General features: G+C 38.7%; 2 protein-coding genes across 2 annotated transcripts; both read left to right on the top strand.

Moving 5' to 3' along the window:
- The first annotated feature begins 105576 nt into the window (after positions 1-105576).
- TBX20 (T-box transcription factor 20) lies at positions 105577-161305 on the top strand. The gene is made up of 8 exons (XM_026019137.2): positions 105577-105830; positions 109176-109431; positions 110421-110585; positions 114934-115042; positions 117276-117434; positions 126464-126540; positions 153912-154024; positions 156412-161305. Exons 1-8 carry the CDS (start codon positions 105704-105706, stop codon positions 156750-156752), a joined length of 1347 nt encoding a protein of 448 aa, XP_025874922.1. The 5' UTR covers positions 105577-105703; the 3' UTR covers positions 156753-161305.
- A 10876-nt stretch (positions 161306-172181) lies between these two features.
- On the top strand, positions 172182-266951 carry DPY19L2 (dpy-19 like 2). Its single transcript, XM_072764720.1, has 22 exons — positions 172182-172678; positions 175114-175138; positions 176488-176575; positions 178442-178579; positions 191061-191181; positions 193410-193503; positions 198758-198815; positions 200444-200535; positions 201721-201820; positions 206308-206385; positions 206988-207074; positions 220721-220780; positions 228179-228259; positions 230441-230542; positions 231809-231880; positions 234802-234848; positions 245860-245884; positions 251908-252027; positions 252952-253126; positions 255935-256034; positions 257363-257488; positions 264860-266951. The coding sequence occupies exons 1-22, from the start codon at positions 172300-172302 to the stop codon at positions 265008-265010; spliced, it is 2319 nt and encodes a 772-aa protein (XP_072620821.1). The 5' UTR covers positions 172182-172299; the 3' UTR covers positions 265011-266951.
- The last annotated feature ends 21407 nt before the right edge of the window (positions 266952-288358 follow it).

The raw sequence follows: 288358 nt of genomic DNA, 5'->3' as shown, positions 1-288358 counted from the left end.
AAGAACAGAAAAATGACCTATTTGAGGTAGAAGAGGAGTATTCTGGGTCAGGAGTATCGGGCATCACCCCATGAGAGGTAACTAATAAAAACCTTCATCCATCCATCCATCCATCCATCCATCCTTCATACAAAGATAATGCATATGTTAGGGGGTTATGATAGAGATGCGAACGCAGGCCAAACCGGTGTCTGGTCTTGTCAATAAATGAATGAATGAACGAGATGCAATCCCTGTCCTCATGATACTCTGGTGGAGTGTACCCTCTTACCTTACACCTAAGTCAGTTCAGGCAGCAGTGATTTATAGGAGACAAAGGGACATCAGGTGTGCAGTTTTACAAGCGAACTACAAAGCAAGTGTAACCTGGTAGGTGTGTGCTCAGGTGGACATATTCCGAAGTATAAGAGTTCACCAGTGGGCAGGTGATCAATGTTGGATTCAAACCTTAGGATTCTGAAGTCACATCTAAATTTAGCAGGGAAAGTGCCACGATTGATTAGTAATGTCTGCTCTAGGGACAGGAATGGAGAGTGATAACTCACTGTCATGCTAGCTATTTATCATCTCAGGTATAGGCAAGGTCTAAGATATCTTCTAGTAATAGAATTTTGTGATTTTTTTTTTGAATAGGACAATCCAATCCCATTCACTGCATACTGTGAGCAGCTAGTGTTAGTGTCCCGTGGTTTCCCTTCCATTCTTTTCCCTGCCAGTTACCTTAAAACCACTCAAGCTCACAAAACCTAAGCTGTCATGCAAGAGAAATGTGACTGCCTTAAGAAAATCTAATTTGATTAGTCCAAGTAGTTAAAAAAAAAAGTCAAACTTCATTAATTAATTCAACAAGCATTTACCAAGCACCTACTAAGTTAAAAGCCTTGGGAATAAAGAAGCCAGGTTCCTCAGGTGGTGAGTGTCTAGAGTTTGAGTATGTTGGGGTGCCAGAGGGTGGAAAGAGGCAGGAATACCTACAGACACACTCTTAAGTCACTGATTCAGAAAGGACAGTGGTCAGTGAAGTTAAATTCCACAAGACTCGACATTCTTTGAGGGGAGCCCAAGAAGTGTTCTTAAGGCTGCCCTTGTTTGACATGTTTCTGGAATCATGCTAGAGGTTGGAAATTGAGCTCCGGGTATTTCTGATACCCCTTCAGCCCCTACTGTCTGGAGGAGACTCCTTGGGAGTGTCGAGGCAGAGGCTATAAGATGAGAGGGAAGGAGGAGTGATCAGAGTGTCCTGTTGGGCACAACACCCAAAGTGTGGTTCCAGGACTAGCAGCACCAGCATCCCCTAGGGACTTGTTGGAAGTACAGCATCTCAGGTCCAGCTCCAGACCTACCAAAGCAGAATCACACTATTGACAAGATCCCTGGATAACTCGCATGCACACTGCAGTTTGAGAAGAACTGTTACAGAAGCCCTATACAACAGGAATACTGCTCATGGCCTCTGCTTCCTGGCTGGTCAGAGGAGGCTCTCCACAGTGACACCTCTTCTCTCTTTCTCTTTAAACATTCTTCAGGATTCTCTGTAATTAGGCTCTACCTTTTGTTTCTAGGCTGGCATCCCTATGTGTGCTATCCCTCTTCCCGCTATTGTTTCTTTGGCATCAGAGAGAGAGCCCTCCGTTACCACAATCAAGTTTGCAATGGCTCAGCAATAGGAGGACACTGCATTTATCTGGCTGTGTTATCCACACCTAGTGGATGTCATCTCCTTCAATTCTCTCTGTAAGTTTTCTAAGAGAAAAGAGACAAATGCATTCTATCACGGGAGAGTGAGAGATGGGAGAGAGACAGGAAAGGGCCAGGAAGGGCACAGTGGGAAGGGCGGGTCAAGGTGAGGAAGCCAGGAAAGCTACAGGAGGAGGTGTTGTTGGTTGGGTCTCATAGAATAAGTCATAGTCAACCAATGGGATTCTTGGGTCTCCTGGCTGGCTCAGGTGGTAAAGTATGTGATTCCTGATCTCTGGGTTGTGAATTTGAGCCCCACATTGGGTACAGAGATTACTTAAAAATAAAATCTTTTTTTTTTTTTTTACTTAAAAATAAAATCTTAAAAAACAAACAAACAATGGGATTTTCCCTCCCATTGTTTTTCCTTTTTTTTTTTTAGTCATTCATTCTTTGAATCATTCATTTAGCAGATATTCACTGAGGAGCCAGCTTTGTGACAAGTTCTGTTCCCAGTGGGATACGGAAGTAGGTGAGCCACAACTAAGGCATAGGTGAGTGGAGAAGACCTTCACTGAGAAGCAGGCTGAGAGGCCTGAGCCACCCACTAGCGTGGCAGGCTTACCAGATGCCATGACTGGACTGGCCTTCCCTCCCCTCGTTGCTGTGATATCTGAATTCTAAGGCGACCTGATGTATGAAAACACTCTATAGAAAGTAAATAAAGTCACTGAAGGGTCTTCTGCTTTACCAGACGTTTTCCTTAGGATTAGTTTAATGAGGCGCATGCATTCCTGGATGCTCTGTGCAGCATCTCATTTAACCATCACAGTCCTGTGAAATTAGCAGAATAAGAAGAAAACTGGGGCCTGGAGAGCTGACACAGCATGCAAACTGCTGAGTCAGCCTCTGAACCCAGATCTTTGCTGGCCAAAGTTGCATTCCTGACCACTTAGTGAACAGAAGATCAAGGGACAGCGGGCAGCTAGAGGCACAGCATTTGGACACTTCTGCTTTGAGTTAAAATTTTAGAACTGTATTGAATTCATTTGAAGTGAAAATATTTTGCTGCCTTCTAAAGAGGAAAACCACTTGGACCCCTTCCTTCCTAGTAGTCACTCAACGAACATTGGCTGAAATGAATGGCAAGCCTGGAGACAGCCAGGATGGTAAAGGGCTTGTCTAGGCTTGGGGGGCCCGGGAACAGCAAAAGTCCACACTTGAGGCTATCGGGAACACTCTGCTGGGGGCTCGGCTTTATTGGTTCCTCCCCCTCTGTGCAATCCTGGGGACTGTCAAATAAATGACAAGACTCATTTTACAAGTAGACCAGAAGTCTGCAGTGGCGAGCCCAAGCTGATTGCCTATCTTATCTCGAGTCATCAGTCTCTCATTCAGGCTTCCACAAACAACTCTGTCCTGCACTTTGGGAGCAAGGAGCTGATGGGGTGGGCATTTCCCGGGGCCCTGGTCTATCGTGAGACACTGCTGAGGGGAACTTGGCCAAGCTGAGACTGTGTGGCCAAAGCGACAAGAAGGCTCGAAGGTTAAGATTCTGGGGGTGGCTTCCTGGTTCTGAGAAATGATGGTGACATGGCCACAATGACAATGGTGGTGACAGGTGAGACATAATCTGGGCTTACTGTATGCTAAATTCTGTGTCATGCACTACTTCTGCCTTATGTCATTTAACCTTGACAGCTTTTGGGGGGCATAAAGAAACTGAGGTCCAAAGAGGCTGAGTAACTTTCCAGAGTTCATTCATTACTGTGGAATAGAGGAGACTTGAACCTCAGTGTGTTGGATTCTAGAGTTTCTTACCCTCTCAGCAGAGACGGGAAATCACCTTTCTTACAAAACCAAATCACAAGGCTTCAAGGATAAACTCCAGAAGCATTCCTTGCATGGGTGGTAGAGAAGGTGAGGGGTGGGACCTGGACCCACCCTTTGCCTCTGTCTCATCTTCCCCTTGAGATCCTCTCACCTGTTTCTTCCTGCCACCCCCATGCTGCTTAGCAACAGAGACACTGGCTCGATTAAAACAAATAGACGATAGCAGAACAGGATATCAGGAGTGGTGAATCATCCTAGTTTGTATAGAACCGTACAGTTTTTTCATCCTAGCAGAACCAGTTCCTCCTAGGGAACAAAGGAGTTTTAGGACACAGGGCCCCAGGACCATACTCCACTTAAATGAGACAGGTTTTACAGTGCAGCAGAGAGCCTAGGCTCTGGGGCCAGGCATTCCGGGGCTACAAACCTGACTCCACCGCTTTCTGGCTCTCAGATCACAGAGAACCTCAATCTTCCATGGTGTTTTGCAGATGAGAATATGTAAAGCAGGAATTGGGGTAGTCCTTGCTCTGCAAGTTCTTGGAGGATTAAATGAGACAATGTGCATGAAATGCTTTGTGGGGTGTCTGGCATAAATCTGTGCCTGATAAATGGATTCTGTTATCTGTTTGTGCGGCACATATTAGCATCTATTTTACATGTTGAGCCTGAGCCTGAGATTTCATTTTAACCATATTTTCTTTTGAAAAGATTTACTTATTCATTTGAGAGAGAGAGAGAGAAGGTGGGAAGGGGGGTTAAGCAGAGGGAGAGGGAGAGAGAATCCCAAGCAGACTCCATGCTGAGCTTTTCTATCATAACCCATTTAAAGTTTTTTTAATCATGAAATATTTCAGATCTACTCAAAAACTTTTAAAAATAAGCATCTTAGCTCAAACCAAATTGGCTAACTCCAGCCCTATCTCCACACAGACACATCTGCTAGGCAAAAGGACCCCTCTATCACACACCAAGGAAGTCATTCTCCCTCTGCAATTGATTGAGGGACAGCACATCCCCTTCCTTGTCTCGGAGACAAGGCTACTGCCTGCACAGTGCTGAGCAAAGTTGCTGTGTTTGTCACCCTGAAGTTCCTCATCCTCAAGGAAGACCTGATCCTACACACAAAAACACAGGCACCTACCTTAAGCATACAAGCTGGTAACATACTGATTTCTGCCTTATATGCTTCTAGAAAGAAAGAAAGAGAAAGAAAGAAAGAAAGAAAGAAAGAAAGAAAGAAAGAAAGAAAGAAAGAAAGAAAGAAAAAAATGAATTGGTAGCCTTAAACATCAATGCAGAATAGTTTTCCATTCTAGGATGCACCAATATTTTTTTAGATAAAAATATACTAACACTTTTAAATTGTTTCTGATCTGTTTGCATTAAAAATGAAGCTTTGAATATTATATATATACAAATAACATTTCTCTTCCCCACTCCCTTATATAAATACAATATCTTTTTAAAAATGCTTTATTTATTTATTCATGAGAGACAGAGAGAGAGAGAGAGACAGACAGACAGACAGACAGACACAGGCAGAGGGAGAAGCAGGCTCCATACAGGGAGCCCGACATGGGACTCCATCCCGGGTCTCCAGGATCACGCCCTGGGCTGAAGGCAGTGCTAAACTGCTGAGCCACCTGGGCTGCCCTATAAATACAATATCTTTTTATTATGTTTATGGTGTATTTCTCCATACAGAAATATTTGAATTTAATGCAGTGAAATTTATCAAACTTTAAAAAAGAGATTCTGCTCTATTTGTATTTAAGAAATTCTTTTCTGTAACCATTTCAAAAATTTTTCTTTGTTTTTTTCTAAATGGTTTACTTTTGGGGCACCTGGGTGGCTCAGATGGTTAAGTGTCCAACTCTTGATTTCAGCTCAGGTCATGATCTCAGGATTCTGAGATGAAGCCCTGTGTTGGGCTCCCCACTCCCCAATTTGTTTTTCCTCTCTCTCTCTCCCTCTGCCCCTTCTCCTGTTCCTGCATTCTCTCATTCTCTCATTTTTAAAAAATAAATATATAAATAAATAAGTCTTTAAATGGCTTACTTTTTGCATTTGGTTCTTTAAATACCTAGAATTTACTTTTGTGTATTATTTGAGGTAAGGAACCAATTTCTTTTTGTGTGAATAACCAACTGACCCAGCAATATTCATTGAATAGAATATCTTTACTCCAGTGATTTACAAATGCTACATTTTTAATAGACAATGTTTCCAGGAATTTGTGGTGGTCTGCTTATGGCTTTCTAGTATAATCCATACAAATTCTACATTGTCTTAATTGTGATAGCTTTATAACAAATCTTGATATCTCTTTAAGGAAAATTCCCACACTTTCTTCTATTTTAAAAATGCCTGGATATTCTAGGCTTGTGTTTTTATCACTTTTAGGCTCAACTGGCATGTTATGGGGGAAAAATGGATGTATATGTATATATGTGTGTGTGTACACTGGTGTTTTACTTGGAATTTCCTTGCATTCATATGTTAAACTGAGGGAGAATTTACATTTCTATGATATTGATGCTTCTTGTCCATAAAAATGACATACCTCTCCATTTATTGGAGTTATCTTTCATGCCATCCAATAATGTTTTATATTTCTTTATAGAAGATTTTGGTAATTTTTACTACATTTAATTCTAGCAAAATTATAGGGAGTTTTTTGGTACATTTTTCTAGTATATTTTCTAATTTGTTTCAGGTACAGGGATATTGTTGATTATTGTTTGTTGATCTTGCATCCCGTACTTTTGTTAAAAGCTTAGTTCTAATAGTTTATTTGTAATCCTCTTCTGTTTTCTATTTAATCTACAAATAATGGTAATTTGTCTTTCATTTTCTAGATCTTTAATTTTTTCCTTGTCCTATTGCATTGGCTGGAACATTCAGTACCATAGGGACTAGGAAAGATAATAACAGGCTTCCTAGGGGCAGCCTGGGTGGCTCAGGAGTTTAGCTCCTGCTTTTGGCCCAGGGTGTGATCCTGGAGACCCAGGATTGAGTCCCACATCAGGCTCCCTGCATGGAGCCTGCTTCTCCCTCTGCCTGTCTCTCTGACTGGTTTTCTCTCTCTGTGTGTCTCTCATAAATAAATAAAATCTTAAAACAACAACAACAACAACAACAACAACAACAGGCCTCCTTGCTTGTGCCCAACCTTACAATGACTATGTCAAATGTTTCACCATAGAGTATAACATTTGCCCTTGACTTTTGACAGGTTAAGGAAGTTTTCTTTAATTCATGATTTGTTAAATGTTTCATACTATGGCTGTTGGATTTTATCAGGTGTTTTTCCTGTTTTAACGGAAGAAATTATATGGTTTGCCCCCACTGATCAGAAGATTATCAGTTTGTATAAAATAAGAGTTATTTGTTCCTTGTAAGCTTTGTAAAACTTTCTAGTAACACCATCTGATGACATTTTGGCCAAGGACATTTTTGTCTATTAATTTAGTTTCTTTAAGAGTTCAAGGTATATTTCAGATTTGCTGATTATTATTTGCCCATTTTCTTAATTTATACTTTCTAGAAAGTTGGGGACTTTGATGTCCACTTAAGGTTTTTAAAGATTTTGAAAGTCTCTACTCATTCTGTAGTTATGGTCCCCTCCCCCCCCCCCCCCCGCCTTTTCTTTCCTATATCTATTTAATTGTCCATTTATTATTTAAGCCTGTTTGAGTTGAGTTTTATACAACTTGAAACTAAAGGTATCTAACTGACAGAAGGAAAGACATAGGAAAATATACATTGATTGGTACTGCAGCACTTGACTCAGAACTTTTTTCCCATGCCACCATGACTTCTTTCATGCCTGGCTTTGCTCTTTATCTTTTGTCCTTCAAGACTTGACTAAGCAGTTAAATCCTTCAGGAAGCCTTCCTTGACTACTGCCACCCCTGCTGAGCCTGGATGTTTTTCTTATGCTTTCCTCTATAAGAGAATTAACCAATCTGAATAGAAACAATCACTTCTATTAAATTGAATATTCGTCCAGGACAAGGAAATCATATTTATCACTATATCCTCAGAGGAAGGCCAGTGTGGCACATAATAAGCACTCAGCAAATACTTCGTGATCAAAGTTGTAAACAAAGCAGTGTAACATACGTCAGGAAGAGTAAACTGAGACTAGAGAGCGCTTTGCCCAGAATGCATCATTCTCAAGCTATAAAACACAGCAACCCCTCCCCCACTTGGCTAGGCAGCTTTCCCTTTGCCAGTCTCTGGCCTCCTCCTCTGTGACTCTCTGGTTGATGCTGGGAAGTGGCGGGCTGCCTCATGGCAACAAATCCTTGGCTGGCACCGCTGGGGTGGCCTCTTACTATGCCAATTTCTACCTGAACACCCCCCCTCCCCCTTTCTCTTTCCTGCTCTCATCTCTGCCAAGAAGCAGAAAAATAAGGGAAACAGTGGAAAGGGCTGGGCCTTAGAGCCAAATAGCCTTCAGTTTAAATCTCTTTTATCCCTCCTAGGCCATGCAATCTGGGGCAATTTGTTTCTCCTCTCTGCACTTTGGTTTCTTCCTTTGTAATAACAATAGTCAGCTCCCAGATTTGTGAAACTCCTACCTCACAGTAAATCTCCACAACTTTACTATGAAACATTTCAAGACCTGATGTCCTAAACTAAAAGTGTTTCCCTCTCTGTTCCCCATCTCCAGTCCCAAGATTTGGAATTTAAGTGTCCAGGAAGCTACATGCACCCACTCCTGAGTCCCCTACAGTTGACAACTGTATTCGGCAGTAGAACACTGGTCTCTGTCATTCGGGGCCACTTATTCATTCTGTTCTTTGAGCCTCCCTCCACAATCTTATCTGCTGTTTCTCTCCCTCTGTGTGTGTGTGTGTGTGTGTGTGTGTGTGTGTGTGTCTTTCATTCGCTCTCTCCCTTTCTCCCTGTCTCTTTTCTTTTTGCTGGGTGGAGAAGGTCCTTGGTTAGGAATGTCCCACAGCAATTTCATGGAACACTTAATCCTTTCGTTGTTTCCTAGGCCTTAAAGGGCAGAAAGCCAGGTGCTCCCCTTGCTCTTCATGGGTAACTTGATTATAAGAATTAAAAGGCTTTGATTACATTATTAATTTTGAAGCTGTATGCCTCTCACCCAGTAAGGATCCAGGAGAGCCCCAGATGCAGATGGTCTGCAGACACTCTACTTCCTGCACAGTCACACATCAGATAATCCTTAGAACTCCTCGCCTGTTTGCCTGGCACAATGCAGGACCCTCATAGGACTCTCATATGACTTTTGCAACAATCCTGTGACACGAGAGGGGCAGGTTCTTTTTGTGTTTTAGGTGCTTTCTCGGGGCACTGGGGTCTCAGGGGCTCAGTTACATAAGTGACTTGCCTGAGGCCATGGCCAGGTAGTTCAGTGGTTACAGCAGAAAATAGAACACAGCCCTGCACACATTTAGGCTGGGTTCTTCTTATTACGCTATGCAGCGTGAGTAGCAGCTGATGTAAGGTGATTCTCTGTAAACATCAGAGTGTTTTTATTACTTAACGAGCATAGACAGGTTGGCATTACGCTTCATGAGCATGCTTACCAAAGATGGCTGTAATAATATTCCATCCCATATGCTCTTCTCTATTGTGACCTTGCTACTCGCCCACATCAAGTGGTTGACCACCCTCCCTTTGAGTCTGGGCTGACCTTGGTGGCTTGCTTATAGTCAATAGAAGGTGGCAGAGTAATGCTGCATGACCCTTGAGGCTAGTCAGAAAGGGCCATGTGACTCCTTTGGGTTCTTTTCATTCAGTTGTGCCCCACATGCTCCCTCTTGGATTGTTTCTCTCCCTATACAGCTGCCATGATGTGAGAATCCCAGCCCACAGGGAGTGTGGTACTAGTCCCATGTGAGCACAGCTTTCAAGTCTGCCTAGCCGCTAGACAGGTGAATGAAGAAGCCTCCACATAATTCCAGCCCCCAGCCATGTGAGTCTTCTTGGCTCAATACATTTTGGAACAGAAAAAAAGCCACTGCCATATTGGGAGACTATGGGTCTCCTGCAGTTCTGCATGTCTTGAAAGCAGAAGCACACACTGTCTTTGGTCCAGATTGTCTTTTATAAGAAGGTTATATAGCAAAACAAACAAACAAACAAACAAAAAAACAGAAAAATGAGATTGTACCACCCTCTGGTGCAAAGGGCAGGTTTGCTTAAAGCCCTAAAAAACAAAGTGTCCCATATAATAAAGATAATATCTTATGGCAGGCATACTTACTTCCCATTATAAGAGATTCAGGTTCCCTACACTTGGGGTTCCTCTCCTATAATGCAACCTATTGTGTGTGCTGGTGTCACCTGCCTCATCCTATCACCCTGTGGGAATTGGGTCTCAGGAAACTGACACAAAAAAATAATGATAGTCAAACTACTGCTATAGCTGTGAATAACAAAGGTCTTCATCTCTGATCCAGAAGTCTCCTATTTTCTACCTGCATGAATAAAATTGTGCCAAGCTGGCTTGTTAGCTTGTAAGGAGGGTAAAAACTCTCAGAGCCTTCAGAATTCTTGATGCCCTACTGTGCCTTATATGAACTCATGATCTCCAGAATCCGATCTCCAGAATCCATGAGCATAATAAAATGATTTTTAGTTTACACCGCTAAGCTTGAGATGGCTTGTCACACACCAGTAGGTAGACAGGTGCAAATGTAATAAAGACTTATGTCTTTTTTAGGTGGAGGCTATAGTCTACAAGGAAGAAGTGGACATGTTCTACATAGAAACTATACACAGGGGCACCACACACAAAGTGTGCTGGCTGGGCCAGGACAGGCACTCAGACATTCCCTCCAAGTATCCATTTGTGTTCACTAGTTCCTCAAAGCAGCTGAATAGACTTGAGAGGAAAAGATGATTGTGGTTCAACACGTATAAACATGTCTGATGAGTGGGAATGGCCCCAGTGGAAGCTGAAGACATGAGGATTTGGAACATGGCATGGAAGATGTGACCCAGCCACACCTGGTGGTGTATTTACATCTGGTGGAAGGAACTGCATGTATGTATCCAAAGGGGTTCGTCTCTAAATGCTGGGATCTTTTGGTGCCTGAGAACGGTTGCTGATGGGCCCCTCTTAACAGAAGGTAACACAGATAGTTAGCATTGGTCTCATTGATTAAAGTGAAGGTCAGGAATCAGTACCAAGAGACAGTGGCCCTGGGGGCTCAGGATCCCAGGGCTCAGTAAGAGCATGAACTGCACAACTGCCAGGACTATGGCTATAAATGATACCAGAGGCCTTCATGGATTTCCAGCCCCACTGGTGATGAAGAGGCAGTGATGATGGCCAGCACAGGGGTCTTTCAGCATGGAGAAACAGCTCACCAGACAACCAGTCCCTGGAATGTTAGCCTTGGTGGCCGGTGTACCAGCTTTGTCTCTTAATCAGTCAGAATAGGCTGGTCTATGTTGACCTCAAGAGACTGCAAAGTCATAGAGGCTTGAAACAACACGAGTGCTCTTGTGGGCCAGTAGAGAGCTGGGATGTTGGGGTAGGCTTTGCTGTATATAGTGGTCACTCACGGACCCAGGCTGATGGAGGCTTTATCATCCTATCTTGCGCTGTCTCCACACAAAGTCCCAGGATTCACTGTAGCAGGAGAAGAGAGCACCTGCACCAGCTCTTAAATGCTTCCACCAGGAGGTGTCACACAGCACTTCCCCTCAGGTATCATTGGCCAAAGCAAGTCTAACAGCCATGGCTTATGTCAAAGTGTGAGGGGTGGAGTATAATCACCCCACGGATCTGAAAGGAGAGGTGGGCTGGATAAACTGCTACCCACTATTACTTGGATGTTTGGGGGCTTGTGCCACTTTGCTGGGGGAATCCGGCCTGAGTGGATAAAGACGGTGCACTCAGCATCTCCCTTTATGAGATCAGCATATAGATCACCTGAGCAGCGGTCCGCCCCTCTGCTCTAGGACTCTTGAAGTTTCTGAGGTCCAGCATTCCATCATCCTGTTTCATTTCAGTTTCGTGGTGAAGGAGAGAGAGCTGAGAAGTAGGCAACACAGTGTTTCCTGAGGCACAATTGTGAGTAAGGCATTTCCTGTTCTGTTCTCTTTCGATACTTCTGATTTTAAGCAGGAGGAAAGTTATGGACAGAGGCTAATGGGTCTCTAACATCTCTGTGACATTTGTTAACCTCTCTTTTTAACAAGGAGGAAACAGATCTGTGCCTCAGACTCACAAAATAGTATTTTTTTCTCACGATATTTATTTTTATTGCTACCTTGCATTTAGGATAACAATGATTTTCAGCTCACCTTTTGACATGTTTCCTTTTTAGATATGCTTATTTAAATTTTCAAAAAGAGAGGCGGCTCACAGAAAGTTCTAAGAAAATAATAGTGCATTATTGAGAATTGGCTCAAAATTTCACAAGTATTAAGAAAAATGACTGAGGTTTGGCAAAAAGAGATCTAAAAACACCCCCTCGATTTCCCAGGAAGAAAATCATGGCAGGGCAGGATTTGAATTCAGGCAGTCTGGGTCCAGAATTTGTCTGCTAGGTGTTTAACACTTGCTAGCTGTGCAACCTTAAGCCCAAATCATGTGAAGTTTCTGGGCCTTGGCTTTATCATCCATAAAATGGGGATGCTATGGTGCTGGCCTCCATCGGGTTTATGTGAAGATAAAATGAGTTAAAACATACACGTAGCTTGACCAGTAACATAGCTCCAGTTGCTGGCAATTGGTTATGACTGTTACCACCCTTGCTGCCCCCCCAGCACCCCCAAGGGGCACCTGGTCTGGTTTTGCCCAGCTGCCTTCCTTTTGCAGATGAGGCCTGCTACCCGAGTTCACTGAAAGGAGGCATTTAAGTCTCGTAGTTTATTTCAGTTTTTGTACTCATCAGAGACAAATGTTTTCCCTGAAAATTAACTAATTGAGTTAATGATCACCTAACTAGGCCAAACTGGGTCTGGACTTCCCTGCAGTCAATTATTCCAATAGCACTTGCTGCTTATAAATAGGCAACTTGGCTGGTGGGGTCCCCTTCCCTGTCCCCCATCTCTCTCTATTCATTTCTTGGTTCAATAATCTATTTTACTCGGTTCAGGTGGGAGTGACTGGCTGCCACAGCTCGTCTCTGTTAATCTGGGGGTTGGGAACGGTGAGGCACAAGATATAAATTGTCTGGTCAGACGTGTGAGGTCCCAGGCCCCAGAGCAGTCTCCGTGGGAGCAGAGGCAACGCAGGAAGCTGGTGCTGAGCCTGTCAATCACCAGGGGACTGAGAATCTGGAGCAACAGGTCCCAGATGCTCCAGACCCCCCGCCCCCATACCCTTCCCTCAGGACTGCAGGCTGAGATCAGTCTATCGGGGGCCCAGGCCTCCCACTGTGTTTTCCGTGCAAAGCCATGTACAAGTTAAAGAGCCTGGCTTGAGTCATCAGCTGTGGTTTTGTATTCCTGCTTATTTGCTCTATGACCCTTAACAAATGACCCGGGCCTCAGTTTCTCCATCTGTAAAATGGGAATACTGATGCCTGTCTCCTAGGTGTGTTGTAGAAATTCAGTGAGATCACATACAGGCTAGGCCTTGGTCCCATTGCATGGTGCTTCACATTGTATGGAAGGCTACGAGGTGGACAACAGCAGTCATCTAATGAGACAGTCTATGCTCCCACCCATGTTCCTCTTGGTCAAGCATACCTGCCCCCCTCAAACTGCCACCCATTTTCTCACGGGTCACTTGGTTTCTTTTAGCTGAGCCCTTTCTTTTTTCTGTTTCCCAATATTAGTGCCCTGACAACGGCAGTGATCTCTGTCACCTGAGGAGATTGATGAATGATTATTTACCAGATCAATCTGTGCTGCGTCTCTTCAAGCTATTCTAAGTACACACAAGCACTTCTGGCTTTATCTAGCCGTATTCTGTGGTGCATGTCTCAAAATGTTCTGGTCCGGGGGCTCAGGCCTATGTTCTGGGACCAAAGGGTCACTTTATTCTAGGGGTGCCCCAGCAGGTTCCCCTAAGCCTCAGGTTTTTCTTAATCTCACTGGTGCCTGATTGCCCCAAACTGGCCTTGTCTCTCATCAGTCCACTTCAAACATGGGTAAAGCCATAAATGCCGTGCTCAATGCTATCAATCCCCAGCGGTTACTCCTCCCACCCATGTCACTCTATATTCAGAATGTTCCTGTTTCAGTAGGTGTGGAAGCCCTAACCTCCCATCTAAGGAACTGGTGCTAACCTGCCCTCAATCTCGAGATCAGGAGCCTCGTTGTCATCACTGACCGACCTTCTCCCTTGCTAACTCACCCCTGGCCAGGCCACGTTCAGTGGCACCAAGTTTTGAGAGGATGGATGTCCACTAGGCTAACATTCCTCACAGTCCCCTGTCCCGGAACCACAGAAGGGGACCCAGGGTACACGGACCTCCAACACTTCCCTCCATAACTGACTGGCTCAGCCAGGCCAGAGTCCCTTCCATGGGGATTTAGAAGAAGAAGGAAAAGAGAGGGCCAGGTAAACACAGAAGGCTTCAACGGTCTTGTTTTCCTCCCTGGCACATGGGAATGCAGAGGAAGCCAGTCTGTAGATATGAAAGGAGGATGAAGAAGATGAGGGGAAGACGAGAAGAGGAGAGACAAAGAGGACTGGCTCTAATCTCTTCGGAGTCCTAGCTCCCCTGCCCTGGATCCTGTCAGACACCACCGTACCCTGATAATAAAGCCCTCATTTTGCTTAAATCAATACCTCAGTATTTCTAATATAATGATCAGAATCCTAAGAATTAAACAAATTCTAACCACAGGGTCCTACCAATCCCAATCAAGTAACATGTCTCAAATCTGAGGGTTTATTTCCACCTTAATTAGCTACCCATTTGGGTGAGCGCCTCTCCACACAGGTGTTTGCAATAATCGATGAACTGGGCTTCGTCTAGATCATCACTTTTATAAGATTGTTGTTTTTGCAAAATAAATATAAAGGCAACAACATAAGACATTACTATTCTCCTACTTAAAGAGAGTCCTAATTCCTCATAGTTAAGGTCTGAGCTCCTTTGTCCAATATTGAAGGCTAACGTTTCCCAAAAAAATGATCAACATTCCCTACTCGATGCCTAAGTTTCAAGTAACAGGAAACCCAATACAAACTGGCTTAAATGATATAGCAGAGGTTGCAAACTGGCTCACTCCATGCTTCTAATCCTCTTCTTGGGTCTTCCAATATCGAAGGGGCCGGAAAGTCAAAGACCACACTTTCCAGTCCTTCCAAGGAAGGAAATGCCTGGCCTTTCTGGAAGCACCTCAGGTCTCAGTCCTTCCTACCTCGAGACTCCCATCCTCGGCCCGGCCTCCCCCCTCGCACAACTCCACCTCGGGCATCATTGCTAAGGCCGCATGGCCAAAGCCATAAATCTGTGCCCTTGTTTCACGTGGCATGTCCTCTCCCTCTAATCCAATCTCCCTTCCGTGTGTTCTCGGCGCTTGCTCATTCGGCTTGACAGCTATTTAATAAACCTATTTGCTTTCCTTTGACATGAGGCAGAAGTGGTGGGTGTTGAAGAGCCGTGAGGCCTTCGTGGACAATGAAACCCTTTCCCACTCAACACTCTTCCAGCTCAGCACAGATAAATTGTGGAGAACTTGAAATTAACCCAAGCTATCTTCTTTTCTTGAGGAAAAAAAAAAATCACTGGAGACCCAAGAAGCAGAGCAAATGCAGTGAGTGAAAGAGATGGCAGGAGAAATCACATTTCCTGGCTCCAGGGGCAGGGGTGAGCCCAGATCAGGGGCCTGTGCGCCTTCCCTCAATCTAGCTTTTATCACTTCAAAGCAGAAGGTCTTCAAGGAATGCCCTTTATGACTGATTCTGTCTTCAAAAGCATGAAAGAAGCAGCATATTTTCTTAAGCCCACTTGCTGGAAGCCAAGCGATTTATCCAGGGTGCTTGAAACACAAACCTCTGCAACTGGGATGCAATTTGGTGTGACAGGAACCAGACTGGAGTCACCATCAGCTGCCCGGACTGGGATTCTCCACTGCCTCGGAGATTTATGATTTTGGGCCATTTATCTCCATTCTCTGAGCCTCAGTTTCCTTCTTTATAAAATGGGCATGCTATTCCCCTCACAGGGTTGTCATTAGGGCCAAATAAAAGAGCAAATGTGAACATTCTTGGTACGTGGTGGTCGCTAAATGAATTGTAGCTAGTATTACTTATTGCTGTTTGTAATAATGAGTGAATATGCTTTCCATCTCTTCTCCAAATTACTGTGTATCTGTGCTTTTTATTGGTATTATCTAGACTGTGTTTATTTGGTTTTCACTTGCATTGGTGGGGCCCAGAAACTGTTTCCTCTATATTGTCAGCCTTGATCTCAGGGTGCCATATCATCTCTTACATTCCAAGATCTCTTTAAGCAAAGCTAGAAGATGTCCATGCCAGGTCTGGGTTGTCTTTGCATAGGAATGTTGGACTCTTGACTGAAAGGCGTGGAGTCTCTCCTGGAGCAAATGAGGCCAGTTGGGTGGGCCAGAGTCAGGGTAGGGTCTCAGCTCCACAGCCAGATAGATTGAGTAGTTACTTAAAACAGCTAAGACTGGGAAGATGCTATGGGCTTGAGTCCAAGCTGGTCTTAATGGAACAGCAAAGATCCAGGCTCAGAAGTTGAAGTTTGCATGGTAACACCCAGGAACAGGGGTTATATCAACTACCAAGAATGATAGTTCCAACTATACATTTGGGTTCTTGGGCATCAATGTCAACTCCCTAGGTCGAGACCCTAGAAAGTTCAACAATTTATGAAAAATTTACATATATTCCCCTTTCCTCAATGTCTGGTTATCTGAATAAACAGCCATAGGGAAGGACTGGGAAAATAACTACTAAGTATGCATGCTGTAGACTTGCAAAATTGTTCCTCCTGGGGACTTGACCCATACTTGAGTGAATGGGTTCCAGGTCTGAGAACAACAGGAATCTTGAATTTTTCTGGAGCTCCTGTGCACAGGCTCTGATCATTCACCCTGGATTTCTTTCGATGTACGTATTAACAGTGCTTTTGTTGGGTGCCCCAGCTATCTCTGCCTGAGGAACAATGTGTTCTATCAACCATCTCCATCTCTCTGTTGGTCCATCTGCTTGATCAAGTCTCTGCTCTGACCTTGCTGCTTACTGCAATAATTGTGCCACCAGGCTTCTATTATTTTGGGATCCTATTATCCCTATTGCTCTCAGAAGCCCAATTCTGTTGCTCGAAGCCCTGGTCTATGAAGACAGCCACCACTGAGCCAATTAACAACTCTAGTGCACCCTCACCAACCAGTGCATTCTCCAGGCCCTCCTGCAAAACTTGTCAGTTGATGGATTTTCTGGCCTTATGAAATATCCACTCTAGCATGCCCATTTCTCAGTCTTTGGATGCTTTTCTCACTGTCTGTTATGGCGGTTCCACCATTTCTATTTCATTTAGTTGTGGCCATAATTTTTCTCAAGCATCCAATAGCTATGCTAGGAGCATATTAGCCTCATCCCCAAGATTCTTGCCATGAGGTTAATTCCGATCACTGGAGAGTTGCTCATATTAATACACTCTACTTTATCCAACTTTTTGTTCCTCTCTCTTGATTCTGCATGCTCAGGGCCCAGACCCAGGCAGATGTTTCAAGATCTTCTAGTACTTATTAGCTAGATCCTGCAGCTCCTTGATGTAGTAGATAATTGGCAAATAGCCCCTCTCAGACATTAGTAGGCCTAGCATCTCTGTGATCAGCCTGCTATGGGCTTTGACCCTTGTTATTGGTCTTGTTGACAGTAAGGGGGATGATAAGGGAGACTTGGGTGCGGACAAACACTGTCTTGTAAGATATTTATTTCACTTACTATTTCTGTATAAGTTTCAAGCAAGTTGGGAGAGTGCTCTTATTTAATAAACAGGAGTTGGCCCCTTACAGCCCATCAGGTTGAAGGTTATTTAGGAGTTAAATTCTCAGTAGTGTCTATTCTCAGAGTTCCCTTCCTTCTAAACTAGATTTCTGGACTCTGTGAAGTCAGCCCTTGTTGAATCTCCGCTACTCTTACAATTAAGCTCTGTTTCACATTGCTCTCTCTCCTTTGGCTACAGGTTAGAGCTTCCTTCAGTGCTGCCTAGGAGGTCCTTGGACCTTCATATTTTGCCTTGAATTGGTGGTTAATCACCATAAGCCAATCATTACCTTTCTCTAATGAATTCATGTGTATGGCAACAGCCACTCAATGACACAATCTTTGTGGTTACTGCTTCCTGCATTCCACTCAAGCTTCCCACCTAACACATCCTCTTCCATTGATCCCAACCATGCCCACCACCAGGACAGTTTTAACAATCCCACCACGCAGCATGCTCTTTACACTCCACCTACCACTAGTAGGTTGTCATTGCAGTCAAGCTCCACCCCTTCGCCTTGCTCCTACCTCCACCAAGAGAAAAACATTGTTCTGTTTCTCTCACCACAGATTACTTTCAGCAATCTGTCGAGTTTTACCAGTTCACATAAATGGAATCATGAAGAAGATAGTCTGCAGTGTCTGACATCCATAACGGTTTTTGGATACAAAAATCACAATTTTGTATACATCAGAATTTTTGTGATTGTTAGTAGTATTCCATCGTATGACTGCAAAGGGCACTGGGAGCTTTCTAGGGTGACGGAAATGTTTTATATCTTAAGTGGGACGTTAGTTGCCTGATGTAGTAAAGACTACTGTGCTTCTGCCCAGATGCCCTGTTTGGGACAGGCATGCCCCAACTGCTGGGAACATCAGCCAGAATAACCTGCATTTGCATTTCTTACTGGGCGCTGCCCTCAGGGAGCTGCCTTGCCCAGTTATCTCCCTTGCAGGAGGTTGCTGTAACTAATATTGATACATTAACCAACTGATAGACTTTTTTTTTCAGTTTCTTGCTACTAAGAATGAAACTGTTATGAACATTCTTGAACAAGTCTCTGTGTGGACATAGGCTTTCATTTTTCAGATAAATACTTAGAGATGAAATGACGGGTCACGGGGTAGATATATTAACAATTAAAGAATAAGTGCTAAACAGTTGCCCAAAGTGCTGTAAGATTTTGATCTTCTACCAATAATATATGAGGATTCCATTGTTCCATCTCCACCTGATATTCTTTTGGTATCATCAGTTTTTTTTAAATTATAGCCATTCAAGTGGCTGCGAAGTTGTAAGTACCTTCTAGTTTCTAATTTGCATTTTCCTAATAAATAGTGATACTAAGCACACTGCATATGTTTATAGACCATTTTTTTTTAATATTTGTAAAGTGTCTGTTCAAGTCTTTATTTCTGATTGGGTTATCTTTTCATTACTGATTTGGAGGTGGGCTTTATATATTCTAGATGCAAGGTTAGATATACACATTGTGAATATTTCTCTCAGTCCTTGGCTTTTTATTTTCTTGGTGGTATCTTTTGATGAGCAGACATTTTTAATTTTGATGAAGTCCAATTTGCTTTTTAATTTTTTTATGGTTAGTGCTTTTTGTATCTTGTCTAAGAATCTTTTACCTATTCCCAGGTATGAAGGTATGAAGATAGTCTTTATTCTCTTCCAGGAACTTTATTGCATTATTTTAAAAGTAAGGTCACTTTTGATGCCATCTTGTGCCATTAAGACATAAGAAATCATTAGCGAACATGAATAGTACAGAAAATGGGAAGGAGGTGGCAATGGAGTGGGAGCTGAGGCCAGCAGAAGCAAAGTGGATGCCCAACCCAGACAAAGTCTCCAGAGTGCTGGGGGCACCTCCTCCTCTCTAGCTATAATCTTGGAGCTGTTCCCCTCCATTAGAGCCAGGGAGGCCAGCTCTGCCTTTTAAAAAGGGGACCTGCAAATGGAATTCACACAGTGCCATGACCCTTGATGTGCAGTGTGGTGGGCTGCAACCTGATTCACATCCAAGTGCACACGACACATTCACAGCTGAGAGCTTGCTTCTCCTGCCCTGTCACACCTACCACTTCCCCACAGTTTGCAGCTGGCTCCCCCCCACAATGTTTTGCTATGTTAGGCTGCTTCTATGAGGGCACTAGCTAACTTTTGGTTCCTGCCCATACTTATTTGGTGTTTTCAAGGAGATCGGTTTCAGTTCTCTCTGACTTTGGCTTCACCCCTTCTCACCTTTGAGAATTGAAGACAGGAGGGGGCTGGTACCTGTTGTACAGTTCCTCTGATGCCCCAGCCTCTCAAATCTTCACCCTGGCCTTTTATCTAAAACCCTTTCAAAATAAGATGAGGGAAGCATGTGTCTTGGAAAGCCCTGTCCAAACCCTCCTCACAGTGAACCTGCCCAACCCCTAGCCCTTTGCTGCCTGGGCCATGGTTTGTGTCCTGTGATAACTAAACCACAGCTGATTGGATCAAGGCAAGTCCTATGACCCAGGGTCACATGATCCAGGAGCACCAGGGCTGGCCAGGAATCTTCTAGTGAGTGATCCTCTGAAAAGATAAGATCCTCCCGTGATCTGATTCTTTCTCTTGAGACTTTGAAATGAAACACATGCAAGAATTTGCAAATATGCAGTCAGAGGTAAAGCACCACATAGCAAGAAAAAGATCAGGGGGTTTGAAAAGAGCCATGTACAAGCCTAAATGATGGAGAAGCCAAAACCCAGAGTCAAGGAAGCTGCTCGGAGAGAACTGAGCATGCAGCAGTTGTTCAGACAGAACCAGAAACACCAGGAAGGAACGCCAGCCCTAGATGTGTCTCTGTTCCGGATTCCACAAACAGATGCCTGCTCAGGAATCTATCAGCCTACTATCAACCCCCATAGCTATGAGGGATCTTGTGAGAGTCTCTATTCTCATCTCTAAACAAGTGAGAGGAAGGGGGGAAAGCTGAGTGAGCGAGTTAAGAAAATGAATCCAAGTAAGGAATCTGGTCACATTTCACTCTCCAGTATAAATATTTCCTACATTTGTTGTTTAAGGACATGTTAACGTTCCCTCACTCCATTTCCGGTGACACTTTCCCATCCCACTTGCCTGTAAAATTCAGTGAGGGGATATAAACTAGATCTGTGAGGAAGATAAATGCATTTTTGATGAGCTGGAGAATCTGTGCCATTGAACAGCAACTTCCACATTATCAATTTGTGTGTGTGTGTGTGTGTGTGTGTGTGTGTGTGTGTGTATGTTTTAAGCCTAATCTTTAAAGTGCTTATTTGTAGAAGTATGGTTGGGCAATGGGAACTCAGAGGAATTGAAACGTGAGTCTAGAAAATGGCTGTTCTGCTGGGATTATGGACCGTCCTATAGCATCTTTGCAAAATTCTACAGTGTCAATCCTGGCAGTAAAGTGCTTTTTGTAAATACCTACTTATTAAGGGAGTAACATTCTGATAAAGGTAGTGGTTATTTTTGCCCTCGGAGCAACAACTGCAGAGGATGGGTATTAAGGGAACACATGCATGCTCTGGATAGTCAGACTTCACACTCAGTTTTGTATATAAGATAGGTCGGTAGGGTTTACACACACATAGATACACACACACCTGAAAATGGAGGACATCAGAGAGGCTCACTAACAATTGGTTCATGGGAATTAGATCTTTGGAAGAAAGCTCACAATTTACAGGGAAGAGGGTGGGTATCTCAGGTGATCAGTGGAAAACCTACAACAGCAATAAGCAAAGGAGTATTTTATCACTTTCCTTTATGTTGCACGGAGTCAGACCATTTTTCTGCCCTTAGTTTAGGGCAAAATGAGGAGAAAGGCCTCGAGCTGAGGGCAAAAGTGGATACTAAGACTCCATAGTCTTATGTCTCTGTCTGGGGAAAGCATCCCATACTCCAAGAAAGTTCAAGCTGGAGGAAATTTGAGCAACCCTAGCCTAAGTCCCTGGTTTAACAGGTGAGAAAGATATAGCACAGAGATCTTTATGCAAAACAGATTATTGGTTCTAAGTTTATGGGGCAGAGATCATGGATAATGGCATTCTATCTACAGCATCAAACAGATCAGGTCAAATATTGTGATGAAAATCACAAATGTGGGTAAAAATCATGAAGAGACCCAGATAAAGACTGGGTGCTGCCCAGTGGCCCCTAGCAGAACCCAGTTAACATGTTTATTTATTATGCTTCTGTTTGGAAGTCTGTATCCAAACTAGTTTTTGTGGGTTCAAAGTGTCATACACCGGCAGCAACATCTGCATCACAGGAAGCATCTCAAAAAAAAGCAGTCTTGGACCCCAGCCTAGCAGCCCTCTCACAGACTGACCTGCAACAGGGTCCCTGGGTGGCACCTGTGAACAGGACGGTGCAAGAACACTGCTCCTACCTGCCACCAGCATGGCTCATTTTCAAGAAAAAAGAAGTGTGAGTTCTAACAGCTATAATTCAGCAGCAAAGGAGACTCTCATGCTGGTTTTAAGTCTTGGCATGTATTTGTAGGGCTGCTGTAACAAATTACCATAAGTTTAATGGCTTAAACCAACAGGAATTTATTCTCGCATGGTCCTGGAGACCAAAAGCTTGGAACCAAGGAGCCAGGAGGCCTGCATTCCCTCTAAAGACTCAGAGAGAGAGAGAGAGAGAGAGAGAGAGAGAGAGAGAGACCTTCCTTGCCTCTTCCAGATCCTGGTGGCTTAGGAGTTCCTTGTGTCTGCATCCCTCCAATTTCTGTCTCTGCCTTCACAAGGCCTATTCCTCTGTGTCCAAATCTCCCTCTGCCTTTCTTTAATGTGGACACTGTCATTGGATTTGGGACCCATTTGTATAATCCAGGATGGCCTTATCTCAAGATCCTTAATTACATCTGCAAAGACCTTTTTTCCAAATAAAGTGGCATTCACAGGTTCTGGGTGGACAAATATTTTGGAGGGCCACCATTCAACATAGTATTGCATTTTGGGGAGTCAATGAGGGGGATGATCCCCAGGTCTTTAGAGCCTATTACAGGGTGAGAGGGAGGGCTGGGTGCCACACTGTTGGAGGTGGCCTTCCGCTGCTGGGGTCCCAATTTGTGTTAAATCATTCAGCAAGGGTCCTCGTAGGCTTTGATTAGGAGAGAGAAGCAGAAATAGAGGAGAGAGAAAGGCATTCTTTTGTAGCCTCCCTGGGTCCTCACTGGAAGAAGAACACAGAGGACACTAAATTAATTCAGGTTATCCTGAGAGCAGTATAGGTTGGGAATGAGATTTAGACATTACTTGCATCAGAAGTTGGTCTAATTTCTGTCAGCAAAACATTCCCCTCTTGCCCTTTCTATCTAGAGCCTCCCTTCCAGCCTCTGCCTCTAACCTCTAACTGCCGGGTGCCCAGCCGCTCTCCTGGTCCTGCAGACAGCCCTCGTCCGGCTCCCTCCCCATCTGAGCCTCTGGAGCTATAGGAGTGGGGCCTCAGTGCTAATTAGGAGCATTATCACTTTGCCAAGAAAGAACACTGATCCAGGAAAAAAAACCTCAGTTAAATGTCCTGGACATCTGGGATCCTGACCGTAGGCAGCTGAACTCTGGCATCTGCTTACCAGAACTCATAGCTATAGGAGCTGCCCCCAGTGCTGTGGAGAGAAAGCTTGTCTCTGTTCTCTCTTCAGAATCCCCCAACACCATGGTCAAGGGATGGCACACACCCATAGGACAAAGTTGGGTTTTTTTACAAATTGTTTTTAATTTTTAAAACTTTTTTTAAAAAATTAAAAATGTTTAGCATATGCATAATGTAAAATATACCATTTTTAACCATTTTCTGAAATGTCTGTTTCTGCAGCATGAGTACGAGCACACCGCTGTGCAGTCGTCACCAACATCCACCTCTGCTGAAACTCAAGTTCTGTGTCCACTAACAACTCCCTGTCCCCTTCCTTCCACGCCTGATCACCACTTACTTCCTGTCTCCATGGATCTGACCACCCTGGGACCTTGGCTAAATGGAATCATGCAGTACCTGTCTTTTTCTATCCAGCATGTTTCACGGAGCATAATATTCTCAAGATTCATTCATGTTGGGCATGTATCAGAATCTCTTTTTTTTAAAGGCCAAATATTATTCCATTGTGTGTAAACACCATATTTTACTTATCCATTCATCGATCGATGGACATTCATGTTGCTCAGGACCCAGATTTTTTTTAAGTACATATCTACTTTAAATTCTGAAATAGTGTCAGCAAGAGGAAGGAAACTTCTGAATGGCCTAAAACTGAGTAGTGAACAACATTAAGGCCATCTTTGACACCCACTGACAGTGACTCAGCAAATTTGCTAAAGGAAAGAAATCACCTTCCTTTCTTCATACATGCAAAAAGCCCCCAGCTTTTCCAGAATGGGGCAAGTAGGAGTGCTCAGGGAACTTACTGGTAATGCTAACAGTTGGCTGACTTATACCATTTGCACCAAAGAACTAATTAATTCTCAGAGCTGCGGGGCAATAAAAATATAGTTGCCATTTGAATGAGAGTGAAGGATTTGGAAGGAACTTTGAGAATTAAGAATTATGCCTCAAGGTTATGGTACAGGCCTGTGGATATGAGAGGGGCAGGCTTTTTTCCAGAATTTCAGAGTTTCTGGGATTTCAGGGAAGTAGAGTCCTTTCTGCAGGGGCCTCCGATATCTGATTGTCCCAGGGCACATACTTTTAACACTGATTTGGGTATTGGGTGGAAGGCTTACTCTTCCTACTATTGCATTCTCTGAAAATTGCTTTAAAAAATATCCTCATGGAGGCACTTTTATTATTTGTCTTACTTTTACTAAGACAACCAATATTCTGTGAAAACCTTGGGTTACTGAATTTCTAGTTGAGTAGAAGATGGGTAAATAGAAGGATAAAAGAGATGTCTTTCATTTCCACAAAAATAAAATTATACGTTGTATTTCATTTTCCAATGGATACTTTCTATTTTTCAATTTTACCAGTAAAAAATATGTGAAAAGGAAGACTCATAAATGCTGGGACGTGTAATAACTCAAGTAATGAGGATTCCCCAGGGGGCAATTTGCTACATTCCATCTTGGTGAGAGAGAGACCACTGGGGTAATGTTGCACTGTAAGCAAGGGAGGTGTGACATTCACGTGGCCAGTGTTAGTGGTCAAGAGAGGGTATTGAGTCACAGACTGCTGGGCCCTGGGAATGCTAAAACAGCTCCTTAGTGTCCCCATGAGGCATACTACCCCGACTAGTGCACAATGCTGGGAAATACAGCCCCTCCTGCTAGTCTATCATGCTGCGTTAAATGCACAACCAGACAAACCCAGGCAGTGGACTCTCCAGGATGCAGCATTTTCCAAGATTTAGATTCCCAGAGCTCAGTGTAAGCTTCTTCCTTCTATTTCCTCACCTAAAAAAAGAAAACATACATCTGCCTACCACCCACCCTATCCTGGCGTTGTTATCATTCTAAATAAATCCAGACTTGCCAAGGTCCTGGCACCAAAGTCCCTAATAATAATTCTCCCAGCACTGTATTGAAAAGAAAAATAATTTATGCTATGAGATGGTTCTTTAGGCATCTTTAGAGGCAGAGTGTTTCCCCAGGGTTCAAAGGGTAGAGAGCCACATGGGGTCTCTCAGCAACACTGTAACCATTTGGGCTGGGCCTAAACTGTCCCCGTAGAAGACAGCTGCCATATCCAGTGGCCAACAGTGCTAAGACCATGAGCCATGGCTGTTGTTACCCCTTTTGCTCCTTGAAGTAAACCCCCAAATCCAAGTTCCCATGTGGAATTCTATCTAGAGGGTGAATAGTTGGTGGTCTTTGCTGGTCGTTGCCTTGAGCTATCAAGTTCCAAAATAAAGGAAGCTGGGCAGGAAGGTCAGTGTTAGGTTTGGGGGTCTCCTCTGCAGATCATTATTTAGATCCTTCTTCCAGGGGAGACAAGAAAGGCCATTTCCATCTATGTCTGTCTCCCCAAGGCTCAAGTTTCTTAGGACATGCAGAAACCAGAAAGAAGAGTGTCCAAGCTTTTGCTAGAGAGGAATGGGACAGCTGCCCTGCCACCATAACTACAAAGGGGTCCCACAGGCTATGAGCACTTTCTCTCTGTGACTGGTTGGGAGCCTGAAATGAAGTCCCATCATCTTGTACTTTCCATTTGTACTTTGCTGACACTTTTCTCTTTGTAGCAAAGGACTCAGTCCGTTCTTACACCACTGCTGGACCCGGAAACAGTGGCAGTTATGGCTACCACTTATTGGCCGCTTCTACATGCCCATCACTGTTCTGTGGACAGTAGAGGCATCACCTCTCCCAAGAGCAGAGGCTAGACCCAAACTGCCTGCTGTGCACCATGGTATCTGAGACACGATAGTGAGATTAGGATGTGAGTTGACGGTGGGAATAAAACAGTGTGTTTAATAGTGTTGCTAGTAGTCTGGGTGTTATCACGAGGAAAACCTGAAGTGAGGAAGGAAGGAATCTTTCGGATGGCATACCGTAAAAGAGCCGTCCTCCCCATCACCCAAACTTACATTACTGCCACTGTCCCTCACCCCCACCCACCAACACACACACTGTCATGTTATTACCAAACCTCACGTTTTACTCCTAAATTGACCCTACATTCTCTCTGGGTCTGCTCTTTGGGAGCACAACCAAAACAAAACTAACAGTTAAAAAAACTAAAGCAGCATGAAATGCAGGAGAGATAACTCGCTCCAACTCCACTCCGTCCCTCCTAGCCGGTGACACTGGGCATTGGCTTCCCTCCCTGCATCCCAGCTCTGCTTTGGAAAAGGATGATAAGAACGATCCTACCAGACAAGGCAATGGATAGGCACTTAACAAATAAAACACTGCATTTGAAAAATGGATGGTGCTTCAGCTCCCTGTAAAGCCTGGACTAGTTATTTCCTTGCCCAAACAAGAAACCAAGGTAACGCGTTTTCTAAGCACCATTTAAAACCCTCATTTAACTTTTTATGAATGCCGTAAATCCTTAGTATGCTCTCTGTATCATCCATTTCCCTGCTCTTAGAAAGTGTCCAAAGAGAAGGTGGATTTTCTGGGTCCCAGAAATATGGACCTGCCTTTTGCTTTCCAGTCAAGCATCGGCCAGTCCCATTGTGCTTCCTTCTGGCCTTGTCTGAACACTTGGCAAGGAGACTCTGTCAAGGGGTTGGTCTCTGAGAGATTCTATAAACATATTTCCTGTAACCTGACTAGTCTGAGACACCGGGCTTCACCCTGGGCTTTTCTGTGGCCGCCCCGCAGCCCCTATCACCACAGCCTTCCTGCCTGGCAGCTGCAGGCAGAACAGTCCCCATAGTTAAGGCCCAGTCAAACTCCGCTCTTTCACCAGGAGGCTCTGGGCCTACCCCATTTGATTGCTTTGGAGCCAGCCACAGAGGGTTTGCTTGGCTGGCTGGGGAGGGATTTTTACAATTGAGAAGAAAAAAAAAAAACCCAAGTTGTCAAAGACAAAGCCTGTAGAGTCCTGAGGGATTCCCAAGGGTAGTTAATTGGAAAAACCATTTGCCCCCTTTAACGGCCCTCCACCCGCGGCCGCCCCCAGCCTTATCCGGGAGCAGTCACCCTATCTGTAGATGGCGACCATGGAAAATGTACCCTGGTGACTTGGTGTGAAAGATAGGCAAGGCTCCTAAAAAATCTTCTCGGAGGCTTATCACCTTCTTCTGGCTCCACAGCGGGCTCGGGCTCCGGGGCTGGAGGAAACTGCCTGTCTGTGAGCCTAGACAGGGTCTCATCAACAACTGATAAGGCCTCTGTGAACAAGCAGGCGCTGTGGGGCTTACTCGCCTCTCAGATGCCAGAGACATTTGTAGCAAAATACACAGGGTCCAATGACCTCCGTGAAGGAGGCTGGGCAAGCCCACAGCGTCAGCCATGAAGCAGTGTGGCCCTCCCCCAGCCCGGGAAAGGAGGAAACCTGGGGGTCCCTTCACAGGTGTAGGGACAAGCATCTGATGGTCAGCTGGGACATCCACGTCCCAGCAATGCTGCTATGCTGGATGCATTCATCCCAAATACATCCAGCCTCTTCATCTTCTAAACAACCAAAAAGCTCCTGTAATCCCCAATTCTGTAACCCCCTATCAAGGCAACGGACGTTAAAATGATGCCCTCTCTTATTGTAAGATCTTGAGGTTCCCTCCAGATTGAACCATTTGGTTCTACAAAAGGCACAGCATTAGGAAAGAAGAAATCAGATTTTACGTCCCAACGCTGCCATCTATCCAGGTGACATTAGATAAATCACTTTCCCCAGGAAGATGCAAGTATTTGCTCAGACCGGCTCCCATCATGTGAAAAGAAATGTACACAGAAATGGCAGGATGCTATATAAATAAACTATTATCAGTCAAAGATGCAATACTTAAACTACCTCCAGGGGTGAGCGTACTGACACACTTAATCCTTTGAAAGTTGCTAACTCGCACTTAGCCTGCTGAATGCAGTGGAGCAAATGCATACAGAGTTCCCACCACTGAGGGAGATCACCAAGAGGAGACAAAGCTCGTTTAAAGAACTGTCACGGCAGGCCCGGGCTGGGGTACGCAAGCAGACTCTCTGCAATGGGGAAATCTGGTAGAAAGATCATGAAGAAGCCTCGTGGAGAAAGTATAATCCGAGCCCTGAGGTTTGGATGATGGAATGGCTTTGGCCCAGCAGACGGTGAGGGAGAAAGCAACAGTGGGAGCCAGACCCCAGGAGGACAGACCAGGGAGGAAGCAGTCTGCAGGGGCTGCAGCAAAGGGGTGAGGAAGGTGATTAGGAGCACGGGGATCAGATAAGAGACCTCGAAGGCCAGGCTGAGGTGCTCATGCAGCATGCAGGCTTGGAAAGCTGCTGAAGGTGTGTGAGGGGGAGAGCTGTGCTGAGGCAGCTCCCCCTGTAGCAAAAGGCACAGAAGAACCACAGGGAGCTGGGTTCCTCCGGGTGGAAAGGGAGTGGCTGCTCAAAGGGGTTCGCTGTATGTCTGTGTGTCCAGTCTCTGAGAATGCAGATATGCACCATTCTCCTTCCTTTCTGGATAAATGGTGGGTGGTGGGTTGGGAGGGGGGGTTTCACTCTACTCAGTAGACGTTTTTTGCCTGTGCACTTCCTCAGCCACAGGGTATGGTCCCTCAGCTATTCTAGGGGAAACTGATTTCCTGTCCTCTGATGCTTCGCCAGAGCTTCACACTGGACAGAGCGGGGAAACAGGTCAAAGACCATAAAAGGAAAGGAAGAATGAAACGAGAGAATGACCAACAGCTTGTTATCAAGCAAAAGGAAACGATTTACTCACTGTGCAAAATTTAGAAAACAAAACCCAGCCAAGTAGAAAAATGAAAATCACAGGTATCTACCAAAGTGGATATCCTTCTGGTATTTTCTTTTCTTTTTTTCTTTTTATTTATTTATTTATTTTTATTTATTTATGATAGTCACACAGAGAGAGAGAGAGAGAGGCAGAGACATGGGCAGAGGGAGAAGCAGGCTCCATGCACCGGGAGCCTGATGTGGGATTCGATCCCGGGTCTCCAGGATCGCGCCCTCGGCCAAAGACAGGCGCTAAACCGCTGCGCCACCCAGGGATCCCCCCTTCTGGTATTTTCTATGTGTGTATATGGCTGTGCATGTTATGTAATATGTTTCTACGTGTATATTAAAGTAGGACAGGCACGGTTAAAGCACTACTTATGTCCCATTTAGATCTATTACTAATACTAATACGATTATACTGTACTGTCTAGTGCATGGCACAGAGACTTAATAAATATTTATTAAAGTAATAAATGACCATATGTGACGGATGACATTGTTTCATAAACTGATTTTCCATTAATTACATTGTATATTGTGGGCAACTTCCCATGTATTAAAGGAATCTTTTAATGATTACACAGCATGATCAATATATGTATCATGCGTCACCAAACCTCCTGTGATTGGTCGTTATTTTAAACAAAGCTGTGATGCACATTCTTGTAGTTAAAGATGCACATTCATGATAATATCCTTAGGGGAAAAAAATACCAGAAGGAGGTGTGCTGGGTCAGGAGGGTGTGCTCATTTTTAAGACTTTTGATACCTACCACTGGCTTTTCATATCCCCTGCTGACATATCCTCCAAACACCTGACAACTCACGCTCCTCCTGTGTGCAGTAGACGAAGGACTCATCTGCCCAATAGGACAGTCTGGCAGCGGACGCTCTCTTTCCCTTTGCTCATTTGATGGGGGAAAAGTTATACCATTTTAATTTTCATTTCCTTGACTACTTTATGACTATGAATTTATCTTTTTTTTTTTTTTTTTTGCTTTTAGTTTGTGGGGAGGGGATTTCTTGGCATAGCTTTTAATTGTTTTTCTATATTCTTATTTGTTAAAAAATGATATACATTAGGAACATTAAGCAGTTGTCAAGAATATCATAAATGCAATTTGTAGTTTGTCACTTTGTGGGTTTTATTTTGGGAGGAGGGCTCATGCTGTTTAAAATTTTTGTTTGTTTGTTTAAAATTTTTATACAGCAAATCCAGTGATCTTTCCTTTATGATTTCTGCCTATGGCATCACTCTTTAAAAGGCCTTTACTACCTCCAAGATTAAACATAATTTTATGCATGGTAGCTATATATATTTTTCTGGTGTTTTACATCTCAGAGTTAACTGAAAATTGTTTTGGTTCAATTTTTTTTTCCAACTAGCTAGCCATTTGCCCTAATATCACTTACTGAGTATTCTTTATCTAGTGATTTGAAATGCCATCTTTATCAAATCTCAGTAATTCATTCTGGTGATTGGCAGGTCTGTCTCTTTAGGTACCAGTGTTATGTTGCTGTGCTTATTGTAACTTTACAACGTGTCTTAACATCTGGTAAGGCAAGTCCTCCTTCATTATTCTTCCTTTTCTAAATTTTCTTTGTTATTCTCCCCATATTTATTCTTCCAAATAAATTTTATATAATTTTATATGTTCCAAACATAATGCTATTGGAATTTTTATTGGAATTTTATCACATTTGTAATTTTTAAATAATCAATAGCTCTGCGATACTGAGTTTCTATGCAAGAATATGGCTTATATCTCCATTTATACAAATTTGCTTTTATGTTCCTGAGTAATGTTATGAAGTTTCTTACACATAGGTACCACTCAATTCTCATTCTTGTTATTCCTAAGCGTTTTAAATTTGGGGGTTGCCAAATGAGATTTTTCCTACTGTATTTTCTAACTCATTATCACTGCTATATCAGACAGTTATTATCTCCTTTCCCTGTTACCTACTAAATTTTGTTATTAATTCAAATAACTTTTCAATAGATCCCTCCAGATTTCCTGAGTGTGGTGGTTTATACTGTGTCAAGTTGATGAAGTGGGAACTATGTTTTCCAGAATTCTCTTCCCTGTATTGTTCTGAGTTAGGGTTAACCAAAGGGGCATAGACACAATATTTGGAATTAGAAGTGAAGCAGCAGCCGTTCTCTGAAGGTTTTCATGGTGAGGTGTGGTGCCAGATGCAGGGTCACCATGAGCCCCCAAATCCCACAGCAGGAGATACTGAGACGTGGTAGCTATGTGGAGACCCAGCTTTCCACAGACTTCCCTGTGTTCACTTTGGTGCCTGGATGTGCTCAGCCTCTAAGACTGACAGGCTAGTTGGTGGCTCTTTCTTGGATTCTTCAACTTCCCTCTTGAATTTTCTTTTCCACAATTGTGTAGGGCCTAATGACTGTAATAAATCTCTTCTATAACTCAGTGGATCTACTTTCCTGAATTGGGCCCTGATTCATCAAAATAATCTTGGGGTTTTGGTGCTAATGGGGATCTTATAGCCAAACTATAGGCCAGACTACAGGACAACCAATTACATGTGAATTTCAGAGAGAAGCCTGTTTCTCTATGCCTCACTCGGTGCTTGAGCCATGCTCTGTGGGCAATTTCTACAACAAAATGGCCCATCAAGGCATTTCACAAAACAAAGGCAGATTTCCCTGACGAGTTCTTCTTTCAATTCTGAACTTAACCTTTCTTTCCAATCACATACATGCGCCTGTACATTTCCTGATACTTACTCGATGAGACAGTTGTAAGCACAATAGCACCTTGGGTTCAGTCTGGAAATAAATTTTCAAGAAACATATTTGGCCAACTTTGTACTCTTGCCAGTGAGCAGGGTAAGGGCAGTGCTGGGGGTAAGGACTAGAGAGTTCTAATTTTCACATCAACACCTATTTGTAAAGGCGGCCGACAGATGTGACTTAGACAAGCCTCAACTCCACTTCTTCCCTGGGAAAGCCAGGGGAGGAGCTGAGTGGATAGTTTTTTTGTTTTTCTGAACTAGTCTTGTCACCTAAGAAAAAGTTAACAGTCCCCTGTTAGGGCCCCTTTATGTCATCACCAAATCACTCCTGCCTCCATAAGAAAAACTTAAGCAGGACTCCAATCTGCTATACAGACATGACCTCACACGGTCTCAGATACAGGGCCTCATTTAATGTTAAATGATTTTTCCCCTTTTTCTGTCTTGCCACACGAGAAATCTGCTTTTAGAATGCATGGAGAGGCCTGTCTGCTACTTCTTATTAGTGTAACTTCTGAAAGACCTGAGAAAACATGATTACAGCCATTGTTCAAACAAAGACAAACATCAGATCTAAAAACAGTAGATGCAATGGTTGAAACCATGTTAGCTGCTTTAAAAATTTTCAAAAGATGGTGAAGAGAATTCATTAGTAAGATGGCTGATAAAATATTTTAAATAAAAAATGAATCAATACATACAGCCTATGGCTTCCTACTTGTCTAATTCAGCATTTCCCTGCCTTTAGTTCTGTAGCTGATAGAGTTTCCCCAACTATGTGTTCTCTGTTCTGAAGGGAAGAGGTTCAGGAGTGGTGGAGGTCAATGTATAAAGCAGGATTACTGTAGACGGTAAATCAGAAGTTGATGAGTTTTTCTAACATTTTGCAGTAATCTTTCTTGGGAGGAAAATACACATTTTCCTACAAGTTGTTTATCAGTTTTTATTTTGAAAATAAATTCTTTGACATTAAAAAATTGCAAAAGATTCCTGTGAGAAGAACCACAGGCTGGAAATAGCTTGTGCTAGACTTGGAACTAAGTAATGCACTGCAAAAGATAGTGTAATAGGATACATAAGGGTTTGCTAATTGGACTGGAAATTCATGAGGGAGAGGAGCTGATAACTCTGAAGTGATCTGGGAGAGAGGAACATGTCAGCATCAGAATAAAATGAAAATATGAGTCAGCATAAAATGATTTTGGAAATCATTAGTTGTGAATATACTTGGATAGGATGCTATTTTTGGCAACAGAGCTATTATTTTACTTTAATAAATACTTAGAAATTGTTTTAAAAAATCCTTTGTCAACTGTCTGGGGTGAGAATACACTATGGATATTTAGTTTGGGCATATTTATGTATAAGAATGCATAGGAGGAGGTATATATATGTGATAAGAAAAACCACCAATGTGTCTTCATTCAAAATAAATGCCCTAGATTTTGGCTGGGTTTTAATGTAAACTCTAATACTTTAAAATATACTGGAAATGGAGTTCTAGCTTAAAAGGGTATTAGCTAGTAGCTCTGTGTATAATATCATCTAACTTCTCAAAACACTAAACAGGAATTTCATTTAAATTAAAATTTATATCAAGGGGCACCTGGGTGGCCCAGTGGTTGAGCATCTGCTTTTGGCTCAGGTTGTGATCCTGGAGTTCCAGGGTCAAGTCCCGCATCAGGCTCCCAAAGAGGAGACTGACTCTCCCTCTGCCTCTCTCTCTCTCTCTGTCTCTTGTGAATAAATAAATAAAATCTTTAAAATATTTATGTCAAAATTAAAATTTAAATAGTTTTAATTTAAATTTAAAAAGATATGAACTATAGAATGAGACTGCATTTTCTACCACCAGTGATTTAGAGACCCTACCTATACCACCCAGAGAATGAAGCATAAGTCTTTCCCTCAGTGACTGAACACAGCTGGACTACTGTTTCCATCTGCTTATAAACCTCTCTGCTCTGTCTGACATCTTTCTACATCAAAGAATAAATGTCAGATGATATTTGGGTAGAAAATATAGGTAGGAAACTTTCATTTTGTTGTCTATGAGATAGGTAGCCACCACAAGAAATCAATATAGGTATGGACAGACATAGTAAAAGAGTTGATAGCCATGGGAATTATGCTGGTTCATGCATTTCATCATCGACAGGTGGGCATCAGACACAGAGATATCAACTTAACTGAAGAAATATTATTTGAAAGCCTGGGAATTAGACTAGAAGTTGTGTACATCAATTAGCCTGAAGCTGTAGATCTGAAATTAGACCATTTCATATGCAGGGTAAGAGCAGAGCCAAGGGGAATTCACACACTCAGTGTCTAAAAGGATTTCACTGTACTTTGTTCATGAAACAAATGTCCATTGAACCTCTATTATATGCCAGGCCCTGTTCTAGGCAATGACTTAGTAAAGAGAAAAAATAAAAACAAAAACAAAACACAATACTTTTTTTTTTAAGTACTGCAATGCAAATGAAGTATTTTAAATACTTAAGTATTTCCATGTAATGAAGACTCAGAAGAGAAGTTTATGAACCTATGAAATATCTACTACAAGATTCAAAATAAAATTTTGGAAAAGTAATTCAGAGGAGTGCAAGGGGAAATAATCACAATAAATAGGAGCAAAAAAACACCCTGGAATCAGGAGAATAAGATGAGATTAAAAAGTACCAAAATAAGAAGGTATTATAGACTGCAGGAGAAAAAGGAAAAAAAGGATGAAAACCATTGAAAGTCAGTAGATATATAAAATAGGTAATTGCAAATCACCATTTGGATAATAGTATTTATAAGAAAGATGCTAGAACTCTTAGATAACTAGAAATATTACATAAAGCAATAATCTAATACATTATCTACTATAACTTTTATGAGCTGAAGAAAGACCTGAAGATTAAATGTACGTGCTGAGTTCCAAGGAAGTATAATTGAAAATATGCCTGTACTTCTTGGCAAAAGCTTTGAATCACAAAAATAAATTACAAAACTTCTATTAGCAATTGGAAAAATCAGTTTCCTATGAGAGAACACAAACCGGGGTAGCTTCAAATATCTCTTTATATAAATTCTAGATAATAATGAAGACACATCTATAGATTTTTGAAGGAAAGAAAATATGTTAACCTAAGAATTTTATACCTTGCTAAGTTGGCTTTCATGTATGACCAACAGAAAGAAGTTTTCAGGGAAGCAAAAGCTCAAAAACTATATGACATATGTATGATTTTTCTTGAAAATAACTGATTGAAGACTTATTTTTTTAAAATACTTTATTTATTCATGAGAGACACACACAGAGAGAGGCAGAGATACAGGCAGAGGGAGAAGTAGGTTCCATGCAGGGAGCCTGATGTGGGATTTGATCGCGGGACTCCAGGATCACACCCTGGGCCAAAGGCAGGCTCCAAACTGCTGAGCCACCTGGAGATCCCCTGATTGAAGACTTATTGCACCATTTAAGAATTGCAAAAAAATTAACTGATTAAGTTTTGAGGTGTGATAGTTAGCAATTAAAATAGAGACGCCAAGTAGAGGAAACAATAAAGACAAGAGCAGAAGTAAATGAAATTGAGAAGAGAAAAATAAAAGAGAACATCAATAAAACTAAAAGCTGATCCTCTGAAACACTATATTGGCAAACCTACAGACAGATGGACAAGGGGAAAAAATAAAGAAGTCACTAATAACCAATGTTAGAAATAAAAAAAGAGGATATCAATATAGACACCATTGACATTAAAAGGACAATATGGTAATACTATAAGAAGCCTATTAATAAAAATTCAACAACTTAGATGAAATGGATCAACTCCTTGAAAGCCATGAAGACTCACGCACAGGAAATAATCTAACTAGTCTGATCTCTTAAAGAAATTAAAATTTTAGTTTAATCTCTTCCCAAGAAGAAAGCTCCAGACCCACATCATTTCATTGCTAAGTTCTAACCAACAGTTAAAGAAGTAAAAGCAGAAACTTTACAACATGTCTTCCAGAAGATAGAAAGGAAGAAAACACTTCCCAAGTCTCTTCCCAAGCATTAACCTGGTACCAAACCAGACAAAGATAGTATAAGGAAAAAAACAGCTAAGAACATCCCTTGTGAATACAGACATGAAAATTCTTAAGAAAGCATTATCAAGTCAATTCTAGCCATCTGTAAAAGGACTTACACATCACAAGAAGTGGGCTCTATTGCAGAAACACAAGGCTGGTTCAATGTTCAAAAGTCAATCAATGAAATCTATCATATTAACTGATTAAGGAACAAAAACTACATGACTATATATTAACCGCTACAGAAAAAACATTTGACAAAATTCAACCAGAACAAAGATCCTAGAACTAATCCATGATTTATCAAGATCACAGGATATAAGGTCAACATACAAAAATCAATTGTGTTTCTACACATTAGCAATTAACAACTGGAAAATGAAAAAAGTTTTAAATACCATTTAAATAGTTCAAAAAGAGAGAGAAATATAAAACTAACAAAACATATATACAATCCACACATAAAGAACTACAAAATCCTGATGAAATATCAAGGAAGACCTAAATAATTGAAAAAACTTATTGTGTTTATGAATTGGAATGCTCAACAGAGTTAAGGTATAAGTCCTCCCCAAATTGATCTGCAAGTTTAACTCAACCGGATTCAAATCTTCATTGGATTTTTGTAAATTTAGAGATTCAGGCTGACTCTAAAATTTACACGGGAAGGTAAATAAACTAGAATAGCCAAAGCAATTTTTAAAAGAAAAAAGAATTAAAGGATTCAAACAGAAGTAGATCCACATAAATGTAGTCAATTTTTGATAACTATTTTTTCATAACTAATTTGATAACTAATTTTGATAACTAATGTCTTTCCACAAATGTTTGAACAATGGAACATCTATATGCAAAAAATGAACCTCAAATTTTACTTCATACCTTACACAAACACTAATGCAATCAATCACAGACCTAATTGCAAATTACAAAACCATAAAACTTTTAGAAGAAAACATGGGAAAAAAAGTCTTTGTGACCTGGAATTAATCTAAGAGTACTTGGATATAACACCAACATGATATGGACATTTTCTTTTTAAGATTTTATTTATTTATTCATGAGAGACACACAGAGAGAGAGGCAGAGACACAGGCAGAGGGAGAAGCAGGCTCCATGCAGGGAGCCTGATGTGGGACTAGATCCCAGGCCTCCAGGATCACGCCCTGGGCTGAAGGTGGCGCTAAACTGCTGAGCCACCAGGGCTGCCCAAATGGACATTTTTTAAAATGATAAACTTCATTAAAATTAAAAGCTTTTCCTCTGAATAAAACACCGTTAGTGGTATTAAAATATTTCCAAATATTTCTGACAAGACAATGTACCCAGAATATATAAAGAACTCTCAAAACTACACAATAAGAAAACAATTCAATTTTTTAAGATGATCAAAGATTTGAAGACATTTCACCAAAGAACGCACACTGAGGGCAAATAAACGTGTTAAAATGCTTAATTAATATAACTATCCATTAATAAAATGAAAATTAAAGCCACAATGGGATACTTATACACACTTATCAGAATGGCTAAATCAAAAAAAAATTAGACAATAACAAATGCTGACAGGCATGTGAAGTAACAGAAACTCTCATTCATTGCTGGGGAGAATGAAAATGGTACAGCCTCTTTAGAAGACAGATTAGCCATTTTTTAAATAGAGTTAAACATACAGTAACTATATGAGTCAGCAATTGTATTCTTAACTATTTACCCAAGAGAAACGAAAACTCTGCTCACACAAAAATCCAATTATAAACATTGATAACAGCTTTATTTATAACAGATAAAAACTGGAAAAAAATCCAAATGTCCTCAGAGAATAAATGAATAAACAAACTGGAATACTCATAAATTTGAACCCTACTCAGCAATGGAAAGGAATGAGGTATGGATGCATGCAACAGCTTGGAAAAATCTCAAAGGAATAACACTAAGTTAAAGAAACCAGGCTCTAGAGGTTATATACTGAATGATTCCATTTATATGACAGCTGGAAAAGGCAAAGTTATAGGAATGGAGAAAAGTCAGTGATTGCCAAGGTATTAGGAATACGGATAGAGTTGAACTACAAAGGAAAACATGAAGTCATTTATTTAGATGATATAAATATTTTGTATCCTGATAGTGATGATGGTTACACAAATCTATACGTATATTAAAATTTAGAGCACTGTACTCCAAAACATAATTTTATAATATTATTAAGTTTTATAAAGGTTAATTAAAAGTCCAGCAAGTATTATGTGAATAAATAAAAATTACATATTATTACCGAAGTTTAGTCTAGAATGCAAAAATGTTTCAGTGTTAAAATATCTCAAATGTAGTCCGTTATATTAATAGGAAAAGCTGGGTGGAAAATACCCAAAATATGATAAAATTGAAAACTTACTCCTAATAAAATTCGTAACAGATACAATTCTTAAAACTAGTAATAGACTTCCTTAAAGCAATAATTGCTGAAACCTATACCACCCATTTTATATAATAAACAAGAGACGTGTCTCTCAAAGTTAGATATCAGACAGCAGTGCTCACTATTGCCAGCATCACTAATGTTGTATGCAAAAATTATTGTCCGTCATAGGTTGAGTCCTCTGGAGGCAAATAAATGCTCAAGGAGCACAGGTCCAAGGTATTTGCAGGGATCAAGCCTATGAAGGGAGGGGGAGGAAGCGGGATTGTGCAGAGGAAGAAGTATAAGGCCACACAGTCCAACAAAGTCAGGCTGGCCTGGAGGTAGCTCCCTAGCAAGTAGTGCCCACAGAGTATTCCTCGAGGGCTGAAATGGACCCTTATACCCCATCTCACCTGGGTACCTATCGTGAGCTATCCCAGAAGGGTTTATCTCCTTGGAAGCTGGTTCCCTGCAGCTGAGACCGGCCTTGGAAGAAGCTGCCAGCTGGAGGCTGTTTGCTGGCCACTCTGTGTAGCTGGGCAGGTTCTCCTTCCTTGCACTGGGGTCTGTCTGAAAGGTGCATTTCAGAGTCTACAGCAGGGGTCATCAAACTGTTTCAGGAGAGGGACAAATAGTAAATATTTGAAGCTTTGCTGGCCAGAAGGAACATGGAAGATATTATGTAGCTGTCTATATAAACACCATTTTGAAATGTAAAAATCATTCCTAACTTGTGGGTCATAGGTGGTAACCCAATTAGGACTGTGAGCCAGAGTTTGCCAACCCCTATTCTACAACTATCACTAAAATTGAAAGGAGGAAGAAAATTATAATTTATAATTATAAGTTTCTTTAAATTATATTATTTATAATTATTGTTTATATTATTTATATTATTTAAATTATTTATAATTTAAATAAACTTATAATTAAAATTTATAATTATCTCTAATGTTATGATCGACTTTCAGGAAAACTGAAGGAGCAAACTTTTAGAATTCAGGAATATAGGTAATTATAAAAGAACCACAAATTATAAAATACCACAAAATAAGAACCTAGATCCATTTAAAGCCTGTGATTCTCAAATTTTAACATACCTCTTCAGGGTGGGTTTTTAAATGCACATCCTGGGGCTCCCAGCCTGGATTTTCTAATGCAAGAGCTCTGGGTTGTGATCCAAGAATCTGTGTCAAAAACAACCCCCTGTTGATCCAAACATAAGTGGTCTGCAGACCGAATTGCAGACCGTAATTTAAGAAATTCTGTTTTAATCTTTCATATTAATCTCTTCTAATGTAATGTTTCTTTATCTTTGGGGGTGTTTTAAATACCTGTGAGAATTACATGAAATTGTGGGCACTCACCCAATCCACATGCATACAAAGGGAGTGAAAAGCCTCTCACTGCAATGGAATCTTTAAAGAATGGGTTTAGTAGAGCTTCACTAGGAGACTTGAGCTAAAATACTGGGTTACATTTGTTTACAACTGAAAGACAATTAGGAGAAATTTTGAAGATAATTAGGAGAAATTTTGTGGTAAAGTCCTTTGTGTAGACCCTTTTGGGTCCTCAGGAGGCAGCTTTTTCCACCTTTCTCCAAAAACCACCCCCCACCATTCACAATTGTAACCACAATATCTCTGTCCCATCTCAAACCTTGCAATTATCTCCCCAAGCTTTATGTTCCTAGAGGTACATTTAGCATGTCAGCAGAAACCCCAGGAGGAGGAGGAAGTGACAAATACAAAGGAAATCTTAGTTGGGGGACAGAAAGTCAGGGGGAAAACTTAGAACTTTATCCTAATAATAATGGTCCACATGTAAATGATGGGGGAGTTCGGGGAGAGTAAAATGACAAAAGGAGTTTTCATGTCACTCTAATGTTTTTTTAAATGAGTGAAGGGACATTTGCATGTTTTTATGATTATTGCTTGGGACTTCCTTCACATAATCTCACAGTTGACTGAACACTCCCCTCTGACCTCTCCCTCCTCGGGGACCAACTCAGGTTTAATTTAAGCTTTTGTTTCTATCTCTGCCTTTGACAGCTGAGAGATTAGCAGGGACTTGGCTAATTAGTATTTAACTGTTCGCTAATGTTCCAGTGGGTTTGTCGATCACAATCTAGTTTAAAATGGATTCAAAGTTTTCAAAATCTTGAGAAAGGATGCTGTGTCCGAACTGATTCAATTTAAGGATTAAAGGATTAAAGCAAGAATCAGATCTACCTTTATCATCTTTTCAGTCACATTCCCGCACAAAATGATATTTTGAGTTGGAAATATGCCCCAGTGTCCTCCTTAAATTCAAGGCTATGGAATGGGAATAAAGAATGACTTGAAGGGTCTTCATGGAGATATGCCTCTGTGGGGGTCTCTGTTTATAGTTAGGCTCCTGTGACGTGCTCCCTTAGGCTTCCCAGGTAGCTTCAGAGACACACCAGCAGATAAGCCTCATTATGTGATGTTTAGCCCCTGAAGTTCACTAAGAGATACCATTAAACTGGATTGCCTTTTATTCATTCAGGCAGTTAGTCATTCAATAAATACTTCCTTTTCTTGTGCCTGGCAGTGAACTGGTGCTGAGAATAGAGACGGAAGGATTTGGCACCTAAAGAAGCTGACATTCTAGAAGGGAGTCAGGCACATAAACAATTACCCTGCTAAACACCATACACAAAAATAAACTCAAAATGGATTAAAGACCTCAGTGTGAGACCTGAAACAAGAAAAATCCTAGAAGAGAACATAGGTGGTAATTTCTCTGACTTTAGCCATAGCAACATTTTTCTAGATTTATCTCCTCAGGCAAGGGAAACAAAGCAAACATAAACTATGAGGACTACATCAAAACGGAAGGCTTTTTTGCACAACAAGGGAAATCATCAACAAAACAAAAAGGCAACCTATTGAATAGGAGAAGATATATGCAAATGATACATCTGACAAGGGATTAAGATCTAAAATAGATAATGAACAGATAGAACTCAACACACACACACATACACAAATCCAATTAAAGAATGGGTGGAGAATCTGAATAGACATTGTTCCGCAGAAGACATACAAGCAGCCAACAGATGCATGAAAAGATGTTCAACATCACTGATCTTCAGGGAAATGCAAATCAAAACCACAATGAGATATCACCTTACACTTGTCAGAAGGGCTAAAATCAAAAAGACAAAAAACAGTAAGTGTTGGTGAGGTATAGAAAAAGGACACTCATGCATGTTGGTGGGAATATAAATGCTACAGCCACTCTGGAAAACAGTGTGGAGGGTCCTCAAAAAATTAAAAATAGAGATACCATCTGATCCAGTGATTTCACCACTGACTATCCAAAGAAAACAAAAACACTAACTCAAAGAAACATACGCACCCCTACGTATACTGCAGCATTATTTATAATAGCCAAGATATGGAAGCAACCTAAGAGTCCACTGATAGATGAATGAATAAGGAAAGATGTGATACATGCACTCACGTGCACACATACACGTGTGCACATACACACACAGGAATATTATGAAGTCATTAAAAAGGATGACATAATGCCATTTGTGACCACATGGACAAATCTAGAGTATATTAGGCTAAGCGAAGGCTGAGAAAGACAAATACCATATAATCCACAAATACCATATGTGGAATCTAAAAAAAAATACAAATTAACCAACACACAAAAAGCAGAATGAAGCCTATAAATACAAGGAACAAACTGATGGTTGCCAGAGGGCAGTGGGGGTGGGGGTTGGGCAATAAAAGTCACTGGAAAGGGAACATAGTCAATAGTATTGTAGAGTAGTGTCATATGGTGACAGATGATAGCTACCCTTGTGGTGAGCAGAGCCTAAGTACAGAGAAGTTAAAACACTGTGTTGTTAACCTGAAGCTAACGTAACATTGTAACATTGAGTGTCAGCTTTACTCAAAAAAGTTTTTTTAAACCAATTACCATGTTATATGTGACACAAAGTCTTAATAAGACACAGCCTAGAGAAATAGGAGTAGGGAAGAAAGACCTATTTCTTTTCTTTTCTTTTTTTAAGATTTTATTTATTCATGACACACACACACAGAGGGGGCAGAGACCCAGGCAGAGGGAGAAGCAGGCTCCATGCAGGGAGCCTGACGTGGAACTTGATCCCGGGTCTCCAGGATCCCACCCTGGGCTGAAGGCAGGCTCTAAACCGCTGAGCCACCGGGACTGCCCTGGAAAGCCTATTTCATGAGACAGCTGTTTAGCAAAACTTCAGAGAAGAAAATACTTCCACTGGGTCTTAAAAGATAAGTGGGAATTTTCCAGAGGAAAAATAGGGGCAGAGAATTTCAGGCAGGGGAATAAATGGTTTCAAAAGTGTAAAACAAAATATAAGACTCAAGAGAGGGATCCCTGGGTGGCGCAGCGGTTTGGCGCCTGCATTTGGCCCAGGGCGTGATCCTGGAGACCCGGGATCGAATCCCACGTCAGGCTCCCGGTGCATGGAGCCTGCTTCTCCCTCTGCCTGTGACTCTGCCTCTCTCTCTCTCTCTCTGTGACTATCATAAATAAATAAAAATTAAAAAAAAAAAAAAGAAAAAAAGACTCAAGAGACAAGCAATAGATAGATCGTGGGTGTTTTGTATGCCATACTAAGGAATTTAGATTTTTATTCTGATAGGGCAATATGCTCTAAAGTCAAGCCATGCTACTTAAGGGGCTGTGTGATCTTAAGTTAATTACTTAAGTTTTCTGAAACTTAAGGCTTCCAAATATCCAAGTTCCACACATATGGGAGGTGCTTGAATCCTATTACATATAGAAGTAGCTCAAATAAAATAGATGTTTATAGCACTTCCACATAAAAGTCCAGAGGCAGGCACCTGAGAACTGATACTGCAGATTTTGGGGATGCAGGCCCCACTACCCTAGGATATGGATTCTGTCTTCAGGACATCCTTATGTCCAAAGTCGCTATCAGAGCTCGATTCATGTCTGAGCAACAAGAAGGAAGAGCAAAAGGAAGAACCTCCCAGTGAGGTCAACTTTAAGTGGTCTTTCTAGAAGCCCCATATGACCCTTCCACCTTCAGCATACAGCTTTCATGTGGCCATACCTTGCTTCAGGAAGCTTGCAATATGGAGACTTTAGGGGGAGGGGGACACATTTTCATACCAAAAAAACCTAGGGGTTGCTATTTAGAAGGGGAGGATGGATGTTGGGTAGCCCCTAAAGTTCACTGCCATGATGAGCAACACGTCTTCATTTGAGCAAAAGATTAGCACAATTTAAAAGGAAAAAGTAAGTTTTGAAGTCAAACACACTTGGTTCATTCTCTAGATCTGTCACTCATTCACTGTATAGACTTGGGTAGTGATACTCTGGGCTTTAGGTTTATCACCTACGGAATGAAGGCAGTAATGCTGACCTTCCAGGTCGTCGAATACTGGACACACGCAGGGCACTCTGCAGATCAAGATTCTTTTCCTCCAGTCCTCTCTTATAAACCCAGCAGAAACATGGGGCATCAGGCCTAAGTACAGCGTGTCAGTCAGCTGTGCGCTTTCCTCCTTGGGAGAGGGACACGGGAGCCAGGATCTTATGAGTGAGCCAAAACCAATGCCAAATTGGAGACTCTGGATTCAGGATCTGAAAGGGAAGGCAGAGGAGGAGGCTTAAGGTGAAAGGCAAGAGAGTGCAAACCAGAGAAACAAGAGCATAGTGAGAAAGTGTGGCAGACAGACTCTAGAGACATTCCCGCCAATGGAGAAGCAGGATGTGATATCCCACAGGGTGAAGAAACTCTAATTTTTAAAAGATTAAGGGGCACTATTAAGGACTAGGTTATATTAACTAAGGCCTGGACCCCTTGTGAAATGGACCCGATATTAAATGTAATTCTTAGGTTCACGATCTGTCCCTGGTAAGCTTCTGGGAGAGGGCTGAGTGGCCCCAACACGAAAGCATCTGGTAGTGGTATCCAGTGCCCAATGACCTTGGAGAAGTCTGTAAACAGCACGGAAAATAAGCAATACACTTCATGAATCTCTTAGTCTCTGTTATTTGGTTGTAAGAAACAGGAGCCCACACAAAGTAATTCCAATGAAAGGAAAGTTTGTGGAACCAGCAATTTCATGGTCACCTAAGATCAGGATGGACTCGGATAGTCTCTTTGGGAATCCCCGAGGCCTGGGCCTTATCAGCTAGGAAGGAGGCCGCTGCTCTGTCTCTCATTTCCTGCCTCTCTCGGCAGATTGCTCTTTTCTGCTTATTCATAACCTGTGAACTCTTTCTTAACCCTAACCGTGTGCAGCATTTCATCGCCATGGTGATGCCTCAGGCTCTGGCTCCACAAGTCTTTTCAGTTCAAGTATCCACATCTCACAGCTACAATTGCCACGCCTGTTAAATTCTAGAGGTTGCAAGTCTTCTTAGCCCAAGGACTGTGCTCCTAAGGCTGACATCCACTTTGAGCATAATCAACTGTGCCACAGAGTAGGGCAGGGTTGCATAGCTCCGTGGACAGCCAAACCTTCTTCTGTTCTCCTAAATTCATGATATGTGTAAAGAAGAGTAAGCTCAAGACTTAAAGTCGTAGTTGCATAGGTAAGATGTGCCTCCCACTAGCACACCCTACCACAACCCCCAGTATTGCCATCCCACCATCGCTGCTAATCTCACCACCATGACTCCCTCCAACAGTACAGTCATCCACCATGATCATCACCATAGCCGCTGCTACCATCACCAACACCTCCATTCTCATCCTCACCATTATCAGTACCACCCTTGCCACCATAGTCCCCACCACAATCATTTGCCACAGTTACCATCAGAACCACCACTACAACCCCCCACTACTATTTCCTCCATAGCTAAAACCATCTGTAGCTTCACCACCCTCATCACACAACTGCTACCACCACCACCAGCCCCCTCCATAATTACTACCGCCATATTCCATTACCACCATGACAACTGCCACTAACACCACTTTTGTCACTACCACTGGTATTACCACCACCACAAGCACCTCCACTATTTTACCCCAACCCCTACCACAGTTATCATTACTATCACCATTAGTACCACCACTACCACCACCTTCAATATTACCATCACCACCATCACTACCACCAACATCACTATCTCAATCGTTATCACTACGCTACCACCACTGCTACCAATATCTGTAAAAAACCTAGGCTGGGAAACAAGGATTCTACTGTGAGTAACATACTCTCAGCAGACAGAAGAAGTAGAAGTGTGAGGGGTGCATATGAATTTTCCAATTATATCAATGCCAATAATTCTCTATAATTATCTAGTCCTGAAAACGTATTGATCTTCTACATCAAATGATCCAAAACTTATCTGATCCTCTATATTCAATCAGTCACTAAGTATTATAGGTTCTTATTCCTAATTCGCCTACATCTCTTCCTACTTTTCCATTCCCGCTGCCATCATCCTTCATTTCAAAAATGGGTGATTACTGCTATTTCTTAACTGGCCCTTTGCCTTCAATATATCTCCCTTCCAGAGCATATTTCATGTCCTGCCAAATGAATCTTTCTAAAATATTGATTTCATTGCTTTTTTACTCTTTCAAAAGAGCCAAACTTTTCCATATAGAATCGAAAGCTCTCAATCCAGATTGTTCTTCACATCTTATATCCTGTGACTCTCCCCCTAAAACTCTGGGATTGTTAGGCTGAGTAACTCATCATTCTTTATTTTTTTTCTCATTATTCCTTAAACCTAACACAGTCATACCCATCTCCACTCTGCCACTCAAATGTGTCCTCTACATGGTCTGCTACAATCTTCTGTTTCTATACAAATTCTACTTTATATAATTCTTTATACAAATTTTCAAAACGGGCCTTAAATATCTTCCATGGAGTTTAAGAGATTCTTCTAACATTAAGGGACTTGGCTTCAAGATGATAGACTAAATCCCCATGTTAGAAAGTAGTTTGGGAAATTAGAAATATGATTGGTGAAATACAAATTCAATAGGATCAATGAGGCAGAAGTCTAGAAAACCTGTCAGAGCATAAAAAGGGATGAAAAATATGAGCAGTCAAAGCAGTCAAATATTGCTTTGACTATTCAGGATCTTTTGTGGTTCCATACATATTTTAGGATTGCTTGTTCTAGCTCTGTGAAAAATGCTGGTAGTATTTTAATAGGGATTGCATTATATGTGTGGATTGCTTTGGGTAGTATAGACATTTTAGCAATATTTGTTTTTCCAATCCATGGCATGGAATTTTTTCTCATTCCTTTGTTTCCTCTTCAATTTCTTTCATAAGTGTCCTATAGTTTTCAGAGTACAAATCTTTTACTTCTTTGGTTAGGTTTATTCCTTGGTATTTTGTTTTTGGTACAATTGCAAATGGGCCCAATTCCTTGACTTCTTTTTCTGCTGCTTCATTATTGGTGTATAGAAATGCAACAGATTTCTGTATATTGAATTTGTATCTTGCGACTTTGCTGAATCCATGTATTAGTTCTGGCAAATTTTTGGGAGAGTCTTTTGGGTTTCCTACATAGAGTATCACGTCATCTGCAAATAGTGAAAGTTTGACTTCTTCCTTGCTGATTTGATGCCTTTTATTTCTTTTTGTTGTCTGATTGCTGAGGCTAAGACTTCGAGGACTATGTTAAATAGTAATGGTGAGAGTGGACATCCCTGTTTTGTTCTTGAACATAGAGGAACTTTGAGGGGAAAAAGGTGTGGATCTTTGGTATATGGCTTTTATGATATTGAGGTATGTTCTATCCCTACTTTGTTGAAGGGTTTTTGTGAGGAATGGATTCTATATTTTGTCAAATGCTTTTTCTGCATCTATTGAGAATCATATGGCTCTTATCCTTTTTTCTGTTAATGTGGTATATATCACATTGATTGATTTGTGAACATTGACCCACCCCTGCAGCCCAGGAATAAATCTCACTTGATTGTGGGGAAAAATTCTTTTAATGTACTGTTGGAATCAATTTGATAGGTATCTGGTTGAGAATTTTTAGATCCATGTTCATCAGGGATATTGTTCTGTAATCCTCCTTTTCAGTAGGATATTTGTCTGGTTTTGGAATCAAGGCAATGCTGGCCTCATGGAATGAGTTTGGAAGTTTTTCCTTCCATTTATTTTTTAGAAAAGTTTGACAAGAATAGCTATTAACTCTTCTTACTCTTCTTTAAATGTTTGGTAGAGTTCCCCTGGGAAGCCATTGGGCCCCGGACTTTTGTTGGGAAATCTTTTAAAAAAAAAAAAGATTTATTTATTTATTCATGAGAGACACACACAGAGAGAGAGGCAGAGACATAGGCAGAGGGAGAAGCAGGCTCCTTGCAGGAACCCAATGCAGGACTCGATCCTGGAACCCAGGACCATGACTTAAGCTGAAGGCAGTCACCCAACTGCTGAGCGACCCAAGCATCCCTGTTGGGAGATTTTTGATTACTGATTCAATTTCTTTGCTGGTTATGGGTCTGTTCACATTTTCTATTTCTTCCTGTTTCAGTTGTAGTAGTTCGTATGTTTATAGGAATTTGTCCATTTCTTCCAGATTGCCCAATTTACTGGCATATAATTTTTCATAATATTCTCTTACAATTGTTTGTATTTCTGTGGTGTCGTTTGTGATCTCTCCTCTTTCATTCATGATTTTATTTATTTGGGTACTTTCTCTTTTCTTTTTGGTAAGTCTAGCTAGGGGCTTATCAATTTTGTTAATTTTTTCAAAGAACCAGCACTTAGTTTTGTTGATCTACTGTTTTTGTTTGTTTGTTTCTATATTGTTTATTTCTCCTCTAATCTTTATTATTTCCCTTCTTCTACTGGCTTTAGGCTTTACTTGCTGTTCCTTTTCTAGGTCCTTAAGGTATAAGGTTAGGTTGTGTATTGAGGTTTTTCTTGCTTCTTGAGGTAAGCCTGTAATGCAATATACTTCCCCCTTAAGACTGATTTTGCTGCATCCTAAGGGTTTTGGACTGCTGTCTTTTCATTTTCATTTGCTTCCATGTATTTTTTAAAATTTCTTTAATTTCCTGATTAACCCATTCATTCTTTAATAGGATGTTTTTTAACTTCCATGTATTTGTGGTCTTTCCAAATTTTTTCTTGTGGTTGACTTCAAGTTTCAGAGTATTGTGGTCTAAAAATATGCATGGTAGGATCTCAGTCTTTTTTACTTATTGAGGGCTGATTTGTGACCCAGTATGTGATCTATTCCAGAGAATGTTCCATGTACACTTGAAAAGAATGTGTATTCTGCTGCTTTAGGATGATGAAATGTTCTGAATATATGTGTTAAGTGCACCTGGTCAGTGTGTCATTCAAAGCCACTGCTTCCTTGTTGACTTTCTGCTTAGATTATCTGTCTGTTGCTGTAAGTGGGGTGTTGAAGTCCTCTACTATTATTGTATTATTATCAATGAGTTTCTTTATGTTTATTACTAATTTATTTGTATATTTGGGTGCTCCCAAGTTGGGGACATAAATATTTACAATGTTAGATCTTTTTGAAAGATAGATCCCTTAATTATGATATATTGCCCTTCTTCATCTCTTGTCACAGTATTTGGTTTAAAACATAGTTTGTCTGATAGAAGTATGGCTACTCTGGCTTTCTTTTGGTGTCCGTTAGCACAATAGATGGTTCTCCATCCCCTCACTTTCAATCTGCAGATGTCTTTTGGTCTAAAATGAGTCTCTTGTGACTAGCATTTGAATGGGTCTTGTTTTTTCATCCATTCTGATACCCCATGTCTTTCCATAGGAGATTTTAGTCATTTACATTCAGAATGATTATTGATATGAATTTAGTGCCATTGTGTTACCTGTGAAGTTGGTGTTTCTGGTGATGTTCCCTGCTCCTTTCTACTCTTGGTTGCTTTTGGTCCTTTTTTTCCCACTCAAATGTCCCCTTTAATATTTCTTGCAGGACAGGCTTAGTGATCATGAACTCCTTTAGCTTTTTGTTTGTCTGGGAAACTCTTTATCTCTCCTTCTATTCTGAACGACAGCTTTACTGGATAAAGTATTCTTGGCTGCATATTTTTCTCATTCAGCATGTTGATTATATCATGCCACTTTCTTCTTGCCTGCCAAGTTTCTGTGGATACATCTATTGCAAACTTGATCTGTCTTCCCCTGTAAGTTAAGGATGTTTTTTTCTTTACTGCTTTCAGGATTCTTTCCTTGTCTGTGTGTTTTGTGAATTTAACTATAATATGTCTTGGTGATGGCCAGCTTTTGTTGAACTTAATGGGAGTTTTCTGTGTTTCTTGGATTTTGGTGTTTGTTCACTTCCCAGATTAGGGAAATTTTCAGCTGTAATCTACTTAACTAAACTTTCTGCTTCTTTTTTCTTCTGCTTCTTGTTCCAGGATGCCTATGTTATGAATGTTATTATGCTTTAAGGAGTCACTGAGGTCTCTAAGCCTACATTTGTGATCCAATGCCTTTCCCTCTTTTTTTCAGCTTCATTATTTTCCATAATTTTATCTTCCATATCACTGATTCATTCCTCTGCTTCATCCATCCTCTGCAGTATATCTACAATAAGGGATTCTCTAGTGCCTTCTATGCTATTCTCAAGCCCAGTTAGTATCCTTATAATTATTGTTTTATATTCTGGTTTAGATATCTTACTTGTATCTAGATTGATTAAATCCCTGGCCCATGACTTCTTCCTATTCTTTCTTTTGGGGTGAATTCCTCCATCTTTTTATTTTGCCTGGGCCACTGTTTTTTGGTTTTTGTTTTGTGTGTGTTTGTGTGTGTGTGTGTGATTGTTAGGAAAACCTGTTGTATTCCTGTTCCTGAGTGTAATGACTACATTAAGAAGTTCCCTCTCCCCACTCCCCAAAAAGGAAGCTAGGTCCTATGTGTGTGTTTTGGTCTGCGTTTTTAAAGAAGCTAGGTCCATAAACAAACAAATGAAAACAAAAAACCCCACAAAAACCCTAGATTCTATTTCCCCTAAAGCTGAAGCTTTACAGCACTCTATAATCATTAGGCTTGGTGGACCAGGGGTTTGTGCTGGTCTTCTGGGAGTGAGACCTGTTGTGCTGCTTCTTTGGAGGACTTGCCCTGCAGGGTGCAGGGGAGTGAGACTTGGTGTAACCAGCCTCCACTGGGTGGTGATGTGTTGCTCACTGAAGGCAGTCAGTGCTGACGTGGGAGAAAATAGCAGTGCCCCACTCTCTTGACCCAGGAGCAGGGAGTTTGTGCCTGCCATCTTCAGGAAGCCCTCACAGAAAAGCAAACAATCACCTGTTTTGTGTCCTCAGCTCTGTCAAATCCCTGCTTTTACCCTGCCTGCATCTGAGCTGTCCACCTGCTAGGTGGCACAGCACTCCTGTGTATCATCTTAGGCATGGGGCTGGGTTTCAAACCCTAAATTTTAGAAATTCCCACAACGTGGACACCTATACTGGTCCCCATGGAGAATTTCTTGCTGTGCTCTGGGCAGTGCTGATTTGTCCTAGAATTTGGTTGCATGACCATGCAGTGGTTCAGAGTTTATGGTAAGGTGCAGCAGAAAGCCTACATGGAGGTTTGCTGCCCATAGCCAGTGTCTCTGTTTCTATGCCAGTGAATAGGGCAGCACATTGGTGCCACCAGTTCTTTTGTCCCCACAGAGGTCATTCTGCCATTCCCCTATGCTCTCCAACCAGGGCAACTGTTTCTACCTGTAAGACCCAGAGGATCCTCAGACTGCTGCCTGCTTCTAGGTCTTTGCCCTTCTTCTCCACTGGAGCACCACCAAGCCTGCCAGGGGTGATACTGGCAATGGCTTGGATCTCCAAAACTGCAAACTGTGCTCTAGTGCTTATAAAAACTTGTGGTAGTAAATCCTTCTCCTTTTCCCAGTCAATGGTTTTAGGGGAGAGTTTTTCTTGTGCAATCCACTGTGAGTGCTTTTGCTCTCTCTCTTTCTTTCTCTTTTCTTTCTCATTCCTCTTTCTATAATCAGGGCTCCATCCCCTTCTTAGCACCTGCAGTTCTTCCTTTCCCCAGATCAACTCTCCACAGCTTCTATTTCCCATAAAGTGGTCGTTTTTCTACCTGTAGATATGCAGTTTTGTTATCTCAGTCCTCAGATTAATTTCTTGGGTGTTTAAAATGACTTGATATTTGTCTAGCTGTGTTTGAGGAACAAAGCAAGCTTAGGGTCCCCCTACTCCTCCACCATCTTATCTCTTCCTCAGTAATGGCAGTTTTAAATAATTTTACCTTTTATTTTCTTTTCTTGCTATTACACTGGCTTGAATCTTTAGACCAATGTTGAATAGAGGTGAGAATAGTAGTATTTTGGTCTTCTTTCCAGTCTCAAAGGAGAAAATTTCAACATCTTCCCATTAAGTATGATTTTGCTGCAATGTTTAGATATCATTTATCACATTAAGGAAGAGTCCCTCCATTCTTAGGTTGCTAAGAGGATTTACATGTATTTTGTTGTTTATTATGAAATGATAGTGAACTTGTAAAATGCTTTTTTCCCTATACTTGTTGAAATAATCATATGGCTTTTCTCTTTTATTCTATTAATTGATTTTGGAATGATAAAATTAATTTTGGCATTCCTGGAACAAATCCAATTTTACTGGAATGTATTATCCTTTATTTATTGCTGGGTTCGTTTGCTAATACTTAGTTAGCATCTATTTTTAAATTTTGCATCTATTTTCTAGAGTGAGATTGATCTATAGTTTTTCTTTTTGTGCTGTTATGTCTGATTTTGGTATTGAGATAATGCTAGCCTCATAAAGTAACTTGGAAAGTGTTGACTCTTTTTCTCTTCACTGGAAATGTCTGGGTTGATTGTTCTTATTTTAAATGTATCATAAAATTCTTCAATTTTATTTTTGGAATATTTTAAATCATGGATTCAATTCCTTTAATAGTTACCAGACCCCTCAGGACTATTTAGGTTGTCTTTAAATTTTTTAATCTTGTCTTTTACTTCCTTGAATATATTAGCTTATGTGTCTTACATATAAATTCTGTATCTGATACTTTAATCTGGATATCATGTGACTTTGTTTCTATTATTATTTCTCTTAGTTTTCATTTGTATTGTTCAGATATGTCAGTTTTTTTGCTATTGCATAATGGACATTGTATATGAAAACATAAAGGCAATTTAGTCTAAAATGATCCTATTTTCCTCCAGAAAGGATGTTTTGTTTGCCTCTGGTACTTGGCGGTGCTAGGGAAATCTATCCATTTCTAGCACCCACCCCAATGCAATCATTTCATCTAAGCAAGGATTGAAGTTGTTTGAACCTGGTGTTCTCTCTGTTATGCTCCTATGTATACCCCTTTTAGCTCACATCTTAAAGGCTTTTTGGTAGGTGCTAAACTCAAATTTTGTCCCCCTAGCCCTATGACTCTGTCAAAAGTTCTACTAAGTTTGACAACTTTTAGCTACCTCTGAATTTACAAAATACTTCTAGGGACTGGTCACCTCTCTGAGTTTCTTTCCTCCAGTATCTAGCTCTGTAATCCTCCACCGATGCCTTCAAATTATTATTATTTTTTTTACATTTTTTCCAGTTTTTTCAAGTCATTCTCAGTGATAGGGTCATTCTAAATCTAGACTAGTATTATTGCAGTGAGAACACTTCCATATTATTCAATCTTTAAACTGTGTTATTTTGATTTAAATCAGCAACAAACACAATGAGGAATCAATTTACAGAATCAGAATCTCTGTGGACAAAAGCCTAGAAATTTACCTTTTAAAAAAAACCCTAAGTGATCTTTGTATATAATAAAATTTGAGAAGCATGTTTAAACCATCATTATCCACTGGTAGCTAAACACTGTGTTTGTTTCTCAGGTAAATTATTTGGAAGTAAACCTCCAAAAGTGGTTTGGGTCACAAGAGACAGTTTGGCGATGTAGTCAGGATTCTTTTCAGGAAAAATGGGGATGGGGTGGGGCCGAAGGGTCATGATGAATGGCCCTAGTGGAGGAAAGACCTGAGTGTCCAGCAAGTGTATTGATGTGTACTTGTATGTAGAGAGATAGAAAGGGCTGTGCTTGTGGTAAAATGCCCCAAAAGACCTAAGTCATGGAATGAGGTCCTGTTCCTAGGGAAATGAAATCTGCTCCTTGTTACACTTGATACAAAAGTCTGTAAGGTGGTAGTTGGTAGAGCATTCTACACTGATAGGACAGATTAATTCTCTCCAGTTAACCATGATTCCTTATGTGTATATTTATTCAGTGGCTCCAATAAAAAGTCCATGACAAGTTAACAGAAACTAGGTCCCAGTTAATGACAGTAACTCATACCTCACAGATGGAACACTACAATAGTGAGGTTTGGCAGGGAGTGAGAACCACACCAAAACAAGACAAAAATAAGCCTACACCCAAAATAAGTGTTGGACACCTTAATGAACAGAACAGAGGGCATTTTTGCTGACAGCCCCCAGAACAAAGCTCAGGGCTATTGAGATAGAAATGACTACTTATTCACTGCTCCCTGGGCCATGTGCCATATTTGGAGCTAGCCCATTAGATCTGCTTTTTTCTTCAAGAGTCCTGCTTTCTCCTGAATATTTGATTTTGCTATGACTCTCTTGGAAACTGGCATTTTGTACTCTCACTTAGAAGCACACCATTGCTCTAACTTGGTTCATTCCTCTCTTTGGGATGGGGGAGAAGAGGGATGAACTAGTTTTGATGTTACATATAGCAGGAATTAGGTGTAATCACACTTGGTGTTTTTTTTCCCCTTTTCTTACCAGGATTACATACAGGGAAGAGGTATGGAGATAGAATAAATATCATAAAAATCTTATTGAATTTTTTAACCTGTATCTTTCATCCATAGCAAATACATCCTCATGTCCAGAGACTGAGAGAGAAGAAAATTGCTCTGTGTGCCACACAGCTACTGGCCTGCTTTAGCAGCTTACTTGCAGACTTATAGAGCCCTCGTGGGATATAGAAGGTAATAGACACAAGATGCTACCTGATTTCACTAATACTTTTGGGTGCAAAATTTTGGCTAAGGCTGGGAACATCTGAACTGCTGTGTCCCTTTATTTCCCTTCTTTAATTAGCTAACATACCTATTTTGCATACCTACAGAGAATTATGGAAACAAACAGGATTACTATACAAAAGCAATGTCTTAAGCTCTATCAAAAAGCTGGCTGAGAGAAACAGTATTAGTGACTACTACATGAAGAATATGCTCTATATTTATTCTGGATATTCTTTAAGTTATCCTTGAATTAAGTTATCTCACAAAAGAGGGCATTTGAGCATTACTATATAGCTCCCTTGTCCCCACCCACCCTTAGGGAACCACTCTTGCTGAAGCATCCCTTTGTTGTGCAATGTGATTAGCCTATAATGAGGGGAGAGTATCCAAAATGGCATCAAGAGTAGTGTGGTCTCTCCTTCAAGGATGATGTTCATTAAGCAACACTGCATTCTATTTCAGAAGTTCTTTTCTGGTTTTAGTATCAGTAATAGTTTATACTAAATTGTTTTATTGTCCTGTTACTAACATTGAATTAACTAATCTGGTTTCCGTTTTCATTTTGTTTACCAGAAAGCTTAGGTATAAATTGGAGGTCCCAAGGCACAGAGGATAAAAGCAGAGACTTCTGGAATTGGGCTGCTAAATGAGAAGTGAGTCTCCACCACTTATTGGATGTGTGATTTGGGGTCAGCTACCTAACCTCTCTGTGCTATTCCATCAACAATAAATGGAAATGATTATAGATCAAACCTTAGAGGGTTATTACAAAGAGCAGTGACTGGTATATACTATAGTTTGTTAACAAAACAATTCTTCACTATGCACCTCTATATTAACCTCACTCATAGCTCCATTGTATGTCCTTATCTTTGTTTTTTTTTTAAACAGATTATTTATTTATTTATTTATCTATTTATTTACTTAAGGGAGAGAGCACAAGCATGGAGGGGGCAGAGGCAGAGGGAGAAGCAGGCTCCCCACTGAGCAGGGAGCCAGCCCAGTTTGGGGCTCAAGCCCAAGATCCTGAGATCATGACTTGAGTCAAAGGCAGATGCTTAACTGACTGAGCCACCCAGGTGCCCCTGTCCTTATCTTTGTTTTACCCTTTTGTTTTGTCACCTAACTCCACCATTTCAATACCTAATGTGCCATTATGAAAACAGTGATTTATAAAAATTTCTCTATTATTGGATCTTTAAGTTGTTAATAATGCTTCTCTATATTTCATTGCAAGTGGCACCTTTGGACATAACACTTTTGTATTTCTGGTAATTTCCTTGGAGTAGAACGCTCAGAACTAAGATCACTGTGTCAAAGCATACGAATGCATTTAAGGTCTTTGATTAGTATTGCCAAAATGACCCCCCCCCCAAAATTGTATCATTTATTTTTCTTCTATCAACAACAAATAAAAGTGCTGATTTCATCATATTCCCGTCAATATTGAGAATTATCTTTAAAAATAATATAAGATAAGAAGCTATATTAAAATGAGATTTTCTTCTAGTATGGTCAGTGTTAGTCCTCAACTTTGGAAATTCCAAGGTCCAAAGGATTTGGAACTTTTTTCCCTCACCAAAGAAGATATGTATAATGCAAGAACACTTACAAGGGGCTAGAAACTCAAAGGTGATGTTATCAATTGCTATTTATGTTACAGTTTATATAACTTTCATGTTCCTGCTATTTTCTAATAACAGTAGATTAGCATTTTCCCAGGTTAATATAAGGATTTGGGGGAAAAAACCCATTGATATTAATGATATAATATCTTACCAGGTAAATATATTTTCCTTAGTCATTGCCGTATTGCTAGTTATTTAAGCTTGTCCAATGTTTTGCTGTCATAAGGAATGCTGCAGCAGATGTCTTTGTGCATAAAGCTCTTCCATAATCTAGGTACTTTTCCTTAGACCAGATTGCCAAAAGTAGAATTAGTAGGATAAAACATGAATGCTTTTGGACTCTTGATTCACTGTCAAGTTGTACAAAGATCATTTGAAAAACATTCTTGGAAACAAAATAATTTGGAATGGAAAAGTTGTGTTTTCATGTTTTTAAGAGGAAAACATTCCTACAGAGGTAGATTTACAGTGAAACTAATGAAGCATGTCCTGCAGAGCTCCTCATTTACACAGGCTCCCTCCCAGGCCTTGGACAATTACCAGTAATGTGCTTATATGGTCATATGTTGCTTGATTGTTTTTAAGTTGTTAAAGTAAGACATCTTAACCCAATTTTCAAGATTGTTGTCTTTCTCCACTCCATCTTCTACTTTATCACACCTCCCACCAGATTGGTGGTTTGGAAATGTCATTTTGGGATTATGCCTAAGGGGAAGTTGAATACCTAATTTTATTTTTATATTATATAATTTTTTCCTAAAGAGAGCCCTTAAAAATTGTACCAGCTTTCAAGCCTCACAAAACCTGCTTCTGACCCTGGATTTCTACTTAACATAGGCAAGTTGAAAAATGCCAGTATCCATATACTAACCCCTATGGAGTTCATATCAAGCAGAGTTGGTTTTGAGAAAAGCCAAGAGCTGTGCTCTGGGCCAACTCTTGGATGCAAAAGCAGGATAAAAGCTCTGAAAGCTGTATTTGTTGAAAGCTGGCTTTCCTGGACAGATGGAAAAGAAGTCTGCCAGTGGCTGGGCCTTTGAGAGGAAGAAAAGACTCCATCAGGATCCTTGCTCTGGATTCCAGGAACAGGATCTGAATTCCTTTCATCTGGGTGGTTGTGTTCATAGTCCTCGGCACCATTCCAACTATCAGCCTGCAAGCATGGCTCACTATGGCACTATGCCGGGGCTAGAACTCAGTGGCACCAAGAATGCCAAACAGAGATCAGGAACTACCCTAGAAGTGACAGGGATGGTTAAGACCCAAGAAATGGTCTACTGCCACCCACCAACTATAGGCCTTGATTAGGGAAAGCGAGTGAAGAAAACTTGTATCTGCACATGTAACTCTATCCCTTATACAAAGTCATTTGTTTTCCCTTTGCTTTTACAGGATAGTAGTTATAGGGATAAAGATAGATTAAGGAAGAAAAATGATGATGGGAGGGATATCTGAGGTCTCTTAGAAGTGGAAGACAGGGAAGAGGTATCTAAAGATAGCCAAAGGGCAAACATATGCCCTTGATTTGGGGTGAACATTCTCAATTCTTAATATTTCCTCCTATTGTCTTGATTTAGAATTCTGAACTGATGGAACAGGTCTCTCTGCCTCTTAGAGCCCCATCTTTGCTACAAAAAATAAAGGGGGTCATAAAGAAGAGAAGATAGGATCTGAGTTTGAACAGAAAAGGTAGTGAGAGAACTAAGGGGGCTGAGGGCTTAGGAAAGAGATTACAATCTTCACAGAGTGCAATGACAAAGCCACACCTTCTGGTTCTTGAATTTCGATTCACACATTGAAGCAAAAAGATACTTCAAGTCTTTTAAGTCCGAACTTTGCACATACCATAATAATCAATAAACAGAGCTTTCCAGGGACTGATTTCAAAACTCTATTGGAGAGCAGCCTCCCTTGTCTCCTGTAGCCTGCTCTGCCCATGCACCCCAGAAGCTGGACTACAACACTACACTGCCACATGTGAGGAAGAATCTAACCCAGACTTGAAGGATGCTAAATCTCTTCTAGTCCATGGAATGTAATTATCATTAAATTTGAAAAACGAGGGCGATGAACAGTAGTGGCAGGTTTTTTCAAGTTTATATAAACACTGGCTGCAGGGAGATGGCTGGAACATTGGAATCAAAGCATCCTTGTCACATCAGTGCTTTAAATCTCTAAGCAACTCCTTGAAGATCATTCGGCCTCTGTGAACATAGCAGCTGATAAAAGGCCCCTCTAAGCTCACTTCTTATCTTCTTCCATAAGCACAGACTGCCCTAAAGTAGCATCCTAGGGAACCCAGCCACCCAATGTTGCCTGGGAAGTGCCTTCAAGCTATAAGACTGGGGCAGTTCCAGAAGCATGTAGGTGTACTGGGCTCGGGAAGGCTTCCAGACTGTGAAGTTGTCCCACAGTAAATCATGCTTCAACTTCCTCCTAGGCCACATTTATTACATTTGATCAAATGAATTCCTAGGCTACCAACAAGAAGCAAGAGGACTACATCCTACTTGAGGAAAGTGAGGAGGAATGTGTCTGTGTCCTTTGTCTTAAAGAATGTGTCTGTGACTTGAAAAAAGCAAAAACTGGGCCCATGAGGTCTTCTCCAGGTCTTGTCCACCAGGGAGTTCTCTGAAGTCCTTTCATCTTTAAACAATAAATATTGATGTGAACCCAGCATTCTCTCTGTCCCTTATGCAAGGGCCTTGTTTGGTGGCTAAGCTCCCTGACACTGCTCTTGAGTATGACGTTAAATCATGAAGATAAACATGAAAGGGGAGGAGAGGTTTCTTAGCCTCAAATCAGCAAGGATCCAATAACCAGTAGCCCTGTAGATAGTTCAACTGAGTAATTTCAGCCAGCTAATCTAATTTTCCCTCAATTAAAGGTCGTTTCAAAAAACAAAACCACTATAAATTGCCTATATAGTGCCAAGCATGTCATGGTCCATCAATAAATGTTGGTTTCCATTTAACACCTGCCCTGCATTTCTTCACTGTGGATGGTTCCTGAATCATCTATGCTCAAAGAAAGCATATACATATACAGAAAAGCCATGCCAGGATGTGAAGTTTTACTCCAGCTGTTAAGATTGGTATTATTAGATTGGTTACTAAAATTAATCTTGGGAAATTTTCTAAAAAATGAAAAGAAGTGAAAATCAGACGTAATTTCTTCACAATGGTATGGTGTCTGTTATGCCTAATAAAAGAATGCGAAAAATTTCTGATGACACGAGCAAAGCAGAATATAGATAGCATAGATTTGTCCATGAATCTGAGACAACTTGACAGATTCTATTTTTGCTCTATGACACCCATCCTTGACTTTGAGATATTAAATTTGGGATTGTTTAAGGAGCCTTACTTGGACCATCTTCTTATTTTCTTTACCTTCTTTAAGAACTACACCAAAGCCATACCAAACACTCTTAAGCAAACAACCATTGTAATTTAACCTACTAAATAATAAAAAAGCAATGATCATAAAAACAATTTTGAACTGATTTGTTTAGTCTAAGCAGGCAACATTGATTCATTTGTTCATCTACTGCTTTATTGATTTAATATGTTCTAGGAACAATTTTAGCTTTTGGGCATAGAAATAAATAATACACAGTCTCTAACCTACTGTCTCCCACAGCCACACACAAACACAGACACATACATCTAGAGGACACTACAGTCAAAAGGGGACACATTCCTATAAAGAATGAATCACAGTACCAATCTGTTAAACAGCTTAGCAGAGATTTATCTGCCCAAAGTACTCTAAGATCACAGGAGAAAGGATTGTCAACCCATCCAGTCAAGAAAACTTTACTGAAGAAGTGAGCTTCCTGATGGTCCTTAAAGCAATCAGTCTGGTTTGCATGTCTAAACACCTGCTCAATTACCCAACAAAACTGACCAACACCTGATGTCCAGAGGGAAGCTCACTTCTTTTTTTAGAATTTAATTTAATTATTTTTTGAGGGGAGCTCACTTCTTTGTGTCATGTGAACATGGTGACAAAAAGAAAGAAAAGAAGAGGAGGGGAAGTCAGAGAAAATGTATTGTCATTTTAAAAGTACCTTCTAAGGTACACTGCTGACTGTACCTTCTTTGGAGATACATCAAGAAGAAAAGAAAAATTTATTGATGAATAAAGGAATGGATAGATACAAAATAAAGCAAACAGAGTTAAATATAATTGCCAAAACTAAGTGAGTATATGGGTGTTCACTATTCAATTCTTTCAACTTCTCTCTGTGTTAAAATTTGTCATGGGTGCCTGGGTGGCTCAGTCCATTAAACATCTGCTTTCAACTCACGTTCCTGGGATCGAGCCCACATGGGACACCCTGCTCACCCAGAGTCTGCTCTTCTTCTCCCTCTGCCCTCCCTCCTGCATGTGCTCTCGCTCTCTGTCAAATAAATAAATAAAATCGTTTTAAAAGATTTGTCATATTTTAATGCTAGGGAAAAGTCACATTGTGTAAAATTTTCCTGAATGATCTGTGCAGTTTTAGATTTTATTGTCCACTGCTATTTTAATTAGTCCATGAAAATATTTTTTATTTTTTTATTTTTTATTTTTTATTGGTGTTCAATTTGCTAACATGTAGAATAACACCCAGTGCTCATCCTGTCAAGTGCCCCCCTCAGTGCCCGTCACCCAGTCACCCCCACCCCCCACCCACCTCCCTTTCTACCATCCCTTGTTCATTTCCCAGAGTTAGGGGTCTCTCATGTTCTGTCTCCCTTTCTGATATTTCCCATTCATTTTTTCTCCTTTCCCCTTTATTCCCTTTCACTATTTTTTAGATTCCCCAAATGAATGAGACCATATAATGTTTGTCCTTCTCCGATTGACTTATTTCACTCAGCATAATACCCTCCAGTTCCATCCACGTCGAAGCAAATGAAAATATTTTTAAAAGGGCTTTATTCTAGTTCTTTCTCCTGAAATCCCCTAGAGAGTGGATTAGAGATTTCATTTAGAAACTAAAAGATAATTTAAACTAGAATCTACATAGTGGTGGCAGCTTCCATTTGATTAGCCTATAGATAAATTAACTGTGAATCAAAAATAGGTGAAGACTTTTATTTTAATATGGCAAGCTAAGCATACCTGTTTATCTCCTCTCTCTGTCAAAATCTATTTTAGATGACAAAAAGTATATAATATGAAGATGAATTTATAACAATGTGGAAAACAGGAAAGGACACCACGAGTAGACCATATATTTTAGAAGATATCTAAAAGTTTAAAAACTAGTAAGATCAGAATGATAGAGAAACCAGAATAAACTACAACAAAAATAGAAGGAAAAAGCCTGCTGCAGAGCTGTTCTTCCCTCAAAATAGCTCTTCAATTTTCAAACTGAAAGATTATAAATACAAAACTACAGGACACCCTGGCCATGGGGCAGTTCTCAGGACAATTAAGTAAGGGATTGCCTGCTGAGCCCCGGGGTCTGTAGTCTCCATTCACCCCTACATATGAACAGGGAGGCTGGTCATAGTGTTTGCTTCCAGGACAAAGCCTTGAGAACACTTACCATGGTTGCAAATCTTCCTTTGGGGGCTGAGAGGATAAGATGTCCTAACATTTTTGACCTGAAAATAGAGAAAAGTTGAGCAGAACTTAAAGAAATTCTAGTCCTACATAATGGCCATGCAGAAAAAAGTGGGTAGGGAAGAAAGGCAGCTCTTCCAGAAATGAAAACACTAAAGTATTCTAGTAGCAGGGTAAAGTCTTCCTCACCTTGGCAAGGTTTTAGGACCCCACACTGCCTCCATCCTCCATTCTATAGAGAAACATGCATGCCAGCAGGACCTTCTAGTTGGGGAGAAACCTGTTATGGACATGGATATGCATAAAAAAGGAAATCTATACCAACTTCAAACACTCCTCATCAGTATTTCATTTATAAAAACAAATAAGTGTTAAAAGATCACCAAACATTTGAGAAAACCAAGAGTGACAAAGAGCAAAGACAACAAGGCAGAATGATCAATTTTGAAGAAAACAAAAGGTAGGAAAAACGGAAGAGAAGTTTTAAAATATGAATTAGCATCCTCTAAAACTTTTAGGAGGATTCATGAAACAAGAACTAGAACTAGGTGTTATTTGAAAAGTAGAAGTAAAAAAATAAGGAGCAATTGCTCAAAAGAAATGTTAAAATTGGAAGCAATTAAAATTTGGCCCCCTTTAAAAGCCAAATTAGAGACGTGGAATATAAAGCAAAGAAATGTCCCATAAAATAGAACAATAAACAAAGAAAAGAAAAATATGACACAAAAGACTTAGGGCATATATTTAGAAGATCCAACACCCACTTGGTACAAAAAAAGAAAAACAGACTGGAGAAGTGAGAAGCAATAAAAGAAATAATAGAAGATAATTTTGTTGAGATGAACAAAGATTTGTGATAGACCACTGGCCAAAAATAATGAATAAAGATGTTTATTTAGAAATCCTAGAAAATCTGTTAACTCATTCTAAAATAAAGGAAGAAATTATTTACAAAGAAACTAGCATTTGAGCAATTTCCAACTTTAGTTTTACAACACAGAATGTGAGAAGACAATGACATTATCATTAATGTTTAAGGTAAAACAAAACAAATGTATCATCAATTTTCAAAAAAATTATGCAAGGAAATTCTTGAGAAAGATTAAAGTAAAATGAATAAAGAGGAAGGCTTGAAATATAACCTTGGCGATAAGTAAAAATAGTTTAAAATACAAGGCTAGGGGTATCTGGGTGGCTCAGTGGTTGAGCATCTGCATTTGGCTCAGGTAGTGATCCTGGAGTCCTGGGATCAAGTCCTGCATCAGGCTCTCTTCAGGGAGGCCTCTGCTCCCTTTGCCTATGTCTCTGCTTCTCTGTGTGTCTTATAAATAAATAGGTAAAATCTTTAAAAAAATAATGAAGTGCATGGCTAAAGGATTTTAGTATCGTCATGATCTTGATGCAATTATTATGTAATACTGAGGCAAAATATGAAATAAAATTGAGCAATCTTGAACTACAATTAGATATAATTTCAACTAAAAGAAATTTGTGGTGACAGGGAAAGTAAAATAATCATATTTTTGTAGAAAACCATGTATTTATTTATTCATCAATACATCTGAAAGTGTAATATTTATTAATAACTTTTCCAGAGATATGAATGGACTTTCACTTTTAATGTTTACACTTCCATGCTAATGAAATTTTTATAGTAATTTTGTGTTGCTTTTATAATTTAAGAAAGTAATAAATACATTTCCAAAGATGTTTATTAAAAATTTAGGAACAGTCACTGGAATAATAAGATAATGCTCATCAAAAAAGATCTATAGATAACAAGCATTTGAAAAGACATTCTATATCATATATCATTAGGGAAATGCAAATTAAAACAATAATGAGATACCACCACACAACTATGTTAATGGCCCAAATCCGAAACACTGACATAACCAAATGCTGACAAGGATGTTGAACATCAAGAACTCTCATTCACTGCTGATGGGAACACAAAATAGTACAGGCACTTTGGAAAACTGTTCTGCAGTGTCTTACAAAACTAAATATACTCCTACTGTATGATGCAGCAGTCATGCTCCCTGGCATTTAGCCAAATGAGATAAAAACTGTGTTCACACAAAAACCCACATATGAATGTTTATAGCAGCTTTATTCATAATTGCCAAAACTCAGAAGCAACCAATATGTCTTTCAGTAGGTTAATGGGTAAATAAGCTGTGGTACATCCAGACAATAGAACACTATTCAGTGCTAAAAAGAAATGAGCTACTAAATCATAAACAGACATTGAAGAAGCCTAAATGTATACTACTAGGTAAAGAAGTCAATCTGAAATGGCTACATACTGTATGATTCCAACTACATAACATTCTGGAAAACGTTAAAGCATGAACACCGAAAAAAAGATCAGTGTTTTCCAGGAAAGAAAAAGGAAGAAGAAAACAAAACTGAAATGATAAACTAGCAATAAGTGATTGTGTTGAATGTATAGGTTGCTCTGGGTAGCATAGACATTTTAACAATATTTATTCTTTCAAACCATGAGCATGGAATGTTTTCCCATTTCTTTGTGTCTTCCTCAATTTCTTTCATAAGTGTTCTGTAGTTTTTAGAGTATAGTTACTTTACCTCTTTGGTTAGGTTTATTCCTATGTATCTTATGGTTTTGGTACACTTGTAAATGAGATTGATTCCTTAATTTCTCAACATTCTTCACAGAGCTGGAACAAATAATTCTAAAATTTTCATGGAATCAGAACCCCAAATAGCCAGAGGAACGTTGAAAAAGAAAATCAATCAATCAATCCATGTTAAAAAGGTAGCATCACAAAGCTGGACTACAAAGCTGTAATCATCAAGACTGTATGGTATTGGCACAAAAACAGACACACAGGTCAATGGAACAGAATAGAGAACTCAAAAATGGACCCTCAACTCTATGGTCAACTAGTCTTTGACAAAGCAGGAAAGAATATCCAATGGAAAAATGACAGTCTCTTCAATAAATGGTGTTGTGAAAATTGGACAGCCACATGTAGAAGAATGAAACTGGATTATTTTCTTACACCATACACAAAGATAAACTCAAAATGGATGAAAGACCTAAATATGAGACAGGAACCCATCAAAATCCTAGAGGGGAACACAGGCAGCAACCTCTTTGACTTTGGCCACAGCAACTTGCTAGACACATCTCCAAAGGCAAGGGAAACAAAGGCAAAAATAAACTGTTGTGACTTCAAGATAAAAAGCTCCTGGATGGTAAAGTCAACAAAACTAAAAGACAACCAACAGAATGGGAGAAGATATTTGCAAATGACATATAGATAAAGGGCTATTATCCAAGATCTATAAAGAACTTACTAAACTCAACACCCAAAGAACAAATAATCCAGTCAAGAAATGGCAGAAGTCAGGAACAGACATTTCTCCAAAGAAGACATATAAATGGCCAGCAGACACATGAAAAAATGCTTCACATCATTTGGAATCAGGGAAATACAAATCAAAACCACAATGAGATACCACCTCACACCAGTCCGAATGGCTAAAATTAACAAGTCAACAAACAGTAAATATTGGTGAGGATGCGGAGAAAAGGGCACCCTCTTACACTGTTGATGGGAGTGCAAATTTGTACAGCCACTCTGAAAAACAGTATGGAGGTTCCTCAAGAAGTTAAAACTAGAGATCCTACAACTCAGCAATTGTGCCATTAGGTATTTATCCCAAAGATACAAATACAATGACCCAAAGGGGCAACTGCACCACAATGTTTATAGCAGCAATGTCCACAATAGCCAAAATGTGGAATGAGCTGAGATGCTATCAGCAGAGAATGGATAAAGAAGATGTAGTGTGTATATATATATATATATATACACACACACACATATATATATAATGGAATATTACTCCACCATCAGAAAGGATGAATGCTTACCATTTAAGATATTATGCTGAGTGAAATAAATCAGAGAAAGATAATTATCATATGGTTTCATTTATATATGGAACATATGAAACAATGCAGAGAATCATAGGGGAGGGAAAACTGAATGGAGAGTCAGAGAGAGAGAGAAAAAAACCATGAGAGACTCTTAAATATAGGAAACAAATTGAGGGTTGTGGAGTGGAGGTGGGTGGGGAAATGGGGTAACTGGGTGATAGGCATAGGGAAGACATGTGATGTGATGAGAACTGGGTGTTATATACAACTGATGAATTATTGAACTCTATGTACTAATGAGGTACTATATGTTGGTTAATTGAATTTAAATTTAAAAAAATTAACTAGCGATAAGTGATAATGAAAACACTACAGTTTGATATCTTTAAAATGTGACCAAGAGTACTCAGAGAAAAACTAACAGCCTGAAAAATAAATAAACTAAGCATTCAATGAATGAAGCTTAAAAAAACTAAATAAGGAAGAGATCGATTAAAAATAAGAACATAAATTAATAAAATATAAAACAAACTATCCATGAGTAGATAATTATAAAATCAAAGGCTGTTATTTTTTTAAAGGTCAATTTGAAAGTTAAAGTTCTCAGAGAAAGACAAATAATGATTTCACTTACTTATGGAATCTAAAAAAAAAAAAAAACCCAAACTAAAGATACTGAGAACAAATTCGTGTTACCAGAAGCATGGGGTGTAGGAGTATATGAAATGAGTAAAGGTGATCAAAAAGAATGAATTTTCAGTTATAAAATAAATAAGGCCTGGGGATGCAATGTACAGCGTGGTGACTGTAGTAATAATACAGTATTCTATGTTTCAAAGTTGTTAAGAGAGTAAATTTTAAAAGTTCTTGTCACAAGAAAAAAGTTATGATTATGAATGATGATGGATGTCAACTAAACTTGTGGTAATAATTTTGCAACATATACACATACCAAATTATTATATACCTAAAACTAATACAATGTTACATGTCAATTATATCTGATTTTTTAAAAATTAACTTTAAAAAGTTAAAATTCTGATATATCTAATCAGCAAGGAGAAAATATGCAAAATTTAGAAATTAATAGGAAGGTGGTTAAATTTATTAGTGAATACCATATGTGAATTTATAAAAATATAAATTACTAAAATTGTCGCAGGGTTTGAAACTAGATAATGCACAGATATAAGAACAACTAAAAAGTGTATTGATTTGAGACAGGGGAGAGACCAAAGTGTTTTTTTAAGCAGACGTTACAATTTTCTAACTATAATATACAAAAAAAAATCAGTAAAAAAGTTATTAGAATTAAAACAAAAATTTAGGTGGCTGGATATAAGAACAAAGTGGAAAAGTTAATAGCTTTTCAATATACTTAACAATGTAATATTTTAAAAATGTTATTTCAATACCAGAATCACACGAAGATATTATTACCAATATCTCTCCTGAATATGATGCAAAAATTTTCAAGAAAACATTAACAAATCAAATCTAGCAATATACAAACAAGATATACACCATGACCAAGTGGGGTTCTTCCCAGGAATAGCAAGTCTGGGAAAAAAATCAACTTTGGAAACTATTCAGTGTGATTCATTATATTAACAGATTAAATAAGAAAAAACATACAATTATATTGATAGAGGCCAAAAAAAGCATTGGACAAAATTCAGCATTCATTATTATAAAAGTTTCTCAGCAAACTAGAAACAGAAGAGAATTTCCTCAACTTGATAGTCTACAAAAATCTTACAACTAACAGTATAATGATGAAAACTTGAGTGTTTTCTCACAAATATATGAAACAAAGCAGAATATCAGCTTTCATTATTCCTTTTCAACATAATACTGGAATGCTTAGCCAGCTTAATACGGCAAGAAAAGTAAATCAAAGGCATACAGTTTGGAAAAGAAGAAATAAAATGTTCTCTCCTTATAACATGACTATTTATGTAGGAAATCCCAAGGATTCTCTAAAAAAACAAAAACAAAAATACCAGAACTAATTGATTTAGCAAGATTGGAGAATACAAGATCAAAAAACAAAAATCAATCATATTTCTATAGCAGGTGAATGAATAAAAACTGAAATTAAAAGCACAATACCATATACAATCACTCCAAAAATAACATACTTACACGTAAATCTTTTAAAAAATGTGTGCTGAAAATTACAAAAAGTTGATGAAAGAAGTCAAAGATCTAAATAAGTAGATATAGCATTTTCATGGATTGGAAGACAATACAGTAAAGAGGCCATTTCTCCCCAGATTGATTCATAGATTTAATGCAGTTCCTACCAAAAATCCCAGCAAGATTTTTGTAGGTATAGACAAGCTTATTCTAACATTTATGTGAAAATACAAAGGAACTAAAACAATCCTGAAAAAGAAAAAAAAAAAAGTAGGAGAAATTCTACTTTATAGATTTACTACATAGCTACAGTAACCAATAGTATCTCCCTATTAAGGATATTTTGAGGGTTATAAAAGATAATATATGTTAAGAATTTAGCTAAGTATCTTGCACAGAGTAAGTACTTAACATACGTGAGCTATTACTCAAACATTTGACATCTCAGGAAATGACATTTAAATAAAATAAAATGCCCACATTCATACAGATAATAAGTGTTGGAACAAGAATTTGAGCAAAGTTCCACTGACTCCAAGTCCCAGGTGACTTACCACTGAACTATAAACATCACCAAAAAGAAACTACTTTGCTATAGGACACTCCAAACTTTCTACTCAATTCCTATTTGTCTATGGAGAATAACACTCTGAGAGCTCTTCAGAGTATCCCAATTTACAAATATGAGAATCATTTGTGGTGCCAACTGGTCTGCCTAGTCAAGTCATTTTTTTATATTAGTTTTCTTCCTTGTGGGGAAGTCAATCCCATGCTTATCCTTGACTCCTTCAGGAATGGGACTTTGATAGATATTTAAGGACCCAAAGTCCCATTTTGTAAAACATAAAATGCCTTGTCCCCTTCCTATAAATTATTCATCTCAAGTATTATCCCAACATGCCTATGATCGATAGGAACATCTTCATTTGTGTGTAAATGACACCCATCTTCTTGGGCCAGTGCTTTCTCTCACTCCTACACCTGCAGAAACTAAAGAGATTAAGTGGGTCTTCTCAATACAACCCATGAAATATTGATTAAAGGTCTAGTTGAAATAAGTGTATTAATGTAGACTTAAAGCACTCAAGTGAGTAAGAACACCCCAGGGGGAAACATTTTTACAGAGCAAGTGAGACAAAAATTGGATACTCTGGAAATGGTGAGAATGTTCCTGGGTATACAGATCCTTTTTGCAATGTCACACAACAAAGTAGGACTTTTATCAAATGATCCCAGTGATAAAAGCCTGGCCCTTGGAGAAGAGCTAAGATGAGAGAGAGGAGGGGAAGTTTAAAATGAAACAAACAGGCAAGAAATGACATTATAAATTATTTCTCAGCAAATTCACTTAAAATCAGGAAACTTTTTACTCTCTATTTAATCTCCTTCGCATCCCTGTCCCCCCCCCCCCCCCCAAATGCCTATGTTTAGTTTCTTTGGAGAAAATCATTCAAGACTTAGCTTTCTCCTGTGATTTGGGGATACATTTCACCTCTTTTTTAGGATCCAGGGAAACCATTCATATTTCTTTTACTTAGAAATTATAGATTCAGTGGATGTAATAGCTGAAAGAGGTCTTACAGAACTTCTAATCCTTTAAATTTTCAAACGAGGAAAGTAAGGTCTATACAGTAAAAACTTATCTAGAGACTCACAGTTTGGTAGCACTGGAATCGTGCCATCAGATTTTCCAATCTGGGATAGAGGAGGGGAAAATGTTGTCATCCTTCAGAAGGAAAATCTCCTTAGATAAATACCAAAAGTAGAAATACCCCTCTCCCACATCACAGCTCCTCCTCTGCACAGAAGGTTGAGAATCTGCACATGGCCACTTTGCTCCCAGTTACCAGGGATCAGAGAAGGAACGGAACACCCCTCAGGGCATCCTGGATGTCAGGGCAATCAGCCCTGGCATTTGTTGTGTGTAAGGAGCCAGGGTAGATGGCGCTGAGCTGGCTGGCCAGGCATGTTGCATCTGCCTCCCACCCCTTGTGCTCCCTCAGATAAGAGGACTCTGAGAAACAAAAAGGAATGCCTCAGAAGACCGTTTCTTATGACTTGTTTGGGTACTATCCAGAGACACAGAAAGGAGTTTCCCATACAGTGGTTACAAACAAGTCTTACTGTCTACAACCCCAAAGCCAAGCTGCTAAATTGGGTCTGATTTTTTTTTACAAATTTAGCCATATTAATTTTATTATAATGAATGGATGAAATACTCCAATTAATAGACAAAGATTTGGGTTTAAGAAGAAAAAAAACTCAGACTGAGTTTAAGAAAAAACAACAAAAACAACTATATATGGCTTGTAAGATGAACACCTAAGATATAAGGAACAAAAAAAGGTAGAAAGTAAAAAATAATTACATGTATAACATAAGTAATATTTTTATATAGTCTATGAAAGCAACAACCACATGAAAGCTGGGGTGGCCATATTAATATTAACCTAGGTACACTTCAGGTCAAAAAAAGTTATTGCAGACTAAAAATACGCTACATAATGATAAAGATTTGGTTCACCAATATATATACACCTAAAAATCTAAAGAGAAATTTTGACAGAGCTAAAAGGAGAAACAGACAAATCTACAAGACTCTTCTGTATCCTTAGTGACAAAGGTCAGGAACCTGGAAGAAAAGACAGTAACAACATGATTGTAATGATGTAACAACATGGAAGAAAAGACAGTAACAACATGATTATGTAATCTAACTGACTGACATATATAGAACATGGCCAAATGCACAACTTGAAATCTAAAAAGAAAAGGGAGGTAACATGTTTGTGATACTAAGTTATAAAGAAAGTCATATCAAATTTCAAGTGATTGAAATGTGGAGAATGATCTCTGACGACAATGAAATAAACCTAAAAATTAGAAAATAGCCATATTTTTGGAAATTAGAAAATACACTCCTCAATAACTGTGTGTCAAAGAATAAATCGTACTGGAATGAGACATCAAGTTTGAATATAATGATTAAAAAATCTACATTTAAAAAGGCTGTAGGCTGCAACCAAAAATGTTTTTAGGGAGGAAAGTTATAGCCTTAAAATGCCTATATTAGAAAATAAGACAGGCTGCTCTTGTTTTTCTTGATCAGTTCTGCTAATTGATTTCTTTAAAAAAAAAAAAAAGGGTTTATTTATTTAAATAATCTCTATACCCAACATGGGGCTTGAAGTCACAAACCCTAGATCAAGAGTTACATCTCTACCAACTAAGCCAGCCAGAAGTCTCCGATTTCTTGATCAATTTTAATAGTCTTTTCCAAAAAACCAAACTTTTGGTTTTGTTGATACGCTCTATTGAATCTGTGTTTTCTGTTTTATCAATTTCTGTTCTCAACTGTATTTCTTCTACTTTTTTTTTTTAGTTTATTTTGCTCTTCTTTTTCTAACTTCTTCAAATAGATATTTGTTTAGGTCAAATTGGTTCCTTATCCCCCCCCCCTGAAAATTAAACTGTAGTCTCCAAAGGAAGCCAATTTGAGAACTAGACAACATGTCAACTGGCCAAGTCAAATTAAAAGTGTTCATAAAGAATGTTATTCTTTCCAAAAATTTCTATTTTTCTAAGTTAAAAATAAGTGATATGAAAAGACTAAAAGTAAAGTACCTTCATCAGTCTGAAAATTTTTTAAGTCCATCAGAAAAATAACAGGGGCCAAAAAGCCCTAAATCACTAAAAAGTTGAATATCCCAGGGGTGGCTAAGTGGTTCAATCGGTTAAGCGTGTGACTCTTGATTTCAGCTCAGGCCATGATCTCAGGGTTCTGGGATGGAGTCCAGCATCAGTTTCCATGGTCCACAGGAAGTCTGCTTCAGATTCTCTCTCTCCTTCTGCCCCTCCCTGTGCTCATGCTCTCTCTCTCTCTCTAAGCAAATAAATAAATCTTAAAAAAAAAAAAAAGAAGAAAAAAACTTTGAGTATTCACAAATAGGAAATAGGAAACAGAATTCACCCTTTCTAGCACAGTGGAGTATACCCATGAGTCTACTACAGAGGCTGGAAGTAGCTACCACATTCTCCCCACCTCCCGATAAATGTGAAAGTAAGATGATTCTGGGGCTCATTTGTGAATTTATGGAGACAGGCCATCCACAGCTTATTACAACTTCAACTTTCAATCAACAAACCAGAGAATCAAGTGGAAAATTCCCCACCTATGCTCCTTTTAGTCATTTTCTAAGCTAATGATAAGAATAAAAGGAATCCCTAAAAACAGATGAGACCATTTTCCCCAAACAGATTGAGTCATATCCCTTGACTCCTGAGAAGTTTCCAGAGGTTGCTAAGTTCTTCCATATCTTCTAAGCAATCAAAAACACAGCTCATTGCACTTTGGACAATCGCTCAGCCGTCCATCAGCTGCATCTAAAAGAACAAAGATATACACTACTGGGAGACAAATTGAGAACTCTTAAGTGTGATCACATCCACACCTGTCAGTTCAGCTTTACAAAAGTTAAGCTTCTCTTCTCTTATTCAATAAGAAAAACATTCCTTGTAGCCTGGAGATAATTTCTGCCTACAGGATGATATGTAACTGAGAGCACAGACAGGGTCACCACCAAATTATACCAGAAATGTATCAGTCAGGATAATTTCATTAGCTTCTGTAACAAACAACTCCCAAGATATTAGTAGTCTAATGCTATAATTTAGCCCATGTCATACTCCACTCAGGTATCAGCCTTTGATGTAATATTATAGGGATGCCACTTCTTTTCATCTTGTGCTTCTATTTTCTAGGATTTCCTAAGTCCCGCATGAGATCCTTTGCCTTCATCTAGTGAAAGAGAGAAAAGGATTGTACCTGGCTCAAAATAGCACACATCACTTGGGCCCACGTCTCAAGGGTACTAACATAACTCTAATCTAACCACAAGTTTAGTAAATGCAGTTGAAGTAATGAGACAGATGAGCATCTAAGCAGTCTGTCCTAATGAGGAGGCACATCATTTGAATACTCTGGTACTCACTTTATAATGATACATAAAATGAGGTAGTAAAACAATAGAATCTCTAAGTTCACCCCCAGTTTTGGCATTCTGTGATTCTCAAATAGGAGAATATCCCTAGCTTGTGTTCACAGATATGGTCTGCACATAAGAGACGGTGTTTTACCACTCTGCTATTATCTGAGACTTTCCTTCCACTTCTTGATATGACATTTGTCTTTAGCACTTTCAGTAATGTCCAAAAAAGTAAGGGAATGCATGCGATAAAGCTGACCAAGCTATCAACAGCAAATTAGGAGGCCTTCTAGCCCTAACATTCTATAATCCATTATGTCGTGCTCCTCATTTAGGAAAAAGTTGTCCAAGAATCCCTGGGACTGGAACAACCGTATGGCTTCAGTAGCAGTTCTTTTATACAGGCCTAGCTCCATGGTTATTGCTATGGTTGTAAGAGAGATTAAGAAGTTAATGATGTTAGCGGATTTAATATGTGTGTATTTTTCTGAAGATCTCCATGGTTGGGAAAGATTGCTGACATGAGCATAAATTAAAAATCTGTCATTGACGTGACTCTGATTATTGCTGTCGAGAATTGAATAAGCACTTAAATCAATAATATATTTGAAACAAACTGGGGCACCTGGTGGGTCAGTGGTTGAACGTCTGCCTTTGGCTTGGGTCATGATCCTGGGGTCCTGGGATCGAGTCCCACATCAGGCTCCCCACAGAGAGCCTGTTTCTCCCTCTGCCTATGTCTCTGCCTCCCCCTCTGTGTCTCTCATGAATAAATAAATTAAAAATCTTTTTAAAAATTTGAAACAAATTGGTTAGCTACCAAATAAACCAGCCAGATGTCATTTGCTTTGATGTCTTATATTCTTTGTTTTGGTTTACATTATCCAGATGAGATAGAGAATATTAGTCCTGATGATGTTTTCTACTTTATCATGACAATTAGTCCAGCTTTGTTGTTTAAATATTCTAAAAGTCAATTTAAAGAAAGGTTTAGATAAAATACCACATTTTTCAGCTCAGATCTTATGACAAAAACAGGTAAGTGTATTTATTAACAGAGATCAGATGTGGTGTTTCCACAGCTAGAACTGTAACTGAGTATCAGAGAAAAAAAATTATATATATCAGTATTTTATTAAGTGGGTTTATTTAAGGAGAATTTGCAAAAATAATTGCTAAAATTATGTTTTTAAAAAATACTATTTTTATTATTTTATAATTTGACCTTAAACAACTTTTTCTATAATCTTTGTTTTTTGTACAATTAATATTTATAAAGTGAGATTTACATGACAGAATTTTCTCAATGCAGATCGCCTATGTTTTATCAGATTCTATGCATGCATGGCTGAATATTCTAATAGATTAACAGTTGCCTGATATCACCTTGAATCAGAGTTGGGCAATTCAGTTATGTAAGGGAACTAGAGCACCCTGGTATAGTTTGGTGAAATTTCCAATAGTACAAATCTATATTGTTTTAAGTGTTTTTGTAAATATATGCATCTAATTAGTCAGCTGAAAGTCAGTAATTATATTCAGCTGAAATTCTCAAATCAATCAAAGCATCATATTATATCATGACCAAGTTACCATTATCCTAAGAATGTAAGGGTAATATTATCATTGAACAGCATTTATTAGTAATTCAAAGACGAAAAGATCATGTGATTATCCTCATAGAAGTCAAAAAGGATCTTCAGAGTCAATGGCACTATCTATAAAAAAAATCTTTAAAAACTGTAAGTGAAAATAAGACATTTCCTTAACAGAGTACAGGACAGCTTACTTAGATTAATAGCCAACATCAAATTGATAGTAAAACACTACAGTGTTTGCATTAAAGTCGAAAGCAAGCCAAGGAGTCCTACTATCACTGCAATTATTCAACATTGTACAGTGACTTTTTGCTAGACAGATAGGACAAGAAAAAAAAGAACTAAGTTTAAATATTAGAAATGAAGAGAAAAATATCAAGTAGGAGAACATCAACCCAGTTAATGCCCTCTCCTTTTCATTTATCCCCGGTGTTAGAACTGCCTCTTTGAATCACTGGTTCCTTTAAGTCATAGGTCTAACCCCTCATCTCTGAAGATTTTATACTTGAGATTTTAACTTTTTTTTTTTAAGTCACTAAGTATTGAAGTTGGAAAATAAAGAGATGAAGTACACGGGCCTGAGTTACCCAAGGTGATCCTTTGGAGTACTGGCATTAATGAGTGTGACGTGGAAATGGAGTTTGGGCTAAATAAAGTGAGCAAATTCTATATAAAATGGGATTTTTTTTCCCTGCAGGACTCTTCAGAACTGCCATGTGCAGCTCTGTGTTATGAATATACAGCAAAGCATACAGCATAGAATGTTCCCAAAGTACCTGGTCATGGAGAGTCTCCCTGCCCTTTTCCTGAGAAGTGTCTCAGGGGTTCAGGATTCCATGAAACACATTTTGAGAAACAGTCTTCTAAGCTTATCCTCTCATTTCACAGATAAGAAATCTGATGTCCAAAAAAGGAAGTGACTTGTGGAAGGTTATTCAGGGACTCCATAGCCAGTCAGGGACTACCAGCCGTGTTTCCTCCCCTCACTCTCCTAACTCCTGCCTCTCTGTTTGAGATGCTCCTGTAACTACTCTCTCTCCACACCCTGCCCAGTACAGTTAGGTGCTATATTAGTTTTCTAGGGCTACTATAACAAAATACCACAGGTTGGGTGGCTTAAATAACAGAGATTTGTCTTCTCACAACTCTGAGGCTAGAACGTGAGATCAAGGTGTCAGCAGGTTTGGTTTCTTCGGAGGCCTTTCCCCTTCTTTCTAGTTTCATCTAGGTCACAAACCTAAGCCACTTGACATGTGTGCACATGTCCATGGCCAATCTCCTCTTCTTAGAAGACACCAGTCATATTGGATTAGGACCCAATTCTATGACCATATTTTACCTTAGTTACCTCTTTAAGACCCCATCTCCAAATGCAGTCACATCTGAGTCCTGAGTTAGGACTTCAACATATGACCTTGGGGAGGACAGTTCAGCCATGACAGGTGCCATTTCTCATGTCTGAAGTGCCCTGTGCTTCCCAGTCACAGCTGCATCTCACTGAGTATAGACAAATATGGTATGTGTCTCCCCTACTCATCTGTGGACAATTTGAGACAGGAACTATGTTTGTATTACTGTTAAATGTTACAGCTCCTAGAATACTCTAGATGCTTGGTGAATGTTTGTTGTTGAGTTCATGAATTATGGAGTCAGAGGACCTGACTCCAAGCCTGTGCTCTACCACTTACCAGCAGTACAACTGCTGAGACAAATGGTGATAATAAGCACCTCCCATGGTTTTGATGAGAATTTAATAAAGTATGTCCCTGGCAAAGTGCATATGGAAGGAGCCCCATAAATGTTAATTGAATCTGAGGTTGTATCTTCTTCCCAGATCTCTATAAAAAACTAATTAATAACAGTGGTTGCAAATGCTTAGTAATTAAATTTCTCGGTAAAAACAATAATAATCAGGTGTGCCAATCTGGGCCATGTAGACACATAAAGAATGTGCCATTGACAACAATATTCCATAAATTTTGTCTCAAGGGTTAAAGCCAATTTCAAATCTAGGTAATTAAAGCCTTTTAGCCAAGGACTTTGTTTCCTCCTGGCATGGTACAGAAGACACCATGTGACACCTTCTTGGGCAAAGTAATGAACAAAAAAATACTCTCTGGGGGTGGAATGTTGGGTCTCTTGCATTTTTGTCAGAACATTCTAGGTCTAGGTGCTACAGTTGGCCAAGAACATTTTAAAACTCTGATGTTATTCAAGGAAAAGTTTCTGTTCTAGTTTTAGTCAAAGAGACATTTTTAGGATAAAGATAGGTAGAGCTCAGGCCACAACACAATTCTCCAGAGGCATGGAAACCTATTTGCCCCCTGTATGAGTAAGCTATTGTCCCAGTAATGCTGCATAACAAACTGATCCAAGCTGCTCAGGCCTCCTACTCAGGGAGTATAACTGAGTAATAGCCCCAGCTGCTGCCCTTCTGGATCCACCCCCACGTCAGTGAGGCCACACTTCTAATGACAAGCACAGTAGTGGCACTAATGCAGACCCACTCCTTTCATAGTGGACTCAAGGGCCCCCCATGAGGCTGGTCAGAACTTCCATAGCCCTGTGCTGTAGCCTGGGACTCCACCTACTTAGGCCCCCCTTCCCTCTTTCTTATACACAGGCCAGACCCGTGTCTCAGTCTGAAGGATCTCCCTACCTTCTCCATCTCTCTCCTCTTTATCCTTCAACAGCATTTCCTCCAATATATCTCCTGTACATCTACTTGATCTTGGCATCTGCTTCTCAGAGGATGCAGCCTAACACACACCACAACGTTTAATCACTTAAAACAATAAGCATTTGTATTTGCTCGTAAGTTCACAGGTTGGTTGAGTGGTATTTCTGGCCTGAGTCATGCTGGGTCGACCTCGGCTTGGCTTGCTCATGCATCACAGTCAGGCGGTGAGTCAGCTGGGCATGGAATGATCTAGGATCACCTCCACTGGGATGCTTTAGCCTTGTTTCACGTGTGCTCTCATCCTTGCACTTGTGCACATGGCATTCTCTCAAGAGAAAAGTGTAAGTGTTCATGTCTCTTAAGTTCTGGGGTTGGAACTAACATCAACTTATTTCCACTGCATTCAATCGGTCAACACAAGTCAAAAGGCCGGCCCAGATTGAAGGGTGGAGCAGCAGACCCCACCTCTTGATAGAAGGAACTTTCTAAAGGGCATGGCCATACGGAGGGGTAAAGAATCGCAGCCATTCTTGCACTCAATCTCTCACACCCCATTTACCATCATTATCCCCAAACACATTGCCATGTTTGTGCCAATAACCGCCTTGGCTTTGGAGAACTATCCAAGCAAACCTGGCGGATAAATACCGCTGGTCTCTTCACTTGGGCTTAGCTGCCCATCACAGAGGCTGGCACTGTCCTGGGAAGAACTCCCCGCTGGAGCGAGCCATGTTAATTGATAAATGCAGCTTCTGGAAGCTGCTTCTAGTGGTCTAGTCTTCCTCGTGGGGAATTTGAAAAGGTTTACTCTGAGTGCAACAAGGAGTCTCTTTCCCGTCTGTTCCCTGTCACCCCGCATCAGTTTCAGGTCAGGAATGCTAAAAGAAAACAGGGCACATAAGCATTTGAACTCAACCTTACTTTCCTGAGGAGCAAACTGACAATTAGGACCAGGACCTGCATCAAAAAAGAGCAACCCAGCATGAAGTCCGTCTAATTAGTCATATGAACGGAGAGCTTCCCCTCCGCTTCCTCTAGAACATACGCTTGTCAGATCTTATAAGGGAGCCTTTGCTTCCTGACAGGCTATTGAAAGCGGGTTGGGTACAGGTAGCTTCACATGAAAACCATGAGTGCCCCCCTCTCCAGGCCACAAAACGTTCTTTTCAAAATTACTTTTACATTTCTTTTTGGCCTCGTGAGCTGCAAATTAATTTGTGACGTGAGGCTTTTAATTATGTCTTGAAGATAGACCTATAAAGAAAACCAAGCCCACAGTCTCTGGTTCAAAACCCCGACCTTTTTAATACCTTGTCTCGTGTTAATGGGAAACTGAGCAAGATGAAGAATTCAAGGTGAAGGCTGGACATGGTCTGCTAATCCTGGGAACTGGATTGTTTAGACTTCTGTACTTTATACTTCTTTTGCCCCTAAAAAGTTTGTGTGCTGCTGAAGGTCACCAGGCCTGTCATCAGAAAAGATTAGAGAAGACATCCACATTGCACCTTGATCCAGGCATTGCAGAAATGACTTTCCTCTTTTGAGAGTCTGGCCAGACCCAGACCTCGAGGAAGACGAGCCCTGCCAGGGTGTGATATCTTGTTGCTGCCTGGATTCGCACAGTGGGTTGGCCTGGCTTTCTGCCGTGTGTCTGCATTTTATGCAAGTGTTAGCTTTTGGGGCAAGTCACATCTCTTCTCTGCATGCCGCTCCTGGCCCAAACACATTGTGACCACATGACTTTTAATGTGATTTGAGTCCACTACTTTCCGTTTGGAGTTTGTACCCATATGTATAAAACTATTCTCTCTACTGTAGCCATTTGCATATAATCACACTTTTATTTTCTCTTTAAACCATTGGACAGAGATGCATATGGCATGTCTAATAGTGTGGAGAATGAGAAGTAGAACATAAGCTCTGCTGCTTCTGACCTCCCTTCACGTGCCCAGCCTTTCCCATCTGGGGAAAAAAAACAAAAGCAAAAACCTCTTGTTTTATCAATTCTAGTGGCCTTTGTTATTTAGCTGGGTCGCAAACCCCTAGCTGCCCTTCAAGATCTTCTTTAAGAAGCCTTCCTAGGCAACATTCCAACACTTGCCCCATGTTTCTGGTGCTGATGACCTTGCTGTGACCATCCCCTTTCATGCCTGACTCACCTCTGTGTCCTGGAAGACAGAGCCTCTGTTGAGCCAGCGCTTCAGCCCAGACACCTGGAAACTCACTGTACCTTTGCCCAAGGAAGGAAGAGAGGGGAAACCACTACACATAGATGAGACTTTATCGTTGCAGCAGAACAGAAATCATTTAGCCTGAAGCCTTTCCATAGCACTGCCCAATATTTGGTAAAAGGTAAGCTGCATAGACCTCCCCAAAGAAGGTGAGTTACTCATGTCTGAAAGGATCTCATGAGAAAGTAGCCTGGTGCTGAGACCCCTTGGATAATAATAAAATGGAGCTCTCGGGCATCAGCATGGCTTTCTACATTCTAAGCATGATGCCTCAGCTGTCCCAGAAGAATGATCCACCTTAGGGAGGGAACTTCTCAAAGAGGCAGTTCATACCTGCTGCTCTCATTTGCTGGCCACCCAGCCTCACACTCACCCCTGTGATCTGGCCTCAGACCCAGCTACTTGCACAGACAATTCTCCCGAAGGTCACCAATCAGCAACCTGATCACCAAATCCAGCGACCCCTTTCTTTGATGCATTTGCTGTTACCAGACCCTCTTTACTCTCTTGAAATGCTCTCGTCTTGTGAATGTGTCCTTCCTCTCATAGCCCCCTCCCTCAGAGGGCACTGCTCTGTGGTTTCAGGTTTTACTTCTTTGGGACTGCCTCCTGTGCAGTCATTTTCTTTAAAATACTTCTGTGTATGATGTGCATGTGAGTTAAGCTTAGTCTACACCCTAGGCACTGGTTAGCTAGCAAGTGAAGAGCCCCAATGGGGAATCCACATCCCTCTGTGTGCCTGTGTGACAAGCACTTTTAACATGATTTAAATCTACATTAGAAGGAGTGTTCTTTTGTACGAGGGCTGTTAAAAATCATTTTAAATCAGTGCAAAGGGTGGCATACATGATATGTAGTTGGCTAGAGGGATTTTATGAACTCTGCCTTTACAGAAAAAGGTACAGTAAACTCTCTGGCTGACCCTCCGTTTACCACTGGGCTCACCTTGTGCCCATTCCTCCACCCCACACGCACTTAACAGGTGACTCTGTTGCCTGAAATGACCAAAAGATTGTTTGTTCCTGGAGCCAGAATATCCTTGCATCTATCACATGGAGACTCTTTCAGGCAGGGTGCTTGTCGGAGGGCCTAAGGATAGAACAGAGCCAGGCTTCTCCAAGCTTGCAGGAACAGGTTGCATATCTGTTTAATATAAATGTTCATGAGTCTGTCTGAAGTTTCACTTCTGTATAGAAAGCTGTGGGGAAGGGAGAAGGGAGCCCTTTACCTACCACTAATTCCTAGAAGTCATTCCAAACTACTAACAACTCTTACCACTAGTCCTATTTACGTGGCTTTGCTCTATTCCAGCTCTGGCTGTGGGTCATTTGCACACAGATGTTCTGATATTCACAAACTCACAAACCCCCTTGCCATCCTCTCTTCCCTGACTTTCATGTCTCTATACATAGTAAAGTCATTTTTCTATCTAAGGAAATATAAACATTGAGAATTTTCTGGGACTTCTATCTTTCCACCCTCCCTCTTCCTTCAAACTTCACTCATGCTCCCCAAAGACATGTTTGTAGCCAATGGTTATCAAGATCTGTTGGCCCTTCTTTAGAAACTTCCCTCTCATCTATCCCTTGTGTGGCTCCAGGACCTTGTATCTAGACCATCAATGACTATTGTGTGTCCATCCACTATGTCTCCTTTGTCTCTTCCTCCTTTCACCACCACTGGATTGTCATAAAGCCCGCAAGCTTCCCAACTCTCCTTTCCTACAGAATAAATCTCTATATGAAAGACCCTCTCTCCTCAATTTGTCCTCAACCTGAGTCTTTAGCCTTGTAGTGCTTCTGTGATTCTTCTCTGGAATTTCCTTTTCCCCCATATAAATCCTATTCATCCATCATTTCCAACTGGATCCTCATTTAGGACCTCTCAGCCTCCTCCTCCGAACTCCTATAATTTGGTCACATTCTGATGGGATACTGCCAGGTGTTCAATCATACATCCCCCAAGGGCAGAAGCCAAGTCCTACCCCTTCTTTGCAACCTCAGGTGCCCAGTACATTTGCAATTTATCGATTATTTACCCAGAAAACATGCTGGTACTTGAGATTTGGTTTTATATAATTCATATAATTCCAGATTCATATAATTCATATTCATATTCATATTCATATAATTCTTCAAAAATTGACACTGCCCAGTTCTGAATTATCTGGAGGGCATGTCTTAAAGAGTAACAATTTCCATACACTAAGGCTGCTATCATTTTCCTTTCATTAATAAGTCACTGCTATTCATTTGACAGAAGGAGATGGGATGGATCCATCTCATTGTGATAGGTGTTGTGTGGCCAACCTGTCACCACGAACTCAAAAGACAAACATTTGCAAGAGAACTTTCTTAGCACTAGTTAGCAGCATTCGTGGCATTGCACTGACTGTTCTAAGAGAGCATTTTCCTAGGGAATGTTCAATAAAGGGAAAGGAAAAATCGTAATGTCAGAAATTCATTCTGCACAGCTAGCCTGCTTCAGTCTAGATACTATTGGTAGTATCTATGAAACCAAAATGGATAATAACCTATCTCTTTAGATAGTGGGAAATATTATACATGTAAAAATATTATACATGTAATAAATAGCATAATACAAAATTATCTTATAAATGGTATTATAGTAATTCTTGTCATCATTAATGGTTACCACATATTGAGCATCTATTGGGTGTCAAGTACTTTATGTATTTATATAATTTTGCTCATCACCACAACTCTATGAGATGTGTTTTATTATCCTCCTTGTATAGATAAGATAATTGAAGTTCAGAGAAGTAACTAAGTAACTTAGTTGACTAGCAAGAAATGGAACCAGGTTCAAACTCCATTGTATCTGACATCATATTCTTTTGAATGTGTTATTTATCATTGCTAATGATTGTATTTTTTCATTACAGTGCAAAGGCATATTGAATGTGAGAATGGCCTGGCTGGAGTAATTTTTGCCCTGTTGATTGATAAGGTTGTTTCATACAGCAAATTACATTATCATTCAAGATCTGTTGGCGTATAAAACAAGCTTGTTTTACAAAATACCTTTCTTGGGATGCCTGGGTGGCTCAGCAGTTGAGTGTCTGCCTTCGGCTCAGGGCATGATCCCAGGGTCCTGAGATCTAGTGCTGCTTTGGGCTCCCCACAGGGAGCCTGCTTCTCCCTATGCCTGTGTCTCTGCCTCTCTGTATCTCTCATGAGTAAATAAAACCTTTTTAAAAAGCAAAAAAACAAAAAAAAAAAAACAAAAAAAAACCCCACAACCCCCCCCCAAAAATAACTCAAAATACCTTTCTTGACCACAAGAGTTGATTTAAAGTATTTATTTACCATTACCCTGTATGTTATTTATTTTTCATGACTATGATATTCAACAAAACCTATCAGTCTGTCTTAGGTCATATAAAAATAATAATTCCTTTATTTTTTTAATTTTTATAAAAGATTTTATTTGTTTATTCATGACAGAGAGAGAGAGAGAGAGAGAGAGAGAGGCAGAAACACAGGCAGAGGGAGAAGCAGGCTCTATACAGGGAGCCTGATGCGGGACTTGATCCGGGGTCACCAGGGTCACATCCTGGGCTGAAAGCGGCGCTAAACCGCTGAGCCACCCGGGCTGCCCAATAATTCCTTTAATAGTGATATCTTTTTCAATTTATTCACACTGTTGCTTATAGAGAGAGGTCTGGAACTAAGTCGGTAGACTCATTATATTAGCAAGATTTGTTTTTGAATGATATTTGTAATCCTTTTTTTGGAAATATACATAGAGTATAGTACATGAATCATATATGTATAGCTCAGTTAACTCTACATGATTATACTCCCATGTAATTGTTATCTAAGTCAACACACAGAACATTTCTAGTATTTCAGAAGCATTTCTTAGGTCCTTTCCCAGTCAATATACCTCCCCTGCCATCCCCTCTTCCACCTAAGGAACTGCTATATAGACTACTTATTACCACAAGAAGAGACTTCTGCCTAACTTTTCATAAAAAAACTATAGATACCAGAAGATAAGAAAATAACATCTTGAAAGTTATAAATGAAAAAACTAGTGAAAATCACATTAAAAAAAAAAAACAATGAAACTGTCAGAGCCAGGGAGAGGTTAACTGTGACTATGTGGAATGGAGGATTCTGGATGGGGTCCTGAAAAGAAAAGGGACATAAGGTAAAACTACTGGAATCTGGATGAAATTTCAGTTTATAATAACATATTAATAATAATGGTGAGGGATCCCTGGGTGGCTCAGAGGTTTAGCGCCTACCTTTGGCCCAGGGCATGATCCTGGAGTCCTGGAATCGAGCCCCGCATCGTGCTCCCCGCATGGAGCCTGCTTCTCCCTCTGCCTGTGTCTCTGCCTCTCTCTCTCTCCCTCCCTCTGTGTCTCTAATGAATAAATAAATAAAATCTAAAAAAATTTTAAAAAATAATAATGGTGATTATGTATCAATGTGCATTAATTATTTGTAACAAATGTACCATACTAACATAAGATGTCGATGATATGGGAAACTATGGCGTATTTGGGAACTCCATACTATCCGTGTAATATTTCTGTAAGTGTAAAAACTGTTTGAAAACTAAAGTTCAGAAAATTAAATAAAGATGAAATAAAGACATTTTGGACACAAATAAAAGCGAAGAAAATTTATTGTCAGTGTACCTGAGCTACAAAAAATGACAAAGCAAGTTATTCAGACTAGAGGAAAGTAATCTCAGATGAAAGCGTAGAACTTCAGGGAAGAATGAAAAGCACTGGAAAACACAAATGGGTGGGTTAGTTTTTAAAATATTAGTTGTTTAAAATGATAACAATAGTTATGTCTTGTGGAGTCTATGAAATATGTAAAGTGAAATATGGTAACAATGGCATAAAAGGTTGGGAGAGGATAAATGGAGTGAGATAGTCATGAAGTTTTTGCATTGTTCAGGAAGATTCCACAGCCACTAGGAAATGGAGTACTGATCACATGTGGCATGTGGTGACATCCAGATTACTTTAGTTATTATGTGTGGTTGCCTACTATGACTGTTGGTTGAAGGCAAGTCTTTAAGAGATCAAATGGCCACTACATCTAGCCTTTATGGTATTAGTAAGTATAGCAAAGACTGTGGAATGGGCTAGATATTTCTAATAGCCCTGGAGAAATAACAGAAACAAAAGTATAAGCACGGTGATTTAACTCTCAACTCAAGGCATGTTCAGGGAATCACAGAGATTCCATAGCAGCCTTAAAAGATATAATTTCTTATAGCCACAGGGAAAACATAGTTAATTATCAGATTTGAACCTATGCTAGGTTACTGAAAGATGAATATATAGCATCAGCAAATCTCTTCTATTAAGGTTAAGATCATAATTTCCCTGTTTGGGGTTGTTTTGCAAGAAGATACCTTTTCTTTGCAAGACCACTCCCCAGTTGCCTCATTGCCTCCAGATCTAGAGATAAAGTCAGATCCCAGCATATCTAAGGAGGAGAATTGTAAAGTTTATTCTGGAAAGATATAGCTTATATACCAAAACATTTTTAAGTTATGGATAATTTATATTGGTAAGAAGCTGGGGAGCATATGGGGAATGAATAATTTCATATAGACTAATTTATCAAGAAGGATATTTACCCAACTTTCTGAATTTAATATGCTGACCCACCTGGCTGCAAAGAGATCTAATATTGTCTAATATTGATTGTTTAGATCGATGAACCTATAGGTTGATGATCTATATCCAAGGAGATCATGATGCCAGAACTTCTCTGGTACAACGTGGAAGAAGGAATCAAAAAGCTTAGAGAGATGTAAATATTGCAGTAAATTTATTGTAGGCAACTACTCCTGTGTATCCTGGGAAGTGTCAGGACATAGTTCATTATAGAATTTAAAATGCATTGGGGAGAGAAGAACAAGCATCCTTAAAAAGCTCTATGATAGCCATAGATAGCTGAAGATACTGCAACTAAAAGGTGTACTGTTTCAGTGGAAATGATGGAGTTTCAGAGAAAGAGTAGTCAAATGGCAGCATGAGGGGTGCAACTGCCATAATGGGTAGCAGGATTGGCTGAGTGGCAATCAGAGTGTTTAGGCACATAAAGATCTATGATGGTGATTAACTGATCATGGCTTCTAGAAATGAAATAGACTGACTGGCAAAATATTACTTGATTTATCGTATAAGAAAAATTGTAGCTTTAGGAGCATAATCCTGACTTGTGTTCCTACAACAAGAGATAAGGAAAGGCCATTCACCCACTTCATAAACCTAAGCCACTTGACAGACCCAGAGCCTTTGCTTTGAGAGAAAAACAGGTCCCATTGCCAAAGCATGTACTGTAAACCTTTCTCTCCACTTTCCCCAAAGGGACGTACGACCACTTCATGAAGTGACAGTACATCAGTATTTACTATTTACAATAGTAAAACGACTATTTTACCAAAATAGTAAACCAAAAATAATATCACATACCTGGAGGCATTGCAAAAATTAATGCTAGCATATAAAACTTGAAAGATGCAGAGGTGGTGATTCCCACCCTTCTCCATTTTAACCTACCTTTGTTCGACCAGATAGAGAATTATTCCATTTACAGAATGATAGGAATTACTGTTAAGTTAATGAAGTGGATAGTAATTGCAATTGATACTTCAGATGTGTGTGTATATATAAATGTAACAGAGTGCCTAGCACTTATTATGCAACTAATGATTTGACAAATGCTTTTTCTTCTTTATCAATTAGCAAATGCAATGAGAAGCAGTAGCTGGTAGGAAGAGCAGCATACCTTCACTGTCTTGCCTCAGGGTTATGGCACCTCTCTTGCTCTTTGCCAAGTATTGTCCATGTTCCTGATCATTTGGACATTCCAGAGAACATTCCATGGTGGCCCACCCATTGATAGCATCATGTTGACTGAACTTGGTTGAGTGGTAAGAGCAGGTATCTTAGATGTCTTGGTAAGACACATGTATTTTAGCAGGTAGAAGGTAAATCCCACAAAAATTCATAAGCCTGCTGCTTGGTGAAAGACAAGTAGAGACTTTTGGTGAAAATGAAAGACAAAGTGTTCAATCTTTTTATCATTTGGGTAAATACCTAGTAGTGCAATTGCACTATGATTCAGCAGTTGCACAGAAGATACAAAAATAGAGATTCAAAGGGGTACATGCACCCCAATGTTTATAGCAGCATTATCAACACTAGCCAAATTATAGACAGAGCCCAAATGTCTATCAACTGATGAATAGATAAAGAAGATGTAGTATATATATATATATACAACAGAATATTACTCAGCCATCAAAAAATGAAATCTTGCCATTTGCAACAACATGGATGGAGCTAGAGAGTATTATGCTAAGCAACATAAGTCAAAGACAAATACCATATGATTTCACTCATATGTAAAATTTAGGAAACAAAACAGATGAGCATATGGGAAGGAGGAAAATAAAAGAGAGGGACTCAAATCATAAGAGACTCTTATTCACAGAGAACAAACTGAAGGTTAATGGAGGGTGCTGGGTGGGGGATGGGCTAGATGGGTGATGGGGATTAAGGAGGGTATGTGTTATGATGAGCACTGGGTGTTTATGTAAGTGATCAATCACTGAATCCTGCTCCTGAAACTAATATTGCACTGTATGTCAACTAACTAGATTTTAAATTAAAAAAAAGAAAATGAAATATAAGTTGTTTCATGTTGCTTGGTGATAGAATGCTTAGTAGGCCTATTTATATTTTGAAAGCAATAGGCTCCTCATTGGAATTGCTACTTCAAGTCTTTTATGGAATTACCTGGAAGACTGCTAGTTTTTAGAGACCTTTTAATTTCTCCAAGCTGTGATACAAGCAACTCTGCAACTCTCAGATATTCTGACGTTACAGATATAAAAGTGTTTGAAGTGTCTATTGCAAATTGGAATGCTGTATAGGCCCCATGGCAAGGCACCATTGAAAGATTCTACACAGACTCCGAAATTTTGGAATACACCATATCTTATTCTGCTGATATTTTTTTTCCCTTTTGAGAACAGCCTCTGGCTTACTACTGGGCCCTTAACTCACCAAGTGGCTATGCTACAGAATCACCCATATGAAACTTGAGTGTTATTTGAGCCATGAAGCCATAAATTAGGGTGTTCACAAAAATACTCCATCATCAAGTAGGAATTATATACATAAATTTGCACTTGTGCAGATCTTGAAAGCTCAAGGAAAATGCTTGACTATGTAGTTGACTTAGACTATCTGGGACTATCTTCCATGCATCACCACCTCTCCTTCAGTCTATTCCTACAGTCATGAGGCGTTCCCTATGACCTGTTCTTGAAGGAAGGAAATACTTGGGCTTATTTTACATTTAAATCTACATGATAAGTTGGTTCCAACTGGAAATTTTAGCTCATAAAATTCTAATCTAGGGAGGCCTTATACAAAATGGAGAAGGAAAGCCTTAGAAAGGAAGTGAAAAAAATCTTTAAGTGCAACATCTGGTTGTCCATTTTGCCTGAAAGGAGAGATGTCCTAATATATGGATCTACTCTTATTTATAGGCAGTGTTTAAGGTTCCCAGGTGATCAAAGGCTTGGAAAAAATGAAGCTGACTCTAAGAAAGTACAGGGAATAGGTGGCTGCATTACCTAGAATGGCCAGAGTGTGAAGATATTTGAGTCCCATGTGAATGCTCTGTAAAGGGTCTCCACTACAGAGAAGACTGAATATTCAGGTGGACAAGGTGGCCTGTTCTGTGACTGACCTCTTTCTATAGCTACCCTGGTGCTTGCTTGTTCAGTGGGCCTATATGCAAAACTGCCATGGGCCCATGTACAAAATGGCCATAGTGGTATAGGAAGAGGCAGTTCATGGCACTTACCTTCATCCAGTGTGATAGGGATACTCCATGGATTGATTCACCTTCTCTGCTTACAATGTTTCTGTCAACAACAACACCTGTGGAATTATGAAATGCTTAATTCACCATTACATGTCTAACCAAGGAACTCATTTCATAGTGAGAAAAATCCAGTAATCGAATCACTTTCATAGAACTTACTGATCTTACAATATAGCCAGAACTCAAAAGTATCTGGCCAGATAAAATGGGAAATAAATATAAGTAGGAAAGTGAGAACAGATATTGAGTACCCAAAAAGATGGACTGTGCCAGCTGTTTACTTGCTCTCAGGTCCATTCCTCACCCTTCCCCTGCTGTGATTCACAAGGCGATGACCCCAGCAAACTATATTTCCAAGATTCTGTCTCTAAAAGGATTCTGGTTAGGTTAGCCTTGGTGGGACTGACAGACAATGAAGGCCAGTGGAGGGGGCAGAACCACAGCATCCCTCCCAGTTACTCTCCACTGAGGGTAACAACTCCGGAAATAGCTGCTGCTTCTCCAGCCATGTTGCTTTCCTTGTTGTTCTAGTCCCTGGTACAGGACCCTGGTTTCTCCAGTCATAGGGGCAATAGCAGCTTCTCAATATTGCTCGTCTGAGTTGTCTCCCCATTTCCTTTGGCTTTTTAGCTCCCTCTCTGTGACTGGATCCACAGCTTCAATTCTCTCTACTGAGCTATCCAGCGGGGGCTGTTGTCCTGAGGAGAGCCCAACTAAACCATGTTGCTTCTCAAGGCTCCTTTTCTCCTCATGCCGCATAGTTGCTTCAACTGTGTGCTATGATTTGTCAAGGGCAACATCAAGACCAAAACATTGGATTGTTGTATAATTAATTGCAGATTAAATTGCTGTATATGGACATTTTGCCTCTCAAATTCTTATTAAAGCTGGACCGACAAGTAAGGAAATGTGTGTCCAATAGGCTTTCTTGGTCAAGTTCTCTGAATTTAAGATAATTCCTCATCAGCAGCTCTGCCTCTTTCTCTCCCTATTAAAACTTGTATAGGTTATCTATCGTTGCCTAACAAATTACCCCAAAACATAGCATCTTAAAATAATGAACATTTATTATTTCACACTGTGCCCACAGGAATAGAATTTGAGAACAGCTTGCCTGAATGGTTCTAACTCAGGATCTTTCACCAAGTTGCAATCAAACTGTTTGGAAAATAAAAATAAAAACATCTAGAAGTCTGGCTTGGATTGGAGAATCTGCTTCCAATTTTGGTTATTTGTGGGAGGCACATGGGCTTCTGCGTGGGGCTACTCCTAAGATGTCAGCTTACTTATCCCAGAAAGAGACTGAGAAAGAGAGAGGAAAGCTTCATTATCTTATTACCTGATCTTAGAAGTGACAAATACTGTTGGTCACACAGGCCAACCCTAGTACAATATTGAAGGGAACTATACAGGATGTGATACCAGGATATGGGTTCATTGAGAGCCAACTTGGAGGTTGGCTACCACAGGACCTATGATCAGTCATTAAGAAAAATCAGCTTCCTTCTCTTTTGGATATTTTATATTTAATTTTTACTTCAAGAAAGCTGAGGCTAGCAGGGGAAAAGAGGAACATGGAACATGATTTAATGTTAAAATGGTCATGACAATGTTGTTAATTAGTGTCACTACACCTATCTCAACCATCTGAAATATCTTTTGTTAGGATTTAGAATTTTCAAAGGAGAACTTTATATCCTTTATTTCATTTGTGCCTCACAAAAGTGCCATGAACTTTACCACAAGAAACTAGAAGAAAGAAACATACTGTGAGGAATGTAGGGTAGACATTTTTCTCTACCTTTCATAGATGAAAAAGTCTGAGCCTCGTGAGCTTGCTGAGGTTTACTCAGAAGGAGTCAGGAAAATTCAGTTTTCTGACTTTTAGTCTGGCAGGCTCTTTACTACATTGCTGCTTTATCTTTGAAATGTAAACAGATTCCAAATTCATTTGGGTTTTGTTTTAAGACAACACCTTGTGAAGGACCCAAGGTGGTTGTTTTTACTGGTGTAAAATCACTAATGTAAAATAAGACTCCTAATCGCCCTCATGGATTCTCTTTCCAAAGCAATAGTTAAAGTGGTTATCTCCCTTTTAAGCGAGCTAGTCTGTGTACTTAGCAAATCCACATAATTTATTCTAAGAGGTCTGAGGGGATTTTCATTTTTAGGTTTCTTTTACTCTGTAGCCTTTTAAGCTAGAAGACTAATCATTCTGCATTACAGTGAGCATCAAGTCAAGAATGGAAGGCTCTCTGTCCCCTCAGGCCACAACTCTGACAAGTTATATGGGATTCGAAGTTATTGTTATTATTATTATTTTCTGGTAAGAGAATATTGCTCTTTCTCTATCATCATGGCTTAGTTAAGTAAGAATTTAACTATTTAAGAACATTCAACATAGCCCTTCCAAAAATCATGAACTTTTTTATCTACTTGATTTTCTCTTAAGAAATTCTCCTAATTTTTTGGCCCAGGGCGCGATCCTGGAGACCCCGGATGGAGTCCCACGTTGGGCTCCCAGTGCATGGAGCCTGCTTCTCCTTCTGCCTGTGTCTCTGCCTCTCTCTCTCTCTCTCTGTGTGTGACTATCATAAATAAATAATAATAAAAAATTAAGAAATTCTCCTAATTTAAATAAAAATCAAAACACCCATCAGGATCCAAAGTGAAGCAACCAAAACTTTAATCAGTAATAGATTAGTAGTTCCTCAAGATGCCCTAGGCTTCTCTGAAGCCTCTAAATGCAATGTTCACTTTCACCTATCTCTTCCTTTCCCATTGTCCTATCCTTTCCCCATAAGAAGCAGACAGTACTGACAGGCCTGGCTTGTATGACCACATGCACAGATTGAATTATAAAACTGGCTTTGAATCATTAGTAAGTATAAAACAGAAGAAAACAAGTAGTCCTTTTCCATTCATGTGACCCACAATGTCATAAACGCTGTTTGAACAGTGTATTTGACACATCACATATCACAACGCAGATCCCCTACTCAATTTGGGGCCAGAGTGTTCTATTTCCACAGCTGCTCCATCTCCATCCCTCAGAGTCCTCAGGCTGGCTGCTCTTAGCTGTCTAGGACCAGAGTTTGATTCACATTCTGTAAACCCCAAATCCCACGTCTAGTAAAGTCCTCCATTCCTCTTTTCTTTCTTCATTCTAATATAATAGCTGCATGGTGTGGGAAGTTTAATTCTTCAGAAGTTAGTGAAGTTGGAAATAAAACTAAAAATTCAAGACGCCTGGGTGGCTCAGCGGTTGAACGTCCGCCTTCAGCCCAGGGTGTGATCCTGGGGACCTGAGATTGAGTCCTGCATCGGGCTCCCTGTGTGGAGCCTGCTTCTCCCTCTGCCTGTGTCTCTGCCTCTCTCTGTGTGTATGTCTCTCATGAATAAATAAATAAAATCTTAAAAAAAAAAAAACTAAAAATTCATGATGATGGACACCAGGCAAGGAAAGAATAGGGGGAAGATGAAAGAGGTCAATGAAGAAAGGACTTAATGGGGTTTTATAGAAATTTTGCCTTACTACTACATGAAGAATAGAGAAAAACCCAATCCTTGCTCTTTATACCTGTCTAAACATTAATAGATCTGACAGGTCATAAATGCATAACTGAAATGGGAAAAATGGAAGGGGTTTGCTAATGATCAATATGCCTAAATCATTGCCTTCATGTGAAATCAAGATGCGCTAAGCAGTGTTCACTTCCTGGAAATTAACCAACAAAGATACAATCCTTATGCTAAAAAATATAATAGTAATCCTTTGTTGAACAAAAAGCCACCAAAATCCCACCTGAGCTCTGAGGCCAATTATTCGACTAATACCCAGCCCTCAATGAATTTGTTACTGAATCTCTTTAAAGCATCTACATCAATGGTTCTCAAAAAGAATCACAGATTATGTATCTGTTTATCTAATATGCAGATTCCCACCCCCTGCAAAGAAGCTTCTCATTCAACAAGCAGCAATAGGTGAGAGAGGTCAGAAACCTCTCAGGTTTCTGATACAGGGTATTGGTAGAAGAATGAATGAAAAATCCTCTGAATGTGGTCCACTCCTGAACTTGTTGAAATGCAGACTCTCTGGACTAACTCAGACTTATAGAATCAGAATTTGCATTTTCCTAAGATCCCCAGGTGCTTTGCATGCAAATTAAAGCTTGAGAAGTACCACTCCAGAGTAAGGGTAAGCAAATTTTTTCTGTGAAGGACCAACTAGTAAATATTTTAGGCTTTGTAGGCCATGTGGTCTCTGTCACAGCTACTCAGCTCTGCTGCTGCATTGCAAAAACAGCCAATAAAAGACGAGGTCTGCAAATTGGGCGGAATCTAGCCAGTTACCTGTTTTTACACAGCCTGCTAGCCAAGAAAGGTCTTTACATTTTTAAGTGGTTGGGAAAAAAAATCAAAGGAAGAGTAATATTTTTTGACATGTAAAAATTATATGAAATTCAAATTTCAGTGTCTGTAAATAAAATTTTAATCAGAACACAGCTGCATTCATACTTTTACATATTGCCTATGCTGCTATTATGTTACAATGACAGAGTTGAATAATTGTGACAGAGACCACATGGCCTGCAAGCCTAACTGTTTACTATCAGGCCCTTTACAGAAGAAAGTTTGCCAAAGCCAGAAATAAAACTTTATTTGTGGACACTGAAATTTGAATTCATAAAATTTTCACACGTCACAAAATCTTATTTTTCCTTTGATTTTTTCCCCTAACCATTTGAAAATGTGAAAGCCATTCTTAGTTCTGGGGATGTGCAAAAACAGGCAACATCTGAAGCCACCTGTATTCTACAAAGCCTCATGTGGGGAACATAAGCCAGGTTTCCTGAAAAGAACAAAAATCTTCTCAAGCAAAGTTTCTGAAGCTCCCGGATGCCAATGGTAATCCCATTTCTCCTTAATGAAGTCACCCCTTTGCTGGTCTTTGAGCAGCCATGTTTCTAGAGGACTTCTAGAGGATCCCCAAACTCCATGGGTAGATGGATCCCTGAGTTGGTTAAGCCATTCCTTTGATCATGGTCAAGACACATGATCCTAAACCAGTTCCAATGAATGTAAAGATACTTCCTGGGCTCATTTCTCTATAGATGCTACTGAAGGAGAGAGACCCTAATGGGTGCAAACAAGTCAGAATGTAGCTATGAGAGCCATCTTGTGACCCCAGGAGAAAGAAAGCCTGCCTAAAAATAGAACTAACAGTATGAAGCCTAGAGATGAGAAATGGAGACTTCCTTTGAGCCTTGGATGGCACTTCACCAGAAGCTATATCTAAGCTATTTAAATGGGTGGGGTAACAAATTTCTTTTATTGTTTCAACTAGATGCATAAGGTTTTCCCACTGTTTGAAACATAAAATCTTAATTGATGCACACCTTGTTTCAACCCCCTTTTCTTAAAATTTTGTTTCAAATACTTGCATTCTATCTGGTCATATGTAAATCTGTCCCTGCCCCCCTAAAAATAAAAAGAGCACATGGATCCTGCAGGTCAGTCAACCTTAAAATCCAAAGATGACTGTTGTGTAACCCAGATAACAAAGAACTCTTCTGAAGTGAAATCCTTGGTGCCAAGGGCAAAACTCTTCCCTGCTCATGGCCAAATGAAGCCATGCTGTAGAATTCAGTTTCAATTCTTAGAGAAGTTGTGTGGTCTTCACCATCATCCCCCAAAAGCCAGATATGCATGGGCCACAACTCAGAAAGTGTAGTTACATCAATCAGGAAACCAATAATAGATCATGAGGAGGCCTTTGTTCTCCAAAAGAGAGCTCCCGTCAAAGGGGTCATCATTAATTCAAAGTCAGCCAACCTGGGTTCAAAGATATATGGCCAGCAGTGTGATTTTGGGCATGTCACTTTGTGACTCAAGTTTCTTTCTTTTTAAAGATTTTATTTATTTATTCATGAGAGACACACACAGAGAGAGGCAGAGACACAGGCAGAGGGAGAAGCAGGCTCCATGCAGGGAGCCTGACACTGGACTTGATCCTGGGTCTCGAGGATCATGCCCTAGGCTGAAGGGGGCACTAAACCGCTAAGCCACCAGGGCTGCCCCGTGACTCAAGTTTCAATTTTCAATTTCCTCATCCACAAATAGGGAAAGAGGGGGATTTTAGTGACTCTGCTTGTCTTTTCAAACATTCTGAAATGACCTGGTCCCTGTCATTCAGCAATCCAAACTAAAGACCTCACCTCCAGCTTTGCCCTCTCTGTGACGTGTTTGTGTGTGGTGAGGATGGGACTTGCTGATGACTTTTCCTTTTCCAAGTTGCACAGAGTCAGTCATGTTTTTCCAGTGTTCACCTCTGAAAAAAAAACAACAGACGTATCAGAACCAGAAGCCACCCTTTCTGATTAACAGTGTGGTGGGAAATTATAAAAGCTATAGGTTTTAATGTAAGCCTTTTTGTTTATTCTAAGAAGAGATGAGAAGTCCTTGTTTCTCTTTCACTCTGGTCAAATCTAAATAAAGCTAGATGTGGCCAATAGGAAGACTGGAGTGCCATTAAGACATAAAGAACACTAGTTGTTCAAAAGCTTGTTGGGGTGCTTGATTTAGAAACATATTCAACTCCACCCTTCTACCTCACCCCACCTCACGCTGATAGGCACCAGGGGTTCTGAGTCCAGTCACTCTGGGTGAAGCCAAGAAATACACAAAATTCTTTTCTTTTATTTATTTATGAGAGGCGCAGAGAGAGAAGTAGAGACATAGGCAGAGAGAAGCAGGCTCCCTGCTGGGAGCCCAGTGCAGGACTTGATCCCAGGACCCCAGCCAGGATCAGGACCTGAGCCAAAGGCAGCCGCTCAACCACTGAGCCATCCAGGCATCCCCAAAATTCTTAAGTGCTTCAGATTCAGGTAGACTTTGAACCACAGATTTAAAAAGATCACTGTCCAAAGAAATGTATTTTTTTCAAAATGCTTAAAATAAATAATAGTTCTAATAAGCTCTTATTTTTTAATATTTCCAAATGATTTGGCTCATTGGCTCATCACAAAAGCCCTGCGAAGTAGACAGTATTTATTATAAAATAAAATTTATGAAATTTATTTTACCACAAAACTATGTACCTAAAAGCATCTACCACAGGCTTTAGTACACTAGGTCTCACTACAGTCATACACACTGTAAGAGCATGCAATCATTTAATAAGAGAATAATCGTGGCTCAAAGGATAAGAGACTGATAAGAAGTCATTCTGACTAGTAAAGGCCCTCAACCCCCTACCAGATATTGTGGCCTGTACCCCTGGGTGCTTCCTTAGAAGCAGAGAACATCCTGAGGTTGGTTGGTTTGTTCGTTTTCCTCTAGACTCACTGAGTTGTCATCTTCTTTGAAGGGCTTTTGGAACTGGAGAAGAGTAGAGACCAAAAGAGCTGGGAGATGGAGACATACCTTTGGGAAAAGGTAGACGAGAATTCCAACCTATCACCACCTCTCATCAGTGTGACTGATAGTAAGTTTCAGAACCTCATTTTGCCTTAGTTTCCTTATCTGCAAAATGGGGAAGATCAAATGAGATAGTACAGGTAAGGTAGCTAGGACATTGCCAGGCACATACAAGCACTTGAAATGAGTTAATCATTATTATGAGTCATTTGTTTACACACCAGAGGAAGAAAGTCAATCCAAAAGCAGGACTAGGCTTTGGGGGAAGCAAGAGAGCTGGGGCCAGCACTGGCTGAAGCTGAGTACAAGTCCTTAAGCATTGGGCTCTGTGCCCAAGCACATCCCACTTAAGAACCATTTACAAACATTCACTACTTGGCTGGTCACTTTAATAATTAGTCTTGCATTGCTAATTACACTTTACTGATTAGAAATGACCTGACAACACTGGGTTTGCTGCAAGTGCTAATTTTTTAGCAGCCATCTGAAAATAGTAGTGACTGATTTTGCTGTCTGCCTTTTATCTTAAATGGACAGTGTCAATAGGGCATTGTGATGGGACTGCAAAGAGGAAACTCTGGAGGCTAGAAGACACTGTGCAGTGATTCACAGTCCCTTTCCCTGGCATTTCCAGCCTGATATTCAGCTCTGAACCTGAGCCTGCCACCTCTTCCCCTCCCCAGAAATATCCCTTAGGATCAGAAGACAGTTTTACCTGTTATAGGGAGAGAGGGAGGCAGGGAGGGAGGGAGGGAAGGAGGAAGGAAGGAAGAAAGGAAGGAAGGAAGGAAGGAAGGAAGGAAGGAAGGAAGGAAGGAAGGAAGGAAAAGTGGTTTGTAAAAATATTTTGCTAATAACAAGTAACACCCTGGGATGTCTGTGTGGCTCAGCATGTGAGCGTCTCTGCCTCCTGCTCAGGGCTTGATCCTAAGGAGAGTCCCAGTCCCCTACAGAGCTCCCTGTGTGGAGCCTGCTTCTCCCTCTGCCTATGTCTCTCCCTTTCTCTGTGTCTCTCATGAATAAATAAATAAAATCTTAAAAACAAAAACAAAACAAAACAAAAAGACAAGTAACAACCTGTGCTGGAGGAGCCTACTCCCCGCTCAGCATTCTACAGGCCTGGTCTCATTTGTGTGCACAACAGTGCAATAGTGCAAGTGTTAGTACTTCTTCCATTTCACAGCTAAGGCAAGCGAGGCACAGAGAGATGAAATGGAATGCCCAAAGTCATATCCGTTATCCAGTGATACAGGTGAAACTGGAACCCGGTCAGTCGTGAATAAAACCAGCAAGTCAGGGACACCTGGGTGGCTTAAGTGGTTTGGCGCCTGCCCTCTGCCCAGGTGTGATCCCAGGGTCCTGGGATGGAGTCCTACATCGGGCTCCCTGCATGGAGCCTGCTTCTCCCTCTGCCTGTCTCTCTCTCTCTCTTTCTCTCTCTCTCATGAATAAATAAATAAAATCTTTTTTAAAAACCCAGCAAGCCTGTAAGCAATCTTGGACTTCTTTGACACTTTATTCAACCTTGGTCTCTCTCTTCCCCTCCTTTTTAATGAAAAAAAGAGAAAAGGGGCTTAAAAAAGAAAGAAAGAAAGAAAGAAAGAAAGAAAGAAAGGCAGGCACATATCTAGTGTAGTAACAGTAGTCACACGGTTCCCGCGGGCCAGGTCGTCCACGTAACACTTAAAGAGGTGTATCATCCTAGTTGCTCTTGACACAGTGAATCTTCACGACGACCTGGAGACAAGGATCTTTCCCGACCCATTTTACAGATGAGAGACCGAGGTTCGGGGAAGTGCGGTGCTTTTGCCCCCACGTCCCAGAGCCAGGAAGGGTGATGTTGGGAGCTGGGAGCTGCGCACTGTCAGCCCGAGAAAGGGCCGGGTTGAGACGGCCGGAGCCAGACCCCGCCGCGGCCTGACTCCTGACTCCAAGCGCCCCAGATGCCCTGCAGCTGCGGCCCGACAGGCTGCGATCTGGGGGCCCAGCCCCCACCCCGCCCTGCGCTAATGGGGGTAAAGCTCCGCCGGCGCCATCCTGCAAGCCGAGCCTGATAATGACCCTGATTACAGGGGGGGCCCCCGCCGCCGCCGCCGCCGCCAGCGCCCCCGTCGCCGCGCCGACCGAGCGGGACCCGCGGTGGCGGGGCTCTAACTCCGACGTCTGAGTCCCGGCCCCGGGCGGCGGCGGAGCCCCAGGGCGCCGTCTGCGGCCTCGCGCCCGGGCTGGGAACCGCGTGCGCGGGAGCAGGGCCCCGGCGGAGAAGCGGGTGGGCGGGTCCGGGTCAGCTGTTCGCAGGGACCCACAGCCTGGCCCTGGGAGGAAGGGCCTGGAGGGGCTGGGATCGCCGCTAGGTCCCCAAGTGGTGGGGCCGAGGGGACCCGGCTGTGCAGCGCCGCCGTCCCCTCCGCTCGGGTCTGGCCTGGCCCCTCCGAGGTCTGGGAGGGGAGGGGCTGGGCCGGGCTGGAGGGAGAAACCCGCAGAGCGCAGCCTCGGGGGAGCGGGTGTGCGCCCCGCAAGCCCCTTGGCTGGGTGCGCGTCGGCGCCGCTGGGGCGCGGAGAGTCCCCGCTCCCCCTGTCTCGCCCCTAACCCGGGGCGCGACCCCCGGGGCGCTCGGCCAGCGCCCGGCCTGCGCGAACCCCTCCCTCCCCTGCTGCGGACACCAAGGCTCAGCGCAAGCCACGCAGCCCAGAGCGCACGCACCGCAGGCGAATGACAAACCCGGCCTCGAACCTCCAAACCTTGGCAGTCTGCCTCCAAAAGTTGGGGGTTGGGGTTGGGGTGCGGGTTAGCAGAGCCTGCTCAGACTCGGGCCCAGCCGAGCGCGGCCTCCCCGCCCGGCCCGCCTCCCTCGCGACCCCCGCGACCCCGCCCACCGCCACCGCTGCCACCGAACCTACGGATTATTCGGTAATTACCCCCAGAAAAAGAAAATTACCAAGGCCGCCTGGTCCCGCGGTCCACGCGCGACCCCGAACGCCCTTTTATGCGGCCCGCTTTCCGCTTTGCGCGCCTTGGGGGCGGGCCGTGGGCATGCGGGGCACCGCGGCCCACGCGTGCAGGACCCACGATCCCGGGCGCGTCGGGCGGAGAACAAAGACATGCACGTGTTTCCGGGCCCTGGGGCTGCTATTTACAAACAGCCCCAGAAAATTGAGCCCTTTCCTCCGAACTGCCTCGGCCTCCAGAACAGGAAACCAACCGAGTTAGTGGTAGAAGTCGATACGGGGTAAAGGTGAAGATTGAGGAGAAATCGGGTCACACAGCCCGGGGGCGCCTCCTGCTCCACCATGAAATTATCCGTGTGCCCTTGAACAAGTGAGCTAGTCTTCCGAGACTCATTTTCTGCAACTTCAAAATGCACACGATAATGCTACCGGATTGATAGTATCCACATTCCATGTTTCTTGGGAAGCCTAGTGCCACTCCTGGCACATACTAAGTGTACAACAGAAGCTCTTTGTAATGCATTGGAAAACTGGCTTCCAGGACTTGAAATGTATGCAAAACGCCTTAAAACTAGGTGAGTTAATGGAAGAAAATGCAGCAGAGAGGCCAACTGCGGGCCTCCAGCCTTTCTAGAAAGGGCGTTCACAGTAGTGAGGCTGCGTGTCTGAGCATCTGCCAAGATGCTTTCCTCCTGGTTGGCACATGGGCTTCTCTCCCACAACAGAACTGGGACCCAGAGCCTCTACAGACCTCAGGGACAAAGCTGTTTCTTACATTATTTGAGTGGAGGGTGGAAATTGGGGCTCTTGAACACATTTCTTGATCACATTTAAACTGTATCATCCCTAAATCGGCGTGGAGGTTTTTTCCAAGATCCAGAGTTGACCAGTAGGAATGCCTATGAAGTCCTTTGTCCTCACACCAAACCAATATTACACCATTTAATCTTCACATCAAACTCTCGATGTAGATGTTACCATCAGTAACCACGTTTCACAAGAGTGGAAAAGGAGTCAGCACAGCTTGCTCCAAACCAGCGTTTCTGATGCCAGACCTCAACACTTTTCTTCTACCAGGATTTTTTATTAAAGTTGTTTATTCTGCTTTATTTTATTAACATTAAGCCATTATGCCTCTTCATTCTAAGAGCTCAGTGTTGAGGAGAATGTAATATATATTCTTCATGTTGGTGCTTTTTTAAAATACATCTCTAGCTGGGCTTTGAAACCTGGAGGGACAAGGACGGTATTCCAATTGTCCAATGCTAACCTCACCCCAACAAGCCAGTGTCTGGTCCAGAATAAATGAATGCCCACAAGTAGATTGGATTAGTGACTTGTTTCCTCAAGTCTTTGTCACATTTCTATTTCTTGTGGTTTTTATATGCCTATTATTGATGTCTCCCACCAGACTGAGTTGCATGAGGCAGTAATATTAGGGTTCTGATTACTGGTCACTTCCTAGAACCCAGCACATTATCCAGCCCAGAGTAAGTACTAGGTAATATTGGATGACTGAACAAATATTCTGCATTCCTTATCTTGTGTTAGATGCATACATCTTTGCTCCCTGGCATAGCATAGACTTCAAGGCTTCTGGGGCATGCTCACATGGAAAAGGAACCGAGATGCTACTGGGTATATTTTGCCCTTTACAAAGAATAGGATGAGTTACAGTCGATGGCTTTTGGGGTGACTTGCAGTGGGAGCTGGTGGCAGAGACCTTGGAGGACTACTTCCTGCCCGTGTCTTCCCCCACCTCGGTCTCCCAAACCTCCCGACAAGGACACAGATAGATTGTCACCAAACAGACAGCTCTGGTTCCTGAAGAGGGAAGACCGGGCGTGCTCCAGCAATCACCAGAGGGGTCTGGGAGCACTTGGTTGCTGGAAGGCTGGATCATCTGAAATGTGGCAATTGCTTTAAGTGTAATTAGGTGACATCTTCAAAACTGACGCTGCTTTGTGAGAGGAAGTGCTCTGGCAAGCTGTGGTTGCTCTTCTGCGGAAGTTGTCTCATTTAGTTTTGAGTTTGTCTTCAAACACCTAAGAAACGGAAGCCCAGGAAGCTCATTGGGGCCACCTGTCTGGCTGTCCCCACAGGGTTCATGAGTCTTCACGGGCCGACGAGGACACTCAGTCACCAGGACCTTCACCCCCAAGCGAGGGACTGTCCTCTGTTCGCTTTCTTCCTCCTCCTAGGAGTTCCCGCTTAATCAGTCCCGAGTGCACGGCCCTGGTAGTGGCGGGAGCAATGCTTTCCAAGCTAGAGATTTGCCTTGGAATCCCCGGTCTATCGCTGAAATCAGTGTAATTTGGCTCAGATTCTTAACCTTCTTGACAGGCCTGGGAGTAGGGTGAAAGACCCAAATGTAAGGGTCGACCAAAAAAACCCTCAGTAATCGAGATATGATGTTAATGCAATAATTTAAGACATCAGAATCCACACGCAAATTCATGGTGTACAAAATTTCTTAGCTTTATATAAAGACAGGATCCGTCCGCAGCCAGGCGGTTGGGTGCGACCTGCCCAGGAGGAGCATTGGCGCAGGAAGGCGCGAGCGCTCGTGGAGGAGGAGAAAGGAAGGGGGGGGGGGAGTCTGGATTCCTCCTCCCCCCCCCCCCCCCCCCCCCCCCCCCCCCCCGCCAGGAGAAATCTGTGTTGGTCTTAGGATCACGCTGCGAGTTTTGAGCCCAACTCTAGTGCACGGGTTGTCCTCTGGTCGGAGGGAGACCTGGGGCGGGGAGGGGGTGCCGAGGCCCGGGCCCTGCAGCTGCGAGCTCATGGGGGACCACCGGGAAGCGAGCGGTCCCTGGGAGGGTCCGGAGGTCGAGGCCCTGAGGGAGCACCCTGTGTGGAGTCCTTGAGGCCCCACGCCCTACCTCTGGCCCGAGCCTGGGGTAGGGGGAGCCGCTTGGTGAAAACCGAAGTTGGGGGAGGCCCGGGGTGGGCCAGAGCGGCGGGCACCCACAGCTGCAGGCCTCTGCTAGCCTGGGTGCGGCCGGGTGACGTCCAGTACCACGGGCCCTGCCGCAAAGGTCCTTTCCTTTCGCCACCCTAGGACGCCACCCGCAGATGGGCACGTCCGGCCCTAGCCCACGAGGCACCTCTTTCCTGGGTCCCACGCGCGGATGCGAGTGTGAAGTCCCGAACCAAAGCGCGCACACGCACAGCACCAGGGACCTCGGGCCGCACCCCGGAGGAGCCGATCTCTGCCCGGAACTGGGTGAGGGCGCCTGGAGCGCGGGGCCCAGGGGCCTCCCGGGGGGGCCCGAAGGCCTGGACGCGCCAGGCTCATCTCTGGGGCCTGGGCCGGAGGGGGCGCTTCCAGGAGATCCTTTGGGTTCCAGAAGACGTAAACCCGCCGGGACTCGCGTCTGAGCCAAGGCCCGCGCTTCTCCCAGGAAAGGCTCCGGCTCGCAGCCCTGCAACCGAGCGGTCCAAGTCCGAGGCCTCGCCGCGCGCTCCCTAACCCGCGCGGGGACGCGCGCTGCTCCCCCTTACCGGGACGAGGCTGCGCTCCCCGCGCTGCTTCTGGACTTTGCTGTTATGCAAACCGACTTTAGAAATCCAAAGGCAAAAAAAAAAAAAAAAAGAAAGAAAAAAGAAAAAAGAAATCCAAAGGCACCATTACTGTCGCTTTTAAAGCATTTACCAGAAAAATTGGAAAGGAGGACGGGGACGCGATCTCGGGCCAAGCTGGCGAGTCGCTGCCCGCTTGCCCAGAAACAGGTCTCTCTCCTCACCTTCTCTCCTGCTGTCACCCTCGGGTGCACGGCGGCGCTCTGGGTCTGGCACTGGGTCCCGAAGCCCTGGCGCAGCGCCCGCCCCCGGGGTTGGCGGCGGGCGACTAGACCAGCGGGGGACGGGACGCAGCCGCTGTCGGCGGAGGGTTCTGCCTTAGCATTCGTTACGCCGGGGAGCTTGGGCCAAAAGCGGGAAACCAATGACTCCTGGGCTCTTCTGTGAGACCACTGACTTTTGAGGTCTGGAGACTACAAACGAGAATTTCAAAGTGGGGACTGTATAGGGAGACCTCTTCTTGTCCTCCAAACTCCGTACAACCAAACTCAGACGTATAACCAAACTATTGAATTCTTAGGCTCCAAAGTTTAAAGGGATGTAAGGAATGGCTCGTAATCACCATGTGACTCCACTCCTCTGCGCACATTCCAGAACTGTCTAACCCCACCAGCGTAGGCGAGAGATAGATGCAGCTCCAGGACCGCGAAGTTGCAGCTCCAAATTTAAATAAAATTCTGTACTTATGTTTGACATACACTGGTGTGTGTTAGTTACGGTTGAGGGGCTTTCCACATGGCACCCCATGAATCCACAGAGCCATCTTCCAGATAGGAATAAATTATTGGTCCCATTTTAATGGAAATGGTGAAACTGAGGCTTTGAGAGGTTTAGAAAACCTACACACAGTCTCAGGGCTAAAGCGGTCTCAAGTCAAGATTCGAAGCCTCCCCAAGTCCGATCGCACGTTCCCGCAGGGCAAAGCAGCCCCCGCCCGCCTGTCCTCAGCCTCAGCAAGGCCTGGAGGGAAGTGTTAATGGGATTGCTTTGTCCCAACCTCTGTGACAGTGGCTTTACCTGTTAACCCGCGCTAACCCTGAGGTTTGAAGGGACCTCAGAACTTCAGCGCTCTCCGCTTCCGGAGGGCTTTGAATCATCCTTTGACAGCACCTCTCTGCCAAGCACCGGTTCCCCGTTTTTATAGCACCGTATTGATTTGCAAAGGCGATAAATCTAAGAGGAGGGACGGGGGTGCCCCCCGATAATTATGTCGTAGTATACATTTTACTGCCACGGTTTCAACACCCACAAGATGCATAGCTTGTTAGGGAGCCCCATAGCTTGTTAGGGAGCTCACCTCTCCCGCCCGAATTTGTTTCAAGTGGCTTTTTCAATTCTTCTGGTTTGCCGCCTGCCTCGGGCACACTCATTTAGCTTTCTGTGCTTTCTGTTTTACCTTTAAGAGGATGAATAGTCGGAGTTCCTGCCCACAAGAGACCCAGAACTGGGCTACCTTAATTGGAAAAGGAAGTGGAAGCTGATTGGGGGCAAGTCAGCTTTCCCCTCGCTGGGCCCTTTTACCCAAAAACGTCCCTGTCATGAAATCATTCAAATTCCATTCTAAACCATTAGGATAATTTCAAAAAGAAACGATATTTCTTCTGTGCAGAAATGTAACGGCCAGTTTTACAAATTGAGGAATAATTCCACAAATTGTTGAAAACTAACACCAGTAAAAAAGATCTTCACCACCCACTGGAAGCATGTATTAAACTCTAGACTAACCATGACATCACCCTGTCTCCGATAAAAAGTTAAAAGCAAACAAAAAAGCCCCTTGTCAGAAATCTTCCTTTCTGAGATAGGAGAGGAACCAGCATGCGCCTTACATTGAAGAGAGAAATGTCACTGCTGCATTGAGATGGGTATGTGCTGGGTTGGGGATGAGGTGTTGTGCTGGGGGGCAAAGTGGTCTCAACAAAACACGTAGGGTCTGTGTTGTCCCCAAACAGCAAAAGACTAAAGGCTCAAGAATGGAAACTGGAAACTGATCCTTAGGCACATCCGGTGGTTTTGCCTCTATTCACGTGGAGGTTTAATCCGAGAGCCCTCTGCTTTCAGCCGGGGGGGGGGGGGGGGGGGGGGGGGGGGGGGGGGGGCGGGGGGACGGAGGGTTAGCTCTACTCTCATCTGGGGCTGAACAGCCCAGGTGCAGCTGCGGTAGGGTCAAGGTGTGACCAGCTGGTGGCCTGGAGTGCGGGTCTGGCGCTGGGGTCTCCCTCTAGCTGCCTGAGCGGACTAGAGAGAAGATGTGCCCCTGCAAGCTGTACCTGGGGTTTCCCTCTCAAAAGCAAAAGGAGATAGGCTAAGGACAGTGTTAAACCCCTTCCAGCAATAGAGCCTACGGTTTTACGCATTTCCCCAAATATTCGCACATACACACTTTGTACCTGGAGGCTGATAGCAGAATGCTTTTTTTTTTTTTTTTTGGGCACCTGCATGCAGCACCTTGTTAGAAACTATTGATTGGCAGGAGTGGCTTAAATCGCGACTCTCCCAGACGTCACCATTCCACTTTCCTAAAAATTCTCAACTTTTGGCTTTTAGCTTTGCCCTCGTACATTTATTTCAGGAGGCTGGGGCGGCAGGGGGTGCAGGGAAGGGAGAGAGGGGCTGGTGGGAAACGGAAGCAGTTTTCTTTTTCTTTAAAGTTCTCAGACCCACCAAGAGGCTCCTAATCGCCAGAACGACTGGCTGGAAAGGAGCGCAAATATTTACATGTATAGCTTGAGTGTGTGTGTCAGCCTGAGTTTACACGGCTCCGACTGAAGCGGATTACCCTGCGAATTCGGAGAATTTGAGTTATTCAAGCTGAACAGGGCCAACAGGACGACCCCCCTAAGGCCGTGGGAAGTCCTGGGGGCAGCTCAGTTTGCGAAGGCACAAGAATCCCAGTCTTCGGAGCTGCGGCGCTGCAGACCTCGCGCTCTCCCACTGAGTGTCGCGTGGTCCCCGCAGGGTGCCGCGCCCCCGGGGCTCCGCGCCCGCCCCCCGGGCTCCGTTCGGTGGAGGCGCCACCGTCCGGAGTCCCTTTGGGGAACGGGAACCCCGCAGAAGCGGCGCGCTGGCTGGAGCGCAGCGGGGGCGCGGTGGTCCTGGGAACAGCATCCTTCGCCAGGTGCTGGGGGCCTCCCCCAGCGTACCCCGTTCAGGGCCGTGTCTGTCCAGTCCCGCTGTCAGGCAGGCAGGTTTGGGAGCCCCGAGCTGCCCCCGCCAACAGGCTGTGGCCGGTGCGCGCTGCCCCTGCGGCGCCCCTTTCCGCTCCCGACTTTCCTTCGGAACTCGGAGCCGCGGGAAGACAAAGGATGGAAGGAGCAGGGGCTTCCCCGGGGCGCCTCGGCTCTGGGTCCCCGCACTGGGCCCACCCGCTCCCGACCGTGCGCGCGGCCCTTCCGCGCCGGGACCGCGAGGCCGGGCGGGGGCGCCGCGGGGGCTGCGCTGGGGCGCGGCGTGCGCGGCCCGGACTCTCTCGCCGCAGCGGCGCCAGGTTCGCGGCCCGGCGCGGCGGAGGCCGGCGGTGCGGGCACGGCGCCCGGGGCGCGCCCTCCCGGCCCGGCCCGGCCCGGCCCGCGCGGCCCCGCCCCCGCGGCGGAATCAGGAAGCGGTGACGTGGGGCGGCGCTGACTGGCTGCGGGCCTCCGGGCTCGCCGCCGCCAGCAAATTAAGGCGCGGGCTGCGGGCGCCCGGGCGCAGAGTCGTCCGCGCCGCGCGGGGCTTCGCACGCCTGCGCTCCCCTCCCCGGCGGCCGCCCCCTGTCGGCGGCGCTGCCCGGCCGTCGGCCTGCGCGCGGAGGGGGTGCGGCGAGACCCCTGCGCTCCGCGCGGCCGATGCTCGGCGCCCCCTGCCCGCGGCGCAGCCCGAGCTCCGGCGGAGCGCCCCGGCGTGCGCGCGCGCGGTGGAGCCCGCTGCTGGGCGCCTGCAGCCCCGCCCGGCTCGGCGGCAGCGTCGGCGGCGGGAGCGCCCCGCGGTGAGGGGCCGCGGCCGGGGCGCAGCTGCGGGGAGGCCGGGCCGGCCCCGCGGAGGTGGCCCTTGGCGGCTCCGCGCCGCGCGGGCCTCGGCTGGGGACGCTGGACGGCAGCTCGGCGGGCGCGGTCGGCGGCCCGGGGCGCGCGCTGGGGGCCATGGAGTTCACGGCGTCGCCCAAGCCGCAGCTCTCCTCGCGGGCCAACGCCTTCTCCATCGCCGCGCTCATGTCGAGCGGCGGCTCCAAGGAGAAGGAGGCGGCCGAGAACACCATCAAACCCCTGGGTAAGTCCGGCCGCCCGGGCCGCCGCGGGCAGGGCCGGGGCTGGGCGCCCCGGTGGGTCCCCGGCCCTGGGCGCGGAGGCTCGGGGTGGGGGGGCCTCTCCCTGCTCCCGCAGCGCCCGCTGCTCAGCCCGGGGCGGGACCGAGTTCTCTTTGCAGGCTCCGCGGACTGGCGGTTCCGCGTTGTCCGTGCGCCAGCCGCTGTCCCTACCTGTCGGTCCAGGAGCCCCGGGATCAGGCCGTACGTCCGAGAGCCTTGCCTTTGCCGGGATGCGCGCAGTCAGGGGCTAGCGATAGGTGACCCCTTTAAGGCTCAACAGGATTTAGCATATGCGTGTTACACCTGCGTGCGCCTTGGATGCCAAAGGGACTCTAAGCGCCTCCGCAAGAAACTAGTTGCATTTTGGTTTGTTTTTTTTTTTTTTTTCCTTTGACTTCAATCGGTTAAATAGGATCGGCTCCTTAAAAACCACTGTCAGGGGCTGTAGACTTAGACTTAAGCCAGCTTCCCTCCCCCCCCCCCCCCATTTCTTTCACAGAAGCTCCAGACTTATCAGTGAGACATCGTTTTATAGCTGCCATCGTTTTCAGTGGAGGTTGGCAAAAACATTAGCCAGTGACCATTTTCCAAATTCCTCAACTTTTAGCTATACTGTTTATTCAACAACCTTTACCATTTATAGAAGACACTAGGCTCAGAGTAAAGGGAAAAATAAGGATTATGTTCCCCTTAGCACAAGTGAGCTGTGTGGGAAAGAAACTGCTGCACTTGAGTGTTTCGAGGTCCCGTTCTAATTGACAGGGAATGAAGTGTTATCATCCCCTCTTGGGTTCCCTGGTAAATAGTTATTCCACATCCTGATGGTCTGATGGCCCTAAATGGTGAGAAACATCAAATAGCGAAGTTAGGGTACTATTTCTTTTCTTTCTTTCTTTTTTTTTTAAAAAAAACCTCTCCCCTGTGTTTTCTTTCTTTCTCCTCGTCCTTTCCAGTACTTCTCACCTCCGAAATAACAACCGTAGTAGGAAAGACAAAGTGTTAAAGAGGACAAATAAGGGGACCGGGCAGAGAGAAAAGAAAGAGAATCCCCAGAGCAGCTTAGAGCCAAGGAAAAGGAAACCAGAAGGTCTCCAGAAAATAGAACATCAAGAATACTCCCCTCGAAGGTTTTCACTCCCTTTTCCTGGTTCTTCCCACCTGCTAAGGAAACAGCAGGAAATCTGCTATGGAAATCTAAGCTTGCTTCGCCCCAAAATTGAAACAACCAATGAAACAAACCCCAACTGTTTACAAAAATGTTAGCCACCAATTTCAAAGTTACATTTGTGGGACTGCCCGACTCGATCCACTCCTATTTAGAGGGCCTCTGAATTCTTTATAAACACCCCCATCACAGTTTGGTAGCTAGCAGGAAAAGAGCACTTGGGGTTAAAATTCCTGTCAGAATTACAGACAGCAGACTGGGAAACGTGCCATTTTCAGCTCATTTCAGTATCACTTTCTTTTCTGTTTCTTTTCCTGAGAACGCTCACCTTCTATCTAAATTCTAAGCTATAAAGCCAGCCCCTCTTCCCCACTGCAAACACACACAGTCTGTAAAATGAGCATCCCTCCTTTGGGCTTTTGAGACAAGCTCTGAAAGAACCAGAAGGCACTCTTGTCCTTTCCCCAGGCCAGTTCAGCAGAGCACAATAAGCCGAAGATTGCCGCGAGAGAAACACCTAGAGGTTCTGCTAGGAGAGAATGTGGTACTTTGAAACAGCAGAGAGACGTGGAAGCAGCTGTGGGGTGGGAACTCGAAAGTGTCTCATGCTTGCCCATTTGAACACACTAAATCTATTTAAAAGAACTGCCTTAGGCCACTAGAATATTTCTTAAAAAAATTTTTTTTTGTTTTTAGTGAGATACAATTGACATAAAACGTTGTATTAGAGCAATTCTGTATGATTTTCTTCCTCGCCTGGGGCTTAGGGACTTTTGCCCTTTTCAATTGATAGAAAATAAAATTTCTTTTTTTTTTTTGAAAATAAAATTTCTGAAGTTACTTGTTGATTCCCTGTAAAGACATTATGTGAATGTGTTTCTGAAAATATTCGTTACAAGTACGATTGTGCTGTGGCATCCTTCACTTTCTTTGCTGAGGCTAAAATAATTAATTTGGTTCTTCTTTATTTAAAAATGTTACAATGAGTTGGGTTGTTATTTTAAGAGAAAGAAAGATCAAAGTTCCCCTTTTCCTGCTTGTCTGCCCCAAGTCCAGGAGAAATATGGGAAATAAGATACTTTCTATGATATAAAGCATATATATGTATATATCTACATTTAGAGCTTGTTTCAATTCCTTGAGGGCACTCAGAACAGAGTTGTTTAGAGATCAGTTTCACATTGCAGATTCAAGTAGTTTCTTTTTTAAGGGATGCAAGATAATTGGGACAATTACAGAAGTCCCCCTGTATTCCATCAAAGTGACTGGTGTAGTCCTAGGCCCTTATCAGCTGTGGGGGAGAATGTTTGGTTCGTAGGCAGTGGTATTCCAGCCTGATGGTGGATGACGTTCTTCCCACTTTAATACTCTGCTAGCCTGGGGTCGGGGTTGTTTTCCTTACCTCCAGGACCTTTTTGAGAGAAAGATATGCACACTGCCCTCAAGCAGTTGTTTCATGCGGGTTCCCAAAATGACCTAGAGAGCACACTTCTGTGATATGTTGGAGTCTTTCATAAGGTCTCAGGCTGGGAGGGATGTTGTAAAAATGTCCTTGTATCGAAGCCTAGAAAACTGAGAGCCAGGCAGAGAAGTGAAGTGACTTAATTTTTTTGTTTTAACCACATCCCCGCTTTTCTCCACATCGCCTCCACTTTCCATTTTTTCTTATGGAGAGAAGGCTCAGGATGGAAGGGACAGTTTCTGTCAAAGTAAGGGAAGGTGCTGATTTCTTCATTCCCTTGGTCTCCCTGGAGCAAAATCTTTCCTCGTTGTCAAAAAGGCAGCAATGGCAGCAAATCCCACAAGCTGCCAAGTCTGGACCTTGGGAGGGACAGCGACAGGAATAATTGCTTTTCATCTTTCACGATCACCTCCTTTCCCATTATCCACTCCTTATATTTTTAGTACCTAAAGTAGCTTTCATAATGGTATTAATATTAGTTCTAGAACTCAGTTGGTTAAGGAAGGAAGCATTGGGTATGCCGCTCCAGGGAATTTATATAGTGATGGGTTACCACTGCCTTCCTGGAGTTTCTGAACTTAACTTTTCCAAAGTCCAGAACCTGTTTTAGTTCTGTTGTTCTCCTTCCTGTATCTTTGCTTGACAGTGTTAGCTGTCATTCTCCGTTCTCTTTGCCTGCAGAACAATTTGTTGAGAAGTCATCCTGTGCCCAGCCCCTGGGCGAACTGACCAGCCTGGATGCTCACGGGGAGTTTGGTGGTGGGGGCAGCAGTAGCAGCCCTTCCTCCTCCTCTCTGTGTACTGAGCCGCTCATCCCCACCACCCCGATCATCCCCAGTGAGGAAATGGCCAAAATTGCCTGCAGCCTGGAGACTAAGGAGCTCTGGGACAAATTCCATGAGCTAGGAACAGAGATGATCATCACCAAATCGGGCAGGTAGTGATGGGCCTTGGCGTGTGAGGAGTGGGGCAGTGAGATTGGGGCCCCGGGTGGCCTACGGTGTTCCCAGGAAATGGGTGAAACCCCACTAATTCAGAGCAAAGACAGGAAGCTTTGATTAATGAGAGCTTCTTTCCACTGACTTGCTTTGGGAAAGAGCTGCTGAGATAGACTTCCAAGCATTTGTTGTCTCAAGATCTGGCCAAGGAGAACGCCACCTTGGCCTTGATGAGAGGGCAGAGGGACCGGTGATCTTGGGACCCTGCAGTCTGGGAAGGCTTTGGGCTTCAGGTTTGGCAGCTGGAAGGAAGTGGGAACTCATGCTGGGAGTGCAGGCCGGCTGCTGGGTGTTTGGAGGGAGGCAGGTAACTTCCCTTTTATTGGCCTCAATTTGCAAAAGCCACCAGCTCCCGTTAAAAACTTAAAATTAAAGCCGGTGCAGAAGAATGAAATTTGAAACGACCACACTCTGTGCTGGCGCTGCGGGCCTCCTGGTGCTGTAGCTGGGCAGGCAAGGAGTGTCCGGAAGCCACACGGTGCAGGAGGCTTCCCAGGCCTGGGACAAAGACTCTAAAGGTCCGTGGTCCCTGGCAGGCCTGGTCATCCCAGCTCTCTGGACTCTGGGAAATATCCCACCACCCCACCCTAGATTTCTCTGGCGGGAGTGAATTCTCTCCCTGCAACCCTAGAGGGTTGGGCTACCCGGGTCTGCTCTGTGACTTGGGAAAGTAACATAAGATATCCCTAATCACAGACCTTTGGGTATCAGAAAACAAAACTTTTCACATGGCAATGAGGACTCCTATAAAGGTGACACCTGAAATTATCTATGCTTGGGAGAAGGAAGGTCTCCGAATTCACATCTCTGTGGAAACAAAAAGGGTTTCGGGGCTGGGGAGGGAGGGGAGTAGGACCTCCCTCCCGAATTCACTTGGCTCCTTAGGCTGTTTGAGCTCCTGCAGATTCTCTTTGTTTCCCTGTGTCAGGAGGATGTTTCCCACCATCCGAGTATCATTTTCCGGCGTGGATCCTGATGCCAAATACATAGTCCTGATGGACATCGTCCCCGTGGACAACAAGAGGTACCGCTACGCCTACCACCGGTCCTCCTGGCTGGTGGCTGGCAAAGCAGACCCGCCGCTGCCAGCCAGGTTTGTGCCTCCAGATTTTCGGGCAAAGCAAAATGCTCATTAACCCTGGGAGCAGAATGTCTCTGGTTGGTTGACATTCAAGCAGGTCTGCATTCACAGTGGTGAGCTCTGGTAGGGAGCATTCCAAGCCCAGATGCTCCGAGATTGACTATACAAGATCTCTGAGAAAGGCAGAGTTTGCAGAAACAGAATATTGTCTTTAATTTTTCTCATCATTCATTTCCACGCTTTCCTAATTTCGGTTAGAATATTCATTAGAAATCCAGACTCATTGCAGAAGGCAATTCTCGTTGGCTACTTAACACCAGACTAAATACACCTACTGCTGAAGTGGTTGCCCTAAAATCCTTTTTAGAAGAGTGTATTTTAGTAAAGTGGTAGTTTATAGTAAATATTTTAAAATAATATGGTTATGCCTGCACATAAAAAGGTCATTTTAGTGAAATGTTTTTGCCAATAAAGGACTCAGACCTTTTAAGTAAGAATAGCTAACACTTTTTTCCCTTTCTGCATAGTGAGTTCAGTAGATGCATATAATTCAACATCAGATGAATATTCTCTTACGTGAAACATTATTCTGTTAGGGACCACATGTATTTATTTTTGTGCTATTCATTGGTAATAATGTTTTTCAAGGAGAACCCTGTTTAAAAAATGACGGGCTGTTTTTTTTTTTTTTTTAAGTTGTTGCTGCTTTACCCAATTAGCTTTCTAGGGGGGAAAAAAGAACATTTATTAGTTTATGCAAAAAGTAGTAGCTGAAGTTATAGGAATCTAACTGCATACTTTAATACAAACAAAGGATATTAGGAGATTTTACATTTAAGATTCTAGGGCAGCCCCGGTGGTGCAGTGGTTTGGTGCTGCCTGCAGCCTGGGGTGTGATCCTGGAAGACTGGGATGAGTCCCACATCGGGCTCCGGGCATGGAGCCTGCTTCTCCCTCTGCCTGTGTCTCTGCCTCTCTCTGTGTCTATGAATAAGTAAATAAAATCTTAAAAAAAAAATAAGATTCTAAAACCAAGCCTCCTTACTGTTTTTTTTAAGTTGTTTTATGACTATCTAATTTTTGTAATTGGTTAGAAGTTCATATCAGAATTAAGAATTAATTTACATGTACAAGTTTAGGAACCTTAAAGTTATGGCTCATTCTTTGCAAGTATCTAGTCTGGAGTTTTCGTCAAGGCACAGAACCAACATAGACAATTTACACATACTAGTTCAGATGGAATAGTGAGCTTACTTAGTCCTTAATCACATTACTGAGCTTACAGTATGCTACATACACTGGAGAAGAAATTGAAAGAAGCCTCTCCAAGTTTTCCATTCCCACAGGAGACTAGGAAGGACATCTTCCCAACCCTTCCAAATCAATATATTAAATAACAAATAACAGGACTAAGGACTTTTTAAAAAATATACACCTTTTTTTTAAAAAAAATTGAGCAAGATTCACCAAATAATAGTAGTTTAATTATTCTTTACTATTTTTTGTTAAATAGCTGATTCACATTACTCTCAAGCTTCCTTCCAAACTTTGCAAAATCTTTTTAAACCAGAGAGAGAGACAGAAAGAGAGAAGTATTTTAGCAGATTTCTAATCATTTTTACAAGCAAATCCTCTCCCCACCCCCAAAGTCTTTTCCTTTAAGGAGTTAATCGCTCTTATTTAGCATACGTTTTCTTCCTATCTGAAGGTATGGGGAACTGGTGCAGGCCAGCAGGACTTTGCAAATATGACATGCCTTGTTTATGTTACTAATCTGTTCTGGTTGGAGAAGGAAAGCACGTACCAATACGCTATCTTAACTGAAGCATGTTTAAGCTATTGCTGGAATTTTAAGTCCGGGGGGACTTGAGAGAGGAGGGGCTTCCTGTATGCTTTTTCATTCATCTTACTTCAGTTTATTTATATTGATATTAGATAAAAACGTTTAGTGTATTGTAGGATAGAAATATGCTAGGTAATTTAAGCAAATATTCTTTATTATTATTAAGAAAGCAGTGCTATATTTCATAGCCCCATACGGGAAAGGTGAGGAATATGAGAGGTGATCATTTTTGTACTGACGATGGAAATTCCCTGTGGTTCTCGTTGAAACGTTTTAGTTCAGACAGAAATTCACCAGTTTTTCCTAATCAGAAGAAGTGATACTTGACAATATCATTTGATCTCAACAATGGGCAAGACGTGATACGTATTTAAAATAATGTTGTGTTTTCATATAGAACATTTTGTTGTCTTTCAAGTAACTGATATTTCCATAAGTTAGACTTTATTAATGTGATTACACACGTTGAATTGATAAAGAGGGAGCATTTCATGAGCTTCTAGGAGTTGAAATATTTTTGAAACTTTTTTGGCTTGGTGGGTAGGAAGCGGTGCTGGTCAGTAAAACAACTGCACGTGTAAAGTTAGAGCCCTGGAGGGGTATGCTTGAAACGCTATTGTGGTTGTGTCATCAAAGAATACTTCCAACTGAACGGCATTTTTAAAAAAGATTTTATTTATTTATTCATGAGAGACACACAGGCAGACACACAGGCAGAGGGAGAAGCAGGCTTCCTGCAGAGAGCCCGATGTGGGACTGGATCCTGGGACTTCAGGATCATGCCCTGAGCCGAAAGCAGACGCCCAACCACTGAACCACCCAGGCAGGGATCCCCCCTGAACAGCATTTTTGAACACTCCTCCAAAACAAGCAGGCAGACACACATACACCTAAAGTTCCTCTGTTGGTTTAGTAAGAACTTCTAGTGGTGTTAGCCTTTTTTGTGCTTTGCTTCTGGTGGGCTTTAGTGTGTCAGCATGTGCACCCAGTTCTTCTTAGTCCTCTGTGTGACAAAGCATGGCACAGACTTCTTGGGTTTTCTTCCATAAAAACTGCAGGGGAAGGTTTTGTGACTTTTTCCCCTTGACTTGGCCCCAACCATAATATTTATGTGTTATTAAAATTATAAGGATCCTATATAAAATTGAGATACAAATAACCTGTCAAATGGATAAAGGGATTTGTCCTATTAAATCAGGGGTATTTCCTTCTCTTTCACGAGTTCTGTCGTCTCTCCTGACTTCAGAAAAGCTTATGTCTAGTGGATACCAGGATTAGAATTTACAAAGAGTTGTACTTTGTATGATGCTTGTTGGTAGAACAGATGGCCTGCATTTAACTATGAGTGGGTAGAAGATCACCTTGCACGTAGCAGGTGATCAGTAAATGATGAATACTTGATAAATATATTTTTTTTCCCGTCAAAGCTTTTTTACCCCCTATAAGCTATTTATGAACAAATACACTGAATAATTCGAGGTGTACCCAGCTTATTTTCACTCTGATTTAGTGGGCATCTAACTAGATGAAAGTAGTAGTATTTAAAGTAGTGGAAGGAGCAACAGACTATGATCTGTGGACTATTGAATTAGGTTGCTGTATTAAATTTACTTTGTCTTGGGATGCCTGGGTGGTTCAGCGGTTGAGGGTCCGCCTTTGGCCCAGGCGGTGATCCTGAGGTCCTGGGATTGAGTCCCACATTGGGCTCCCTACATGGAGCCTGCTTCTCCCTCTGTCTGTCTGTCTGTCTCTCTCTGTGTGCCTCTCATGAATAAATAAAGAAAAATCTTTAAAAAAATTACTTTGTCGTGCATCTATAAATTTCAAACTGAATAATCTTTAAGTGTAAATGAATGGATTCTCTAGAATTGTTTCCTCTTAAATTCTTTATGCCTTCATTGCTTTTTAGCAGTATTTATACTAGGAACTTATTATACAGTTAGTATAAACTAGTCTCTCTTTTGAAAATACCTGCAACAGTAATACAATTTCATATTTTACAGAAATACACCAATAGTTGATTAGATAGATGGAAAAATATGCACCTTTTTAAAAATGGCTTGCTGAGCAGACAGTAGAAAATTTATTAGGTATTATACCTTTTATTTTGTTTTTAAAGATTTTCTTTATTCATGAGAGACAGAGAGAGAGAGAGAGAGAGAGAGAGAGGCAGAGACACAGGCCGAGGGAGAAGCAGGCTCCCTACAGGGAGCCCGATGTGGGACTCGATCCCAAGACCCTGGGATCGCACCCTGAGCCAAAGGCAGATGCTCAACTCCTGAGCCACCCAGGCATCCTGGTATTATTCCTTTTAGATCTTTGGTACATGAAGAAACATATTTAGATGTTTTAGACTTATTTTGATACTGTTATAATATTAAATTTGAGATTATCTGAGGCAAATAAAATTCACCATTTATGAGAAGTTTTTGTGTTTCTTTGGAATCAGAATATTTTATAACCCTCAGAGAACAGATTTTAAAAAAATGTCTCAACATTCTCTCATAATTTTCTTAGGCTGTATGTACACCCAGACTCTCCTTTTACTGGTGAGCAGCTACTCAAGCAGATGGTGTCTTTTGAAAAGGTGAAACTCACCAACAATGAACTGGATCAGCATGGCCATGTAAGTATAGTGCCTTGGATTAATTGGATTCCCTGGGATGGAATGGAGAAGTCACTCAGAACTTCTTCCCTCTCAATCTCTTCTTCCTCTGCCTTTCCCCATCCCATCCTCCATCGCCAAGTCATTCTATGAGAACATTCATGCACTGTTCAGGGAACCTTGACTCCTGTTCTCCAAGGGGTCACTTACAGGGATGCTGCTGTATGCCATTTCTGTGCAAGAGAGTCTGGGACCTTCTGCACTAGAAATTTCCTAAGATTGCAACTACTTTACTACCTGCACCACCTAACAAAGGGAATGTGCATTTTGTCATCATAATAGTTCTGAAAACTACAAGAAAAGATTTTTGGATTCCATGTCAGTCAGCCAAGTTCTTTGAATTAGTTCTGAAGAAGCCCTTCTTATAGATGGATTTTTCATTTTATAACAGGAAAATTTTTCACTTCAGGGAATTTATTTCTACAGTGAAACAAAATTGACATTTGTATTAGTGTTCCTTAGCCCCATGAAGTCTTGAGCAGAGAGTCAAGGAGCCCTGGGGGCTGAGATTCAGTCTGAGTTTTGAGTCTCTCTGGCACCCCTTTCTGAAGGAAATTGACCTTGGGATGGTGTAAGTAGGGAAGAAGGGACATTACTTAAAGCTTAGAGCATTTTCCTCTGTGTGTGTGTGTGTGTGTGTGTGTGTGTGTGTGTGTGTGTAAGAGAGACAGAGGGAGGGAGGGAGGGAGAATGTGTGAGGTTGCAACTTGTTAGTATAACATATAATAAATGCCCATGTTTTTCTTATATCTGTATTAGAAGTTTACTTTCATCACTTTGAGCTTATTCCAGTTTTATGAATAAGCATAAATATCTTGAACTCCCTGGAATAAACACATTATATAAAGAGATGACTTTTTTTTTAAGTCTATTTCAATTCATTTGAAGCTCTCATTTGTTTTAGTTATTCCTATTCAGGTTTGGGACCATGAAAGGATGGCATGTTCAAAATTCAGTGCCAGATGCCAACTTTAAGCTGGCTTATATCTCAGCACAGAGAGAGACTAATTCTACGTTAATCATCCCACAGAGACTAGTGTTTACCTCTCTTAAAGTCACTAGCCAAAACGCTCATCCACCACACCCTTGTTAGCCAAGAAAAGAGGGGAGCCATTAATGCAACAATGCTGCATGCCATTGACCTTGCTCCTGCCACAGTATGTATCGCATGCCTCCCCTGAGAGCCAGACTCTGCTAGGCCCTTGAGACAAAAGGCATATATAAGCACTATTATCCAGGAGGGACATACCCCATTCTGCAGATTTAGGTAGCTGAGTGGCAGGGGTGGGGAAGATGTGGAAAAACTTTTATATCTGAAAGTGAATTTTGTTGCTTAGATTTTATAATGGCAAATCACTATATTTTATTTAAAAGATTCATGAAAAATACTGCCTTGTTAACCAGGGTAGGTTAGGTGCATGATGTCTAAGTACTGGGCAACTTTTACTAGCTATAGAATGGAAACCAAACTGTCCCTCACGTTTGGTTTGTAACTGGAAGCCAGGAATCAATGAATCTGTCAGAAATACAATTGACAATAATGAAAATGTTCATGTTTCCCGAGCGCTTCCTATTTGCTATGTAATTCATAGGGGCTACATCATCTAATCCTCTCCACAACGCTGTGAGATTAGTATATTTTTGTATTTGAGAAAACAAGGCTGGAAAGGTGAGACCAGTTGGCTCAAGACAAAGGAACTAGTGAAAGTAACAGATTTAACATTCTAACCAATGTCTGTCTCATACCACATAGCCTTTCTTAATTCTTTATAACCCCCCCTCCCAACCATAAGTAACAATCCATCTTCCTAGAATTTGGAAGTTCTTACCTTAGAAAATTTAGACATACATCCTTTGGTCTAACCAGACTAACAAAAAATATTTTAAAAACTTGATTAAAACAACAACAACAAATCAACATCCTTCAAATGACTTTCCCCCTATCATTTTAGAAAAGGACCCTTGAAACAACCTGTAGTGTTTACGGTAGTTTTGATAAAATGTGATTTCACAACTGTGAAATCGACTTGTGAAAATCATTTATTTGCTTTACAAATGGAAAGGGTCTATGATAATCTTACAACTGGAATTCGAAGCTGTGGATTTTATGGTTCTTTCTTTGCTTCGTTGCAAATTTGGCCTGTGTAGTAATATAAATATTTAAAATTCAGTATTTCCCATCTCTTCATTGTAGATAATTTTGAACTCAATGCACAAGTACCAGCCACGGGTGCACATCATTAAGAAGAAAGACCACACAGCCTCATTGCTCAATCTGAAGTCTGAAGAATTTAGAACATTCATCTTCCCAGAGACCGTTTTCACAGCAGTCACTGCCTACCAGAATCAACTGGTGAGTTCAGCATTCACCATTCATTTCCTACATAAGGGAAGGATTTAGCAGCTTCTTTCATTTTCTTGGACAGAAGGGGGCTATCCCAGTACTCAAAATCAAGGTTCACTCTGGCGAGTGACACTGAGTATCAGCCCCACCAGGCCCTCAACTGTGTTGAGTGGCCATGGCTCACAGTTACGAAGTTCTGTATTACACCATCTTTTCTAGAATCTTTATACTCTTGGTCAGGTTGTCTATTGCCCACTCTTCTACCCAGACCTCCCCCTTCTGTCTTCTTGAGAAAATCACCTGTTTCCTTTTTCTCCTTCTGGCAGAGCCTCATGATGTATATAACCATATATTCATAGATTCACAAAATTTAGAGGTTCAGTTTTTCTGCTAAATTAATACATCTATTCCAGCCAACTACCCAAACTACTGATACTTCAGAAATTTTGTGAAGCTTATTCAGCTGTAATTTCTTTTTTTTATTTTATTTTATTTTATTTTATTTTTTTTATTTTTTTGTTTTTCAGCTGTAATTTCTGTAGAAGGATTTTAAATGTCTCTTTAGATAATAAATGGTAGCATGTAAGGAGTGTATATTTAATTAACTTCAAGATATCTAATGTATAACATTAACATTGGGTTTTATACTTTCTACCCTTTGTTATATGTTGGATTTCAAGTTTACACACTTCTTCACCCATAAGGTTTAATCTGACTCAGTAAATAACTATCGAAGTCTTACTGAGGGCTGGGTGCTGCTAAATACTTTCCCGTATATTTTCTTCTTTCCTGGTCTGCATAATCTTGAAAGCTGGGGGTTATAGGAACATACTGGAGTGAAGATGCTGAAGCAAAGAGAGGATAACCAACTTTTCACGGTCAGGAGGACCAGAAATAGATTTCCTTTGATAAACTTCAGCGAAAGGAACTCATTCAGTTTACTTGACAGATTTGGTTGTTTGTAGCCTCTCTTCGTCTTTGTACCTTGCTTTTTTATTTGGTTGGTTTTAAGGTAGCCAGGGCTATTACTCTCTTCTTGTTTTGACATTATTATATTTTGAGTTCTGAGTGAGTAACTGGAAGGTCCTGCCTGAGAGATGGCTCAGAGACCAGAGTGGGATGAGTCAGCCAGAGGAGATACTGTGTGTTTTGTCTCTCCAGCAAAGTAAGAAAGTGAAGCTGAGAGCCCAGCCCTGTGCACTTGAGGAACTGGGAGCCCAGGGAAGGGATATGAGCAAAAGGCACGAGTGGATGTGCGTCTGTAAGGCATAAGCACCTCTAATTTCCATCTGCCTTGGAGTAGATTTTACTTCACCACTGTGCCTGCTATTTTCTTTACCTGTTAACTGGAGCTAAGAACTGCCCAGAACATCTTGGGAATTCCTGTGAGGATCACATGAAGTGCTGTGTATAAACACGCCTTTGTAAACAGTCAGGCACCCTATAAATAAGGCATGTGGCTACTATTGGACTGTCTCTGGAGTGTTCAAAGAGGATCTGTCACTTTTTTGGATTCTAAAATGTTAGTGGCACATTTTTAAAATGAGATAACTGAGATAACAAATGTTATCATACTTACCATCTTAAAGTAAAAGCCAAGTATTAAAACTTTTCAGTTATCTCTAAGGTAACAACAGAAGAGTAGAAACTTTCAGAGAATGCCCAAGCTAAAAAGTTGGGTATAGATTGAAGCCTACAGGGCTGTAAAACACTAACACTGTTTTACTGAGAATCTGAAACATTGACACTAACTCTCCCAGTTTTTAATCTGAGGACCTAGGTAATACAGATATCATAGATTCAGAGAACATTCCTGAAACCTTCATTTTACACAAATTGGATTTGTGGCTTTTATATTATAAGGTGTATAAGGTTTGTACTTCCACAAGAAATCTGTTGATGTTTGAAAATAAAACAGAAACCTGTCATGTGAAAATTTTATTGCTTTCATCAGAATTCTCTATAAAGAAAACCAGAGTGACAATAGGTAAATTGTTTTTGTTTGTTTTTTAGTGAAAATAACAGACTGAAGAAAATTGAAGGAAAGTTTCTCAGGATAACACCTTAGATTTAGTTTAATAGGTGAAGGAGCAATCCTGATTAAATGTTGGCACAACCTCTCGGATCATGAGAGGAATAGGAAGTTTTATCTACATAATTGTAATAACAGCTGATATTTGGGTACTTACTATGTGCCGGGCACCATTTAAAGCACATTGTCTGATTTCATTTTCACAAGGATATTATGAAATAGGAACAAACAGTATTTGTATGTAGCATTTATAGCTGGGAGCATTGAGGCATGAGGTTAAGCTCCCATCACAGATTTAAATCCAATGGGTTAAATTCAAAAGTCAGTGTTCCTAACCTCTAAGCTTGAGGTGCCTGGTCCGAAGAAAACAACTTTACCTCCTCTCAGCTTCTGAAGCTGATGGACTTGGAGACATCCTTTTTAGAGGATTTCAACTATTTATGTTCTTTTTTTTAATTTCAGGAAGTACGCATTACTTACCTGCTGTGTGCAGAGCACTGTTCACGCTGCACAGCCTCCAGTGTAATGAGATAGTAATCATCCTAAACTAGCAGCTAATAGGAACCATACATTTTAATGTCATTATCTCATTTAATTTTTTTCACTGAACTTTTTATTTAGAAAAATTTTCAAATACCTAAAAGTTATATGTACCCAAAGAATACAGAAATACTAATTCACAGGAATACATGCACCCTGATGTTTATAGCAGCATTATCTATGATATCCAAATTAATGGAAGCAGCCCTAGTGTCCAACGACTGATAAATGGATTAAAAAGATGCAGTATATATACACAATGGAATATTACTTAGCCATAAAAGGAATAAAGTCTTGCCATTTGCAATAATATGGATGGAACTAAGTATTATGCTAAGCTAAATTAAGTCAGAGAAAGACAAAAACTGTATGATTTCACTCACATATGGAATTTAATAAACAAAACAAATGAGCAAAGGGAGAGAAAAGAGAAGCCAAAAACCAGACTCAGACTGGTGGTTAGAGAACAAACTGATGGTTACCAGAGAGGAGGTGGTTGGGTGAGTCTGGGTTAAATAGGTGATGGGGATTAAGGAGGGCACCTGCTGTCATGAGCACCAGGTGATGTATGGAAGTGTTGAATCACTATATTGTAAACCTGAAACTAGTAGTGCACTATGTATTAACTAACTAGAACTTAAATAAAAACCAAATATCCAAAAGTTAAATAAATGGTAAAATGAACTCCATGTACTCTGTACCCAGATTCAGTAATTAACATTTTGCTGGACCTTGTCTGCCCTATTTCTCTGTATCATTTCTCTCTTTCCCTGTATCATTTGAAACTAAGTTTCAGACATCATGATACTTTACCTGTCAATAATTCTACAAGTATATACTGACAATAAGAATATTATTTTAGTAAGCACAATATCTTTATCACAGTTAAGAAAACTAATAAGTGATTCCTTAATATCTTCTAAAATTCAGTTTGCATTAAAATTTCTAGGATGGACCAACAGATGTTTTTTATAATCTTTCATTTTTCCCCTCTGAACTAGGATTCAACTAATGTTCCCTGCTTGGGTTTATTACTTTTAATTTAGAAAAAAATCTCTACATTTCTTTTCAATATTTCATTTAATTCTGACACTAGTCTGCTGAAGAAGGCTCCAGGAGCCCCATTTTGTAGAGAAAAAAAAAAGGCTCAGCGTAGTTAATACATTTGCCAAGACCACGAATCTGGTAAGTGATAGAACAATTTTCTGAGTCTTAAAGCCTCCCTTGGTGGCATCATGCTAACTAGACTGCAGGCCCAAGGAAGTGTGACCACTGACAGTGTCAGGGTTTGAAAAAAGAATTTGAAAATGTTGCTAAATTAAAATAGAGTCAGGTACTAATAAATACACATCCTAACATTAATTGTTCTTCTGGCAAACATTTATTTCTAATTGAGATTTTAAATGAGCTCAAAATCTAGTTACCAGTTTCTAGCTATCATTCACTGCATCATTAAGTGTAAAGATTAATATGATTAGTGTATCATTTCATTGCTAAACAACCTACAATGGAAGTAATTAAATTTGGAACTGATTTTCTCAATAGATCCTGCTGTGTCTGAGTTTATTTCTTTACATCCACCTTTAAACAATAGTTCCCATGTTATACATATTTTTGAAATTCAGATAATAGTCAAAGATTTCATAAGCCAGTTTTCTAAATGGTTTCTAAACCTCATAAGACCAATCAAAATTCATGTTCAGTAAACATACATGGGATGAATAAATCAATTTGGGGATTAGTATTTTCATTAGTCTTAAGCAAGTTTCTAAATTTATCCTTGACTCCTTCTGAAGCCTCCCCACATCTGCCACTTTTTCACAGCTGTACTCGTGCTTATGTACTATTTTCCTATAACAGACATATAATAAAGTAAACATACAGATAAAAAGCATGTACTTAGCCTAAGTATTATAATTTTTGCATGCACAAAGAACAGAAAGAAAAAAAGGAAGATTTAAAAGTTCACATTTAGAATCACCTTCATATCTCTTAAGCTTTGGATAGGACTGTTATCTTTTATCTATTTAAAAAAGTATAATCAGTTTCCAACATAATTTGTGAAAAAGCTTCTCATTTATTGTGGCTGGTAGTTTTATTTGTAAGTAGTGAAAATGGGACATTTTTGGCTATTTTCTCTCTCTCTCTCTTTTTTTTTTTCAAGGAAATGATTGCATTTCTTTACATTATTAGATAAAACCTAAATACATTACACTTTCAACAAACTATTTTATAATTTAAGATTTAAAGGTCATACATTGTTTTTGAGCAGGCTGTAGAGTTGAAGCGTAGGTCAGGTTTCATTTTTAAATGCCTTTGGACAGATCTTTCCCTGATAATTGGAGAAATGGTCTCTGAGGACCAATTTCCCCTTGTGGCAGGGAACCCCAGCTGGATTCAGAGTCCAGTGATACCACATGTCATAATAAGCACTGGGAAAGGTCTCCTCCTCCTCGGCCTAGCTAGCAGTGTCAAAATCTGCTCTCCAGTTTTGCATACATTTATTATCTATAGATAAAGGAGACATTAAGACTGAATTTCTTTGGCTAAGAAATGCATTATGTTCCATATTATGGAGATAACAGGTGAAAAAAGGGTGTGTTTTTGCCTGAATTAGTCCGTGATTTGCATGTATGCAGCACACACCAAACTGCAGGATTTCATTCAAACACTCAGAGCAGCTGTTTATTGCTTTTTCCTCACCAAAATGACAAACATTGTCGCTTTTAAATTTTGTTTTTTGAATTATAGGCTGTTCCTATAGTTTAATATGTTTGATTTTTTTTTTAACATACTGTGTTTGTAGTTGGCTATTTTGGGATCCTTTTGCAGTATCACCATTGACATGGATGATATTGTTCAACAGTGTTACAGGTAGTCGCAGGGATTCTATATTAGGAAACTAATGAAATGATGTCCACCTGAGATCACTTTCTGTAACGTGGGTCCTTTCTCTCATCAGTTCACAGATATATAACTTTCTCAGTTATCCCAAATAGCATAAAGGTATATAAAACTGTATCTTCAGAAATGAATTTCTTTCAATGTAACTACTAGTTTTTATTGAAATACCCATGGAATAAAATGTATTCCTGACCTTTTAAAAAATGCATGATTACCTAGAATGTTAAAATCTTGCTATTTAAAAATTATTTTAAAATTAGAAAACAAAATGAGATGCTGTTTATGTAGGCTCAAGAAGAGTTTTGCTAGTCCATAACTGGGAAAAAGATGAGCTCATATTTCTGATTGCTTGTCCTTGAAACAAACTTCAACAGACATTTCTGGAGTGCTTATTATTGACACCCCAGTAAACTCAGAGACTAGAGATATCACAGTAAGCACAGTGGGTGTATTAGGAAGTTTAACTCACAGTCATTGTGCTGCTAATCACTACTCCATAAAACCTGTCCAAAATTGTACTGTTAATCCAGGGCCCCCATACAATTTTAGTAATTAGACATTTATTCAGCTTTATTTCCCCCCTTTAAATTCCAAGAACAATTATTTTCCCTGGAATTAGACAAAATGGTCTATAGAGAAAGCAAATAGCTGATTACTGTCTTAAGCTCCATTTCTAATTAGCACACTAAAGTCAAATCATTGCTGTAACTAACTGGTAAATCTAGGTGTATGAGAGTACCTCATTCTTTTCTCAAAACTTTCCTATAGTTTGAAATTATATTGAAATGTGAAGAAAAAGAAAAAAAGTTACCAGTGATCTGCTGGATATTATGAAAGAAAGTCTAAAAAGATATTGGAAATAGAAAATTCTGATAGTGAAAGAAAATTCCAAAGAAATCTGAAAACTCATTGAATGTAATTCACTTCTTCAGAGTTACGGCAGTAATAGTAGATATGGTGACATACTGCTTTGAACAAACACACACATATTGAGACTATTTATTCTCTGTGACAATCATGACATTCTGAACCAGTAGTCTTTACTTTTTGGAAATAATGCAGAAAAGCAAATATAATTTTCAAAATCCTTTACAGGGACAAAGCAGATCAAAAGTCCTTTAATCATTACAACAGACAGATAATATTTTCTATTCTTTTAGTTTGTAAAGACTCAAACAAAGCTTGATATGGTTACATTTTAGAGGAATCGTTATAAAAGACTCCTTTTAAAATTACTTTTTCTATCAGATATCGGCCACTGTCTCCATAAAATTTTATCTATTCACTTTTAAATTTTATTAATTAGCTTATAGGAATTGAGCTTGAAAAGCTCAACTGAGCTTGAAAGAAGACTTAGCTTTATTGTTCTCCCTCCCAGTTTTACTTTGAAATTTTCATCTGGATTTGGTTCACCCTTTCCATTACTAACACTGCATTGGATGTGGTGCCACCCCCTTTAGTGGCATGTAAATCACTTTCAGTCCTAGTAAGCTATGAATCCCTCTGCTTGTGCCTTGCAATATTAAGCTCCATTAGGGCAGGACCATGTGTTCTTTATCTTTGCACACCCAACACTTAGCATAGTGCATGATAAGTAATCAATCCTCATTAAATATTTGTTGATGAATTAATTTGAAAGCATTTTCATGAACTATAAAAGCACATTGTAATATTTATATCATGAAATATAAGGCATATTAACTTATAATTATTCAATAGAAAGAGACACAGCTCCTGTCTGAGGATTTAAAAGTCTTGTTGGTGTTTTATAATCTTAGAACATACTAATTGCGTGTTAGAAGAGGTTTACAGTTTATTTGAAACAAACGAACATTTTCTCCTGCATCTGGAAAATGGATCTTCAGAATTCAATCCTAGTTTGAAAGATGACTGAAACAGACTTCACCCTTTAGAAACCGATGGCTATGAAAGTGGTGGCAGTGTGCTAGAGACAGTTCTCTACAAACTGGATGGGTACGTGTTAGAGGCAACCTCAGAGGTTCCTGCATATTTCTTTATATGCAAGCTTAAATTGGCTGTTGTTTTTCACTAAGAACAGTTTTCTTCCTTCCTTCCTTGTTTACCATGTCCATAAGCTGAAAAGGAAATCAGTCTTTTTTTTTTTTTTTTTTTTTTTTGCTGCACTAGAGTGAAAAGTTTTGCAGTGAGCATTTGTGAGACACTGTCATATCCTCCTATAAATTAATACTGTCAAATAATCGATCTTCTTCTAACTTGCTAGTGTTCATGACAGAGAAGGGGAATCTGTTAGGACAGAGATCTGGGAAGATCTATTTTAAGTGATAGCTTCTTTGCAGTTTGTATATTGGTTAGCTCATATTTAGAAATTCAAAGAAGGGAAATAATGCCTTTCTTTTGTAATGAAAAAGGCAGTTCTTTAGGTGTTAATGATTTAAAATGAATAGCAGATACACTCTGATCAGAGAAGAAGTTGCATTTTGGTGAAAGAGTATTTCAGGCTATTTTGGTTGTGTTTAGAGCTTATGAGGAGGACATGCCTCAACCTATTAGTTTTTCTCCAAGTTAAGACTATTTTGTGCATCTCTCTCTAAAGATAATGTGGGTTCTTGTTCTGGTACCAGTGAGCTAGGACTCTCTTTAAAGGTGTCTATTGTTCTAATTCAGATACTGACTAGCTGTGTCTTGATCCTTCTGGCTTCCTTTTCAGGAATTTTACAAGTTGAGTATCTTTTAATCAGTGTTTATTTTGTGGCTTTGTAACCTGATATCTGTTTCTTTGGAGGTGCAGTGCATAGGATTTCATGGATCTTTTTCCAGTAATATTAATACTGTGAAAATTATGCACATTTAGATATTAATACTGTGAAATTAGCACATTTTAGATATTTAACACTTCAGACTATGATTCTTATTAGGGAGTATTTTTTCCACTATAAGCACAGAGTCTATAAATAGCATTGTATGAAGGATAACAAAAGACTGATTGATTCTAATTTAGTCAGATGGAAAGGGGAGCAGGGATAAATTTATATTCTGAAAGCTTTATAACATGTATCTATGTCATGTATTTCAATCCAGTATTGAATATGAAGCTATTATTGGCTATTTTATCTTTTTCTCCATTATGTTATATGATGTGTGCCCATAGGATTCACAAATAATGCTGCCAAGTCAGCAGGAGGCAACATTTTTGTTTTTATTCCCCATTCATTACCCACCAATGCCCGCCTTCTAGATACTTCTCCCATTCCCCAGGCAAGCTGTAGCCTTTCACTGCTCTCTTCACAGTGTAGCCATATCGAGAAAGGCTCCTCTGCCCTTGACCTTCAGGCTGTTCTCTAGGACCAGCCAGTTCTCAAATCCCTCCTCTATGAGGGCCTCCATGACCAACGGTTCCACTGGGCTGTGAAGCTGTGATGCATCCCTCCCGTGAACTTCTCTATCACTTTCCACCCTTCTCACGATCCAGAGAGACCTTAAGTATTCTTGGGGTGGCATGGAAAAGAAGCTCTCTATTTCACATTTTACTTCCTTGACCTCAGAAATGATATCGTTCTGTTACCCATTCATTCCTTTCCAGATAACCAAGCTGAAAATAGATAGCAACCCTTTCGCCAAAGGATTCCGGGACTCCTCCAGGCTCACTGACATTGAGAGGTAATGAGAATTTTCTGTTTACCTTTTTGTCCAGATAAGATAAAGAGAAGAGGGAGTTTGTAAGAACTACTCCTTTCAACACCAGAGCACCATAACCTTCCTGTAGATAGTCTCCGATCCCCTACCCCACCTTCCCTTCCATGAGAAGCCTTGTAGACCTGCAGCTGCTTAAGCTCTGACAGCTGCTGCACCTGCATCTGTTCTGTGCTGTCTCCCAGGAAGTGGTTTCTTTGGTCAGGACATTGACTCAACTGTAAAAAAATAGAGTTTCTTCGTTATCAAAGACTCAATCCTTTTGATGATAGTAAGCTTCATGTCTCAAGTGGCAATTTGCAGAGAAATGAAATCTTGATAGCCTTTGCCTTCTGGAGTGGACATACTTGCTAGCATGAAGAATTTGAGTAGTTTGGAATTTTGAAGTCAGGAGATGTAATTTAATTCGAGGCACATGTTTGACATACTGTGTAGACTGCTTATATTTCACAGGAGAAACATCAGGTCTCAGGACCTTTAAGAAAACAAGTGGCAATCATGTGCTTACAACTTCCCTTTTTTGCTTAATTAAAATGGTTTACACGCTGTGAGACCATCTATATGATGAGTGATGACTATGTTGAGATCCATAGCTTGCCCATAGGAATGTAAAAAAAAAAAGTTTTTTTAGGGAGAAGATTTTTCAATCTAACCAATTATTTGTATCCCTTACGTAAACGTACCATGTAACTTTCTGTACTTCTTTTTTGTGTGAGAACATTTAAGTTCTACTCTCTTTGCAGATTTCAATGATACAGTATAGCGTTACCAACTCTAGTCACCATGTTGTACATTAGATCTTTAGACTTTATTCATCTTCTGTACTTACCCTTTTATGTGGTCCAAAGTCTTTATTTGACAGGTGGGTGTACTCTAGCCACCAGCTCTCTGGTGTATTTTACGTCCAAATCTTTGTGTGATTTCCTCCTAACCAACTGCTCTACATTTCTGTCACACTCTTTGTTACCTAACACGTGGTCACATCTCCTGACCTCAACACTTCTCTCCAAATTGTCCTGGAAATGCAGATGAAGGGGGCATTCCATATTTTAGCAACATCTCTCTGATTCTTCCCTCAGGCCTCCTAAGTAGCAGAGCATGGCAGGGTGGTTTTGATTTGGAGGAAAAGATAAAGCGGCTCAGTGGGGAGGCAGACAAAGCCAGCAGGAGAGGCTGAAAGTGGAGCGGGTGCTGTGGGATTTGAGCAGAAGAGAGAAATTAAGTAGTTGGAGAGCTTGATAAGTGGTCGAGGCTGCTGAGAGGGAAGGAAACTTAGAGCTTGTGATTGAAAGTCCACTGCAAACTGCAGAGGGACACCAAGTGGCTAGCTCTCCAGTGAGGTGGGATAGAGGCATGCAGATAGGCCTTGAGACCCAAGGCAGTGAGACTGTAGTGCCAGCAGTGTGGGTGACAAATAAGTCAGTTACAAAGGCTGCTCTCATTCAGGCATGACCTTTCTCATCTCTTATTTCTGGAGTGGCAGGAGCAATGATTCTGAGAGGATGTAAACAGGTGGGATGATAAGTGAACTCTGTTTCAGTCAGGTAGCAGGTAAGAATGAGGACAGTGGCTCAGTGGGGGCAGTGGTGGTGTGTTTCTGTACTGGGCACCCTATCTTCTGTCTCAGATCAGAGGGTGAGCATGATATCCTGGGAGACACACTCATGAGGTAGAGTCCTAGCTTTGCCTTCCACTGACTGAGCGATCCTGGAAAAGTCTCCTAGCCTCTGTTCCCGCATCTAGAAGATGGGAAAATAACCTTGCTCCTTCAAAGGTTTATTAGGAGAAGCAAAAAAAGAGGACATTTATAAAACACCTTATAAATCTAAAAATGTGAAATAATTATATTTTTTTGCCCCATCTGAGTGTACTTCTAATAGTCTTAATAAACTACTCCTAGAATAAAAATAGCCCCTTATTTGCATGTGTGCTCACGAGGTACAAGTCCTCAGACTAACTGCCCTTTAGAACAGCAGATTTGATAATGCATGCAGGCACATTTTTCACTTATTGAATAAGCATCCTGATGTGGGGAGCACTCACATGTGCATGAAGCTGAGTAGCTTTCAATGTTCTGAGGGCAAAGAGAGCATCTTCTGTGACCAGCTGAAAGTTTGCAGGATGACCTAACTAGTGTGAAATTGGCCAAGGTTTTGGATTTCATTTCCAGGTATTTAAGTCTGAATTTTCCCTAAACAGCCTTTGGGGATGGGTCAAATCAGATCAATTGATCTTTAGAGACCTAAAGAAATTAAATTAGTCTGGAGTCAGTTACTGCACTAAACCATCTAGTAATTGAATTGCTCCTTGTAACTGATTGAAAACAGCCCTATCTGTAACAATATAAGGGACTTTTCCTTATAAGAGATCTGAGACAAAAACACATCTTTTTATGACATGATGACAGAAATTGCACTTTTCTAACCTAATTGAATATGATGTTATAAATATGTGGCCTTAATGATTTCAAGTTTCCTGTTCCAGATTTACAACTTCTATGTGGGACACCCAAACAAAAATGCCTTTGGGACTGGATCTGTTAGCCTTACACCTCCAAACTCATTGTATTATTTCTTTGACAATTGCACAAGCTTTTGGGATACTGTATAAGGCATTACAGTTTTCCTGCGCTCATTTTAGTAGGTTCCATTCAGACACTTGACTGTCTCTCCTGCTCCATGTGTATGTAGCCTTACTCTTTAGCGACATTTCCTTCATTTGTAGAAGGAAACCCATCTCAATACAAAAGTACAAAGCACTTTCATTATACTTTGCACTTATACCTATAACGGACAGCTTAGAAGCAAACCCAAAGCCCAAAAGGATTTCTTAATATAACTGAATTTAGTTATTTAGTTCAGGGGAAGAATTATCTACTGGTCTGTCAGATAATAAATAATAAACAGACTGTCAGTTGGTAGGGCTTTTTTTTGTGGGGGGCACAGGGGCACTTTGTACAGTAAGTAAAAGCATATTGTTACTTTTGAGAAAGGAAAAATAAATAGGTTTTTTTTAATGATTTCTTCAAAATTAAGTTTCTTTTGTTAGTTTTTTTTTTTTCCAAAGCAAGTTCATCCTCATTGCAGAAAAAATACTAACAAGTAAGAAAAAGAGCATAAATAAGTAACAAATCCCATTCATTTAGAGATAACCACTGGCAAAAACTTGTATATTCCTCTAGGTGTTTCCTATGCATGTACATTTACTTCCTTTAAAGTTTACGCACATACTATTTTTAATCATTTCCCCTAAATGTCAGTAGACTATGTCTGTAGTATACTTTTTAATGGCTGCCTAATTTTCCCCTGTGTATGATCATTTATTTGACCAATCCCATAAATTAGTTATTTATGTTTCCTACTTTTTATTATTATACACAATAGTAGGAGGAAAATATATATCTTTATCCATATTGTTTATTATTGCCATAGGATAAATGCTAGCAAATAAAAATACTGGGTCTAGGGATATATTTTTCTTTTATTGTTAAAAATTTGGGAAGGACCTAAATATTCACTAATAGGAAAATGGTTTAATAAATGTTAATAGTCATGCAATGGAATTTTTAAAAATCATGGTAACATATGTAACATAAAGTTTACCATTTTAATTATTTTTAAGTAAACTGAAAATTCTGTGGCATTAAGTGTATTCACGGCTATATTCATGGTGCTATATTCATATTCATGCATATTCTATGCAGCCATCACCATGTTCCGTTTCCAGAATGTTTCTATCATCTTAAATAGAAAATTTGTATTCATTGAACAGTAACTCCCCATTCCTCCTCCTCCAGCCCCTGGTAATGTCTATTCTGCTTTCTGTTTCCATAAATTTGCCTAGTTTAGGAATCTCATATAAAAGGGAAAGATATGGGCAGCCTGGGTGGCTCAGTGGTTTAGCGCTGCCTTAAGCCCAGGGTGTGATCCTGGAGACCTAGGATCGAGTCCCATGTCAAGCTGCCTGCATGGAACCTGCTTATCCCTCTGCCTGTATCTGTGCCCCCCCACCCCCCTCTTTGGGTCTCTCATGAATAAATAAATAAAATCTTAAAAAAACAAATAAAAGGGAAATATATACATGTTTTTAAGGCTTTTTATACAAACTGCCAGGTTTTTTTCAAGAATGATTATCCATGTCATGTACCCTTCCCTGTCCAACATAATCACCATCTTTTCATCTTTGCTAATTTGATAGGTGAAAATTTGTACTTTCTTTTGTAAATTGGCCTGTTTAAGTCATCATCTCTTTTTTTTTCTCTTTTGAGTTTGTTCATCTTTTCTTTTATTGATCTATATAAGCTACTTATGTATTGTTAGTATTTTTTATTGTTTGTATGTATTGGAACCATTTTACCAATTTGAAATTAGTTTTTTTATGTATGTTTTTGTTAAATAGAATGTTTTATCATTAAATGTGTTTTTCTCTTACCTTATGATTTCTATCTTAAGATGTTTCGTACTCCAAAATTCTATGAATATGTAAGTATTCAACTACAGATTTCTGTCACTTTATTACTTTTTAGTTTTTTATTTAAAAACTCATGCAGTATTTATTTTGGTGTAAGATATAAAATAGACATGTCACTGTATATTTTTTACAAGTGGTTCCAATACCATGTATTTACTAACATACTCCTTTCTCAGTTATTTATAATTCCCCCTATCATATACTAAATTTTTGTCTGTAGTAGTGTTTGTAGTCTCTTTATTGATCTTCTGGTATTGTATTATTGTAATTTTTGTAAATTGATAAAATACATAAATATTTGATGATACTTAGATATCTGATAGGGCAAGCTCCAAACTTTTTTACTTGTTATTTTCAAATTTTCTTGATATCCTTTGACATTTATGCTCTCAGTCTTTGGAATCATTTTGTCAAGTCTTTCCCAAAAGAGTCATTGGAATATTGACTGGGCTTATGTTCAATTTACAGTAATTTGAGGGAGAAAACTGGTATCTTTACAATATTGGAACTTCCTTCTAGGAATATGTCATATGTTTGTCTTTTTACTGAAAGGTCTTCTTATTTTCTTTAGAAATTTTAATATTTGCTTTTCTTTTTTAAAAAAAATATTGTATCTATATTTAAATGAAAGATGCACAGAGAGGGGCAGAGACATAGGCAGAGGGAGAAGCAGGCTCCCCAGGGGGAGCCTGATGTGGGACTTGATCCCAGGACCCCGGGATCACGACCTGAACCAAAGGCAGACACTCAACCTACTGAGCCACCCAGCTGCCCCTTAAGAAGTTTTGATATTTTCAAGTTTATAAGCCCTACCCATATTTTCTTAGGCTCATAGCTAAGTCTACTGGAGCTACACTCCAATTTAATCAGTAGGCATTGGCCACAGATGGCTAGTTAAGGACTTGAAATGTGACTTTTTCACATTGAGATGTGCTGTTAAGTACAAAAAACAAACCCCATGATTTTGAAGGCTCCTTGAAAAAAGAATGACAATATCTCAAGAATAGCTTTAGAATACTGTTAGATGTTAAAATAATATTTTGAACATATGTTGGGTTAAATAAAATATATTAAAGTTAGTTTTACCTATTTTTTAAAAATGTGACACCTGGACTATTTAAAATTACATAAATTGCTCACCCTACATTTCTACTGGATGGTAGTATACAAGAGTTTTTTTGGGAGGAGAGAGCTTCCTTCTGAAAGTAGAATTTTAAATTAGAAATCTACCTACTATAGTCTGTAAAAAGCTATTGATTCCTATATGTCTTTGGCATCCTGCCATTTTATTGAACTTCAAAAAAGGTAGTTTTAATAATTTTCCTTTTAGTCTCTTGGGTTTTCCAGTTAGATTGCTATGTAATTTGCAAAAATGATAATTTTATCTTTTTCTTCCTAATAGATATGCTTTTAAAAATGTCTTTTCCTTGTTTTATTACACTACTAAAATTTTCAGGACCCTATTGAGAAGTCATGATAGTTGGCATTTTTCTCTTGTTCTTGACTTGTTTAACAACGCCTCTGTTTAGTCATTATATAGGATTTTCATTGACTGTGGGTTTCAGGAGGATATTCTTTATCATATTGAGGCAATACCCTTCTATGCCTAAGGAATTTTTTGTTACCCTGTTAGTTGAATTATATTTAATGTTCCTTTGACATCTGAGAGAATTTTAATTATTTGCTTACTTTTAAACAATATTAATTATAGTGTCTATGTTGAACTGGGCATTTATTCCTGGAATAAATCCTGTCTGGATTTTATCTGGGTTTCTTATAATAGATTGCTGGATTGAATCCCCCTGTATTTTTATCAATCTTGGTAACAGATTTGACTTTGTTTCTTCTTTCCTTTTCTGTCAATTTTTGGTACCAGGTTTCTGCTGGTTTGTTCAAATGTTGAAATATGTTCCTTCTTTTTATTGCCTGGATCATTTTAAATAGCAAGGAAGTGATTTTACAGTCTTGCCCATAAATTCATCTGGATGGAGTACTCTTATGGGGAAGACTTATTAAACTACTTAAGTTCCATAGTTTATCAGGAAATATATAATTAGCTTCTATCCCATTTAATGCTTTTTGTCTTGAATTCTACTTTGCCTAGTCTTGTATTGTTATGCCTTTCAGATTTTTGCTTTCTTTTATTTGCCTATTAATTTTTAAAAATCTTTGTCACTACAGCAATATACCCCCCTCTTTCTTGCATCATCAAACAAATATCCTGACATTCCTTTCATTAAGGAAAAAACAACCTTCTGTGGATTCCACTGTATCTTCAATAACTGACTCTCCCAGTTTTCTGCTCCTTCTCATAGTTAATCTCCTTAAGAGTTGTGTGTATTCTCTTCCCTTTGTCTTTCCTACTCTGCCTTTCAGAATTTCACCCCCTTCACCATTATTTTACCCATGTCAAGGTCACTGATGACCTCCTCATTGCAAAATCCAATGGTCAGTCGCAGCCCTTATCCTCCCTGGCTCGTCAGTCAGGTTTGACACTGTTGTTCATTTTCTCCTTTCCTCCTGGCTTCCAAGTCCTCTCACTCTTCCAGTGTTTATGCTACTCCATTGGCTGTTCTTTCCTCCCTGATCCCAGTTCATTCTTCCTCTTGTCCTCCATCTTTAGACAGTGATGTGTTCTGGGCCTTCATCCTGGGACTTCTTCTTTCTGTCTGTACCTACTTCCTGGATAATTTGGCCCAGTTTCATGACATGACAGTGCTGATCACTATCAAATTTACATACTTGCTTCTGGTCTCTCAGAGTCAAAGATCTGACCAGCTACTTCATTTACTTTTCCTTCTACACCTTGCACACCTCGAAATTCACATATCTTAAATAGGGATGCTCAGTTATCCTCTTCCACATCTGCTCTTCCCTTACTCTTAGCATCTCTGCCGTTGACAGCTGCATCCTTCCTGTCGCTCTGGCCAGAAGGCTGGCAGTCAACCTTGGCTCTTCTTTTTCTTTCACTTCCTACATCCAAACAGTCAGCTAATCCTTCAAACTGTTCATAGGAATCCAACTGCTACTTCTTATCCTCTGCACTGCTACCACCCTTATCTGTGATACTGTCATCTCTTTCCTAGATTGTTAAATTAATTTTCTGATGGATCTTTCTACCTCTGCTCTTACTGCCCTCGAGTCCATTTCTAGTACACCAGTCAGAATGATCTTGTCAAAGAAAGGAAGTTGAACCACATCAGTCTTGCTCAGAGCTCTGTAATGAATGACTCACCTTCTCAATGATAGTAAAATCCCAGTTCAGATGTGGCTTGAAAGGTCCTATGGAATCTGACCCCCAACTTCTAGGTTCTGTCTCTGAACTCATGTACCTTACTTTCTCTTGCTCACTTTTCTCTCAGCATACCCAGGCCCATGTTCACTGTAGGACCTCTATATACTTTTACCCTCTGCCTGGATTGTGCTGCCCCCAAATCTGAATGGATCTGAGGCTTTATCTTCTTTTTTTTTTTTTTTAAGATTTTATTTATTTATTTGAGAGAGAGAGTGAGTCAGTGCATAAGCAGGGAGAGGGGCAGAGGGAGAAGCAGACTCCCTGCTGAGCAGGGAGCCCGGTGCAGGACTCGATCCCAGGACCCTATGATCATGACCTGAGCCAAAGGCAGATGCTTAGTCCACTGAGCCACCCAGGCATCCTGAGGTTTTGGCTTTTGATTCCTACTATATCCCTAGGTTCTAGAATAGCAGCTTGTGCATAAACTCTTACATTTTTGTTGAGTAAATAATAATGTGTCTTTTTTTTAAATAACATACAGAATACCTGCATTTTTAAAACTTTTGTCTGAAAGTCTTTGTGTTTTCATAGAAAATTTTATCCATCTTCCAATATTATAATAACTGGTATGTTTGGCATTTCTGCTCTCTGTTTAATTCAGCTCTTTACATTTTATTTTCTCTTCTTGTCTTTGTTATATTAAGTTTTTGTCAGGAAATGGGCTATATGCTTTACACAATTGATTTTAGTCACTTGTCAAAATAATCCTATACTAAAGAACCATTATCATCCCTATTTGGTAGATGAGATAGCAGAGTTTAGGGGGACTGATATTTTACTCACACAATTTGTGACAGCTCAGCCTCACACTCACTTTAGTTTGAAGCTAAAGTCCTTTCTCTAATGTCAGTTGTATTTTTAAAAAATAATTATGCTTTCAAATTCTAAAAGACATAATTATAAAACTGATATTTCTCTTATTGTCAGAAACTATACATTTTCTTTTCTTGTAAAGTGGGGGATATTTAGTATATGACACTTCTTTTTACTCCCCCTTCTTCAACCCATAATTTTGGTTTAGATAATCTGGGATTTAAAATCTAGATCTTTGTATCTTCTTCCAAAAAAATTTTATAAGGAGCACAGTGCATCAACTACAACCATTTAAATTGAATTCTACTGATTTCATTGTTTACTGCTCATTTCTATATTTTTCCAATGCTAGCAATTGTGTTCTGACCTTACCTTCAGTTGTTGGTAAATGTTAAGTAATTGGCTGGGGAAGGATATATGGCTCGTTTCCTTTATGAGTTGTTGCTTATCTGAGAGGATCTGCTGCCATTATGGACACTGTTTTTCCTTGGAACTCCCTCAACTGCCCTTTGCCACCTGTCTTTTAAATACTGCGGAATAAAAGCTGGTGCCACTGCCTTCCCTCTGTGGGAAACTTACCTTTTTTTCTGTCTGGATAAAATCCTTTCAGAAAATTTTCTTTGAAATTGAGAAGTGGTGGCAATATTTGTCCAGCTGTAGATTTGTAAAAATGAAGATATGCTCTATAATTAAACACTTTAAATCGAAAACTCAAGTTGTTTTTCAGCTCAAGCAGATCTTCTTGTTCTTCTTTATCGCTTTCTCTTTTTGCTTCTAAGCGGTCTGCTCTAGTCAGACCTAATACTCCTGGCATATCTGCATTACATCTCCCAAATCTATTCTCCCTTTTCTCTCCTCTGTTTAATAGTTTTCATCTCCTTACCTTTTTACTCTGGTGTTGGGAGAATTTCTTTTTCTTTTTTTTTTTTTTAATTTTTATTTATTTATGATAGTCACAGAGAGAGAGAGAGGCAGAGACACAGGCGGAGGGAGAAGCAGGCTCCATGCACCGGGAGCCTGATGTGGGATTCGATCCCGGGTCTCCAGGATCGCGCCCTGGGCCAAAGGCAGGCGCCAAACCGCTGCGCCACCCAGGGATCCCCCGCCACCCAGGGATCCCCCGCCACCCAGGGATCCCCGGGAGAATTTCTTATATAAGACTTAACTTGTGTATTTTGTTTCCTGTGACATCCAGTGTTCTGGGTACTGTGTTCTTTTAGGATGTGATGATTATTACTTTGCCATTTCTGAGTATACTTTCCCATCCAGATGGCTTCCTTTTCATGCCCCTTAGTGCCTAATTTGTTAATATATGGCATTAAACCTTGCTGAAAATTTGAAAATATAAATTAGAGGCTTAAAATATCTCTCCTTGTTTCTTAAAGCAACTCAGTTTCAAAAGAGAGCACTTGTTCTGCTTTTTAAAATTAGTTTTCTTCTTTCAAATTGCTGAATGTTGGGCAGCCCAGGTGGCTCAGTGGTTTAGTGCTGCCTTCTGTCCAGGGCGTGATCCTGGAGACCAGGGATCCAGTCCCATATCAGGCTCCCTGCATGGAGCCTGCTTCCCCCTCTGCCTGTCTCTCTCTCTCTGTCTCTCTCTCATGAATAAATAAATAGAATCTTAAAAAAACAAAAACAAATTGCTGAATGTTTTGTTAATGTCCAGTTACTTTCCCCTAGGTCATCTATAGAATGGGATATCTGTTTCCTTAGTATTAGAAGCTGAGATTTATTATTATTATTATTATTATTAAGATTTTATTTATTTATTCCTGAGAGACAGAGAGGCAGAGACACAGGCAGAGGGAGAAGCAGGCTCCCTGTGAAGAGCCTGATGTGGAACTTGATCCCAGGACCCTGGGATCACAATCTGTGCCGAAGGCAGGCGCTCAACCACTGAGCCACCCAGGTACCCTGAGATTAATTTTAAATAAAAGCACAAGGATCTTTGTTAAATCTTTTAGGTGCAGACCCAAGAATGGGGTGGCGATTTAAATTTGTTATAATTTGCCACTGCAGAAGTATAATTATTCTGCTCGGGGTAGGGAGTGGTGGTAGGTGGGTGGATGAAGCCTTGGAAAGAGAGTTTTCACTGTGCAGTGACCCCCCTCCCTTTTCAGTTTGCTTAAGCAGCTAGAAATCAACTGCACCACACCTCCCTCCAGCCAGGCAGACAGCCTGCAGCCCTCCTCCAGGGCTAGCCATGGTCACAGACCCACAGCCTCCAGTACACCCTAACCACTCTGTGCTAGCTGAGAGCACTGCTGTGGGATTCCCTAGGCCTAGCCTCCAGCAGCCTGAGCATCTGCTCCCGAAGACCAGCCTTGATTGTTGATCTCTGTTGCACCAAGGTGGCATTTATGTAAAGCTGGGCCAGAGGCCTTTTCATTTGTTTCCTCCCCAGCTGGCTTTCCCCGTGTGCAGTGCTGACCGGCACACTGCTTGATGCTTTCCTCACTCCTCTCTTCTCCTGTTGTAAGCATGCAGTTGGCTTTCTACATGATTTTCTGAGTTCCTCTCGTTTTCTCAGTCATGTCACTGAGGCAGAGAATTAAATACATAGGCTTATCTCACCTTATTCATTCAGGATTCGTACCAAAAGGCTCTATAAAATAAGTATAAGATCCCCTGGCATCGAATAAAACTTTCAGACACTTGAAATTTGGACAGGAGCCCAGTAGGAATCAGGTCTTTTTGCTCAGAGCTCAAAGCCACTCTCTTCATTTAGATGAGGAAGGAAACTTCAGGAACGTTCGAATCTAATATTATGGGAATTGATAGAAGTTTTACCTGCATCAAGCCTTGGAACAGCAAATGTTTTGGCGACTTTGCTAAAGAGGTTCCTAGTGTATGGATAATTTCTAGACCTTTCATAATGACTTACAGGGCTGAACAGGAGTGTTTGGTTCTCGCACAACTTTTTGCTTGCTTGTGGAGTTTCTGAGGCAGTAAGGTGTGCGAGGCCTACGTCTAATCAGGTAAATAGCTTAGAGCAGGGGTTGGCAAACTGCTGTCTGCCATCTGTTTGGTAGAGTCCACCATGTAAAAATGGTCTTTTACATTTTTAAATGGTTAAAAGATAATTCTTTGTGACATGCAAAAATAATATGAAACTAAATTTTATTGTCTCTAAGTAACATTTTATTGGAGGACAGTCACATTTTTTGTGATCTCTCCTTAAGTCTGAAATTTGTCCTCCCTGCCTCAGCAACTGCTGCAACGGACTTTAGGAAAAGTGGAAAGAATCTGAAGCCCAGGAAGCATTGTCCACCCAATATGCCCTTATCTGAACCACTTCCCTGGTCAGAAATAATAGATAATAAATTTCTTGAATTACAAAAAAAAAACATGTAACATGTGTTACAAGTGACTGCTTTCATGTGCTACAGTGACAGTGCGAAGTGTATCCCACAGAGACCATAAAGCATGTGAAACTTTGAACTTTTACTGTCTGGCCTTTTTAGAAACAGTTTGCTGATTCCTGGCATAGAGCTTCAAGTGGCCATGGAGATACTGACAGCAAGGAGAACTCCTACCCAGCAATTTTACGTCCATAGGATGATTCTTCCTCTTTCTGGGTTAAAATGAAGAAACTCAGAATTTCATTTTGAGCTTGTTGACAAAGCTGGCAAGATCTGATCTTTACTAACGCCGTATTCTTCTTGTCTTCATAGTGGCGGTTGAGGCATGCTTGTAGGGTCATGTTAGCACTGTAGCTGAAGCCCTACACATTTTCTACCTTATTTTTTTCACATGACAAGTATATACCACATAAGTATAAAATATATATGTAATATACAGATTATAATTTGAAATTGTTTTATTTAATTGTTTTATTTATTATTTAAATAGATGAATAAGTCTTTTATGTAAATCTCTTACTGTGTAGTCTATCTTATTAGCAACCTTTTTTTTTTTTTTTTTGAATACTATCATTTTTTGGTATCTAGCAAGGTTTGTACTCTTACTCTCTTTTCCTTTACAGTAATATCTTTTTAAAACTCCTAGTTCCCTTTTCTGATTTTCTTTCTTGTAGGAGTTCCCTCCTACAAGCAGAATTGAAATTAATTAATAACTTCTTTTTTTTCATCCTCTCACTTTCCTTGCTTTTAAGCATTTTAAGCATTTGAAGTCATAACCTTATAATCTCAGTTACTAAATACAGATACTCGACAATCTTGTTCTAACCATCTTCCCTCCTCCCACTAACCCATCCTCCTCCCACTCTTAAGAATTGTGTTTGATTTACCTTGTCAGAGTATAAACTCATCACACACATACTCTTTCTTATCACTATGGTTTAATCTTAGTTCTTAAAGTAAATATAGATTTAATACCCACTGATGCAACTTATGTCATCTGTCTCCTCACTTTGGTTGTCTGAAGCTCATTTTCTACTAGATGTCTCAAGAAACATGGGGCATTATTCCTTGCCTTTTGCATGACTATGACAGTTTGTGGCTTTTCTTTGTAAAAGTCAGTTTGACTTGATTGATAATCCTTGCCTCACATTTTCTTTCCTTCTTTCCTGCCATATCTTAACTATGTTGTTATTGTCTCCTGATATAAAGTGTGGCTGTCACACTCGGATGACAATCTAATATTCTTTCCCATTTAAGTGACTTAATCTTTTTTTCTGGAATGGTCAAAAGATTTCTTTCTTTTTCCTTTGTTCTTCTTGTCCTTGTTCAAAGGACAGAGGGGGAATCCCCAGTTCCCAGAAGATTACCTGGACTTGTTATGTCCCTGTTTACTTCACTCGTGAGTATTGTTGAGGGATACAAAGAAGGTGGCCTCTAAAATGTTACTCATTTGCTCATTACCCTTTGTACCTCAAGCTTCCTTATACTCAGTCCTTGGAGTAAAATCCAAGACTCTCCCTACACTAAGCTTCCCAGTGAAATCATTTTTGAATTGTCAAAACCTCCAGTGATAACTTTAGAGGCAGAGGGGTAGAAACTTATGGGTGAAGTGAAATGTGAGGATTATGTGGATTTCCTTTTTCTATGTCATGGGTCCTCTCTAGACACCTGGCACTTGCACCATTGTCATGGACTTCATGGTAGAATGGAATGGATGGCATGCTCAATACACTCTCTAGATATCTGATAGTAGAGGTATTTCTTTAAAAATCCTCCTCTGCCTTTGAATTTTGGACATAATAGTTATCTTTTTCTTGAGGTTTGGTCTGCAGCGAGGCTTCTGCAGTATACTTTTGTGCACTTAGTTCATCTTTCCTCTCCAACTTCACTTCCCCTTCTCAGGATACCTGCTGATGTGTGGGCTTTTTTCTAAGCATTTGGGCTAGCTTTGGAAAAAGAAAACCCAGACTTTCAGGGCTCCTGACATCACACATTTCATGAGGTGTTTAGTCACACTTAATAGTTCTTACCCAGTTAGCTAACAACATAAGTTCTCATATTACTCTTATATCCTATCTTTGGAGAAAAACCAGCAGAATAGATTTAAGCAAAGAGAGAAGTATACATATTGGGAGGAGAGGACTATACAAGCTGAAAAAAATAAGTAGATTACATTTCACCCAAGTGAATAGAGAAATAGTTATGGCTCCTAAAGTTTGCTAATTCCCTTAATCTTTCATGACTACAGTGATACTTGAGTGTCACAGAGACTCTTACAAAGTAGATTCTGCAGTGTCTGTAATGAAGTAAAACTGAAATATAATTTCAGTGAAATCTGCTAAAACCAAACCAAACTGAAAAACCTTCCTTGGATATTAAAGGCAGTGACTATATGAGAGGCAGGCTACTTGAAAATACATGTGCTAAAGATAGCAAATGGCAAAAGCTAATAATGACAGTCTGTGCCCTTTGCATCTGCCCCTGCTCCCAGTGACCCACAGTGTTCCCCTGGGACCCACTTTCTTTGACAGGAGCCACAGAGCAGGACAGGGCTTCTGCAGTAGGGGAGGACAGAAGACCTCTGTATCACCTCTGCTTGGAGTGACATACCTAAGGAATGTGAAGTTGCTCAGAATGAGGAGACAGGAATCAAAGAGCTAAAAATGGAATTTTCTGCAGATTATTGAGCAACATATGATACTCTAATCTTGTATAAATGAAAATTATTTTTTAAATTATTGGTATATAGTTATTTAAGTACAGATTAAAACATAATAAAATATTTTATTTTTTTTAAGAAAAATATTTTAAATGATACTGTGCATACTTAATGTGCCCTGACATTTTGTGGTTAATTTTCCCAAAAAAAAACCCACTGATGCCAAGCTTTCTAGGAAGCATGTATTTTGAGGCTGGAATGACTTGGGGGAGCCATCCAATGTATCTATCATCATACCAATGAAGCAGTGAGGGCCTAGAGGCTACAAGTGATTTGCTCAGGTGACACAGTTAGTAGAAGTTATGCAGCTGAGAACCCAGGGTTCTTTACAACTAGTATTGGACTTTTTCCAAAATAGCATTTTTTAATTTTTCCTTTTTATTTGTTTAAGGATTCATAAATCATTAGCACCATATGAATCTTAGACATGATATAATCCAGCCCACCAATTGCCTACCATACCTTCATTTTATTTTATTTATTTTATTTTATTTTATTTTATTTTATTTTAATTTTATTAAGATTTTATTTATTCATAAGAGAACACAGAGAGAGAGGCAGAGACATAGGCAGAGGGAGAAGCAGGCTCCCTGCAGGGAGCCCAGTGTGGGGCTTGATCCCAGGACCCTGGGATCACGCCCTGATCAAAGGCAGACGCTCAGGTGCTGAGCCACCCAGACATCCCCACACCCTCATTTTATAGAAGAAATCAAAACCCAGATACAGATAAGGAATCCGATCACACAGCTTCTTAGGAAAGAAGCATTTTTTTTTTTAAAGATTTTATTTATTTATTCACGAGAGACAGAGACATAGGCATAGGGAGAAGCAGGCTCCATGCACCGGGAGCCCGATTCGATCCCAGGTCTCCAGGATCGCGCCCTGGGCCAAAGACAGGCGCTAAACCACTGCGCCACCCAGGGATCCCAGGAAAGAAGCATTTTTAAAAATCATCTCCAATGAAGAGACTTAGTATAAGAGCCTGCATGCATAAAAGGAAAGCAATTTTGTTTGGTAACTGGATTAAAGTCTGCTTTTAAATATAATCTATTAGTTGAATACAGTAAAATAATCTGTGGACAACACTCTCCTAAAGGAAGGGATGGCTTTTAACAGAATTACAGTAGCCATAATATTCCTTTAACTAGCAAGCTGTGTTTCTGTACTAAAAATGTTAACTCATTTATCCATAGCTTATAAGAGGAAGCATTTATTTTACAAAGTGGTGTTAAACCGGTAAGTGTCTGGTAGTTAGAGTAGCAGCAAAGTTCTTCACAATTGGCTTATACTTGTGAATTGTCCTCCATTTTTTTCTGCTTATGTCGTTCTATCTGTGTGTGAAGGACGTTTGTTCCCTACCTCACAGTTTACTAAAGTTTATTTAGAGGCTAAGTGATCTGTGCCTTGCTTGAGAACTTTCTTCTAGTCTTCTGTAAGACTTAGAAACTAAACATACCAGGTTTTTCCCCCAGTGATACAGTTTACTTATTTAAGTTGCTAGTGATAATAGAAAACCAGAAATATATGTTACCACTGAAAGGAAAAACCAGTAGGATTAAGTGAAATAAATAATAAACTGAAGTCTAAAAGCTTTTAAAAAAATTAGAGTTATTTTGCTTTTCCAAAATGGATTGTATTATGTATTTTAGTTCTCAAATTAAAATTAATGATTTATAATACATCTCAAATTGTATTATCTAAACTTTTCATTTATTAAGTACTTTGTGGAAGCTACACATATTGATGTATTGTCTTCTAGTAATTTATAACATTATCTGCATAAATCTTTGGGAAAATATTGTGACAAGGAGTTATTTACAAAAGCTCAGGAAAATGATGTAAACTTGAACAAATTGATGAGCAGGAACAACTTTAAATAATTTTTTTCTTATAAATTAGAATTGGTTCTAATGGGTTTGACATTTTATCCCTAAACAGTTTTTTTTCCAGGCCTGTATTTAGGAGAGAAAGGTAGAATGTAAATTGAAATAATATTTAATTTTTTCCCCAATATGTATAGTGTAGGATGGTTTAAATGAAGCAAGTTATAGTGACTGGAAGTCCTAATTTCATCTAAAATGGTCATGATTCTGTAACTAGCTTTAGGAACCATGATCTTGATACTGAATAATAACAGCAAGCATTTAATTTTATCAAGAAACATTTGGTGAATGCTTATTATATCCCAGGTACCAATATAAGCTCTCTCTATGTGTTAATTCACTGAATCTTAATAATAACCGTAAGAGATAAACCATATTAATCATTAATTAATGAGAATATTAATATTCTCATTTTACAGATGAGGAAACTTAGGCCTGGCAGAGTGAAGTAATTTGCCCACAAGCATACAACTAGCAAGTGGCAGAGCTAGGATTCAAGCTAAGCAAGTGCCAGCAAACATACTTGTAACCATGACACTAGGGCAGTGATTCTCCACATGTGGTCTCTGTGTCAGCAGCATTGCCTGGAAACACACAGGAAATCACATTCTCAGGCCATACCTCAGGCCTACTGAATCAGAAACTCAAGGGTGGGGCTCAACAGTCTTAGTGTTTGACAAGTCCTCCAGGTAATTCAGATGCACACTTTCTTAGTCTGTTTGGGCTGCTATAACAGTAATGCCACAGACTGAGTGGCTTAACCATTTGACCTTTATTTCTTACGGTTCTGGAAGCTGGCAGATTCAATGTTTGATAAGGGCCTGCTTCCCGGTTCATAGTGGGCACCTTCTCAGTGTGTCCTCACATGGCTGAAAAGCAAAAAGCTAAAGCAAGCTCTCCTGTCTCTTCTTATAAGGGTGCTAATCCCATTTATTTGGGTTCTACCCTTCAAGACCTAATTGTCTACCCCACCTCCTAATTCCATCACATTGGGAGTTAAAATGTCAATATGTACATTTTGTGGGAGACATAGACATTCAGTCCATAACACACACTAAAGTTTGAGAACCACTGCCTAGATTAAGTAGTATTCTCTCCTTGTTCATAGGTCAACAGTATAGTAGTAGAGACAGTCATGCAAACACATGATTGTGATCAATCTAAGTACAATACAAGAGGCATATATTAAGTACAGTGGTGATACAAAGGAAAAAGTGAGGGAAGAAGGAAGGTTTTGCATTCTGCATGCTGAGAGATTTGCACTAGTTTCAGAGATGATGGGCAGTCAGTTCCAATACTGATAGAGTGTGTTGGTTTTGCTTATCTAGAGTTTGAAAGTCACTTCAAACAGGTGTGAATATTTTAGCAAGATCAATGTAATTACTGTAGCTACCCTTTATCTTGCCCACCTTCTGGCTATGATAGTGTCTCTCGCATGTATATTATTCTTGGAATAAGAATAATTCTTGATTTACATAGTATTCAAAAGAAATCCTTTAAAGATACCTAAGGTAATAATGTACTCTTTTGCCTAGAAAAATAATTTAGTGTTAGATATTTAGAAAGGCCATTAATGGTACTTAAGTAACGGCACCCATTTTATTGATCTACTAAATCCAAAAGAAGCCTACTAAAAAGCTACAGTCTCTTGCTATAGGATATGAGAGAATTGAGCATCACAAGACACTGTCATGGCTTGTGATACCTAAATCACTTAACCCATTAGGTGAGTCATCCCTTATTTTTCAGGGTACAATATTTTAGAAGTCCTTGCAATAGGGCTTCTAGGCTAAACAAATTCTTTGCACTTTTCCTTCTGCTAGAAACAGGGATCAGACACAAAGTAAACAATGTGGGCTGTCTACTCTTCGCAGCATCTTCAAAGAGATGGCCCTGATATTGCACCACTGTTTTCAATCACTTAAAAGGCAATAATTTGATTATGCCATCCTTTATATAAGAACTGCCATTGCTTTCAGTTCACTTCCAGGCCTGACACAAGTAAATCACTTCGATAAAATCCTTTTTTTCTCTCTCCTAGAGACGAGAATAAGTAATGATACCAGTGATCTACCAAGGACAAAATGGATATAATGTATTTCTTATAGAAAAACAAGATATTCCATAAGCCAGTGACTCATTATGTTATTTGGGAAATGATTTATCTGGGTGTGTATGTGAAAGATGTTTAAGTGATTTTATATAAGAGTACTTTTAGAGAGGCAAATGCTACATTTTGTTTTTGAATTTAAATGTTTGGATTGAGTAGTTTATGTGCATAGGATGGGAAGAGGAATATACCTCAGAAATAGACCATCCATAATGGGCTCATTGATGACCATTCCTTTATAATTATACAAAAAGAAAATGATTCCTAGGGTAATTGAAGCAAGTTCCTTTCTCATGTGAAAATAACCACCTAAATTTATTTTAAATTTTAACAGTATGACACAAGCTCAGACTAAAAGGACATCAGCTTGAATGTATGTTATAGTTTTTTTTTTTTTAAAGATTTTTATTTATTTAGTCATAGAGACACAGAGAGAGAGAGAGGGGCAGAGACACAGGCAGAGGGAGAAGCAGGCTCCATGCAGGGAGCCCAATGCGGGACTCGATCTCGGGGCCTCCAGGATCACACCCCAGGCTGCAGGCAGCGCTAAACCGCTGCACTACCGGGGCTGCCCTATGTTATAGTTTTTATTTTAGTAAGGGTTGCTAAGCTTACTTGACTGTTATCCTAATAATCTGAGTTACCCAAAGACAGTTGCTCTCTAATACTGTAGTGAATTAAGTCCTTGTGTTAGTGACATCTGATGTTAAGGCTGTGGGAGTCCAACGTTACCAGAATGTGGGCATATAAAGGTTAAAATACAGGGCAGTGGGCAAATTGATTAATTAGCATCCATGTTATGCTGAATTATCCTTTCCATTAATTTCTCCATTTAATATATTTACTGATGCTTCTTAGTAAATGATAAACTATTTTCATTTCAACAAATCTAACGCAGAGGATTCAACAAGTCTGTTCAAGAGATTTTTAAGAATAGGTTACACTTTTAAACAAGTGATATGGACTTGACTTAATCTTAATATTTTATCTTTTATGATATAATTTTATTTTATTTTTAAAGATTTTATTTATTCATGAGACACACACACACACACACACACACACAGAGAGAGAGAGAGAGAGAGAGAGAGAGGCAGAGACACAGGCAGAGGGAGACCAGGCTTCATGCAGGGAGCCCGATGTGGGACTTGATCCTGGGACTCCAGGATCACACCCTGGGCTGAAGGCGGCGCTAAACCATTGAGCCACCAGGGCTGCCCAGATATAATTTTATAGTAAAACTGTAAATAACACTGTAGTCAAGTTCTCTGCTGTCTTTAGTATTCTATCACCAAGTAAAATCCTCTTGCTTGGATCTCATTATTCTGAATTAGGTATTCAGATGGGTAGAATAAATTGGAGACAAATATAATCTAAGAGAATAAAATATGTTTATCTGTTTTAGATACAGTTTTATAGGTTACTAAGTACCTCCTATGTGCCGGACACTGTTTTGGCCAGTTCAAATGCTTTATCATAGTTAATCCTCACAGTTACAGTTCTTATCATTAGTCCCTGCTATATTTTTGTTTTTTTCACAGCACTATTATCATTATCTAATATGCATCATATTTTTCATTTTTTTCAATCTCTCTCTCTCTCTCTCTCTCCCCTCTAGCCTCCTCCCCTGTTGGACGAGGATTTTTGTGTTTTACTTATTATTATACTTACAATTCCTAGTATAGTGCCTTGTTCATAATAGGTACTCAATAAATATTTTTTGGATGAATTAATGACCCTGTGAGGCTGGTATTATGCTCCTCAATTTATAGATGAAGAGATATTAAGGAAGCAACAAAACTAAATGTGAAAATGGTTCTGGGTGGTCCATCTACTCATCCATACATTCATCCATTTGATAAATGACTTTGAAGGCCATGATTTTTCCAATATACCATTCTACTTCCAATACATTTACTATATAAAAAATCAGCATGATATTGACAGTTTTTTATCAATTCATTATAAGAAATTTACCAAATATTGGTGTTAGTTCAGCAGTTCTTTTTGTTCATTGGTAGGATATTATTTTCATGACATTTTTATAATTTCTAATTAATTTTGAATAAATAATACATATGTCTAAAGTTCAAATGGTACAGGAGAGTATATGGTGAAGAACATTCATCATATATTTCTCCTCTTTTCCTAAACTTGCATGCCCATTGGAATCACTTGGGGGAGCTTTAATGATTACTGAAGCCTGTGTATCACCCCCAGAGATTGTGGTTTCCTTGGTCTCTTGGTGTGGCCTCTATTTTCAAATGTTTAGAAGATCCCCAGGAGGGACTTTGCTTCAGGTAAAGGTAAAGTAGCAAGAACCAAGTATACTCTACTGCCTTGAATAATTAAAAAACACATGAAAAACACAAAACATCTCTTTTATGATATTGGACATTAGGCAACAGAAGACAATAATCCCCATGGGATGGTAATCAAATATGGTGAGCCCTATGATGGTGCCACCATGTAGTCTGAGAGTGTATCTAAGCCTTGGCACAAGGATAGAGAATACGGGTAGAGTTTGGCAGATCTCCTGAGTTTAGCAATCAGAGCTGGGAGTCTGATAAGACTAAAACAGAATCCACAGGACAGACTACAGGATAGGAGAACTCTTTTAGGGGATCCCTCTTGACTGTTCAGCAGAAATCTGATTAGCATATGCATCCAGGGAAACTACCAGAACCTGGGGAGAGAAAACACCTGAAAACATTAGAGAAAACAGTGCCTAGTATTTAAACAGGAGTGGGAACAGTGCCTGTTCTGACATCTAACAGATGGACTGGAAAACCTTGTGATTTGCAGGGCATTTGATAGAAATCTCAGAAGGTTTTTGCTTCAGTAGTAAGGAGAAATTAATCCTAGACTAAACATTGTTCCAGTCTTCCCTCAGATATCTTGAAAGCAAGACCCAAAAGGATCAAGTTATTTCCAAGTAACTTAACTATATCCCAGAACAAAGCTCAAGAATATTTTAGGAATATAAAACCTTCCAGCACCCAAGATATAAAATTCACAGTCTGGCATCTAATAAAAAATTATCAGAAGTACAAAGAAGTAGGATAATATGACCAATAATGTGATACATTTATCAACTGAAAATAAAACTGATAACGAATATTACAATTACCAGACAAGGACATTAACTTATCATATCTATGTTATATATTCAGAAAATTAAACAGACACATGGAAGATGTCCAAAAGATTCAAATCAAAATTCTAAAGATGAAAACTACAATGTTTAAAATGAAAGATACACTGGAAGGGCTTAATAGCAGAGTAGACATTGCAGGTGAAAAGACTGCTAAACTTGAAGACACACAATAGAAACTATCCAAAATTAAACACAGAGAGCAAAGAGAAATTTTTAAAATGAAGAGTATCAGTGAGTTGTGGGAAAACTTTAAGCAGTCTAATATATATGTAATTGGAGTCCCTGAAAAGTAGTTGGGAAGTGTAGGAGGTGGGGTAAGAATTATATTTAAGTAATAATGGCCAAAATCTTTCTACATTTAATGACAACTGAAAACATACAACCCAAAGAGGCCCAAAAAAACTCAAGCTAAAGAAGCTTGAAGAAATAACACCAAGGCACATCATAATCACATTGCTCAAAAGTATGAAGAAGAGAAAATATTGAAAGCAACCAAGAAGTTCCCATAAAAGGAACAAAAGGATGACAGCAGATTTCTGGTCAGAAACAAGGTAAATGGGGGGAAAAAAAAGAGAGTAAATGAAACAGTGAAGCACCATTTTTGAAGTACAGAAAGAAAGCATGTCTATCAACCCAGATAGACATTTTTTTTAAAAAGTAAAATGACATTTTTCAGATATATGAAAGCTGAAAGAATTCACCTTCAGCAGACTGTACTACAGATATGTTAAAGGGAGTCCTTCAGGTGGAAGGAAGATTAGATGTCGATCTGGATCTATACCAAGGAAAGAAGAGCAGTGGGAATGGTAATTCCAAGGATAAATAAATAATTTAGGATAAATAAATCCTAAATTCCAAGGATAAATAGATCAGATTTTTTTCGTATTATTTACATCTTTTAAAACATAATTATTCAAACAAATTAAAAATAACAATGTAATGTAGGATTTATGTAAAAGTAAAATGTTTGACAAGGATGGCACAAAGGATGGCAGGGAGAAATGGAAATATATTCTTATAAGTCTTAGAGTATACCTGAAGTCATATCATATCATTTGCCTAGTAGATTGTAGTAAGCTAAGAATATTTACTATAATACTAAATCAACCACTAAAATAACAAAAGTCAGTTATAGCTAATAAACCAACCAACAAAGGAGATAAAAATGAAATAATAAACCTAAAAGAAGGCAAAAAATGGGAAAAAGGTAAAATAGCAAATGAAAGGTAAGAAGCAAACAGAAAATTCAACCTAGCCGTATTATTAGTCACTTTAAATAGAAATGCCCTAAGATCCCCAATCAAAAAGGAGAGATTGTCAGTTTGGATTAAAAAGCACAATATAAACTGCCTTATAAGAAATGCACTAAATATAAAGCCAAGTTCAAAGTGAGGCCATGAAAAAAAATATACCATATTAACACTAGTCAAAAGAAAAACTGGGGTAACTACCTTAATATCACAGATTTCAGAGCAAAGAATTTGCCATGGATAAAGTAGATCATTTCATACTGATAGAGGCATGCCACATTTTATTGCACATCACTTTATTGTCATTTGTGGATACTGTATTTTTAATTAATCAATTTTTAAAATGTTTATTTGAGAGAGAAAGCATGAATGGGGGGAACATCAGGGAGAGGGAGAAGCAGGCTCCCTGCTGAGCAGGGAGTCCCATGTGGGGCTCGATCCCAGGACCTCGGAATCATGATCTGAGCCAAAGGCAGATGCTCAACCACTGAGCCACCCAGGTGCCCCTTTAACAATGAAATATTTTTAAATTAAGGCATACACATTGTTTTCTTTAGATATAATACTATTTATTGTATACTTTTTAAAAAAAGATTTTATTTATTTGTTCATGAGAATACACAGAGAGGAGAGAGAGAGGGGGGCAGAGACACAGGCAGAGGGAGAAGCAGGCTCCATGCAGGGAGCCTGACTTGGGACTCAATCCTGGGTCTCCAGGACCACGCTCTGGGCTGTAGGTGGCGCTAAACCGCTGAGCCACCCAAGCTGCCCTATTTATTGTACACTTAATAGACTACAGTGTAGTGTGAACATAACTTATATGCACCAGGAACAAAAAAAAATGCATTTGACTTGCTTTATTGCAATATTTACATTATTGTGGAACTAAATCCACAGTATCTTTGATATATGCCTGTATAGGGTTTAATTCATCAGGAGAACATTCAATCCGACATATTTATGCACCTAATAGACCTTCAAAGTACAGTACATGAAGCAAAACTGACAGAACTGTAAGGAGAAATAGTAAAAGAAACAATTAGGGCACCGGGCTGGCTCAGTGGTTGAATGTCTGCCTTTGGGTCAGGTCATGATCCTGGGGTCCTGGGATCGAGTCCTACATTAGGCACCTTGCTTCTCCCTGTCTATGTCTCTCCTCTCTCTCTGTTTCTCACAAATAAATAAATAAAATCTTTAAAAAGGAAAAGAAAAAGAAACAATTATAGTTGAAAATTTCACTGTCCCTCTCTCAAAATGATAGAACAAGTAGACAGAAAAATGAGTAAAGATCTAGAAGATTTGAGCAACTCTGTAAACCAACTTGACCCAATTGACATTTATAAAATGCTCTGTCCTACATCAGCAGAATATACTTTCTTTTCAAGTGCACACAAAACATTTACTAAGACCATACCCTGTGCCAAAAAACAGGTCTCAGTAAATTTAAAGGCATTCAAGTCATACAAAGTATGTTCTCTGACCACAGTGGAATTATATTAGAAAGCAGTAATAGGAGGATAACTGGAAAACTCCCAAACATTTTGAAAACTAAATAACATATGTCTAAATAACCCAAGGGTCATGGGAGATATCAAAAAGGAAATTAGAAAATATCTTGAACTGAATGAAAATGAAAAAAGAGCCCATAAAGACCTATAGGATGCTGCTAGGCTACATTCCCACTTTGTTTTTATTTTTTTTATTTTTAATTTTTTTCCCACTTTGTTTTTATTTTATTATTATTTTTTAAAGATTTATTTCTTTATTTGAGAGAGAACAAGAGTAAGCAGGAGGAGGGGGAGAGGGAGAGAAAGAATCTTAAGCAGACTCCACACTAAGTGTGGAATCCAACGCAGGACTCTATCCCTCGATCATGAGCTGAGCTGAAATCAAGAGTCGCTAAACAGACTGAGCCATCCAGGTGCCCCTACATTCTTATTTTAGAAATGAACAAAGATTTCAAATCAGTGACTTCATCTTCATCTCAAGAAACTAGGAAAGAAGAGCAAACTGAACTCAAAGTAAGTGAGAGGAAGGAATAATAAATATCAGAATAAAAATAAGTGGACTAGAAAACAGGAAGACAATAGAGAAAATCTGTAGGACCAAAAGCAAAGACGCTTAATAAGATTGACAGTCCTCTAGCCAAACTGATTAGGAAAAAAAAGGAAGAAGATAGAAATTACCAATTACCACTGCCAGGAATGAGGGGAGAGAAATGCCACTGCAGATTGTACAGATACTGAGAGTAAGGCTAATAAAGTAATATGATGAACACTTCAGTTTATCATTTCAGCAATTTAGATGAAATGGACAAATCCCTTGAAGACACAAAATACCAAAACTTATAAAAGAAAAAACAGGCAACCTGATAGTTTTGAATTTGTAACTAAAGACCTTTTTTTTTTTTTTTTTTTACTAAAGACCTTTCTGCAAAGAAAACAAGAGATGTAAAAGCATATGTCCATTAAAAAAAAAGTATACATGAATATGGGTAGCAGCTTCCTGTGTAAGAGAAACTAGGCAAATATTGATCAACACGTGAATAGGTAAATGACAGTATATCCTATAGTTCGCACAACAGAATGCTACAACTATTGATATATATTCAACATGATAGAGCTCAAGGTAATTATGTGGAGTAGAAAGAAGCCAGATTAAAAAAGAAAACATAAAAAAAAAAAAGAAAACCTAAGATATGATTTCACTTTTATACAGTTTAAGAAAATGCAAACTAATCTGTAGGAACAGAAATCATTTTAGTGGTTTCCTTGTTAAAACTTGTTGAGACGGAGGCCAGGAAGCACGAGGTAACTTTGGTCAGCGTTAGGTGTGTTATCTTCCCTGTGGGGGTGGTGTCTCTGGTCACAGAAGCTCAAACTGTACACTTCAAATATGTACCACTTATTGTATATTAATTATAACTCAATTTAGCTTTTCTTTTTTAAGAGCCGCGGGTGACTCATGTGGATTTGGGACATCTGTGAGAGTCAAGACAAAGTGGGAAATCATTATTCCAGCTCCTCAAGTCCCTGGTTCCATCATACAGAGATGACCTATTCTAGGCAGTTTTCTGTTCTGAAACTGGAACATTCCAGAAATATTATGCATATACAAACATACATATTCTTTGTTTTAAATTCACAAATGGAAGCATACTATTTGTGTATATATCTTCTGTACTTAACTTTTTTTCACTTCTTAAAGTTCGTTCCATATCAAATATGGAATGGTTTCACTTTTTGTTTTGTTTTGTTTTGTTTTGTTTTGTTTTGTTTTGTTTTGTTTTGGAATGGTTTCACTTTTTAAGACAGCTGTATGTTAATCTTTTAGATAAAGATCCCAATCCTTTTGCCTACATGAAGTTGGTACTGTATGCTTATTTTAAAACGTTTTGGGAACAGAGGGAGATGTAGCTTGAATAGTTGCTACAATTAATTTTTCTTCTAGGCTTACCCTTAACTCCTCATTTGCAAGCTGCATAATATGACAAAATGCTTTCATTTCTGTGAGTATACGAGTTCTCTAGAATGCCAAATTCACTATGTTAGTATTTTTTGGGCAGTAAAGTTTGTATATTTATGTGAAATGTTGACAATTACATTTTGAAAAGTTATGATGACATTTTATTTGCTCTCCTTGTCCCCTCAATGTGAAATTTGGTGTTTGATTTGTTCTTCATTCAACACAGGTTTTCTATAATTTTCAGTCTTAAAGCAACAGGAATCTCAAAGTGTACATTATCCAAACTACTCCTATTGTCATATGCTCTGAGCACTTGCTAGGTTTACTAGTGACCATGGAGTCTTTTTATGACTAATGATATTCTGAACTTCTGGCCAACATTTCATCTGATGTTGAGTAAGTGTAGTTTGTATCAGTCAAGTATTTGTTTTATGTTCGTTAGCCGATGAAGTCAGAAGAATCATTGTAGCTTCTCAGGACATTCATTCAGTCATTTTTTCAAATCATTAAACTCTACATTCTATAGTCTGCTCCATAGCTCCTTGTTCACCACTTTGTCCTCCACGTTGCAGGGTTTCCAGGGATTGTCCCTATCCTATCCAGTTATGTTTGCTTGTATTTGCATGCCTGAGGTCACGTTTCCAAGGAGTCTACGGTGGCAGAAATGTATATGTTTTGAAAGTCATCTTTTCCTGAAGTGTGGGGCTCTTCGGGCTGAGAAAATGGTTTTACTGACTAGTAATTTATCTTTCAGGCCCATCTGCATCTCCAAGTACATTTTAGTTAATTTAGAATGTGTCATTCTCTGACCTAGGGAAAGTGTGGAGAGCCTGATCCAGAAGCATTCCTATGCCCGCTCACCCATCCGTACCTATGGAGGAGAGGAGGATGTGCTGGGGGAGGAGGTTCAGACAACACAGAATCGAGGTAAGACAGCTTCTGGGCTATATGAGCAAGAGCACCCTGAGCAAGAAAGAGGAAGGTAGGTGATGAAACTTCTAGTCCTCAGGGTGCAGTCTGCCCCAGAAGTATTTTAGGAATCTCTTGAGGAAGGGACAGCCCCTGCGGCTGATTTTCATACAGCTCTTTTTTTATTAATTTAATTTAATTTAATTTAATAATTCTTTAAAAGATTTTATTTATTTATTCATGAGAGATACATACAGAGAGAGAGAGAGAGAGAGGCAGTGACATAGGCAGAGGAAGAAGCAGGCTCCATGCAGGGAGCCCAATGTGGGACTTGATCCCAGGACTCCAGGATCACGCCCTGGGTGGAAGGCAGATGCTTAAACGCTGAGCCACCTAGGCGTCCCTATTATTTTATTTTTTTAATTTTTTTGCCTCTGGGTCTTAAGTGATTATTCTGCGTGATGGTTTTCTGTGAATGGTTTTCTAGTGAAAGGACATCAAGCCTCTGAGTCAGGGCTCAGGAGTTACTTCTCCATGATCTACCACCAAAAAGCTGTTGGACTTTGGGGGCAGTCCTTTAAGTCTTTCTGAACCTCAATTTTATAATCTGAAATCAGGGACTGTACTTATCCCCTTATAAGATAGTTCAGGAATATCTTAGTAGGATCAATGACTAAAATGGAAAACACTTTTAAAAAGAAGACTTTTTCCAGTGAAGGGTATTATATATAGGCAGGGGCCCCAGTGGTGACAGTAGGGGAGAACTGAAAAGTTCCTCTGTCCCAGAGGCTCACATAGGAGCCCTCTGTACCTGGGAGTCCAGAGGGTGCCTAACCCTGGGCACAGGGATGTTCATGTGGGGAGAGGGCCCTCTGTCATATTTTTATATCCTTTGTATAGAATAGCATAGCCTGTCAAATTATAGGACATTTCTTATAACTAAGTCCAAATGAGCTACTAGTAATTAATTATACAGTTGGAAAATTCAGTGTCAACTTCCGTTTAAACTCGTGGATGTGTACGAAAAGCTTATTACTCTTGCAACTTGTCAAAAATTTAATAAAAGAATTATGGAAGCTAGAAAAAAAAACACTCTTGTGGGTTTCCACAGTGTCCTTAGAAACCAGGTAACTTTGTTGAGGCTCATATGTCCAGCCTTCCTTGCAGGGATGTTGTAGAGGATACTAGCTATTTGGAGTTCCTTTAGTGGGAATCCAGTTTTTTTTTTTTTTTTTTAGGCAAATTTATAAACTATTGATGAAGCATAAAAAAAGAAAATGCAAGAAAAGTAAATGATTAAATATTAATGCAGACCACATATTCTTAATAGTGATGTTAAATTTAATTTAAGCTATAAGGAATATAAATATTGTTAGAATAATTGAAAATAGGTTCCTGTTTTAGATGGTAAAATGTTGCAAAAATTTAGAGCAACCTTACCTACATATTTAAAATTACATTCTCCCAAAGAGAAGAAATGTTGGGAAATATCAGGAAGGGAGACAGAACATAAAGACTCCTAACTCGGGGAAACGAACTAGGGGTGGTGGAAGGGGGGAGGAGGGCGGGTGTTGGAGGGGAATGGGTGACGGGCACTGAGGTGGACACTTGACGGGATGAGCACTGGGTGTTTTTCTGTATGTTGGTAAATTGAACACCAATAAAAATTAATTAAAAAAAAATAAAAATAAAATTACATTCTCCCAAAGCAACTTTATAAAAATAATTTACAACTTCTCTTTTTTCAATTTGCAGAACTAGGACACAATATTGATGATTTTATAATCAGTGAGAGTAAACTGTAAAACTGGAATCACCTATGAATCCATAAATTTTTGCCTGGAACCATGATTCCCTCAACTTTCTCTTTTTTAAATTTATTTTTATTTTTTATATGTATATTTTTTATTGGAGTTTGATTTGCCAACATATAGTATAAAACCCAGTGTTCATCCCATCAGTGCCCCCTTCAGTGCCCATCACCCAGTCACTCCATCCCCTCACGCACCTCCTCTTCCACTACCCCTTGTTCGTTTCCCAGAGTTAAGAGTCTCTCATGTTTCATCACCCTCTCTGATTTTTCCCACTCATTTTCTCTCCTTTCCCCTATAATCCCTTTTGCTATTTTTTATAGGGAATCCAGTTATTACTCTCAGTCAGGGTACTAGTGTTTTGGCCATTCTCTGGGGGTATGTAGGCCATCGAATGAGCTAAGTCTTTTTCTATTTAGTAAATTCTCTCTTCCATATATGGTACAAATGATATCTGGAAAGGTTGACATGCTATCTTTTTAAATTGTCAATCTATTATATATTTTAAAAAATAAATCAGTCCTTACAGATAATGTAATTCTTGATTTGCACACTGAAGTAGTTTCTAGTCTAATGAGTTGTTTTTCCTTTCAGGGTCAGCCTTTACAACGTCTGATAATTTGTCTCTCAGCTCCTGGGTATCATCTTCATCCAGTTTTCCTGGCTTTCAGCACCCCCAGTCCCTGACTGCTCTTGGCACCAGCACAGCATCCATAGCAACACCCATTCCTCACCCTATCCAGGGTTCATTGCCACCATATAGCCGACTTGGGATGCCTCTGACACCATCGGCCATTGCCAGCTCCATGCAGGGTAGTGGCCCGACGTTCCCCTCATTCCACATGCCCCGGTACCATCACTACTTCCAGCAGGGTCCCTATGCTGCTATCCAAGGACTGCGCCATTCCTCTGCTGTGATGACACCATTTGTATGACTTCTAAACCTAGGAAAATCCAGATCCAGAATGTGCAAATGGGTATGGAAATATGGGACAGGGTTGGGTGGGTGGGATGTGGGGTGTTGGAGCAGGAGCTCTCCAGGAGACATGGGACCTATTAAAGAGGAGAGCTGGACTCACAATAGAACCTACCGCTGAGGGAGTGCACCACAGACCAGGAGTCATGTCTAGTTTGGGGACAGCTCTTGGGTTCGAGAGAGAATCAGTATAAAGTTCTTAGCCAGCCTAAGTCCTGCAACCAATAGGATACTAACTTGCCCAGGAAATTGAATAACACAAAGCAGATGAATTTTAAGGTGCATTATACCTAGCGGTTAAAAATGCAGTGTCAGCGCAGTAATGTATAAAATCAACATGTAGAGGTTTTCTTTCTGCTTTCCACAGGTTAAAAGAATCTTCAAAGAGGCAATATATATAACATACCAACTGTAATGCATAATGACTAACTTAAGTCCATTTCTCTCTGTAGAAAATGAGAGCCAATAGAGAAATATTTGTAGTGCTGTAGCTTAAGCATGTTTAGTTTTTCCTTTGTATTAGTTTGCTGAGGAAGGGGCTGAGATGATGCTAAAGCATCCTATTTTGTGGATGAATAGGCGGTAATGACTTTCCAAAGTTCTTTTTGTAATACTGAAGGGCCAGTACCTGACAAGCTCTGTTTCCCAGTCTTGTCTTCTTTCTTCCTAATTTTCTTTTTCACAATTACTTGCCATTTATGTAGGAAAACTTTCTAGATACAGTTTTGAAGCCAGAGGCTCTGTGTGTTACGTGGTGAAACAGAGGTTTTATTTTTTTTGGGCTGCATTCTAAGTGCACTATGACTGACTTGCTGAGGAACACTTCTCAAGCTTCTCGGTGACGACACAGGGGACTTTCTCTCAGTCTGCAATAACAAGACAGCTGCCCTGTTCTGAAAGGAATTTCTCTGCCAGGGATACCAAAGACCCTTTCATTTTTACTTCAGCTTTGGGAGACCTTTTGGATGGTAAAATGCCCTGGGCCAAATTCTCATTTTTGATAAATCTGCTTTGTTATTAGATTAGCTGTTACCTCTCACTGATTGACAAGGATTCGTGAATGACATTCTGAATGCCCACATAGCCACCATTTAATATATGCTCACAAGGAGTTATGTGTTCTTCTTTTACTGTTCCATTCGGTGACTCCTTTACTATTTTTCTAGTCCATTATCTAAAATCCTGTGTCAACTCAGTGACCCCCTGACTGAAACACTGGCAGTGCTTGCTTTATTGTAAATCAGTCTAAAGCATTTATCCTCTTTATTTTGTGTCCTTAATGTCTTCTTAAGCCTTCCTTTAGTGTCTAGTAATTAATGATATTTTAGTGATATATAATCTCTGTATTTGGGGGGGGGCAACATATATCTAAGCATTGACAGTCAGGATAGTATGTTTGACATTTTGCAACAGTTTGTGTCCCTAACAACAGAAATTTAGTAAAGTTTGTAGTCCTTCAACATTAAAATATAATATGTTCTAGCTATAAGATATAACCTGTCTTCTTTACAAAGTTCCCCAAAACTCTATGTTAGCCTAATTTAAATGTTGTATCTACTTTGTCCTGACTGCAAAAGTATTGAATCTGTTAAAAGAAATGGGAGATGTCACTGCTGAGAGTAGAGGTGGGAGTAAATGCAATATACTTTTCACATCAAACTGCATGGGATTTTATTTGGTTGTTCTGTTAGGCTTTTCCATATCAAACGCCTTTCTGGGGCATTTCTAGTCTATGAGACGAGGCATAATGGCATAGCCTGTCTGTGTGATGCCATTGTTGTTGGACTTTGCAATTTTTTTCTCCACTGTGTCCCATAGTTTTCTTATGGAGAAGCATCAGCTGTGCTAACCAAGCATCTTGAAGTCCTATGGCAGACACTGTAGGCCAATTTCTAACTTCTTGCACGTTATGCTATAGTATCCACAGGTAGTTTGTTTTCAAACACAGCATAAATGTGTTTCTTTAAAAGAGTTTAAATATCCATCCTAGAGCTTAGGATAGGGATTTGTTACTTAATAGCCTGTTGCCAGTGCTCCTCGTAATACGCAATACTGCTGCTTACAGCAGGAATAACAAAACTAGATGCTATTTAACATGATGTTACTCAATATTCTGGTAAATTACTGGTCTACTAAAGTGAATCTGTATCTGAATTTTCTTCTCAATGAGAATGAAAGGATCATTTTAATATTATTCAGACACTTTTCCCAACTGACATGTCTTAAAGTAGGTTTGTATGTTTTTGGTTAAATATGGTTTTACACCAGTATTTCCTGACTTCAAAACTTGATTTTGTAATTCAGCAATGTAAGACTAAAAATAAGTAGAGTGTTTAGAGGAAAACAAAGACTAAGATACCAAAGCATGCTCTTCGGGAAGAACACCTGAAATTCTAAATTAGATATATTTTTGAAGTACTTGGCATTATTTGAACCAGAAGTAAGAAGCACAAGGTACATGGAGCTTAACCTGATCAAAGTTCACCCTAGCCATGAGAACCAAGGCTAGAAATTTACTCTAATCCGAGTCTTTCTAAGCTCTTCTGGTTCTTGATTCTTACTTAATAATCTCTTTGAGTATTTAAGATTCTAAAGTCAAAAGCCTGTCCTACCAAAAGCAATTGCAAAAACTAGATAGTTGGTGGGAAAGCCAATTGAATGATTAAAGAGCATGAGTGACAGTATATTCGGAAGAAATTCAGGGTTCCCCCCATGAAGGTATATTACAGTATCAGAAAATATGGCTAACATGCAGTGCTGCTAAAAAGAGGCTGTTCCAGAGCTGGTTTACCTAACCTGAAGGGATTAATTCATATCTTAGTAGGTTCTGCATGCCTGATTTGTTTTTAAAACATTTATCAATAATGCTGAATAAGGTCAGTTATTTCTTTTACTTACTAACTCTTCCCCCTCCTTTGTCCACTCTTAGCAGTATATAGGTAAAGTATATCCATCTCGTGTCGACATTTTATCACAAATTATTAGGTTGCAAGTTCTACATTAATGAATTTAGGTTGCACTGCTGGCCCTTTTGAATTTTTGTTATTCCTAGTAGAGGGGCACAGGATGGGAGGTATTAAAAAGATAATAAGAAAAAAACCCCTGTGTGGGGCTGTACTATAGTAGTTACATGAACTTGTGGGGTGTTCCAAGATCTCCCCTCCCTCACTCTCATTCATATCTGCCTTTGCACTTCTCCAGCCACAATATCCCTAGACTCCTGTGCAAAAAAAGAAAAAGGACACTCTCCAAAAGCCCAAGAAAAAAGTATTTTTAGAAGAAGAGGATCCCCATTCCCATACTTCCTATGAATTTTTCAGATAGATGTTAGTGTATTTAACCATTTCTAAATTTCATGCTAGTTTTTCAGGCTGTCTTGATAATATTTAGCTGAATTATATAAAAAAAATGAGCTTCAAATAAAATGGATAGAATGACTTTATCACCCCACTAAGTATGCAGTCAAGCTTACCCATGACTCAGCAACTAAAGTTCAAAAAAATCCAGTTATGTAATGTGCAGGGTCACATACTGCAAGAAAAACAGTATTTTTACTCAGTTTTACATTGACAAAATAAGGATGCTGTTTTCATTATTAAACATTTATGGAATTGGTAACTGTTACAAACAAAACTATATTATACCCTAATCTAGAGTAGAAGGAAATAAAGCACTGGACAGAAAAGATTATCAGGTGGCTCCTTTAGACAGCTTGGTGGAGGATGGATTTTACATGTTTTTATATTATTTCAGAATGCAAGGACATAATAAGCAATGGGAAGATTACAAATTCTTAAACCTTTAGAAAATATAAAATAATTTCTTCACTTATATTCCATGCCAGTTATAAAATATTCTAATATTTATCTTTTTTTAGCATGCTTAAATATGCAAAGGTTCATTTATAAATATTTGATAGGCAGATAATCCATAAGTATTTTCTGGCCCTTCTTTCTTATTCTCTCCCTCAATTCCAATCCCCTCCCCTGATAATAATACAATTAAAAGATTGGTAAAATAATACATCTGGACAAAAAATACAATATGTTGTATTTTACTTCTGATACATTAAAATATGTATTTAGTTTTTTTTCCTTATTTTCAGAAACCTAAAAGAACGTCTTTTATTTCCAAAAGGATAAAATTGGATATAGCCTCTTTAGTAGACTCTATCACAGTTCTATTGTTTGCTGTGTTCATTTGCTTAATGAATTGCGTGAGAACAGTCACTGTAATGAAGTGTGTGTGTTGGGGGTGGGGGGAAGGGCATGGGAAATGTTTTATGAAAAAAGAAGTTATAAGCCTAATACTATGAAGTAACATCTAATGAAGTTCTTTTTAAGTGCAATATATTTATTTCTGCTAGAAATGTATTATCGACATTATGTAATATTTGAAGCATTACATGTTATTTGTAAACAGCTTAAAATTATATAATACCCAAAATTGTACAGAAGTACAAATGTGTGGATATTAATTTCTTTCATTAAAAATGGTGTGTTTTGATATATATGCACACATTTACACCTTTCATTATCTTACACACTTGCTTTGTGAATTTTGGTACCTGTTTGTTCACCTGGAAAAAAAGGATTAGGTAAGATTAGGGGTCATAGCTGGGCACCCCAACACCCCTGGACACTGCTAACGGGATTACTGTACAGAGTCTGGTTTTGTCTTTAATTGTATTTGGAAGCCTCTAGAGAAGACATTGCTCTCAAGTCCCCACTAGTTCCCATTTTCCTACACCTGTCCCTTTCACTCATTTACTCCACCCGATGAACTCTTAGAATCATGGGACTTTTCACCTCTCTGCACAGAATGATACTGAAGACTCCATAAAACTTAAAGAACTACCTCTCTTTCCAGCCCTGAACTCTTGGATGTACTGTAATGATATTACACGAGGCAGGCTAATACAAAATAAGATTAGCCAAATTCAGTCTTAATCCTTCCACATGACAGTCCTTCAGAATATATGACGTTATCATACCTTCTGTTTTCAGAAGTTTGCTCCATTATCCTTCATTTTTTGTGCATGCCAAACACCAACCTTTTAAAAACCTTTTATTTGGAATAGTCCCAAGCTTACAGAAAACTTGCAAGGATAGTATAAAAGAACACTGTATCCTCTTTACCAAGGTTCATCTATTGTTAACTTTGTGCCGCATTTGATTTATCTTTTGCATTCACACTGAGGTAATGCATGCACCACTCCCCTACACACATAATATATACAAATTGTGTTCTTCCATTTGAGAGTAAGTTTTACATACCATGCCCCACTATCCCGAAGTCATTCAAAGAGTACTTCCTAAAACCTAGATGACTCCATTAAATAGCCACAGGAGAGTTAGTAACTTGGGAAATGTAACAGTGGTGAAATACTGTGATCCACCCTGTGTATTCCAATTTTGTCAAATGACCCAGTGAAGTCCTTTGTAGCATATTTCCTCCTTCAGTACAGACCCAGTTCAGGATCACATCTTGCCTGTAGTCATCATACTGCTTCAGCCCTTTAAGCAGGTATAGTTCCTCAGCCGTACTGTGACTTTCATGGCTAAAGAGTTCCTGTTTTTCAATGTTATAATTTAGTACTATTCTTAGTTATCCTAATGTTCAAATCACCCCACATTTGGTCATCCGGAGCCCCTTAAGGTGGCTCCTCTATCCTTTTGACATGCTCTAATTGTTTTTTGTTGTTTTGCACTTCAGTTTCTGGCATAACATGTTTTAGGCTCACCTTGTACCTTTTCTGGAACCAGCCATTTCTCCAAGGAGTCTGGATTCTTTTTAGTTGGGGAACTATATTAGAAACCAAAATTTGGGTGCCAGATGTGCTCACTGGGGTATGTTTGTCCAGGCCCTCTCAGCCAACAGAATTGGGAATATATATGCAATGTATATAAGCAGTTGTTTGCAGTTGTTCCTTGCCACCCCACCCGACTAAGGGAATATAGTCAAATCACAGGTTTTGCAGTTACTTAGATCAGTTTCTTTTTTATCCTCCTGCATGGTTATGTCGCTCATTCACAATACAACTGAGTTCGCTTGTTCAGTTGCTTACAGGCTTTTCTGTTTTTGTTTTTGCTTTTAATAATAAACTTATGTATTTATTTAAGCTCTATACCCAACATAGGGCTTGAACTCATGACCCCAAGATCAAGTCACATTCTCTACCAACCAAGCCAGTCAGTTGTTTACAACTTAAAGGATTTTTTTCTTTCTCAGTCGTAACTGATTTTTTTTTTTTAAACATATAACAAGAGAGCCTGGGTGGCTCAACAGTTGAGCATCTGCCTTTGGCCCAGGGCGTGATCCCGGAGTCTCAGGGCTGAGTCCCACATCGGGCTTCCTGCATGGAGCCTGCTTCTCCCTCTGCCTGTGTCTCTGCCTCTCTCTCATTCTCTCTCTCTCTCTCTCTCTCTCTCTCTGTGTCTCATGAATAAATAAATAAAATCATTTAAAAAAACACACATAGAACAGTAACATGCTTCCAACAAAAAACTCATAGAACTAATAAAGTATATCAAGGTTGTGGGATGCAAGGTTAAATAAGTAAATTGCTTTCCCACATATCAGCAATGAACAACTGAAATTTGAAATTAAAAATATAACACCATTTATATCAGCACTCAAAACGGGAAAAGAAAATACTGAGGTCTAAACATAAAATATTTATGTATTTATATGAGGTATATAAGGTATAAGATCTATATGAGAAAAACTACAAAACTCTGATGAAACAATTCAAAGAAGATCTAAATAAATCTAAATAAATAGATACTCCATGTTTGTAGATAGGTAGACTCAATATTGTCAAGATGTGAGTTCTTTTCCAATTGATCTATAGATTCAATATAGTTCCAATCAAAATCCCAGCAAGTTTGCTGGCTATCAACTAACTGAATCTAGAGTTTATATGGAAAGGCAAGAGATCTAGAGTAGCTAACAAAATACTGAATAACAAAGTTGGAGGCTAACAGTACCTGACTTTAAAACTTATTATAGAGCTAAAGTAATAAAGACAGTTGGGTATTGGTGAAATAATAGACAAGTAGATTAACAAACAATAGAGTCCAGAAAATAAACTTTGTACCTTGGCATTGAGAAAATGGTACACCGTTTTGGAAAACAGCCTCGCAGTTCATCAACAGGTTAAACATAGAGTTACCATTCAGCCCAGGAATTCCATTCCTGGGTATACACCGAGGAGAAATGAAAACATCTGTCCACACAAAAACTTGTGTGTGAATATTCATGGCAGCAGTGGAAACAACCCGAAAGTTCATCAACTGGTGAATGTATAAAATTTGGCTAATTTATATAATGGAATATTTAGCTACAGAAAGAAACGAAGTACTGATAAATATTATGACATAGATGAGCCTTGAAAACATGGTAAAAGAAGCCAGACACAAAGAACCACATATTGTATGATTCCATTTTTGTGAAATATCTAGCATGGGTATATTCATAGAGATAGAAGGCAGATTAGTGGTTACCAAGGGGCTAGAAGGAAAGAGGAATGAGAATTATTGCCGATGGAGAAGGGAGTCTCTTTTAGGAGTAGTGGAAACATGGAACTATTAGTGATGGTTGCACAGCCTTGTGAATACACTAAAGTGACTGAATTCTATACTTTAAAAGAATGTCTTCTATGATATGTGAATTATAGCTGTTATTTATTTTCTAAGATCATTTATTTATTTATTCATGAGATACACACAGAGAGAGAGGGGCAGAGACACAGGCAGAGGGAGAAGCAGGCTCCCTGCTGAAAGCCTGGTGCAGGACTCGATTCCAGGACCATGGGAGCATGACCTGAGCCAAAGGCAGACTCTCAACCACTAAGCCACCCAGGTGTCCCCTATAGCTGTTATTTTAAAACACTAAAAGCTATGCTGCACATCTTTTATTTCTATTTGTAGTTCCCAACTTGTCAACTTTGAGGACTTTCAGGGGAATAAATCTTACACACTTGTGAGTTAAGAGTGGGCATTCTAGAATCTTCTCCTTGCCTCATTTATTTTTTTTATCTGTAAAATGAAGATAAATACTACCTATTTGATAGCATTCTATGGCCTTAGGCCCTCTGTTTATGTTAATTTACTTTTACACCCCCCCTTTTCTTTTCTAGAAAGAACCATAGCTAGTTCTTTGGACTCCCTTAGGGCGGGGGGCAGAAGATGATATAAATAATTCCCTCTCCACAGAGAGCCTTGATAAGGTATTAATTACTTTTAGAGAACATTTGCTACATCTACGCACTTTATATATATTGTTTTATTTAATCTATGCAATAGCTCTCCAAGGTATTTTCCATTTGAGGTATGAAAAACCTAAGGTGTAGAGAAATTAAGTGCTCTGGAACCTAGACTGGTGAGATAGCCAGGATTCAAATCCTGTCTGTACTCATAACTGAGACTGTGCTAGCGCCTCAAACAAATATGTCTAAATTTTAAGAAAATTTTTGAAAGCCTCCATTGCCTTTTACTGAACCCATGGAAACAACCTGATCAAGAAATATAAAAGCTGCATATCCCAACAAATTTTCTGTTTGTGGATTATATAATTGTCATTGGTGTCTCAAGAAGCTGTTTAGATTGTGGCAAAGAGCAGGAGGGAATTTATCTTTTGGGGATAGGCCGATATCTATGTGAAAGCAGGACTCTAAAAGCAAGAGTCTGGTGGTTTTGATGTAAATACTTATTACTCATTTACTCTTTCCCCTTATATTCTGATTCCAACTTAGTTCTGCTAGAGGACAGAAGTAATTAGAAAATTGGAACAATGAAGCCCACTATACTAAAAGACTAGACAGCGAGTAGAGTCAGGCAGGAACCAGAGCAAAGGCCAGGGATGGAGTGGAGGCCAGGCTGGGGCTGGGCTGAACACGTTAGATAAAGAGAGATAGGCTTAAGTCATCTGGTTGGCAATGAGGTGTAGCAAATGGGGTATAGGATGGGGATAAACTGTGGGATAGACCGCAGACAGGAAGACCCTCAGGATGGAATCCAAATGCAGCTACATGCAAATGAGGAGAGAAGGGAAACTGGTAAGAAGAGAGTTGGGTACAGAACATTGTATGGCTCAAGAGGCATATTTCTCCTACTACTTAAGTGTAGGTGCAAATACTAGGGAGAATCAAATAAAAAGCTTTAATAAGGCTATGTAGTCCATAGTTCTTATTCCACAGTCAGGGAAATAAAAACTAGAGAAGTAAATTAAATTGTCCAAAACATCCTGGGCCCAGTACAGTGATATTTCTAGACCCTTACGTTGTAATCAAAGTTAAAGCTTAAATCATCTATTATGGGATATAAAGCATAGCACACAGATGCCTTACGTATCATTGCTGTTTTGCTATGTTTTGCATTCAATCTGCCTATACATAAGTCTACAATTCTTGAATTCATTCTTCTAAGACTTTTGCTTATTAATAGTGAATGTAGTAATTCTTGTAATAGTTACTTTGGTAGTGAATAAAAATAATCTTGGTATATTGAAGTTTGTACATGGAACTATCGTCACTGAGTTCATGGAAAAATAGATTTTGGGGTGTGTGGTATATATACATATATGTATGTGGTTGTGTATATATTGGTTAAGACATTTAACAATTACTTAATACTTTTTTGTTCAAATCAGTGTGTATATGTTATGCAAGTAGGCAGTCTCCCCATTTAGTGTGGGGGTGGGTGAAGGAATTTTCCCAATTAACTTCCTTCCTTTGAATGAACTATGCCTATATGAAGCTTTTCAAGGTCAAAGAGATCTCATTTCACCTAGTATAGACCTGGGTAACAACTGGCCAGAGTATGGGTGGCAGAAGGAGCTTAATTTTAAAAGGAGAATAAGCCCCTCATGGATACAGAAAGTAGACTAGAACTCCTAGGAACTCCAACTAATCACAGGTAAGGAGCCTCATGCAAAGCACAACATACAGATGCATTTACAGTCAAGCTGTATGCTTCCCTGCAACCTGGTAACTTTCCATTTTCTTCTATGAGAAAGCACTTGCATCCAGCTAGAATTAAAGCAAGATCTATAAAGTAATTCAATAGCAGCAAAAATACTATTGAAAAATGAGTCGGTCCAAGGTATGTAATGGTTTTACACCGAAGTAGTTGCTTTATAAAATACACATGTGCAAAAACATTTCTTTTAGTGGAGGCAACTTGCTGAAGAAGAATTTAAAAAGATCTTTTAACTTATAAAAACAGAACAATTAGAAAATACATAGCCAAAAAGAAAAAAGAAAGAAAAAAAATATAGAAAATACATAGCCACCAAGAAGCATATATATACAGTTACCCTATTTTTTTGGAAATAAAAATAGAGATACATGAATAAATAATTTTTTTTCATCTTTATGAATTTATAGAAGTCCTACAAAAAATAAAAAATAAATCCCCTTTGGTTCACCTTTTTAAAACTTCTTAATTTAAATGAAGAAAATTACTAAATCAAATGGCTCTAAGGAATCTTGGATATGCAGTTCAATTACAGTTGACATAATTGTGAGATCCTAAAAACTTTGCTACCATCTTTGGGACTATCTAATGGTGATAAGATAAAGATACACAATTTGACATCAATCCCAACTCCTTGTACCATCAAAAGGAAAAAAAAGTATAAGAAACTGTGAAACAACACAGATAAAAACTCATCTTTTATGCAGAAGAGTATTAAAGTGAAATTTGTATGTTATCAAATTACAGTAGAAAATTTAACTTTTTCAAAATGATATTCACTGAATTACCTCTCTTTCCTGATCCATATAACCAAGCTAGGTATAGATGTAACTTAGCTACCCACTTCAATTTATATCTCTGGATTTGTGTAAAATTAAAACATTTCGATTTCATTAAAAAATCACTTGATTCAATTTACCTAGCTATTATTATTTGAAAAACCAAATGTTAGCCGTAATGGATATCTTACTTATTTGATATACAAAATATACAACATAATTATTTTTATGTGGAATCGAATTTGGAATTTCCCTACATTTCATATTTAGTAAACTGATTTATTATAAGAACAATGATTTTTTTCTTTTTAAAACTACCTAGTTTAAAAAATTCTGATTTACAAGTCATTATTGCCATCTGCTGGTTACTTTGTTTCATTGCATTTGTTGGGTTACCAATTGCTTTAATAAAAGAGAAAACCGATGAGTTTTAGATACAAACTGAATTAGAAATCTCTATGTAAGAGAAATCATTTGCTAAATCACGAGGCATCTTCACTTGAAATAGGAAATAATATGCAAGAATATATTGTATTATATCAAATTATAATGTGTTATTTTCATTGTCAGTTCATCACAGAATAAGTAACAGGCATACTGGTTTAAGTTATTGTCATTAATAAGCATGTAGCTAAAATACAACTCAAATAACTGTTCAAAATAACTAGGTAAAATAAGTGACTGCTGTTGGAAGCTGTAGAAAGATGAAAATGTGCCCTGATTGTATTCAACTGAATAAAACTAAGTGCCATGTTTTCCTTCACATATACAAATCTATTCCTCTTCTTAAAAAGAAAATGCATGATTATTTATGTAGCCATCTCTCAGTTTTTTTTAAGTTAACTAATGAACCTAGAACTCATATTACTGTTTAATAGAACGACATAGAAATACAATTTAATGAAAAAGAATCCAGGTTAGCAAAATATTAATTGTAAGTAATACTTACCAGTATACTTTCAATATGGTCAATCTAGAGCAAGATATAGGAACATTGTTTTTAAAATTAAGCATGTATTTTGTATTTGGTGCTTTAGCATTTTTCAGATGAGAAATAGTAGAGTGGCTAAGTTACTAGTTGGAGGTCACAACACAGTAATGTATGAGTCCTCTATGTGAAAGATTTAAAATGTTAATTATGTGTTTACTGTAAGCCAGAGTCATATATATCCTGCTTCTTATATCTTAAACACTATATCATGAGTATTTTTCTGTATTATTGTTCATTCAAATGACTTTAGTCAATTTAAAGATGCTTCACTTCATGAGTGTTCTATAATTTATTATTTGATGTTGAGATTATTTCTAATTTTCACTGATAGAAATAATAGTAATATGAACATTCTTATAAAAATTATTTTTTAAATGGTAAAAGTGACCAGATTTGTGCTTTCAAGGGCTAAGCCAGGGGTAAGAATATGCTTTATTCTGTTAGTACACTGAGTGATCCAAAAGGCAACTAGAAATTCCAGGACGGAAAGAAACAAATTGACCAAAAACTGTAGTATAGGAAAAAGGCAAAATACACTGAAGGGTAGGAAACCAAAATCAGAAAGTTCAGTTCAGAACTGTACAGGAAAATGGCACCCCAAATGACATCTGGTCAACATTCCAGTAGCAGCCACTCCTTCCTTCCCACAAAAATACCCACGCCTCATGAAAAATGAAAACATAAAGTGTATGAAATCACTTAAATAATTTATTAACAAGGACCCTTAGATTATCTTTAAAATGTTCAATGACATATAGCTTAAAAGAAACACATCTATTAAAATCACAGAGAGTTGAAGGGTAAACAGATTCATCAGGCAATCTTTTTTTTTTTTTTTTTTTAGAAGCACACATAGCCATATTAATCTCAGGTAGAGTATAGAGTTCAGGCAACTTGAGATGTCTATAGGAAAATATAAATTTCCCAAGTGGACTCAAGAAGAGATAGACAATGTAAACAGATCAACAGTCATGAAGGAAACTGAAAGATAGAACGAAAAATAAAGGTTCCCAAAGCAGATGTTCTAATATAGACAGAAAGATGCAAATCCACCCCATTCATTATATGAATCTAATATAACTCTGATAAAAAAATTCACAGGGTTCCACTTATTGTTCTCAAAAATATTATAACACATAAAATAAGGTATTTTGAGTTTGCCCATTTATTCAATAACATTTTTTTCAACCACCCATAAATACCTTTTATTTTAAACTCCACATTGGACAATTTATTAGCTGTTAAAACTTGGGCAAATTACCGTAACCTTGATTCTCAGTTTTCTAATTTATACAAAGGTATTGTATGAAGTAAACGAGAAAATATTTAAGCAGCAAACACAGTGCCAGAAATGTAGAAATGCTCTTTGAAAAAAACCTTACAAAACAACAAATGAATAATAGCACTTAATCGAATTTAAATAAGTAACAAGATGAGTACTATGGACAATAGTTGCTTTAGACCTTTAGAGAAGGGGGAATGAATGTGGGCTGGGGCTTGGAAGGTGAAAGGATTCAGATGGGAGGGAGAAACGCATGAAAAAGCCAGGGACTAGGGAATAATAGCTTTCTGGTATGAGTAAAGGGATGGTTATGGAGTTTCAGACTCTGGACCTTACTGAAAATTACTGGAAGAGTTGTGTCTAGAGAAGCGGAAAACTGAAGTTGAAAAGGCAGATTGGGGCAGATTACTGAAGGCACAGATGAGCAAGCCAAGGAGTTTACAATTGGATTTGTGGGCTATGGAAACTATGAACATTTTTGAAGGATGTTGTATCAGGAAAATTAATCTGACCATTATAAGTCTTAGTTATTAGATGGGGGAGGTGGGGATTAGGGAATTCAATCCGATACAGGAGACAGATGGGAAGGGAAGCTCTGTGCCCTCCAGGGGGGCTAGAGGGCGTGGAAGATGTTCCTGAACCCTGCCCACCTTTGCCGGGGGCTATGGCATCATGTTTGGCTCCGCAGTGACTGTTGGGCTAGGTAGGGTCTGGGTTAGGAAGGTGAGAGCCCTGAGCACAAGGACTCTAGGCCCCAGGGAGTCTGTCTTAGCAACACCCTTGGGACACCTACCTCCGCTTGTGAAAATGAAGGGGAAACCTCATTTCTCCTGGAATCTACAGGCCAGGAGGGGGCGCTCCCTCACTACATCACTGGAGGCGAATTACAGACCCGCAACCCAACACTCCTCAACCAGAAAGAATTCCTCAATCACAAGCTCTAGCAGGAGATGCACTTTTTACCTCCCACAACCACTTAAGCCCGCAACTCCGCCAATGGGAACTCCTCATCACTCTACACTTGTAAGGTTCTCCAATGGATCTTTGTTCAGAATAACCCCTCTCGACCGTCGCCTTCTCCTAAATTCCTCTCCTTTGTTGTACTGGCCTGTGTTTTATTTATTTATTTATTTATTTATTTATTTATTTATTTATTTATTCATTCATTCATTCATTCATTCATGATAGACATAGAGAGAGAGAGAGGCAGAGACACAGGCAGAGGGAGAAGAGGCTCCATGCACCGGGAGCCTGATGTGGGATTCGATCCCGGGACCCCAGGATTGCGCCCTGGACAAAGGCAGGCGCTAAACCGCTGAGCCACCCAGGGATCCCCTGGCCTGTGGTTTTGCCCACAGCTTGTGCGTCCTGCATTGCCTTTCACTGCTATTCCTAAACAAATCTTTTTTTTTTTTTTTTTTTTTGGCCGATAAAAAGGAATTTTGATTTCAAGGTCACGTGCTTCCAGAATGGCTTCAATTAATGCTGCCGTCCAAGGGGTAACGCGGTATCGCTCAACCCCAGAGTGCCAACCTGAGGCCCTGGCTCAGCCCGCTCTGCCTCAAGCTGCCTATGGCCTTGGGCTCGTCCCTCGATGCAAGACACACGTCACGTCGGATGCAAGTGTTCACCGGGGGGGGGGGGGGGGGGGGGGGAGCGGGAGAGCTGTTCCCAAAGTGCGAGGCGCACGCCTTTCTTCCCTCTCTCTCTTTTTAAATAAATATTTTATTTATTCAAGAGAGACACAGAGAGAAGGTAGAGACATAGGCCAGCTCCTTGCAGGGAGCCTGACGCGGGGCTCGATCCCAGAACTCTGGAATCACGCAGGCGCTCAACCGCTGAGCCACCCAGGCAGCCCCCCTCCCCCTCGCTCTCCTTCTATGGTCCTGTCAAGTAAGATCTCTTTCCCCTCTTCAATTGCTCGCAGACGTGCAAACTTTTGGTAAAAATAACACAGCTAAGGGCAGCCCGGACGGCTCAGCGCTTTAGCGCCGCCTGCAGCCCGGGGTGTGATCCCGGAGACCCGGGATCGAGTCCCGCATCGGGCTCCCTGCACGGAGCCTGCTTCTCCCTCTGCCTGTGTCTCTGCTTCTCCCTTTCTCTGTGTCTCTCATGAATAAATAAAATTTTTAAAAAAAGAATAACAAAGCTAAGCGTGCACTCGAGAGAGAGAAAGAAAAATCGGAGAGCTCTTCCGACTGCCCGCCCCGGCCGGACGGGGGAGCCACGCGCGGCGCTGCAGGGCGGCCCCGAGGGTGCGCGGAGCGCGCGGGGCCGCGCGGGCGGAGGGGGCGGGGCCGGGGCCCTCGGCCACGCCCCCGGCGTCCCGTCGCCATGACGACCAGGCCGCCCTGCAACGGCGGCGGGGACGAGTCGTTGAGGGTGGGAGTCGAGCGGGGCCCCTGCGGACCTCGCCCGGCCGGGCTGGGCCGCGCCGCAGACACAGCCAGCGCCAGCCGGGCAGGGACTATGAGAAAATGGTCGGGCAAACGCGAAGTAAGCTCAAAGAAGCGGCTCCCGAGCCCGCGCGCTCCTCCCGCTGCGCGCAGCCCCGGCGGCGGCGCCGGGCCACGGGGGCCGGGGAGCCCGAGATGGACGAGCCGCCGGCGGAGGCGGAAAAGCCGCAGCCTCCTCTGCCCGTAGGCGGGGGCGGGAACCTGCCGGGGGGCTCCCGGGACTACTCGCCGAGGAGGCCCCGAAACCTGAACCCGCAGAATTGCATGCAAATGGAAGTGGTCGCCAAGACCCTTCTCGTCGGCCGCTTCCAGTTCCTGGGCTGTTTGCTGGAGCAGCTCCGCGACAAGCTGCAGCAGTTGCGGAGGCGCCAGGTCGGCAGCAGGACCTCGGTCGGCATAGGTGAGGCCCCAGGCCCTCCGCGCCCCGGGTTCCGCGGGGCTGCAGGGGTGCCCGGGGGGCCCAGCGGTTTAGCGCCGCCTGCAGCCCAGGGCGGGATCCTGGAGACCCGGGATCGAGTCCCACGTCGGGCTCCCGGTGCATGGAGCCTGCTTCTCCCTCTGCCTCTGCCTATGTCTCTGCCTCTCTCTCTCTCTCTCACTGTGTGCCTATCATAAATAAATAAAATAAAATTTAAAAATAAATAAATAAAATCTTTAAAGAAAAAGGAGATATACTTCCTTTGCCAAGATGGTAGGGAATTGAAAAACGAGGATTAGTAGATAGAGAAATGTTAAAGTGGATATAAGAGAAGTTGGGAGTGCTTGCATCAGATGATCTCTGTTTCAGTGAAATAGAGAGGCCGGGGCACTTTCAGAGATGGGATTGACAGGATACAGGGTCAGGAGACATGCTTTTAATCACATCTTTGGAAGAGGCTGTGATAAGCGCTTCATGCATTTTGAATACTGGAATCGTTACACTTTATCATTTTTTCACCTGTGGACTGTGGGGTGGACGAGGGAATGAAAGACACAAGACTTTTGAGGAGTTTTGGAAGGCTAGATGGATTTGTTAGGATATTTGATCTTTTCCCTTTCCCTAAACATCAATTTTTAGAAGATTTTATTACACTGAGAGAGAGAGCAGCAGCCTCCCTGCTGAGCAAGGAGCCTGACAGTGGGGCTGGACTTGGAGCTCAACATGGGGCTGGATCTGGGGACTCTGAGGACTCTGGGTTCAGCCTGAGCAGAAGGCAGATGCTTAACTGACTGAGCCACCCGGGAGCCCCTCCTTAAACATCATTTTTCAGAGTTTTTTCCAGTATATGCAAATTGTCTAGAGAGTAAGAAAGAGAATAGAAGTACAGTTGAGTGTCTTAATGAAGCCTTATCAAAGGGGCATCTGTTTCAGGTTGAGAAAAAAGTTATAGGTTTAATTTCAAAGTGGTTCAGAGTGTATTACATACTAGAAAGAGCTAACATATGTAGTGAATATGAACTTTTTCCATGAAAATCCAGGTAGGAAATATTTTAGGCTTCACAGGCCACATATAGTCTCTATTGCCTATTCTTCTTCCATATTTATACGACACTTAAAAAATATAACAAGCATTTTTAGCTTGTGGACAGTCCAGAAAGACCATGGGCTATCGTTTGCTAATTGTGGCATAAAGCAAGCAAATCTTCTGAGAAGTATTGAAGAGTAGTAGGAATGAGTGTAGGATGGTTAGGAATATGGAGAACAAGAGCTGGAGAAGCGTGGTTGGGAATTTTTTTCAAAATTATAATTTGATGTTATTAATTTTATTGATTTACATTTATTTTGTTAGTCAAGGTAATTTCTTGAATTTTAACAAGGCTAAAGTTGGTGGTTTGTTAAAATGACTTGCCAAGGACATTTGGGATAACCATAAGAAGTACTATTATAAAATCTTGGAGGGGAGGCAGGACTTTAGGAATAGCTGAGTAAATGTACTCCTCTGTGATTGTAACAAAAATACTTGGAAAATTGTCAGAATCAACTTTTCAACACTTTATAAATTAACCGAGGGTTTGCAGCACTCTAAAGAGCATGTATTCAAAAACACTACTGCATTTGTGTAGGAACAGTGGGTTTTGTTGGCGTTTTAATTTGGCCTCATCCCATGCCCCCTCCCCAGCTTTGTGGTATCCTTGAAAACAAGCAGCATCCCAGGCACCAGAGGGGCCGGGACAGTGCTGGGAGCTCCTCAGAAAGCCCCATGCCCACAGTAGTGTCGCTATTTGACTGATCTCCACACTTTCTGTACTCACTGTATTCACACATAGAGTACAGACAGGGCGACTCTAGATGAATCTCCGGGCCAGTAACCTGGGAGCAATCAAAACTTCATAAATAGGGGCTTTCAGGGGTGCTGCTGAGGAGGCAATTGCCTGCATTTAGCAATTTCTGACGATCAAGGGGAAGTGGTCTAGAGCGGCTCCTGTAGTAGGCTAGAGTCACTTCTGAAAAGACCGAGCTGAGAATAGTGTATATATGTGCTTGTTGTAATAATTTTATGTAAGGAAATAGAGAATAAGAGGAAGAAGAGGGAATAAACTGAAAATCCCCCGAAAGCTCAAAATCATTAATAACTTCATCACTTTTTTTGCAAACTTTATAAATGCGACACAGTCTTCCAAGCCTCCTTTTGCTCCTAGAACCCCATCCCCCCACCACCTGGCAGAGAGAGGTAAGCACTATTCACAATTTGTTTTGTGTCTGTTTGTAAATTTTTCCTATTTTATATAGATAGAATTATCTAGCCATCTTGCTTGTGTGTTCTCTCTTCAGACGTATAAGGGAATGCTCTTGAAATAGTTGTTTTAAAGGTATCATAAAGCAGCTTTTAATGACTTTTTTGTTTGTTTTCCCAGCTGCCTTTGTGGGATTTTTGCACTGGTAAGATTTGTTTTAGTTTTAAATAAAATAAAAACATTTGAATTAAAAATTGACATTACTGTTTGCTCATAGTAAAACAATAACCACTTGCTATGTGTATAGAATATCTGTGCACAAGGTTACACATATATGTTATTTTTTAAAAAATGTATGTGAAGCAGCATTTACAACGTGGTTGCATTAGAAGAATAGTACTTGGTAATAAAAATATTTTTATGTTTCCAAAGGATCTGCCACAATATTTCTTAAATCTCCAGCTTTTCTAGTGTACTTTGCATGTTTATTTCATCTTAAAAAACTTATTTTACAGTAACTGTGTATTCCTAGTGACATAAACTTAGAGACAAAGTTTATGTGACACCTGCCATTTGGAAATCGGGTAGAAATGAAAACAGAGAGTCAGCGGTAGTGATAAGAATTAAATGAGCCTTTCAGGGGGCATGCACATGTACTTCACTTTATGTAAGTGATCTATTTGTAAAAATTATATGTCAAATAATGTTTTTCCTCTGATGTGTTTTCATTTCTTCTCGAGCTCAGAAATTTTTATTCTTGGGAAGAGTGGGATTACATCTTTTGGGACAGTGCTGTTCTGGCCATTTAGTCTGCAGGGAGATTTTGACTTTAGAACTAAAGCTGTAATAGTAAGAAACATTTCCTATAGCTATTGGTACCCTGACATGTGTCTCACATGTGAATCAAAGTGAGTGGAAAACAGGGGTGATATGTGGAATTTTGCTATTTATTTGGAAAGCATCTATATGTTAATTAGGGTAGCATAATCGCTTAACAATTTTACTTATCACGTATGCCCCTGTTTTCACCACCTACAGCTGTTTTCTTGAGTTGCGCTAATAAAACATCTTGAAGTACAGTTCTATGTTCTTTGACGCTTGCAAGTTGATCCCTTCTATGGTATTCTATTTATGTTTAAACTGCTTTAATATAAAGTAATTTTATTTAAAATTGTATTCCGAATGCTTCTCAACAGTCACAGAACCATTTCTCAAACCTGGTATAATAGAATCACTTGTGAAACTTAAACAGAAACTTGCCTCTGTTCTGATTTAGAGGCATGGAGTGGAAGGGGGCAGAGAGACCACAGGAGTTTTAGATAAACGATTATGATTAAGAGCCAAGGAGTTAAGGAATTTTCATGGTGTGCTACACCAAATTACGAATGCCTAAAAATATACAAATTAATAAGCAAATTATAAAATTATCTAATTTATTATAACAATGTGTTCTTTTCCCTCTTATGGTTTCTATACTTCAATACCTAGTTATTTTAATACTGGTTCTGAAATGTTCTAATTCTTTGAATATGGTGCTTCATTTTTTTTCTCTAGGATACATCTAGTAACACTTTTTGAAAATGATCGTCATTTTTCTCACCTTTCATCTTTAGAACGGGAGATGACTTTTCGAACTGAAATGGTTAGTTCCTTATAATAAATTAATTTGTAGTTTAAGAATTGTAAGATAATAAGGTAGCAACTTGTTAGGAACTGAAATGAATTTTTGTTGAACCTCACTGTTTCTCGAGCTATAACCTAGGCTTATTATGTAAATAGAAAATATTTCAGGATTCTTTTACTTACTTCATTACCCTACTTTTCTAATGCAGACTTCTTTTAAAAAAGGATCAGAATAGTTGGGGAAGAAGGAGAACAAAGATAACATTTAAGAAGTGATATAGGGGTAACCGAATGTTATTTGTCCTCACCACCATTCATCTCCAGAACTTTTTTATTATCCCAAACAGAAACTATACCCGTTAAACACCAACTCCCCATGCCCCTGTCCCCAGCCCCTTGTAACTTCTCATCTACTTTGTCTCTGCAGATTTGTCTAATTGCAGTACTTTAACCACTACTTTTTAAATCTCACCCTAATAATCCCCTTAACCCTTGAAAGAGTTGGATACATTAGCATTTGTGTGACATTTAAATTCTTAGTATTTCTTAGGTATTATTTCCAAAGAGAGGATGTAAGATATTCTTAAACAAATTGTGTAGCTATGATGGAGTCTGGGCTTTGATGACAAATAACGAGATTCAGATAGCAGGTCTGTGCTTCCTTGTGTGATGGCTAAGTCAGTTAACCTCTGATGATCAGTAATCTCATCTATTGTTTAAAAATAATGCCAGTTTTACAGGGTTTTATTGACTATGAAGGGAGATAATGAATGAAGCACATTAACACAGTCCCTGGCACAAAGACAATAGATGTTATTAATAAAAATGCATTTGTATATTTCCTATCTAAATATAGACTTATACATATTAAATATTCTTTCATTGTACTACTGTCTTGTCCTTCTAAGCAGAAAGGAACAATCCTTATGTGAGCTCATAGTTTACCAATCAAAACTATGAGGAAATGCTCTTTCGGACATCAGAGAAAACAGAACTTTGATTTAGTAGCCACTCGCCTTGTTTAATCTGTTAATAACAAGGTAGTTGTATGAGGCGCAAATGAGAGTAGAGTTGAAGATTATTTTTAATGTTTTTTGGAGTATGTGTTACAAACAATGTGGCCCTTTATTTGTTTGTTTGTTTGTTTGTTTGTTTGTTTTGATTTTAGGAAGAAAAACAGGAAATTGATGAGGGAAGTAATGAAAACAACATGCTTTTGTTAATCTCTGAATTTTAAATAAACAGCACTTTTGCTGGCCTTATAAAGTCATTATTTCCTATACTGGAATAATACACAATAATACACTATGCTGAAATAATCCCCTTTTCAGGACTGCATTTATGTCATGAACAACAGTAGTCAATTGACATTAGCTAGCTTGCATTTTGTGTAGAGCCATTAGATGGAGCTCGGAAGTCAGTTGCAAGCATGAAGTTCTGTCTCATTTTTGCTTGTGATCATTGTATGTTATCTCTTGGGAGGTGGAAAAAAAGTAATCTATATCTATATGCAAAGTTATGCAAGGACACGAAGGCATCTCTGTTTATGCCAGAATTTATCCGATCTTAACCTCTAGGCATCTCGAATATGACAGAAGCAGGCATTCTGGAATTAAAAATATATTGTATTCATGTTTTAAGCCATGGTCAGAAAATCTCCTTAAAACATTTAACCACCCTTCCAACTCTTTTTCAAACATACAGAACATATGAAAGAATAGCAGACTAGTAACTTGAAAAAGCATGCCTTTTTTTTTTTTTGAGCCCGAGAATGTGGTAGCAAGGAGAAATGAGGAAGTCCTACTATTGACATTTCCTTTTATTCAGAAGAAATTGTTCCAAAAATTTTCATATTTAATAATATCGACGATTTGTGCATTTTAAGGGACTTTATTATTCCTACTTCAAGACCATTATTGAAGCACCTTCATTTTTGAAAGGATTGTGGATGATTATGAATGACAGGCTCACTGAATATCCCCTTGTAATTAATACAGTGAAACGCTTCCATCTTTATCCAGAGGTGAGTACTATTTGGGGGGAGAATATTTGTAGGATAATCCTTTTTTTCAGATAAAAATAGTGAGTACAATAATGTTATAAAAAAGAGGGGACCTTTAAGGCTTATTGATTGTATGTATCCTTATAGTTGAGCAAAATATAAAAAATTCCTCCTAAATTTTAAAGACTCCAGAAACTAGGCTTACATAAAGTCGGAGAAATGAAACTTAGTCTGGAAGTAATGACCAGTTTAATCAGAGAAGCCAAACGGGAAGGAGCCAAGATACACTCTAAGTGGAGACCTTGTGAATGGGAGTACTGGTCTCATGAAGGAACACTGAAATTTATGAGCAGAACAGTGACCTGGGAATTACATTAATAGAGAAAGATTTATTTAGTCACATAGAGGTCTATAAATATCTACCAATGCTTAGTCTAAAAGAGTATGGATTTTATGGTAGTCTGCAGATTCTAGAAATTGGAACAGTGACAACAAAAAATTAGTAAGTTCAATTTTTGAGCTGTTAAGATAAATGCTAATTTGATGTCATGGTGTGCACTGCTTTCGAGTTATCTCAGAATCCAGCACATTTGTTAAAAATTAGTGCTTCTTAGACCTTTCTTCATATTTTGTAGCTTTAAAAATTACTATGTTTTTCATTTTGAAATGTTAAAAATGAACAGAAACCTAGAGAAAATAAGCAAAGGTGTGATCAACGTGTGATCAACCACTGAGAATAAATTAATGTAACTCTTTTGTAATTTTTCAGATACATTTTTTTAAAGATTTTATTTACTTATTCATGAGAGACACACAGAGAGAGAGAGAGAGAGGGGCAGAAACACAGGCAGAGGGAGAGGCAGGCTCCACGCAGGAAGCCCAACGTGGGACTCGATCCCGGATCTCCAGGATCAGGCCCTGGGCTGAAGGCAGCGCTAAACCACTGAGCCCCGGGCTGCTCCATTGCTTCAGATACCTTAAAGCACTATAAATAGAGTTAGAGTTGGGACGCCTGGGTGGCTCAGCGGTTGAGTATCTGCCGTTGGCTCAGGACGTGATCCCAGGGTCCTGGAATCGAGTCCCACATCAGGCTCCCTGTGAGGAACCTACTTCTCTCTCTCTGCCTATATCTCTGTCTTCTATGTCTCTCATGAATAAATCAGTGAAATATTTTAAAATATATATATAGTTAGTGTCATCTTTGTTTTGCTTCTCAGTCACGTTTGTTCCTTTTCCATTCTCACAAGTATCATCATCAGGAATGTATTATGTGTGTATCCATCATTCCTTATTTTCAAGGATTGTTTTACGTGTTTTTGTAAATCCACATAAATGCTCTCATACCAAATAAAGCACTCTAGAACTTTTTTCTCAACATTAAATATTTGAACGCTATGTATGTGTGTATTTTTTCTTTAACCATTTTATGAATTCCCAACATTATTTATACATTCCCCTCCTTGTGGATATTGTTTCCAGTTTTAAAATTATACAGTTCTAAAATATATGTTCCAAATTTATCTTCCAAAATATATGTTCTTGTGTTTTCTAATTGTGTATATATGCAATATTTTTTGGGGGGATACTCTAAAAGCAGAATAGTTGTGTTGTAGAGTATATGTTTTGTCGACTTTATCAGATGTTGCTAAATTGCTCTCTGATGCAAATGTAGCAACTCATACTACTGTGGAGGAGTATTTACTTTTCCTCATATCCTAGTTAGATTTCAGTTTATAAAACTTTTTGGTTTTGCTCTTCTAATGGGTGTGATATGCTATTTATTTTAATTTGTACTTCCCTTATTATTTTTGAGCTAAGAATATTTTATTTTAAATATATTCATGTTTAATAATCATTTGGATTGTTTCTTCTGTCAAAAACCTGTATAAATCTTTATCACCACTTGGTAGTTGTTTTCTTATTTACTTGTTGGCAAAATTTAGATATTTTGTAGAGTAATCCTGAGTAATATGTGCTGAATCTTCTTTCTGGCTACTTTTTAATCAGTTTTGTTGAGGTATAACTTAAATGCAATAAAATACACCCGTTTTGAGTGTACAGTTCTTTGAGTTATACATTTGACATGTGTAAAAAGCCACTGCAATTGAGTTATAAAACATTTCCATAATTCTGAGACGTTTCCATGTGCTCCTTTTTGGTAATTCTTCTTTCTCCCATTGAGTTGTTTCATCACAGGAGCGGTAAGATGGGACATCTTGCTTTGTTCCTGATCTTAGTGGGAAAGCTTCAAGTTTCTCATCATTAAGAATAACTTTAGCCATAGGTTTTCTATAGATATTCTTTATCAAGTTAAGGAAGTTCCCTCTATTCATGGTTTACTGATAGTTTTTTTTTTTTAAAGATCTTGAGTAGGTGTTAAACTTTGTCAATGCTTTTTCTCTATCTGTTGATATGATCTTGTCATTTTTCTTCTTTAGCCTGTTAATATAATGGATTGTATCATTTGGTTTTCAAATTTTGAACCAGTTTTACATACCTGCAGTAAACCCTATTTGGTCAGGCTGCATAATTTTTATAGGTTGTTGGATTTGATTTGCTATTTTTTTTGAGAATCTGTGTTCATGAAAGATATTATTTGTAGTTTTCTTGTATCTTTTTCTGGTTTGGTATTAGCATAATGCTGGCCTCAACAAATGAGTTCGTAAGTGTTCCCTCTGCTTTATCTTCTGGAAGAGATTCTAGAAAACTGGTATTCTTTCTTTGGTACAGTTCACTGGTGACCCCATCTGGGCCTGGGTATTATGATTTGGAAGGTTATTAAATATTGATTAAATTTATTTAGTAGAGCTAGTCCTATTCAGATTGTCTATTCTTGTTTGAATTTTGGCAAGATTGTGTATTTCAAGGAATTGGTTTGTCAAATTGTGAAATTTATGGGCAAAGGGCTGTTCATTATTCCTTTTTTAAATTTTTTTAATAATAAATTAATTTTTTAATTTTTTTGTAGAAACCAGTTCCAATTTATTAATCATCACAATAAAGAAAAACTGAACTAAATTCTTTAAAGACAGATGTTGTAATATATTAAAAAACAATTCATGCTGTATTCTATTTATAAGAGACATACATAAAAGATAAGAAATAGAAAAATTGAAAATGAAAGGATTTTTATTTATTTATTTATTTTAGTAAATTAATTTTTATTGGTGTTCAATTTACCAACATACAGAAAAACACCCAGTGCTCATCCCGTCAAGTGTCCCCCTCAGTGCCCGTCGCCCATTCCCCCCCACCCCCCGCCCTCCTCCCCTTCCACCACCCCTAGTTCGTTTCCCAGAGTTAGGAGTCTTTATGTTCTGTCTCCCCTTCTGATATTTCCTACCCCTTTCTTCTCCCTTCCCTTCTATTCCCTTTCACTACTATTTATATTCCCCAAATGAATGAGAACATATAATGTTTGTCCTTCTCCGATTGACTCATTTCACTCAGCATAATACCCTCCAGTTCCATCCACGTCGAAGCAAATGGTGGGTATTTGTCATTTCAAATGGCTGAGGAATATTCCATTGTATACAGAGACCACATCTTCTTCATCCATTCATCTTTCGATGGACACCGAGGCTCCTTCCACAGTTTGGCTATTGTGGACATTGCTGCTAGAAACATCGGGGTGCAGGTGTCCCGGCGTTTCATTGCATCTGCATCTTTGGGGTAAATCCCCAACAGTGCAATTGCTGGGTCGTAGGGCAGGTCTATTTTTAACTCTTTGAGGAACCTCCACACAGTTTTCCAGAGTGGCTGCACCAGTTCTCATTCCCACCAACAGTGTAAGAGGGTTCCCTTTTCTCCACATCCTCTCTATTTCCTTAATGTCCCATGGGACCTGTAGTGATGTCCTGTCTTTCATTTCTGTTACTATTCATGTCCTCTCTCTTTTTTTATGTTACCTGGCTAGAGATTTATCAATTTTATTGATGTTCTGTTGTTAGATGCATACACATTAAGGATTATGACTTCATGTAGAATTGACTCCTTTATTATTGTGTAATACCACTCTCTACCCCTGATAACTTTTCTTACTGTAGTCTGCTCTGTTTGGAATTAGTATAGTTACTCCTGCTTTTTAAAATTAGTTTTAACATAGTATATCTTACTTCATTCATATACTTTTAATCTATAGGCATCTTATTTTTAAAGTTGGTTGTTTAATAAGGTTGTGATATCCACTATATTTGTTACTATTTTCTATTTGTTGCCTTTGCTCTTTTTACTATTTTGACTTCCATTTTTTTCTATGCCTTTTGTGGTTTTAATTGAGCTTTTATATTATTGCATTTTATCTCATTTTTTAGGTTATCAGTTATAATTTTTTTTTACATTTTTGGTTGCCCTAGAGTTTATAATACGCATTTATGACTAATCCAAGACCACTTTCAAATAACATTAAACCACTTCCAGGAAGTATCTTATAATAACAAAATAATTGTAATTCCTTCCTCCCAACCCCTGAATGCTGTCATTCTTGTCACCTATACATAAGCATACACACATTCATAATTATGCATAGTCGAATACATTGTTGCTGTTACTATTTTGAACAAAGTTTATATGTTAGATTAATAAGAATAATGAAAAGAAAGTTTTAATTTTATCTTCAATTTTCTTTTTTTAGAATGCTCTTTTTTCTTTATGTAGGTTGAAGTTTCTGATATGTATCTTTTTTTTATCCCCTGTAAAGAATATTTTTACAAAGTCCCTCAATTTTTCTGTCTGAAGCCTTTATTTCTGCTTCACTTTTAAAGGATAATTTCAGATGCTGCTACAGATTTCTAAGTTTTTTGTTTCTTAGCATTTTAAATATAGCAGACCAGTTGTTGTTGTTGTTGTTGTTTCTTCTTCCTTCTTTTTTTCCTCCTCCTCTTCCTCCTCCTCCTCCTCCTCCTTCTTCTTCTTCTTCAAGAGATTTTATTTATTTATTTATTTATTTATTTATTTATTTATTTGAGAGAGAGAGAGAGAGAGAGAGAGCAAAAGAGCACAAGCAAGGAGAGCGGGAGGGAGAGGGAGAAGCAGGCTACCCACTGAGCAGGGAGTCAGATGTGGGGCTCTGTCCCAGGACCCTCGGATCATGACCTGAGCCAAAGACAAACGCTTAACTGTCCAGTTTCTTGTTTGAATGGTTTCTGAGAAATCAGATGTAATTCTTATCTTTACCAAGTAAGATGTTTTTTTTTTTTTTCTCTTCTGGCTTCTTTCAAAAATTTTCCTTAACTTTGATTTACTGTAGTTTGAATACAATATGCCTAGGTGTCATTTTTGGCATTTATCATGCTTGGTGTTCGCTGAGCTTCCTGGATCTGTGACGGACTCCTGAATCATTTCACATATTTCTTCTCCTTTCTCCCTTATACTTTTGGTATTCCCAATGATGTGTATGGTACACCTTCTGTTGTTGTCTCACAGTTCTTGAATATTCCAGAGTTTTTGTTGTTACCGTGTGTTTGTTTTTAAAGATATTATTTATTTATTTGAGAGCTAAAACATACATCATAGTACTGTCTGATGTAGTTTTAAATGGATGTAGAGGAAATATTTAGGATGATGATGTTATAAAGGGAGAAGGGCAGAGAGATGTAAAGGGAGGTAAGGTTTCTGTACCTCATTTGAACTAGTAAAATGGTAATAAAAACTGCTGTAAATAGGCTTTCAGTAGTGTGGTGATAAGAAGCATTCCATAATCTTGTCACTAGGTGTCAGTCCTTTATGAACTTGTGCCTCTGGGCTGTGAACTTCACAAGTTTTCAGGTTTTGTATTCTGCTTAGGTGCAATGGGATGGCTAGAAGAGGCTGGAATTGGGTATTTCCCTGCTTCCCTCTCTGCTAGGCTCCGATAAAACCTTAGCAGGTTAGGCTCTAGTTAGATAATTTCTCCTGAGGGAGGCTTTGTTAAGAACTGAGTGCTCTGGTGTATTTCAAAAATGGTCCTTTTTCCACTACCCACTGCTGCAGGGGGATCAGGAGAAGACTTTTCTTTGATATTCACTGCGTGACCCTAGTGAGCTCCTAGAAGTAAAACTCGTAAGTGTGTTGGCATTTCCCCTACTATTGGGTCTCCCTGGAGTTTTTGGCTCTCAGACTTGTCTACCCTATGCCTCCAGCAATTTATCAATTACAGTTTAGTTTTTCCTACTCTCCAGCTGGTTCCCATGGAGATTTTTGCTCATGGGTTTCTGTTCCACTAAGTCGTGATTCTCTCAATTTACCTGTCGATCTCCAATATGGAAAGCAGGAATTTGCCCTGTAATCTCACTTTTCTTATGAATCTAAGAGTTGCTGATTTTTCAGTTTTTTTTCAGCTTTTTACTTATTAGGATGGAGGTGTAACTAATAAGCTTCTTAGGTGATGGACTTGGAAACTTTGTATTTCATTTTTATTTTAACATATATATACATGTATATTTTATTTTCCTTGAGACTTCCTGTTTGATCTCTGGATGTTTTTTAAACTTCTTTCATTTTTTAAGTAATCTCTACATCCTGCAAAAAGCTTAAACACACAACCCTGAGATAGGAGTCCCATGCTCTACCAACTGAGCCAGTTAGGTGTCCCTTGGACGACAGATTTTTAAAAGTAGGGTTTTTTTCTTAGTTTCCAGGTGTTAGCAGATTTCATTTTTATTTTCCTGTTAGTCATTTGTGGCTTAAATTTTTAAAAAAGATTTTATTTATTCATGAGAGACACAGGCAGAGACACAGGCAGAGAGAGAGAAGCAGGCTCCATCCAGGGAGCCCAATGTGGGACTCGATCCCCAGTCTCCAGGATCACGCCCTGGGCTGAAGGCAGGCGCCAAACCACTGAGCACCCAGGCATCCCTGTGGCTTAAATTCATTGTGTTTATTAGAGAACCCACTTTGTATCATTTTGATCCTTTTAAATTTGTTGAGGTTTGTTTAATGGTCAAAAATATGGTCTATCTTGACATATATTCTGTGAGCACTTAAAAAAATATGTATTGTGTTGTTGGGTGAAATATTTTATAAATGTTGATTAGTTCCTGTTGGATGATGGTGGTGGTGATATTTTTTCAATCCTTCTGATTCTCTAATTCATCCATCCATTGTTGAGAGAGGGATGCTGGTGTCTCCGACTGTACATCTTGTTGTTGGAGTTTAATCATTATATAATAACCCTACCTCCTTCACTTATAATTTTGTTTACCCTGAAGTCAACTTTTTTCCAATAGTAAAATAGTTGTTTCTTCTTTCTTTTAATGTGTACATAATACATATTTTTTATCCTTCTATTTTTAATCTGTTATTTTTATTATATTTGAAATATGTTTCTTATAGATGAGTCATGTTTTTTAATTTATCTTACAATTTTTGTGTTTTACCACTTAATGTTTAATGTAATTATTCATCTGTTTTGACTTGAGTCTGTTATTTTTGGTTTTCTGTTTGTCCTTCATTTTTCATTTTTCTATTTTTTCTGCCTTCCTGTGGGTTATTTGAAGATTTTTAAATTCTATTTTGATTTATCTACTTTTTGAATGTATCTTACTTTATGTAGCATTTTTAGTGGTTGTTGTAGCTAGTATATTACCTATACATAACTTATTACAGTCTACTGCTATTACCATTTTACTAGTTCAAATGAGGTACAGAAACCTTATACCTCCCTTTACATCTCTTTGCCCTTCTCCCTTTATAACATCATCATCTTAAATATTTCCTCTACATCAATTTAAAACCACATCAGACAGTACTATGATGTATGTTTTAGCCCTCAAATTTATTTTTTAAAAACTCGAGAAGTGGGACACCTGGGTGGCTCAGCGGTTGAGCATCTGCCTTTGGCCCAGGGCATGATCCCGGAATTCTGGGATCTAGTCCCACATCAGGCTTCCTGTGAAGAGCCTGCTTCTCCCTCTGCCTATGCCTCTGCCTTCATTCTGTGTTTCTCATGAATAAATAAATAAAATATTTTTAAAAAACTAGAGAAGTTTATTTTATCCATTTCTAAAGTTTCCTCCTTATTTTCTAAGATACCTTCTTTTATCATTTCATTTATGTTTAAAGAATTCTCAGGGATTCCTGGGTAGCTCAACGGTTTGGCTCTTGCCTTCGGCCAAGGGGGATGATCCTGGAATCCCAGAGTTGAGTCCCACATCGGGCTCCCTGCATGGAGCCTGCTTCTCCCTCTGCCTGTGTCTCTGCCACTCTCTTTCTTTGTATCTCTCATGAATAAATAAAATCTCAAAGGAAAAAAAGATTAGCCATTCTCTTTAGCCATTCTTTTAGGATAAGTCTGGTAGCAACATATTTTCCTAGTTTTTTTTTTTTCATCCTTCATATAAAACTCCGCCCCCCCCCCCTTTTTTAAAAGATTTTATTTATTTATTCATGAGCGAGAGAGAGAGGCAGAGACACAGGCAGAGGGAGAAGCAGGCTCCTCACAGGAAGCCTGATGTGGACTCGGTTCCCCATCTCCAGGATCATGCCCTGGGCTGAAGGCAGACACTTAACTGCTGAGCCTTCAAACTCCCTTTAATTCCTGAAGGCTATTTTTTTTTTTTTTCTGGATATAGGATTCTAGGTTGACAGTTTTTTTTTCTTTTAGCCTTTGGTAAATGTACCACTTCATTCTGGCCTTTCATGGTTTCTGATGATAAATCCATTGTCAGTTGAATTGTTTTTCTTCTTTAGGTAAGATTTTTTTTCTTCCTTGTTGCTGTCATATATATACATAGTTTTCACAAGCGTTCCAGAAGTATAATGTTTAAAAGTTTTCAGAAGTGTGATGTATCCTCGTGTGGATTTCTTTGGTTTTATCCTATTTTTGTTTTGCTCAGCTTTGGTTTTCTTCTTTCTTTTCTCTTTTCAAGACATCAGTGATAAGAAGTGTTAGGTCTTTTCTTATAGTCCCAGAGACCCCTAGGGAACCTTTTTTTTTTTAATGTTTTTTTTTTTTCTTTTCTCTGTTGCCCATATTGAGTGATTTCTCTTGTTTCATCTGTGAGTTCACGGATTATTTTCCTCTATCCCTTCATTCAGCTGTTAAGCCCATCCACTGGCTTTTAAGCTTGGTTATTGTATTTTTCAGTTCTGAAATTTTTGTTTGTTTATTTCATATCTTTTATTTCTTTTCTGAGACTTTCTGGGTTTTTACTTGTTTCTAGCACATTCATAATTTCTCATGGGAGCAATTATTCTAATATTTTAGTCATCTCATTGTTGGAATCTGTTGATTATTTTTTCATTCAGTTTGAGATCCTTATGGTTCTTGACATGATAAGTCAATTTCAATTGATGGACATTTGAACATTATTTTATGAAACTAGATCTTATTTAAACCTTTGTTCTAGCTGGCTTCCTTTGGCACCACTCCAGCAAAGGAATGAGGACATCTGTCATCTTGTTACTGCCAGATGGGTATTGAAATCCAGGTTTCCCTCTGGCCTCTTGTGAACCCCAAAGTGGAGGTACTCCTCATTACCTTTGAGTGAGATCAGAATTCTCACTAACTCTGTGATCTCTGCAGACACAATGGTGTAGATGGCCTTGTTACCCCTGGGTGGTGATGAAAGCCCTGACTTCTCAGTAGGCCTCCTCTGACATTACCACCCCGGGAAGGGGAAAGGATGACTTATTGCTGCTTGGGGTAGATGTCCAGGCTCCCCCCACATGCTCCATACTGACACCACCTGGAGAGAGGGCTTCCTACTTGGCTTTCTCCTACAACATCCTAGTGGGTGAGTTGGGATGTCTTGTTGAAAGCCTAGAGAAGGTTGAAGTGTAGGTCCCAATTTGACCTTTGTTGGTGGGAGTGGGACCATACAGGGTTTTTGTCATTGTTGTTTTCTGTAGTATTTGGTTGAGGAGAGATATCATTGTTTATAAAAATTTTTATGTATTCCTAGGCTGCCACTTTCCTGGTCTTTTAGTTAGAGGGAGTAGGCTTTTGTCAATCTTTTTTGTGTCTACACCCATTGGTGCTTCTGGTTGCCAGACTCTTAACTCCAAATATGAGAAAATGAGGCCAAAGGAAAGTCTAGGGAACTCATCATCATGTTGTTCCTTGGGTCCTAAGATCCCTAGATAGTTTCCCTTCTCTCTACCTTTCACGGTCTTCTTATGTTTGATTTATATAATTCCCGGGAGTTTTAGTCACAGTTGAAGAAGTATGTCTACTAACTACATCTTCTCCAAAGCAGAAATTCATATTATTTAATATTTATATATTGTTTTTTCATTTTTGTTTTGTTCAAGTTATTTTCTAATTTCTAATTTCCCATGTGATTTTTTTCTTTGATCCATTGGATATTTGATATTATGTTGTCTAATTTCCAAGTACTTGGAGGTTTCCTAGATTTATTTCTTTTTTAAAAATTCTTTTTCTTTTTTTGAGGGGAAAAAAGAGGTGGGGGGAGGGACAGTGGGAGAAGGAGACAGAGAACATAAAGCAGGCTCCATGGCCAGTGTGGAGACTGACTTGGGGCTTGGTCTCACAACCCTGAGATCATGATCTGGGCCAAAATCAGGAGTCAGACACGTAACCGACTGAGCCACCTAGGTGCTCAGGTGTTTTTATTTATTTTATTTATTTTATTTTTTTTATTTCTGTAAGTATTTTTCAATGTAATTTTCAATAGTAACAATTCTATAATATAGACCTGCCTAAGATCTAAGATGAAAGAAGCTTTTTTCTGCACCAGCTTTCTTTATATCCCATCTTACTCTTCAGAGATACTCTTCTGTTCTTATTTCCTCTGATGATTATCTATAACTCCAGAGTAAGTTCAAAAATTAAAAGACAACCAGTGTCTTGAATATTCAGCTTTATTTAATGTTAACTTACTCTGTATATAAGATAAGGATTTAACTTACTACAGTAGTTTTAGGGTTATTTTTAGAATTTCATATAGTAAAATTGCTGTTTTTTGTTCCATTTTCAAACAGCATGTTCTCAAAAACAATAGCTATTTTTTTCTTTTTACTTATTCAAAGATATTGTATAATTAGCAACTGCCAATCTCATTGATATTATGAAAAACTATTCATGATAATGTAAATTTATAGTATCATAAAGAATGAGGCAACAAGGAATCATTCAGTCTTATTTTACATTGCATAGATAGAGTGTAGAGAAGATCTAGATATGCTTGCCACTTTGTATGTTGAAATGAATGTCTATACTTTTTGTGTTCATAAGGAGATTAATGTTTCACCCAAAGCTAAAAGTGTTAAGTTTGGAATAACATATTTTGAAAGAGCAAAGTATTTAATGCTTAACTATATACCAGCATGTATGCTCTAATCCCCTGTCACTCCTGCAAGATGGTTATTATTAACATCATTTTAGAGATGAGGTGTCCAAGATTCTGAGGGTGAAGGATTTATTTCAGGCTATTAAAATCATAACTTGCAGAGTCAGAATTTGAGTTTAATTCTGACTTTAACATCAGTACTTTAAAGCAGTACTGTCCTATTATATCAAGCTGTCTATCTTCCAGAAAAGAGTATAATTCTAGATTTAGATTTAGCACATACATTTCTTGTGGTAAGTTTTTGTACATGGATGATAAATACACAAGAATATATATTACAATTTCTTGTCTAAGGTCAGCTTTATAAAAGTAAATGATAAAATAATAAATCTACACTTTTTGTATATGGAAAGATGTTTAGGATGTGTATTACATTGACATCTTATATAATATTATATAATACTGAATCTAGCTATGTGTTTTTATATACCAAGAGGGAGACTAGAGGGACAATCACCAAAATTTTTAAAATAGTTAGCTCTGGGTGGTTTTCACTTTCACTTGAATTCTTTACTTTTTTATTCTTCTTCCAATGATTTTGCATTACTTTTTCCCAAATCTATAAATTATTCTTAAAAAATCTCCCAGGCATGAGCATTTTGTTTGTAGTTTTCTATGGTTGTTCTTTTCCTTTGTCTTTAAACTTCACAAAGTGGATTACAGAATGGGAAGAATTGGTTAATTAAACCTACTTGGTCAAAGTTTTAATGGACACAAGAGCTATTGTTCCATATGCAGTTGGTTTAATATTTTTTAGATCATGAATCAAATAAATTCAATAACTGAAATGTTATGAAATATTCCTGTAAATCATTGTATTTTGCTGTTAATCACTGTCATATTTTAATTATACGGTACTAACTTATTTTATAGCTACTGCTATTTATGTTGTAGAATTGATTACAAGAATATATTATAGAAATGTTGATCATAACAAATTTTTATCGATGTGCATTAATTAGTAATATACGACTTTAGTTTATTGTACGTGTGTATATAATTTTAAAATGACTGTTTTCCAAGTCATTTGATTTAAATAAACTTGTCAAAGTTTATATTTTAAAATGACTGTTTTCCGAGTCATTTGATTTAAATAAACTTGTCAAAGTTTATAATGCCAAAGGAAACCATCATAAAATTGTGTTTTGGAAAAATTATTATTACGATGATAAGATATTTTCCTCCATCATCTCTTTCCATTTTTATCTTTGTAGGTGATTATAGCCTTCTGGTATCGCATATTTGTGGGAATAATGAATTTATTTGGACTGGAAACTAAGACCTGCTGGAATGTCACCAGAGTAGAACCTTTAAATGAAGTTCAAAGTTGTGAAGGCATGTTTCTTTCTAAAATGCTGCTATGTTGTCATTAATGTTTACATAAATGTTTTAGTGTTGTGAACTCATTTTAAGAACTATAGACTACTGTAGTTGATTTGTTTTTAAAAACACTCTAGAACTGATTAAAAGAGTACATATCCTTAAAAGTAATTTTCTGAGAAGGCCATGTACTTATGAGTATCAGTTTGGAATTTGAGTATTAAGATGCCTCAATTTAAAGCAATCCTGAGTATAAGTCATTCTTCTCTTTCAGAATAAAAAGGTTTAAAAAATGTTTTGGGGTAGTTTGAATATATAAATCTGGGTAATGTAGAGTCAGTAATCAAATATCTACATGTAATAATTCATGTAAAAATGTAGTTATACATACATATTTAAAAATCAAATATGCAATTAATAGGTTGTTTTAGAAACACTATTTTTTTTTTTCATATTCTCACAGCTCATGAACAGTTCTAATAGAACTCTCCATACATCTTCTACGTTGGCATCTTTGCCAAAGAACCCCTTTTGGAATCTTCTGTTTTCCAGGATCTGTAATTGTCACTTTTATTTAAGATACTTGCAGTTTAGGGCAGCCCGGGTGGCTCAGTGGTTTAGTACCACCTTCAGCCCAGGGCGTGATCCTGGAGACCCAGGATCAAGTCCCACATCAGACTCCCTGTGTGGAGCCTGCTTCTCCCTCTGCCTCTGTCTCTGCCTCTTTCTCTCTTTCTCTCTGTGTCTCTCACGAATAAATAAATAAATCTTAAAAAAAAAGATATCTGCTGTTTAACACTTTTACAGTCTAAAAGCTTTACTCAAAGTTAATATATCTACTTGCATAATATTTACACATTTGTTTTTTATTTCTTCATATTCTGTACAACATGACTACTTACTGTACTTTGTAAATATATTTTTATAGACTTGTTTGTATAACATTTAATTCTTAGACAATTTACTGTGTATTTCTGTATTTCCCTTCCATATTTACTTATGCCCATAGCTGAGCTTTTTAACATCTAAGATAGCATTGATAGAGGATATTTGAGAGGTACTTAGATTTTTTTTTGTGCAAAAGAATCAAGAAAATGCTTCATAAAAGGAGAGACTTTGGAATGACTCAGCTTAGAAGGTATCACTTTTTCTGAGGGATGTAAAAAATTGCCTGATGTATATGTGCATATATGATATTTATTAAGTTGCCACTAAATGATAAGTTAGTGTTTGCTCTTGGGATCAAGATGACATGGACCTCACCCTCATAGAGTTTACACATAAGTAGGGTGTAAACTGCAATAGATATTACAAATAAGAAAATGAGGTTGCTAAGATTGAGAGTAAGGGAGAAGAAGTGTTTCAAGAATAGGGACCAGAATAATCAGAAATCCCAAGGTGAGAGAAAATTAAAAGAAGACTAGACTTCTGGGTGCAGAGAAAGAAAGGGAAAAATGGTGTGAAATGATGCTAGGAATGTAAGCAAGGGTGTGTAATGGAGCAAAAGTTATTAAAACAGACTGAAAAGGAATGGTCAGAGAAGTAGTAGGAATCAGAAAAGCCAGCCTTCAGATCTTGGCTGCATCTGTTATGGCTAAATAACTTCTGGCAATTTATTTAAGTTTTCTGTGTTTTGTTTTCTCATTAATAAAAGTATTTTCTTACTAATCTCATACATCTGTTCTGAGAATTCTGTGAGATGATTATATAGCACCTAATAGACTATATGTATGTTTATACATAACACACACACACACACATACAAAGCTTGTTTATACATGAGATATATTAAGAATTAAGGTTTTGGCTATACATAGTAATGGATCAAATAACTAGGTCATCTCATATAGACTAAGGTGCTCCTTGAGGTCAGGGGCCATATCTTACTCATCCTAGAACCTAGGAAAGTAGAAAAATAATGCAGTGGGTTTTCTTCTGTAATGCATGAAGTGACTCCACAGAGAGTTCTAGATACTGAACAATAGTAGCATCACCTAAACAAAGTGAAACACCAACCAGTCATTACAGTATAATAATACTTCATTAGGGGAAAGTATGAATGTAATTAAAAGTATAAAATATAAATCTAACAATACATCATGTAAAGGGAAAATACTTAATCTGAACAGCAAATGTTTTCATCAGGTCCATGAACCCTTGATTACAAATTATGAGATAATTATGCCCACTTGCTTTATAGTCATTTATTAATTTAATACTCAACAATCTGTGTCTTTTTAAAGGATTGGGAGACCCTGCTTGCTTTTATGTTGCTGTGATTTTTATTTTAAATGGAATAATGATGGGATTGTTCTTCATATACGGTGCATACCTGAGGTAAGATCTTTAAGTAGGCTTATAAGAACTGGCTGACATTTCTGATTAAAGGAAAAGGATAATTATGAGGTTAATTGATTAATAGTAGGAAATTTTATAAATTTATTTTTCCAGAAACTTAGCTAATATTGTGCAACCAGAAACTAGAGTTGTCACTAAAAATATCTTAAAGGTCTCTTTTTTATCCTTGTGGAGATTTTAAAAAGTGAATTAAAATTTCTTAGCAAAGTTTTTAATGAGAATACTTTTAGACCGTATGTAAAATTACTATAACATTAGAGGAATCTTTGGTTGGTATTAGTGGCAGGTTATTTCTAATTTTAAGTCTGTATTTGTGAAATTAAGAAAGCAGTAAAAGAAAATGTGTATCACTATGGCAGACACTTATATTTGATAGCCTATCTTTCTTGTTAATAGTACCACAATTTGGTTTGGGATAGTAGTGTGTACAATCTCAGGTGATAGGTTGAAGTTGATTATGATAGTTGTGTATTTTGCTTTTCATTCTCCATCGTTTCTTAGGATAGCCATATGAGCTAGGTTTTTTTTTTTCTTCAGTGAAAAATATGGTGAAATCAGTCTTGTTTACACCTAGAAAAGCATTTATTTTTCTCACAAAAGGATAGATTTCATTTGCCCCTTCTCTGTCTTCTGCTTTTAAACTTAACTGTGATACCAAGAACTGCTGTAGTCATCTAATGACCATGAGGGAAAGGCTGTAAACCTAGCATAAATCTACCCTAAGGTCCTTTTGCTAGTGAACCAATGCCAACAGACACTTATCTTGCGTTTTCTTGTTGAATACTATAATAAAAACCCATGTTATTTAAGCCACTTTTGTTAAGTTTTTGTTTCTTACAGCAGAATATATTCCTGACCACCAGCTTTCTTTATAATGTTATTCTTGAACTGCACATTTAAAGTTAAAAATCCAGATTTAATCTTTCAATAAGTATTGAGGTTTCATAGGGTTTATGTCTATATAGAGATTAATATATATACAGTTCTTGTTTTAGGAAGTTTTCAGCATCAAAATAGTAGCATAGTACCAATAAAATATTGTAACATTTGCAACATTGTACCAGGTATCATATCCAGCCAGCAAGTTAAGAAAAATTAGTAGTAAGTATAAGGATTGGAAAACTTAAAAAAAAAAAAAAAAAAGAAGTGTCTGTATAAGCAGATCATATACTTTTATGTAGAAAATCCAAAAGAATCTATGGGTAAAAATTAATATAATAAGAAAATTTATAATGTTACTGAATACAAAAATTTATATTCAGACATTGTAAATCTGTACTTTGATGTTTTAATTGAAAATTTAAAAGGATGCCTTTTAAAAAAAGCATTGAAAGCATAAAGTTCTTACTTAACAAATATCTGATAAGAAATATATATGACTTCTTTGGGACAATTACAGAACTTTATTGATAGATTTTTAGAAAGGTGTAAATAAATGGAGATCTAAATAAATGAAAGATCTAAATAAATATAAGTAATCATGGGTTGGAAGGCAATAATAGAAAATTGAGGGTTATTCCAATTGATTTATAGATTCAATACATTGCCCATTTTGTTTGCTTTGGTAAGCTGACTTTAAAATTGTTCAGAAATGCAAAGTGCTTAAAATAGTAGAGACATTCTTGAGCAAGATAGGAGGATTTACTTTAGTAATTGTTTCTCTAATATAAAACTGATGCAAACAAGGCAATGCGATTGTGGCATAGGGATAGGCAAGCAGATCAGTGGACTAAGGCAGGCCTCAGAAACACTTGTCCATTTAAAGACACTTGATGTGGGATAGAGTGAATATTGTACATCAGTAGATAAGGGCCAGCTTCTCATTAAACGGTGCTGGAATAATCGGAAGATGATACAGAACAAAAAGAAGTTGAAACTGTATGAAAATTAAAGTCTAGTAAGATTAAAAATTCAAATATGAAAGAAAAAATTATAAAATATAAAATGAAAGACAAAATTATAAAATTATTAATTATAGAATGTTATGTAGAAGAATATATCAGTAAATCAAGATAAGAAAATGTTGGGCAGCCCCAGTGGCGCAGCGGTTTGGCGCCGCCTACAGCCTGGGGCGTGATCCTGAGACCCGGGATCGAGTCCCATGTCCGGCTCTGCGTGGAGCCTGCTTCTCCTCTGCCTGTGTCTCTGCCTCTCTCTCTGTGTGTGTCTCTATGAATAAATAAATGAAGTCTTTAAAAAAAAAAAAAGAGAGAGAATGTTTTTTTAATCTTAAGAAAACTTAAGAAAGGTTTTACCATTAAGAAGAAAACTAATTTGGTGGGAAGCATTTAAGTTCCTCAGGATATTATACAATGTACAATGTACAATGATTCATTATACAATGAAAAGATAAGCCACAAACTGGGGAAAGATATTGCAATACATATACCCGACATAGTTTCCAGACATTAGAATAATTAATTTGATGATTTAATAAATTTATTAAATGCCTACTATGACCAAAAGCACTACTCTAGGTGCCAGGAATGCAAATAATCTCTGTGCTCTTGGAGTATATATTCTAGAGGGTAGACAAAGACTAAGAAGATAGTCCAATAGAAAACTGTATAAAATATTCATGATCAGACATATATCAGAAGAATTCCAAATTACCTATATATATATATATATATATATATATATATATATATATATATATGTAAAGTTGACCACCATCAGAAAAATACAAATTTAAACCACAATGTCATACTATTTCACATCTACTGCATTGGCAAAAGGAACTTTTATCCATGGCAGATGGGCATATACACTAGTACTACAATTTTGGAAAAAATACATAATTTAGTAGAGTTGAAGGTGTACATATCTTCTAACTCTGCAATTCCTTTTTAAAGTATATATACTTATAAATATAGAAAACAAACTTGGTGGTTGCCACTTGGGAGAGGAGTGGGGATGGGCAAAATAGGGGGAGGGGAATGAGCGATAACAGGCTTCCAGTTATGAAAATGAGTAAGTCACAGGGAGGAAAGGCACAGCACAGGGAATATAGCTGTGTAATTCCCTACAGTACAGGGAATACAGCAAATGGCATTGTAATAGCATTGTGTGGTGACACACGGCAGCTACACTTGTAATCATAGCATCATGTGTAGAGGTGTTGAATGATTATGTTGTATACCTGAAACTAATGGAACATTGCGTGCCAATTACACTAATGTATATAGACATGTATGTATATATGCTTCAGAAAGTTTGCCCGTGTATGCCAAGATGTACGTACAAGAATATAGCAGTAGTTTGCAATAGCTGCAAACAGAAAACAACTCAAATGTCTATCAACAGAGAAGTATACACATTACAGCTCATTAATGCACTGGAATATATGCAATATTGAGAATAAATGAGCTATAGCTACACACATCAACATGGACAAATCTTACAAATAATAGTGTTGAATGAATGTAGGCAAGCACAAACTTAAAGATACAACTTTCATTTGTATAAAGTTTAAAAATAGATTAAATTGTAGTATTGATTTGTGTAGAGATGTGGTTCTGTTAATAATAACAAAAATCACAATAGTGGCTGTCTGAAGGGGTGTCAAGTGGGGACTCAGGATGTGATCAATTTTCTATTTCAATGATATATAGTGGTTACGGGTATGTTCACTTTATAATTGTTCTAGAAACAAGACCATTTTATGTACTTTTTAATGTATGGCTTCTACGAGAACATAAACTCCTCAGTATTTTGAAGGAAAAGGATTACTTTTAGATTATGTTGGCAGGCTTTAAAATGTTCTGTGTTTGACATTAGCTCATATTATGCTGTTTTTAAATATGAAAAATGTTATACAGACTAAGAATGTCTTTTAAATTGATACTTTTCATTGGGAGAGTCCCCCCACCCCCCAAAAGGTGATAGTCTTCTCTAAATTGGTTACACAGTTCTGGAATATCAAATACATTCTTAGGCTCCAGACTTTGAGAAGGATATGCAGATACAATAAATGTTGCCTATAAAAGTGTCACCAACACTGTGAGGAGACTGGAAACGATGGCATATGAGAAACAAAAGAAATAGGAATTGGGGATAAATTTTATTTCTTAGCCTGGCTACTCTCCCCTGTTGATGCTAGCTTAGAAGTTAGCTATTCCATTTATATTCTTCTGGTGGTTAATGATAAAATGTTGACATGCATATCTGACTTTATCAAGTCCAAAATTGAGATCTTTCTTCTTCTTCTGATTAATACAAGGAATTTTAGGAACTTTGCTTCAAAACAGCCCCTCACATATTATAATTATTATCATAGGTTAGTGCGTCCACTACCCCTCCACAGCAGGACGGCACTATAATTGCTGCTTATGTTACCAGATCTTGCTTAGATTTATGTCCACATGATCCTAACTTTCTGTAGGCTGCAGTTGTTCTGCTTCTCACACCTTCCTCTGTGCAATTTCTTTCTTTTCAAATGCATCCTTTGAATTTCCCTCAGTGAAAATCTGTTAATGGTAAATCACTTCCCATTAGCTTTCCTTGTTGTTTTGAGCTCATTCCTTCTGTTATTCAATCATTCATGTGATATTTATTGTCTTCTAAGTGTGAAGCTGTGGCTACAGTGATGACAACATAAAAAAAAACAAGGCAACTTTAAGAAATAGTACTTAATCTTTGGTGATTATCAACCATTCAGGATCTGAGTTTTGTATTCTGCATTGTTGTTTCTTTGGGACTCAACCAAAGAATGATTACAATAGTTCAGACACGTCAAAGTCTGTAAGTGAAACTGCTGGGCTCTTGTCTTTGTCTCTCAGTCACTGAAATCCAATTAAAAAAAAAACTGGCTTCCAGAAAATTCAAACAATACAATATAGACTTTGAAGTGCGGCCTGCCTGTTAAAAATTTTTACGTTCAGTTATTATGTATTTTATTTAGAAAGTACTTTAAATACAACAAATTATAAAATTCAAATTAATTTATATTGATACCCTATATGCTTGTACATTCAAATACAAATTTTTACGTTCAGTTATTATGTATTTTATTTAGAAAGTACTTTAAATACAACAAATTATAAAATTCAAATTAATTTACATTGATACCCTATATGCTTGTACATTAACTACACGCATACTTTGGAAATTTTTTGCATTATTCTATGTGGTTTAGTACTATCGCATTTTAAATATGACTAAATTCTAAGATAATTTGTGAAAAGCTCACTATATTTTTATGAATTATGAATGTATACTCTTTTTTTAACAGTGGGACTCAACTTGGAGGTCTAATTACAGTATTATGCTACTTTTTCAACCATGGAGAGGTTTGTTTTCTAGAAAATAATTTTTAAGAAATAGAAGGGGCTATATAGGAACAAGGAAATATATTCATCAAAACAATATATAATTACATGTTACTTAGGACCTCGCAATAATTTAAAGAACCTTGTGTTGTAAGTTCATATTTTAATCATGTTAATCCACATTTTTACATAATTAGAATTTATGATGTGAAATATCTTGTCTGATTTTTAGGGTCCCTATATTTTGTAGAAATAGCAAATTCTCTATTTTGTTGAAAGAGGAAATACTGTACTTGTTGAGTTCAGACTCTTTATATAGACATTATCTCATTTACTTCTACCACACGTTTTTGGAAGGTGGTTATTATCCTCACAGCAGAAGATAAGAAATTGAAATTTAGAGTGGTTAAGTTACTTATGCAAGATTCCACATTTAGTACCTAGGGAAACTGGGCTTCCCATTCTCCATCTGTCTGGCTCAAACACCTTGCTTCTCTTTCATCATGTTGCCTTTTAAATTGCACAAAATGCTGAACTCAAAGTAGAAATTTACTAACTCAGTCCAATGGGATATAGTCCACCTACAAAGAGCTCATAGAAACTTATTTAGAATATGATAGACTCATTCAGCAATATACTGCGTGTGTAGCCTGTGCCAGATTCTGTTCCATGCTGAGAGGTGGCAGTGAAAAGTGAGATAATATGACTGCTAGCTTATTACAAAATATGTAATATGTTGTGGCACCAGTTACACAGGGTTGAAGTTTTTATCCATTACTACTAGGAAAGAACAATTGGTGAATTTTAGAAAATCAGACAAAGGAGTCATGAAAATTATACATAAATATATAAACTTAAATGTACTGTTGTTTACCAATCTATTTATGTATAGCCAAAACTTTTTTTGAGTATGCTAGATTGACTTTCTTATACATACCATAATTCATCTCCTAAAGTTCAGTTTTGGTTTTTTTGGAAGAGAGGTAATAGTTTATGAGAGTTTCAATTCTTTCTAGAATTTTAGAATTCTTGATGTGAAACTTTTATACTCACATCTTAGAAATAGTTTAAAAATCTATACAAAAATGTCAGTGCTTCCATTTATGTATCACATTATTGATTCCAAATATTTCCAGGTGTTTTTAGAAATTTACAGTTGACTCTTTTAAAGGTGTGTTTCACAAATTCAGAGACAATCTTAATTACTTGTAGCGACAACTTGTTATGTATAAACTCTCTTGGTGTTTGTGAATGCCCTAGCTGACATTTGGTTAGGTTTTTTTGTGGACATACATACATGCCAAAGCCCTGGGATGCCAGGGTCATCACTTCAGAGCTGGAATGTGGATCTGGTTTGTCAGTTCCAAAATCTTCACCACTTCTATACCTGCTACCTTGTTTGTCCTTTAGATTTTCTTATGTTTGGCATGATATATTTATCACTTGCTCCTGAACTTGCTATATAATGGCTCTCTACCTAATGCCTATGCCCATTAAGAGAGCTCCAAACACTGAGAAGCTATCCCAGGCATTTGGAAATTAATGAGCCTAGTATTAAAATTATTAAAACCAGCATACTCATGATTTTTAGATTAATAATATTTATTGCGATGGAACATAAAGTGAAGTGAGCATTTTATTGACTTCAGGCTACCCGTGTAATGTGGACACCACCTCTCCGGGAAAGTTTTTCATATCCGTTTCTTGTACTTCAGATGTGCATTTTAACTTTGATTCTCAGGTAATTTTTCTTTATAAAACAAATATAAATAGATTTAAGTTAAGTCTCTTAAAATATACTCCACCTTATTAAGTTATAATTATCAAATTTAGTTTTCCCTTTATTTTTAGTTACTTTAAAAATAGAGTATCCAGTTGAAAAAATAAAATTACTGTGTAAACAACTGCTTTCCACTTAAGAGTCTAGACTACAGCTTTTAGGTAATCTAAATTCCTAGCAAGATGCTTTATTTTCCAATTTTTTGGAAGTGATTTTAATCTGACCAGTCAGGAGTTTCATGGAATGAAATGCGTTAACTACAAAATTTAGGACTGTAACCTTGAGTACGAGTATGCTGTATACTCCACAACTTAGCCAAAAGGCACTGTTGTTTGGTAAATATAAAACAACTGAGAACTTAGTATATTTTGTGATATCACTAAACAATATGAACATTTAAAATTTTTCTTTTGAAAATTTATCTACCATAATATAAGGATTTATCAAAATCCAGTACAACTTTTATAAAAAAGAACAGCTACAGTTTTATTATTTACACTAAGTGTTTACATTTCTTTTTTCATATTCTAAGAGATACTGAAACTGTGTGGTAAAAGCTGTTGGGTTACCAATACATCTTTTAATTGTAGACTGGATAGTTTAAACCTCAGTATGCAGCAGTTTATAACTGCATTCTAGCGTTCTTTTTCAGTCATTGTTTTAATCTTTTTCTTTAAAATGTTCTCATGGTAATTGACTTAATATTTCACCAACACTTAACACTTTCTTCATTGCTTTTTGAGACACAAAGGTGGTGGTATGTAAAACTGCTGCTGCTGTAGAGGCTAAGTATCTTGAGATGGGCAGGGTTAGTTCACACTCTATTTTCGGACCACGTTGCTGGAGTATCAAATTTCTAATAATATGCATATGTGAAAGGAAAATAGACATTTATGCTTAATATATTTTATTTACTGACAAACGATGCAATATTTAAAGATGTAATTGAGATTGTTTTATGCTAAGCATTATTATGACCCAGATATTTTCAGTTCTTTAATGGCCTTTTAAATTTTAACTGTATTGTGTTATCTTACACCAAAAGTAAGGGGTCTTTAGATTTCAACATTTTTCAATTAGCTTTTCTGTTTAGTGATAGGCTACTTTTACAGTAAAAACTTATTGGTATTAATTCTCTCTATTAAGGACCTCCAACAATAATAGAAGGCATTTTATTGCACTCTGTCTTTCCAATGTTGCTTTTATGCTTCCCTGGCAGTTTGCTCAGTTTATACTTTTTACACAGGTAAGATGATTTTAAACTAATTTAAGTTGAATGCAAGACGACTTGGTTGTTTTTATAGAAGTTGTATGATGTCATTATGTTTCTGCCCTAATAGATTTTCAAAATGTGGGATAATTATAAAGTTAACATACATGTATGATTTTTTCAAAGAAAATTATGTAATTCTACATTCTATTGGTTTAGTTAGGCAGATCTTAACAATCAACATGCAAAAGACTTTTTCAAACTATTACTTTAATTCACAACTTTTCTTGTTTGTATTTAAGATGATCTCTATAAATTTGCCCGTAGATTTTCCTTTTATCTTAGGAATCATTTTGGATGCCAAGCTACACAACATGGTAAGGGCCAATCTCCTTCTCTTCATGGTAAGGGGCATCTGCTTCTAATGTAGCTTCTTTTGTTCAAAGAGCAGAATCTTTCTGGACACCATTTCTCAAGAGCTTCAATCATGCATGACATCACTTGAATGAATTTGAGGCCATTTTCTGTTTCCCCAAACAACTAAGTAACTAATGGCAAGAGGCTGAGCTGGGGAAGTAGAGGGTAAAAGGTCAATTTTGATAAAATTTCATGATACCCAAATTTTACATTAGAACTCCTTTCCACCTAACTAACCATACTAATGATAATAACGTTCTATGTTGGTAGCGAGAAATTGTGCCAAGAAGGCTTGTGCTGATGATCAACAAAAATGAAATTATAACCTCAACTTAATTGGCGCTGCATTTTAAAGTGTTTTCTATGCTCTACTTCCTTATAGTTGGCCTTTCCAGGTTGGTAAACAAAGTCTGTGGTTTCCCTTATTTACGCCTGCCAGCATAGATTTCTAATGTGCATCACTTCCCTGCAAGCACATTTATTAATCCCCTGGTGCTGATGAGACTGTTTAAGTAGCTGTTTGGGTAATTTTGATATTCCTTATTGATTTTCTCTCCATTCGAAAGATGTTCTGGACTTTTAGTTTTCTTTTTCCTTTCATTGATGAGATATAATTGACAAGTAACATTTTGTAAGTTTAAGGTGTACAATGGTATTGATTTAATACACTATTGTATTTCAGTATGATTAATGCCTCAGTGTTACACATATCTATTAGGTCACATAATTGCTATTTCTTTTATGTGGTGAGAGCATTTAACATTTAGCCTCTGAGAACTTTGAAGTCTATAATAACAGCATTGACTATAATCACTATGCTGTGTGTTAGACCTCTAGAATTTAAGTAGATCTCTAGTTGTGAATTGGACCCTCTGTCCAGTATCTTTCTTATTCCCCCACCTGTCAGTCCCTCGTAACCACCATTCTACTCTTCGTTTCTACAAGTTAGGCTTTTTTAGATTCCACATGTGATATCATAGTATTTGTCTTTCTCTGTCTGACTTACCTCACTTAGCATAATCCCTTCAAGATCCATCTATGTTAAATTCTATGTGTATAAAATAACTAATAGGGAATCAAAGGTTAGCTTACAGAAGAGTTTTATGTTCAATTTCAATTTTATGTTTTCAGTGCACAATGCACTCATCTCTGATTTCAGGAACAAAATTGTCCCGAGGACTTGAACTGATTTAAAACTCTTTTGTTTCCTGGAAACAAATCTTGACTCACCCTCAGACCTACTCATCTTGAGGCCAATATCTGCAGGATCATGATGAAACTTTCATCTGGAGGCAGAAAGAGAAGTCATTTTTCTATAATTTCACAGCAGAATGTTGACTCTGTTGCATGTATCTAAATGAAGGGGCTCTCCTTTCAATCAGCAATTCAAATAACATTTCAGCAACTGAGCAGAATTTTCACCCTTTAAGTGTTTCTCTTAGCCAAAGCTTATTTGTAATACATAAGAAAGGTGGTCTAGACTTGGATATTCTAACAATATTGGTCTATGAGAGGAAAGAAAGAAAGACTAACATATGCTAGACTTCAGTGTTAGAGTTTATTTCACTTAATCCTCAATGAGTCCAGTCAGATGGTTATTACAGATAAAGACACAAAGGCTCAGAGATTAAATTGAAATCAAGTCTGTCCAATTGCAAAGCTCTTGTATTTTCCAGTTTATTTTTTGTTGAATCTCTGAGGCCTTTGAACTCTTCTCTATTGAAGATTACACACTTGGCTATATTATCTTACTTCCTTGCAAAAAGGCCTTCAGCTTTCATGCAGCATTAATAAGTGTGCATTTGAAGAATATTTCTGTACATTTATGAAACTATAATTGGGTATACCCTGTTATCTAATTGCTTTCCTATATGAGTACCTATATGACACATTTTTCATAATTAGCATCAAGATTAATTTTCCTCACAAGGTGAATTTATGAGCTTCCGTTTAACAACTGCAACTATTCTACTAAATGAGCTGGACTCAGCAGGAGACAAGCAGAAAGCAATTGCATTTTTTTTCTCCTAATGCATCTTGAAACCTGTGTTCTAGACTAGTTTCTTCCCCACCTCCCAAGTTTAGATGAAATCTCGGGTGGTTCCATACATATTCCTTTCCTTTTCATTTTGAAGAAAAGTTTCATTTCAGTAAAAAAATTCTTTTCACATTTAAAAAATTTTGTGTTTTCTGATCACAGAACATAATATATATATCCATTTATTTAGTTCTTGTTCCATCAATGTTATATAGATTTTTAGAGCTCTTACAAATGTTTCATTAGATTTGTTATAAGATATTTTCTATTCTTGATGCATTTTAAAAGATTGAATATTTTATATTTGTTATATATATAGCTCTACATGTGTTAATTAGGCAAAGTCTATTAATTGTGATATTTACACTTTTAGATATCTACTACTTTTCTTCATTTATTTCAGTTACTAGAGGAAGAATGTGCTAAAATCTTTCACTTTAACAGTTGATTAGTCTATGTCTACTTTTAGTTCTGTAAATTCTTTAAATATTTTGAGGCAGTATTATGATGTGCACAATTGTTAAATATTCTTTTTATTTTTATGTAATGTGCCTTAAAATGTGTATGTGTGTGGTAAGAACACTTAACATGAGACATCCCCTCCTTCATAGATTTGTAAGTGCAGATAGAGTACAGTATTGTTATCTATAGGCACAGTGTTGTGCAGCAGACTTCTAGAGTTTGTTGATACTGCATAACTGAAATTTTATATGCAATAATTAGCAACTTCCCATTTCCTCCCCTCCACCCAGCCCCTGGCTATCACTATTCTATTCTTTGCTTCTATGAGTTTGACTATTCTAAATACCTCATGTAAATCGAATCATGTGGTTTTTGTCCTATGACTAACTAATTTCATTTAGCCGAATGCCTCATTCATATTTTCCATATTACAGGATTTCCCCCTTTTTAAAGGCTAATGATATACCATTGTAGGTATTTGACTCAGTTTTTAATCCATTTATATATTGACCATCATTTAGGTTATTTCTACATCTTGGATATATAAATAGTGCCACAGTAAACATAAGAGTGCTAATATCTCTTCAAGATTCTCTTTTCATTTCTTAAAAAATAAATGCCTAGAAATGTGATTGCTGGATTATATGATAGTTCTATTTTTAATTTTTTGAGAAACCTTCATACTGTTTTCCATAGTGGCTGTACAATTTTGCATACAGAACTGTGTGAAAGGGTTCCCTTAATACTTGTTGCCTGTTTTTTGATAATAATCATCCTAATGGATGTGAAATAGCATATCATTGTGGTTTTAATTTGTATTTCACTGATAATTAGTGACATTGAATATTTTTTGTGTATCTATTAGCTATTTGCATATCTTCTTTGGATAAATACCTGTGCAAGTCCTTTGCCTATTTTTTAATAAAGTTACTTGTCTTTTCCTAGAGTATTATGAGTTCTTTACATACTTGGGATATTAACCTCTTATCAGATACATATTCTGCAAATATTTTCTGCCATTCTACAGATTGCCTGTTTAATCTGTCAATCATTTCCTTTGCTGTGCTTCCAGTAGACAGATAAAGGCGCTAGCAATCTTGAGTCACCCTTCTGCAATGAGAGAATGAGCTAATTCAAAGGTGGGCTTCAGTCTTCCTGAGGGCTCCTTGATTTCTGTTTCTCTCATATTATATAGCCAAAACCAAAGCTCGGGGACTTAGCAGAGAGATCTCATTCTTGATGTGCCCTAAGTACTGGGTCAATCGAAATCTCTCAATTGCCTCTATTAGAATCTGCTATTGGAATTGGTAGATGTCTCTGGGATAAAAGCAACCTAAAATATCTTATTCATCACTGTAGATTTTCATCTCTTCTATGTTTTTACCTTCCTAATTCTTTTTAGATTTGTTTGTAATCTGTGGCTTTCATGCAGGTTTTGAAATATTTTTTCCAAGTATTCTAGTTCTTAATGATAAGGTTGGTTCTGATTATTTTGACTATAATTTTTGGAAATAAACTCTACTCTTAATGTTTACTTTTCTTATGAGTACTGAAGCATTTGTTTTTCACTTTTTTCATGTTTGCTTTTTAATTATTTTTATTTCAGATAGCTTCATTATTTCCCATGTATGTTGTGGGGTACATTGAGCCAAACAAATTTCAGAAGATCATTTATATGAACATGGTAACATTTTAAATATTTATAAGTCAAATATTAAAATCTCAAAATTTATAAAACAGAACTGTTTTGTGGGATACCTCTTTGCAAGTAGTATTTCATTAATATATATGATGTTGATATTATCCAGGAATGATTATATTGTTATATGTTTGTAATATTCAGATGTTTTATGTTCTGTGAAACTTAAAATTTTTTTTAATGTTTTACTTATAATTATTGTCATTACTTTTGAAACAGCCTTTTAGCACTTTGGATTAATATGACATTGTAAAAATAAAATTAGAAAATTATGAAAAGATTAGAAAAGACTTATGACTAAGTCTTTCTTATTATATCACTCCATTTTTTAATCAAAAATGTATCTTTTCTATTTTCTTTATATCAAGTTTTAGGTAGAGAAAAAGATAAATTCTGTATATATTTTATGGTGTTGAAAATACTTAGAACATATTAGTGTGTTGAAATTCTATTATCATTTGACCATTATTAATCTTATTTATACATATAAAGTTTGTATTAGAAATGACTGTGACTGTTAACTAAGTATGCATTATACTATATTTCTAATAACAATAAAACAGATGTTTCCTTTCTTCAATTTGCAGGTTTCAGTTCTCCTTTGTTTTGTGTTGATGTTTGGAAATCCAATGTATTTATCTTCTTATTATTCTTCATCTTTGTTAATGACATTGGTAAGTGTTTGCTAAGATCATGATTTTTTTTTAACTCTCAAATAGTAGGTTTGTACATGTAATATAAGTTTCAGAGAATAAACAGTGCCCTTCCTTGATTATTGTGCATGTGAAAACCTTTTCCTAAATAATACTTTTTCTCTGTCTCATCCTCGAAAAATGAACACAATACAAAGTTTCTCTCTTTAAGGTAATGCCCAAGTAAATATTTTTAAAAACAATCATAAGGTAATAAGACTTACTTTTAAAATATGCCATAATTTATTATAAAAATTAGTTATTTTGTTCTACATCAATTTAGTACACTAAATAGTTATTGCAATGACACTGCCATTGCCCAAAACATTTTTGGAACTCCTCTCAAATGCCTTCACAGACTGTGGTGCATTCTTTTGAAGATCTTCATTGGTGGCAAATATTCATCTTTCAAGATTGGATTTAATTTTTGGAAATGACCAAAGTCTTGTAAACAAGATGGGTAATTAGATCTTGGGTAATACAAATCTTGATCAAAATATGGTGAGACAATAATTAGATTGATTTTCTTGCCAACTAAATTATCTCTAAAGACAATTTAGAAAGAGGAGTTTCAAAATGTTTTGAGCAATGGCAACATGATTAGAATAATGTATAGTCTCCTCATGTGACTTACATTCATAGAATAACACTCATTTGGATATATATTTAGAATGGTAGTTCAATATAATTGTTTTATTACTTTATAGTCTCACTTCTGATATTCATGAGCCAGAACATGGAGTGTTTTTCTCCACCAAAATGTGTCTGGGGTATTCTCCTTCCACAAAGATCAGAAATGATATAAACCATAGTAATACCAAAATATGGCACTTTTTCATATATGGTACATTGATTAATTCTTGAGATTGTCCCATATTTTAACATTTTGCTCCCCAAGCTTTTTGTGTTTGGCCTCATAGTAAGTAATCCCTCCCTTTTCACTCTCCCAAAAACCATTTTCAACATTTGATCAAACTTTATTAGCATTACAAAGTAGGGGACTTGCAATCATCTACCTCTTTTTGTGAAAACAGTTTATTTTAATATATAGCACAGATATAGAAAACTGCATAAAACAAATGTTTTATATGCTTTTGTATTGACCAGTATTAGTAGGTACTAATTAATGAACTGTTATTTAACATTTTTAAACTACCGTCAAGTCAAATTAGAACTTTTCTAACCATTCTAGAAGCCTTTTATGTGCCCTGCCCTAATTATAACTCCCTTGCACTGGTCTAAAGCAGGAATAATTATCTTAACTACGTTAATTTCTCCTAACTGTCCTTTGTAGTTTCATCTGTTTTCATTTTTATCTACAGATTTCCCATGTATATTCCTGGTTTTATTTCTAAGAAATTTGTTAAGAATTCAGGTCATTGAACATGCGGAAGGTTCTGTGCTCTAGATTTTGCTCTTTGAATCCCCATGATGTAGCTTTATGTCTTCCTTTGCCTTTTTTATTTATAATACTATTGATCTTCAAACAGTGCAGTGGTTAGGGGCATTAAACCCCCATGCAATTGAAAATCCACATATAATTTTTTATTCCCTCCAAACTTGACTACTTATAAGTAATGTTGACTGGAAGCCTTGCTGATAACACAAACAGTTGATTAATATGTATTTTGTATGTTATAGGCTTTATGTATTATATACTTTATTCTTAAAGTAAGCTCTAGAGGAAAGAGAATGTTATTAAGAAAATCATAAGGAAGAGAAAATGCATTTACAGTACTGTATTTGTCAAAAGAAATCTGTACATAAGTCGATCTATGTGGTTAAAACCCATGTTGTTCAAGAGTCAACTGTACATTAATAATTGGATCTAAAACTTGGACAGGTTCAGGTTTGATCCCTTTTACAAGTCTATAGTATTTCATCGGGAGGCACTTAATATTTGGTGCCTCTCTTTTTATGGTGGCAGCCATTAGTGCTTAATACCAGATCCGTTAATTCAATAGGGATTTCAAAATGGTTATATATCAGTTGTTCACTTATAATTCATATAGGAAAATAAAGCATATGTCTAAATGAGGGAAGTTGGGAGTAAGTAGAAAAATATTTGAAGAAATAATGGCCAAAAGTTTTCCAAATCTGATGAAAATGATCAAATGAGATAGGAAGAATTTTATTGAATCCCAGTATAAGAAACTGAGAGGAAGCTGTAATAAGACACATTATAATCAAGTGGCTCAAAATTTGTGATAAAAGGAAAATCTTAAGAACAGTCAGTGAAGTAAGACATATTAAATATAAAAAAAGGTAAGGATGTCAGCACATTTTTCATAAGAAAAAATGCAAGGAATAAAACAGTCGAACAACATCTTTTTTAAATACTTAAAGAAAAACTATAGTAAATCTACAATTCTGTATCCAGCGACATATCTTTCAAAAATGAAGGCAATATGGTATCACTTACCTCTCAAATTCTCCCCTCATGATCCAGTAGTTGTTTATCTCTTTCTCAGCTTCTGTATTCTCCATCATTTTATCTTCCATATCACTAATTCTTCTGTCTCATTGATCCTAGTACTTAGAGCTTCCATTTATGATCACATCTCATTAATAGCCTTTTTGATTTTGAATCAATTAGATTTTAGTTATTTTATTCCCCTAGAAAGGGATTCTCTTGTGTCTTCTATGTTTTTTTCAAGCCCAACTAGTATCTTTATAATCATTATTCTGAACTCCAGTTCTGACATCTTATTTATATTAGGATTAGGTCCTTGACAGTCAGTACTGACTCTTATTATCTTTTTTTGAGGTGAGTTTTTCCATCTTGTCATTCTCTCCAGAGAAGAATAGATGAATGAGAGGACAAAATGCTAAAACGGCAACGTGACCCCGGAGAAATGTACACTAAGCAAATCAGAAGAAATTCCAAACCAAGAACAAAAAAAGGAGAATATTAAAAAAAAAAAGAGAATATAATTAGACAGGTGAACAGAATAGAGCAATACACTGGATCTTGTATATATTTTGGTTGGCCTATTAGAAAACTAGATCCCAAAATTGTAGAAAAGAAAAGCTTTCATATGTAAAAAAATTAAATACAATGAAAGGATAGAATGTAACTGTAAAAAATGAAAATTAAAAGACAAAGAAGGAATATAACAGACAGGTGAACAGAATAGAACAATATACTATATCCTGAGTGTATTTTGGTCAGTTTATTAGAAAAACTACATCTCAAAATTGTAAAGAAAGAAAAACATACATACAGAAATAAAATCAAATACATCGAAAGGATAGAATGTAACTGTAAAGATGAAACTTAAAAAAGACTTAAATGAAACAGAAAGAAACACACAAAAAAAAGAAGTAAAAAAAGAAAAAAAGCAAATATGATCAGACAGATGAAGAGAACAGAGCCATACACTAGATTCTGGATGTATTTTGGTCTGTTAGAAGAAACTGCATCCCTGAATTGTAAAGAAAAAATAGCTTATATACATAGAAAAATAAAATTAAATACAATGAAAGGATAGAATGTAACTATAAAATGAAATTTTAAAAAGATTTTTAAAAGTTGATAAAGCGAAACTATATTAGAATAATTGGGATCCCAGAAGAAAAGGAAGGAGATAGAGAGGGGGGGCAGAAAGTATATTGGAGCAAATTATAGCAGAGAACTTCTCTAATCTGGGGAAGGAAACAGACATCCAAGACCAGGAAGCACAGAGAACCCTCTTCAAAATCAATAAAAATAGGTCAACACACCAACATAAAATAGTGAAACTTGCAAATCTCAGAGATAAAGAGAAAATTTGCTGAAAGCACCTCTAGACAAGATGTCTGTAACCTACAGGGGTAGGAACATTAGACTGTCAGCAGACCTCTCCACAGGGACCTGACAGGCCAGAAATAACTGGCATGATATATTCAGGTGCTAAATGAGAAAAATATGCAGCCAAGAATACTTTCTCCAGCAAGGATGTAATTCAAAATAGAAGGAGAGATAAAAGGAAACTAAAATAATTTGTGATCACCAAACCAGCCCTACAAGAAATATTAAAAGGAATCCTTTAGGCAACGAGAGAACCCAAAAGTAACATGGCCAGAAAGGAACAGAGACAATATACAGAAACAGTGACATTACAAGTAATACAATGGCACTAAATTCATATCTTTCAATAGTTACTCTGAATGTAAATGGGCTGAATGCCCCAATTGAAAGACACAGGGTATCAGATTGGATAAAAAAGCAAGACCCATCAATATGCTGTCAGCAAGATACTCATCTTAGACCCATACAGATGCTAGATTTAAAGTGAGGGGGTGGAAAACCATTTATCATGCTAATAGACATCAAAAGAAAGCTGGGGTGGCAATCCTTCTATCAGACAAAGTAGACTTTAAACCAAAGACAGTAATAAGAGTTGAGGAAGGACTCTATATCATAATTAAAAGGTCTATTCATAAATAAAATCTAACAGTTGTAGATATTTATGCCCCTAACATGGGAGCAGCCAATTATACAAGCCAATTAATAACATTAAAGAAACACATGGATAATAATATAGAAATAGAAGGGGACTTTAACACCCACTCACTACAATGGACAGATCATGTAAGCAGATCAACAAGGAAACAAGGGCTTTGAATGACACACTGGATCAGAAGGACTTCACAGGTATATTCAGAACATTCCATCCTAAAGCAACAGAATACACATTTTTCTTGAATGCACATAGAACCTTCTCCAGAATAGTTCACATACTGGGTTACAAATCAGGTCTTAAAAGGTACTAAAAGATTGGGATTATTCCCTGCATATTTTTGGACCACAATACTTTGTTTTTTGTTTGTTTGTTTGTTTTTTGTTGTTTTTTTGTTTTGGACCACAATACTTTGAAACTGGAACTCAATCACAAGAGGAAATTTGAAAAGAACTCGAATGCATGGCGGCTGAAGAGCATCCTACTAAAGAATGAATGGGTCAACCAGGAAATTTAAGAAGAATTGTTTAAAATCATGGAAACAGATGAAAATGAAAGCACAACTGTTCAAAACCTTTGGAATGCAGCAAAGGCGGTCCTAAGAGGGAAGTGTATATCAAAACAAGCCTTTCTCAAGAAACAAGAAAGGTCTCAAATGCATAACCTAACCTTACACCTAAAGGAGCTGGAAAAAAGAATAGCAGATAAAGCCTAAACCCAGCAGAAGAAAAGATAATAAAGATTAGAACAGAAATCAATGAAATAGAAACCAAAAGAACAAATCAATGAAACCAAGAGCTGGTTCTTTGAAAGAATTAATAAGATTGATAACCCTCTGACCAGACTTATCAAAAAGAAGAGAGAAAGGATTTAAATAAATAAAATCATGAAAGAGGAGCAATCACAACACCAAAGGAATTATAAGAACATATCATGAGCAACTGTATGCCAACAAATTAAGCAATCTGGAAGAAATGGGTGCATTCCTAGAAACCTACAAAATAACCAAAACTGAAACAGGAATAAATAGAAAACCTGAATAGACCCATAACCAGCAAGGAAATTGAAGCAGTCATCAAAAATCTCCCAGCAAACAAAAGTCCAGGGCTGGATGGCTTCCTAGGAGAAATCTACCAAACATTTAAAAAAGAATACTACAGCATCCTTTCTTGATTAAAACTCTTGACAGTGTAGGAATAGAGGGAACATACCTCAATATCATAAAGCCATCTATAAGAAGCCCATAGCAAATAGCAATCTCAATGGGAAAGAACTGAGAGCTGTCCCCCTATGGTCAGGAACACAGCAAGGATGTCCAGTATCACCACCACTATTCAACATAGTACTAGAAATCCTAGCCTCAGCAACAGACAACAAAAAGAGAAAAAAGGGATCTGAATTGGCAAAGAAGTAGTCAAACTCTCACTCTTTGCAGATGACTCAGGTCATGTAATCTCTTTATGGAAAGCCCAAAAGACTCCACCCGAAAATTGCTTAAACTCATACAGGAATTCAGCAAAGTGGCAGGATATAAAATCAGTGCACAGAAATAAGTTGCATTTCTATATACTGACAAGACAGAAGAAAGAGAAATTAAGGAGTCCATCCCATTTACAATTGCACCCCAAAGCATAAGATACATAGGAATAAACCGAACCATAGGATCTGTACTCAGAAAACTCTAGAACATGTGTGAAAGAAATTGAGTAAGACACAAAGAAATGGAAAAGCATTCCATGCTCATTGATTGGAAGAAGAAATACTGCTAAAATGTCTATGCTACCTAGAAAAATCTAAATATTCAATGCAATACTTATCAGAATAGCATCAACTTATTTCACAGAGTTGAACAAATAATCCTAAAATTTGTTTGGAACCAGAAAAGACCCCAAATAGACAAAGGAATGTTGAAAAGAAAACCAAAACTGATGGCATCACAATTCGGGTCTTCAAACTCTACTACAGCGCTGTAATCATCAAGACAGTATGGTACTGGCACAAAAATAGACATACAGATCAATAGAACAGAATAGAGAACCCAGAAGTAGACCCTCAACTCTATGGTCAACTCATGTTCAACAAGGAAGGAAAGAATATTCAATAGGGAATAAGATAGTCTCTTCAGGAAATGGTGTTGGGAAAATTGAACAGCCACATGCAGAAGAAAGAAACTGGACCAATTACTCATCCCATACACAAAGATAGACTCAAAATGGATGAATGACCTAAATCTGAAACAGGAATCCATCAAAATCCTAGAGGAGAACACAGGCAGCAAAGTCTTTGACCTCGGCCACAGCAACTTCTTGCTAGACATGTCTCCAAAGGCAAGAGAAACAAAAGCAAAAATAAACGACTGAGACTTCATCAAAATAAAAAGTTTCTACACAGCAAAGGAAACAGTCAACAAAACTAAAAGGCAACCTGAAGAATGGGAGAAGATATTTGCAAATGACATATCAGATAAAGGGCTAGTATCCAACATCTATAAAGAACTTATCAAACTCAATATCCAAAGAGCAAATAATCCAATCAAGAAATGGGCAGAAAACATAGACATTTCCCCAAAGTAGACGTACAAATGGCCAACAGACACATGAACGTGCTCAACATCACTCTGCATCAGGGAAATACAAATCAAAACCACAATGAGATACAGAATGGTTAAAATTAACAAGTCAGGAAGCAATAGATGTCGGTGAGGATGCAGAGAAAGACACCTTGTCCACTGTTGGTGGGAATGCAAGCTGGTGCCGCCACTCTGGAAAACAGTATGGAGGTCCTCAAGTTTGAAAATAGGGTTACCCTATGAGCCAGCAGTTGCGCTACTGGGTATTTACCCCAAAGATACAAATGTAGTGATCCAAATAGGCACCTGCTGGGGATCCCTGGGTGGCTCAGCAGTTTTGCACCTGCCTTTGGCCCAGGGCGTGATCCTGGAGTCCTGGGATCGAGTCCCACATTGGGCTCCCTGCATGGAGCCTGCTTCTCCCTCTGCCTGTATCTCTGCCTCTCTCTCTCTCTCTATCTCTCTCTCTCTCTGTGTTTCTCATGCGTAAATGAATAAAATCTTTAAAAAACAAAAAGCCCCCCAAAAAACCAAGTAGGCACCTGCACCCCAATGTTCTTAGCAGCAGTGTCCACCATAGCCAAACTATAGAAAGAGTGAGGTTGTCCATTGACGAATAAAGAAAATGTGACATATATTGATATATCAATATGATATAAATATGATATATATCATATCTATATATATCCACACACAATGGGCTATTACTCAGCTATCAAAAAAAATGAAATCTTGCTCTTTCCATTTGCAACAACGCGGGTGAGGATGTTATGCTAAGGATGAGAGGATGTTATGCTAAGTGAAAGAAGTCAAGCAGAAAAGACAATTATATGATCTCACTCATATGTGGAATTTAAGAAACAGAGGATCATAAGGGAAAAGAGGAAAAAATAAAACAATATGAAATCAGGTAGAGAGATAAACCATGAGAAACTCTTAAATATAGTAAACAAACTGCTTTTTTGCAATGGGTTTGCCATCAGAACACAGGTGTGAAAACCACCGCTAAACCTAAACCAAAATGGGGAAGGAAAAGACTCACAACAACATTGTCGTCATTGGACACGTAGATTTGGGCACATCAACCAGTACTGGCCATCTGATCTACAAATGTGGTGGGATTGACAAAAGAACTACCAAAAAATTTGAGAAGGAGGCTTCTGAGATGGGAAAAGGCTCCTTCAAGTATGCCTGGGTCTTGGATAAACTGAAAGCTGAATGAGAACGTGGTATCACCATTGATATCTCCCTGTGGAAATTCGAGACCAGCAAGTATTATGTGACCATCATTGATGCCCCAGGACACAGAGACTTTATCAAAAACGTGATGACAGGCACATGTCAGGCTGACTGTGCTGTCCTGATTGTTGCTGCTGGTGTTGGTGAATTGGAAGCAGGTATCTCCAAGAATGGGCAGACCTGTGAGCATGCCCTTCTGGCTTACACACTGGGTGTAAAACCACTAATTGTTGGTGTTAACAAAATGGATTCCACTGAACCACCCTACAGCCAGAAGAGATACGAGGAAATCGTTAAGGAAGTCAGCACCTACATTAAGAAAATTGGCTACAACCCCAACACAGTAGCATTTGTGCCAATTTCTGGTTGGAATGGTGACAACATGCTGGAGCCAAGTGCTAACATGCCTTGGTTCAAGGGATGGAAAGTCACCCCTAAAGACGGGAATGCCAGTGGAACCACACCGCTTGAGGCTCTGGATTGCATCCTGCCACCAACTCGTCCAACTGATAAGCCCTTGCGTCTGCCTCTCCAGGACGTCTACAAAATTGGTGGTATTGGTACTGTCCCAGTGGGTTGAGTGGAGACTGGTGTTCTTAAGCCTGGCATGGTGGTCACCTTTGCTCCGGTCAATGTTACAGCTGAAGTAAAGTCTGTTGAAATGCACCATGAAGCTTTGAGTGAGGCTCTTCCTGGGGACAGTGTGGGCTTCAATGTCAAGAACGTATCTGTCAAAGATGTTTGTGGTGACAGTGTGGCTGGTGACAGCAAAAATGACCCACCCATGGAAGCAGCTGGCTTCACAGCTCAGGGGCTTATCCTGAACCATCCTGGCCAGATCAGTGCTGGATATGCACCTGGGCATTGTCACACAGCTCACAGTGCTTGCAAGTTTGCTGAGCTGAAGGAAAAGATCGTCATTCTGGAAAAAAGCTGGAAGATGGTCCTAAGTTCTTGAAATCTGGGGATGCTGCCATTGTTGATATGGTTCCTGGCAAACGTATGTGTGTTGAGAGCTTCTCTGACTATCCTCCTCTGGGCCGTTTTGCTGTTCGTGACATGAGACAGATGATTGCTGTGGGTGTCATCAAAGCAGTGGACAAGGAGGCAGCTGGAGCTGGCAAAGTCACCACGTCTGCCCAGAAAGCTCAGAAGGCTAAATGAATATTATCCCCAATATCTGCCACCCCAGTCTTAATCAGTGGTGGAAGAAGGGTCTCAGAACTGTTTGTGTCAATTGGACATTTAATTTTAATAGTAAAAGACTGGTTAATGATAACGATGTATTGTAAAACCTTCAGAAGGAAAGAATGTTTTGTGGACTTTTTTTTTTTTTTTTTGTGCGTGTGTGGCAGTTTAATAGTTTTTAAAATCAGTGCTTTTTAATGGAAACAACTTGACCAAAAATCTGTCACAGAATTTTGAGACCCATTGAAACAAAAGTTTAATGAGAAAATAAAAAAAAGAAACAGGGTCAGTGGAGGAGAGAAAGGTTGGAGGGACGGGGTAACAGGATGATGGGCATTAAGGAGGGCACATGATGTAATGAGCACTAGGTGTTATATAAGACTGATGAATCACTGACCTCTACCTCTGAAACTAATAATACATTATATGTTAATTAATTGAATTTAAATTTAAAAAATTTAAATGGAACAAAAAACAAAAATGAAGGCAAAATAAAGACTTTATGACTAGTAGATTTTCATTAAAATAAATGTTAAAGGAGGTCCTTCAGATGGAAGGAATAAAATATTAAATGTCAGTCTGGCTCTACCAAAATGAAGGGCACTGGAAATGGTAGCTCAAGCTAAATATGTAGGGTTTTCCTACCATTTTTAACCATATGGATGGACCTTGAAGGCAGGATGTTGTGTAAAATAAGAGAAAGACAAATACTATCTTTCCATTTGTGTCTTTGGTTTTTTTCAGGAATGTTTTGTAGTTTTCAGTGTATTATGTCTTTCACTTCTTTGAGTTTATTCTTAATATTCTTTTTGAGGCTACTGTAAATGGGAGTGTTTTCTTAATTTCTTTTTCAGAGTGTTGATTGTTAGTGTGTAGAAATGCAACATATTTTTGCATGTTGATTTTGTATCCTGCTACTTTACAGAATTTTTTGTATTCTAACAGTTTGTGTGTATGTTTGCATAATCTTTAGTGTTTTCTACATAGAAAACCACATCATCTAAAATAGAGATAATTTTACATCTTCCTTTATAATTTTTATGCCTTTTATGTTTTTCCTTGCTTTATTACTGTAGCTAGGACTTCCAGTATTGAATAGAAATGGTGAAAGTTGGCATCTTTGCCTTGTTGCTCATCTTAGAGTAAAAGCATATAGTTTTTCACCATTCAGTAAGACGTTGGCTGTGGGATTTTCAAATATTTTGTTGAGGTAATTTCCCTCTGTTCCTAGTTTGTTGAGAGTTTTTATGATAGGATGTTGAATTTTATCCAATGCTTTCCTGCATCTATTGAGATGATCTTGTGATTTTTAATTTTTTTTTTTTTTTTTTTTTTAATGATAGTTACAGAGAGAGAGAGAGAGGCAGAGACACAGGCAGAGGGAGAAGCAGGCTCCATGCACCGGGAGCCTGACGTGGGATTCGATCCAGGGTCTCCCGGATCGCGCCCTGGGCCAAAGGCAGGCGCCAAACCGCTGCGCCACCCAGGGATCCCTGATCTTGTGATTTTTAATCCCTCATCCTGTTAATGTAGCACGTTACATTAATTGATTTGCATATGCTGAACCAACCTAATATTGCAAGATGTATCTCACTTAATCATGGTGTGTGATCCTATTAATGTATGCTGTTAAATCTGGTTTACTTGTATTTTGTTAAGAGTTTTTGCACTTATGTAAACCAGGGATATTAGTCTATAGTTTAGTTTTTTTTGTAGTGTCCTTGTCTGGCTTTGGTATCAGGGTCATGCTGGCCTCATGAAATATGTTTGGAAGTGTTCTCTCCTCTTCAGTTTTTTGGAACAGTTTGAGAAGGATCAACATTAATTTTTCTTTGTATGTATGGTAGATTCACCAGAAAAGCCATTTATCTGATCCTAGTCTTTGCTTTGTTCAGAGTTTTTTGATTATTTGTTCAATCTCCTTACTCTAGTTACAGGTATGCTCAGTTTCTGTTTCTTTATGATTCTGTCTTGGTAGATTGTATGCTTCTAGGAATGTGTTTCTTCTACACAATCCAATTTGTTGGCATCTAATTGTTCATAGTAGTGTCTTATAATATATTTTGCTTGGGTTTGGTTGTTTCACATGGGAGAGTATGTGTGGTACCTGTTGTATCAACATGACCAGAAGCAGAAATTCCATCCTTATTGATTTTAATAATTTATTTTTTGGGTTGAAATAGTATGTTTCTAAGAATAAGAAATGTACAAAAATTTATATTCAGAAAATATCAGTCCCTCTCATTCCTTCTTATACCATTCTGTCCACTTTTATTTTCATCTTGGTCCTACCTTTTCTTGTAAGATATCTCATTAGTCTTCTGATTTGCCCATTTAGTTGTGGTTTTTTTTGCACTAATAAATATTACCTATTTTTTATTACATCTCCTCTTATTTACATGAAAGGTAGCGTACTATAAGTAGCCTTCTGCACTTTGGTTTATCAGCCTATTGTAGATATGTAACAACCTATCCTAGATATCACCCCATATAATTTCATAGAGGTTTTCCTCATTCTTTTTGTAGTTTCACAGTACCACACTGTAGATGCTCCATAGATAATTCAACTATTGTCCTATGTCTGGGCATCTAGGTTGATTCTATATTTTGCATTTACAGTGTTCCAGTGCATAATGTGGTACATTTATATTTTCCTGCTGTTGGAAGTTGAGGAATCCTAGCTCACTTGGAGCTAACTAGATGATGCAAAATCCTACTCCAAATCTAAGTAATACACAGGCTAAGATTTTAGTTTTCATAGGAAGCTTTTTTTCTTTTCCTTACTCCAAACTTGAGAGTAAACAAATACCTTACCACCTTTTAGCGATAGTAGGAGGAGTATTCCTAGTCATTGAGTGTTTTTCTCAGTTTGCACTGCTATAGTCAAAGTACCATAGATTGGATTTATTTTTATACAAAAATTTATTTTTCACAATTCTAGAGGCTCGGAAGTCTAAGATCAAGGTACCAGCCTATTTGGTTCTTCCTGAGGCCTCTTTTCTTGATATGCAGATAGATGCTTTTACTATATCCTTACATAGTGGAGAGAGAAATATCTCCCCCATGTCTTTTTTTTTAAAGATTTCATTTATTTATTCATGAGAGACACAGAGAGAGAGAGAGAGGCAGAGGGAGAAGCAGGTTCCATGCAGGGAGCCTGATGTGGGACTCAATCCCAGGTCTCTAGGATCACGCCCTGGGCTGAAGGTGGCGCTAAACCGCTGAGCCACCAGGGCTGCCCTCCCTCATGGTCTAATTACCTCCCCATCTATTAGCTCCGAAAGGTTCACCTTCCCTCATGTCACATTGAGGATTAAAGTTTTAACACATGTGTTTGGGGAAAGGAGGACATACACATTTAGTTGATAGCACTGAAGGTTATGGTTTCGGAGGACTCCAGCTTTATGCATGTCTCAAGTCTAGTTGCTTAACCTTCCATAGTTCCAAGCCCTTCTCTACTTTTTTAAAAATTATTTATTTATTCATGAGAGACAGAGAGAGAGAGGCAGAGACACAGGCAGAGAGAGAAGCAGGCTCCATGCTGGGGCCGACGCGGGACTCGATTCTGGGTCTCCAGGATCATGCCCTAGGTCGAAGGCGGCTCTAAACCGCTGAGCCACCCAGACTAGCCCTCTTCTCTATTTTTGATGAAAGCCCATACTTACAACTTTTTTCTGCAGTCCTCCTGAAAGCCCTAGATTCTCACCAAATGGTTTCAGTTTTTAAAAGTCATCTGTTTTCCCCTGGCACCTGGAAAATTCATTTTCTTTAAGTTCAGTTAGACATTTTAAGAACATGTTTAAATATTTTATTTAAGAATTCAGAGAGGAAAGATTTTCATGTTAATTTAGACCACTAGTGTTGCTGGATGACTTACATATAAACTCTTGCACCAACACACCTCCCACATACCATCTACACCCTAAGAGGAGCAGCCTGCCCAGGACATCTGATGTCACTCAGTGAGGAATTAACTTGATTCTAGAACCAACCATTTGGCACAGAAAACATTTAGCTCTCATGATAAGGAAATTTGCCATGTCCAGATTTTGAAAAATCAACAATTAAGAAGGAAAATGCCTAGTGATAGCCAAGATGAAAGTGAATGACTATGTAATTTTTGAGATGTATCATTCATATGAAATGTCCATTTTATTTATTTATTTCATTTTATATCATGTTCATTTTAGGTGATAATTCTGAAGAGAAATAAAATTCAAAGATTGGGAGTATCTGAACTCAACTTTTGGGTAAGCTTCAACATTTTTAACCATTTCTTCAAACTCTTTCTTTCTATAAACTGAATACAGACAATATACTTTAAAAATTGAATGACTTATGATCAATAAATATTATCAATACCTGCTCACATAGGGTGAGAAATAACCCTAACAACATCTACAAGTCATTATCCAGAAATTATTTCATATATTTCAGCACTATGCTCATGCTTCTCTTTACTTTTCATTTTGTTATATCCTACTGCCTTGCTTTCTAAATTTCTTTGTCTTGAGTTTCTCTCCTTAGATTTACTAACTTTCTTTTCAACATAACTCAGTATGTAGTCCTGATCTCACTTTTCCTTTTTCTTTTTCTACATCTATCATCTATCTGTTCTTCTGCTTCCCATTTAGACTCTTTTATTTTTGTTCCTGTAACATTTTCCCTACATTCTGCCAGCCCCTTCTTATTTCAACTCAGCTACCACCTAATATTTATTTGACTTCTTCCCAAATATACAAATGTATGGCCCGTGTTACCTCGATATTTGTATGTTTTGTTTCCAAGTAAAATAAATATATTATTTAGGTAGGCACTGCAATTACGAATTCTTGTAATATTGGAGAGATGACATTTCTTCTTTTTTTCTTGGCCTTTGATATAGATGTACGCCTTTTTTCTTGGCCTTTTAATACCTATTAAAAAATAAAACGTGCTATATTTAAGAACTATGTGATTACATGTGGCATATTAATAGGGCAAAACTGGAGAAGTTATGGTAAGATGAGCTAGATTTCTATTCAGAATGCAAAAGAACAAAATGGACTGAATTGCCGATTACTCATTGCTGAAGTTTTTCTCCTATCCCTAATGGTGAAAATGAGTAATATTTGTGCACTTCAATTATTGGATAACATGACCCTTCTAACATGATTTCTTAACTTCAAAAAAATTAACAGTTTTTAAAAAGATTAAGCCAAGAAATCATCAGAAAATTCAAAGATATTTATTTAATAATTGAATTCAAAAGAAAGTCAAAATTTCCATTACAGACTATTAAAAAATGGCAAGAAATGGAACAGTATCCATGGACATTTAAGGAATTCTGTCAAAACTGTACTAAGAAGAAAATGTATTGTCTTAAGTATTTACGATTTAGACTGGGAAGGGTAAAAATTACGCTTTCAACTCAAGAATTTCAGAAAAAGAAAAATCTAAAAAAAAAGTTGACATATAATTAATATTCAGCTTACATTTATGTTTTGAAGTTAATATAATTGATATTGTTAGTTTTTTGCAAAAGGGAGAAACAAATCATGTTAGTCATCTAGATAATGGAAAGGCTATTATGGCTTTTTTGGCTTTTTTTCCCCCCATAAAAGACCATCAAAAAAGAAAAGAAAAGCTATTTTGTGAACTAACACTTCTTACAACCTCTCTCTCCAAAACTTGTTTTACTCCAAGTATTTCTTTCATCCCTGTGGAATAAAAAATTATATTGCATATCTTACTCTGTATGGTATTTAGAAATCAAGACCTGAGTGCAGACTGTTCTCATTGCTACCATTGTGTCCTTACTTTTAGACCCATACATATAGATACATGTACACACACATACTCTAAGTATTTGTATCATTGAAATTCCACAAGGAGAGGTAAAGGATAGTGGGGCTGAAAAAAATTTGAATAAGTAACAGCTGAAGACTTCTGCCAAATTTTAATCAAATTTGGTTAAAAGACATAAATCTACAGAGTCAAGAAACTGAGTGAACCCCAAGTAGGAAAAATCCAATAAGATCCATGCCAGGACATATCATAATTAAATTTCTGGAAGCCAAAGACAAAAAAATTTTTTTTAAATCAGGCAGAGAGAAATGATGTGTTACTATAGGGTAAAACTGATTTGGATTACAGTAGCCTTCCCATCTGAAACTATGGGGCAGAAAAAGATGGCATAATGCTTGTCAAATGCTGAAAGAATTCTAAACTCAAATTACATGTCCAGTGAAAGTGTCTTTCAGGAGTGGAGGGGAAATAAAAGACATTCTCAGATGAAAGAAAACGAAGAAAATGTGTTACTAGCAGAGCAACCTTTAAAGAATGGTTAGTGCAAATTCTTGAAGCAGAAAGTAAATGGCCAGAAGAAATCTTAGAACATGAGGAAGAAATAAAAACAAAAAAATGGATACATAAAGGAGCAAATATCATAGCATTTCTTTTCATATGTTTTCTCTTGGTTTATTTTGTTATTTGTTAGCAAGATATTTGAATCAAATTATAATATTTTTCTCTCATTTTTATTGATATGAGTTCTTGAGGAAAATATGGATTTTCTTCTGATCATTATTATGCATGACTTTCTTCGTTTATAATATGTACTTTTAATTATCATATTTGAAAAAAATTTGTTTCTCCTTCACTTAAGACTTGTTTCATAGAAACTTGACTAATTTCCAGGAGGAGAGGCCTTTTGATCTTCTGACTTTGTTACTAATTTGTAATCTTATGACGACATCTCATGACAACAGAGGGCTGTTTGTAATATTTTTAGTTTATGGAACTCCTGGATACTTTCTCTCTGACCTAATAGATGATCATTTTTTTGTGAGTATTTTGTGTGTGTTTGAGATGAAGGTGTATCCTTTATTCATAGGAAAGGTTTTGATAAGTTTATTGACAATATTTCTTTTGATTTTTTTGTCTTTTATAGTTTTATGTATTATTTGCCCACTGACCTACCTTGCATCGAAAAAGTATATTTAAGCCTCTGAGTATGTTTCTATCTCTCCTTGAATGTCTAGTAACTTCTGCTTTATATAGATGGTTGCAGTGTATAGATGTTCATACTTATTATATTTTCTTTGTGAATTGTGTCTTTTAGTGTCAAAATATTTTATATCTAACACTGGTTGGTGTGAACCTTAGTGATAACAGGATTATAAGCTATGACTCCTTATTTGCTTTGGGCATTGTTGTCCTCATCACCTTTTTGAGTCTGTTTCAGTACTTCTTCTCTGTACAGCACAGGGCAGGTCTTGTTTTGTGAGAATATAAAAATTTTTATTTATGTCCTAAATTATATGTGTATTTTTATTGCATTTACTATTTCTCTTCATATTTCACTACATGGTTCTCTTTTGTTTTGAACTTTCTTTCTGTATTTAGGAAGATTATTTCCTCAAGTATTGCATGCTTGAAAGTAGTTTTTTATAATCTTTATACCCGAGTGACTGATGGGCTACATATAAAATTCTTGGGTCCCACTTTCTCGAGTGTTTTGAAAATGCTTCTACATGAGTGTCTTGATCTTTTTTTATGTTCCTTTTAACACATATGATACAAACCAAATTCTCTTACCCTTCTAAGTTATGTGGACTTTGTCCCTAGAAGTGTTAAGGAATTTTTCTTCATTTTTAAGTTTTATTAGGCTATATCTTGAGGTAGTTTTCCATACTGGTCAGTTTCCTCAATACATGGTGAGTCCTTTCCAAATGTAAATTCAGGTATTTTATGTCTAAGACAACTTCCTAGAGAATCCAAGAAAACTTGGATTGTATTTAAATACTAGTTTCAATTCACTGTTTAGTTTTGCTTTTTCAGAGACTCTATGAATGTTGCCTGTTTTTTGTTTCTACCACTTTCTCTGATTCTTTTACTTCCTCTTTAATCTCATTTTTATTCTTTTGAGTTTTTTGTTGTTATTTTTTCTGTCTTCAGTGCTCTTTTTGAATTTTTATTTGAATTTTTCTCCTTTAGTTACCTTGAGATTGTCTTCATTTTTCATTTAGTACCCTGAATATCTATCATGCCAGCCCTTTCTGGCCTGTCAGATCCTGTGGATATGTCTGCTGTTACTCTAATATTTCTCCTTCTGTATGTTAGGACTCTCTTGTGTCAGGCTGCCTTCAGAATTTTCTGTTTACCTCTGAAATTTGCAAGCTTTATTATTATATGTCAAGGTGTTGATCTGTTTTTATTGATTTTGGGAGGGGTCTTCTCTACCTCTAGAATATGAATACCTGTTTCCTTCCCGAGATCAGGGAAGTTCTTAACTATAATTTGCTCTAGTATATCTCTGGCGCTCTCTCTCTCTCTCTCTCTCTCTCTCTCTCTCTCTCTCTCTCAATGTTCTCAGGAAGTCCAATAATATGGATGTTATTTTTTTTTCAGACTATCATTTATCTCTTGGAGCCTCTCCTCATGGCCTTTTAGTTATTTTTCTCTTTTCCTCAGTTCCTTCCTTTCCATCAACTTGTCTTCTATGTCACTTATTCTCTCTTCTGTCTCATTTGCACTAGCTATTAGAGCATCCAGTTTAGACTCTCAGAGTATTTTTAATTTTGGCCTCATTAGATCTCATTTCTGCACTAAGAGATTCTCTGGAGTCTTTTATGTGTTCTTCAAGCACTAGTAACTAGTAACTTTATAATTATTATCCTAAGCTCCATCTCAAACATATTACTTAAAACCATATCCATTAGCTCTGTGACAGAGAATATTACCTCTGGTTCTTTCTTTTGTTGTGAATTCCTCCTAATAGTCATTTTGTCCAGTGAAGAATGGCTATACAAGTGCACAGAGTCAAAAATATCAACCACAACCCAACCAAAATACACACTAGACAATTCCAAAGAGATCAGGAACCAGAAAATAAAAGAAAAAAGATGAAGACAAAAGAAAAAAGAAGAGGAAAAAATAGGGAGCAAGGAGAGAGAATATAATCTCAGAGTGGACAAAATAAGGTGATCCACTTGGTCCTGAGTGTATTTTGTTCTGTTTGCTAAAATATATTAAATTCAAAAATTATTAATAAAAACTTATACAGATACAAAAATAAAATGGAATACTTTCAAAGGAAGCCAAAAATGAAGAATATGTCTATAACATGTAATTGTAAAATATGAAAGCTGAAAAAAGACCTAAAAATACAGAGTTAATAAAATAAGAAACTAGATGAAACAAAAAAATTGGAAAATTTTGAACTGAAAGATAAATTATAAGAAAATAAAAACACTAGTTCTATATACTATTTTCCCCAACCCTGGAGTTCTCCAGACCTGTTTGGTGAGTAAACTTGCTGTTCCCTGTTCTTCCAGCTGATCTTCTGAGGGAGGGCCTGCTGCGTGGATTCTCTGGTGCCTGTGCCTGGGCATAGTTGTACCACCCCTTGCCAGGGAGCCATGCTCAGTGTAAGCAGTTTACAGTGTGAGGCATTTGTTCCCTGGAGGCATTCTGTACCTCTTTAGAGGGCAAAAACAAAAATGACGATGTCCAGCTCCCCAGCCTGGATGCTGAGAGCTGCCAGCATGTGCCATACTGTAGACTCCTATGGTGCCCGCACACTCAGATCCTCCCAGGGGCAGGTGGAGGGACACTGATCAGTGCAATTTGTAGAGTTCTGGTAGGGAGAGCCTCTGCCCTTCCCAGAGGAAGGTGGAGGGTCGCTGTGTCCCAGTCCTTTGCAGAGACCCAGCATGGAGAGCAGTCACCCCATCAGGCACAATAAGCTGGTTTGTGGCAAAATAAGCTGAGCCTCCTTCCAGGCTCACTGACCTACACCCATTTCCCTGCTCCAGTGCTTGGGAACTCTGCTGGCCCAGGCACTCCTGTTCTTTCTGTGCCTCAGGGAACATTGAGACCCCGCTGTCCCACCTGCAGTTCTACCTGGCTTCACCACTCAGTGCCTTGTAGGCAGGGAAGACTCTCACAGGAGCAGATTTCTGCAGGTCCTGACTCTGAGCTCCAGAGCTGTTACCACTTTCCCGTAGCTGGCTGACAAGGGCTCCCTCCCCAGCATTTTCTTCTCTGTACTCCTACCTTGTGAAAAATGGTGACTTTGCTATTTGTAGAGTTCTGGCCATTCTTTCCTTACATCTCAGGTTAAATTGATAGGTATTCAGGATGGTTTGATAGTTATCGAGCTAAATTAAGGGAACCATATAAAATGAGGACCCCTACTCTTCTGCCCTCTTGCCTCCTCCGACTTCATTTTTCAGTGATTTTCTCCTTTTCTTCCATTTCTTTTCTATATTTAATAAACACTCTCAGTTTTTTTTTCTGGTTTTGTCCATTTCTGGTTTTGGTTTTTAAAACCTTTGTTTATTTATAGCCCTGAATGCTGATTTGAACATATTTAATTTTTAATTCTGCATTGTAGGTGTTTTTTTTTCTTTGTGTGATTTTTATTCATTAGAGCATATATCACCAGCTGAAATGTTTGACTCTAATTTTTCTTAGCTTCTGATAGAAGCTATATTATAGATAATATAGACATCTTTCATCTAATTATTTTGTGGTTAGAGCAGGTATTTTCTAATCCTGGTCAATATAACAAAATGTGGTTTTATCAATAACTTCCTTTATCTTTCAGTGACAATAGTGATTGTCTTTTGTTTGCTCCCCATTTATTTTTCTGGATACTTAATTTCCCCTTATTTCCTTCTCCACATCTTCTCCTAGAGGGTTTCTCTCTTTTTCTTTTCCTTCCTCTCTTTCCAAAATTAATGCCTTTCTGGGATCAGTCCTTTTTATACTTTTCTGTACTCATTCTCCAGTGTTCCCACACATAAAGTGGACATTCTGTCCCTGGAGTTAGTTCATTTTGGAACCCCTTATTTCCCTTCTCTCCTCTTCCACATGGTTTTGAGATTCCTTTCATTCTCTACAAGGGCTAAGATCCGGAACATGAGGTTTAACTTTGTTGTATGTATTGTCCCTTCCTATTTACAAGTAATTTAAAGTTTGTACTGTTACCTGTTTTTTTTTTTTTTTATTTGTGGTTGCATTATTCTACTTGGATAAGTATGGAGAGATTTGGATTTAGGCTGCTATAATTTTCCTCAGGCTATCTAGAAGTCCACATTTGTGCTTTTTCTAATTGAAGTTAGCCAAAAAACAAATAGAAAATGAACAGAAACCTCCATGTAAATTTTAGTTTCTATTTCTCTCTTTAGAATGAAAGCTTGTCTTCAAATCTTTCCTTTCTTGAGGAGGGACTCCTATCACTTTATTACCAAAAGAGTGGTAGCAGAATTTTTTTAAATAATTTAATCCTAAAAATAATAATAATAATAATTTAATCCTATTTTTTTTTGAAAAAAAAAAAAAGGACTTTTCAGCTAGGAACTACTATTTAGAAACAAGCATATAACTCTTTTCTTCACAGAAATTGAAATAACTTTAAAAATTCCTTTAGAATTTGTAGAACTCTAGAGTTGTTATGTATTTTATAGCAGTGTCATCTCTTTCAGTTCTTTGCCTTTAAACAAAATTTTCTGAAGGAGTATCCTTTTTTTTAGACCTCATCATTAATATTCTTTACATGGCTAAAATTTTCCTGTACCATTTTGTTGGTATAATTGAATATTTTAACTGGTTAATTTATAATTTTTAGTATCTGACTTCTATCTATTTCACGTATTTTCTAGCTGATTCAAGGTTGTGCTTGGCTGTGTGGAACAATTATTTTGAAATTTCTGACATCTAAAATCTTAGGTGTATCAGATCATGTAAGTACTTTTAGTTAATGCATAAAAATTCCTATAAATATGTAGCTGGATGAAAACTTTGAAACCATCTATTTTTACCTCTTTATTCAATAGAGATTAAGTGCCTTTCTCAAGGTCCTAGGGGTAGTTATTGATAGAGTCAATAATAAAACCATGCAGTTCAATGATCTTTTCAACCCACTAAGAAAGAACTCTTATCAATGACTGCTGATTTAACCATCCAGGAAAAAATTTAACAATATCATAAGTATTTATATATTTACATTTCAGTTACAAATAGGGGCATCTGGCTGGCTCAGTCAGTAGAGTGTGCGACTCTTGATGTTGGGATTGTGGTTTTGAGCCATACATTGGGAGTGTAAATTACTTAAAAAGCTTTAAAAAATAGTCATTTGTTTAAATAATAAGTTACTCATTTTTGCAGATTTCAACATATGAGCAGTCTGTACTCAGCTTTGAAATATAAAACACACAATCTCAATGTAGTTTTATTTATGTATAATTATGGACTAAAATTAAGATGTGATTTGATATTTTTAAAGCTTTTCTTGTAAAAGAAAAATGGGAAATGTTAATGTCTCTTTTCATCTTCTGGAAAATACCCCTCATGTATGGTGTGTGTTTGTTTTAGAGCTAATGTCTTACGTAGTAGCCTTTGTCAAAGCAAAGTCCCTATTTAGCTAATCGGTTTAGGGGACAGAAAACAATGCAGGAATTTATTTTTGGTTCTTGACACTTTCCGTTTGGATGTGAGTGTGCATGAGTGTATCATACAATAACCTACTCTGAAATGTACTTCTTCTAGTACTATCCAGTAGGACCCTGCTAGTACTGAAATTTCTTTACCTTTAACAAGAGATTATGGTACTTATTTTCTAAAAGGTTAAGTGCTATCACTCTCCAGGAACATTGAGCTTGCATACATGCTGAGGATAAATAAAATTGCGTGCATGCTGAGGATAAATAAAATTTCAAAATGTAAGGATTAATTCACCACTTATTGCCAGCTCTGCGAGATGATTTATTAGGCTTATTTGTGGTTGCTGTTCTCTGGTATGTCTGACACATTTTTCTTTTTTCTTTCCCTTTTTATTCTTTTCAATCTGTAGGAGTTGTATGTTTTATGGTAAAATTTATTGAAGCCTCCAAAGTCATTTATTTATCTGTTAAGTTGGTCTGTGGTTGCTCCACATTGTCATCCAGTTCATTACAAATCTTATACACACACCCTTGGCACTCTTAAATGCCTTCCTGTGTGTGACAGTTGTGAGACAGACTTGAAATGAAAGTGGTTTAGTCAAATTATTATCCATCATTAGGCCTAGCCCAAATTAGAAAATAAGGTCTAAATTATCCTTGCTACTGACAGATAAGGGGAACCATAAATAAATGAAAACAACAGATAATTGTTAGGTTTGATATAAAGTAATTTTTGTTCCTGAAAAATAATTTGAATTAAGGTTTATATAACAAATATTTTTCCTTTTTTTTTTTTTTTTGGCCTTCTGAGAATGCGGTGGAAAAATAATTGCCTCACTGACAGTAGTAGGTAATAAATAATCAGTAGAAAATAGGAGTTCTGCATTGATTTTGGTTGGTGATGTTTACTTCAAAGGCCTTAGAAATCAAGTAATTAAATCAAAGTAGTGTGTGTAGTTGTTGTAATCCTTATGAATAGCTCCTATATTTAGTGACTTGAATGTATATCTGAAAAATTCTACAAGCACCAAAAATTCTAATCAGTGTATGAGGCTTTGTGGAAATGACAACACATAGAAAATTTATTCATGATTTACAATGTATGGTGAAAGGGGTTAATGTGAGATTGTTTCCTTCTTACTGAATGATGATTATAAAATCTCTTGATTAACTGCTTGATGGTTTCTACCCAGTGAGTGCTGATCTTAGCTTACTCTCTATATTATCTTCCCTGCTTATTTTTTCTGACCTCTTTTTGCTTTTCATTTCTTTTGATATTTCTCTTTGTTTTTCAGTTTTCTTCGTAATTCAGTACATAACAATGTATATAGTTTACTAAATCTTTTAAAATTTTTATTTTAGGGGCATCTATGTATCTTGAATTATCTCCTCCATAGACTTTATTAATATTATACAAATCAATTATTATTGACCATAGTTCTTAGTGTAATCTAAATTTGTTTCACCTTATCTTCTTCCCAGATTCGGCTGAGTGACCTTATAGCAGCCAGAATCCTAAGGTATACAGATTTTGATACCTTAATTTACACCTGTGCTCCTGAATTTGACTTCATGGAAAAAGCGGTATGAATATTTCTTTGATTTTCTTCCCTTCTCTACAGATATGATGGTTTTTTGCTCTTCAGTTTTCCTTTTAATCTGAAACTCAAAATTTTTGTTCAGAGGTACCATTTTTTAATATAACTTTTACTAGTCATACAGCATTCCTCAACTGTTTTTTATGTCTAAAATCAATAAACAATGGCCTCTAAAGGAGCTATTGATGATGATTAAATGATATAATCCAGGAACAATGCTTAATATACTATTTAATCCACAGTGAATTACTATTCTTACAGTTCTATTTTATTTTTTAAAAGATTTTTTATTTATTCATTTTAGAGAGACAGTAGCCAGAGCATGAGCAGGGGGGAGGGTTAGAGTGAGAGAGAGAAGCAGACTCCTGCTGAGCGGGGTGCCCAATGCAGGGCTCTATCTTAGGACCCTGGGATCGTGACCGGAGGCAGATGCTTAATTGCCTGAGCCACCTGGTGCCCCATACAGTTCTAGTTCACTTAGAGGTAAAATAAATCCCAATTCTTGTTTTGGTTTTCAAAAGTTTAGCTTTATTTTACTCAAAAATCCAAATATTGTAAAAATTTTTAACTAGTTGCTGCCAAGAAAGGTATACTACTCCCTATACATTATTGTTTTATCTATCCAACCAGTCATACATTCACTCAAAAACTATTATTACTACTATTTATCTGTGAGGTAGTTTATTGTAGGACTGACTACAAAGAGGAAAATGTCTCAGTTTTTGCCTTCAAAAAGTATTTAATTTAGTGACATGGTAAATCACTCCAACCACAATAATGGCTCATGAGGATTATTTAATTGCTGATGTTAGTTCAGTGCTTACTCATATTTACAGTAATTATTATGCAGACCGGCTTTCTTCTTTGTTTGTTCTAGTTTCACCAATGAAAATAACAGAACTTTGCAGCCCAGGAAATGATAATGTAGGGTCTGGGGATAGCTATGTAAACATAAAATTTAAGAATTAATATTATGTAAATAAAAGATAAAACCAAAAGAAAGGAAAAAATTATTGACATAGCTAATTTTTGCCTTAATAGTTTTTACTGTTAAAATCTTTGGTACATTTGTCTAACTTTATAATTTTCATTTTTGCTTTAGAAGGTGAAGATTGATAAATATATATAATGTTAATGACAAAAACATTTTTACCTTTAAGAAATTTTATTGTAATACTCAATTTGACAGATTTTTATTCACTTAATGTAAAATTCGATAAATGACTATTTTAAATACTTTCCTTTGTTTCAGACTCCCTTGAGATACACAAAGACATTATTGCTTCCGGTTGTTATGATGATTACTTATTTTATCTTTAAAAAGGTATTTTAAAAAATTTTATAGTTTGCTTTTGGGTTCAAGATAAGGACTATAATGGATTAATTCTGATAGCTTGGAATTCCATTTTATTTTTAGGATGAACTCACACCCCCCTTAAAAAATTCTTATTTAGATCTTTCTTTATTTAATATGGGTTTTTTAGAAAGCCTCATTAGAGAGGACGTTCTTATTCTTTTAAAAGAAATTTATCAGTTATCCACTATGTACCATGAACTACATTCACATTTTCAGTCCTCTGGGGCAAATAAAACAGGCCTGCTCATGTCTTGGAACTTATGGTCTCAGTGGGTATGGGGGGCATTAAACAAATAATCACACAAATGATTAAAGAATTAAAATTTTAAGTGCTGTGAAAAGAAAATAACAGTTTGGTATCTTCTAAATATAAAGCACATTCAAGGAAGTCGATCCATTTTAAGACACGCACAGGAGAAATTTGTATAGCCACCCTTTAAAACATTGTGTTCTATGTGTTCGCTGTTTTCCCAACAAAAGAAAACATTATTATGATAGAAAGAATAATGTTCTAAAATAGCTCTGGTAGATTTTCTTGATCTGGAGTGGTTTATCTGAAAGTTTGGCTAAAAATGCCAGGTCTTAGTTTTTAGCATTTTTGTACCATCTTGATATTGTTTACAAGTTGTCTTAAGTCAGTATGTATTTATGTCATACCTTTAAGTAGATAGCAATAACATTTTTCTATTATACCAGGTGTGATCCTGTTGAAACTAGTTTTCTGTATTTAAAGTCAAAATAGTATCTTCTCTGTATAGTTAGTTCCAGCTCCCACATTTCTCATTCCTGTTTTCATGTAAAATGTGAATAATTTATGAGTGAAAAAAGGCATCTGTCTCTATATCTCTGTGGTTTCTCCCTTGATCCAGTTCCCTAGGGACCACTTGGAAAGAGGACAGAAGTAATAAGAAATGGGTAAACTACACAGTGTCCCCTTGGCTCTCTACCTAGCTCTCCATTAGACTGTTTCTATTCCATCATGGCAAATGGTGCTATTCTGCAAGGCTCTATTAGAGGGGCTAATGCAGGAATTAACTATTCAGTGGAGAGAGAGCTAATATGGGAGAAGATGATAGCTAGGTCTACTATTACTATATTTTTAAATTAAGGTCCACAACTCATAAACATACTACTAACCCCTAAACACACCACAGGTCAAACCATACATATGCTTTAACAGACATATCTGTGCATGCTTGTGCATGTGTTACACCTGCGTCCCCACCCCTGCAGCCATTAAAGCTTCTGTCTCCATGTAAACCCTTCCTCTTTCTTTGTCCCACTGTGGTTTATTTTTTACCTCAAAGATACTTCTAATGTTCATTTACTTTTTCACTTCTGTGAAATTATTGGAAGAAAGAAGGAAAGCAAATATGATACTTTTCTGTGACACTACTGAATCTTAAACCTCCTGTAAGTGCATATATTCTATTAACTAAGCCCCTAAATAGGCTTTTTGCTTGCCTGGGTGACTAGAACCTCATTTGTGTCACTTGAAAGATTCATCCGTAAGAAATGCTTTTGAACAAATCTGAGAAGTTAAAAATTCTTTTTTTTTAAAGATTGTTTTAAACTTCAGTTTGTTTGTTTTTAGATTATTTATTTATTCATGAGAGACACAGAGAGCGAGGCAGAGACACAGGCAGAGGGTGAAGCAGGCTCCAGCAGGGAGCCTGATGTGGGACTCGATCCCGGAACTCCAGGATCAAGCCTTGAGCCCAAGGCAGATGCTCAATCGCTGAGCCACCCAGGGAACCCGAGAAGTTAAAAATTCTAAACTTAGATTTCATTTTAAATTAGAGTTCAGATTTCACTGTGTATTTTTTCATCATTTATCTCTAAGTTAGAAACCACATATTACTCACAGTGTAAGACTAAATTCCCCATAAATTTTTTATTGCACCGTTTAAGTTGCATAGGATTGCAGCTGAAAACTCTTTGGCCCAGTTAAGCCCCCACATTCCCCTTCACTCCTCCCTCTCTCCCTCCCTCACCATCTTGTTGTACATTGTGCACCCCGTTCTTGTTGAACCCCGTTCTTTGGTCTTCTGTAGGGGTTATTAACGGCCGAGGTAGATCAGGGAAGTAGATATGCCACAGCTAATTTTATAATAATCAGAAGTTTCAGTGAAGTAGGACTCTAACTGTGGGGTGGGAATTGGGTTGGGGGTTGAGGGAGAGGGTGAGTTGGGGCGGGGGAGAGAGAGATTCCTACTTTTCTTGGAAAGTTAAGATAAAATAGTCTCTGAAAGTACATGGAAGAAGCTGCGTCCTTTGTGTAAACCAGTTCCCCACTTTCAGCCCACATCCCTCCCGGTACAATATAAGCTTAAACTCTAATAAGGAGTTGTTCACATCTAAGAGCTTAGAACTTTAGAGTTTATTTTATTTTTTTCACGATTTATTTATTTTTTTAATAATAAATTTATTTTTTATTGGTGTTCAATTTGCCAACATACAGAATAACACCCAGTGCTCATCCCCTCAAGTGCCCCCCTCAGTGCCCGTCACCCATTCACCCCCCCCCGCCCTCCTCCCCTTCCACCCCCCAGTTCGTTTCCCAGAGAGAACTTTAGAGTTTAAAGAGTTAAAAGTTTACCTCAACACTCTTTTCTTCCTTTCTTCCTTTTTTCTCTTTTCTTTTCTTTCTTTCTCTCTTTCTTTCTTAAAAGAGGAATTTAGAACTTTAAGGAAATACTTAACCTCAGAGATGGGATTAAAGTGTTCCTGAGAAATAAATAAAATCTTTAAAACAAAATAAAGTGTTCCTGAGGACTCACTTTAACAATAAAAACACTTCTTTCTCATGGGGGTGCTTATGTTAATGAATCAGAGTGTTTTAAATGTCACATAATTCCTTAGAAAACCTTAATTTACTCTATTCACAGACTTCCCGTGATATTTTATGTGTCTTATCTGCAAACACTTTTCAAAGGTAATTTTATCATAATTATTTTAAATCATAGTATATTCAGTTAATAAACTACTATAATATCAAATGGTATAATTGATTTAAAATCCAACATTCAGTTATCAGTAGCTACTGTAATATCAAATGAATGTGTATTAAACCAACATTTTGATTAAGGAGACATAAACCAATCTTAGGTGTTCTCTTTAAAAAAAAAGACTGAATATGTTATTCTTAGACATCTCTTTTATGTGTTTGGACTTGTTTTAGAGATACTTCTATTTGAATTAACTCAAAGTTTAAATCAATTTAGTTTGATTTTGATATATGACTGAATTTAAAGTCCATAAACAGAAGTAAGCTAAAGTTTTGTTTTGGCAGTTCTTTTTTTTTTAACTTCCAAAGAAAACATCATTATTTATTTTTCTGCATATTCATAAAATAATTTTTCTGCATTTATTGTTGAAACCGTTTACTGTATCACATTTTTTGGTGACTAACTTCACTGGCATAAATATATGTTAGAAAAAATGTAACTTGAATCATACATAGCTACGGGACATGAGAAGTAGATTGTGAAGAAAACTTCTTTATGAGGAAAATCATCAATTACATTTTATACTTATAGACATATGATTAAGTTTGATGTATTTAATGAAATTTATTTTTTCGGACAGTTTCAGATTTGTGGAATAATTGTGATGATAGTACAGAGAGTTTCAATGAGTCCTGTGCCCCAAGCTTATATTTTCAGTAAACAATTTCATATGGTTGTTAGAAGGGCTTAATAGAACTTTATGGTTGAAATGGTTAAATCCTATTTGTTGAAATCCAAATCAAGGAGCTTAATAGACCCACTCTACTTTGTTCGGGTCAGATGGAGCTCAGGGGAATTATGCCTTAACATTGTAAAAAAAGCATTTTTAGAGTGCTGAGAAGTATTCACATAAGAAATGCATGAAGGCACTTGGGATATTTAATTGGATAATAGAAGATTGAGAAGTATGTGGCAGCTGTCTTCAAATAGTTGGGAGGGTGCAGTGAAGAAGAAGACAGCCTTAAGGGAACCAAAGGGTGGAAGATATGTAGCTCAGAATAAGGAGATGATTACATTTCTGAAAGTGACAGTCTTGTGTGTATGTGTGCACACGTGTGTATGGGCAGAGGAGTTTTTAAATTACAAAAATAATACATGCATATAATAATACCTACAGATGAAATAATATTTCAATATTTCAAGAAATGAGGGAGTATTACTCTCCCTTAGATCTACTCCTCATTGGTGCTGATTGCAAATGGTCTTGTATGTATCATTCTAGAAAACCCAAAACCACAATATTTTTATAAAATAGAAAAAGTATTATTATTATTATGTAACTTTTTATTTTTATTTTAAAGTGTATCTTGGGTGTCTAATACTTTGTAGTGGTCTCTACATTTTATTGTTAATCATCATGAGTGACTACCAAGTATTTAACCATGCCCACATCAATGGGCGTTAAGATTATATTTATCTTTTTGTCATAACAACCAGTGCTAAGAGTAATGAACATTTCTGTACATATTTCTTTGCAGACTATTTTAATATTTAGAATATTTGAAATGGGACTGCTGGGTCATCTGTATGAATATTTACAATTTGATAACAACTGAGAACTTATGATGAGAGTGTCCATTTCCTTGCATCTCCATGAATACCAGTATTATCAAACTTGTAACATTTTCTGACCGATTTTTTAAAAAGGAACTCATTTTATCAGTCTTCACCAGTGATGTTTTACATTTTCCAAATGTTTGTAGCATATTTATTTTTCTTGACCATTTGAAAATTGATGTGTAGGATATTTTCTATTGTAGACAGTAAACATTTATCTGTCACATGTATGTAACATTTCTTCTAGGATGTCATAGTTATTAATGGTTTTTACTTTATAGAAGTTTTAAAATTCATAACTGTACATTTTCTGTGTTAATTTGTTGCTTAGAAACATGCACATCAAAATCATTAAAATATTTCCACATATTTTCTTTCATAATTTTCATTTTTGCCAAATAATTAAATATATATTTAAAGCATACAACACAATTTGATGTATATATGCATTATGAAATGATTACCACCATCAGGTTAACACATTTAACACATCCATTCTCTCAGTTACTTTTGTATGTGTTAGAACACTTAAGATTCACACTCTTAGCAAACTTTAAGTATTCAATATGGTATTATTAACTATAATCATAATGTTTTACATGTTTCTCAGAACTTCTTCACCTTTTAACGAAAAGTTTGTACACTTTGATGAACATCACCCCTGCTAGCCCCCACTACACAGCCCCAGCAACCACCATTCTACTATGTTTCTGAGTCTGACATTGTTTTCTTTTTTAGATTCCACATATAAGTGATACTATAAAGTATTTGTCTCTCTTTGGCCTATTTCACATAGCATAATGCCTCCAGGTTCATCTATGTTGTCACAAATGGCAGGGTTTCCTTCTTTTTAATGACTGAATAATACTCCATTGCTTATAGTATAACACATATTTTTTATCCATTTGTCCATCAACAGACACTTATGTTGTTTCTGTATCTTGGCTATTGTGAATATCCAGTTTCCCAACCCTCATTTATTGAAAGCATTATCCTTTCTCCATTGTGTGCTGGTGCCCCTATCAAAGATAAATCGAGCATAAATGCATGGGTTTATTGTTAGCCTCCCTATTCTGTTCCATTGGTCCATGTGTCCACTTTTATTCCTGTACCATACTGTTTTGATTACTATAGCTTTGTGATACAGTTTATTCATTTATTTTTTAAAGATTTTATTTGTTTATTCATGACAGACACAGAGAGAGAAAGAGGCAGAGACACTTGCAGAGGGAGAAGCAGGTTCCACACAGGGAGCCTGACGTGGTACTCGACCCCGGGTCTCCAGGATCACACCCTGGGCTGAAGGCGGTGCTAAACCGCTGGGCCACCGGGGCTGCCCATGTGATATAGTTTAAAATGAGGAAGTATACCAAGATTATCTTGTAAATTCAGGATTTTTGTGTGGTTCTGTATGAATTTTAGGATTGTTCTTTTTGTATCTGTGAAAAATGTCATTGGAATTTTTTTTTTAAGATTTTATTCACTCATGAGAGACAGAGAGAGAGAGAGAGGCAGAGACACAGGCAGAGGGAACCCCTCTGGGAACACATGCTGGGAACCCATGTGGGACTCGAAACCCGGTCTCCAGGATCACGCCCTGGGCAGAAGGCCGCGCTAAACTGCTGGGCCACCCAGGCTGCCCTGTCGTTGGAATTTTGATAGGGATTGCATTGCATCTGTAGATTGCTTTGGGTGGTATGGATATTTTAACATTAATTCTTCCAAACCAAGAGCAAACCAATATCTTTCTATTTTTTTGTGTGTTGTCTTCAGCTTCTTTCATCAGCATCTTACAGCTTTCAGTGTAGAGGTCTATCTTCTCCGTGGTGAAATGTATTCCTAAGTGCTTTCTTGTTTTTGATTCTATTATAAATGCGATTGTTTTAGAAATTAACTGTTCAGATAGTTCATTGTGATTGTGTAGAAATGCAACTGATTTTTGAATGTTGATTTCGTATTCCACAATTTTACTGAATTTATTGATTAGTTTTAACAGTTTTTTGGTGGAATCTTTAGGGTTTTCTGCATATAAGATCATGTCATCTGCAAACATAGATAATCTTACTTCTCTCTTTGTTTCTTCTATTTCTTTTTCTTTCCTAATTGCCTTGATTGGGACTTCCAGTACATTGCTGGAGAGAAATAGTAGGAGTGGGCATCCTTGTCTTGTTCTTGATCTTGAAGAAAAACTTTGAGATTTTTCAACATTCACTATGAGTTTAGCTGTGGGCTTGTCATATTATATGCTTTTGTTATGTTGAGGTACCTTCCTTTTGTAGCTAATTTGTTGAGAGTTCTTATCATGGAGGGTTTTTAATTTTGTCAGAAGTTTTTTCTGTATATACTGAGATGATCATTATGGTTTTTATCCTTCATTCGTTTTTTTAAAAAATATTTTATTTATTCATAAGTGAGGCAGAAACATAGGCAGAGGGAGAAGCAGGCTCCCTGTGGGGAGCCCATTTTAGGACTCAGTCCCAGGACCCCAGGATCATGACGTGAGCCAAAGACAGATGCTCAAACCACTGAGCCACCCAGGCATCCCTATCCTTCATTCTTTTAATGTGGCATATCACATTTATTGATTTGTATATATTAAATTATCCTAGCATTGCAAAGAAAAAAATCCCACCTGCTCTTGGTGCATGATCCTTTTAATTTGATGCTGAATTTGGTTTCTACTATATGTTGATGCTTTTTGCCTCTATGTTCATCAGGGATATTGGACTATAATCTTCTTTTATCATCCTCGTCTAGCTTCAGTATGAGGGTGATGCTAGCCTTGTAAAATGAGCCTGAACATTCTTTCCTCTTAAATCTGTTGGAAGAATTTGAGAAGGATTAGCATTAATCCTTGTTTAAATGTTTGGTAGAATTCTCTAGTGAAGCTATCTGGTCCTCCATTTTTTTTGTTGTTGTTGAGAGATTTTTGATTCAATCCCCTTACTAGGTTTTGTGAGGTTTTTAAAATAAGATTTTATTTATTTTTGAGGGACAGAGTGAGTGGGCGGGGGGCTGAAGGAGGGGAACAGAGTACAGTGACAAGCAGACTTTGTGCTGAGCATGAAGCCTGATGGGCTCAATTCCATGCACCTGAGATCATGACCTGAGCCAGAATCAAGAGTTGGATGCTTAAATGACTGAGCCACCTACGTGCCTTTCTTTACTAGTTTTAAGCCTATTCAGATTTTTAAAAAGATTTTATTTATTTATTCATGAGAGACAGAGAGAGACAGAGACACAGGCAGAGGGAGAAGCAGGCTCCTCACAGGGAGCCCGATGTGGGACTTGATCCCAGGACCGGGATCAAGCCCTGAGCCAAAGGTGTACACTCAACCCAGGTGTCCCCTATTCAGGTTTTCTATTTCTTTGTGATTCAGTCTGGAAAGGTTGTGTGTCGAGGAATATGTCCTTTCTTTGGGGTATTCAATTTGTTGATGTATAATTATTCATAGTAGTCTCTTATGACCTTTGTATTTTTGTGGTATCAGTTTTAATGTTCCCTCTTTCATTTATGATTTTATTTATTTAAATCTTTTTTTCTTAGTCTAACTAAAGGTTTGTCAATTTTGCTTATCTTTTCAAAACACCAGCTCTTAGTTTCATTGATGTTTTCTATTGCTTTTTGTCTCTATTTTATTTTTCTTATGTCCTTGTTCTTTCTATTCTTTTAGCTAATATTGGGCTTAGTTTGTTCTTCCAGTTCCTTAAGTATATAGTTGTTTATTTTTCTTAATGTAGGGATTTATCATATAAACTTCTACTTAGAACTGCCTTTGCTGCATCCCGTAAGTTTTGGTATGTTGTGTTTTTATATTCATTTGTTTCAAGATATTTTTATTTCCTTTTGATTTTTTCTTTGGCCCATCAATTATTCAAGATTTGGTTGTCTTACTTCCATGTTTTTGTGAACTTTCTCTTTCCTACTATTATCAATTTCTAATGTCATACTAGGGACGCCTGGGTGGCTCAGCGGTTAAGCGTCTGCCTTTTTGGCTGTCTTCGGCTCCCTGCATGGAACCTGCTTCTCCTTCCTCTGCCTATGTCTCTGCCTCTCTATATCTCTCTCATGAATAAATAAATAAAATCTTAAAAAAACATAATTTAATGTCATGCTATTGTGGTCAAAAAGATACTTGATAATGATTTCAGTCTTCTTAAATTTGTTGAATTGTTACGTGACCTAACATAGGATCTATCCTAAAAAATGTTCTGTATACATTTGAGGAGACTGTGTATTCTCCTACTGTTGGATAGAAGCTCTGTAAATATATTTGTTAGGTCCATTTGGTCTAAAGTGTAGTTCAAGTCCAATATTATCTTACTGATTTTCTATCTGGATGATCCATCCATTGTTGGAATTGGGCATTGAAGTCCCCTACTATTTCATATTGCTTTCTGTTTCTCCTCTCTGATCTATTAATATTTGCTTAATTTATTTAGGTGTTTCAATGTTGGGTCATATAGATTTACAGTTGTTCTATCCTGTTGATGAACTGACCCCTTTATCATTATATAATGACCTTCATTGTCTCCTTTTACAGTTTTCTTTCTTTTTGTTTTAAAGATTTTATTTTTTCATGAGAGACACAGAGACAGAGACAGAGAAACAGGCTCCATGTAGGGAGCCTGATGTGGGACTTGATCCCGGGACCCTAGGATCACACCCTGGGCCAAAGGCAGGCGCTAAACCACTGAGCCACCCAGAGATCCCTACACTGTTCAACTTAGTCTGTTTCACCCAAAATATAGAGATCTAGATTTAGATCTATATCATATATTGGTGTATGTGTGTGTGTGTGTGTGTGATATGTATGTATGTATGTATATATATATGACATATGTGATATATGTGATATATGTGATATATAGAGCTACCCCTGCTTTCTTTTTGCTTCCATTTGAATGGAATATCTTTTTACAGCCCTTCGCTTTTACTTTAATGTGTCCTTAAAGCTAAAATGAGTTTCTTGTAGGCAGCATATAATTGTCTTGTTTTTTTTTTTTCATTTAGTCATTCTCTGTGTTTTGGTTGGAGAATTAAATCCATTTATATTTCAGATATTTATTGATAGATAAGGACTCGTTTTGCCACCTAGTTGTTTGCTGTTTCATAGTTCCTTCCTTCCTTTCATGCTGTCTTCCTTTCCTATAGTGATATGCTTTGTTTCCTTTCTCTTAATCTTTTGTGTATTTACTGTAGTTTTTTGCTTTGTGGTTCTGTTAGGCTTGCATAATACATCTTATAGTTACAGCAATCTATTTTAAGTGGATGAAAACTTAACTTCAAACACATATGAAAATACTGCCTTTTCACTTTCTCCTTCCCTTGCTATGCTTTTGATGTCACAGTTTAGATCTTTTATATTGCTATCCATTTGTGGCTACATTTATTTTTAAATACTTTTGGTTTTTTTTTTTTTTTTTACCTTTTTGTTATAGTTCAGTGATTTACATACCACTCTTATGACATTAGAGTATTCCTAATTTGACTGTATAGGTAACTTTATGGTGAGTTTTATACTTTCATATGTATTTAGGTTACTGATTAGCATCCTTTCATTTTAGCATAACTAACTCCCTTTAGCATTTCTTGTAAGGCAGGTCTAGTGGTAATGAATTCCCTCAGGTTTTTTTTTTTTAATTTTTTTTTAATTTTTTTTTTTTTTAAATTAATTTTTATTGGTGTTCAATTTACCAACATACAGAAAAACACCCAGTGCTCATCCCGTCAAGTGTCCACCTCAGTGCCCGTCACCCATTCCCCTCCAACACCCGCCCTCCTCCCCCCTTCCACCACCCCTAGTTCGTTTCCCCGAGTTAGGAGTCTTTATGTTCTGTCTCCCTTCCTGATATTTCCCAACATTTCTTCTCCCTTCCTTTATAATTTTCTTTTTTTTTTTAATTTTTATTTATTTATGATAGTCACAGAGAGAGAGAGAGAGGCAGAGACATAGGCAGAGGGAGAAGCAGGCTCCATGCACCGGGAGCCTGATGTGGGATTCGATCCCGGGTCTCCAGGATCGCGCCCTGGGCCAAAGACAAGCGCCAAACCGCTGCGCCACCCAGGGATCCCTTTTTTTTAAATTTTTTTTTAATTTTTATTTATTTATGATAGTCACAGAGAGTCCCTCAGGTTTTGTTTGAGAAAGTTATCTTTTACTTCATTTGAAGGACAGCTTTGCTGGGCGAACTATTCTTAATTGGCAGATTTTTAAAATTTGAGCATTTTGAATATATCATCCCATCCTCTCTTTATTTTTTTTTAAGATTTTATTTATTCATGAGAGACACAGAGAGAGAGGCAGAGACACAGGCAGAGGGAGAAGCAGGCTTCCCACAGGGAGCCCAAAGTAGGACTTGATCCCGGGTCCCCAGGATCAGACCCTGAGCCAAAGGCAGATGCTCAACCACTGAGCCCACCCAGGTGCCCCCATCCCATCCTCTCTTGACCTGCAAGGTTTCTGCTGATAAATCTTCTAATAGCCTTATGGGGGTTCACTTATATGAGATAATTTGCTATTTTGGCAGTTCATTCTTTGTCTTTGGTTTTGACACTTCCATTACAATGTGTCCAGTGAATTTGGGGGGATTAAATTTGTATTGGGATCTATGAGCCTCATGTACTTGGATACTCATATCTGTCTTGAGATTTGGCAAGTTTTCAGCTTATCTTTAAAGAAGATTTCTGCCCTTTTCCCCTCTCTTCTCCTCCTTCGACTGCCATGATATAAATATTATTTTTCCTGATGGTGTTCCATAATTCACATAAGCTTTCTTCACTTGTTTTCATTCTTTTTTCTTTTTCTCACTGGATAATTTCAAATTATCAGTCCTCAAGTTCCCAGATTCTTTCATCTGCTTAATCAGGTCTGCTGTTGATCTCTATATTGTATTTTTCATTCCATTCATTGTATTCTTTACCTCTAGAGTTTGCTTCTTTTTTATAACCTCTAGCTCACTGTTAAGCTTGTTTTGTTCATGGATTATTTTTCTGATTTTATTGTGTTGTCTACATTCTCTGTAGTTCACTGATCTTTCTTGAAACAATTATTTTGGATTCTTTGGCAATTCACAGATCTTCATTTCTGTGGGGCCAGTTACTGGAAACTGTTGTGTAATGCTACCTTGATTTTTTCATGTTTCTTATAAATCTGCATTGATGTCTTCACATTTGATGGAATAATCACCTCTTTCAGACTTTAGAGACTTAGCATCCATGAAGATTGCAGGGGCCTCAATAACCAAGGCTATGGATGGCTGTAACAGTGGTCATCTGTTGGAATCCACAGTGGTGAAGCTGCAGGGGATCACTTGATTCATGTCATGGTCAAGGGGATCCTCCTTGGCATTGGGTTCATCTTGTGGATGCCCTTGTGGTGATGGTGGTGACCCTCGTGTTTGATACATGGGTACCCGTGGAACAGCTATGGGGATTGGAACTCATGTGCTTGGCAGGCTCTGGCTAGCACACAGTAGCAGTGGATCTGGTTCCTGAGAAATGAGAATGACACGGAGCAGCCACAGATTCAGGGACTGCAGCCCAGACACTTATGGAGCAGCAGTGGCTTCAGAGTGGGGCACTGTCTAGTCCGCAGTGGTGACAGTTTATAGGACGTGGGTGTGCATCACCTGGCCACCAAACTGGAGACTGGAGTGCAGGTATTCATAAAGCAACAGTGGGTTTGGGTCTGGCTAGCCTGCAGCAGCACTGGTTTCACACCTAAGGCATTGGTGTTTTTGGAGCGTCCATCGAGGTCTGAAATTCTGGTATACACAGAGCAGCCACATCTCTTATGTGACATGCACAGGGCTTATGCATGGGGTTGTCAGGGCCCTGGCAGCCCTGGTTCCAGAGTGGTGCAACAGCAGCTCCTGCTGGGGAGTAGTGCCACAGTGTCTTCTTCCCAAGGGTTTCTGGATGCTTTCTCATTTGAAAAGTACCTTTAACTTTGCCCTCACATTAAGTTGTTAGTTTGGTTAATAGATATTTCTGAGATTTTTTTTCAGCATTTTTTAGATAATTACTGTTTTCTTGCATTGAGCATTATAGATGAGAAATTTTATACCAAGTTTTGCTCTCTGGAAATTTATGGAGTTTTGAGATATTCATGTATATATGTATGCATGAGTGTGTGTATTTTATATATTTGTTAATTCATGGGACATTTTAATCTGAATATTCACATCTTCCTTTACCTCAGAGAATTCTTGGTTCTCTTAATCTTTTGCTTTAGCCTCTCTTTTTTTTGAGCATCTATTATTGCTCTTTACCAGTTTATCTATTTCAGTTTTATGTTTGCAGATTTGGTTGTATATTCACATTTTAAATTAGCTACTAGATTTGTTTGCATCAGCAATTATTGTCAGAGCCTGTCCTCCTTTGCACACAGCAGCTCACTATAGGATTCTGTTGTGACCAGCAGATTTTAGGACAGGTGGGAAGCCCCCCATCCCCCTCCCTTCCTCCACTGCACAAATCAGGGCCAAGCTGCAATGGAGGCAGAGTAATTTGGTGATCTCTCTGCTTTCCTGACAGGCCTTCCCCTCACCACCTTTTAAAAAAAATACTCTGGATCTGTATGTGCCCTCAAATTTCCTTACTTCTTAGTATCTTACTTGAACTGTGTTACTTTTCTCTCCAACTCCAAAATCCATTAGAAGAAGGGCTCTGTATATAAAACTGAAGTCTTCAATCTTCTTGATGAAATAATGAAATAGGCAGTCCGTACCTCTTGTGTATCTAACACGCAGTCTAAGAGGAAAAGAACAACATCTGCACTATTTGTGCTGTGTTTACTGCACTGTGCCTAGAGCTCAGTAGTATTTTTAGACATAAACTTTTGTAGAACTAAAAATATTTATAGGTTTTACCCAGTAACTTTTCCTCTAGAAATTTATCTAGAAACACTAAAGAAACACTGAAGGATGCTCAGAGTTTTATGTACAAGAATAGTCATGGTACTTATAGTTGTAAAAAATGAAAGCAACTCAAAAGTCCAGCAGTACTTATCTAAAGGAGTGTATATACTGTATATGGTTGAATATTTAATAGAAATTCTTTTTCTTTAAAGCCTTCTAGAGGTACAACCTCTGGCAATTGGTAAAAGCTATTTTATCTTTAAGATATCTATATATCTATGTATCTATATCTATGTATCTATCTATCTACACCTTAATAAGTATATACCTTAAATAGGATGACTATAAATCATGCCTTTCAAATTGCTATGATTTTTAGTGATATTATCTAATATTTTTTATGTTACTGAGTAGTTTAGAGAGAATCAAATTCTTTAAACCTACGGACAAATAAATGAAATTTGTATTTATGCAATCATAATGGGCATTCAGTAAATAGAGAATGTTTTTTTATTCCAGAAAACAGCTCCTTGAACATGGTGAGGTAAAGCTTTCATTTTAATCTCTGTTATACTTGTGTATTAAATTCTAGTTCAAGGTTAATTCACAAAAGTATTGCCTTGCTGCTGCACTGTCAGCAGCGCTTCAGTGTTTCAGCATTGCTAATAAATGCTGGTCCTTCCCATGTTTTCATCTGCTTTTTTGAACAGTAGTAAGGATTTGAAAACCATTGAAGGCTCATCTCTAACCACAGAGCATAATTAAATTACCTTCATTTATTCATTCATTCTTTTATTCATTCAACAATAGCAGCATTAATTCCCAGCCCACTGAGCCCATCAGCTACAGCCCATTAGGGCAGACACCCATGGCCCTGGGGCTGGTGGCCTTGTGCCACAGCCAGACTTGATGGTCAATCAGTTACAACCTTAGATTGTTACAGGATACAGAAGATGGCAAAGCAGTGTTTCTGCCCTCAGGTATGCATAATTTTTCAACAGAGATGTGAAACAAGACAACATTTTATATGGCGCTAAATGATTTTGTGGCATATGAAGAGAAAGCTCAGCAGGGGCTAGAAATATGATTTCCTAAGTAATAGCGCTTTGAGTCTTAAGGGAAAGGCCAAATTTACAAGAGAGGGCAACTGAATCTGGACTTAATAAAAACAGCCTGTAATGATAATGAATATTTTTTAATAGTTACTATGTGCCATGTACTGTGCTGTTTTAATTCTCGTAATATTATTCCCATTTTGCAAATAAGAAAATTATGTTAGTTAGATGAGCTGTTAACAGAGACAAACACTAATATTTCAGTGATTTAACTCAGTAAAGTTTTATTCTTTGCTCACATAAAGTTAAAATCAGGAGTTCCTAGCTAGCAGTGGCCCTCCCAACAAGCAGTGATTGAGGAACCCAGAGCCCTTGCATTTATAGCTCTGACGTCTTCAGTGTGTAGGTGCTGAGGTCGAAGTGCTTGTCTGCATCACATCAGCAAAGGAGAAAGAACGGGGAAGGCTGTGTCCTGGAGGGTTGATGTGCTTGTCTACATGAAGGCAGCAAAGGAGAAAGAACAGGGATGATCATGCGCTGGAGGTTTGTAAGGACTAGGCCTGGAAATGGAAATATGAACTTCCAGCCCACAGCTGGAACTCAGGCACTTGGCCACACCTGACTGCAGGGAGCTCGGAAATGGAGCCTAGCTACACGTTTAAGAAGAACAAAGTGGTCTTGGCCATGGAATAGAGACCTACGGAAATTAAATAGCTTTCCTCAGATCTGCCACTCATTCGTAAATGTAAAGCTTGCATGTGAACACTAGCAGTGTTCGAGTGCTTCCAGTGCCCTCAAAGTAATAGCACTTACTGCTTCCTGTGTGCAGGGCACTTGGGGAAGTGATTTACACATATTTATAATTTCATTTGCACAACAACCCTTTGAGGTTAAGTATAATTTTGTATATTTTACAGGTGAAAGGTGAAAGAAAACTGTGGCATAGAGAAGTTGAGTAACAGCGTCACAGAGCTGAAGTCCCTTCATTTTAATCTCTGAAGCTGAAGTCCCTTCAGCTCTGTGAAGCCAAGGCCTATGAACCTTGGCGTGTAGCAGCAGAGCCATGCCGTTAATCACTCACCACATGCTGCTGCCTAATGTGAGCTGCACTTATGCAAATCAGCCATGTCCCATGGTGCCCAGTTTAACTTAATAGTGCACATTCATACTTTATATTTTATCATGTGATATTTCAAACCCACTGCTTTTTAGAAACACAGTATTCCTTGATTTTCTGCTCTCTTTTCTCATTATTTTGCTTTGTTATTATCTTTCATTTCTCCATTTATCCTAATTTTGCCCATTTTAATTTTTTCTATTCTGTATACTAATCAGTTCAGTCTTTATTATGTGCTTGTTATACATCAGGTCACTGCTTTTTTGGAATTTGATGTATAGTGGAGGAAGACAAACAATGTGAATAGATAATTATATGTGCCTTGACAGAGGAAGTTGGAAGAAAAGTAGTACAGAGAAGTGATTAAATCTGTGTGAAGAAGAATGGGTAGTTAGGGACAGATTTTCCTTTTTCTTTTTCAGATTTTATTTATTTTCTTTTTATTTTCTTAAGATTTTATTTATTTATTTATTCATGAGAGACACACACACACAGAGACAGAGGGAGAAGCAGACTCCTTGCAGGGAGCCCAATATGGGACTCAATCCCTGGACCCCAGGATCACACCCTGAGCCAAAGGCAGACACTCAACCACTAAGCCACCCAGGCATCTCCAGATTTTCTTTTTAAAATAACCATAGAGGAAGAGTTTACCAAAGTCAAAGCGCGTGCATGTATAAAGAAGGCATAAGGTAATAAGGTAATATGTTACGTTCAGAGCTACAGGCAAATCAGTATTGCTAATGCATAGAAAAGGCAAGAAGTAGCAGAAAATGACCCAGGTTCAGACTATGCTGACTTCGTAAGCAAAGAAGCTGGACTCTATTGTTAAGCAAAAGATAGTTTAATGAGATCTGAGTTGTAGATATTTTTGTCCTGTTGGCAGTAAAGAGGATGGCCTTTTAAAAGGTAATCAGAATTTGAGGGAAGAATTACTTCTTTTGAAAAATGGATTGAGTGAAATATGTTGGGGACACTTCCATGTTCACAGACTAATAGAACCATGTGATTGAATAGTTGATTGTCTGAAGAGGAAGCATAGTGTAGGGGTTAAAGACACAGACCCAGAAGCTGGCTGGCCTCATATTCCCCACTAACTGGCTGTGTGATCGTAGCCAAGTTGCTTTACATCTTTTTGGGAACAACCAAAACAACAGTAATAACAGTACTTCCCTTAAATGGTGGCTATGGGATTAAGTGGGGTATCTGTAAGATACAATAATGCCTGGTGTAAGTTAAGCACTGTGTAAATGCCCACTTTTAAATATATGTGCCTTCTGGACCGAGACCTCAGAGCCTCCAGCTAATATTCTGGCTTCTGTTAACTGTGCCAGTGAAGGGCATCTCTACCATGTTCTCAAGATGTCTTCACACCTGTTGTGGCAGGTAGTGTTGATTGGGACAATCTGCCATTTGGACTCGCCTTCTACACCTAGTCTTTGTTTTCTTTATGCTTGGGAGCTGCTACTCACACTTTACCCAACTGGGCTCACTTGTTCCAAGGACGGATAGTGAACAGTTCCCTGAGCTTCTTTTCTTTCCTTGCTTCCAGCCTCTAAAAGATGTTGTGAGGATTTTCCTAGTAATTTTTATGTGGAAAGAGGTACTAACAAATTGGCAGGAGTGTACATAAAGTACAGAATTTTGGACTGTGCTTTTTGACTATAGCCTTCTGTCTTCTACTTGGTAGTTAAAAAGAAAACAGTTTGATAGAATAGGAGATAAAGTAGCTATTGCAAGAGAGCTCTATGGAAAGTCGGTGGCCTGTGAGTAGAAGAGGGGTTAGAGCGTGTGGATAGCAACAGAAAACAAACATAAGAGGTGCCATTTGGAATGGTCATTCTGTCATTCACCTACAAAAAACATTATGCAGAGAAGATAAGGAAATGGTGGGAATCTTTCAGGTCTCCATATGCAGACTCTTTTCAGCCTTTAGATGATAGAGGAAAGTCAAGGAGAATTATTACTTTGGATTTAATTCTGCTTATATGGGAAGTTGGTGCTAAAGTAGAAGCAATGGGAAAAAAATAGAGTACAAGTGATGGGACTTAGGAGAGACAATGACAGTCTCATCCTGTGGCTCAAAATAACTAAAGGAAGGCATCCTGGGACAAGTCAGATGTGTACTTGCATTAATTAGAGCACATCTATGGAAATCTGTTTCTAGATGCCACATTTTAACAAGACACGGGCAATCTGTACCATGTCCAGAGCAAGGCAACCAGAGTTATGACAACACAGAACTAATAATACAAGTTTCTGAATATTTAACTTAAAAATAGAAAGCTTCTGAGGGTGAAAGTGGGGTTAGTGCAAAGTCATGATTACAGTATTTGGGTAACAGAGAACTGTCATGTGCAAATGGGTTTAGACTGATTTTGTGCAGTTGCACAGGTGTGCAAATTATGGGGAGATACTGTTCAATTTTAGAAAAGAATTTCTAACATTTATAGCTATCCATAATTATAATAGGCACTCCTATGACATATTCCTTTTCAGGAATTAGTGAATAGCTAGTTCATAGATTTACAGAAAAGATCTCCGTTTTGGATAGACAATTAAAGCCACCAATTGGTGGCTTAATCCACCAATCTGTGATTTAATGGTCCTAAACAAAAAGACCTATTTTGGTGTGAAGTATATTGATATGTTGATATCTTTTGTTCCCTCCGCAACATCTCCCCAGTTTTGTCCAAAGGGGAGTTTGACCAAAGAAAAATGAATGGTTAATTTTGAAATCTTTCACATTCCAATTTTGGGTTCAAGAATTATGAAAGCATTAACAAATTCCATTTTTAAACATCTTTACTTAAAAAGGAAAAAATCAGCTTTGCATTCTGTTTTAAATAGAAATTATATACTTCCAATTCTAAAATAACACGTTTAAAAATGTGAGAAAATTCAGAAAAATCACCATTCAGAAATAACCTCTATTGACTTTTTGTTATGTTTTTGTAGCCTTCCCCACCCCTTGTGCCCATGCACATAGGTTTTCACAAACTTAGTATTTTGTATGTACATAATTATACACATTGAAAACTTTTCATGCCATTAAATAATCTGCTAATACGTGGCTATCCACATGTGGGAAATGTGGTAATTTACTTATTCCTCTATATTGGTCACATAGGTTGTCCCTATTTTGGCTGCTAAAAATTCACTTTGGTGATCATCTTTGTACAAGCATTTTTTTGGTCTTGATCATTCCCTTTAATTAGAATAGAAATTTACACCAAAAGGGTTGGCTCTTTTGTATCATCTTGATAAATATTGCTAAATTATAGAAATCTTCCAATTATTTCAGTGTGTGTTTCAAGGCATCTTCTCTAACACTCAGTATTCATTTTTGTCCATTTTATAGATGAAAATCTCTTACCTTTTTGTTTGAGTATCAATGAGTTAGAACATAACTTTTGGTTGCATTAATTCTTTGCCTATTTTTCTAGTGCAGAATTGGTTGATATTTTCTGAATAGATCTGTTAGAAAAGTTTTATCTGAAACCTTTGCTCAGTGAAATCCCATCTGAATAAAAATGAGGTGTCCTGCTAATCAGTACAAATATTTATGTATATAATTCCACTACTTTAAAAATAATCTAGATTATGTATTGCTGTGATTTTGTTGCTGACTGACTGACATATAGATTTGTGAAGCATTCCATTTTTGTGAGTCTTTGGGGCTCGCTGCCTCACCTTGTGTGGGTCTTGTTCACATACCACCTCTTCATTGAGGCCCTCCCTGATTGTGCTACTCGCAATTGTAACTGCTCCCACCTGTGACCTCACCACATCCTGCACCCCCAGTCTCCTTTCTCCCTTTCACTTTCTTCACTGCAGTTACCACTTTCTAAAAACTATGCAATGGATTCATTTACTTGCCATTGTCTTTGTCTTTCCTTACTAAATATTTTTTTTCTTACTAAATATTTTTCTTTAATTTTTTTTTTATTTATTTATGATAGTCACAGAGAGAGAGAGAGAAAGAGAGGCAGAGACATAGGCAGAGACATAGGCAGAGGGAGAAGCAGGCTCCATACACCGGGAGCCTGATGTGGGATTCGATCCCGGGTCTCCAGGATCGCGCCCTGGGCCAAAGGCAAGCGCCAAACCGCTGCGCCACCCAGGGATCCCTCTTACTAAATATTTTAAAATGCAAGCCTCACAGGGCAGAAATTGCTCACTGTCATTTTGTTCACTGTTGTATCCAAAGCCCCCAGAACAGTACGTGGCATATAGCAGGCATTTGCTAAATCTTTGTTGAATGAATGAATAAATATTAAAATTACTAAATTAAAAGATCCTTGTCCTGATAGATGAGAATACTTTTAATGTATTTTATATTTATTAATTTAAAAGTATATAAAGTGAATATATCATTTTGTTTCATTTCTACAGCTGATTTTTCACACATTGCAACTGTTAGCATTCACTGCTCTTGCCATTTTAATTATGAGGCTGAAGTTGTTTTTAACACCCCACATGTGTGTTATGGCTTCCTTGATATGTTCTCGACGGGTAAGGTATTCATTCTTGTGTCACTACACTGTGGTAACTATAGCAACAGCACCGTAGTTACCATGGCTTTGCTGAGTAATGCAAAACAAAACACTGGGTTTAAATGATTTAAAAGGTTATTTCATGATTAACTATGAATAAGAAAAGCAATTTCAAGTAGCTTTGAAAATTATCCTTAGATTTTAACCGATAAGTGACAAGTGAGGAGGCACACTTTCCCCTGGGTTAGTAGTTTAGCCACAAGCACAGGTGTTTGGAGTTCAAGTCTGTGCAAGAGTTTCATGGCCCATTAAAATGATCGTGAAATGTTCTTCTTTAATACTGGAGTAGATGCAGAATAATTGCTCTAGTATTATCCTGTTTGGCTCAGAGAACCAGGGCAAGTTGTCAGTTCTGGGGTTCTCTTACTATTATATACAAAAGAGCTAGACAAAGAAGCTAGAATTTTGGGATCAGTGTACTTCTAGAAACATCTTACTTAGTTTTGATGATAAGAGTCCTGTGTTAGAATATCATAATGCTTTTTTTTCTGAGAAGATTATATGTGTTATTGCTAGTGAGGTTTCATAGTTATTTTAAATGTCCACAAAGACCAGATATTACAGGAATCAGTTCTAGGATGTTTCAAAATTTTGTGATTTACTAATCTTAATCCTTGGTAGTAAATCAGTACTAGAAGAATGAAGGGTGTTTCCTCATTTATTCTTTTGAGGAGAAAGAAGGTTCCATTGTTACTGGACCCTGTAATTCCAAAATATGTACCATTTTTAAACAATAGATGACCATAGTTTGGTATATTACTAGTGCATTAGGTAGTATCAAATGATAATCCATCTTGGTTCAAGTAGCAAGGTGAGAGTTTATTATTGACCCTATAGCACTCTTCATATAAGAATTAAAAATAAATGGTTTCTTTCATTTCAGCTCTTTGGCTGGCTTTTTTGCAGAGTTCGCTTTGAGAATGTTATCTTTGGCATTCTAGCAGTAATGTCAATACAAGGTTGTACAAACCTCCATAATCAATGGAGCATAATAGGAGAATTTAATAATTTGCCTCAGGAAGAACTGATACAATGGATCAAATACAATACCAGGCCAGGTATGTAGCTCTTATTATTATCTTATTATCTTGTGTTATTATTTTATTATCTTATTATCGTATTATCTTGTAGTTACATATACACATGTAAAAATACACATACACACGGTCACTTATACACTCACAGATTTTGAGCATGCTAATGGCAGTGTCCACCAAGTCAAGCCTTCTCAAAAAACAATTTTGTGCCTTTTTAAAAATGCCTCCTAGATAACTGTCAAGAATTTTAATTAACATAAGGAATTAATGATTATTCATAGTTATGTGCTATAAGTCTGAGACCATGGTTGTATGTTAACCCTAACAATGACAAATACATCTTCAGTGGCAAAATTTCATGCCTTGTGAACACACTGTAGGAGAAGGTACTTTTGACTGTGGGGAGGTCAACAATACCCCTTCCATCACTTCAGTCAGTGCTGCCTACCTCACCCAAATCTGCAAAACCAGTTGCACACAGAAAAGTTAAAATCTCAGATATTCTGTTTTCTTCACTAACTCATTTCAAAGAGATGAGTATATGTACCCCAAAATCCCATTTTTATCTTCCTATCTTTATCCAAAATTAACTCAAGCAGAGGTATTTATTTCATTTTGAAAAACCTTCGAGAGAGTAAATATATTCTACAGTATTCTTTACAAGCAATCTGTGATCTTGTCCAAGACCATTTTTGAAAATTAGTAATTTTTGGTGGCACTAGTTCTTCACTGCGGTGTATTTACATTTACATTTATCCCGTGACACCTTGGGGCCACTTCCTCTTACCACATATCTGATGGTCTCTGTTTTATTAATTAGCCTTGTTAAAGCAAGCTTTCATAAGCTTCAGCTCAGACGCTGGGTTTTCAGAGGTGACAGGACCATCACTCACAGCTGCCAGACCAGTTTCATCAGGATTTCAAAATTATTCCTCTAGTGAATTTTTTCCCTAGAGGAGTATGAGGTGCAAGATGTCCCTTTACTCTCCCTTACCCCCTCCCAGGTAGTTATTTTTCCCAAGCTTCATGAGGTACCTACTTTTAAATCTCCTGTGTCTGACTTTGTTCCAGTGTTTATCTTAGGTCCCTAGCAGAGAGGGCCTACATTTGACAATTTATCCTAAGATAACTCCCACAAGCTCCTACCCCAGTTTTAGCCACCTCTTCTTTGATCTTCTTATAAATCTTTTCATTCTTCAATTATGAGTTCTCTCAAGGTTACCACATGTTTATTAAAAGCAGCCTGTTGGGGGCGCCTGGGTAGCTCAGTCGGTTAAGCAGCTGCGTTTGGCTCAGGTTGGATCCTAGGGTCCTGAGATGAGCTGCTGCTCTCTCTATCTCTCTCTCTCCCTCTCTCTGTCCAATAAATAAATAAAATCTTTTAAAAAAAAATTTAAAAACTAAACGCAGCATGAAGTTCTGTAGTATGGGTGAGACTAATGCTTGCGCTCAGGTCATTGCAGGGCTGTATAGTTCGTGTACTGCTTACAGTTGCTGTATGGAGAGGACAAGTGGGAACTGCAATCCAGCCCACGGCCTGCTTACCAAGTCAGGTATTAGTGAAGCTCTGTCAAGTCAGAAGGGGTACTTTTATCTAATACATTTAGTAGAGTATATGTGGAAACTTCAGCAAACATATAAGAAAATAGAATATTCTTTCCCCATCTTGTTCATATTTATCTCGTCACCAAGAGTGAAAACTGTGCAGGGTATTTCTATCACCTGGTTTTTTCCTGATAACTGTGGTGCTGGGCTTTGGGTCCCTCCAGCCCACATTTTCTCAGCCTTGGCACTATTGACATTAGGGCCTGGCCCGTGCACTGCAGAATATCTAGCAGCATCCCCTCCCTCTACCCACAAGTTGCCAACAGCACCTCTCTCCCCCACAGTGTGCCAGCCAAAAATGTCTCCAGAAACTGACCACATATATCCCTGGGAAACAAAATCATGTCTGCTTGAGAACCACTGCTCTAGCTTAAGAGCTTTCCATCATTAATTATTCAATCTTATAATGATAAATATATACCTCTACACTGATCGACTTATATATCTTCAAATTTAAGTCATACGTAGAGATTATTCCACCCAAAGTTATGTTTAGGATACTTAGTTATATTGTAAGCAAACATTCAGTTATTTACAGTAGATCTGAATCACATGCCTTGTTCCTATTAGTGATTTTATTATGCTGATTAAAAATGATAATAACCTTTCAAAATTATATAATAATTTATTATGCAGAAGTGCCAGGAGGTAAGTGAGCATTTGGTCTTTGTCTTCCAAGGAACTATAGTTCACAAGTTCACAATTTCATTTTAAAAGATGTAGCATGAGACCTACCCCTTGTAACAGTCTCTCAGTTCTTGACATTTTAAATTATGGGAACAAGATAGAAAGTTTTACAGTTCTTTCTGGCCCTGCATGTTTTTGTAGTATTGCCTCTTACACTGAGTTTGAATGTGGCAGGAAGTTGTAGTGAAGTGGCTGAGAGTGGGCTCTGGTGCACATGGGTGGGTAGTCTTGGGCAAGTTACTTACCTTTGTTGCCTCTTAGTTTCTTTATTTTACAGAATAATGTAGAACCTACTTCATAAAGTTGTGTACATTAAATTCCCTAGTCCTAGTAAACTTACTTAGCACAGTTCCTGGCACAGAGATAGAAAAGCTGCCTGTTATTGTAATAGACAATATTGACCAAAGAAAAAGAATAATGCCGATGGTTATTAAATGTATTTCATCTTTCTTAATTCTACTTCAAATATTATAGATAAGTAGTAACTTTTGGTTTTCTTTAAAATATGTCATTAAGGAATATATTCTTGTTTTTCAGATGCTGTTTTTGCAGGTGCCATGCCTACGATGGCCAGTGTCAAGCTGTCTACCCTTCACCCCATTGTGAATCACCCACATTACGAGGATGCAGACTTGAGGTTGGCAACTCATTGTTTCAACCAAACATGCTTACAACTGACATTGGTTCTTAGGAACAGGGAAAATTTTACACATACACACACACATGCTCTCATCTTCATATTCATGCTGAAAGTTTAAAACTGTATAGTAACTATCCAGAAATTATGATATGTACCTGTTCACTCTAAAGAAAGCTTAATAAACCTCTGAAAAATGAAAAAAGCTAATTTTTCTCAAAGTGAAAATGTCACATATTTATGATTAACCTATATGTGTGTCAATATGCTCCAGTAGAACTGCTCAGTATTAGTAAGAGGAGATGGAATCTGATCCATGGCCATAGTTTGCCAGCCTGTGTTCTGAACCCCACAAGCCTCTGCCTGATTTAAGAAACCATTTCCAAAAAAAAAAAAAAAAGAAACCATTTCCGTCTTCCTGGTGACCTATAACTAGCCTTTTTTAACAGATATAAAAAGTGCATGAAATTTATGTTACATGATTTTATGAAAATTTAGGGTGTTTTTTGCTAGCTAGTTATGAGTCATTGAGGTGTGAAAGGTTTGTTTTCCTTAAATAATTGAATTTAAAAGTTATTTTAATAATTTTAGTAATTGCCAGGGTAATCTTTTACTGCTAATGCACTTTGGCCTATTATTAGAGATAAAATTTTAAGTTATTTAAAGTTTTATGTCTGGTTGTGGACATTGCACATCCCCTATGCTTGAAATTTTAAGAAATGTCCAGTACATAGATCGTAATTGTTCAAGATTTCATAAAAATTCCTCTATTGAGGACCAAATCGTATTTTGGTGAATAACCTTGTTTATCAGGCTTCCTAACTACTACGCTTGATGCCCTCTATCTGAAAGTATGACTTGCTAAATTACAACTTCAATTCATATGCTTTTTGGATAATTTCAGTAGGTGAAGTTATCTACTGAAGTCTGTTTTTTCTCTCTTCACCTCTACTTGAATGTTTTCCATGAGCAGATTATTTTATGCATTATGAAAAGCAAAGCTATATTCTAAACTATTATCCTGCTACCCATGTCTGGACTCTAAGCCAGTTTGTCTGTCTGTTCCAGTAAACACTAACAAGCAGAACATACAAAATTCAAACCACTGTAAGTTTTAGCACATGCAAAACGTATGTAGGAATGTGAAAACTACTTATGTATCAAAAATAACCTATGCTATTCCCAAAGCAATTCATGCTGCCTGAGGTCATATATATTAATGTTCCATCCAGTGAGTGTTGAGATTTTAATTTGCCAGCAAAATTTCTTTAGTCCATTCTATTATAACTTATTTAAAAAAAATTTTAACTTGTGTTTTGAACATAAAGGGCCCGGACAAAAATAGTTTATTCCACATATAGTCGAAAATCTGCAAAAGAAGTGAGAGATAAATTGTTGGAGTTACATGTGAATTATTATGTTTTAGAAGAGGCGTGGTGTGTTGTGAGAACTAAGTGAGTATGAGCCCTATACTATATGATATAGAATATCTTTAAGAAACAAATGTTTTTCTTTATTTCAGTAGTTGTGATTTTTAAGAATGTTTATTCTAAGTAAATTCCATTAAAATATCCTGGCATTTTATTTAAAATTATTTCATATAGGAAAGTAAGTATCATTTAAGTAGAATCTAAGTTTAAGAAACTATAGTATATTTTAGCTTACAGATTTTTTCATTTTAATTTAACATCTGAAATGTAGCTTTCCTTTATAATTTTTCAAATTTTTATGATAATTTATATTAGATGCATGAAATACAGATTTGAATTTACAGCAGTGTGAGACATTAGCATTCTTTTACTACAGCTGGAGAACACTGAATTTATAAGACTTATGAGAAAAGTTTCAGATAACTCAAGAAGACATAGTAAGAAAAACATTCCTAAGTATAATTTTTAATTTCTGAATTTTGGATTTCTAAAAATCACAAATCCTTAAATGTTTATTGGATATCTTGAGGCCTTTTTTCTTAGACTCTTTAACTTAATTTTAACACCTAACTTTAATATCTAATATAGTCAGGAAAAAATGGCATCTTGTAAGGGAAGAAACAGAAACATCATAATGTTAATGTATGTATACATCATATTAATTTAAAATTTAATAAAGTAGACTTCAAAATAAGGCATATTTCCACAAATAAAGATGGACATTTTATAATGACAAAAGGACTAATTCATCAAAAATATATAACAGTTCTAAAATGTGTGTATCTAAACAGAGCTTCAAAGTGCACAAAGTAAAATGTGCAGAATAGAAAGAAAAAATAAGCAAATTTTCAATGATAGTTGGAAATGTTAACTTCCTTTCTCTACTGAGAAGATTAGGTTTAAAAAGTGTAAGAATTAGAAGATAGAAACAACAAACAGTATAAGGTAATGTGACTTCGTTACTCTTATAGAACAGTTCAGGGAAAATACATTTTGCAGAATACACATTCTTTTAAAGGAACATGGAATTTTCATCAAGGGAAACATATGCTGGGCCATAAAAAATGGCTTCAGTATATATTTTTTTAAAGATGTTATCTATTTATCCATAATAGACACAGAGAGAGAGACAGAGGCAGAGACACAGGCAGAGGGAGAAGCAGACTCCATGCAGGGAGCCCGACGTGGGACTCGATCCTGGGTCTCCAGGATCACATCCTGGGCCGAAGGCAGTGCTGAGCCACCAGGGCTGCCCCCCCCTTTTTTTTTTTTTTTAAGATTTTTGGCTTCAGTATATTTAAAAGATTTGAAATCATACAGAATTAAATTAGAAATTAATAATTAGAAATCTACTAAATATAGATATCTAATAAACCCATACATATTTAGAAATTAGGCAGTAAACTTATAGATAACTATGGATCAAATAAAACCCCACAAAGTAAATTGAAAAATAATATATTTTTTTTTACTTGAATGCAAAGAGAAGTGTTTTCAAGAGGTGTTGCTGATCTAACTGAATATCTCTGTAGAAGAAAAAGTGAACCATGATCCATACCACCATAAACAAAAATTTAACTTGACATGGATTACAGAACTAAATGTAAAAGCTAAAATTAAAAGATTTCTTGAAACACAGAGCACTAACAGTTAAAAAAAACTAAATCATATACATCAAGATTGAAATTTTTTAAAAATATATTTTATTTATTTATTCATGAGACACACCAGAGAGAGGCAGAGGCAGAGACACAGGCAGAGGGAGAAGCAGTCTCCATGCAGGGAGCCCATTATGGGACTTGATCCCAGGACTCCGGAATTATGCCCTGAGCCAAAGGGTGATGCTCAACCGCTGAGGCACCCAGGCCCGCCTCCTCAAAAGATGTTAAGAAAATGAAAAGGGAATCCACAGACTTGGAGAAAATATTTGTAAAGTGCATATCTGATAAAGGAGATATATATTTTTTATATGAAGTTTTAGAAAGTAATAATAAATTGATGATACAGTTGAAAATGGACAAAACTTGGACAGACATAATTCATGAAAGAAAATATGTGTTGACTAGTGAATACATGAAAAGCTGCTCAATATTGTCAGTGTTCAAGGATATGCAAATTAAAACCACAGTGGGATACTATAATACATACTTTAGAACAGATAAAATCTTAAAAACTAAAATACCAAATATTGGCAAGGATGCAGATTAACTAGAAATCTCTTACATTAGGAATCCCTGGGTGGCTCAACAGTTTAGCGCCTGCTTTCGGTCCAGGGAGTGATCCTGGAGTCCTAGGATTGCATCCCGCATCTGGCTCTCTGCATGGAGCCTGCTTCTCCCTCTGCCTCTGTGTGTGTGTGTGTGTGTGTGTGTCTCATGAATAAATGAATAAAATATTTAAAAAAAGAAATCTCTTACATTGCTAATGAGAGTAAATGATGCAGCCACGTTGGAGAAATATTTGGAGTCTTTGCATAAAAATTTAAGCATATATTTGCCCTGTTGCACTTCTACTCCTTGAAATTTAAATAAGAGATATGAAAATATCTGCCCATAGAAGATGTTATAGCCGCCTTATTCATAATATCTCAAACTGGAAACAACCCAAATATCAGGAGAAAAATGAATAAACAATTTATAGTGTATTCATACACTGGAATGCTACTCAGCAATAAAAAGGAATAAAATACTGATATGTGAAAAAAAGAATGAATTTCAAAAACATGCTGAATGAAAGTAGTCAAACACAGAAGAGTACATACTATGTGATTCCATCCTATGAAGTTCAAGATATGCAAAACTAGTGGAAATAGAAATCAGAATAGTGGTTGGCTTTGGTGGAGCAGGGGATAAAGGTGGTGGTGGGAAGATACTCTGAAAAGGGATTCAAGAACTTTTTTCTTTTTCTTAGAATAATGACAGTGTTCATGATCTCAGTTGACATGTTTTTTATATGGGTGTATGCATTTGTCAAAACTCATGGAACTGTACACTAAGATCTGTGTGTTTTTACTTCTATAATTGTACTCTAAAAATGCAAGTAAATATTTATGCAGAGAAGTCTTCTACAATCCCAAGACTTAGACAAACATTCTACAACTATCCCTAATAGCCTTTTGAGACACCAGGAATAAATTCTAAAGAAGGGATAGCAAATTTTCTCTTAAGGCAATTCTTTTTACAAAATTGGCTGCTTCTACTTTTCTTCACAACTCTGTTCTATTAAATATTACATACTCCTTACCTAAAGGCCTAAGGCTATGTGACATTTAAAGAAAATAGTGAAATGTGATAATTGGATTTTATAGTTTGGACAAACTGGATTTAGGAGTTACTGGTCTATCTAATGTCCAAGGACATTGAACATAGGACCCATAAGAAACCAGTTTTGAAGAGAGTTCAGTTAATATTGTCAAGAGGTTGATTTACTGCTCCCAGAGATTACAGTTATAAGAACTGGGTGAAAACACAAGCACTCTTTACTTTGCATGGTACTATATTAGCTGAAACTTAAGCATGTCAAAATTATGTTCTTGCTTTGCATGGTTCCATGGATCTCAGTGTCATATTGAGACTCCTGTATATTGGAACCATGTCTTTTTTTTTTTAGATTGTATTTATTTATTCATGAGCAACACACAGAGAGAAGCAGAGACATAGGCAGAAGGAGAAACAGGCTCCCTCTGGGGACCCCAATGCAAAACTCAATCCCAGGACCCAAGGATCACGCCCTGAGCCAAAAGCAGATGTTCAATCAGTGAGCTACCCAGGCATCCCTAGAACCATGTCTTAAGAGCTACCAAGGCACTACTTAAAGCAAGGATATAGTTCCAATATGCATATACTTCAATTAACAGGATGCATCCAAAGTTAGGTTTAATTATAGTAAATACAGTTATTTGAAGTCTCTGGGAAGTGACAGAGAAACAGAAACTTAAGAAATTTGTACTTGAAGGACGTCTTTGAATTTGTGACCTTCTTGCCTGAGAGCACTTCCTAAATCACCCTCTTCCAGATCCTACTAGAGCAGAAAATCACAGCCTACTGATTTTAGGGGACAGATGGTGGCAGATGAGCTGTGAGTAGCAAAGCAGCTGGATATTTGAAGGGGACATTTTAGAAGCAAGAGCACTACAGAAAGACCAAAATTGAAAATCTGAATATAAATTCTGCCTAAAACCTATTCTACACATGCCTGTGAGAAACCCCTGGGAACTTAGGAAAAGGGCAGATGAAAACTAGAGCCAAAATGTATATCTTTTTATCTATTTTATTTTATTTTCATTTTTTGAGATTTTATCTGTCTCTTTTAGAGTCAGCAGGGGAAGGGGCAGAGGGTGGAAGGAGAGGGAGAGAATCTCAAACAGATTGTGTGCTCAGTGTAGAGCCCGACATAGGGTTCAATCTCATGACCCTTGAGATCATGACCTAAGGGAAACCAGGAGTTGGGTGCTTAATGAACTGAGCCACCCAGGTGCCCCAAGATGGCTACCCTTAAAAGAGAACTCCTGGTGAGATTTGCAAATTCCCTGTTCTTTTGACCATGTACGTTTCCCAACTTGCACACACCCTAGGAAGCAGGAAACAGAAAGCAAAGTCATTACCGTTTCAAGATGTTAGAGCAGGAATAAGAGGTAACAAAGCAACTCCACATTCTGGGGAGAACCCCCCCAAAACAAGGGAAATACGGAGATGATAGGTTTCCAAATATGAATATAACTCTGCCCAAATCCCCGGCTGATAAAAACACAAAGAAAACCCCAGGGATAGAAGGAAGAAATAGCTGGAATCTAAAAAAACTGAGCAGAGATAGTTGCTGCACAAGACAGGACATCTGGGGGAGTTAATTGCTTACCAGAACAGAAAATAACAATCATCAGAAGAACAAAACAGACTCCAGACTCACTGCCCCCTTATTTTCTCCAGTGTTCAATTTCCAACAAAAAATTATCAGACCAATAAAAAAAGGGGGGACAGCCTGACCAAAACTCAGGAAAAAAGTCAGTAGAAACTGATTCAAATAGATTGAGATGTTGGACTGAGCAGTGGATGACTGCAAAGCTGTTGTTATTATTATATTCAAGGAATTAAGAATGTTCAAAGAATTAAAGGAAGACATATCAATAAAAGACAAAATATGATTCTCAACAGTGAGACAAAAGCCCCAGAAAAAGGAAATTCTAGAACTGAAAAGCATACTAAGACTTTATTTGAGAGAAAAAATGATGGAGAGAAAGAGAGAGAGAGAGTGAGAGAGCACAAGCAGAGGGAGGAGTAGAGGAAGAAAGAGAAGCAGACTTCCAGCTGAGCAGGGAGCCTGATGCAGGGCTGGATCCTGGGACTCTGGGATCATGACCTGAGCCTAAGGCAGATGCTTAACTGACTGAGCCACCCAGGTATCCCTAGAACTGAAAAGTATAATAAATGAATGAAAATTCTTTAAAAGCTCTCAATAATAGGTTTGATATGACAACAGGAAAAAAAATCAAAGACCGGAAGATAAATCACGAAAAAGTAGCCAATCCAAAGAACAGGGATCAAAAAGATTGAAGAAAAAGTAGCAAAAGCCATAAAGACCTGTGTATTATTAAGTAGTTGAGCACATGGGTAATATATAGTACCAGAAAAAAATGAAAGAAAAGAAAAATAGCAGAAAAAAATACCTGAAGAAATGTTGGCCAAAAGTTTCTTCTTCTCTGAAAGCCATTAACTTAAAGATTCAATTACACTTAACAAATCCAGCTAGGATAAACCCAAGGAAATCCACACCAAGGTACATCATAGTCAAACTGATGAAAAACAAAGAGAAAAGAGAAAATCTTGAAAGAAACAAAAGAAGAATGATTTCATAAATGTCTGGCTTTTCATAAACAATAGAAGTCAACTGACATTGAAATGATCATTCAAAATTCATATATATAGGATATACTAAAATGCACTGGAAATGGTAAAAATGTGGGTAATATTAATCACTCCGTATGAATATATATATTTTTATATATAAAAATCTTTTAAAAACTTATGAGTAATTAAAGCAAAGATAATACCATTGTATTTTTGAGTTTACAATGTAATATATATATTATATATATATATATATATATACATGACAGCAATAGGACAAGCAAGGGAGTAAACAAAAATAAAATGTATCATCGTCTGTAAGTAATCCAGTTAATGTTAAGTAAATTGTGATACATTGAAGATGTCTGTTTTAATATCTAGAGCAACCACAAAAAAAGACAAAAAAAAATTGCATAAGCCAATGAATAAATTGGATGATGCAGTAAAACTTTCTGCTTGACATAAAAGAAGTCAAGAAAGAGAACTAGAAAATCAAGAAAGAGATGACACAAATAGAAAAAAAAAAGCCTAAGTCAAACAGTATCAGTATTTACAAATGTGAATGAGGACTAAACACTCCAGTCAAAAGGCAGAGATTGGTAGACCAAATACAAAAGCAAAATCCAATTATGTGCTGCCTGTAAGACATGCATTTTAAATAGAAATACATATATAGATCGAAGGAAAAGGGATGGAATTGTTATCGCGTAATATATAAAAACTGCAGTGACTATAAATATCTAGAATATTCTAGAAAAGGCAAAATGATGTTGCAGAAAGATCAGTGTTTGCCTGGGCTAAGCTTGTGCAAGGGGACTGATTGCCAGAAGGACTCAAGGGAGCTTGTTTCAGTGCTGGGAATTTTCTGTGCTTACACACCTATGCACGTTTGCCCATATTTATCAATTTTCCCTGACTTCTTCCCTTTACTGACTCGCATGCAAGGTTTTTCCTCAGTGAGAACTAGTATCCCAGTCAGTCCAATCATAGAGCCACCCACACACAATAGGAAAGGGTTGAAGAGGACAAATCTGGCAAAAGTGCTTTCCTTCCTTGCCTTGGACTGTGTGTTTCCATGTTAATCTAAGTCAGGTGAAGCTCAGAAATAGGAAATTCATCAGGAATTAGATTAGCTTTCCTTTGTCTCCTGCTACTCATGGGCCTTAGCCTTGTGTTTGGATGGTGATACCACCTAGAAAATATATTTATTTACATTTCATTTTGAAAATAAATTTTTAAGTAATGTATTTCGAAAAGGATATTGGACTTTTACCGTTAAGCTTAATAATACATGGGTTATTTGATTAAGTAGAACATGAAAATGCAACATCCTTAATTTCATTTTTATCTCTAAATGGTGAACTTGCAAATTTTTGAAATGTAATAAAATATCAAACAAATTAGTCTCTAAAAATCTTGGAGCTACTTTATAAATTATTTATTTATTTATTTATTTATTTATTTATTTATTTTTTACTTTATAGTTTATATACTCTCCCTGTATATTTTGATTTTTAATATGGATATGTATGTGCCCCTCCCCTTTTTTTAGGCCTGGTTGCAGTATGCTGGAAATTTGGGATGTAGAAGACCCTTCCAATACAGCGAACCCTCCCTTATGTAGCATCTTGCTCAAAGATGCGAGGCCTTACTTCACCACAGTATTTCAGAATAGTATGTACAGAGTATTAAAGGTTAACTGAGAACGAGACAACCCATCACACTCTGATGCAAACAAGTGTGTAGAAAACACTTTGCCTTATTTATGTCAATAAAATCACAAACTTTAATAAGGGACCTTTCAAAAGAAGATAATAAAGATGATTTGAAGTTATTCTGACTACTAAAAGGTAAATTATTTCATTGTTCTCCATTGAATGTCAGCCTCATTAGGCTTGTCATTTAAATCACTTAATACTGCATAAACAAATGTCCATCTTAAAGTTCTAAAGAAAAATATATGTAAAAGAACAATGAGATTTAATAAGTCGAAGGTATATGTAAGTCCTTTTGTATCCAACTAGGTGCTTCGAATTTTCTCTCCAGCGCAAACTCTTTAAACCACTTAGAATAGACTAATGCAGTTTCTGAAATGACACTTCCTTGAAATCCTTATACTAATCACAACTTCTTTACCTCTGTGAGGAAATTTGTGTATAACCATGTGTTTATTAAATTTATTTTTGCTTTTATTAGCCCTCAGGAAAGAGCTTTAATATCTTTTAATATTTTTTATCATTTCAAGTTAAATTTTTTTAAAACAACTTATTTTGTAATGTTTTGAATCTCTTGAAATTTATTTACCCAACCAGATAAGTATTTCCTATTGATTAGTTCCCAACTGAAGTTCAATAGCTTATTAATCTATCTTTATAATCCAGTGGGTTTTCTTTTAACATTCAGACAAAATAAAAATTGCTATGGTACATGACCAAATTTGGAGTTAAAACATAATCAGAAAAGAAGATCCAGCTAAATTTATCATATGAGATTTTAAGATTCTGTATCTTGAATGAAGCAAAGGCATTTATCATCTTGACAGCCCTGTAGCTCATTGGACATAATCTTACTTCCTCATTACCGTCTCTCTGATCACCACCTTTTGTAATAACATATTTCTAAATCCTCATTTATTTTTGGTTTTGGATGAGGAAGTTGATGTTTTATAAATCTCCTCCTCCAATATAAAACCTATACAACAATAATGCTTTGAAAGTGGGAAATAGTTATCTTGAAGATGTTGACAAATACAGAGATAAACATTCTTCCTCTGCTTGACAGACAATAAATATGCCACATCTGTAGTATTTTTATATCTATCTACTTTAAATTCATCATCTCAGAGTATTTGTAATTCCCTTATGTTCTTGGCCCTTTACATTTGGGATAATAAATTGACTTAATTCCATAGATTAGTTCATGTATAGTAGGTAGGAGATTATATTCAAGATAACCAATAAAATTATTTTTCAACTTTTATCATCATAAAATATTTTAATACAGGATACAAAACATCTAAAAAAGTGTGTCCTCATTTTATCAGTATTTTCAAATACTTTGTTTGGGCCTAGGTCTCGGGCAAAAGGAGGAAAGGAGACTTAACACCTAACATTCATAAAAATTAAAATACATCTTGGATAATGTTTTCATAGGAAATATTTCTTTAAAATATTGGTAGAATTTTTTAAAGAAGAGCTGTATTAGCTAATAAAATATTTCATAAAAGTATGCTTATGTGGATTTATATGCAGGAAAACCAGTAAAATTATTTTCAACTTTTATAGTGGTAAAATATTTTAACACAGGATGCAAAGCAGCTAAGAAAGCATGCCACACTTTACTTATTTTAGAATTTTCAAATAATTTGTTTTGGTGTGTTTTTGGGCAAAGAAGGAAAAGAGACATAAAACCTAACATTCATGAAATTAAAGTAACAGATTTTCTCTCTTTTTTTTTAAGTAACACATTTTCCATGGTGTTGTTATAAAAAATATTTTTTAAAGAAGTTCATAGAATTCAACAACAACAAAAAGGGAAGAAGAGTGTTCACTAGTTAAATGTTCCATACAACTATAATGATGAGTGTGGATTGTGTTACTTCCATGTACCACATATATTTGAAAATTAAAGCCCTTGAAGATCTCTGTGTGCTTTCTATCTTTTCTCACCTTTTGCCGAGCATATGTTTTGACATTGAAATAATTCTGATACGAAGGTACAAATCACCTGTTCCTGAATTTATTAACCATGTTTTCATTGGCAGTGATCTTAGCCATTTAAAAACAATTCTGCATCGTGTCACACAGGAGGCCGTGTACCGTGATGGAAGTAGTGTGGGCTTTGTAACCAGATGGGTCTAATTTTAAATCCTGGCACTTCTAATTACTGAGTGTATTACCTACCATCCATTCAAAAGATATTTATTGAGTACTTACTAATTGAGCATGACACAGGACTCTATCCCAGGACTCTGGGACCATGACCTGAGCCAGAGGTAGATGCTTAACCAACTGAGCCACTCAGGTGCCCCTAATGTTAATTTTAGTAATAAAAATTATATCTCATTTGATATGTGTCTATTATACAAGCAATACAAACTCATGGAATTTTTGTCTTGAAAGAAAATTTAGAAGAAGGAAAAATATTCAACAAGCACAATTACTATCTGGTTTTCATCCAACTTTGCTTGTAGCTATACATATTTTGCTCACTTTCTTCTTTTAACATAATTTAAATTTTAACATAATTTAGGTTTTGTTCTTTACATGTTAGATACGGAAATGTTTTATAGAGACTTGTTTAATAACTATATAATATCTCATTGTATGTGTTGTGTGTATGTGGAGAGGGATTATGTATCTAAACATGTATCTAAACCATTGTTAAGCTACTTAACGTTTTTACTACTGCATGTATATATATGTCGAACGGCCCTGCAATGAATATCTTAGTGTATTAAGATTTTTTTAAATTTTCAAATTATTTCCTGAGGATAGATTCCATAAAGTTAAATTGCAGTAAAAAAAAAAAAAAGTGGATCCCCTTAAAGCCTACAGTGCAGTTTGCCTCAAATTACCTTTGCAAAAGGATTATATACACCACCAGAAGTCAATGTATGACAATGCTCATTTCACAACACTCTCATTAACATCGGTCAGACCTATTAAATTATTTCTTGCTAATTTGCAACACTCAGAGTTATACATCATTATTCTGATCTACATATATTCCATGGTTTCTCATGGCTTCTGAGGTTGGGTGCCTATTGCTGCTTGTTAAATGGTTGCATTTCCTTTTGTGTATTGGTTCTTTACATTCATCCACTTTTATGCATGTCTAGCCCAGCACCGGGATTATCTGTGTTACAGATACTGATTTTTGGTGAGTGTCTTGTCATTAAGTGTTTAGTAATCTTGATGAAAATGCCATATGAGTTAGTATATTCTTTTTTTTTTTAAAGATTTTATTTATTCATGAGAGACACACAGAGAGAGGCAGAGACCCAGGCAGAGGGAGAAGCAGGCTCCATGCAGGGAGCCTGACGTGGGACTCCATCCCGGGTCCCCAGGATCACGCCCTGGGCGGAAGGTGGCGCTAAACCACTGAGCCACCCAGGCTGCCCCCAGTTAGTATATTCTTACTCACTATTCTGTAGGCTGGAGATTATGCCTCAGCTGTCTAAAATATTTTATAATTTGTACCATATTCAGTACAGCATATTTAATATCAAATATGAAGTTTTAAGATCTCAGTACCTCACCGGTATGAATAAAGATTCAGTGATTATAATTTCATGATTGGGTACTGTCAACTTTGTAAGTTATGTTTATGTATGAGATTTCTTAAGCCATTATTATTCTAACCTGGGTTGATTTTTATAGGACATAGAAAGCAGTATCAGTAAATTTTCAGCAGTTTTGGCTTCATGTGAACTAGTGGAGTTTTACATCCAGTAAAAGTTCTCTATATTTTTAATATTTAGAAAGTATATTCTCTGTAGCTCTGTTCCTATGCTTTGATAAATCCATTGAGTCTCTTCAAAAGAGGTCAGGTTAGAGATAAGGAAGAAGAAAAATCTCTTTTTGAAAATTATTTTTTAACCATAAAAAAAGGAGAATTTGAAAAGAATAGATAAGTATATAACTTCATGCATAAAAATAAAATTTAGATGGGTCAAGAACTTACATGAGAAAGGCAGAACATGAAAACTTCTGGAAGAAAATAAAGAAATGCAAATTAAAACCACATGACAAAATGTACAAGTCTGATGATAATTGGTGAGAACAGGGAGCAACAAGAACTCTCGTGAAATTGTAGTAGGAGGATAAGTTGGTACAGCTGTCTTGGAAAATAATTTGTTATTGCTTAATTTTAAAAGTATGTAGTTTCTGTAACCAACAGTTTCACCCTAAAGAAATGTTTGTACGAACATGCAAGGGAAAACAATTACAAGACTATTTATGGAAACAGGGCGCCTGGGTGGCTCAGTTGAGTAAGTGTCCAGCTCTTAATTTCTGCTCAGGTCATGATCTCAGGGTCATGGGAGCAAACCCCATATCACATAGGGGCTCCAAGCTCAGCAGGCAGTCTGCTTGTCCCACTTGTCCCTCTGCTCTTCCCCCCACTCGCATTTTTTCTCTCCCTCTCTCTCTCTCAAATATTTTAAAACTTAAAAGAATATTTATGGAAGCATTATTTGCACCTTGGGAGAAGAAAAACTGAAAACAGCCTGAAAGTCCACTAAGAGACCAAATAAAATGGAATATGGTACAGTAGGACTGAATCTCAAATACAATGTTAAGAATAAAAAAACAAGTCATCAAAGGTGAGGCATGTGTGTAAATGCCATATATATGCCATATATATGCCACTTATAGCCTTAAAACAAAGAATACAATATTGTTAGGAGATAGACGTATGACAAAACAATAAAAACACAGGCATAATTAATACAGAGCTGAGGCTGGTGATCTCTTCTAGGAGACAATGCAATCCAGGCAGGGACCCTGGGTGCTTCAATGTTCCTGTTCTAATTCTTAACTGGGTGTTAAGTATGTACGTGTTCATTTTATAATTCTATAAGATCTACATATACTTTATAATGTTTAATATATTGCATGCCCTTCAAAGTAGAGATTTAATATCACATTTAATATCTGAGGTTCTTAAACCTCAGATTCTCTTTCAGTAAACCTAGTGTGCTCACAAGCATCAGGAGTTCTGATGACTAAGTTCTTGCTAGCCAAATTTTCAGACTGTAGATTTTATTGAGCTTCCATCATGTGCTTTATTTCTTAGAAGTGGCAGATGATGTGACAGTGCCTTTATTGAACAGCACAAACCTAATAGAAATTTTGATAGAAATTTGATTAGTTTAATTTTTTTCTATGAAAGTAACTCACGTGCATTAAGAGAAAGTTGGAGAATCCTGAATAGTAGTGAAATGGAAATACATGATTTTTTCAGTACAGCTTCTTAAAAATCGCCATATCGTGGTTCATTAGATTTTGAAAAAAGACATCATTCATAGAAATTGTATCACAGTTCATAATGCTTTTTTTTTTGTTGTCAAGATGAGAAATATGGGCAGCCTGGGTGGCTCAGTGGTTTAGCGCTGCCCTCAGCCCAGGGCCTGATCCTGGAGACCCAGGATCCAGTCCCATGTCGGGCTCCCTGCATGGAGCCTGCTTCTCCCTCTGCCTGTCTCTGCCTCTCTCTCTCTCTCTGTGTCTCTTGTGGATAAGTAAATAAATCTTAAGAAAAAAAAAAAAGATAAGAAATATAATGTGGCTTCCTCATGGCCTTAAAAAAGCCTCCATATGATGATAACTTTGTTTTTGCAACTCAACGCAGTATATTTGATGGCCTATGTCTATCAAACACCCATGTTCTATGATATATGGGAAAATTACAGGTTAAATTTGTTTTTTTTTTTTAATGGTCAAGATTTTTATTATCCAAGTTTTTTTTTTAACAATTCCCTTTTTATTAAAATCAATTTTCAGAACATTATTTTCTATTAAAGCCATCTTTTGTGCACTTTATATTAACTTTTACTTTAAGTATTGAAAAATCTCACACATTCAACAGCCTTAATTTACCTCAATGAACCCCAATTATCATTTTTCCTTTCATCCTTTCTTCTCAGGTTCAACTGTTTTCAGGTGAACAATGTATTACCCAACTTTTAAGTAATACATTGATTAGGACTTTAAATTAGGCCCCTTGTTTCTCTGGAATTGTGTTAAATTATTTTCTTTCCTCTCTCATGGTAGTTATCTACCAAAATTAGAAAAAATACAAAACGTACCTACTTAATATCAATACATCCATAAAGACATTTTTTTTGCCAAAAGAGAAAGATTTCTTAGCCAAAGTTTCCATAATACAGAAGGCTTGCTTTTCTTTGAAATGAGGTCTAATTAAGTATTAGGTTTTGATACTTAAGACTCCCTGAAGGCCCTGCAGTGCTCAGAATCCTTCCAGTTTTTCTGTTCGAAAACTACACTGCCTACTGTATGGAAACAGTGTGTAAGTCTCTATCTTTTTTTCTTTTTTTCCTTTTAAGATTTTACTTTTTTATTCATGAGAGAGAGAGAGAGAGAGAGAGAGAGAGACACAGGCAGCGGGAGAAGCAGGCTCCAAGCAGGGAGCCGGATGCGGGACTTGATCCCGGGACTCCAGGATCACGCCCTGGGCCGAAGGCTGAGCTGCCCAGGGATCCCAAGGCTCTCTCTCTTCAAAGAGCTTAGAAGCTAGCGGGTGATAACCATCTGTGACCAATGCCCTGGCACGACAGAAGGGACATGAGCAGACCACATCACATCACAAAAGACTTCTCTTCTACAGGTGTTGCTTGATGTGTATCTTACAGGAAAGGTAGGAAGTCATCAACTAAATGTGAAAGGGAAGAGGGGGGGAAGGCACTTTCCCAGGTAGGGGGAGCAGCATGTGCAACAGCCCAGAACCACTGAGGCAGGTGGCTCCATCGAGGACTTGCATTTTGGTTCAGTGAAAGGTGCATACTGAGGTGCTGCCTGTAAACTGGAGAGAGAGGAGCAGCTCACAGAAGCAGGAGGGTTTAAAGGAAGATACACCTCTGCGGTGCGAAGACAGTACACGCACCCTTATTCTCCAGTCTGGTAACTCTGAGGCTCCATTTCTTTGTAAATTGTTTATAATACTTTCCTCACTGAATCATGAGATCCAACAGGATCTTCCATGTGGAAGTGCATTATAAAGTATTATACATGTGATCCATTTTAATACTCCTAAAGACATCGAGTCCACTTTGAATTGCATGTTAACCAAAGGAAGCTCTGAAAGGTGTTAATAATCCCAGAAGAGCAAACAACAAGATCATTTTTATTTGGCTTTGAATTTTGCTGGAGGAGCTTTTGCAGATACTTTCTTCTTATGCTTGGCTGAGATAAAAATTCATTTGCATCTTTTGAACACGTATAGACAATGGCCTTTATTTTAAAAATCCCTTAGAACAGCTACAACTCCTTCATCTATAGATATTGAGATTATTCAAATGAAGCTGCCAAGCTTCATATATTCATGGAATGCACTGAATGGAACCATGACTCAAGGATGTAGGAATTGACATATATTCATGGAATATACTGAATGGAACCATGACTCAGGGACATAGGAATTGACATCTATACAAAAATAGCACCTCAGTTATTGGAGTAAAAAAAAAAAAAAAAAAGCTTGTTCACACAGCTTCATCAGAGACCTAAGGAATACAAAGGGGATCTTAAGAATAATTTTTTAAAAACTAGTGTAGTGCGGCAGCCACAAAGATACACCATCCCTTCATTGGAGCTCCTCCCTGAGTCAGCCAAGATGTGGTCAGGTGTCCCATCTCAGTCCCCAGCTCCTCCTTTCATGGGTATGGGATGAGCCTCCCAGCCTGCAGGCCTCCCCACCCAGCCCACTTCCTCTCTAGGCCATAAGGCCTTCCATCAGGGCTTTCGCCCTCCTTCTCCATCTCCACTTCCGTCTCCCAGAGAACCTGGGCTCACCTAGGCAGATGGCCAACCCAAATCCTAGCCAGAGCAAGTTCAGACTTTTGTCTCAGTCTGGCGGGGTGTCTGAGCGGTTCTGACTTCCCTGTGCATGTGGGGTTCACAAATGCAGAGACCCTTCCTGACTGCAGAAAACCTACCTTCACTCCTTCACCCATGCTAGTTTCCCATGAGTTTTCCTGACCACTCACAGATGGTGCCACGAAGGAAATTCTCTTTAAAACCTTGCTGGGGTCTCCAGGGTAATTCCTAGGAGCCCCTTGCACAACAGCCATTGTCAAGAGAGGGAACCGTAGCATCGCCTCTGCGATGCCTGTCTTTCCTCACAGTTCTGGCTCCTGGTCAAATTTCAGGGTTCCCCCATGGAGACAAGTCCTCTGAGAAAGGTAGAGGCCAGGCATTCAAACCATCCAGGCACAGTACATTCACACTGTACAGTTAAGTGAAGAGTTGAATGCTGAAATTTGGTCAGAAAATTAATCTAGTCAAGTCCAGTTATTTTAAATGAAGAGTTGGGCTTTGTTAGACTCTCTTTATGATACTGTGAAAAGCAAAACTATACTCACCTGAAATATAGCCTTGTTTATACCTCACACTTATCAAAATGGTTTTCTCTATTATACAAACTGGATTAATTATTTTTAATAGGAGGAAAAACCCACTAAGTGTGCAGAATGTTCATTTTATATATACGTAGTGCCCTCTGCTGGCTGAGACATGTTATGACACTTGCATGAAATAGCTACCGCAATTGTAAAGGAGCTAGTTTGCATCTAATTGAAAATGAGAGAAATTCAGGGAGAACCCAAGAGAACTCAAAGACCTGACCTGCATTTCTGGTTGTGATTATATCCTCAGTACTAGAACAGTCCTTCTGGCTCCTCTTTGCCTTGCCCACCAAATCTGTGCTCTGTCTTCCTCTGTCTTCCTCTATCTCCCTCTCCCTCCTGTGTCTGGGGAGCTTCTCTTCACTCTGGCCCCTGCCTCCCTGTCCAAGATCACCGCGGATGCTGCCAATGTCACATGTTTCACTCAGCAATAATGAACTGCTGGAACTCCCCAGCATCACTTTGTCCCACCTGGGCTCACAACCTCCCCTCAATCTAGGAGGGTCTCACTCCTCCTCCCATTTACTCTTGCTGCTCCTCCTTCACATCTCTGCCGGAAAGTCCCTCCTCTAGGCAGCTGGGCCTGCCCGATGATCTGCTAATACCACTCCACCAGCATGTTGTTTCATGGTCTAAAAATTATGCCTGCCCCCCAAAGTCTCTTATTGAGCTATGCACCCATTAAATGCAGGATTTGTGTCTTATTTGTTTCTGTGTTCCATCCAGCACAGTACCTGGCACATACTAGATGCTCAGTAAATGTTGCATGAAGGCATATGTGGAAAATGGTTAGGCTATAGGAAAAAAATAAAAATAGGGTGGTTGGTGATCCCTTTGGGTCATTTTTTCCATTTCTGTCTGTATTTCATGGCTAAATTATCCAAAAATGAATCTTAATTATTTTTTTAGGTAGCAAGCACCATATTGGGTGCTCTGAGGATCAAAGGCAAAATATTCATATGTGGATTAAGACTGGGTTTGAACATGAGAGACGCCTAACTCTGGGAAATGAACAAGGGGTAGTGGAAGGGGAAGTGGGCGGGGGGTTGGGGTGACTGGGTGATGGGCAGTGAGGGGGGCACTTGGCGGGATGAGCACTGGGTGTTATGCTATATGTTGGCAAATTGAACTCCAATAAAAAAAATTAAAAAAAAAAAGACTGGGTTTGAATCCCTGCTCCATCATTTGGACAATTCATTTAAAATTTAAAATTAAATTCTTCTCATATGCAAAATGGAGATATTATGCGGTATCCCTCAAAATGATCTTTTAAAGTAAAAAATGAAGTAATACACATAAAAAATATAACATAGAGTAAGTGCCCAGCAGGTTGTTTGCTGTTGTTGTTTTTGTCATTGTTCTTGCTAAAGTCAGATAAGCACAGAGCAACTGCTGAGCGGATTGGGTTTGTATTCTCCACTCAACACTTCGCTTATTCTTCAGGGACTGTCTGCCCCCTCTAGAGTCTACTATCAACACTTTGCTATGCCAATTTGGGAAGCTTTACTATTGTGTTGTTTCTCTGATGGAGGGCTAACTTATATCTTTAATTTTAAGAAGCCATTATGCTAGACGCAGAAAGCGCACACAGGCTAAATATATGACTATAGCTTATCTGGCAAAATAGCTACAGTATAGTGATATTTTAGGTTTTAAAATAACTTTGATTTTACTCAAGTGGTCTCTCCAAGTATAAAACAAGAAACACAAGACAATCTTTGGAGTTTGGCTTCTGATAAATTCCTCACCAGTAAAGACAAAGCAAATAGAAAAAGGTAACTGCTTCTCGGTTGGAAACGAACCTAAATACCAGCAAGGGAGTTGAGGTGCTGTGGACAAATTTTACCTAATATCACTGTCTGGTTGAGTGGAGGATGAGGGAAGGTGGCTGGTTCCATTTCCTCTTGGAAGGACTTCATGAACAATTCTCTAAATCTCTATTTTTTTTATAGCGGATGATTTCACCTTGACAGAATCAGAAAACACAAAGGTAAAGAGAGGCAAAGGTTTGTGGCTTGGTTCTTTAATAAGTAGTTCTGTTGTTCTTTTTCCTACGTCCTACTCCTGCTGTCTGAAACAAGGTGAGAAGGGAAGGAATGGTGAAGAGAGAAGACGTGGAGGGAAAGGGAAGGGAAAGGTGGTTGATAGACAGCAGGTTTCTGGGTTGCACCATGTTGGAACAGTTTCCCAGAACCTGTTAGTGGGTAGAAACCATGATGTGGACATCTCCAGTGGGAAACTTGGATTTTAAGACCAATCTCTAGATCACCCATGTAGGTTGGAGAGTCGATTTAGCCCCACTCAGATTTTCTACATTCTGCTCCCTACATGTATTGACCATGGCTTTGACTTACCGCATCAAGTGATTCTCTCTGGGCATTATTTCCCCTCTACTACCATCACTTGAGGAAAAAAAAAACTTATTTCCAATTTCAGAATATTTTAGCTAATGCCATTGTCTCATCTTGGGTGGTTTATAATCATGGAGTCACATATGCTCCTGTGAAATAAAACATTCTATGTCAAATATTTTCATACTTTTAAATCTTCTGACACACACACCAAAGCCCACATTCCTATTCAATAGGTCTACAGTCGGCCAGAAGCAGGGCCACAGAGAGGTAGAGAGTAGAGACCTTCCACGAAGAGACTTTTCATCAACACCACTCCCTCCTGTGGGAAAATTAATATAGTCATCGTGCCAAAAGCAAGAAATTTGGTGTTGATAACAATTAGTTTCTCAGCTGAGTCTATGGATACCTCTGATAGTAAAAGACAAATATGAGAGTGTAGCAAAAGTAGAGACGCTCTACAAAGTCACCTACTTTGTTCTCCAGATCAGAAAAATAGGCAGAAAGGAAATTTCTGCTTCCTGTTTTAGGTTCCCACAATACTGATAAAGATTCCCATTGCAGAATCTACAACATTTTGATGCCTTTACTCTCTACTTACTTACATTTTCCTTGGGGCCACAAAATGTACCTTAATAGGAAAGCAATTTCTTTGCATGCCCAAGACCGAGTTCAATGCCTGGCTTCTCACAAGTACCTAGTAAACGCTTTCAGAATTAATTTATATAGACAAACAGATCCCACATGCATGGTTCCCATGGAGAACCGGAAGTGGGCAAAAAAGGGAAATCAGTGGGGTCTTGAAATTTAAAAAAAAAAAAAAGTAGCTGAGTGTATTACGGTATTGCTATGATTGAGTCCACTCTTCCAGGACACGTATCCATCCTTTCTGTCGGCAGATGCTTCTCTCCTGTCTGACCAGCAGAGCACCTCTCTTGCAGGCAACTCACTCTGGTGATTTCTAAGGGCCTTTCGGCTCTAAAAAAACCCATGTTCTGTGTATGACTCACTGGCATTGACGCTTTTCCTTCAGGAGGAGGAGAAAAAAGAAGCAGCTAAAAACACACAAAAATGTCAAAACGTCTGAAGCTTTTGGATTGGGCTGGGAAATATGGGAGCCCTGGAGTTCTGGAGACGTCTATCTCCACAAGGAATGTAAGGAGATAGATGAAATAATGAGAATACTTATGGATGAAAAACATAAGCAGAGGGGCGCCTGGGTGGCTCAGTGGTTGAGCGTCTGCCTTCGGCTCAGGGCATCATCCCAGGGTCCTGGGATCGAGTCCTGCATTGGGCTGCCCTCAGGGAGCCTGCTTCTCCCTCTGCCTGTGTCTCTGCCTCTCTCTGTGTGTCTCTCATGCATGCATAAATACATAAAATCTTCAAAAAAATAACCAAAGTCTGGAGAGCAGTCTAGGCTTCATTTGAGAAGTTCCCATTCAGTATTTTTTCAAGGTAGCTCCAGAAGCTGGAGTGGGTGATTTCTTAATGACACATTCAGACCCCGAATTCAGTCCAGTTTAACTCAGTGATGTGCTTTGTAAGTACCTCTTACACGGCTGGTGACAGAAGGAGCGGTGGTAAAGGCCCTGTATTAACCATGAGTTTTATTTGCTGTATTTCGATGCTTTGACATCAGGAGGGACTGCCTCTCCCAGGGCTGGCTGATTCCTGGAGACGACAGACAACCACAGGGACACCTCTCATGTGCAAACTAACCAATCCGTAGCCCATCCCCCCAACAGCCTGTTTCATATGCTCTCACATTCCGGCCCATCACCCACCTGCCCTAACCACCAGCGCCAGGTACCAGGCAGCTAGGGCCAGCTCCGCTTTCTCCCAGAGCCTTCTGGAATCATTCAAACTAACCGATTCTAACTTATTTACATTAGCTCGCCCCATTTCTTCCCACAGAAACCACAATAAAGCCCCTGCCCACGTTTCCCACCACTTGTCTCCACTTCCTGATTGACCTTGGGACTTCCCATGCAGGGTGCCAGGCTGCGCCCCCTCCTCCTGGGGACCCTGAGCTGTCTTCATGAAAGTCCCTGCCATGGCTGTGCGTCTTGCCATACGTGGTAAAGCAAATAATCCTGAAGGCCCAGCTCGGGGACACTGACCACCAGGTGGTGAAGGAAATGAAGAACAAGGGAGAGCGGGAATAAAGGGAATAAAGGCATCAGGGATAAAGCGAGGGAACAAGGAGATAAGGCTGATTAGCAGGAGCTGCGGGGGCCCTCACCGAGTCCCACGGCCCAGTGCCCTGCGGTGGGCTCCCCGGCAGGGGAGGGGGCCCCGATTCCTGTGGCTTCCTGTGGCGGGAGCTGGGGGTCCTGCTCTCCAGGCTGCTGGGCTTCCCTGCTGCATCTGCGCGAAGCAGAAGTGTACGGCACAGGCCTTTGAAGCATCCTCTGTTTACTGGCACCCATTTGCTGGAATTTAAAATTCTCTGGAGGAAATCAAATTCCCATCTGAAGCAATTTTGTGACAGTGTGAGGTGTGTGTGTGCGATTCAGTGTAGTTCCTGAGGGTGTGGAGCTGTTCCCAGAGATATGATAAATGTAGCATCCAGCCAGACAGAGCAGGTGCTCAATTTAGAACATGTAGGTGAATGGCTGATGTGACATCTTGCTGATACCTCTCGGATGCAAAGCTCCCCCGGTACGTAAAAGCCTTGGAAAATAACATGCACTCACACACCGGTGGAATGTAAATGTTTTTTTTTTTTTTTTTAACTGAAAAAAAAAAAAAAAACCAACCCACATTTTTAAGGCTTTTGTTCCATACTCGAATGGAAACGCTACGGCAGGGCTGGGGCACAGTGATGTCAGCGGAGCGTGGCGCGCCACCCATTTGGTTATTAATGCAGTCAGAGACACGGAGGAAGTCAGAAAGCGTCGTCTGAAATGATGTCTTAATGCAAAAGTAAGAATGAGTGACTTGTAAATGCATATTGAGCTGTCTGCTATGCAGCTGAAGGAAATTGAAATCAGAACTGCCATTATGAGTCTGGGTTTGACTCAGATTCTCCAGTTCCATTTCTTCATGGTGATTAATAACCGTAGGTTGAATAGAAAGACATCTGACTCCCCTGTGCTGTAGTTTACCTGTCTCTGAAGTAGAGAAGATTCCATGGGATCTCTGCCCCTAGCTCCAGGACACTCATGTTTGTGAAGTGTTGAACCTCTGAAGGATGAGACACTGTAATTATGGGCTAGTTCTCAGAGACTTGTGATATAATTACTGTTAGCAGCCGCGTTTAACAAAACCAGAAAAGTCCCACTCATGGGCATCACTCATGATGCTGAGATTCCAGAAATCAATTTTAAGGCTAAGTCAGATAATTAAAAATATTTTAAAGATCACATTCCTTACTATGTGCCAGAGACTAAAGGAGCTCAGAAGGCAGATATAAATCCTCTGCCCTCAAGGAACCTCAAGGAAGAAACAGACACACAAACCAACAATGACACTAAGTATGACGGGTAATGACTGTAGTAGCAGTAGGGTATGTTCCCAGAAGGGGAACATAAAATTGGGACACTGGATCATTATGGTTCCTGGAAGGTTGAAGCTACCAATATGCAAATGAGTCACATGTGGACTACTAGACAATACTCCCCTGACAAAGCAAATCAGATTGCCTCAAAGTCTCTGAACTTCCCGCATACCCAGCATCCCTAAAAGCCTTCCCAAACAGGGAAGGACAGGGAGATGCAAGTGGTATGTAGAGTTCACTAATTGCTGGAAAGCGAATACTACTGGGACTGGGGTTGCTGGCCAAGGCAAGTGAGCCCTCAGCCTATCTGTCTCACAAATTGTAGCTGAAGACTAATACAAAACACCCCAACTCCTTAAGGAATATGAGAAGTAAACAGTGGAAGGTAGGTTGAAGAGGAAAAATGAAAATTTAAGAGAAATCAGTATTGGGGTATTTGGGGTCATTTTTCCTCTTTCTTCTCACTACTTTGACCTGCTAGTGGCCCCAGTTATGGAATGGCACACAGGCTCAGACATCAGAATTCTGAGAGAAAACTTCTTTCTTGACCAGAGCAGGAAAGGGGGCCCCTCGAGCTGAATAGTGTGGTACACACTTTTCCCCTCTTACCTCTCACACAAGAGTGGCCCCATTCTGGAATTTCACTGCAGTGGCTGTGGGCCTAGGTCTTAATATACTAAGAAAAGACTAGTCTCTCTTGTCAGAGGAATCTGGCGAAAGGGTTCTGAGTAGTCCAAATAGTCTAGAAGTCTCCATTCTTGTTTTCACTCTTTTTTTTTCCTCACCATTTTGCCCAGAAGGCAGCACACGTCATATGGAATTGCCTAACAGAGTGGCCTGAATCAATTCTAAGAGGAACTCATCTTTCTGGCCAGAAGAACCAGGTACAAGTGTCTCTGGACGCCTGGGAGTGAGGGAAATCATGGAGATCTCAGAACTGGAGAAGGGAAAGCTCTAGTTCTGTGCGCAGACCAACACGTCTGGGCTAGTGACTAAGCTGCATATGCCTGAACAGACCTAAAGCAGCATGGCCACTACTTTGAGATCATAGTCAAGCCGAGGTCCCACAGAACTGGTGATCTGTATCTAACTCGGCTGATTAGCTGCTAAAGCAAGCAAACAAACAAAATCAACATTCCCTAGATTTATATCTGGAGGAAAAAAAAATCCAACGATCTCCAGTAGATTTTAACAGGCTCCAGAGTTCACAACATTGAACTCACAACATTGCATCAAATTGTTTAGAATATAAAGTTAGCTAGCAGAGAACCAGTAAAATCTGGCCGGTTCTCAAGAGAAAAACCTATCAATAGATGCCAATCCACTCCAAAATAGCAAAATGCACATTCTTGTAAAGTGCCTTATAGGCCATGTTCTGAGTCACTAAATAAATCTCAGAATCTTTTTAAATAATTGAAAGCATATCAAGTATGTTGACAATAATATGTTGGACCATAACAGAATTAGAGAAAAAACACCAAAACCAGAAAGATATCTAGGACATACCCAAACATTTGGAAACTAAACAAGGCCATTCTAAATAGCCCTCTGGTTATTAGTGAAAGAAGTTTCGAGGCAAATGAAATATTTTCAAATAAATAACAATGAAAATACAGCTTATGGTAGGTAATGCTTAGAGAAAAATATATAGCACAAAATGCTCATATTAAAAAAGAAAGTCTCAGGAGGGCATGTGATGTGATGAGCACTGGGTATTATACTAAATGTCGGTAAATTGAAGTTAAACAAAAAAGAAAGTCTCAAAACCCCAATAATTTAAGCTTCCACGTTAAGAAACTAGAAAAGAATCAACTGAACCCAAAATAAGTGGAAGGAAATAATAAAGAAAAGAGCAAAAATCAATGAAAGAGGGACCAGAATAGAAAGAGAGAGAGAGAATATGCGAGTGATCAACACCTAGCAGTATCAGGAATGAAAGAGTAGATACCACTAGAAGGAGGAACACCAGGACACCCTTGTCATCGGGGGAGCTGGGCCCCCTGGAGAAACTGGAGGTTCGTTGGAGGAGATTATCAGGACCTTGGATGTCAGGACGAAGAGATACACTCAAGGAGGGGCTGTGGGTAGTTAACTGCGGACCTCAGAATGGTGCCAGAGTGACAAATGGGGCCAGTTCCAAGGCCATGTAGGAGGAACATGGTGGCCAGAATTGTGTCTTACTGAGTCACGTTCAGCCTAGCTGTTGAGGGAGTTCTAATATCTCTCATGACACCATGAAGCATAACTGTTTACAAGCAAAGATTCCCTCAGGGGACGTAGACACAGAGAGTCTGGGAGGAGCATGATCTTCTGATTTGGCCAGAGCTGGGTTGGAGGCCAGGACAAAGCTCCTGTCACCCCCTTGTATCAAAGGGCAATTGTCGTACAGGTAGGAGAGAAGGTGGCTAACCCAATGCCTAGCATTCAGAAGGTGCTCACGACATACCCATTTCTTCCCACCCCCCTCAGAGGCCAAGCTACCCAAGGCTGTTTGTCAAGAATTGTCACTTCCTGGCAGAAAGAACCAAGTCCCAGCAGAAGCCAGCAGAACCTGTGGCAGCCATGGTGGCCAGTCCCTCGAGGGGGATGGGATACAGGAGAGGTGCTCCAGAGAGCATCCTTGAAGTGAGGGGCCCTACGGCCCAGCAAGTGGTCCTGTTTGCACAAGTGGAAGAGCCTCCCGGAGGAGGACACAGGCTGGGCCGTGGGTGGGGGGAGGGGGGCTGACTCTTTGTAGAGAGCAGAAAAGACCTCCAGGGGAGATGTCTCAAGGCATGGGGTGGGGGGGTGTTGGGCAACAAGCTGAGCCCATAACAAAGCTGAAGGGAGTTCAGCAGTGAAGGCAATTCCACACCCCTGGCCCAGCTCAGCCTCTGTGAGGCAGGTGCCGGTTGGTGTCCCATGAGGAGGAAAGACACTACATATTTTTTAAATAATAGTTTTGTCTGTAAATTCTAACACAGGAGGGTCACAAGCCACCCTGTTTGGCATTCCTTCAACAGCCAGTAACACAGAGCTGGGCCCTCTCTCCCACACCTGATTGTCACAGGCCACAGCACAGCTTTGCTCTCTAGACGCCAGAGGGTGGGTGGCAGGGAGGCTGCACCTCCCATCAGGAGTAGCTTCCCAGGCCGTGACAGCCCCAAAGACAGGGCATCCTAGTGGCGGGCACGGCACGTGCAGGCCCGCAGGGCCCAGGCAGCAGGCTGGCTCTTGCACAGCTGTGACACACCTTCTGGAGGGTCCCAGAAACACCGGGCTGGAACTCACAGGTGGAGGAGGTGTGAAGGTCCTGCAGATGGTGGCCGCATGACCAGTCAGTGAGATTAAAATTGTCCTGTTAATTTGACCTCGTTTTTATCTACCTGGTGGAGAAAACTTGGAAAGATAAGGCAAGAATATTCATGATCAGTAGTTATCCTTTATTGAGCCACTATTGGGGGCCAGAACTATGCTAAATGTCCTAATGATACTGTTTTCTCCTTATCACAGCCCTGAAACTCTGCCTCCTTCTTCCTTTACTATATACATAAATACCTTGAGTAAAGGAAACCTAGACAGGAGAAATATAAATGTGGCAATGGATCTTTTCATTGGACATTGACATTACGACAGGCAAAAATAAGCTGGTTTTCATTAAAAAAAAACATATTTAATAAAGTCAACACTTGGTAAATATCTGTCTACTTAATTCATGAAACAGATAGATATCAAATGAAAATACATATGCCCAGAATGAAAAAAATTACTTATTTTTGCCTAGTACCCAGTACCCACAGCACTGCTGTGCCCCAGGCGGCGCCACTCCCATGGTTTTGGGTTTTTAATGTTAAGTGGCGCCCCCTGCAGGACAGCCTCAGGACACTAGGCGCGTGTAGGCCATCCAGCAGCCCTGAGTTCATTCCAAATGAAAATGATTTTTATATATTTTATGCCTTTTTACCAATCTCTTTGGAAGAAGCAGATGAACATTTACAATTTTAACGGAGAATGTTTATTTTAGAACCAGAGAAGCTAGATTAAAAGATCAGCTGGGGCCCAGAACAGACATATTTTTCCTGTAGGTCTAGCCAAATGTGAGACCAGGGACTGGGCCTAATTCATCAGAGCCAAGTAGCGTTCCGCAGGCAGGTTGTATGGCACCCACCTACCTTTGCCACACTGCCTGTCTTCAAATGCAAACACAGCCAGCCAATTCGTCGGAGAAGGACGGGAGGGAACGCCAAGGCTGGCAGCAGGCTTGGCACCTGTCAGTGCCAGAAGCCACCTGCACACAGCATGGTGCAGAGGAATAGCCACAGTGCCCTGGAGCCATTTCCTTCTAGAAACCACCAGTGATAGGGCTCACCTCCAACAGGGAAGAGTGCTGTGTGGGTGAGGTAGAGGGAGGAGGCCCAGGCTGTGGAGGCCTTGGGCAGCACCTTATTCTTCTGGGGTCCCCAGGGCCCACAGCTGTCTGGTTAATACCACACTGAATGGAATGCACTGATTCTGGCCTCGGCTCCACTGGGAGGTTCCTGAGTGATCTGGGAAAGTTACTTCTCTCGGAGCCTGCTGCCCAACAGACCACTCCAAACTTAGTGGCATAAAATGAAAATAAGCATTGATTGTCACTGTTTGGGTGTTGATAGGGCCCTGCTAGGCAGTTTGGGGGTCCTTCTGCATTATCATTACACAATGGCAGGGCTACAATTCTCTCAAAAACCTTTTCATTCACACGTCCGCTGTCTGGCCTAGGGAGTCCTAAACAGCTGGGGTTGGAACATCTCAAGCTTCTCGGACATTCCTCCAAATGACCACAGTGTGGTCCCTCCGTGTGGACCTTCTAGCATAGTGGCTTCAGGGCAGCTGTGCTTCTCACATGAAGGGTATTTCTTGCACAAGGGTGCTTGTCCCATGACAGAGGCAAGCGGAAGGCTGTTGCCTTTTGTAACCCAGCCTCACAGGCCACACAGTGACCTGTTCACCACATGGTTTTCCTGGAGGCATTTGGAAGTCCTGCTGATGTTGCAGGGGAGGGGATATAGATCCCCCTTTTTGATGGGAAGAAAGTCAGAGAATTTACAGACATGCTCTGAAAGCTCCATAGAGCCTCAGTTTCTCCATATGTTAAATGTGATAATAATACTCCCTGGAATAGACCTTTTTGGGGGAGAGGGAGGATAAATGGGCCTAATGCAGATGAACTCATGTGGCAAAAGTTAAGGCCCTGTTCAAACACAGAAGATGAACAACTAGAAAAAGCTGTCTGATGTTACTAATTTTCAAATTGGACCATATCATAATATTTCAAAGGCTGAAAAGCAAACATAGTTTTCTCCCCGACATTCTTCTCTTCAACAAATAGATCACCTAAGCTGAAAGAATATAATTTCTCCCAAAGGATCAACAAAAAAGCCATTTTGAATGAAAGAGAAATACAGCCTGTGAGCATTTGTGCTTTTTTCCTGAATTTGTCCTTGATCAAAATAAGGTTGCCCAACATCGCTATGCATCTTGTTAACCCCATTGTCAAGCTCCATATCTTGCAAATGTTGTTGCTGCTTATGAATGTTTATAAAGGAAAGAATTTAAAAACAAAAATGAACTGTCGTTGGCCTATTTATCATGAAAAATGATCATTATTTTTATTTTATGCATAGGGGTGAGACAAGTACAAACTTTTCCTTTGATGGAGGCAGGCTGGGTCTGAAGACCCCGGGGGTGTCCCTCAGGATGAAATCAAGAAGGTTCTTGGCTTCGTGCATGATAGAAATCAAAAGCAAGCTGGAGAAAGAGAAAGCAGAGTTTATTGACTAGCCTGAGTGACAGACAGAGCACAGCAGATGGAGTGTCTGGGAGACTCAGAAGGGAAAGGAGAATGAGTTTCCCTCCTGCGTGGGGTTTATAGTGGGAAGGGGTCTAGGGCACCCGTTCCTCCAGAAATCCAGAGGAGGGTCTGGTCAAAGGCAAATGTCAGGTGACCAGTAGGTGTTATTCCACCAATAACTGAAGGTAGACGTATTGATGCCAGCATCAGCTGAGGTTGGTTTGAAGCTAATGTCCTGGAATATGATTGGGATCCAGCTCTTCTTAGATGTTATCAGGTGTTTGGGGCCTCGGACGAAAGTTAGAGAATGATGAACTTTCTTGGCTTCCCCCCTTGAAGCAGGAACATAGCTTCTTTGGCTTCTTCAGAGGCAAAATATAGAACATGAGAAAATGGGGCCTGGCAGGAAAACAGCAGAAATGGCGCCATTCTAAAATGGAATCTATTCTGCTTTCCCACCTCACCTTCACCCATTTCGGTCATCACGTTAATAACAACTCACTCATTTATTAGTTAAAACTCCTGTATGATTTTCTTTCTTTCTTTCTTTCTTTTCTTTTTTCTTTTTTTTTTTAAATGTGAGCAGGTTTAACTGAAAAAAGAACTGCAGGGCCCCTCAAGCCCTGGAGTGTTGGAACACGGCTGGACCTGGGGCAGGGGCAGCAAGCAGCTGCTGGTAGGAAGCAGGATTCTTCTGGATTCATTCACTCACCCATTCTCTCTCTCCCTCTCTCTCTCTCTCTCTCTCTCTCCCTCCCACCCCTGTTCTCACGCTGTCTGTTGCATTCCACTCTTCCTGCAGATTGATTTTTTTTTCTACTTCTCAGCTGACATGACAAGCAGAAGGTGGCTGCTCCGTCATTTTCTATTTTGAGCCCTCATTCAGCATACTTGTCCAAACTAAATTAGACGGGGTACTTGGGAGAGATAGATGCTTGGCCCTGTGTGGGTGGACATCCAAGCACCTGGGCCCAAAGGTCAAGTCAGGCAGCGCAGAGGCAAGCTCCTGGCGTCTGTGTGAAGGGGGGGAGTGAGGGCAGGGGGCGCTGCTGAGCAGAGACTAACCAGATGCATTTTGAACCCGAGAGACCCTCCATGGGGTCCCTAACTTATGTACTCACTCACTTTCCTGCTTTCTGAGGCATCAGGGCGGGACTGTGTTTTATCTATTTGTTCCGTCCACATCAAGCATGCTGCCCAACCCACAGTTAGTACTCAGCACCTGCTGGCTTTAGGAGGAAATATTTCACCATCACATTTAGTAAATAACAAAACCACCTAGAGCTCAGGCTGTGGATTCAAGCCTTCGAGAACCTCATGACGATTAACACATGAAATGGGACTGTGTGGTTTACAGTTCACCTGGATCATTTGAAATGTAACCCAAAGGTACGTGCTAATGCGTGAAAACTAACTTCTCCAGTATAATTTCTTCTCTTAATTAAGTGTCACAAACTGCACTTGAGGTGGGATTTTCACTGCTTGTAAGAAAAAGTGCATGGGGGCACCTGGGTGGCTCAGTCGGTTAAGTGGCTGCTGGTGACTCAGTCATGATCCCGGGGTCCTGGGATCGAGCCCTGCGTGGGGCTCCCTGCTGCATGGGCAGCCTCTCCAATGCTTGGGCTCTCCCACTCTCTCCCTCTCTCAAATAAAGAAAATCTTTAAAACAGAAAAACTGCATGGAGGTCAAGGGAAATCTGAGGACGTAGCATTTGGATACATAGGTCCTTTTTGAGGCCCATCGTCTAAAAAATGTGACTATGGATAGGATAGAAGCAATGTCTGCTTCAGAGTCTGTGGGCCAGAGACACGCTAGGGCTTTACAAAATCTATTCATTGGAAATGAAAAAGAAAATGATATGGAGGTGGATCACTGGGAGAGGACTAACGGCGGGAGGAAAACATGCAGTGAAAACCGAACATTCCAGCAAGCCCCCCTCAAGGGGAATCAAAGTTATGCACCAGTCTCATTTGATCCAAGCACCTCAGGTCTTTGAGCAAGAAGGGAGTTAGGGAAGCATATATTTTTATCCTTTCACAATAATATTAAGGGGCTTGACCAAGGTCATCTCATTGATCTGAAGCATCAAGAGACCAAAATGTCCAGGCATGTGGACGTCCTGGGAGAAATGGTTCATTCTACCCCCCCCCCCCCCCCCCCCAGAGCTTGCCGTTTGCTGTTTCAAAGGGGGAAAATTCTCAGCCAGCAGTGATTTAATCTGATGCAATAAATGCCGTGACTTCTGGGACTGCTGTCCTGTGGTCTTGGCAGGCAGCAGGATGCCCTGAAGCTTATCTCTGCAGTTCAACTGCAACCCCGCAATGCTCGCTCGTCTGCCAGCTACTTTTCTTGCCCACTTTTCCAGAAAGGCATGAAGCTGGGAGGTCTGACACAAACTGCTGATGTCTAGTTTTATGCATCTTCCAGCTACCTTTTCCAACACAATCCCATAAATAACTTTCCATTTAGGTTTATTCGCCAGCCTGGTGCTTTCCAAAATGGTGGGGTTGCAACCCCCTAGGGTTGCGATGGGCTGTCAGCAGTAGGGCAAGTCATGTCTTACTAAAAATAGAGTCCTGAGGTCTGTAAACAACTTACTTTTCAATACATAAATTAAAGAGAACTCAAGCTAATCCCTGGGATATGTCACACTCAGTCGCCCTGAACACACTGTCTTGTGAAAGCCCATAATTGTTGGAGGGGCGTGGATAGCCTTTATGTTCAGGGAAGCAATTTTTAGCTCTGAAGGGAAACCACAACCCATGGTGCCTGTCTCTCATGAATGTTCCTCCTCACAAGAGAATATAAAGGGTGGGGAAGTGTGGCCCCACCTGGGGTCATAACCCAGCTCCACCTCTAACCAGCTGTCTGACCTTGGGCAAGTTACTCAGCCTCCCTGTGTTTGCCCCAGTAGGTTGGAGAGAATAAAAGTATGCACCTTGCAAGTTGTTGTGAGGGTTAAATAATGTGTCTGAAAGATACAGAACAGGGACACCTGGGTAGCTCAGTGGTTGAGCATCTGCCTTCGATTCAGGTTGTGATCCTGGGGTCCCGGGATCGAGTCCCATGTCAGGCTCCCTGCATGGAGCCTGCTTCTCCCTCTGCCTGTGTTTCTGCCTCTCTCTCTCTCTGTGTGTCTGTCATGAATAAATAAATAAAATCTTAAAAAAAAAGAAAGACACAGAACAGGGCCGAGGACCTGGTAGAGGTGAGTTTTATAGTATCTGTTGCTACTTATTATTGGGAG

The sequence above is a fragment of the Vulpes vulpes genome, chromosome 7 (genome assembly GCF_048418805.1).
Source record: "Vulpes vulpes isolate BD-2025 chromosome 7, VulVul3, whole genome shotgun sequence".
In the NCBI taxonomy this organism is placed as follows: Eukaryota; Metazoa; Chordata; class Mammalia; order Carnivora; family Canidae; genus Vulpes; species Vulpes vulpes.
The sequence above is the reverse complement of the archived record's forward strand: the minus strand, read 5'-3'. Positions and strand labels throughout refer to the sequence as shown.

Bases quoted from the DNA above. Each gene is read 5' to 3' on its own strand.
- TBX20 (XM_026019137.2), top strand. From the start codon at position 105,704: ATGGAGTTCACGGCGTCGCCCAAGCCGCAGCTCTCCTCGCGGGCCAAC. The intron at 126,541-153,911 runs GTAATGAGAATT...TCTCTGACCTAG, and splicing joins AGGCTCACTGACATTGAGAG to GGAAAGTGTGGAGAGCCTGA. The intron at 154,025-156,411 runs GTAAGACAGCTT...TTTTCCTTTCAG, and splicing joins TCAGACAACACAGAATCGAG to GGTCAGCCTTTACAACGTCT.
- DPY19L2 (XM_072764720.1), top strand. From the start codon at position 172,300: ATGGTCGGGCAAACGCGAAGTAAGCTCAAAGAAGCGGCTCCCGAGCCC. The intron at 206,386-206,987 runs GTAACATTTTAA...TTCAATTTGCAG, and splicing joins AGATCATTTATATGAACATG to GTTTCAGTTCTCCTTTGTTT. The intron at 228,260-230,440 runs GTAAGTACTTTT...TCTTCTTCCCAG, and splicing joins TCTTAGGTGTATCAGATCAT to ATTCGGCTGAGTGACCTTAT.